The following is a 280,825-nucleotide window of genomic DNA, read 5'->3' on the forward strand; positions in this document are numbered from 1 at the left end:
TTGCTAACTGGGTTTCTCAGGGCGTTCCTGGCCTGGAGGCCACAGATGGGTGCCCCTCACGGTGCCTTGGCCACCAGGAGTTAGGACAAATGGTGAGGGAAAGCAGCTTTCTTCAGCGTGTTCAGAAAGGTCATCAAAAAAAAAAAAACAAAAAAAAAAAACAGGATCCCAGTGTTTTTAAAAGCTCTTCCTTCTACTTTAATTAAAATAATTAGAAGATTCAGATCATTTTGGTATTGGATTTTCCTAAATACATTTATATTTAAATTTACGTTTAACGCCTCCTAGCTCTTTGAAGAATAACCACCAGCCGAGCCTCTGATGCATTGCCACTGCAAGAAGATACTTGCGCCCAAGAGTATTTTCAATATTCATCAGCAATACATTTATAAAAAGAGAAAAATGTAAATGCAGAAGGAAATAAATTTGAAAAAGAAATCCTTTGCATTTGCAGCTCCAGACTTAAATCAATCCACTTTTCAATTCGACTTTACAGCTATCGTTGACTGTTTCAGTGCCCTACTGAAGGCTGTGCCGGAGGGGAGCGTCGTTGGTCCCAGCCTCGACCCAGCAGACGCCATTTCAGGAGGACAAAACCTCTCCTGCGGAACCTGCCCTGAGCCATCTCTGCTGGTCTGCAGCAGCTGCCTGCCTCAGACACCGGCCCCGGCGAGCCTAGATGGCATGCAGTGAGTTAAACATTTTTTCCATGGGTGCTGGGCAGGCCAGGCAGTGCCCTGCAGAGAGGAAGAGGGTAGTTACGGTGAAACAGATAAAGGTGAAAACACAAAACTAACTCTGACTAGGCTGTTGAAGTAGAATTAGTGCTTTTATTTGGAGGTTGGTCGTGTTCAGTAGCTAGTGTACTTTTGTATTATAGATTTTTTTCTGTTAGAAAATGTAAGGAAAGTTTCCTTTAAAAAAAAAAAAGTGGAAAATAGAATGACTTTTTATATAAAACCTTCCATATACCCTCCGGAGTTCAGGTTGGGGTGATACAGAAGGACGCTGGGTTTATTTTTCACATAAGCTATCATTAACTTTTGAATCCCTTTTCAGAAAGCATCTCTTTATACAGTACTAGGAAAAAAAAAAAAAAAAAGCATATCTAGTGACTGAGTTACAGCGGGAAAGATTTGTTCAGTGACAGACATCACTTTTCCTGTTTATTGCTATCTCCATTGTATTGAACTTCTCAGATTGAAAGCACTGAAAGGCAAAGACTGCTGGAAAAACAGTGGCAACTCAGCACTGCCAAAACATCCCATAAAGGAGCTCGGAAAAGATGATGGCAGCAGGGGAATCCCCAAACTCAGAAAAAGTGCCGTATATAAAACAGCGTGGAGACTGTGACCCTACACCCACTGCTTGTTAGGATCTTGTTACTTAAACTTAACTCTTTGCCCCCATACAAAGTAGGTTTAGATTTTGTGGACTGGTTAATTGTAAAACCAGTCCACAAAAAAACAGAAACCCTAAGTGGTCATGCCAGAGGCTACAGAGAGAGCCAAGAGCTCTTTGGTGGGGTTGGCTGCCAAGCACTTTTGTTCAAGTACTGCCATGGAGCCTGCAAGATTGGAGTAACTGCATTTGTTTCCCTGTGGTACCCCCTCTAAGCTCTTCCATAGTCTTTTTACCAGATAGAGAGATGAGGACTGTTGATCCTAAGCATTCATGAACCTTGGAAATTCTGCTCAAAGTTTGAATCACAAAGCAACTAGCCTGATGGATGAGATCTTACATCCACAGAACCATAATATAACTAAACTTTGGTTTCAGAACCACTTCTGTTGTAACAGCACAGGAGGTATGCCACTAGCAAGCAGTCACACAATACATGGGAAGAAAAGGACTTCACGTGGCTTTTATTGACATGTTTCAATACAATATTAAAGAATAATGCCAATATTAAAGGATAACTTAAGGAAATAAGCTTAATATATTAACTGCTATTGTAGGAGGTTTCTCTGTCCTTAGTGGGTATTATGTGGAAGTTGCCATCATTCCAACCTCTGCAATCAAACACACCACTACAACTCTACAGGCTGAGTTGAGAAACCAGGTCTTCCCTCAGCACAGGCTAGACATAGACACAGATGTGCTGACTACTCATGTTTCCAGAACTGTCCCAAGTTCCTGGAATCCCCCTGTGCAATGGTCACTAATGGCATTTCATGATAAGAGGAGAGTACTAGACTCTGCTGAGGAATGTGAGTTTTTGTATTGGTTGCAGCACGCTCTTCTGCCCAAGAAGACCAGGAATGGTGGATCACATTTGAGTCTGGGAGCAGAAGAAAAGCAACAGTAGCGGTTGGAAATATCAGAAATGCCACAGTCACAATGGGGAGGCATGAGAAGGACAAAAACAATGAATCTCTGCTGAGCATCATGAGACTTGACAGGATTCAGATCCTCAGAAGTGCAGCAAGTGATATTTCTAGGGACTAATTATAATACTAGGACTAAAAAAAAAATAAAATCCAACAAATTCAACAAAGCCAAGTTCAATTCTATTTTTACACATTTTAAGATTCTGAAAACTACAGCTTCTTGATGGAAATTTAGAGTTCAACCTCCAGGGGACTGCAAGGAAGCCCTGTGCAGAAGGTACTAATACATCTAGTCTCCCTACCCTTAAGTCAGAATTCTGTAAATCCTCACTGCTCACAGGACTTCTCCCTATTCTGTGAAGCTAGGAGCCATGCCAAGGACCTTGGAGAATCTAGGCTCTTTGCCAAAAAGCATGAGTTTGAAAACCTGGGGCCACTTAGGGCTACTAGGCTCCCTGCCATGAAGCAAAGATCTGAGCAGAGTTCTGAAAGGTGTGGCACAAATTCTGGAAGAGTTGGAAACTTAGAAACCCCCACTTGCTTCAGGGCTAATGGAAAGCTGCTAGCCAAAACGCCCTAGAGTTCTGGCTCTCCCATGAGCTTCACTGCACACTTGGAATCACAGCTATAGTTTAGTTTCTACATTTTCAAAACAAAACTATTTTAGTTATTTCAAACTTACGCTGTTGCTTTTTTTTCCCCCTTTCTCTTTGGACTTTTGCTTTCCCAGGAAATTCAGAAAACCGATTTCCAGTCTCTGATAGAGTTCACTCCTGTTTCTGGGAAATGGCATTTCTTGAATTCCAATATAGAAAACTCATTTTTCAATCAGTTCCACTTGTGATGTCTAACTTCAAAATACAGGAAACACCATTACAATTAACATGTACCATTAATAAACACATAGCACATTCAGCACAGAATTGCCTCACTGACCCTGCAGCCTAACATGCCACCAGGCATCTTTCACCTCTGGAAAACAAAACAACAGGAGGTCTTTCCCAATAGAAGCTCCAGACTGATTGCAGTAAGAGATGCAATGTTTTTATTGTCCTAGCACACTAGATCTTTATATTTTCCTTTAACTCCCTCAGAAGCACCAACCATGGGAAACTATCAGAAGTTACGTGGTTTACCCTCTGCCACAAACAAGTCAGTGGTAGACCTTAGGTTAGATAGCAACAGCAATGCTTCAGCTTATTAAACAATAAAGTAATCTGTTTCTAGGCAGTCATTAATGTCTAATTATTAGACTGAAGAGTAACGAGTTTTGATTCTCCAGCATGAAAATTCCCCTGGAATTCCTCCAGTGTCCTCTAAAGAACAAATGATCTCAACTTTAATCTTACTACATAATTATCCAAGGATAATATTTCTTCAACACAGACTCCTTAAACACATACAATTTCTACAGTAAGGATATTCAAACTAATTCATTTTTGCCTTTGATCCACAAAATGAGAGTCTTAAGAAGCAAACAGCACTAAGGGGGTTTTGAGGGTACATTGAGGAGAGATGAATTACAAAGTTCAGATGAATGCAATGGTTTAATCCCATACTGTCATGATCAAACATATCCAATGCATTGTTTAAGAAGCTAGCAGGCCTTTATTTTGACCTCTGACATAACGTTGTAATATTAACATCAGTTACCTCAGTGCATGCTACCATTAAACCCTAGACTTTTGTTTTATTTACAGTACGTTCTCTCAATCACAGTCTCAAAAATGAAAATAACCACAGAATCATGCATGAGACAGATACAGGTATAAATGGAAAAGAATAAATCACAAGACTGCTATTATACAGGCAATACCGTTTTATTATGTTCTTTCACCAATTGTAGCAAAAAAAAAAAAAAAAACATCTGAACAATCAAGGGAACTTAACTGTCATCAGGAATTATGTTCTAAATTTTAGTCCAGGAAGGTTTGACAGGGAGAAAAAAAACATATACACACTGTAATAATAGTCTCTATTATGAAGATTTAATGCCTTCTTTAAAAGCACTGAGATTATTGAGGCACCTTACTGCAAGTTATGTATCATCTCCTCTTTGGCAATGAGATGCGTGGTTTTGTTAACTAGGGCCATTAGTGAGTTCAGCTTGTGAGACCAGTCATTCAGTATATTGTTTGGATCCTTAGGCCTCTGAAAATTGATAATTCCTGCAAGCCTGTCTACTTTAGCAAAGATGGTCTTATTAACTACTAGGTTAGACAGAAACTCCTCCGATTCCTGCAAAGACAAACAGCACTAAGTCAAGAAAACAGCATTTTCATCTTCAAAGCATCAGAATTCTTCCCAAACAGCATTAAAGCACAAAGAACGAGGTTGTCATTATACTTAAAAGAAATCCATCTGTGGTAATAATGTATTTAAAAAAACAACACAATACTTTAATATTACATATGGGCACAGCAAGCTACTAGCACCATCTATTCACAAGGATTTGTTTTTTTCCCTCATTTGATCTATATCTGATTATCTTTCATGAAATTAAAAGTTTAATGTACTACACCAACAGACTTTTACACTTTGGAATACTTGGCAACACAGTTATCAGACCAACCCTTCTAACAAGCAAGACAGGAAAATCCCTGTGAATTACAGGTCAGAAATCCTGTATCCTCAATCAAATTTAATCACTCATTGACAAGCGCTTTTTCCCACTGAAATATAAGATAAGAAGCTCCAACATTTAAATATGACCTTGAGCATAAATGAATTTTGAGCATCAGCTTTTGCCATATGGGCACATGCATCATGACATTCAGTTCTGTCTGAATTGAAAAACTGTTGTGCTTTTTTTTTTTTTTTTAACTCCCATAAAGGCATGAAAATACACTCAGGGTATTGCATTGAGTAGTAGGGACAAAGTAATAAATATTTGGATTAACATACTACTATTCCCAGCAGGCTTTTCCACTGCTTTTCACATAACTAAAGTTCATTTAACGCTCTGTGTAAATCACTACAGCACACTGTGTTCTTCCTGGTAAAAGCTGAAATGCACTGGTAGCACAAATAGAGGAATAAAACTAAGGATGATGCCAGGAGAGCTGGAAAGATGATACAAAGGCAGATATATGCACAAGTAGCAACAGATACTATATCCATGAACATTCATAAACACAGAAGTATAAATCCTGAGAATTTTGTTCCAAGCAGTGTATTTCTACAATGCTATGTTTTACAGACAATGCAGAAGTAGAATGCAATGATGCTCTATGGCACTACTTTCAAAGCTTTTTAAGTGTAAAAGAGAGACCAAAATTTGAAATTAAAAGAGAATGCTGCTCTGCTGAGTACTAATATATTTTTACAAACACACACACATATACATTTCTATTCCCTTTATGAAAGGAGTATAAGCAAGGCAATACTTACATCAACAGACAGATCAAGGAGCTGTGCCATTCTCTTCATTGTAATTCTGGTATAATATTTAGCCATTATTCTAATATTCTGGAATAAAAGTGTTCAGAGTAGAGGGTTATGTGTAAAAAATAATTGAAGCAGGCTGCAAAAATATAAAAGTCAATGTTAAAAGCAGATTAGGAGCCGTAGTGCTCTAATGGCAGTCCAGCATAAAGTACGTAAATGAGCTGTGGACCAACAGGTGCTTATAATAGGTATAGGTGCTTGTAATAATCTCTGTGTGACAAATTATTAAGTAATGAAATCAACCAATTATTAACAATACAAAACAAGACTTAAGTTTTTGCTCTACTGACATTTGAATGCTAAATCTCACAATTTCAGCACAATGTGCTCTTTTTTCTGGCCGTTGTGCCAAGTACCTATCTATAATATGCAGGTATGAACAAATAAAAATGTTGAAAAATGTAATATAATGGAAAATGCAACTTATCTGCTGCTTTCCTACATTAAAAGAAAACACCTTTGTGAACAAAATATGTCAAGCAAAAGGTATTTTTGGTTCAGGCATAGCATACATAGCTAGTTCTTAAAGAATCAGCCATACTTACATGTTCCACAACTCTATTCTTTAAATCTTTCCATCTCTTTTCACCTTCCTCTGTACAGCCAAAAACATCTGTTGCAGGACTGTCAAGGGATCCTTCTCTCAATTCTTTCCCATATTCTTCAACTAGGGCAGTCCATCGCATCAATTCCATGGTGGTAAATAGTTTGAGGAGGTCTCTAAATGGTTTAGTAAAGGTGATTTAAAATCCTTTACCAATAAGTTTTTTTTCATGCTTAACTAGATTAGCGAAGTATCTTTAAATGTTTTAATTTTATTACCATTAATATTCATTGTTTTTCACAAGTACAATCTCATACTTCACACTATCAGGGGGCAGCTAACGTCAGACAGTGTTTCTAATAATGATTCTTTTCTTACAGAAATGTTTATTTTAACTTTTAACTTGCACAATCATGAAAGTTTTGCAGTATTTTTCATACAGCATTAAATTCTGAAATGTTTACAGCAGACTCAACATAAACAGATCTCATTTGCACAGCTACTGTAAGAAATACTTTTGGCCTAAGAATTGTACATTAGAAAGGGCACTTACTTATACTTCGGGATTTCTTCTAGCTTTTTGTCACTACTAATTCTGTGCACCAAATCAGACTGTTCATTGTCATAAGGTGAAAGAATAACATAAAGAACAACGCTCTTCAGTGCCTGTTCAGTAGAAAAGAGTGTTAATTAAACAGAAGGGTTGAAAACTACTCGCAGAGTTTAGAATTTAACATGTAAAAGGGTTAAGCTAAGCATATTAAAAGCTAAATTGATGTAATCTTGTAAAAATTAACCTTCCATCACAGTGGTAAATTGATACAGGTTAACTGAAATTTGAACATTACAAATAAATACCTTAAAAAGAATTTAAATACCTAACATTTATATTGCTCACACAACGGTATCATTTAGACTACTTGCAAAGCTGTTTTTAATTTCTGCACTTCCGCAAAACAAAAAAGATAATCTCAAGATTTCAAAGACAATATAGTAAAAATGTTAGTTATAAATATTCTTTTGAAATCAACTTTATTATACTCGTTTTCAACTATGCAATTTGCTAAGATAGCCATTAAAAACAACAACAACAACAACAACAACAGATTTAAGAGCTATTTAATCTGTTGTAAATTCATCTGGTAATGAAATGCATATTTGTCACAGGAAAATACAGACATTTTGTATGTAGTGTTTTTGTTTTGTTGTTTGTTTTTTTACCTGCTGCCACTTTTCACTCTCAGCTTGAATACATGGAGTATCATAAATGGCTCTGTAGTGCTTACAGATGGAGAGGTAGGAGCCTTCATGTTGATCCAGCTGGATCATTAGGTTGTAGTATTTTAATTTTAGTTTCTGAAACGGTATCAAACAGTAGAATTAAAACAGCTCTATGAATCATGTAAATTAAATCCAAATGGATTCCAGAAAACAGAAGATTCAAATACACTTGGACCCGAAGAGAAGCATGATAGATTAGAATAGGGGAAAACAAATCCTCCAACAACTTACTTCCGTGTTTTCTTCTTGAAAAAATTTAGTATTAATTTTTTTGCTGATAATTTGAGTGCGGATATAGTCTTTTACAGCTAGACAGAGCCTCATCTGCTCCAAGATAAATTCTACACGTTCTTTCTTCTCCATTGAACCATAGGTTTCCACCTAAAATTAAAGTTTAACTGTTTAGTACTGTCAAAGTCAAATCATGTAAAATAGACAAGCGTAACATGATTCAAAAAAAAAAAAAAAAAAAAAAAAAACTATTTCAGAGTAAGTGAAAATGGAGAAAAGCTTACTCAGTTTTGAATTATAGCCCCTACTCACATGAGAAAAATTCACTAACGCTAAACTCACTGCAATACTTAGCGAATTGAAATTTGTCTTCCAAATGGAAAATATTCCATGCAATTTAACCCCTAGACTAACAAAAGCAGTTAAAACAGAGTTACACTTTCACTCGTAACAGTTAATCTCATTCCAGACATTTCTGCAGATGTACCTGATTATATTTCTAAACAATAATAAAAATTAATACTGACTGCTCATAGATCACCGATGCAACTTTGAGTTGCATGGCAAGTTACCTGCAATTCTTGCAGAATAGAGGCAGCCTCTTTCACTTCACCGTTCTGTTCCTTTATTGTTGCAAGTGTCTTTGTCAGACGAGCACGTTCAATTTCCACATATATCTGAAATGAGAATTTGCAATTTAAATATTGGAATTTTCCAAAGAAGAGCATAAACGCTAAGACCACAACCCTCCTAAGACATATAGTTGATGTTTGCACACAAGTAATTCACTTGTGGTTAATGTAACTGTATGTAAAACTTTGCTAAGTGCAAAAGAAATTAATTTAAACTGCCCATTTCTCTAACAAAATCGAATATGTAACACTTTAAAAAGTGAAAAATAAATGGCACTTTTTAATTCTGTATTAATAATACATCCAAATATCTACTTTGTGGAATCTTACTTTTCCTTCTGTAACCATTCGCAACGTGTCAATTAAGCGCAGTTTGACTGGTAAGTCTGTGATGTCGTCAACGTAAGTGCAGCACTGCTGGACCATTTTAGCAACTGCCTAGTACAGTAACAGACAAGAAAAATATTTTTAGGTTTCTCAAAGGCATTCAAATAAAAACACTCAAAGATAAGCACTACATAAACACAGAGCAGAATACACTTTGCACCTTCTTAAATGCAAGTGTTTCCAGCTATCTTGATACCTGATTTCTCAGACAGAACTGAATTCCAGAGTATGACAGTTTCAAAAGCAAGCATGTGAAGTATACACCTTATTTCATCACAATAAATCACAGTAACTATTTAATGTACGCCACATGCGAACATGAAAAATTAAGAATACGTCTACAACTTAGACTGTCTAAGACTGTAAAGATGAACTACTGTCTGAAAGCACCATCATGCAAAAAGGCACAGCTGTGCTGTCAAGAATGGCAAGATGAACCACATGGAGCTCAGGTACAAAGTAAAGACAGATTAATTCCAGACACGAGTTTCATTATTGGTATTCATATGTCTACAAAAAAATGTCAGCAGAATCTAATTACAGTGTACTCTGGCAGGTGCTGGAAAGTCAGAAGTCTCTGCACACAGGGAGGAATCAGATATATATGATGTAGCTCCAAATACGATTTTATTCACCTGTTTTAACTGACTTCTTCTCTTTGACAGAAGAATTATATTTTCATTAAGAGCATCCCAGTCTTTAGCTTCGTAACACATTTTCACTATAGCCACTAAGATCCGTGATGTGGAAACCATGTCAGAGGCCTGTAACAAACAAACAGCACGTTAGTGATGGGATGAACAGCCTGCACGCCTCTATCACTTGCACTTCCACGATACAAAGAATAAAAATCTGTTACATCTAGCCTCACTGGTAAGAGCAACAAAAGAGAAGGACTGATACCCCAACCTACTTCACAACTTCAATGCAGTGGGACACAGGGATATGGGCTGTAGGTCAGCCCAGCAGACACGCTGCACGCCACATGCTACTTACCGTTCGTGTTTGTTTCTCCAAGGAGAGCAGGTTTTCAATGACTTCTTGCAGTCTCCCCTCCTAATACAACAGAATAAAAGAATTATCACCACGATTGAAGAATACGGGTCAGTTTCAATTGAGAGAAGCTCCCATTCTTATGCAATTAAGAAAAACACAGACTAGCCTGTGCACTGATTTCTATGTATTAAAAAAAAAAAAAAAGACACATGCACAGCCCTAACATTAAACATGTGGCTAAATGCAGAGATTAAACTAGAAAGGTACCGGTTTTGCCTAACACAAGCTAGAAGTTGTCTGTCTAGAGGAAGAAACCTAGCAAGTTGCAGACAGGTTTGGTTAGCTCATGCTCACCAAGCTAGATATAAGACTGATTTCTTTCCTAACCAAAACAAAGCTTTAAGTGAGAACAGATATGCAAGCAGATACCTTTGCAAAAAAACAACACTGTTACTTTAATCCATATTCATCACATCTTAGTCACAGCATATTACAGAAAACACGCACTACACACCTTACAGTCCAGGCATGGAATTACCATAGTCCTGCTTTTTGGGGTTTGACAACTATATTGGCCTTTTTCAGAGAGAATATGCTACCATAAAGTACTTTTAAGTCCTAAACTGTAATTCCTAGCAAGTATCTCATGAAAAAATGTTTATATGGGAGAATTTATAACAGCCCATGACAACTTTGGGACAGCAAAATGTTTAGAAACAAGGAGATGAATGACAAAAGAGAGAAAAGGAAAATCTGCTTCTAAAGCGTACCTCATCCTACTGAAATTCTTGCAAACTCTATAGTGGTTTGTCGGGAATGTGGTCAGACTGCCACAGAATTCTGTGGCAATGAAGCGCAGCCACGGTGCCCATAGTTATGCAGAGCTCCGCTGGTGGGATCGAACATCTGTGCCTACTCTCCATGCACTTCTGTCAGACAGCATTAGATGCAGTTTACCTATCTTCAGGCCTTTAAAATCCTACAACACACTTTATACTCCAGTGTGCCTCTCACATCACACATGGATCTCGCAGAGCACTGGCAGCGTGTAAGGAATCCGATGCCATCCTACTGGACCAGGACACAAGTAAATCCCACCTGACTCTACTGAGGTTTGAGATGCGCAAGAATCTCTAGCCTACATAGCAGGCTACGAAAAGAAACCTCAAAGAAAGCAAAGAAACCTCAAGATACGGTACAACACATGCACAATTCCCTCTGAGACCCCATCAGCAACACACTCAGTGGCTGTGGCTGGGTGTGCCCCCACGTGTGCTCGGCAGACTGTCCCTCAGCACCCTGCCGTGGCCCTGGCCCCCCACTCCAGTCTTTTGGGGCACGGACATAACCAAGTGACACGGGTGCAAAGATCTGCCTGCCCAACCTGACACGGGACCAATTACACCAAGACATCGCTGGCGCAGAGCAGGATGAGCAAGCACCTGCCATGCGCCTGCCACACCACGCTGCTGGCGGAAAGTGGCAGCGGCAAAAATCCCCATCCCTGCAGCAAACCAGCCCCATCCCAGCCCCATCCCTTCGCCTCACTCATAAGCCTTCAGCCAGACGTCTGCCTTCATCTCCCCCTGCTGCACACTGACAGCCAAGTGCTGAAGTGGTGCCTGTTTCTTGCAGATAACCAGCGGCAGGACTAGAAGGAATATCCTCATGTTGTGCCAGGGGACGTTCAGGTTGGAAATGAGGAGCCATTTCTGCTCAGAAAGGGCGGTCAGGCATTGGGACGGGTTGCTCAGGGAGGTGGCAGTCACCATCCCTGGGGGTGTTCAAGGAAACGCTGGACATGGTGATGGGGACACGGCTCAGTGGGTGACATTGGCGGTAGGGGGCCGGCTGGACCGAGCGATCTAGGAGCTCTCTGCCAACCCTGATGACTCCAGGATTTTAGGATCCTCAGCTTCTGCCCTTCCCCAAGGAGCTCCGGAGCCCTCAGCACGGGGCCGGGGGGCGAAAGGCGGCTGCTGCGGCTGCACCCCCTGCCCTGCCTGTCCCTGCCCTGCCTGCCCCTATCCCTGTCCTGTCCCCGTGGCCCCGCCGGGCCTCAACCCGACCGCGGCCTAGCCCGCCCCGCGCCATGACTCAGCCCATCTTCACCGGCCGCCTTCCTCCCGCTCCCCTCACGCACCTGCGCCAGCCGCTCGCACTCGGGCAGCCGCTGGTCCACCGTCGCGCTGTAATCCACCTCCATTTTGACGATGCGGCCATCGGCCCGCTCCGCGCCGCCCTCCGCCATGGCCGCGGCCCCGCTGTGCGGCCCCCGCCAACACTCACCGGAAGCGGGCGGGCGCCGCGCGCAGGCACGCCCGGGGCAGCCCGGCCGAAGGCCCCCGCTCCCCGTGCTGCGCCGTGCAGGCAGCGCCGCGGACAGCCCCGGCTGCGCCGCAGGCCCCCTGGCGTGAGGCCGCCCGCTGCCTCAGTGCCCTCAGTGCCCAAGGTGGGGCTCGGCGGGTGAGGGGCGTTTTGTTGCTGCGGGCGTCCCCACAAAGTTCTTGGTGTTTGATAATAAATTACTGCAAGGGAAATGCTCCTCAGTGAGAGCACTGTGTTTCCGAGCATTACTTAAAGCTCGCAGAAAAGCATAAGTTGTCCTGGAATTGTAGTCTGTGCTGTAACAAAACCTTCGTGTGGCAAAGAGGTATTGAGGATAACGGCTTGAGCCTTTTATCTACAGAATTAAGGCTTGATTACTGTATCAGCTGTGCTGGTGTAAGGTCAGGGTAACTCAACTGAGAAATTCAGGGCTGTGATACCATATTTTGTGAGAGAACTTCATATATGCTTTCCAATTAGCAAGGGGGAAGCGAAGCTACAGCACAGGCTGTGGACTTCGCATCACTTTCTGTTTGAATTCGAACATTTTATCCATTATCATTAATCATTTTTACTTATTATTTGACCTAAGTAGTGAAAATACATGCATGTATCACGTATGGATAGGGAGTGATGGCTTTCATGGAAGTTAAAAGGCAGATGCTAATCTCACTGAACATCCAGACAAAGTGGTTCTGGTTCAGAGAGTGAGTAAAAGACAAGTAGAAGCAATGTATACCGCAGCTGTTATCTTACCTGCATGGGTATGATGGAAGCTGAGGATGCAGCTTTTGCATCCAGTGCAAAAAAAAATTTCCTGAATGGTTCAAATATATATATATATATTTTTTTTAATTAAAAGCTCTTAGTAAAATACATGAAGAAATAGTTTGACTTTTACTGACTCTTATTAGGAATTGGCATTTTACTGAGACAACTCCACCTGGAATTAGTGTTCAGCATGCATTAAAATGCTTGTGTTGTGTTTTTTTTTCCTCTAGGCCAGAAATGAAAGAAGGGTGATTTTTCCAACTGATCACAGAGAGCATCTTGCAGAGGTAAGAGCAATAATTTCTGACGATTCACAGAAAACAACGAAAATTCAGGCAGGCATGCTTAGCAGCAACTTCCTGGCTAGCTAGAGCTGGAAGTTTCCTCTCTCAGCATGTCCCCTAAAAACATTTGATGAACATGCTTTTTACAGAGGCCCAGGACAGCAGTCATATTTGGGACTTGTAGAGGTTATTGCTGGGGTCACTGTTTTTTCCTCCATGTGTATGTGCAGACAGCACAAGAACAAGCTGTGTTTGTGGCAGTGAGTCTGGGGTGATTTAAGAATGTTTTGCAGTGGGTGTGGAAAATAATTTTCATTTCCATTTTATTTAGAGATTGAGTAGCATCAAGGTGCTATGCGAAGCAGTTCAAATTTTTACACTGTTTTTCAGCAGAAATCCAGGTGATTTTTTTTTCCCCAGTTAATGTAACCAGTAACAAATCACTTAAAATTGCAGTAATTATTTTGGATCTGAATTTGGATATCTCTCATTTGTAGGTAATATTGCAGTTACTGCCTTGTTTAGGCTATTTTTCATAGATGTTTCATGAATATTACTGCCAACACCATGAATTATAGCTACAGGGTGGATATATATAAATGGCTGTTGTCAGATTTGAAATAGAAGACTCATTAACTGCATTGTTCATACCTCAGTTGAAAATCCAGGCTATTAGCAGAGCTCCCAGATTTTCTCTTTGTGTAGGTGTTTGTACTTCACCAGAAAGTCAGGGTGTGTGAAATACTGCGCCGTTAATGGGATGGAACGGAAAAGCGATATTGTTAGCTCCAGGAGATGGCACTGTGTCCTCTCTGGGCTAAAAACTGTGTACATCGCTTTGAAATGTACATTTGGAACCAATGAGGGGTTTTGCTCTTTCTTGTTATGAAACACATTTCATTGTAGACCCAAATTCATGTTTAACTGCCCCAAATATGGTATTTCATCACTTCTATCTTTGCAAATAATGGAGTTCTCAATGTTGGTGTCTTTTACCATTATCTATACAGCGCTTTATGTTTTAATGTTGCAGTCACAGCACTGCTGTGCAATATGTGCTCTATAGCCATTTGCTTACAGGAGAAGCAGCGATACAAATGTTTTATGATTTCCACGCAGTTATGTAAGAGTTCAGGTTTCTTTGCTAGTTTCAGAGTTTGGTTTGTGTGCATATCAGGCTGAAGTGCAATAATGCTTGTATTTCTTTTGGAGAAATACAATGAAAAGCAAGCACCTAAAATAAAAGATGTAACCAACAAACTAGGAAAGGGAAGGAAAGGACCCCCCGATGGCCCTGGCGTTGCTCCTTAGCGAGGAAGGAGGTGGTTTTTCGCCGAACTCCGTGCGTGGCGTTTGAAAGCCAGCAGCCGACACGAAACCCACTTTTATTTGCGTTGCAAAATCCGCCGGCCGACAGCGAGGCGCTGACCAGAGGGGAAATGGGTGAGGCCTCCACATCCTGCGCTCGCCTCTGGCCGTGCCCTGCAGCCGGAGATGTCCTCGTACCGGGGGGTGGGGGCTGCGGCTCTGCGGGGTGCCACTGAGCACCCCAAAGGGGGCACCTCGGAGAGACCCCCTCGGGGTGCAGCCTGGCCCCTCCGGGTTGTTTAAAGCCTCCTGAGAGGCTGCTGCTGCCCGGAGCCCCCCAGGTTCCCCCCTGGTCCCCCCCGGTTCTCCCCAGTCCCCCCCGCTTCTCCCCCTCCGGTTCTCCCCGGACCCCCCCGATTCTCCCTGGACTCCCCCCCACGGTTCTCCCCGGTTCTCCCCGGGTCCTCCCCTGTCCTCCCCCGGTCCCCCTCCTCCTCCTCCTCCTCACTCCCCCCGGTCCCCCCGCCCTCCTTCCTGCCTCGCCGTGATGTCAGCCCCGCCGGGGCCGCCGCTGCAGCCGCTCCGTGCCCCCGGCTCCAGCCCCAGCCCCAGCCCCGGCCGCTCCTCGCCTCCGGCTCGCATCGGCTCGCACCGCACCGCCTCCCCCTTCCAGCATCCTCCCCCCTTTCCCTCGGCCCAGCGGTGAGCAGCGGGGAGCCGCCTTCGGAAGCGCTAGAAAGAGCCTTTGTCTGGCACCGCAGCCTCCCCGCCGCCTTTTGGGGGCTCCTCCGGGCTTTTCGGAGCCCCGGGCGGGTGTTGGCGGAGCCGCCAGGGGCTGCCGCTCTCGCACGCTTCCGACGGATGGCTCTGAGTGTGCGGCGGCGCCCGGGGTTGGGGTTCTTTGTACACAGCCCTGCGTGCGTGTGGGAAATTCACATGATCGCAGCCTGAAGGAGGAAGGGCTGCGAGAGAGGAGCGCTCCTGTCGGCTTTGCTTCTGTCGCTTTTGCTCCTCGCCCGGTCAGCCCTCCTGGATGGTCGCCTTACTCTCCTGCAGACACGCTGCCCAGAGAAAAGAGGCTTGATTATTTTTATTTTATTTTTATTTTTATTTTTTTTTTTTGGCGTGATCATCGTGCAGAAATAACCACTTTTCTCCCAGTTTGCCGGTGCGCACCGAGGCAGCAGGAATATGCTCATGAAGGAGTACCGGATCTGCATGCCTCTGACAGTTGAGGAGGTAAGCTCCGCCGCTGCTGGCGGCCAGGCTCTCACCCACCCAGGCTTTGCTCTTCCAAGGCAAGTTGAGGTCGTGTCTGTTTTACCGAGCGGTTTTCCTTCGCGTAACAAACTTGGTGGTAGGATTGGCGGGAGAGGCGTGTTGTTATTGCAAAATAAAGGAATCCCGCAGGAACGAAGGTAAGTGAAGCGTATCGAAAGCCTTGTGGCGCCCAGGTGTTAGAACGATCTTGCAACCAGACCTTTAAGAAGGACCTGAAGCATATTGGCAAGGGAACACTTCGTGCTGAAATCCCGTGCCTCGTAAAGCGTTTGTCCGAAACCCAGATTCTAAAAATATCTTCACCTTTGCTTAAAATATCCTCGCAGATGGGACTGGCCTGAAACTCTGGCACAGGTAGGCTAGCTAGCGGTAATTTCCTAGTCAAACTTTTTTTGTCGTGTCAAGAAACAACTGAAAGTCAAACCACTTCTTGTCCCCATCCTAACGCCCACGTTTTGGGGTTAGGCGTGTGACCTGCCAGCTTGCTGCCTTAGGACAGCAGCACCCCCCCGCGATGCCCGTGCCGCCTACTCCCTTGTGCCCACAGACAGCGGGCCCGTGGGCTCAACAGGCAGCGAAAGGCCCCTCCGTGCTCTGTCGCCTGTCGCCGACACGGTGCCGGGCAGCGGCCCCCGAGGGCAGGCGCTTGGCGGGGCAGCGCCGCGCTCCCGGAGTCCCCCGAGCGCGCCGCCGCCAGGGGGCGCCCTGGCCCCGCCCCCTCTGCTGTGGCCCCGCCCCCTCGGTGCTGACCACGCCCCTCGCGCTGCTTCGCGCGGGCGCGGGAAAGCTGCGGTGGCTGGGGCGGGGGGTGGTGGTGGTTAGCAGGGGTGCACAGCCCCCTGCCCCCCGTATTTATACCCAAATACATTTATTTTGCAAACTAGCTCGTGGGTTTTGTTTAAATGCCCACGAGCAAGGGTGTTGCTGCGCGGTGTGGTTTTCCTCCTTGCAGTGTGTAAAAAGAGGGCTCCTCGCTGGTGCTGCGCAGCAGTTGTTTGGACCCTCTGTCTGTCCCTGTCTTCAGATGGGGCAAATGAACAGCTTATTAAAATTTAGAGTTTCAATCCCAAACTGGGACCAGCCCGCTTGTGCTTCTTCTGGGAGCAAGACCCAAAAGCACCACTTACGTGTGGGTAAACAGGCAATGTTCTGAATTCAAGCATTTGTCCAACCCAGTTATAAAACACAATGTGATGCTGGGTGGTGTTTGTTCAATACAGAGTTTTACTTGGTTTTGGTGTTACTGTAGTATAGGCAGTACTTTATCCAAGCCAGTTCCCGATGCCCTCAGGCTACCACACTTAGTTAATAGCATTTAATTATGTCATCAGAAGGGAACAGATGTATTCTGAAAAAATCTTGTTAAATAAGATTTCCAGATAGAGAAATGGTGGAAAATCTCCCTACACAGGAATGGCTGATGTGCAGTGAGGCAGAAGGTGTTGGAAGTCTCATTCTAGAGAACGTTTACAGAATTAGTAAAGATGCTCATGTATCTTGTAGGTTCCTTTATGTTGAATCATCCATCTAATCTAAGAGCTGCAGCTGAGATGACTTTGATGGACCTAGGATGTGTCTGGTATTTAGCATGAATTTCATTATTAATTGTAAAACTGACAAAACTTTAAAATTGTCAGACTTTTTTTGGTATTATTTATGTCCTAAAACTGTCCTGCAATGTACTTCTCACAGTGGTGCATTTTTGTGACGTCTTCTACAGTCTCTGAAGGTGTTACCTTATTTGACCTCTAGTTTCATACTGACTGCCAATAATGTATATTTTTGGGACTGTGCAGGTGAAGCATTATGCAGTCCTCAGGAGAGCATAGGGGCAGTGCTTGCCCTTCAGAAGCCATTTTGGTTCTGAGAGGCCCAAACTGTCTTCTGCAAGGTACTAAGTCACTCTGAAATTAAGTGAGTTTTGGTGGAAATGAAGGTTATGCTTTTTCTCACAGGTTTGGCACGTTAGGCTCTGATCTGCAGAGGCACCTAGGTGCCTAGCTTGTAGCGGGAGTCAAGCACCTAAGTATTCTTGAGGTTATAGGTTTCAACAGGTATGTGAAAAATGCAGTTGTTACTTACACAGCTGCTTGGCTTCCCTCCTTGTGCTGACTTCCTTACTTGGGCTTTACAACTCTGTTTTTTCTGCTGTGAAAATTCTGGTTTTTGGCCTGTGCACCTTACACATGCATTCAAAAGCACTTCTTCGAACAGCTTTCTTTTTTAGCACTGACTTACTGGTTATCCATAAATAGATAGAGATATAGATAGGTACCTATATAGATATAGATAGATACCTATTTATATAGATATAAATAGGTATTCCTTCGTTAGTTGGTAGCATTATGTTGTCACCAAAACTGGAGTGGTTTCCTGTGCCATTTCTGTGCAAATAGTCAGATCATGTAGACAGGATTTCTGTACAGCTGGTTTTCCTTAGCTGCTGCAGAGGCTGCTTGGGGCATTCTTTCATTGATTCCCCTATTAGATAAGATGCTCAAATATTAATGGAAGCCTTGTTTGTTTACCTGTCAGCTTGGATGTCAAGTGCTTTCTTGACAATAAAATATTTCCTAAGAAATGTTGATTGCTGACTTAACTCTTCCTGTGTATTTTATGCTAGGATACAGGAGGCAGCGGTGCATCTTAGAATCTATGATTTTATCTTTGTTCCTCATCCATGAGCACCAAAGGCAGGTTGCTTCAAGAGCGCTTGCTGAGATGCTGTGGCACCACGCTATTGTACTTAATCAAGGCTGAGGAATACTCATTAAACTGTACTTTTATTGACAGTTCTTTCTTTAGGGCTGTTACGTATATATATATATATATATATATATATATATATTGTTACAAGCTGCCCAATTAGCCGTGAAATAATTTGAGAAAGGAAATGTCATGTTAACTTCTAAGCAAAATAATAACAACTGCTGGAAGAATTTTGCAAATTAGGTCAGAATATAGCTGTTGCTTGAATAAACCAATAAGACTGCCAATTAGAAGTCACTCTGTACCTCATTTGTGGTACTTCTGGGAGGCATGAGTGCAAATTCAGTCCTTTTTGTTAAAACTAGACCTCATAAATTACAAAAAGACATTCATTTTCATAAATACATAATGCAAGTATGTATTATGTATTTTCATCATACATAAAGCAAGTAAAATCTATTGCACTAATTGCTTAGGATATGTTGCAATCTTCAGCCCAGCTGCAATTAATAAAACGAGCCTGCCTCTTGATTATTTTTCTTCTTACATTTTCATTTATTAGTTCATTCTTACAAATAGCTCCATCATACGAGAGAATCTTATAATAGGCTACATTGTGTTTTTCTAAAGTATCATCTGTTGAAAACACATTCTTGAGCAAGTGAAGAGAGCGCCAAGCAATTGAAAAGAGCTGAGATGCCAAAAAATTCTCAGTCTCATGTCTCATTGCAAATCGTAGTTCCATCATATTTTTCTTCATGGGAAGGATTATATGTGGGGTGGGGTTTTTTTGTGCTTTAGAGCTACTTTTCTGTGAAAATGTAGAACAAATCTGAGAGGTCAGCATCTTACTGAACTTTTATTTTAGAAGAGATGAAGTACAGTGAAGTTGATGATTTGTGTGGAAAGTGATATTCTTTAGAGGAGTAGGTGGAAAGACATTTTTGCTGGATCCTGTTGAAAATGGAGTTGTTACTGCTGTAAAATGCTAATAAAGATGCAAAGCTAGCTTGCATGTATTTCAAAGCTGAATATAAAATAAATGGTAGTGATAAGGTTGTTTTTTTTCTTGGTAATGGAGATGACTGTCAACGTTTCTTTTAGTTCAGCGCTATGTATGTATGGCTAGTATCTAAACTAAGATCAAAACAAACAAACAAAAACACCCAGAAAGGTTCTTCTTTCCTTTGTTCTTTATCTCAACCAAGATTATCTCTGCTGAAGCTGGTGGAATTGCTCCCATTCTATGCTTTAAATAAAAGCTAAGGCTGATCTGTGGGGGAGCACTGCCTGAGTGAGCTATGCAGGAACAGCTGTATTGTCATAAATACAAACAAGCAGAGACCTGCAAAGGGTTCTTAAATGTACATCATGATTTACAACAAAAAGCCTTTCAACATTAACAAATTCTGGCCTTAGAGGTGTTGTGATTACTCCTTTAACAAACATATCCACTGTTTTAGCTCGTTTCAAAATTTCAAGCATTATGAATTCACCAGTGTGGATTATTTACATAAAATTATTTCAGCAACACGTGTGTAAACACTCTGTATTCTCTCAATCTTGTGTACGTTTCTTCTTTGAGACATTTCATAGTCTACTGCTTTGTGCACAAATGGTACTTGTTAGAGCATGCTTTGAATGAGATTTACAGCTCAATGAAAGCATTTGAGAAAGCATTTTTATGCCCTGAGAGTTGCAGGTGTTACGATATTTGGACGTAACTATGTGTATGTATAATAGAAAAACCCTAAGTATAGTATAAAGTGTAAAACATTTTCTCAAACTAATTATCTACTGCAGGAAAACTACGTATACTCACCCTGTAGTTAATACAGACAGATTAAATATTGGTCAATCATGCATTTTTTTAAATTATTTTCCTGCTATAACCAAGGAACATGTTTTCAGGAATATGCAAACGTATGGAACATCTGAAAAATCAGTATGTTGACTGTAAGGAAGAGGACTATGAACAAGCATGAGGTGAAGCAGCTTTTCAAACTTGGTTCACTTTTAATGACTTGTAAATCAAATAGTTGGACCATGACGTGACCATGGCCTCTGCCTAGAAGGTTAATCTGGCAATTTTGAGCTAATGCTGTCCAGCAGAAATCAAGGCTTATTGTGCAATTTCATTCTAATTTAAACTATAAACAGCTAGAATACATCTATAGTCTTACACTGATTCCTTTAAAAGATAATCAAAGTGCTATGAGAAGCAACGGACTTTCTACTCTAGTTAATCATTCGTTCTGGATGTGCCTTACAGGAACACCAGATTTTTTACCTTCTATTCACGATTAATACTGGGGGTGCACCAGTACATTTGTCTGAGGAGTAGGGTTAATGATTGATCTAGAAAAGCTCTCAACACCACTATGAACATCTTCCCACTTTTCAGAAGAAATCCTTGGTAAGGCTCTCTCCAGGAAACAGATGCACTCTGGACTTTGGGCACAGCCACAGCTCCTCGCATCACCAGGCCTTTGTGTGACCTTAAACTGACCCAAAAACTTAGGGGCTGGAGAGGATCATCCCAACAGCATAACAGATGATACAGGAAGAAGAAGGCATCAGTAGTGAGCTTCCAGTACCAAACAAGACCAGCTATTTCATTTTCTTTTGACACAGATGAGCTGCAAGAATGAACAGTTGAAAGTGAGAACTGTGTTTTGATGTGGGACAAAACAAGTACCTTGCTTTCGCTTGGCCTTCCTGTTCCAGCTGTAGTCACCTTTAGAGCTTTGAGAGCAGGGCAGGGCAGGTGTCAAATCTGCACTGAGCTCAGCTGCAAAATAGGAGACCGAAAATAACAAGTTTTCTCCTTCACTCACATTTGCACATTGCAGTACAACTCTGTGAAAGAAACAAGAAAACCTTTGTTCTTAAGGTTTCAGTGTAAATCATTAAAAACTCCTTCAGTGGAAAGGATCACATATTCCTCAAGGAACTCCAAACTCTGACGTACATCTCTCTTCATCTCTGTTGCTATCTCTGTCTCTCCCTGTCAACACTTGTTTTCTCCACGGGGTGTGTGTGTGTGTGTATATATATATATATATATATCTCAAATAATGCTGCATGTTTGATTTGGTGGCTTCATTGGCAAAGTATAGGGCCAAGTTTTGCATTTCTCTTAAAAGAAAATGCAGCTCGATAGTGTTTTCTGTTTTCTTTTTGACATTTTCTAGCTAAAGCACTGTGATGTTATCAAGAACTTCCATGAAGCATGTTTGTCTTTGAACCATAATGTAGATTTGGAAACTAAGGAGCAGGGAGAGAAAGACACAGAATGTCAATACTGGCTTTTAAAACTTAGAGCTTTCTGTTTTTTTGTTATTTTTTATTTTCTGGGATGAACTTGCAGTTGCTTAGGGCACGGAGTTCTTGTAAGAGTTGATGCGAACTGTAAAGCATCAGCACTTTTGAGGCCACTTTTGTTTGTGTACCTAATAATGAACATAGATACTTGTATTAGCACCTTGAAGTTTGATAACTCTGGTATGTCAAATACATCTTCCCTTAGTCCAGCATGTTTAACTTCCTCATCTATCTAAATGTCAGTTTAGAAATCATGGTTATACCAATCTGCATGTGCTTTTTGACTGAGTGCACATGTTAAAAATGTTAGGAGATTAATAGCCCTTACAATTTTTTAGATTATAGGAAGAAAAAGATTGCTGTAATAAGCAGGAAAGGTTAAAAATTCTATTTTCCTTTGTGAGTATTCAGTTTTTATCTGGTAGGCATTCGTATTGTTTAAATCTGCTAGAGATCATGTTCCTTTGAACGAAAGACTGCCTAGTCAGGTAACAAAAAACCCATAGCATATAAGGATGATTCATTCACAGTATTCTGCTTTGTGCCTAGTAGACTGACAAGTATGTTCCCCAGGCTGTCCTCACAGAACCGACTCAGTACAGATGCTGAAATGTATGCAGGCTTTCCATCCTGAATGTCTAACGCACAAGCAACCATTAAATACTGTAAGGATGGAGGTAGATAATACTCGATCTATCTCGAAATATACTCAATAACTGTGGGTGACAGATAATTCTATGTATCCTTGCTCACAGAAAACTTCTTTATTACTTACATTTTTAAAAATAATTTTTTCATATATTTCATCTTTTTCTTCTTTGGTTCATAGAGCATCTGTCATGACCAGCAGTTTATTTTGTAGCACTTGATGCCTTGATCCCAAAATGAAGCAAAATGGCATTTCACACAAATTTGCTATGACAACCCTCATAGTGAAGTGAAGTCTTACTAACTTTGCATAGACATACTGTGCAAAGTCTGCATTTGTCTAGAAAATAAGGAGAAAAGTGCTCCCAAGGATTGCTGACTAGGTTTAAAAAGCAGTGAAGTAGAGGTAATTTAGATTTCATGTTGGCTTTGCTGATGGATTTATAGTCTGTAGGTGGGAGAAACTAGACATGAACTTAACTTGCTTTTATATATAATGCTTTTAGTCTAGCCTTAGTCTTGTTTATCTCCTTCTCAGTTCATCTTCTATTCCCAATTTTGGTTATAAGTGATCAGCCAATTTTGAATCCTTGGATAGGTATTAAAATACTATTTTTGTTTTTGTAACGTATAATGCAGAGTGCTGAATTGTAGGAATGACATTTTAATGGCTTTTCTTGGAAAAAATTTCTCTATCTCCCATCTTTTTCCTGTTTGTGGTCAGAAAATGCTGAAGCAGTTTTGGATTCTGTTAGTATTGTATTTGTATGGTTCTAATGCTGGCTTTACAGTGCACACGCTTAGCTTTTGCGTATACTTGTGCAAATACTTAATTTAGAGCAAAAAGAGTCATGTCCTGAGTCACATGCATAAATGTTTGTAGGTTGGGTTTATGAAAAAATTGTTCGTATGCTCACCAGAAAATTCATGGTTGCTATTTAGGAGCTTCTACGTGTTTGTTCTAAGATTAGTCTTGCCTAAGTGATTAAGGAATACGTAGGCTCTGTGGGAATTGTTTTCTGTGAGCATGCTGAGTATGCTTTATTTTCCATTTCATCACACTAAATGTCATATTAGGTTTAATGTGCTGCCCAATTAATGACAACGTTTGACTTTTTTTTCAGTAAAAATGTTATTGCAGTGCATGACAAAATAATTATGTGATAATGACACTCCAGTATAACACATACTGTTGCTCAATTGCTTGATTAACAGTCATTCACTGATGTCAGAAACACAATTAATTGTGGAATATGTTTTCAGCTTTTTGCTCTCATTTTATATAAAAGTTACTTAAAAATATAAAAATAACCCTTTGTGCTAGTGTCACCATGTTAATTGAAAGGCTACCAACGTATGCTGTGGATCAAACATTTGTATTTGTCAGAAAGAAAAAGGCAATAATAATAATTCTATTTTATTCTATTCTAACTATTAAGCTTAAATATTATACAAGCCAAGCTGGTGCTTTTCCTGGTTGTACGTAGAAGGGTTTTTTAAGTAGTCTTACTGGGTAGACCCTATGAATGTACTAGTTAGTCCTAGGAGATTTTCTGAAAGATGCTTGATAAATTTATGCAGCTATTTATCTGTTTTTTTTTTTTTTTTTCAGGTTTTCTTTGAAATTGCAAGTTAGCTGACCTTGAAGCAATAAATTATTAAATAAATTAATCGTACAGTGACTTGACATAAGCCAAATGAAGGACATACAGAAACATAAGAAATATATACAAGATTAAGTATACAAGCCTTAAGTAACCAGGCTGCTTCTTTTATTGTGTAGACTTGATGTAAAACTTCCTTACATCACTGGATGAGCTTTTGTTTTGCTTCACTCTGCGTGTAAGGAAAACTATTCAGCAGAATTCCGCCCTCAGTAATACCACTGAGAGATCCCTCCCTGATGTCAAAGAGGCCAAGATTTCACCAAACGTGTGTGAGAAAACAGCACATTTCTAGAACAGAAATGCTGAGAATTTTTCTGTTTTAGTTGCATGCTGTAAATCTGAAATAATTCCCCTGGCTGCAGTTGATCTGTTCCAGCTTTATACCAGTCTTATTGAAAGTAGACTTTAACCAACAGCTGTAAATCGAAGGAAAACTTGTAGGTGTCTCAAATCTGTGGTTTTCAACCAGAAATCAGGCTGACATATCTAAATTTTTATAATTCTTGCCTAACCTAAAAGACATTTTCACACAGCCAGATTAAGGCCTCGGATTTGTGTATAACCTATGACAATGTCTTGGGGCCTACACGGAGTAAAATGGCCGCTGTCCTCATGCCACGCAACTTAGAAGTAACATCATCTCCCTCAACTTTCAACCCTAACTTCTTAGCATCTCCAATTCTCCTTTCAATATCCCAGTGCTGAGGCCTTGGTCAGGCTCCCGAGTAAGGCAGCTCGGCCAACACAGCAGGCGGGCGGCCAGCTGGCAGCGATGCGCTGCGTACAACAGCAGCCTCCTGCTCCTGCCCTGCTGGCCCAGGCACCAGGAGCTGCACAGCAAGCTCCAGGCTCCAGCAGTTGGTAATTCAGTTCCCCTCGGGGTACAGAGCCTGGGCCCAAATCTCAGCGCTCCATGGGTTATTGCAGATCTTTGCACCCAGGCCGAAGCTAAAGAGAGTGCCGAGTTCAGAAATCTCTCGAGGATTTGAGAGGGTTGCTGATTTTATTTGCATTTGTAAACTGTTTGCTGCTCGGCCAAGCCCATGGGTTTTTTGGCTTTTAATTTATTTTTTTTTTTCCAGGAGTGATTCAGTATAAAAACATGTTTTCCTATATTAAAGGGACTCTGTTATACATTTGGATAGAAAGTTCTTTCTATTAACTTCAGTGGAAGCAGAGTAAAGCCCGCTATTAATTTTTTTATTCATTTTTTTCCACTGTTTTGCTATTCCTTATTTTCTCCACTATCTCTGCTCTTTTGTTGTATGAACATGAACTCACTCAGTCAAGTGATGCCAAACTTCTAAATCTATCTTGAGTGGGCTTGAGATGAGGCAAACAACATTTTAGTGGAAATGTTATGTCATAGTAACAAATGCCTATGGATTAGTTAGTTTATTTCCAGGACTGCATGGGCTATACATTGCTATTTATAATTTAACTTTCTCAAGCAGCCACGACTGTGTTTATGTTACCATGGTGTTACTTGCCATACTTGAGGGCGGATAGTAAATGCTATAATTGAAAATAGATACTCCCACAGAAATAAGTGTAACAGGTGGTTATGTTTTTATTTAATCGTGCAGCAAGCATAATGCCAGTTAAATGTGGATACCTCTAATCCTGCCTTTTCACAAAGATTTTTTTTCAGGCATGTCAATTTGTCTTTAGTGGTCAGAACTGGAGTAAATAACATTAGTGACTTGTGCTGTGGCAGTCTGAGGAATGCCAGTGACAATCAATGAATCTTCTCCACTGCAGGCTCCAGAAAACAAATCTTCCTATGGGGAAGAAGAACAGATGCTCACTATAGGGGGTGTCTATAGCTCATCCTTCTTCTGGGAACCACAGCCTGAATAAAGCTTGAATTCCTTAAGAGTGTTTGAGGAGCAGTGGCTGCTGTTTCCATATGATTTCCTCATATTAGCCTTCTGACCTCATCCCATCTCTTCTTTTCCCCCTGTTGTCCACCATAGGAATTGTTCCTCTGTTTTGAGGTTTTCCCTACCGTAATATAATGCAGCTTAGTTTGCTGTAAGCTTACACCCACCTTCCTAGTGCTGGCAGCACGCATCCTGCAAAGGCAAAACTATTCAAACCATCTCTCTCACTGTCAAAAGCTGTAAGAATAGCTTCTGATTAAATTTTGTCAACTCCCATAAAATCGGTAAAATATGTAATAGAAGTCTTTTACCTGAAAACTCAAAGAACTGAAAGGATGTTACAAATGGAACAGAAAATTAATGCCCTACCTCACAAAAAACTGTGATATCCCAAAATAACCAAACATGAGAGCTGAGGCGAGCATAAGAGGGCCTTTGTGCGTTATTCCAGCACTTCTTTAAGTTCTTGAACAGTGTTTATAAAAATGTTTGACAGGAATCTAAACACTTTTTTAGCAACTCAGTGTTTGTTAGGTTAAAATAGAACCTGCTCAGAACAAGTCTCAGGAAGCTCGGGAAGATTCCCATTCCGTTTTGCATCTAGGTTAAGTCCCTTAACAAATCCTTTTTCCGTATCAGTTCATACCACAAAATATGTAACTGCATGTACAGATCTGTCTGCAGAGGAAAGATGTTTTTTTTTAATTTGTATACTGTGCATTGTTGTAGAGCAAATTGTTTTGGTCACTAAATATATTTCACAATCTTTCAGAACAGTCTTTTCTTGCTAGATTTTTCTTTCTGTACACTGGCATCTCTCTCCATTTCCTCCTGTCATTTGGTTTCCCTAACCTGTACTTCTTTTGTTGATCTGTTGTTTTACCCTGATGACTCAACTTGGTCAAGTTCTGGCTTGAATTTCATTGACATTAGAGACAGCATAGCCCAGAATATGTTTCTATGTGGTCTACCTGTATGCTAATCCACCTGGAATGCATCAAAGTTGAATATATATGCAAAGGCCATAGTTCAGCCCTTATTTTACAATATTTACATAATAAATACATAGTGCACTTTATATTTCAATAATGGGGAGGAGAATTAGCCAACTTTTGCTGTCATATTTTAAAATTCTTTGCTGATAAGAGCATTTGAGGGTATTCTAATGATTTATGCTATGTTCGGTCAGCTTTGATGCTCTAGTTCTTGTTGTCAGCCCTAGATTCCTTCTCATCTGTCACAGCAGCAGAAACTGGAGAAACTGAGAAGGCTCAAAAGCGTTGTACTTGTTTTATGTTGTCATGACCAAACTTGGAAGAAAAATTATTTGCCATTCCACGTAACTGTATTTTGTGGTTATAACTATTATAGTACTTTTATCAAATTAAGTGTAGAAACTTTAATTTCACTACTGCATGAAGTACATATGTAACTTGTGTGAATGTTTATCTCTACTCTGCAACTTCTCATCTGCATACTTTGGAATTGAAGTAGTAAGTTAATTTTGCTTTAAGAGTTCTTAGTTATCATCGCAATATGGAGTGCTTGAGCTGTATGACTTCCTAGGAACCACATAATTAATCTCACATGTTGCCTTAGAACTATATAATGATGTTTTCTTTATCAACTGTTTGTCTGTACAAGGATAGCAGCTGTTGGAAAACTTGGGAGTTGTCATTGAGAGCCTTATCCATGTTGCATGTGGCAGAGTTCCGTGGGGAGAAAGTGGTTTGAAAGTAAGCCTAAGACAAATCAGTAATTTGGGCCTTGGGAATTCTTCAGAGTAAAAGAATAGAAACATATTGGCATCATCCTATTTTCTCCTAAAACTATTCAGGCACAAAACCAAAAATGATTGTAGGTTCTTCTGTCAGAAATAATCTAAAATGTGAAAAATAATTCAAAATGGCAGTGTTGTTTCACACTCTCTACTTGCTGCAAAAAGTCATATGCTTTAGACTATTAAGTAACCAAGTAAGAACACTTTCGTCAGGGTAGGATGGTTATTTTGAAAGGCATTTCAAAAATACATTTTATTAAAACCATACAAAAGGCAACTGACTGGTGTAACTGTCAACAGTAAAGCACAGAGTAGAGATTCTTGTGTAAGTTCTGCACAGCAGTCTCCTGTTGAGGTCTTTTGGGGCTCTTTTTAGAAGCAGTAGTCAGACTTCCATCTTTTCTCTTAAATTTTGTATCCAACAAAAGCCGAGTCCTTCAATTTTTAATATAGCTATACGATAAAAAAATGAATTTTCATTATCAAGAGGTGTTGTATGCATATGTAGCTTTTCTCGTTAACTCAGTTCAAGGTTTTTCCTCAGTTTTCCTTTTGTATTTTGCCGAATGAGTAAAGCAAAGCTGGGAAAAAAAAAAAAAAAAGAAAAAAGAAAAAAAGGGTCAGAAAGTGGTTTGTCAGAAAATGATTTGTCATACTTTGGTTTTAAGCTGGTTTACATTGGCTTGAAATGGTAATATTATTTAAACCAGTATCACTTCCTGTATACACAAGGCTGAAGTTTACATCTCAAGGCTTTACAAGGAGGTCCTTAAGCCCTTTTACAAGCTTCTAGCTACTGCGTTTCTTTCCACAGGTCGTTATACTTAACATCTTTTTGTCTGCAGGTCCTTTCTGTGTGTAACAAATTGGGAAGTTAGGCTTGCAAATTTAGACAGCTACTTCAGCTTTCAAGGCTTTCAAGGCTTGCCTCATAGGTAGCAGCTGATTCACTTCAGTGGTACAGAAAAGTGGACATTCCCTAGGGCCACTGACAAACTTCCATGTAACAGTAAGTATGCACTGAAGCATTAGTCTTTGATGTATTCATGCGTATTCAATGGTAAGGAATTCAGCATTGTAGCCAATCCAAACCTTTCAGAAGAACAGCGAGTTAAGAATTGAATTTGCAAAACATTTTTTTTTTTCCAAATTATATTAATAAAAATGCTGCAATTATTACAAAATAGTAGATCCTGTCTGGTATCATTTATGTCCTAGATCAGTACATCCACATGGATGTTCACCATCAAGCTTGGGATTTGACCTGTTTTGCTGTGTTATCCCTGTTCAGCTGCCCCTTAGCCTGGTCTTTGTGTAGATGTAGAACCTCTGCCTTCTTTTGGTGCTGGCATGGAGTCTGAAAGTCACAGAATCCTTGCTTGAATCTTGTCTGAAATATGCTGTTGACCTAGGAAATACATAACTAGCATTTCTAATCGCTTTAGTCCATGTGGGTACTAGAGAAAAAGTCTTGAGTCAGGATGCTGTTTTAGCAAAGCCTTCATCGGTTACAGATCAGAATTTTGTCTTGATGTATATGAAAGGTTTGCCATTGTGTCTACCAGGTTTCATTTTGTCGAGTTCATACCTGGTTATTCTGTGCTTTTCTTAGACAGTTATCTTTTAATATTTCTTCTTAACAGTCACAATTCTCTGCGTGAAATTCTAGTGTGAATTCTTATGTTAGTGTTGGTAGGTGGTTCCTGATACATTTTTCTCCCCGGAGTATTCATTTCTCTGGCATGTTGCTTCTTAACTCCAGGTTAGGCAGCACAGTGCAAACACTCCCTGGCTTCTTATCTCTTGGTTCAAAAGAGGATTTTAACCTATTCTGTCAGCTAAAAGAAAATGCAGTGAAAGGGAAGAGAACAAGGAAATAAAGAGATAGCATTTTTCAGAGGAAGGAATTTAAGTAGTAATTAAGCACAGTAAGTAGATTGTATAGCAACAGACAGAATTCATGTGCTCTATCAGGTGACAGTTAAAGCCATTTTCCTTTTTACTAGAAGTGTAGGAAAGCTATGCAAGAAAAGAAATAGACTTGCCAATTAATGAAAGCTTTACCATTCTTTAAATATTTTGTCATATTATCACTGCCGTAAAGATAATTACAGTGCACTTAGGGTACATTTTTGGCCTTTTTATTTTTGCAAACCTTTATTTTTCTTTTATATTTCTGATAGCTTTAAGTCAAAGGTTTCAAAGGAAAAGGACTTTCACTCCATTTCATCTACATAGCAGTTCATCATGCAGCTGATTGATGTGTGCAAGTTATTAGCATATGTCAGGTTTACACATATACAATTTTGAAGGCAGAGTAAACTTTGCAAGTTGACATATAAAGTTAGCTGAAAATTAGGTCCCAGAGGTCCTTTCCAGAGGAAATCAGTACACTCTATCTACTGATGATATTCTAGAAAACTGGGGAGGAAAAACATTATCAAAGCTTAAAAGATAAAAAGCATCAGTGAACATTTTTGACAATTTCTCACACCTGCATATTGATACTAGTTAAAGAGGGTTTTTTTAGCCTTCAAATGTCAAATATTCCTTCGCATTTATAGTGACATCGTGAAAGGCTCAAGACTGATGAATTAGAGTTGTTGTTTTTGATCCTGTTAAGTCTTTAGTGGTTTTTGGTAAACACAAAAGTTACATAAACTCTTCTGTGTATCACTTCTTGCTGAAAATTGATGTTTAAGTTGATCTGTCTAACAAAGCTGCTGAGGAAGTTGACGTTAGGGAGTAGCTGTCATGAAAACATTAAGACTTGGGTGTGCCACAAAGCCATTCTGCCGTACTGAGTGTGGGATCCTTTTTGGGCAGATTCTTAACAACTTTAAAAGCTAGTTATTACCTTAAAGTAGCATAGCACTGTAGTGCATATTGCATTGTAGAAGAATGAGAACGAACTAGCCCAAGACTGAAGGCTTTTGATCTGTATTCCCAAGGATCCATGCACTGGTAAAACGAGTAGGTGTTGTTTCATCTCTGTAGAATTTAGAGATGTTTCTCTAATTTCAGCTAAGTGTTGTGTTCCTAGTAGTATATTTATCTGTTTTCTGAAGTAGAAACAATAATTACAGCTGCGTGATCTGAACTGGCTGGTGGTGAACAGGGGATCGATTGGTTCCTGTCTGTAGAACACCATGGTGTAGCCTGCATTTTCATCCCTGAATTCTTCCATCAGTCATGCAGTGGAGGTGACCCAGTGGTGCGTTTGGACTTTAACTGGGTGTTGCAGGTGTCCATTGCCCTTAGGGTGAAGGAGATAGTGTTACTCAGCTTTTCATCTCATCAGGACTTTCTCTCCATGCATAGGATACTGCAAGTGATCACAGTAACTCTGTATCCTCTCTGCTCTGTGTTCTCTCCTTTTTTTTTCCACTTTGTACTCTCTATAATATGCCTCCCACTCCATCTTTTAAATCCTTGTTGTAGGAGGTTAATTACCAAAATGTAGCTTTCCATGGCTGTTGGGTTCAAGTTATTGCTTGTTCTTTTTATATATTGTTCATTGGGGATTTTTGGATAAGTTGTGGATGAGTATGCTACCATTGCTAAGGAGCATGTTGAGCACTTTAAAACCTAGCACAAATCCCTCTGGGACTTCACTGGTGTCTCTCCAGTGATTCAAAACTATTTGTCTAGTTTACTTTTGTGTTGTATCATCTAAGCAATAATTTATCCAAATAAGGACCTTTCTTATCTTGTGGCAAATCAGTTTCTTTAGAACATCTGGGGAGTGACCTTGGAAAAACAGGCTTTTGAAATCAAATGAGCTCATATCAGCGAGGTCCCTTTTGTCTACATACCTGTTGACCTTTTTCAGAGAACTGATAACATGACTTTTCTTTGTTGAAGAGTGAACTTTTCCCTCAATACTTATTCATCCATGCTGTGCTGTTCACAAAGTTTTAATTTCTTTGCTTCCGTACCCTAAATCACCCCCATACCATCTAACGGTTTTCTGTTCAATATGTCGAAATAATGAAAGCAAAGGAAAAGCAAATTAATACAGCTCCTGTCCTACTTGGTGAATGTGTAATCTGAATTTAATGTCAACACAATGTATTGAATTAATTGTTAGTACAAAGAGACAAAGTTCCCATTAGATTTCTGAGCATACATATATATTTTAGCATGGCTACCTGCTTTACTGCATACAAGCACACAACCTTTGTAGAAGATTCATTATTTTTTTTTAATGTTTATTCATTGAAATCACTTTCTATTTGGGGGCTGATTCTTAAAGAGAATCCAAGATGTATCAATGATAACAGTATCACAGAGTTTTTATTAATATTATGCTGGCAAGGAATGTTTATTAGTGGTGTGCAACAGTATTTCCATCTTATATTATAAGTTGTTTTGCCAAGTGCTGGTTGGCAGTATGTCATGTTCCTTAGTTTCCATTTGGAGTTGAGCACTCTTCTGTCAGTTTTATCTCTGAAATGAATTAACAACGTTTGCTTTATTTTAGATACCAGCTCTTGTAGGATGCATATCATTTAAACTTAATAGGGTACTGTGTTATGAGGCATGATTCTTTTGTTTATCCAGGCTTTGTCATTGCCAGTAGCAAACATTGTTCTGCTGTTGTTTCATCCCCACAGTCCTAGTTCATGCCCAATGCACACAGAATTGGCAGTCGTTAAAACAGAGAGAAATTTGTGTCCATGTTTAACTTTGATTTGTTCCTATTCTGTTGCTATATCCTCCTCCCACTGACTGTAAATCAGTAAGTGAAAAGCACACCATGTACGCTATCTACAGCCAAGCAGTTGATATGGTGTAATTAATTGACAGCATTCCTATAGTATGCTGATAAGCAAGAGTAGTGCCCTTCTCAGGCCTCCTTCTACTCACAGTGAAGTCGGTGGGAGTTTTCCTTTTCTTAAGAATGCAAAAATATGTTCCTAAGAGAAAATTGATTGAATGAAGATCTGTGTGTGGACAAATTCTGAACTGAACCACTCTCTGTACAAACCCATTGACTTGAGGTACAGTCGAAGGCAACCTAGTAATTTATCTATAAGTGGGAAATGAGGATATGTCTGGAGGCTTATTAATTTTGAATTAAAGATTTACCTTAATAGAGGTGTTTTCTGTTTGTGATAATATATTAAATCAGTTTGCAATATGATCAATGAACCATGTTCTTACCAGCTGTGTTAAAAATGATAATTAAGATGTTTTTTTTTGTAATAAGAAGACAAGCTCAAAAGCAAATCTAAGGGAAGATCAAACATAAAGGAAGTATTGTTTCTGTGGACTACTAACTATAGTGATGTCAAAATGTTGTGGCCTTGTAAAAACAAATATGCCACTGCAAAACTTTGTCTGCCATATTTCCATTTTACACACTTACATGGGAGGTGTCTTGGTTGGATATACTGCTCAGAAGGAAGCAGGGGCAAGGCAAATAAAAGTACATAATCAAATGCTGATAGCAACATTATAGTTGAACAGCATTTGAACAGAGCATGAGATTTCATTAGGAAGATGTACTTTCAGGTCATATATTTATGTTCTGTTCCTGGAATGCTGAAGAACTCCCTATTACCATTTGTATAGCACAATGCCAGGAAAAAAAAAAAGCACACCTGGTTTCGTGATTCAAGCGAGTGCTCTTTGTCTTACTCTCCCACAAAGTACTACAAATCATTTTTGCATGTGATTACTGTGGTTGTGTTCTTTAAATCTGGTCTGTTAGAGGGCCAAGTTATGCTAGAAAATTCAAAGGGTTTCTTAGGGACTTTTAATGAAGTTGTGGAACAGATTATTTGAAAGAAGAAAAAAAAAAAAGATACGAATATGCATAAAATGGCACAAGACCAACTGAATTTTTCTCCAGTCAGTAGATTTCTATGAGAGATCAGCAGTGCTTGGTAAGCACTGTCATATTTTTCCTTTTTGTCACTTTACTGCTTTGTCTTTTTTAGCAAGTGAGATAGTAGTCATGAAAGAATTCTTCATGTGGATTCATGTTCGGGAACATAAACTATTTCATTGTCTTCTGTTGATGTAAAATCTTAAAACCTGTCCTCTTCAGGAGAAAAAATATTTTCCTTATAAGAAAATTAAAACATTCCCTGGCCACAAGGGCACATTCAGGCAGACTCAGTTATGCTCTGCATTCAAAGAAGAATGACATCAATAGATGTTGGGACCTTTTCTTTTTGCTGATCAGGCTCTCTGTACAGGCTGTAGTCTTGAAACCGATGGCCCCTGGAAGCCTTCAGTGTCAGTAATGGAAAAATATGCAAATATAACAATCTTCTGAATCATCTTCTGTAAGACGTTACTGTAGTCTGAAACAGATTTGCAAGCCATCAAAACATGCAAATCACGTTTGTGTGAGTGACAGAGTGAGGGTGTCCCTGTGTTTAAATAGGGCATTACTCAAAATAGTACAATTCCAGCTTTCCATGGGAAAGTACTTTCTGTTCAGCGAGATGTTTTCTTTCTCTACCTTGTCATCAAAAACACCATCAATCCCATTTCCAGCGAGGCAGGCTTCTGTGGAATGTGACGGTTGTTCTTTCCTTCACCTGATAAGAGCTGTCTACCTAGATTTGTACAGCCTGTAACACACACTTTTAATATATATGTTTTATTGAAATTTTTATGCATGAAAAAAAGGGCTTGTTTCAGAAGAACATTGCTCAAGAAATTGATTCTTCTGGCTAGATGCAGGAAAGGTAAATTCACTCTATTGTTTTTCAGCACTTTATTGCAGGGACAGAAATAGGTATGAGGCTGTGGGAATCATGAAATAGTAGAGTACATGGCCGGACATAATTCAGAGGAACCTCTTGCTACTATTCCTGCATCTATTGAAAAACAGAACATTATTATAGGACACAACTCAGATGAAATTTCTGAATTGCTACATCAGGGAAATAGAATTTACTGTGTGTGTTATGCTACCAACTTATTGAATGCTTTTGGTGGGATTAACAAAATTAAAATCCATATAGGCAGCAAACATATTATTGCACCAGCTACCCTCCTGGACCTTCAGTCCTTACCTTCAATTCTCTGCACTCACGGAATTTGTAGGTATCAGGAATTTCATACTAATACCTAGCAACAACTGTCAAACAAGAGCCAGTGAATAGAGGTGAGAAAACTTTTTCCCCCTCAGTGTTCAAGATATAACCATGTCACAGATATATAATTGCATATTTGGATGTAAAAAGAAGCTTTAAAACATTACAGAGTACAGGAACTAGTGTGTCATTTTTATATTACTTTATATGGCTTCAGTTTGTCCTGTAAGATAAAATGTTCATTATTCTTATCATTTATTTTTAGCACTTTCTATTACCTTGAATATTTAGGATGATCCACCGATTCAATTTGAAGTACTAAGGGGATATATTCATTGCAAGTATTAGCACCAGTGTATATGTCCTTCTGAACATCAAATTAGTAGTCTGAGTCGTGGAGGTTAAAAGGAATTTTAAGTGCTGCTTTAATGAGGACAGACACTAACATCTTTTGATACCTTGTATTGAATTTAACTAGTATGCCTATCTGATATACTATTATAGTGGTGCCCGCTAGTGCTGCCATAATTATGGGCCTGTCAGCATTTCCATTACAAACCCCTATATTACAGCTGAAAATATCACTCCAGGATGAAGTTTTGTACAAAGGCTTTCAGCCTTGAAAGAAGTGGCTTTCAAAATTAATTTTGCTGCTTCTCCCATTTAGAAAATGAAGTTTTGCAGTTACTTACCCTACTCTGTATTAATCTTCTGTTTTGGGGGGAAAGCATCAGAGGGTCAAAATAGTGATATTTATTTTCTGTAACATGAACATAACACATCCAAAAGATAAGAGTTGAAAACTGAAAGCTATTATTTAACCACACAAAAAAAAGGCAACACAAGCAGAAGAAGTACATCTGCAAGCTGCCACTCCGAGTTCATCCCCACTTCACTTTCAACCAGCTTATGCCCTTTTTCACAGGTTCCAGAACAGAAATTAAATTATAATTTTGGTTTTTATCAACATAGACTGGTTTAAAAATCACGGGCCGAGGGCAAACACTTAGAATTAAGTTGTGCCTAAACTAATATTGCCTGCAGAATTTTAGTTTGCCTGCTTTCTGAATGTATTCTTCATAAAACTGTGTCCTGGAAAGGCTGGGTGGTGCTCAAATGAACACCATTTTTTTAATAATATAATTATTTGTCTTTTTTTCCAGGAATTTACTACTCATGTCTGAAGTTGGATTCACTATCTATCGTGGTTTTGAGTGATCATTGAAGTGTCTGAATGTGTTACAAAACTTCAATCAATTTATTTTCATTATTCTTTTTAAAATTTTCTAATTTTACAGATGACTAACATCTTTATTGAGATGTTAGAGTCAGAAATATTCACTGATTTTGATCTTTAATGCTTGGAACTTGATTTTTCAAAGTGGAATTACATAGCCTGTTCCAATCACAGCTCTCACTGACTTTAGCTACTTTAGCGTTAGTATTTTAGCTAAATGCGTTAGCACTTCTTTGAATCAGACCTCTTGTGTCAAAAGTGCTACATAGATTATGAGGAACAAGCAGTTAGGAATCTGGGTTTAAGCAATTTGCCTCGTTTTACCTGTATTTCTTGATCTCTGCAATTTCTCATCCCCATTCATCATGACTGGGTCCTGTTGTGCTGTTGATGCCCAGAGGATATGCACTGATGTGGATTCTGCAAGTCGTATGACCTTGAGCTGGCACAGTTTTCCTTTCCAAGTGTTTCTAAGCTCATCAGCAAATGGAGCAGAAGCCCTGTGTACAGTCATCTACATCAGTACGCAACTACCTCAATAGGGAGAAAAAGCAGTACCCGATAATTTAACTGTGCCACAGTGCTTATGCACGCAAGTGCGTTAATATTCAATGTCATCCATCATTTTTTCTCTAACTATTGAGTGTGTGGCTTTATAATCTTGATAAGATTTCCTTAGACATAGATTTTTTTTTTTTTTGTAATTATTTTGGGTGGTTTTAAACCATTCTGAGAAAGCAAGCTCCATGTGGCCTCGTGTGAGCCTTTGTATTATCAGTGTTGGAGCCTTGAGCTGGATGCACTGTGCAGCCTTCTGCTCTTGAGATAATGGAGGGTAATGGATAAAATAATCATTTAAAACGTACATGATAACATATGATTGAAGAGAATCAGCAATAGAAAAAAACCAACATGATAATGTACAAGGAAAACATATCCTAGATGTAGTAGGATCTATGAGAGGCTTGCGAGTGTGCGGTAAGAACATAGTATTTTGTTAATTCACCTGGAAAGCTGTGAAAAGCTGCTGTTGAGTATATGAAGATGTATTTGCAAAGGCTTAAACTTAAAGGGGTTAAATATGAATAGATTTTCACACAACCAGCATAAGATAGGCTCTGCAGAGGCTGCATGCCTGTCAGCTTCCCCGTCCCCTCCCTAGACTACTATAGGCACGAGAGCCTTCCACAGGGGAAAAATACATCATCTACTTTTAATGCATTGATATTTTCTTGCTTTATTTATTTTTATTTTTTAATTTAATAGTTACCATTATCCATACAAGCAATGGAAGCATTCTCAAGTTGTTTTGGTTTTCTGAGCCTAAAGCAGATGCAACAAAACATCCATGCAACTAAAATTTTGCAGTTGTTACCACCAGGAGAACAATCTCCTCGAATGGAAGTTGTCAGCAAGCTTAATGATCGGTTATCTGCTACTTCCTCTGCTTATACTTTAACCAGGTATCTGCTCAATGTAAGTGGCTGGCTTTCATATTACCATTACTGATGGCGTAAATTTTAAATACAATCTAATAACAGAAAAATACTGCTACTTATTTACCCGATATACTGCCAATGTCAACGTTAAAGTAAATAGTTGGTGGTAACATAAACTTGTGTTTTACTTAACTGGCAATGACCTGCTACAGTATCAACATCATTGCTAGCAATATAAACAGTGCAGCTCGCCAATACACAACACAGCCACTGACACAGCTTCTCCGGAGTTACTGCCGGAGCAGTTTTAAATGGAAACTGCCAGTTGCTAATGATATTTTAGGCCAGTTTCAGCAGGACAGTGACCACCTTCCAGTGCAATACCAGTCACCAGGAGTTCAGAGTGGCTCTTTAGCTTCAGTTATAAGCTGCCTTATCTTTGATTCCAAAAAATAATAACTAAACAAAAGTCAAGTTAAGAAGGAGCTGAGAGTACAGGTACGCTTCTGAGAGCAATACTGCATTTAGTTACCAGCAAACATTAGCTTGGTTGTTGGAAACGCTCTAGCCATGGTAGCACAGAGAAATTCAAACAAATCAGCCCATGCACTGCAGTAAATGCCTGGATTATTTTTTTGTTATTATTTTCAAGTTCTTTCGTAAATGAAATAATAGCCCTGAAGTCTCTTCTTTTAGCATCCTCTTCATATAACTTTCTAAAAACACATTTAACCTTTCATTTCAAGAAAATTTAAGATTGTTCCTCTTCTCAGAGCTTCTTGCTTAATAGTTAATCAAATAGATCTTTATGCTAATGGTGAGAGCTATCCATTTAAGAGGAATTTCATCTATATTTTAGTGAATTTCTGGAAGGATGAAATATAACGTTTTTGTTCATGGTTTTTTGTCTTCTTGCAGGCACAATTAGAATTTTAGGAATATACACAGGGTAGTCATGGCATATGGGAACAATTTTGAAATCAATATCTGACGGTCACATAAATCAAGACAGGCATGTGAGAATCCACTTAATGGCACTTTTCTTTCTGATGTCATTGGGAGGAGAAAAGTCAGTTGGATGGCTTTAATGAAACATCTGATCTATGGATGAGTGGAGAGGCAGGCATGTCTCTGCGAGTTTTCCATTGGGATTGCTTGCATTGCTACGCTTGTGAAAGTGCATATTGTGCTCTGTTGCTGCCCTGGACACGTCTTCGTGAAGACGAACTGGTAATGCCATAGTGGCACATCCCAGTTCATCATGTGGCGAACATACTGGAACGTGGAGAAGTGTTTCAAATCGTGCTGCCTTCACAAACACCGTAGCTGTGAAGTTAAAAGGATCAATTTTGTATAGGTTTATAATTTCGTGATACAAATCTCACCAATAGATAAAAAGGGAAATAAAATAATCTAGAAATGGAATGGCAAAGAACAGTGCAGTATTTCAGCCGTGCATGATCTCCTTTAGTAGTAAGTGAAAAACTAAAGCTAGTTTTATCTTCTTGGTGTAACGAGATGTAGATCCTGTCATTTCCAGAGGGGTATATATATATTTATTATTATTATTATTATTATTATTATTTATTTTTTATTTTTAGGAAACCTCATCTTTGGTATTAGTGGCTCACTTTGTGGCAGAGAAATCTTTTGTGGAATAGTTGGGGTTGTCACGGCTTCCACATACAATTGTGTGTGGAAAAATAATGCACTAGATTGACAGCATAAATAGTAAGCCTCTAATTTTGAAGCTAGGTCTTGCAGCTACAGAAGAGGAAATTTTATATATGTTGTCTCTCTTTCTGTAGCATAAGTTATGGCTTATAGAATAAAACATAAGGGCTTCTTAAGAAAACAGCCTTACTGAATTAAGGCAGCGTACGAAGGCTTGGTTCGTTGATTTGTCTGGCGCAGAAAGCTCAGTGACCTTCAGGGAGCCAGCTGCAGTTATCTGATTCTGAACCCAGGCCTCTTGTCAGTACAGCTCAGAAAGCTTTCTAAATTATGTTTAGGAGGCCACCAAGAGGCCATCAGATCTATAATGCTGTATAATCTTCCTTTTTCTCCCTGACATGTTTTGGAGATAAAAAAGAATTTGAGGAAGGTGTGATACGTCCGATATGATACTGGGTCTGCTGGATCCGTACCAATAGCAGGGAAGCAGGTAATGCTTAGATTTGGTGTCTGTGGGATTCCCAGGTGTTTAAGGCAGAATTGGCAGGCAGGCGATACAGGAAAAACTAGCAAAGGAAAATCCAAAGCTGAAACTCTGACTTCAGTTCCTCTCTTCCACCTGTTATAATATAGCTTGGAAAGAAGTAGGCAATGAGAATCCTCTGAATTGTGAAAGTTTTATTTAAAAAAATAAAATTAAAAAAAAAGTTGTAAAAAATCCTCTGAGTTAAATTGGATTACTTTGCTCTTTTTAGAAGGCTTATTTGGTTGTCAGATCTAAGGCTTTGTGTTCCGTGTTGATGTTCATTGTGTGTTTGTGTGTTAGAAATTATTGAAAGAATAGAAAATAAAGCAATAAATTAGTCATGCTTCCCAGCCTGTAGCTTTAACATCACCGAGTGTCATGGGAAAATGACATGAAGACACTGTATTGTCATCTGGCAGCCCTGAACGCAGCCTTGCATCTTTCCTTTCCTTAAATGAACTTTGTTTTACAACGCTCAGTTCTTCTGTGCCCAGTTTAGTTCCAGGCTTCACTTTAAACATCTTAAATATTTTAAAATGCTATCTACTGATTTTGCAATTCAAATAAGCTGCAGTCCAAGTTTGGTGTGATTCCCTCCCCCCCAACACACACACATTCTTTGGCATTAAGGATTATTTTTAAGACTCCTGAAGTATCTATTCTGTTTTATGCAATACCTGGAGTGTTGTGTTGTGTTTTTTTTCTTTGCAAAGTAAAGAAAATCTTTGTTTATGTATCATATCTGCTTATTTGGTGCGAGCTGTTTGACATGCAGATTATGTTGGGGGACTACGCAGAATCACAGCAAGAGAAAGGGCACGTGGCTGCCTTCAAACACTCACCGAGTGTGTGCCTTCAGCATAGAAACCCCTAACTTGTATGCATGCCTGTGTCCCACTGGAGATGCCAGACTTCCTTCCACGTATTGCCCTACTTGTCAACGTTTGTGCTCACAGCAAGACAGCCGTTTGGCTCCGACAAAGTCACACTGCTGAGCTTCCCACAGAGCCAAGCTGAGAGCTGGCTCTCACTGACAGTTGTGGCCGGTTAAGCCAGCAAATGTCTTGTTCCTATCCTTTCAATCAGCAAGTAGGATTCTCTGCATTTATTTATTTTTAACTAATTGTGTGCAGCCTGCACAGAAGGCAGGATTCACGGTACTGTCAGCCTGGCTGCAGTGACAGGGACAGGCTTTGATAAGCCGAGATGGGGAGTGGGTTGAGCAGATCCTGAGGATCAAGGAAGATGCAGCCAAAGAATAAGCCCACCCTGCGGTGACACTGTGTAGCTTTAATTTGTCTTTCCTAGGTGCTGGGTAGCAGTTCAGCCGTGGCAGTGAGGAATTCCAAGTCTGCTGCCTGCCCAGATGGTTATCTGCTTCTCAGGAGAATTGTGCAGTCCACACTGAGCATGAGGGGGGAGAGCAGAATAGAAAATCCAGGTTTCAGAGTCAGATAATTAACCACCAGCATGCCTTACATGTATTCATTCCATTCATTCTACACAGTGAATATGAGGAAGGGAAGAACAGGAGGGATGTCCTAGAGATGAACGAGCGGCTGGGAAGTGACAGTGCAGATCCTGCTGCAGCAGCCTGCCCCGGGCTCCCCCTGTGCCTCTGCTCTGGGCCACCCAGCTAAAACCTTCCTAGGCAAACTGCAGACCACAAGCCCACTTCAAATACCTTATTCTAGGATTTTCCCCTTTTTGGGAACTCCTAGAAGGTAGTGTTGACAGTCCCTCACTCCCTTCCCACCCTCAAGAGTTCTCAAACATAGAAGATGAAAACAAAGCCGAGAAACATTGCACTAGACCACGTAGGTCTGCAAGGCAGGAAATTCTTTGACATGCTCTTGCCCAGCTTGTGAGCTGTAAAATAAAGCATTGAGTATTCACATCAAATGTTAGTGTTATTTGTTTAACAAAATTGGTAGTTCATGAAGTTTTTAGAATGAAAAATTCTTTCATAATAATTTTTCACAGTCACGTGCATGTAGAAATACCAGTAACAGAACCTGAAACAGTATAAAAGCAAGGTTTGAACTTTACAGCCGTACTGCTGTGTGCTATGTTATGGGTGTTTAACTGAACCACGTGCATTTAAGTATGTTAGACTAAAATTTCATTACTGGTCTGTGAGATCAGTTTGAGCTTAGACTAATTTTTAGTGAGACTTATTCACGTTTTCTCCTTTCCTTTTCATCAATTACCTTTTTTGTTTCCTAAGGAATAATTTACAGCCACATAGCATATGTTTAAAAAACAAACAAACAAAAAAACTATACACTTCTGAATGCTTTATTTTTATGAAAAGTACTAAGTTAATTGAAGAAGCAGACCGCAAACTAGTGGAAGGTCGAGCTGTGCCGGCATGCAACAAGTTTGTGTTCTTGCTGCCAGCTCTTTCTGCATGCTATTAAAAACCCAAACGCATCAGACAAAGAGCTTTCGTTGGGTTGCCATTGCTACAGCAACCACTTCCTCCCTGCGAGTTTGAACCAATGACTTGTTGAGAGTTTGTTGTTTGGGTAGCAGGAGAGGAAGCAATGATATCTCTTAAATTGTATTTTTAGACTAAGCCTGCTGTTGTGCTTTTTTTTTTTTTTTCTTTTTTCTTTTTTTTTCCTTTGTACTTCGTTTGTTTGCTTTGTTAATGATTGAGGTCTACAGCGAAACACTCCAGATTAATCTGACTTTTGTGTAAAACCAGTATTTTCTGAAGTGTGTGCATGTGCAGTCTTTGGGCTGTGTGTTTTCCATTTTAACCATGTGGCTTTGGTAGCGGATCACAGCCCAGAGTGCTTGCATAAGCTGCCATCACATGACTATTGCTGAGCAGTGCTGCGGTCTGAAGGACTGTAGCAAGAAATCCAGGTTCACTATAAAGAGATCTTATCTATTTATACATTTTGTTGTTATGGTTTTCAGCTTTATTCCCTGGTGCTACTGTACGCCCGAACTGTTATACCCAAAGGACACGCTCCAAATGACGCAGCTGGCTCTAACTAATGAGGAAGTGGTTAACTTGGAGTAGAAGCGCAGAAAGCTGCTTGTTCGCTTACGTCCAAAGCTGCTGGAGTCAACGGGACAGTCTTCCCGTTGAGTCCAGCAGGATCTGTTCCAGCTGAAGCGGTGTTATGGAAACCTCTCTGTAGCAGAAGTCTGAACACCAAAGAATATTTTTTTGGGATGGAAAGAAAGATATTCCCAGTTACACATACCGAGGAACTGCCTTATCTGTTACTTGGGCTACAAAAGCCACTTAGAAGAGAGCACAGCCTGGCACAGAAGCAGGAGCTACTCAGTCTTCTGCTGGCCCTGGTGATCATTACAGCTGGTGCTGATATCCAGCAGGGCAGGGCAGCAATAGCTGTCTTAGAACAGTATTTTAGTTCTCTGCTATCTTTCTGTGGCTCCATTTTAGCATTGGATTCTCTGACACATTGCATATCTTCACTGATAAATTGCCAGCTACAATTCACAGCTCTTGTATAATAGAAGAGCAAGTGTGTCTGCGGAATATAGATGTATTTATTTGCTGTATAGCTCCAGAAATTATATCCCATTTAATCCCAAGTATTATCACTCTAATACTGCTAAAAGGTATTTTATCTTTCTGTGTATCCTTATGATTACATATTTTGGCCATGCAGTGTTCGGGGGGGGGGGGGGGGGGTGGTGATGTTTCACCCTTGTAAGTGTCTGAGTTTTTATTTAATTAAATTGGTTTGCAGTCCTTCATTTTACTAGATTCATCAGTTAAAATAATTGTGTTATTTATAATACATTACAGCTGACGGTATGCGTGATTTTGATATCAGTTAAAGTTTTCATGGGCATTTTGCAGATGATGTTTAAAAGCACTTATAAAAAAAAAAATACTGCATTTCACATTTTGGAGCAGGATATTTAAAATTAATGCACTATACAGATACAAGATCTTATTTCTCTAATCTTCCTAAGTAGGATGAACCCATGTAATTCCTTCTGTGTTGGTTAACATCTACTACTTTGTGGTTATTTTCTGTACCTTGCACTGAATTCTTTGCAAGTTCTTTTCCAGAGGAGGTGCTGGTTGTGTTTGTAACATTCTTGACTTTCCCTATGGGATTCATTTGGGGTCTGACACTGGACAGCAAAAAATGATGAGCGCTGCTGGAATGCTGAATGTTGTGACACCATCTGTTACAAACATCTGGAGGCCATATAGCTCCACATTTCTGTATTATGATAAAGTTGAATTACATCTATAGAGCCCATTGGAAGTCATTCTTTGCCTTCCTCTTCCCTTTATGTAATATTGAAAGAATGTCTGATCTGGAAGCTTTGGGGTCTATCAGTCAGGAATCTGGTCCTTCCAGGAAATTTTGTTTGTGCTTATGTAAGAGTTTCCAAAATCTGTTGTGCTGGAAAGCGGCAATTTCACTGATCCATATATTGTAAAAGCACTTGCAGCTTCAGGGGGGAGAAGTTTCAAACGCTGTGTTCTGTCATCAGCCTAGACAAAGATGATGGATGGCAGGCACGTTGTCCCGAGCATCCTCACTGCTCCAGCACGTGCCCTCCCCAGGCATCACAAACAGTTGTATTGCCTCCTGCTGCAAGTTTCAGGTTGCCTGCCTGAGAGTTATGCAGCTGTGGTTTTGATTTTTCTATGAGTCAAAAGCAAGCAAACAGATTGCTACACAAAATTTACTTACTATGTAATTGACTTCGTAAGTGTACAAAAGAAATCAGTGCAGGAGTAGTAAGTTGTCACTGTGGCAACTTATTTCAACAGAAGCTTTTTGTCACTTACAGATTTATAGAGTAGGTATTTGACTTGCAAATGTTTGTCCTAGTGAACTGCAGTGGCAAAATTTTGCCTTCTTTTGGTATTAGCTTTCAGATTTCACTGTATTTTATAAATCTGGGAGTGGAAAGTATGTCTTCATTTCCTTCTTATATAATTCAAGTCTTGCTTTTATGTACTACCTTTCCTCAGATGATTGTAGATAATTTCAATATCCTCATCACCCTGATCTATAGCTTAAGTGTAGAGATGCAGGAGTGACCCGTACAGAACCCTCAGCTATTTGAAGACACAATTCTATGAATTGTTATTTTAATCTTCAGGATGCAGGCATGAAACTGGTGTGTTTTAAAAATCAGATTTCAGAAGATCAGAAAGATGAAGCTTTGTGATAGTCCAGAATGTTTAATTGGAAGGAGCAAACAAAAATTGTCTGTTTCGTTTTCTTCTGAAAAAGATTTTAGAAGGCAGGTTGAATTTATCCAGTTCTTAAGCCTGTACATGGTAAGTCCTATATTCTGATATTAATTTTTTTTTTCATTTGTGTTGGGTATCCTAAGAAAGTTTTCCCTTGTCCATATTTATAAGCAGAATTTCATTGGCTAAAATGCATCATCACAAACTTGCTTGCCAAAAAAACATAACTGCAGAATCGTTCCCCTCTGATTGTGACAAAGCTTATGGAATCCTTTGTAGTCTCTTCAATACTTCTAAATTCAAAGTTTACATGGATTTTTTTTTTCCTGAAAGCATCAAATTCTCTGTAGTTGGAAGTTGATATTTTCAGCATGAAACGGATTTTATAAGTCACAAAAATTAGTAATTACTGAAGAGTAATTAGAGAAAAGTAACCTGAGGGGAAATAAGTTCTACTTAAACATTAATCAAGTACCATTAGCCATGCAAAAAGAGAAAAATGATTTCTAACAAATATGAATAGATGCACACGTGTTTGGTCCATTTGTAGTTAAAGATAAACCTAGCCACCAAGCCTGGTTCTGTACTCTATCGAATTTTCAAGGGTCAAAGTACTTGTGCAACTCTGAATACTCCCAACTTAAACTGGGCTGAATTTAAATAAATACATAAATAAATCCTGCAGTTTGGAGGAGTTGCTTTTTGTGTCCAAACTCAGCTTTGTGGCTCAAGCTTCTCGGTGCATTGCATTGTCTAGCTGCTGTTGTCCTCTGCAGCACTTCCTTTCTCTAGCCAACAAAAATGCATTTCATATGCATGACACATAAGTTTATTTTCTTCTCCTTTTTTTCCCCCTAAATCTTTTTTATTTCAATGAAATAGCACATAGAGTTCTTGCTGTCTGGTTTAATAAAGCACGTTTCTTGCTCACTGCCACTAATCCTCGGAGAATGTGACTTCTCACTGCAAGAAAACCAGCTTGCTGTGTCACCCTGTACGTGGGGCTAGCGCGTGCTGCTGGAAAGGGATCAGTGACAGGATCAGGGAGGAAGTCCGTGCCCTTCTATTCTGACGTTTCGTGGAATATCTGAAATGGAAATAGTATTTTCCTGGAATATCAGGAAGTGGGCTTTGGTTACTAAAAGAAATGTCGTAAACTCTCCAAAACTATGTTGCAAGTTTTGCTTCATTTTACTGTATTCTGAGTTAAAATTTAAAAAAAGTTGAATGAACAGCTCTTTGAGCTTCAGTCTTCAGATTAACTACAGTCTCATGAATGAATTATCATTAAATAAAATATGCTTTTGTGTTGACTTACAAAATACATCAATAGTATTTGATAGTTATCAAACCAGTTGTGCACTGTAAGCCAAAGTGAATTTTGCCTGAAAAGGAATAAGCTGCAATTAAAAGCATGACATACTTGTGGCTTAATCAGAAGCAGGTACTCATAAATAGGGAACAACAGATGTGAAGAGAGCATTTCAGTATGCATAATTGACTGATTGTAAGTGGTCAAGCTACACAGTAAGTCCCTTTTAGCTCCTCTTTCTGTTTTTGTGAACAGAGGATATTTTGGACAGTCACAAAAAATTACATGCAACCTTTGTAGGAAATATATTTATATTTATAAACCTAAATAATGAAGTATTATTGCTAATTATGTAAAAAGCACATAGTGTAAATAGTTGAAAAATTTAAACAGCTGACTCGCTGCAGAATATTGTTAATAAAAAACGATTCTTAAAAAACGTATGAGCTTGTATATTCAGGATAAACAGCTGTTTTTTTTCAATAGCACAGCTGGTGTAGAAATGCAAAATTACTAGCATTTGAACAGGACACGAGCTATATTTAGCAAAACGTATTTGCGTGTAAGCTGAAAATTTGCAACTTAATTTTCATTTCAGTGGAAATTGAAATGAGCAGAGTTGTACATGTATTAATCACAGATGTGAACCTGGTCCTATTAATTGCAGTATCATTCATTTATGATATAAGCCATTAATGTGCCAGGATGCTTCAAATTTAGAGGAGACCATGTCTTCAGCTGAAAATACTGGGGAAAGGGTACTATTTTACTGAACATCCTATTTGTTAGTTGCTGCTGAACTTCCATGCATAGGAATTTTAACAGATAAAGTAATTTAAAAATTTAATTTCTTCCTTGAGAAAGGCAAAGCAAACATGAAAGCAGTAAGAATTGCACTTCATAGCGTGCAAAAGTCAACTGTTCCTGCTGCAGTTGTTTATTTGTGAGGCTACAAAAACATGTTCCCATGAACGTGGGCAATGCTAAAAAACGCTGCTGATGCAAGTCAGCAGATGTGTATTGCATCATGAATCACTGATGCATGCAGGAATTAATTGAAAGAAAGATTTCAAGCTCAACATTAAACTTTAACTAGTCTGATTCTTTATATATTACTAGTGTAAGTAACATTTACACCACTAAATAACTTCGGTTCAAGGCTCTCAAACTGTACACTGCATCATATTTACATTCAAATCTCAGGACCTAGGCATTTAGAGTGGTTATTACAGCCTTACTGCTAAAGCTTTCTATAAAGCCTGCTCATCTGGCTGCATTTTTAAAGTGAAAATTTTACTTTAAACCATTTATTGTATCCTAGTTCAGCCCAGTGCTGTGGCCTTCCTGACAACGCTTTCTGTTTTCCACTCATAGCTTTAATTTACACTATTAGACAAGCAAGGTCAGTTCCCTCCTTTCTACTGCGGTGAAGCAGTGGACATCCTGTAATAGGGACAGCCTTTTGCCAGAAATACATTCTGTATTTGTCAATTGGTGTCGGAAACTTTATGCAGGTTTCTGTCCTGAGGAGGAATGCATCAATCCCATAAATACACAAAATAACCCTTTGAAATTTGATTTCTCCTGCTGATAGTTAATGAGCATTGTCTTTGTCTCACATGGCTTCTTTTTCATAAATGCACATTTTTCCCGTTGCTGTTTTTTTCTGCGTTGCAGCTTTTGGTTCAGATGCTGCTGTAACTGCTCTTCAAGGCAGAGCACACCTCTGATGGGTTCAATCACAGCACACTTGGGACTATGGCCCTTGCTTAACTGGCAGCTCACTCAGTCTGTAACTAGATCAAGTCACTCAGGTAGCTTTTTGCTCTTACTCCTTCCTGTAACAAGTTAATTCTTCTGTTTTTTCAGAAGATTCCTCTCTTGCATAGGTAACATAGATTTGCTTTTGGAGATAATATTTTAGAAAGCTACTGTTGCTTCTGAAACTACCTTCTTGTATTTGTGACTTGGGACAGCCACTTTAAAACAACAGCTCATAAAAACTTCTTGGCACTTCAGGTATTTCTACACGGCAAAGTGAACACAGCACAAAGGTGCCTGGTTTGCTCCAAACACCGTAGCTTAGATACAAGAGGTCAAATAATATATTAGTGTAGACTCCACACAGAGCAACATACAGAGCTTTTCAGGCAGGCTAAATGAGATTTAATACCAATTCAGCAGCAGACAGGGTATCTCTGCAAGGCATTACACAGGGCTATCAAAACACCCCCCTTCTGCACTCTCTGTTTACTATTCATGCTTTTTTCGCAGAGTTTCCCAGGAGTCAAAACCAGCAGGACTCTTTTCACATGACCCTAGCCTACAATGTAGTTTTTCTAGCAGGAAAACCACTAGTTTAGAAGTACAAGCTGCTACTTTCACACTGGTAAGTTGTACTACATGAGAGAGACTTCAAAGTTCCTGTTGACAGTGACAGTCCGTTTTCTTCCTGCTCGTTGCTGTCTGGGCAAAGAGAGCGGTGATGGCAGTGGCAGGAATGTGTCCAGCTGCAGTGATTTCCTTCCCTAGCAATGTCCTTCAGCACAACCTTGAGTGGCGGTTAATGTATGCTGTAAGGCAAGGTGTTCGCTTCTTCACCCTGAAAGCCTGAGTCTAGCAGGGAAGCTGGCAGTTTGAAAGGGAAAGTAATTCCAAAAGTAGGCCCAGGAGGAGCTGATGCGGATCCGCCAGTGCGTGAAATATCAAATAGTAACACATCGTGCATTCCTCTCTGCTAGTTAAAACTAATCGAGGAATGTTAATAACAAGGAAGATAAATCACCTTGTCAGAACCTGGAGCTTGTGTCATGGAAAAGATTTTCTTAAATTATTCTTAATAGCTCTGAATCATCATCTACACAAGTGTGGGGATGGGAAGGCACAATCTGGGTGCTCGATCAGCCGCTGTTATAATTGCCCACATGTGAGGGCTCTGCGTTAACCTGAGGATGCATTAGGTATTTCCCGTTTCAGAAGGCAGACAGAATGATGTCTAATAACAATAATGTGAAGGATTTACAGTCACTGAGTGAGATAAGACAAACCACTTTTACTTAAGTAATTACTTTTTAGAATTGAAAAAATTTACAGGTGTGTCTTGTGGTAAAAGCACTGAGCTGGGGATCACTCGATTGAGGCAAAATTCCCTCTTCTATCACATTTTTTTTATTTAATGCTGAGGTATTAATTTAATCTCTGTATCTGTTTCTCTTATAAAATGAGGATAATGTTTCTCTTGCCCATTTCCAATATCTAACTGTAAACTCTTCGTATATTCTTTCATTGTCTGAGACAGAAAATCTGGCAGGATGGGTCTTAGGTCTTCACTGAGACCTAAAAACAAGACTTTACAAAACCAAACCAAAGCACACAAAAGGAAATATTCAGAGTATCTTCCTAAACAAAGATATGTACTCAAGCAAATACATTTTCAAGCAAATTATTCCAGAAATTATCTCTGTTAAGAAAGTCGTTAAGAGATGGCATGGAGTGACAGGTTGTGCACGTTTGGACAAGGAACTTCTCAGGGGATCACCATGCTTATCTCATGGTGGTACTTTGAGGAATAGACAGTACTTGTTTAAAAAAATCCTAAACGTGGAAATGATTATACTGAGTAATATTTCTGTTATTCTTTTTAGCAAAAAAATCATCCTTAAATGAAGTCTTGAAATGCATTCACTGAGGAGCACGCAGTCTTCCAGAGACTATGACATGAAAGGAAGTCCCAAGCATATCAGTCAGTTTTAAGTATTTAAGTATTGTTTTCTGCGAGTTTAAGTATTGTTTTCAGCATTCTCTAAATCAGAATTCCTTAAGGAAATTCCTACTTTTTTACCACAATCAATGCCCTTGGATTCAGTGTACCTAGATAGGTACAACTGAGGATGAAATTGGTTCATTACATTTTCTTGCAAGATACAAATCTTTGCTGAATTAAGGTCAATGACAAAATGCCTGTTGCTATCAATGGAGGCATGATTCCACCATTGACAGCTGCCGCTGAAAGGAGCATACGTGTGCACGAACACGTCTCTTTCAGTTTAGCTGTTACTGCTGGTCTCACTTTTTTCTGTTTTACCTTTGTAGTTTTCAGAGGACAGGCCAGGAAGCCACTGGTGTGTTTTAGCATGAATCACTGAGAAATACTTTCCATTGTCAAAATACAGTGCTCTGAACAATCATTACCTTAAATAAGTATAAAAGGCACTCTGCATCTCCTGGGCTCTGGTTTTTAACTACAGGGAGGGATCTTCCTCCTGGCTTGGAACAATAAGTCGCATAAATTGAATTGGCAGCACCATCCCTGATGCTTTAGTCCAGTTATAGAAAAGTGCAGATGAAAGAGTTCAACGATTCTTTTGAATACAATAATTGCCATATAAGATGAAGCCAGTGTTACATCTGCTACGTTTTCTGTGAGCGTTCAGTTAAGAACTTAAAGGAATGGTATAAAAAATCAGATTATGGGTAGCTTTGTAGTAATTTATCCTTTGAGAGAATGATACTTTCTGCCGTCCACATAACATTTGAAAAGCTGTATCAGAGGCTCTGTTGAAAGATTAGCATTAGATCAAAACCTGAGTAATGGTCAGTCAGTTTTCCTTGGCAAACCTGCAGGGGAGGAGCCCCATTAAATTAGAAATGGTGAAAGTATTCTCGTCAAATACATTAAGGGAGACTAGATCAAGCTTTGAAGAATTTACTTGATTTCACACAAGACTTGTCATAGAGCTAAAACACATCATAATAAACGCTGAGAGCAAGTTTCATTTATAGCCTAATTTGTTCTTCTCATTAGGCTGCTAACAAGACAGCCTGACAAAACTAAAGGCTGTGGTGTGGAAAAAGAAAGGAAAAAATGGCCACGTTTGTACAGAGATTCTCATTCATCTTCTGTTGAAGACAATGGAAGTTCTACAAATGAAAGATGTGTAGAGTGGACCTCTTATTTCTTCTGTCTCAAGAACTCCACAAAAGTGATTCTGCTCTCACTTACAAGTCCGATTGACCATCATTATGCTGTTGTTGACATAAGCCTTGTTTCTTGTGTGATTAAACTCCCAGTAGGCAAACACCATCTGCCAGCTGAAGAAAAAGAGAAGTCACTGGTGAGCCAACGTCTACCTCGTTGGGAGTTAAACACAAAGTATAGTACAAAAGCTACATAGCAATATCCTTAGAAAACTCCAACTCCATATTCAGTGCATTTGTTTGTTGAAGCTCTGCCGCTGACATTGAAGAAATTTTCCTCCATTAAGCTGAAGAGCTCTCAGATGAAGAGCTTTTCTCCCAAGCCAAATACAGATCAGGTGCCACTGCATGAAGTTGTACTGACTTCCCTGACACCGCATGTGGTCCTGGAAGACTCTTTTGCAGCTAGGCACATCGAAATTCACATAGTGACAAGAGCAACATAAATAATAGTGGTGTATCAGTTTATCCTGGCAGGGATGGTGACTCTCGATTACTGCTATCAAATGTTTCTTAGTGTTTATTTCTCTATAACATTGATAGGAACTTAGAAAAAGCTGTGAAGGCTTTTTCAGGCCTTTAAATTTCAGCAAGTTCTAAAATATATGTCTTTGCTTTGGTTTTTATTCATGTAAATACAAACATACACTTTTTAAAAGAAGATTTTATATGAAATTATACTTCTGTACTCTTTGGCTTGGTAAAATACTAGAATTATTACTAGGTCCAATCTTTCTTGATCTTTCTCTAGAATTATATTAAAATGCTATGAACCAGATAACAACAAATAAATGGCAAACAGAGGAGCTAAGTTACCTTCTTTAAAATGCATGTAAAAGTGTGCTGCTTTCACAGAATGCAACTACTTGCTGGCAGGACTGCACAGTTGTTTCAGTAGCACTGAAAGGAAGATATTTTCACTTGACTGGTGTCAAATCCGAAGTTATCCCCTGGGGAGAGGCGAGTAGCTGTAAGATTGCTGCCGAAGAGCTGTCCAGCACCAGTTACGGTGCCTTCAGTTCTCTTCAGCATCTCCCAAGTGCCAAGCTGGGCTGCCTTTGATACAGTCTGTGAGATCTGAGGGATAAGTGGAATACACGCAATTCTGAGTCTCATCAAGTAGAACTTTTCTCTAAGCACTGACTGTGCAACATCTGTAAGGTAATTTCTACATGATACTGCTGATTATCTTCTGAACAGTGCAGCAGGTATGTAGCTTAGCCATTCTTAACCATGTGCTCAGAGTGATTTACAGGTGTTGTGATTTGATATTTTGCTTGCAGTTTATGGTAGTATGGGTCCATGAAAGAACAACAATCTCTCTCCTAGCAAAACATGTTGTTAAAGGTGGGTATCTGATTCATGACTCTGGAGCAAGTGAATGCCTTCGTACAACCCCATGTGAGATATCTGTATTTGACCATTAAAACTGAGAGTAAAATTGCAAAGGACTGCGTGGAAGTAGAAAATTGAAGCATGCAGTGATGCATGCAATTGTGAAGTGCTTTCCAGAGTTTCCTGTGAGATGTCCATATGTCTATGGGGACTAAAAGTAGAAGGGGAAAAAAAAATCTCAGTAGAGATCTCAGTAGTGATGTTGGCTTCATGGCAAATTTTAATTGCTCTCCCCCTTTCCTTAGCTAACCTTTTCATGTTCCACAAGCTATAAATTACTTACCTCTTTCTTTCCATTAGAAGATAAGCACCTTATCACCTCTCTTCTTTTCTAACATCCTTATCACTCCTCAGGCAGTATCTTTACTCTCAGGTGGTCTGATTGATACATATCTAATTAAAGCAGGGCATTTTTTCCTCAGCTTTTATTCAGCTTTGAAGTATGTTGCTTTGATTTTGGAACTGAAGAACAGCTTCAAGTGCCTGAAAGTTCTCCCTTTTCCAGCAGTACTAGCTGGTCAAATAAAATGTATTTGCTCTGTCTACAAACTTTGCCTTGGCTGCGTACCAGTGCGTTCATGTATTATTAGTGAAGTGGAGAAGGCAGATTTTCATGAAACCGGTTCAAGTGTGTGATGAGGGTGACAGCTCTTCAGAGCCTTGAAGCTTAGAACAAAATGTTTAAAATATGATGAGATAGAGAAGCAAGGAATTCAGTAGAGACTGAGGAAGATAACTAGATTAGCAAGAAAAAATATTTTAGTGCTCATCTATTGAATGGGTACATCTTGTTTGAAAGAGATACGAGAGATGAAGAAGCTGAAGTTATAGGCAGGACATCAAATTGTTTAAATAGCATTATTCTACCTGCTGTTTTAGTGGATGTCTTAGGAATGTTTCTATACACTGATTTATCTAGATTAGGTTCTCCAGAGTTATGTAGGCTATAAAGAGAAAGAACAATCATTCAAATAACAAAAAGTCATCAATTCTCTCTAATTATGAGGAGAAAGGAGAGGAAGAAACATTAGATGCATAACTGAAATTTCTGGGCAGCTCTAAGTTGCATAGCCAGCAGGAATGCTGAGATTTACTGATTTTCAAACGTTGCAAGGGTCACAATTTCACAAGTAATCGGCTTGACTGGTATGACACTCTCCAGTTTTATGACAACGGTATCTTTTATTTTTCTTCTTTGCTGTTTTTTCATCTTTACTAGTTCTAACAAGTTTTAAGAGTGGGTTGTGTTCTTCAGTGAGAGGAGGTTTTTGAGGAAAAGCAATGAAAAAGAAATCCACTGAAATTACCGAATTAGCCTAGAGATCCAAGGAGTATCACTCCTACCCTAGGGCACCCTTTTATTCTTAAAGAACTTTCTATAAACTTGAGGCATTTTTAGTGCCTCAGAATTATCAGCTGAAAGGCACTTGGTTGATATAAATCATTTGCTTCACTGTTGTAGTGTGTGCCTGGCCAGAAAGGAGCAGGAACTCTGTGCTGTTCTGTCCATTGAGTGCCATGAAGGCACCTACTCCTTATTGATTTGTTTAGTAAGGCCACCTTGTTGATAGTTGTTAATAAGGTCTCGTGGGTTGGCTTTTTTTGTTTAGCTCTTTTTTTTTTAATCTCTTTTGATTTGGGGTTTTAGTGTAAAGTACATCGTAGGATTGCTGTTGATATGTGATAATCATAAGAATCTCACCATTTTCTGAGGTCAGACTGTCACTGCATTTTTGTTTGTCTATGCTGAGCTAGTACATGGCAACTTTGTGTAGTAGCTGAGCCATTCTCTAAATTCACAGGCTATCCTTTGTCTTTAAAGTGATTGATGTAATTGAAGTGATTGGCATGTATATGCCTAAATAAATTACTTTGGGAGAGAGGTGGATCCAAATGGAGAAAACTGGTTAGGTCCAAAGACAGTTTGTTGTAAGAACCATGGTATGTTCAAGAATGTGGAAGGAACTTCAATAAGAGTAAAATCTGAAAACAGAAAATGTATGGGAAAGTAAAATTTAATCTAAATACTTTGCTAATGAAGATTTAGAGATGTATTTTTTGTTACATTGCTCTGGAGACAAAAGCCCAAGTGTAGATGCAGACATACTGGAAAGAAAAAGAAAAAAAAAAAAGTTAATTGACGTTGCAACAATTTATTTCTCTGTAATTGCAGCTCCTGGGTTTTGGCTTCCTAAGTAACTTGAAAATCTATATAAAACAGATCATTTATGTGCTCAGACTTATGTTAATAATATTGCCAAATCACTCTTCTAAAACTTCTTTTTCTAAGTACTTGGAAAAGTACTTAGTATTTAGTACTTTTCCTGTTTTTTCTACAAGTGGTACCCTGGATTTGATTAGATAATGGGAGGACCCTGGCTCATAAGTCTGAATGAGGCTTCAAAAAACTGCTTTTCATCCCTTGAAGTACCTTTTATTTGCACATACTGATATATCATTGTATGACATTGATTTATGAATACTCGTGTATTAGATAAAGCTAACACATTGTTCTTGATTTTGCTTTGCAGTACAGAATTGGACAGTTGTACATGATAAGCAAGCACAGCCATGAGCAGAGTGACCGAGGTGAAGGTGTGGAAGTGGTGCAGAATGAGCCCTATGAAGATCCGAATCATGGCAATGGCCAGCTAACAGAAAAACGGGTCTATCTCAACAGGCAAGTGCACAGAACTGCTTCTCTTAGCATGGGCAGTAATAAAAATTTGTGATGAATATCCGTCTCAGGCCGTAGCCTTTCTTTTTCAAGCAGAATAGGTTCTCATGAACAAGTGCAGCTTCCTAGGAGATTGAGGGTAGACCCATGCTTGAAACTGAGATCAGTCGTTCTTTCTTCTAGAGTACCTTTTCAAAGAGAAAGAATTCTAACTCGAAGTTTGAGATGTACTGAAAATCAGAACTTCTGTTTTCTTCCACTTAACTGTTTGTCATTCTGTTTTCCAAAATTACCAACCCAAAACAAACAAAAAACTAAAATGGTTTAAGGGTTTTATGGGCCCACAGATTCCACTCTGACTTTATTACATATTTGCTACTTGACTTTAAGTGAGCATAATACTCCATAATTTCTAAAGTAAACACTACTAATGTTGATTCCATTAAATTTCACTTAACCTGAATCATTGCCATACCTACATCCCATTTAAGACTTAAACAGTTAGTCAGGCTTGCATCCCTTAATCATTTGGGGATTCTATTTTTATCTTGACACTAAAATCAGAATGGTTTTAAGCATTCAAAAAGTAATACCTTAATGTTTATAGCACATTATAAGAGCCTTTGAAGGCATTAACATGAAACGCTCTAAAGTATTAGGATTTTTCTTTTTAAAGAAGACTTACTTTCTTTCAAAAGGAAAAAAATTGTTTTGTTTTGTTTTTACAGAATTCCTAGCTCATCATCCACTGCATGTAGATTGAACATAGAAGAGGTGCATTAAAATTAAGGAAACTTTAAACAGCTTTTTTAGCTGATAATTAATGTAATGTCTTAGGGTAGCAATTAACCTTCTGGGTCTTGATATAGTCAGTTTCTCACTTCATAATGTTTTTGCAAAACCAGTGCCCCATTTTTGGTGATAAAAGATTTGCCACAGTAAAGTGAATTGACATTATGAAGTAGCATTAGTCTTGCACAATTATGAACTGCTGTACTAAAATGACAGGCTGGAAGACATGATGGGGAAAAAAATTGCTTTTGTTACCACAAAAGTTCCATCATTTCTTAAAGTGAAATATGTGTCTCTTCCTATGGTGAAATTATACTGCTGTGAATCAATGTCTCTACACTCAAAGGACTGAGATTTTTTTATATTTATATTTATTTAAATATATATGTCTGCATCCTGTGAAATATATTGCTCAATCTGCTGCCACTTTTATTATTGCTGATCTAATTGAATATTGCTGCTTTTCTGATGTTCTTTTATTCCCCTTGGCCTGCCTCATTTTTATTACACTTTTTATGCTCTGCAGCCTTTGATTGTGGGCACAGGAACACTATAGCTCTTTCTTCTACATTGCAAGTTATTCCTCCATTGCAATCCTGACATATCTAACCTTAACTCAGGCTAAATTGAATCACCAGTAACATTGCACTCTTACATACATACGTTCTGATAATATATTTTGCCAGCATTCAATATTACTGTGATTGTAGTTCTTTTTTTTCTCACAGGCTATGTATAAGACAGTAAAAATCAATAAATTTGTTCTTGTCGTAGAGCTCCCAGAAATTTTGTTTATGTTTCTGGATATTTCTTTCCTTCCTATTATGAAGAAGTAAGGAATTAGGCACTGAAGATTATGCTCAGAATCACCACTTCAGAGTAAGTCAGAATAAGACATACCTGGGAAGCGTACTGCTTCTGGCAGGGCAGGCAATGCACCAGAGGATCCCAGACCCAAAGATGGGTCTGAACATTGAGAAAGAAGATTCACATGCCTTCAAATTTCCCACAAATTTGGGAAATTCATCTACTATGGATGTTTGAAGTCAGGTTTAATGACAGGCACCTATTCCTCCTGTACCAGTCCTGTTCTGTGGACTGTAGCTGTGTGTGGAGAGTATGTGGAGTCCTGTAGCTGAATGTGGAGATAGGCAACTCTGTCCCTCACACACTCTCTTTGAGACTGTCTGTGTCCTAAGATAGCAAACGCAATTACATGTCGTCATTATGCATATCTTTCAAGGACAGTCTGTGTTTTCTCCTTACTGCACACTCTTATGAGATCTAAGCATAGTCTATTTATGATTGTTAAAATGTTATTAAATGAACAATCAAAAGTAATAACTTATATGCAACTACATATAAACAGGCTGCATAAAGCTCAGTTTCCCCCCCCAGTCAGATAACTGCAACAGAGTTTAAAATTAAAACTTGTTTTGGAAAGTCTTGATTTTTCCATTTACTTAGGTCTGTATTAGTGAAATAGAAACCTCTATATGCTTCTATGACACTGTGGTTTAGCAGAAACTTAAGTCTGAATTTATAACGGTTGTGGTTTCATTTTTTTTTTTTTTAATGAGGAAATCCAGTGGGTTTCCTCTGTGTTAAGAGGGATGCTTTAATTGTTTTCAGACTGGTAGCATGGCCCTTGACTTTGGAAGGATTAGAATTGATCCAGTTGATGATGATTTACAGATAAGACCTTGTAACACCTCATTGCTTGACTCCAAACTCAGTTCCCTCGTAAGGGACTACCTTACAAGAGCCTTTGTTAAGTGTGAGTTTATGGTATTCGAGTTAAACCGCTTCCTGTACCGCTGTACAGGAGCTTTGGTCAAGTACTTATTTCACTGTATTACCATTGCTGTAATGCCTCTGTAGATGAGAACTACGTGTATGGCTACAAATAGCCACACTGCTGCTTCTGCAGTGGTATCCATCATGCTTACAGCATGGAAACTACACTATTTAAATAGCCATTTTGGGGATACCTAACTAAAAAAAAAAAAAAAAAAATCTTAGTTTTTATAAGGCTAACACAATGCATTCAGAGATAAGGTGTTACCTGCCCTTCCTGCTACAAATTGCCCTTGTGCCACAGAAGTCCAACCAAAAGTACTTTCTGGGAAACAAGTCCAATGGAAAATATGAGTTGTCGTAGCTTTCCTGCTACTCCATTGGACTGGATAACAGCCTTTCCCACAAGAGATATTGAACACTGCATGATGCTTTCGTAAAAGAACCCCAGAACAGTATCAAGGTCAATAAGGCAAGGAGGACTCAGGGAATGCAGAACTGGAGAACCGGCAGTTCTGCAATGCTTTGCCAAATCTACCCCAGCCCCAATGAGATAAGAAGCAGAGATACTAGATATTAGAGCGTACAGTTTTCCCTCCATCTTTCTTTCCGGTGTTAATAATCTTTGATTTCCTTTATTCTCTACTTTTCTTTTCCAGTCACTAGTGTAAATTAAATTACTTTTCTTGTCATGGTTAAATTCAGGGATGAAAAGATGCAGAAATTGTATATTGGCTTGATGGTTTTGGCTTTGAATTGGCAGGAACAGGCATCCTTTTCTGCTTGCACAGCTGATCTTGGCCCAAATATCCCGTTCTAACACTGCTGCACATCTTAAATGATGTGCAAGCAATTGGTCTTCAAAATTTTGCCTCCATATTTTTCAGGTGGTCTGATTTGTTTTTGCAGCCATTCAGCACGGGATACCTTCTCGCACCAGTCTGCCCTAAGTTGTGAAGGAGTATCCCTCCAAAGAGACCAGCAACATAGGGGTTTGGGCAGCTTCACACAATCATAGGCGTTGTCCTCTGTGCTTTGCAACATGCTCATGAACAAATGAGATGCTATCTTCAGTGCCTACATAGGTCTAGCAATATTTGTGGTATTTATGCCTCCACTGTTGTTCAAGACAAGCAGCAAGCTGCAGTTTCAGAGCTAAAAGCATCACAATTTCACAGCCAAAAGCTTCTGTAGCTATAATGTTCCTAGTGTTTTTTTTTATTTCCCTGAGGAAATCTGCACTTTTATATTTCAGTGATTGGTTCTTGGAAAGATGTATGCATTATTTTCATTTATCTTTTCTTGTCTGCTAATATTTTAATTCTTACACTGGGTTAGGCTGGAATGCCTGTAAGAAGCACTTTCTACATGCTGAGAGACTGAACTTCATCTGGGGAAGAAAGAAATAAACAATGAGAATGTGATCCATGGATACCTGTGCCACCAAAATAAAAAACTTAAAATATAAAAGCACAAAATGAGTAGCTGTATATTAACAAAGACCTTACTAGTACAGTTGTCTAGTGTCAGCCTTAGTTAGATTCAGAATTGTTTACTGCCTTTCCATTCCTGCTGGAGCGTTGTTTTCAGGAATTTGAAAGTCTGATTTTATTATTTAGGAATTAGAGTGAAGTTTAGCAGGGGTAAGGGAGTCAGCAAAACGATGGTCCTAAAAAGATACTGACAAAAGACTGACAAAATAACCAAACGACCTGGTACAATGAAGTCTATTATGCAGTATTTAAAATGCTGCTGAAAAGACTGTAGAGAAGAAAGAAAATGTGGTTTTGAGCAATGTCATCAAAGAGCAAAAGTCAATGCACTTGACTTTGAATCTTTAGATAATGTGCTAACGTCTGCATATCGCCTCTGGACAAATACAATATTTATGTGTAGCTAGATCATGGTTAAACAAACCTTAATGATCCAAACTCTGTATTTTCCCCAGAAGTTTGCTAACATGGAAAGATATTTTACTTTCAGCACAAACGGTTATCTGAGCATAGCTGTTTGAAACATTTACAGTTGGAAAATTGAGGTTTGAAAGCGTCTGCTTTGGTTCAGTAAAGGTTTGGTCTTAGCCCGGGTGATCTCTCGACACGTCGCCAGACTAACACAATTTTAATTGAGTCCCTGAAGTAAAATGAGATTTGCAGTCTCCAGTGGTCTGCCTTTTTTGAGTGGCTAGTGCTGGATCTTTGTTACTGACAGGTTAAGTGATCGTAATTGATGTCATTAGGAAAGGCTCGGATGGTGTATTTGCTTGAACTTGCCTTCTCTTTAAAGTGCATGTTTGTTCATCACTTACTGGGTACCCTAAGTGACTAGAATTCTGGAAATGAGACACCTGAGATGCATGGTAAATAAAATGCTCCTGATTTTCCAGAGTATTATTTAATTACCCTTTAATGATCTTTTTATTTGCTGCATCCATCTCCATGTCTTTCATTTCTTATTCCCCTGCTGTAGTACCACGGCATTGATAAGATCTCTTGACAGACTGAGCTCTGAGTTATGACATCAGTTCCATTAATTCTCTTTGCTCTTGTGGTTTGCATTCCCCATCAGCAAAACGGGCCTGATACCACCTGCCAGCGTCACAGAGGTGTTCTGAGTGATTTGCTAATTTTAACATAAAAGCTTCATAGTTGAGAGTTGGTGTTGGCAGCATGGGGAAAAAGTGTACACGAGGTGAGTTGAACATAAGGGTTTGTGTGCCAGCAAAGACTGTGGAGGAAGAAGAAACGGTCTGTAAGAACAAATAATGGAGTCAAGATGGAAATGGACCGGCACCATTAGTCACTCTGATTAAAGAGTGCCTCCCTGTGGCTAAGGGTACTGTGACACGGACACTCCTCACAAGGTCTAACCTGCTGGGTTCTCCGTGACCAAAGGCTGGAGGCAAATTCTTGAAACCTGCATTGGTACCTGAACTTAGATCTGATCAGGGGTCACTGGCACCATATTGCTTGTTCTGAGAGGCGAACAAACTGCCGTGGCATCATGTACACTCGTGGAGAAATCTGAGGAAGAATGCATATTTTATGGAAATATTGTGAAGTCTAGGTATTACTGTGCCCTGTGAAACACAGATTATAATCATGTTTTGAAGTATCTTCTTTTCTACAGTTACAACATATTCTAATCTTGTATTTCTTTTTATTTTCAGCAAACTACCCAGCTGGGCTAGAGCAGTTGTTCCCAAAATATTTTATGTTACAGAGAAGGCATGGAATTATTATCCTTATACAATCACAGGTAAGGAATGATTAATAACATGTACTTTTGGGATAGTTCAGCTTATCTTCAGAAGTTCTAAGGTACATATTGAGTGACAGATACAAAGATTATAGACTATGGCTGGTTAAAAACTGGAATCTTCTATCTTATGTGATTTCTTTCTTGCAAAGAAAACATCAGATGCTTAGATTCTGTGCGGACTTGTACCTTCTATTGTTCCGTAGACATTAGTCAAATAAAATTCAGCAGATTATCTGACAGAAGTTTCTTTGTTGATTAATGTATGTTTACTGCAAGAATCTTGCATCATTGTTTTATTGACATTTCTTTTTTTTCTTTTCCCTCACCATTCTGTTTTTTTTTTTTCCACAAATGGACAATTGGAAACAATTGGAAATCAGAATACACAGTAAGTTCTTCTTTTTATTCTAAAAATACAATGTGATTATATGAACTGTAGTAGTGGAAGCCAAACTGAATCCTCATTAATACAACTAATACGTAATGCCTTTGATAGTGGAACTTATTTTAGCTATTTGTTTAAGAAATCAAAGGTTAAATCTGAACTGTTTCCTATAAATTATTTACCTTTTTATCATTTGAGAATAATTTGATATATTTTTAGTCACTAACTGCAATATAGAAAAGCTTCTATAAAACAGAGCAAGGCTTTTAAGGTTCCAGTTATTAGTTGGAGACATGAGAACATGCTTTATTTTATTTATTGTTTTATTAACTTATAAAATGTTCATCTCTGGTATAGTATCTGGGAAACTGTATGATCCGTAGACGAAATTAAACATAATCTGGGCCTGGTGCCCAGAAAAATCAGCTATTCCCTCTAGCAGAGCTAAGGCAAAATATAGCACATAAATCATGAGAAAAATTGTTTTAAATGTACTGGCCTCAATAATATACAGTAAATTTTCAGCAGCCTTTAGAAGATGAGGTGGAGATTGTAAGGAAATTCCAGGCAAAAGGACTTCTGCCTTGATTTAGATTGAGTTTCTGGTTACAGATAAAACGTAATCCATTGTTTTTGTTAGCTCTACAGTATTCAAAATGTTTGTGCATTTTTTTATAACCAGTAAAGAATAAAAAGAGGAGAAAAATTTTGTGTGATGAAAGCAAAAGAGTCAAAACAAAGGGATTGGAAGGTTCAGATCCAAAAGCTGAATGCTTAGAGTTGAAAATGTGATGACAAGTTTGAAAACCCAAAGTACTGAACTGTGGCATTCAATATGTACTGCAGATTCTTATTACATATTCTGCCTTTTTAATGTGTAAAATTAATTTGACAATCAGAAAAAAAACACATGTCCAGCCATGGACCGTAGTAGCTAGGGGACAGATTCTCAACTATTTTTGTCAGGTGTCTTCAGTAAGGCCTATCCGAGTTTATAGTAATTACGAACTTAAACCTATGGTAGTAAGTTTAATTTTAGACTGGGAAGATGTCGTACTATGTCACATTGATGTCTGTTACTCTGTTGTATATTTTTTTTCTTTAGGTGATACAGACAATTTTTGAATGTGAATTTTTTTCTTTAACTGAAAGAGACAAGTGGGAGTGGTAGCAGTAAGAAATTTCTGTCTGAATTTGAAATGCAATACATTATCGAAACCAAAGAGCAGAGTGATTCTCAAAGAATTTGAATCGGGAGGTGATCTTTACCTAAACTGATGAAACAACATCTCGAACACATTTCAGTGAAAGTGTGTAGAAGGGAGGTGAACACCTGAGGAGGTGTTCAAGAGCAGGATTAAGTAGACTTGTAAAGAAAAATTGGTCTACAAATGCAGAAGGTAGGCAAAACAGTCTCTTAGTGACATTATAACTGCTTATGGGAGTTGAGGTACAAGGAAACAGAACTGGAAATTTGGGGATGAGATTAGATTTCTGACTGAAATGCAGTTTCCTTAAAGTGTATCTTAATGGAGCTGGTAGACTATGAAATGGTGTTCAAGGGAAAATAGAGATAATGTCTTTGCCTCAAACTGTTGAATCTAGAACAAAAATGTTAAATATACCATTGGGAATAATTCCAATGCTTGTCTGGAATATTTGTCTAAATTTTGATCTATATTTATTAGAGAATTCTGAAAGAAGGCATTAGCCAGCTGAGATATTCCCCAGAATATTCAAGATAGTTCGGAAACTCTTTTCCTAAGATAGTAAATCCTCTCTAGAGGGTCTGTGGGACATCCAAAGAATTAAGTTGAGCCTCATTTCAAGGAAAACTGATTCTGAAGGTCCGCCAACAACTGGATAAATAAAACAATCTTATCAAGTCAAGTACTTGATACTGCTGGAAAGGAAAAATCATACCTTTCCTGATGTCTGAAGTTCCACTATAAATAAAGAGCAAGGATCTTAAAGGCTCAGTAGTGTTATTTCAACGTGCATTAGTGATTTAGAAGAGGATATGAATGACAGACTGAAGCTTGCTGAAAGGCTTAAGGGCTTTCAGTTGTAAAATATGAAGGCTGTTGAGAAATTGGATGCAAACACATGCACTAGACTTCTAGTGGTTCAATACAGACTAGCTTCACAAATCTGTTTTGCCTGTGAAATAGTACAGATTTCATTAATTTGGCCACCTCGAGGGCCTGAAATTGCATGACGTTACAAGAAAAAAAGTTCAGCAGGCATTAAGAATAATTTCTGGAATACTCTTCTCTGGAATGGTAGTGTGAAAAGCCAGGAGTGATTGGATGCATGACAACAGAAATGGAAATCAGAGTGCTGTGATGTTTGTTGTCTAAAATCTGGGTCCAGCTATTACATCTGCTTTAAAGAATGGTATCCTTTACACAGCAAGCCTCTAAATTTGACAGCAAACAGCAGGGTATGACTGCTTGGTCTACAGCTGTGTTAATAATGTGTAAAGCAAATGACACACTTAAGATAATGAACTTAACAGAATGATTGTACAAGTGATGTTTTTCTGGTGTGTAGTATGTGAAATATTGTGATACAAGGAGAGCATTTAAAAATGTATACTGTGCTGTTTGCGGAGGACAATCTCATTAAAACTGCAATACAAAAGACTTCCTATCAGGAAGGTGAGACACGGGTAATGTCCCAAGAAATGCTGCATCAAACCTTGAGCTAATCGTTGCTGGCTTCCTGCTGTTGAAAAGGAGGAGGAAGTAGGAGAGCAATTCCTTTCAACGCTGAAGCCAAAAGAAGTCATCCAGAGGTGGGGGTACCATTTAGAGAGTAAGATACTGCTTTAATGTTCAAACCCTTGTTTTAGTGGCTGGGGCATGATGTAGGGACTTTAAGTGAGAAAGTCTAATTATTAATCTGACTCTTAAACTTAGAAGGGGAGTTACTTTGGTTTTGATCTTGCAATTAGAAACCTGATTAGATAGCTTGCTAAACCAAATGTTTAATTTTTACTTACAAGTTAATTTAATGTTGTAATTAGGTTGATGCTAAGTTCATAAATTTGCAACACTGTATTTGAGGTACAGCTGAAAGGAAGAGCTACAGAAGTAACCTCCAAGGCTCTGCTCTATGAGTGATTAGGAAATTTGGGCACTGGTGGGTGCCTACTGTCAAGCTATACATGCTTTGGGGGACTGGGTGCTTCTAGCTGCTGGCTTTTAGAAATAATTCCTTTGCTAGTTTCAGACTGGAACCTTTTTCACCTGGAGGATGGAGAAAAGATGCCTTGCTGCTCTCAACAAACCCTTATGTGCCAATTACTGCATTTGCAAATACATATCTTTTACAAATGTGCAAAATATTTCTGCTATTTTTAGAAGTGTGGACAAGACTGAACTCTCAGGAGACTCATTTCTTTCTGAGGCTGTCCAGCTAGATTAGAAATAATTAACTAGAAAGCAAACCCGTCTCTATTGCAAACTAAATGAAAAGGGATTGCACAGAACTAAGTTTCAGAACCTACGTCTATTGTTATTGTTACTTTATATTGTTAATAATTATTATTGTTAATAGCAATTGTCTATTGTTAGACAATAAGCAGCACATATCCATGTGACCTCTTCAAGTGACAGTTGAGATTCTGAACAAAGAGAGGAAGGAGAACAGAGAAAGGGAAAATACAAAGAGAATTTAAGACGATGCAGTTTGAGTGTTTGCTTTGGAAAACTTTAAATAGTTTTGCTGCCTGGTCTAAACAGTTCCAGTGTTGTTAGCAATATTTCAATTCTGGGGCTGAAATTTAAAAACAGCTGGATAATTTTATCCTATTAAGGTTATGCATAATCCCTGACAACTATTAGTTTCAGAATTGTGAATATATAAAACAAGATGGAGACTAAAGATGGCATGTTTTACTCCCTGCAGGAAGAGTTCTTTCAACCTGCCTATGGTTCAAATTGAGTTAAGTATAGGACATAAATTCAGAATATTTATGAAAAACAGTTATGGAACAGAAAACAGGAGACAATGATTCCTTTGATGATATATCAAAGTGACATTAATTCTTCTACAGCAAATGACTGAGGCAAATATAATCATTTTGACTGGTATGTGTCATGGCCCCAGAGTGATAGTTGCTAAATGCTCCATTATTGACCTGCTGTTTTCTGATTACTTTTGAGAACAGGCATGTTATGTGCTTCACTTAGCTGCCAGTTTATCCATGAAGTAAATTATCTGGAAGGAATGTTTTTGTAATTGTTATTTTTATAATCAAATGACTTGGGGGAAAGAAAAAAAAAAAAGCCTCAGATAAACACTGCAAGGAATTTGAAGGGTTGGTTGGTTGTTCTTTTTTTTTTTTTTCCTGTGTTCTCTTTATCTGATTACCACTGCTTGAAATCTGGATGCAGCACATCAGGCTTGTCTCCAGTGCAGAAACTTTTCTCCAGCTGAGGGTATGAAGGATCTGCATCAAAAATGCAGCAGGGTCTGGATTACAGGATTGGAGCCTAATGCAAAGCTATTACCACAATTCCTCCTCCTCTCTCCCTTCCCTAACCCACAATCCCGTCAAAAACTGAGACTGCAGGCTAACTGGTGACATTCTAGTAAAACAGAGATTTGATTGCTTGAGAGATTCTAGCAAGGGGAAGGAACTCTGCAGTATTACAATAATTAAATAATATATTTTTAGAAAGCAACAATCTTTTATTCTTATTTAATAGTTTAAGCCCATTAAATCATCCATTTCTTCACAGAATAAATCAAACTGCCTGGAACAATTCCTTTTTTCCGCCACTGGCTTATTATAAAGCAATCCAAACCCCTCTCTGGTTCATGGGACTGCCGTTTCCACTTGCACACACTGTTTCTCACTTCCATTCTTCCTCAGGAAGCAGGATACTGTGGCCATGTATGAAGGAGATGCTAGAGGCATTGGCAATCTCCACGTGACAGCACTGCTCCCCTTCCATCCATCCTTCTCATTTATAAATGTCTCCTGTTCCTTTGAGGTTGTTGAGTGCATGACTGCCTGCATTCCTACCTTGGGCCTTGCGGCAGCGCTGGGCATTCCTGCAGGGCACCCTCCACTCCCCGTTAGTCCCCATGTCCCCTCCAGCTGTTAAGCAGAAGAGACTCTGTTCATATTTTTTTTCCAGTTTTTGATCTTCAATGAAGAAATGCTGTTACCAACTGACTTCTAAAACAGCACCCAAAACTTTTGAATTCAAAGGATGTGGTATCTAAAAGATCTCATATTTTAAAAATATGAATGACTTCCGCTTGGCCAGTCCCACCTCATTGTAGCAGTCACTGTGTTCAGTAGCTCTTCACTTACTGTGTGCTTCAGATTGCTCCAAGGAGATGGCACCGTAAGGCACTGTTGTGTGTTCCTCCCTAATGTAAATGTGACCGTAAAAAAAAAAATCAGCCTGAAAAGTAGTGGGAGATCAGAGAGAACCATTAACATTGCAATGTCTGCTTCCCCAAGCTTTTATGTTAAGATTTAGAGGGATATACTTCTGCTGCTTAAAGAAAAAAAAAAAAAAGGGCTTTACTTTTTTACTGCATAAAAATATCTTCCAAGGATTGTGGGTTAATATTCACCAGGAGCAGGAGGAGGAATGAAGTGCAGTGCTGAGGTGCCTTGCAGTTCAGTTCTAGGAACATCCGGCAGAAAGAAACCGAATGGAAAATGAAACCCGCAAAAATGGTGAAATAGTGAAATAGCTCTCACACGAACCAGGTTAGAGAGGACAAAGAAACCTTTCTCAGTTCCCTTCTGTCCAGTGTATTTACTGGCAACCACAGGAATTCCTTCAACCACCTCGGATGTAGTTACTATGCGAGGGTTATTTTTACAGTCTTCTGCCTGAACTGCTTGCAAAACACCATATGTGTTTGACTGTCTCTTTAAGGCTTTGGCAAGTGTTTTGGCACTCTTAGGTTGTACCCTGTTCTTGTAAGTGTTTCTTATTGCTATGGCAACGCTAATCAATCACCACCTAAAAATAGGCCTTTCATTTTTCAAGAGGCTATCTGTAGTGAATTGAAAATCCAATTGCAGGATGTGTTTGCCGTATGCTGCTTTCATTTGACTTTATTTTAATCTGGAAATACCCCTGCTTCTGTGTGGTAATTACAAGTACAGACTCACGGTTGTTTCACTGCTTACTCTCCTGAGCTTTAATCCTCTCCTGGTGCTTCCAACAAGGATGCCAAATACAGAAAGTTTAAAACAAACAGACACACACACCCACACACACATAGAGGAAGAAAGCACCCAAGATATTTTTCTTATTTGTTTTCTGAGTGTCACAGGTGTACTGGATTGTAATAATTTTTTTAAGGAGTTTAGAACACATCTAAAAACATCTGGAGGTGACAATACAAGACACCTCCTTTGAAAGTGTTACTCAAAGCAACCTTATTGAAGACCCTGGGACTTTGAAGGCACTAGGACTACTCTCTAGAATTCAAGCCTAATTTTAAATTAAAGATTCAATTTGCTGCTTTCTTTTTTCTAAAGAGGCACCTTGCAAGCTGTAGAGATAATGAAATGGAAAATTGGAAACGGTGTCCCGTGCGTTCCAGTGCGTGCTCAGCGTATCGATCCCTGCCAGGTTTGTGCTGGAAGAACACACGCCCTGGGGAGGCGCAGCAGAAAGGGAGTGGTACTCTGAAAAAAACCTACTAACAGGTTTATTACCTACCACTCGCTCCCAAGTTTGATTCTGACTGTTGCATAACACTTTTAATCCCTGGCTAAGTAAATATGCAGCCACTCAAGTAGAAAAAAAAGTACTTTTTGCATGAGTAATAAAGTCTTTTGAATGATGCATAAACAGTTTTCTGGTTCTGCCAGAGCCCTCTGCCAATTAGTCAGAGTGCAGCTGATGAATCATGAGACACATTCTGTGAAACGCTCAAAAATTTGGACCCTGCTACGTGTTCTTGAAAGACAATGAGACCCCCCACAGCTGCTGAAACAGTGGTTGCCAGTCCGTTCAGTTTTTGAGAGCTATATTTGCAATCCAGTACTTTTTGTTGAATTTTAGATTTCATTTGGAGGTAAATTCAAGTTACCATCTATAATCTCAAATTAGATTGTTATAGGCCTCTCCTTTTTACTAGTAAACAGGAAGGTTGACCTTTGATATCTTTGTGCAAAAAAAAAAAAAGGCTTTCTACTTTCTAATGAGGTGGTTTGAGGTGAAAGACACGTGATTTTTCTGTAGTACTCTGAGTCTTTTCTTCATGTTCTTTTTTTTGTTTTTTGAAATACCAGACTAGAAGATCTTTTTCTGCAGTTTAGATTCAGGGTTACAGGAAACACCTAGATTCAAGCAGTGGCTTGCTGAACTGCTACAGGCAGCCTAATACAGCCTTAAGTTCAATATATAAAATGGCTGCATTTCAAAGTATTGTGATCTGACTCAGTGCTGGTAAATGGTAGACAGTGGTTGAAAATAGTAGGGTTCTTTTTGTTTGGTTGGTTTGGTTTTTAGATTGCAAGGTAAAAGGGAAATCTGTCACTTGGCTTTACTCAAAATTTCCCATGCTTTGGATCAACAGCACAAAGGTTTTTCATGTTTTGTGTTTCATCCATCACTGTGTGACTTAAAAGCAAAAGCAACTATTTCTATAAAGAACGATGCGTGTGAAAATTGAAAAATGTACTCTGTTCAACAACTGAATTTCTAGAGTTAGATCATAAGCAAAGATGCTTCAGTCAGGTCCAGGGATGAGGAATTCCCTCAGCAAGGATGTTAGCTTTGATGAGCTGTAACTGTGAAAGATGCTGTAGAGTTTTCAAATCTGACAATGGGGGCATAAATGCAGCACCAAGTCTTGTGGTGGACCCTGCTGCTTCTTGAATGAGAGCTGAGAAAACTCTGCAACCCACAGCCATTAAGGTCAGCATAGTCAAAGCAATTTCCATAGCCTCTGAGGTTTTGGACAAACTACTAGACTCAGACTGTATTACATAAAAGTTTGCACACTCCCAAAGCTCCAACCTAGATATGCAATCTGCTTAAGTGTTATAGTCTTGATGGCCCTTACACTGGTGCATCCACTGCTTCCATCGTATCAAAGACTAGATTTTGGTTCAGGGGTGTTGATTTTGTTTGAGTGTTTCACAAAGAAAATTAAATTTTAGTCCTCAAATCAAGAGGGTAGATACTTAACTGACACTGACGTGTAAGTAAAACTTTGAGATATGCAGATGCTATGCTAGTAAACTGTTAGACTTTATAACGTTATGGCATACATCTCTACTACTTCTGGTGAAAATGTTCTTAAAAGCTGTTATTCTGACCTAGGTATTGAGTCTGTAGTAGTGCAGTACCAGTTATTGCACTCAGTAACTACTGGTAACTGCAGATAAAAACAAACTGTATTCATTGGCAGGCTCCTCTCATTTCCTCAAGGATGCTTTCCCACGGGATGCCCATATGCAGAGCTCCAGGTTATTGTCAGCAGGAGCTCTGTACGCCTGGACTGTGATCCCAGTAGTTAGAGATCTTTGTAAAATACAAGCCTGACGTATGTGGAGTTTTTGAAATTCATAACCCGTGTTTTCACCATCCAAGCACTGATGGAGTTATTTTCCAAATGCTTTAAAAGCTGTGCAGTAGATGTCTGTGATTAGGTTATATATATATATATATATATTTTTTTTTTTTTTTTTAAGATCTGCGTTTTATAATCCACCTCCAGTAGTAATTTACCTTTTCAGCCTTCTGTGTTCTCCTGCAAACATAGAAAACAACTAGAATGTTGTTTTACACTTTTTGAATATGAACCCTCAGTGACAATGAACAGTGTTTTAGATGATGCTGGGTCATTCCATATCCTTTAGTTGATCTCTGTGTATGCTGGGTCATTCCATATCTCCTGTAGCAATACATTTATAACTTTTTATTAATTTAAGAGCATTTGATTATACAATTCTTAGAATCAATCCCTTTTATTCATCTTTCCTTCCAACCAACATTAATATAATTCAAGGATCTTCATCCTCCCCTCCTTATGACAAACCTCAATGTTTATTATTATTATTGTTGTTGTTATTGTTATAAACTTCTTTCCATGTGAGTCCTGCTGTTTGCTAAGGCATTTAGCTGTCTGCCAGAACAGGAGCAAAATACTGAGTTACACTGTGAAACTTCAATTTGGAGAATATCTGGAGTCTTTTTGTCCAAATGCTTATAAATATTGTATATTTTCAACTGGCAGTTTGAGATGTATATACAGGAAAGGTTTAATTGCCCACAAAATATGAGTAATAAGGCACTAGCAGATCTGTCATTGAACTTGCCCCATCTTGTACTTGCTAATTTTTTTTATATTTTATTTTTGGCACCCCATGTATTTACTCAATGAACAAGTTGCATAGCTGAGAGCTAGTCACAGTTCAGATGGGATTGATTTTCAGATTTATATGATCTGAAGAGAAGCCTGTGTGGTCTGTGCATCTGCAGCAGCAACATGTTACATGGGAATATTTCATTATGTTAATGGGGAGACAGTTTGACCAGGAGCCTTCCTTCCTCCCCCAAAGGAATCTGTTATCCGTGTAGTCCGTGGCACCAGAACCCTGTTCTGGTAAAACTCTCATTCTTTTTTTGCACCAACGACTGGCTGTAGATGTGCTCATGAATACTGGATATCCTGTGATCGAATGAGATTGAACAATGGCTTTTTAGATGAGATCCATGGAATTGGGAACATATTTTCTCTAGTCTCAAAGGAGGTGGCTTCTCATTTCAATTTGGTTGCACTGTAAATTGCCGTCTAAATCACCTCCTTTCTTAGTCATCCGTCCATCCCTTAAAAGAATTCTGCAAATTTTATCAAGTCCTAACTTGGAGTAAGAGCAGTGTGAACATTGAGGCATCATAATGTCCTCGTTGTATAATCTGTATGTACAAGGCGTGAAGTAGGCAGAATCTTTGCAAAGACGCTTTGCCATAGGGTATTAGTGATGCATCATACAAGGAAGTGGCACTTGGGTTTCATGGGCAGTTAATGCAAGAAAAGACTTGACTAACAGTTAAGATGCTGTTCAACCAACATCCTCTGGATATTTTTTAGATACCACCTCTATCTGCCTATCTGAAATATTGGATTGAAAGAACTGTGAAATGCTAAAGATATTTGAAATATTTCCTCCACTGGAATTATGTTGCATAGTATTATAAACTCTAGTCTTGATAACCCAACTAAATTAAGTAATCCACAGAAAAAAAATAATATATATATATATATGCATATATATATTATTCTGATATAAAATACAGAAATACTATTTTGATAGAAAACAAACAAACAAAAAAACCACAACATTTGTGCATTCCTAATTTTCTTGCATTATTATCCAAGAGGAATTTGGGTCTAGTATAAAAGACTTGCCATGGCAACTCATAATCCATCTTCATTTAATTAATAGGAAATTATGCTAAAATTCCTTTCCCACTGAAAAAAAAAAAAAAAAAAAGAAAAGAAAGAAACCTTGCATGTTAAAATATTATAACTGTTTGGTTAGAACCTGCAGCTAGTGAAAAGTCCTTAGATTATTTTTTTATGGAGGATAGACTAATCTGTGATGGTGAGTATGTAGATGCTCTTGAGATGGTCGGGTATTGCACTTACAGCAAGATATTCAGGACATTTGTACTCCTGTGTTTAGTGTGCACGAAAGTTGTTGTATCTAGTTATTCCAGAGTACTCATAGTAATTTATTTATACCTTCATCTTAGTATTCAACTTTCAGATATAACCTCTGTAGCCTTCTAGAATCATAAATCCCTTTACTTTTATGTTGTATAAAATTTTACACTTTTTCTTGAAGTAATCTGAAAAAAAATAAATAAAAATAAGAAAGCCAATACCATACAGGATGTACTGATATGTCAGCTGATGATGCAGGCATATTTTTTATCACATCAAACATATTTTTCTTTTATTGCAGTGTTCATTTTTGCCTAAATTCTCCATTCATATAGAGACAAAATATGAGGACAACAAAGGAAGCAATGACAGCGTAAGTATGATGACTTTTGCAAAAGTCAATTTAATTATTTTAATTAATCATGATCTATCTCTGAATCCTTCAGTCTGAGAAAAAGGCCTTATCAGGTTGGTATTTCTGCACCTACTTGGACACAAGCAGCTTGTCAGCTTGAAAAGTAGTTACGAGGAGTACGAGGAGATGAAAGTTTCATGTACCCAACTTCCTTTCTGCATCTCACTTTCTACCTCTTCCTTCTCTAAACACAACATGGTTTATGTATGTGAGTTTAGTATTGATGAGCGTTTATGGAGAATGAAGAAAAGATTATGTTTTTAAATTGGATTCTACTTTATCTGTTTCACATTATTCTCTCTGAGTAAAGGGGGTTGAAATCAAAGGAGCTGTTTGCTAGGGCAAGCAGGAAACTAAACAATGGTCAGAGATGAGATCTCTGTAAACAACTTCAAGGGAGAAACAGCTGGGCTATTGAGGTGATGCCGTTGGCAATCACTTACCAAAAATTACAAAGTTCCCAGAGTGAGAGCTTAGAGATGAAACGGGTAATTAACTATGTGAAATTCTCCATGGAGGAAGGATGGGAGTGAGTAGCCAGCAGCTGCTGGGCGGAAATGTTGATTAGGAAGAGAAGGTAGGAGGTCACTCACATCTTGTTGCCCTGACAGGGAGCAAAGCAGAGTCAAACTGCAAGAAAGGAATTATGTTAGATAAAGCCAGGCACATGAAGATACCTCCCTTGGATGAGTACACAAATCTGTTTCTCTATGTTTGATGGTGGCAAGCTTTAAATTGCTGTTTGTTGCAGACGTACAGGAAGAAGTTTCTTATAGGTGTGAAATGCAGGTTAAAACATCTGGAAAATTGATCTGTAATATAGAGACCTAATGAAGCAGTGTTTAAACTCTTCCATGAGAAAGAATAAGGCATTAAAGCAGATTTTAAAGGGAACTGAGACACAGTCTTTTAGTTCCCAGAGATGTCCCTGTAGCAAGCTCATTAAGGTTAAAATGGGAGTTTCGTGTCCCTCACTGCCTTGGGCCTGTGTTGATGAGGCTGACGGCTGTTGCACTGCTTATGGCAGAATAATTACATGTAAAAGAACAAGGTATAATTTTAGAATAGACTAGAATAGTTCAGTTGGCAGGAACCTACAAAGACCATCGAGTCTAACTGCCTGACTGCTCCAGAACTAACCCAAAGTTACAACACTATGAAGGGAATCTCTAAATGCCTGACAGGCATGGAGCATCAGCCACCTTGCTGGGAAACCTGGTCTGGTGTTTGACCACCCTCATGATAAAGATTATTTTTTTTCTAACATCTAGTCTGAAGCCAGTTGGACTTCTAATTGAATAATATTTTTGGCATTCAGACACTTTCCCAATGGTAACGTGACAGAGATTGACTACTAGCCACCAGACACCAACAACTTTCAGGCACTGCAAGACTAAAACAGATTTAGATCAGTGAGAGGGGAAAAAAAAGTGTATTATATTACCAACTATCTGAGCTCTGCATTATGTAATTTATGCACTTTTTAATGTTCACTTCTACTTTTTGGCAGCACTTTAATTCAAAGCAAGCCCACACCTTTGGTTTCAGAAGGGTGTAGATTAGTCTTCTGGTACATTATAATATCAGCAGTAAGAAGACACGTTCTGTACTGATGCCTGACAGGAAGAACTGAAGCTATTTAACCAGTAAATTTTATTTTATTTTTTTCTGTGTGTCAGCTTTGTAGCTAAAATACTATGAATCAAGCCATGAATAGTCCCAACCAGAGAATTTGAGATGAAAGTAACACAGGTAGGAGACTCAGATTATGTAAATCAGAACATCAACGCTTCTTGAATCCAGGTCTTCAAAATGTAATTTTAACAGGAGTACCAGTGGAGTTATGTTTTATCAGCTTCATATAAAGCACCTGAGTCATAGTCCAGGCAAATATTTGCCAAGATTAACATCTTTAATTGACCCTGATTTGAAGTGAGGGGAAGAAAAAGAAGCTGAATTAGAAGAACTGTAATTCTGGGAGTTACGTGCTAGTGCAAACAGGGTGAACCAATGAAGATCTACGTATTTTTGTGTTGATCCAGTGACATTTACCTGGTGACACAGATGTGGTACAGCACTGAGATGCAGGAAGGTTAATAAATGTGGAGAGACCTGAGAGCCCATTGGAGCCCATAGGGAGACTTGTATTAAACTGAACACATCAGGACTGGGACTCACTTAAGAAAATGCAAAGTGTATTTTTCCTTCTTAACAGACAAGTTTAGATTAAGTGTCACTGTGTTTTCAAAGGCAGAAAACAACAGGGATCCATTTACAGCATCCATTTCTAGAGATCTCCGTAGATAGTTGTATTTTTCTTCATTGCAGCTATTGTCTTTGGCTGAAAAAGAACTTATCCAAAAAATACTCAGGTAAAATTTGCAGTTGTAATGCAAAATATAGTGAATGAACTTTAATATTACAATAATGAGGGTAATAATGCATGGCAGATTTTCACTAAGCTATTTCTAGATTTTGAGATCGTAAAGTTTTTTGAACTCTGATCTATTTGTCATTTCCATACTATCTAATAAAGCACATATTGATTGTAGAAAGCAATAATTAGATATGAGGATACTAAAGCTAATTACATTGATTAGTAGAATAAAGCAATATAAATGTTCTCAGTTTCCTGTTGTCATTTAGGAGACTAGTGTATTATTATTTTATTTAATATGTTGCATTGTCTGGTAAGATTCTACCTAATTACTGCAATATATCTTGATGCAAACATCCTTCTGATTTTTCTTCCCAACTATCTTGATATAAGTAACTAGTGAAAGAGAACGATTCCTGCTTTGGAACTTAATTTTTCTGTCTTAGACTTTGCCATAATTTTAAGCTATTTTAAATGTGCTTAAAGCATTGTTATTATGATCTGCTAAAGATTGCACTTAGTTTGCACAAATATGAACATTGCCAAAAAGAGCAACGGACAATAAAATCTTGTATTTAGATAAAATACTAATGAACTTTGTGTTGATGGCAGGAGTGCAGTACCATAAATCCATCCACTTGTGATTTTTAGTGCCAGAGCACATCTGATTTTGCTGTATTGCATTTATGTTTGCATGGCAACTCCCTCCTTAAAAAAATAGAACCAGTGTTTTATGAACACATCAGTACGTTACTGCCACCTCGCTTTACAGGTAGCAGGATAGCAGTGTAGTGTAACAGTACTTCATTAGCAGTGTTAGAAACTAGACCAATGAGTTAGGCTATTCAGTGTTTCCTCTCACAAGGAAAAAAAGAGAGAGCTTATTTTTATTCTACTATTATTTTAGATTAAATAATGGAATTTCTTAAAAATTAGAATGTTTTGTAAAATATAAGTGACATTGTAGGTGGCATCTGCGGAGTACGTGAGAACATTGCTTCCCTGTTGCATCTTCCTCTTAAATGCAACACAGGCTGCCTCAGCTGCTTACCTAAAGCAAGGTGGCAGTGGGGAGTGCTGGGGAGAGGGGAGTGCAGGTGCCTACAAGACACAGCCGCAGTGAACAGGGACGATTTGTACCAGTGTGCGTTAATCACTCTGTGCACACTTTTCTGCCCACAGAAGTTAGGGAATTTGAATACGGATATGTGAAGTCTCCACGTTGAATATTAAAACCGTGAATTCAACAGTAGAGAATTGTTATGGTTATCTAATTAATGAAATGGTCAGGAATCACAGGCAGGAGTGGTATGAGTTACTGCTCATTAGTGACTAAATGATTAGTCTGTGGTTTTCATGGATTGTAAAGTGAAGGCAGATACTGTTCAAGCAAGTCACTGAATCAGAGACATTTCAGATTTCCTGTTTGTTGCAGAAGGTTCATTATGCTTGATTGTTTGTTTGCATTTTTTTTTAGTAATGCAATTATTTCTTCTGATATTTGGGCAATGAATTTTACCATCTGATAGTGTCTGGGGAAAGTGAAAAAGTACAGCTTGTAAAAATGATCCGATAGTTATAAATGATGGTAAAAACTTACACTGCCTTGCATTTTGTAGCATGACATTTTGCTCTGAAAAACTCAATGGCTGGCTCATTATTAAAAACTAACATGCAAGACCTTAAAATAGCATAGTCCTCTTTTTGTTAAAAAGGGACATGATATGTGTTAGCAAGAATTACATTCCTAAGAGTAATGAACTTGTGGAGTAAAGATTTTGAGGCAGTTATATTTCAAGATGACAAAGTATGGGTATTAATGGGCCAAGTTTTTGTAAGTATATTTCTCAGTAACGCTTATAAAGTCATCAGAGCTGCAGCGATAATTCTGTGTTGATGAAAAGAAAAATAAATTATCAATTTGTTTCTTGCCTTTCAAAAATAAGCGTTGAAAATGCATGACTCGAAATGACCATTTGTCAAATGAAAACAAGAGGCAGTTCTGTATTCCAGATAGTCGTAAATTAGCATCAGTATCATTTGACACATTAATAGCTTGAACATGCTACAACCAGCTAGCTAATTGCTGGCGTATGATATGCAGCCCCTGTAAATTGCAGCGCCCTCACTGACATCAGTGAGTTCGAACTCTACAGTCCTGGAAGTGACCCAGTGTACGGTACTGGGCATTCATCATGCTTCATCTTCAGTGTGTATTTCTGAAGTGCTGGTTGTAAAACATTTGGCTAAAGTAAAAAATATGCATATTTTTTAAATTTCAACTACAGTTCTTTAAGAAGAAAAGCTGTATCTAGTTTTGGTCTTTTTAGGGTATTTTTTTCTATTTTTTTTCCCTGTTTTATCGTCGTGGAACTAGGTGATAACAAACTTCAATACAGCACATACATTAAATGTAAATTCACTGTTTAAGGAATCTGCCATGAAACACTGACTTCCACTGAACTACAAGTCATCACTCTGCAGATATCCTCAGGGACCTTTTAGGCATCACTGCAAAACAAATCAAAATCGAAACTAGGCTCATTTGGGGGGATAATTTTATTTGTTCCTGAACTTCTTCTGTGTGATGGTATTGAGTATGTGTTTATCTCCTCTATAATTTGCAATGAAAATGAAACACAACCTAAGGCCCCTACTGACAGAGAATGCGAACAGGTGCCTCTGCTTCCTGATTTTGGTGAACTACTGAAGTTATTGAGTAAATCCAGCACTTGAAATAGATGTGACTTTAAAAAGCTAATGCCAGTAAATATTATTGACAGTGTTTTATGGTCTTCGGGTATAGTTACTTTGGTGTAATTATGTAAAACTACATTTCTCTGTTCAGAAAATACAGACCTAAATGAGATATTTTATAAGAGATGGATATTTTATGAGAAATGGAATCATAGAGGAGTCGTGACATGGAGACAAATAGGAGCAGGGAGCACGGTTGCTTATAAATATCTAACTGCCTTTGTGATTTCCTCGCTGGGGCAGACAGTGACATTGTCATTCAGTGAGCTAAATTTACTGCTGTCAGGAAGGGATTCAATCTTTTTCCATTGAAGAATTGCACCCAATTATGCGTGCCCACATCAATAGTTTTAGCCGGTGATGAGGTTGAAATTGGTCAGTTCCTGTAATCCTTGCCAAAGTAAATCTCAAAAGCAAATTACTGGATTTTAGAGGTACTGGGCTTCAAACATGACTTACAGAAAAGTTACACATTGAATAAAACTCCATAGAACAAGTTCAGAGTAGGTGTTTTTTTTTTAGTTTGGACCAAATTTTGCTTAAGAAAAATGAGAGTTAAAGTGGACCAGGTGACAATACTTGCTAAAGGATGCTGTTGTAATAAATTGGAGACTAGCCGGCAGTTCTGATGATGGCAATTTAAGGAGATTAGAATTTCAAGTTGGAGAGTAGGCTTCGTGCCAGATTTTCCTGTTTTTAAGAGAAAAAAATAGCTTATTCTTGCAGTCCTTACTGCAGTTATACTTCTGCCTATTCATTAACTATGAAAACTAGATTTAAACCATCCAATTAATGATGTATATATATGTCTTCTAGGCACAGAAAGCACTTGTCATCTTACAAATTTCTCAATAACTGCAGGTTGCATAGTTTGACTACATTTCAGGGATGAGCAAAAATACAAAGAAAACTTGAAAGTTCCAGTGAAATATCAATATTTGCATGAAAAAATGAGCATATGTTGTTGCATATATGCATCTAAGCTTGGGGATTCTCCGAGACACATACTGATTTTTTTCCTTTTTTTTTTTAGAGCTAGATGACATTGAATGAATCAATGTAGTAGTCAGAAAATCTGATATAAATCTAATACAATTTCAAATTCTAATGTATAAAGATATTTCTGTGCTATTCATGTCATAGCATGCCTATCCCACTAGGCTGTTACCTTTTAATGTCCAAATATTGGCAAGAGATTTAAGGTTATTGGGCTGGCTGTTGGCATTGCTGGCAGGGCAGCGGAGATGGGGAGGCGGAGAGGAAAGAGTAATGCTTTCAGGCAGAGATATTGATTCAAATAAGGATTTAACAGAAGAGGAAATTTGATTTATAATAGAAATTGTCATTTCAATAAATTACATTCATGTGCTGTATATTGAACGGTGTAATCATTTTGCCTTAAGTTTGGGTGTTGACAGGTATGGGTGTCTGATGACTTAGCACACAGGCTGATAATCGTGTTTGCTCCCATATTACCTGCCTGTAATTCATTTAGAAGTGTTCTGCTGTTTTAGAAGAAAATCTTTTAGCTATTCCCCATTTCATTTCCCTGCTGATGAGTGGCTGACTATCTGGATCTAACATAGCAAGTAAGAATAACACAGAGATCTCTCACCCATAGCCTAAGAGGGGATGGAAAAATTGCTTCCAGAGAAAGCCACAGCCATTTTCAAGCTTACTGGCTTAGAATACTGAATTTTCTATGCAGGCTGCTTCAGCACTTTCACCTCTGACAACTTGTCTTTACTTCAGAGTCGACCTCTTATTTAACTGTTTCCACAGGAAATTTCCTGTCTTGTTTGTGCTGGTGTTTAAAATGCAAATTACTGGCGTTATTACCATCTTCTGACCACAAACTCCTTGTATAGTAAAGTAATCCTACATAGTAATTCTTGCTATTTAAAAGAAAAAAAAAATGCAGTTCCCTTTTCTCCACTCAGTGACAGTAAACAAACCATCACAAGAGAGAATCATATATTATGGAACAAAGCCAAGGCAAACAAGCGCACAGTTGACCCTGGAGTCGTAGCAGGAGCTGGCCAGAGTGAATATAATCAATGGATTCGGCTGTGTCTGGCTTTTTACTATTTATAGCCAAACCAGGTTAGCTCTGGGGATTGTCCATAAGAGTTAACTTCAGGATTAGCTACATCTGAATGAGAATGAAGTCAGCAATTTAGCCTGAAGAAAAAGGAAAAAGAAGAAAAATGGGAAAGGAGCTTAGGAGGGGTGGATTCTTTGTTTTTTCTTACCATCAACTCATACCCAATCTTAATGTTCTGGCTTAGACTACAGGGAAAAGAGAAGTCACCAGCAAAGTATGTGCTAGGACATGTCATTGCAGGCCATGAAGGAAACAAAGGAGAGAAACTTAAATGTACCAGCACTTGTTTTGTTGCAGTGTCCTGAGCGATCTCTCTTAGGATCATCTGCCAGGGCTTTTTTTTTTTTTTTTTTTGACATTTTTCCACAAAAGGAACAACTTGACAATCGTAAAAATGACCCAATTAAAGCCTCTCTTCCACTTTTTGTCGTTCTGTAGGTGAATTAATCTAAATAATGTTCTTCATGAGTTTTCATTCCTCTGAGAAATTGGAAGTGTGTAAATGTTTGTCTGTTTTAAAGAAGCTGTCACCGAAAAAAAAAAAAAAAAAAAACAGCCATAAAAGACACTTCAGCCTGAACGTTGCCCTGTTTTTCATTTGATTGTGTATTTCAATCTCCGTTAATTATCTGGCTTCCAAATAAAAAGCATGTCCAATTCTTTCCAATATAATATTTAATATTCTGCCTTTCTTCATCATCTTAAGGACACAGATTGTTCTCACCATTCATTTTCTGCACATTTGCAAATACAGTTGCACAGATTGGGAGCCTTATGCTTCTTTCCATGGCCTTTAATCTCTTCCCTTAAAACTTAAATTTCTCTAGTCTCTTTGATCACAAACGCAATAAACCCATCCTCCCTACAGGTTTTAAGAGAATCCCAGATTATGTGGCTAGGAGAGGCAATAAGAGAATTAGAGCTAAGAAAGAAATCAGTCTTGTTCTCTAATGACTTCTTATTTTCTAGTGCTGATAGCGTGAGAAGATTAAATCTCTGTCTGCAAATCTTACGAGGACAATCTAAGAAGGGGAGAAGTGTAAATGATTAGACAAAAACTTCTGCTAGCACAGAGAAGTGAGAATGTCATTCAGCAAACTTTTGGAATGGAGGAAGTGGTCAGAGAGTGCCTAAGTAGCAAATAAGGCATAGCTGAAATAGCTAAAAATTCATCCTGGTTTCGACAGATTGGCAATGGCATCTGCCATCTGCACTTCTAGCAAAGCATTTTAAAGAGAGAGAAAGACTGCAAAACTATATTAGTTAGAGGTGCAGTATGTAGATCAAGCCTGTGTTAGAGCAGGGTGCATCTTCAGGTGAGTTACTGGGAAAGAGTCCACATTTAGATCCTTGCAAACATGCAAAGTTATGCATCTGCTTAACGGTATTAGGCTTATATTTAAACCAGGTGCTGATTCAGGGCTTAAGTTGACCTGGTGATGCCCATTTAAGAGAAATTTCCGTTATTTTACTTAAAGCTCAGAGTATATAGTGAAATGCATTTTGTTCCAGAAATAGTTCAACTGATTTTGTCAAGGTGCTGCACTGTATACCTGGATTTTCTTGGAGGGGCAAGTAGGGGGAAGAGAAAGCAAAGAAGCTTATCAAAACCCAACTTATATTATATACATAAGACATTAAAGTTATCAAAAAAAATCCCAATACTAAGAAAGAACGTTACAGGGAGAGGACCTTTGAGCTCAATTGTTTTTCAAATAATCAACATATTTTTTTTTGCAAAACAAGGATTGGGGAACAAAGTAAGCATACACATAGAAACAGTCCAGAGTTTCCCTTCATTCTGTTCTTCTGCAGTTTCAGATGTTAACATTTTATATCCAGTCCAGTAAGCATTCAGTGTTGCCTTTTATATTCCAGTAGAGAAAGGTGAAGTCAATTTCACTCCAAGATAAATTCGAGTTGTAGTCAAACTAGCTTTTCATTTATTTGAATTATGTTTTCCTGAGCAATGTTCTTCTTACCAGCTGGTACACTAGTTCACTGCACTCCATTGCTCACTTTGAATGCTTTATATGGGAGGCTACATTTCTTTCAGAAATACCGAAGTAGCATTCTGGTTATTGAATAGCTGTTGGCATTTTGTATACTTAACTGTTTCTGTAAGATGAAATGAAATGAACAGTGTTCACTACATGTATTTAAAAAAACAAACGAACAATATTTATGCTTCCTGGAAATGTTAGCTGTAGAACATTGTGCCCCAAAGGAAAAAAAAATGAAAAAAAAAAAACCAACACACATTATTAGCTTGTTACTGATCCTGACAGTGCATGCACAACTTCCCTGAATTTTATGGCACCAATTCATGATAGCCTTTTATTTCCAAGTTCCAAAATCACGAGTGAAAATTTATTGCACACAAAGCCCAAGTCCCATGGGTCACTAAGATACCTAAATGATTAAATTATGGATAGAGTCACAGAAATATACTGTGCTGCAAAGTGAGTATTTTCCATATATGCCCATCATTTGCCTTGCATGGAACAAGGAGCTTGGTGTCCAAGGCCAGGTCCTAAAGAATTAACAAGAACACATTACTTACGTATGATCTTGATAGCATCCATTTTCTTTCTTTTGCCTGCTTCCATACACTTTGGCACCAGCCTTAGGCTAGAGAATGTGACCGTGTCCCACAGTGTCTTACAGCAGATGCCATGCAAGTGGAAGTCTGAATACATTCCATTGCACGAGTTATCAAAAATGGCTTGTAACCCTCATTCCAGGTGTGTTTTATAAGTACATTGTTCTGTTAGTATTATGTTTCTTTAACTCTTGCAGATTTTTGACAATGAAGCTAAAGATCTGGAACGAGAAGTCTGCTTTATTGATATTGCCAGTGATGAAATTCCTGAGCGCTATTACAAAGAATCAGAGGTAAGAGACAACTTGATTGTGAAATGATGAAGGGAATGTAAGAGGCTGCAGTAAAGCCTTGATAGGAATCAAAACAATTTTACTTTGATATGAAATTATGGTGGTCACTAGAATTTTAAAAGCTTTTGATTAAATGGGAAGCTGATAGCAACCTCTCTATCTAGATTGCTTGGCACTTTCTTTTACAGATTGCTCCAACTTTTTGAATTGCTTTTATATCCTTATCAGTTTGTGTCCTTTTCATTCAAAATACAAAAGATTTTTCTTTGAATTGGGAAGCTCGTTTAATTGTTTGCAGATCTGAGCAGTTTTAAACATTACTGGTTTCTTTATCCACATCCCACCCCAAGAAAGAAGTCATGTGAAGTGTCTAAGCCTGAGGCAAAGGACAAATATGCTGCAGTGAGAATAGGGCTGATGCACAGCCCTATTTGATTTGATATATATTTGATTGTTTGACTGTTTCTTTTGGGTCAATGCAATTAACTATTCTGAAATCAGTAACAACCATGCAAACAAAGATGTGGTCTTAATGTTTTGACATCAGACGTAAAAAAATGATGGTTCAGAATGAGTAACTAGAGAGAAGTGATCAGGTCTATGCTTGCATTTCATTTTGGAGATATGATTTGCCTCTGGAGCCAAGTATATATTCATAGCTGGCAATGAGTATGGCAGCTGTTTGACTATACAAAGTGAGACTACACAGTCATTTTTAGGATAGAAAATTAAGACTTGCCAATGAATATATTTTTATACCATAGGAGACATGCTTTTCAGACTTAAAAAGTCAGGTAATTGTTGTCTTCTATTTATAGATCCTATTTGAAATTTTATGTCCTGGTCATAAAATAAAATTGGGTCTACGGTAGAATGAAAAGTAATTTTATTAGTTTCCTTGGGTAATAAAACCACTCTGTTACATACCAAAAATTATGTAACACCTCATGAAGCAGCTTTTTGGTCCCATCACCTTATCTGAACTCCATGATTGTCCGGTTCCATTTAGGAATGATTGCTGTTATTGAACGTATCAGTATTTGACCATGTTTTAAAGAAATCATGGAAGATTTTTCATTTTAGTGTGTGCGCTTCCACAAATTGTAAACATGATGGTAGCATCTAGTTTTTCAGCTTTCCCATTTTTTGGAGCCAACTATTAAACATAATTTTCTTATGATTAATTTCATGATATACAAAACCAGCTTCATCTTAGGTGAGAAAAGAGTTTGAATCCGTGTTGTATTTCAAAGACAAATCTAGAGACCTTATTCCAAGCAAAATGGAATCTTTTTTATGGTTTTAAACAACAAAAATAGACCAGCATCTGTTGTTTTTTCTGTACCGATGGATGACTTATATGTTGGCTTCCAAATTCTGTTTCAGAATTCCTGCAAAATGAGAACACCTTAGCATTTAACTGTGCACATACTGTAATTGATAATTGAATTAATAATAGCTGAATTCAGTGAATTCCAAAGTTTACAAACTCTGTATTTTATGCTACCATATGATGAACATGAAGCCAAGTTCCCATTCCTGCTGAGGTCTCTTACATAATTTAGGAAGTATAAAAATATTTTTGATGTTTGTAAATGTAATTTCTGTCTGTTTTCAATCAGAACGGTATTAAAAAAGTAACTATATATAAACGAGAAATGGTCTGTGTTTTCTAAATAACAGTTTCAGAGATAATTAAAAGGTATTTTAATTACACTAATAACAATAATTCGGCTGGTTTTACATCACTTAATCTGAATTGATACTAAGGTTAAAGATTAAAAGTGAAGTACAATCCTCAGGATTAAGAAATAGATCCGACTGGATAAGTGTTCTGACTCTGATCCAGAAAGAGCAATGAGAATGATTTAAATTCAGGCATGTCAGTAATCTCTTCATTTCAGTGGCTCTTTCACATGCTTAAAATTAAACAAGTTCTTATCAGGGTCAGCATACTTATAGAAATAATCCTTAAATTTCTTTTATATCCTGATTAAAATGCGTCCCTCTTCAATTTAAAATATACTTGTTTTTAATGGCAACTTTCATTGTCTAACTGTATTACTCGTATATTAGAGAAGTAGCTTAAATAATTTAAACCTTTTGTACACTACTTAACCTGCTTGGGTTTTGTTAATAAGCCTACATATAGAGGTGGTTTTCTGATATGATCAAGCAGTACCAATTACACAGTTGCAATTAAGCTAGTATTTGTGATTTCAGTTATTTTTAGCTTTAGAGTGTTCACTTGTCCTTGGTAAGCTGATTGTGTCAAATCTTAAATTTTTCATTCCTTTCTACATTTTGACTGCAACCTTTCTTTGCACTTGTGCATCAAATTATTCACTGATTAACTTCACAACTAACTTCAGCAGTTTTAGTGTTTTATTTATATAATCAAATGATATGGGTGTGTATATATTGCACAGATATCATTAATAGAGGCAATAATATTGGAATTACCACTGAAGGCTTCATGAGATATCCAAGGGACCCAAAGCATCAGACATTGAAAAGTCAAAATATAGTTAGCTGGAGGCTTAAGAAGGGTTGTCATTGCATTAAGGAACATTTTGAAGGAACCTCTGCCAATAATACTGAGTGATCTCGACCAGAATCACTTAAGTGATTTGAACACCCTTAAGAGTGGAGGGCTTATCTGTCAGTGCATGCACAAAGGACTTAAATTACAAGGTGGATAATGATTCAGAAGACAGTTTTGTAAGCTATTACAGACACGCACAGAGTCCAGCTCTGTCCTCTATGGAAGCATTTTTAGAAGACTGCAGGAGGTAAAACTGCAGGAATTCTGGATATCCCAAAGCAGATAATGCTTGTTAATTTTAACTTAATGACCATCTATGAACCTCATTGGTAAGTGACCACCAGAGTCCTTACCACTGCTCCTACACCGTAAATGTAGCTTTTTTATAAACATGGACCTAAAACCCCTTAATGTTTTAAGATGTTTAAAAGTAGGGTTCTAAAGTAAGAAAGCTTAAATCTAGATCTAAGCTAATAGGTGTGCCTGTTTTTCTATAATAAGTCATACATTTCCAAATCTGAATGTAAATGTTACATTGAAAACAGAATTATATCTTTATAAAGGAAGTACAATCCTACAGGTAAGAGGATCTGTCTTATTTCCTTGTAACTTTACCATCAATGAATAAGTATCGCCAGCCATCACATATTCCCCATATAGGCATGTATATTTATCTAAATTATAGAAAAGAACAAAACTGAGCTGTGCTGAAGGGTGAGGGCCTCAAGTGAATCATTCACTGAAATGAAACATTTACTGTAGATATGAGATACTGAGCAAAATGTTCTTTGCCACTATATTCAAGTTCTCGGAATTAGCAGTGCTTCATTTCCTGTTTATAACAAAGCAGTTGAGTTGGACACATGGAATAAACTTTTTAAGCTACCTTCAAATAGAAAGATTTTGTGCAGCTGCTGCAGTTTCCTTCTTCAATTGCTGCCTTTTTTTGACTTTATCACAGCTGCACTGTAGTAGGTCCGGCTTTCTACTGTCCAGGTTGAATCTGTCACATTCTGAATCCATCACATGCCTTATCCAGAAAACTATGATGGTTGAAATAATGCAGCTGCCTCAGCTCCCACAGTGAGTGCATGTAGCTTTCAGTACCATAGTTCAGTACTGGACATTAAAACAAATGAAAATACCCTTTTACTTACTAAAGTCAGCTGTGAGCTCACATAAAGGCTGACTGGATTATCATAATTTAACACCTCAAAACTGTCCCTGTATTTATAATTCTTTAAGTATTTAGCTGACTCTTCCAGAAAACACATTTTTTATGGAAATTCAAAAAGGGAAAAAAAATGTGTTTTAAAAATTACTCCAAATAAATCTCTATAGTAGCGTCTTAACATCAACAAAGCTTTCCAGAGCACTAGGCTAAGTAAGCTAAAATCCAAAACCTAGCAACTAGAGGTGACGGTGAAATGCCAGATCCCATGTATTAAAACCATGAAGGATTGGTTCTGAAATTCAAGATCAAACAAATTGGTTTTCAGCTTAAACAAGGAAGAAAAAAAAAAAAAAAAGACAACTTCAAAAGCATACTGGTGGAATATATTGCAGTAGGAGTCTGAAAAAAATGAATCCATGCATGAGAAGGAAGGCAGGAAGAATCTTTTTCTGGGGGCATTTGGATACCATCCAGTAAGAGAATAGGATGTATGGCTTAAGCACAATGCACTTTCACCTGTGGAGACCATATGCAGCTTGAGGATCTTTTCAGTGCTAAAATGACCATACAACCAGCAAGTCATTTTTGAGACAGACCAGTCATGAGATGAGCAAGGTGTCTCATACAAGCTTCCACCTTACAGACAAAGGGAGGGCGGTCCTATTAGCAGCAGAGTAGTATGGGATCTTCAAATCATGCCTGATACCATGGCATAGTTAAGGGAAAGTATGCACATTAAGATTTGGAAGTTACATTCCTATAAGCAACAAAAGTGTTTAATTATTTCACTTCAAGTGAAAAATAACATTTCAGAATTAAATGTGAAAAGGCCTTACAACAAGCCAGTGCTGTATTTTCACATCAGTGCTTGCCTTCTGGAGCAGGGGTTACAGTTCCACATCTGATGACAATGATGTCTGCAGTCCGTGAGGTACACTAAGTAAATAAATGCTAAATACAAAATAATGGGATCTCCGACTGTAAGTGTGCTGACTTGGGATCTGACAGACGTGACCTAAGTAAGAAACACGGGGAGAGTGCCATGTTTGGAACCATACTCATCCCACTGTGGCTTTTACTTAATTTCGCTGTAGTTTTATATTTTATTCTCAAATAAGCCCAGCTCACAGGTAATGATGTTTCTGCTATGTTAGCAGAAGTGCTATTTTTAAATCACTCTGCACCTGGCAATAATGTATTACAAATACAGAGTAGGTTTTACTCCTCTTTAGCAAAAGGATTTGCCAGATGGGCTTTCCTAATAAATTGGGTCTGATAAAAGCACAGGAAGGTTATTTAAACAAAAAAGATTTTTGCTATGCCATTACATTTAAAACAGACTGAGGATTTTGCCAGTAGACAAATTAAGAGGAAAACAGTGAACAGAGGCAGTGTTCTTTGGATGATGGGTTCTATAGAAAGGAAGGCATGGGTGGCAAAAATAAGGTACACATAAAATAGATGACCTAAATAATATCATGAATATGGTTTCAGATGTAGGATCAGCTTGCCTCGTTTCCAGTCACTGATAGAAGTTTTTCAGGCTTCTGTTTGTCATGATTCATGGCCTAGAGAATATGCTTCTTCACTTCAGCCTGGTGCCTCTGGCATGTGTTAGGCAAATTGCTGTACCTTTCACAGGCAAAAAAAAGGAAAATCCATGATCTGGTATGGCGAGTGCTCAGCTCTTCCTCCCAGGACCTGGAGAGATGTGGGCATGATGCAGGAATCTAATTTGTCCTACCTGACTAATCTAATCAGCTGCAACATGAAGGTCAGGAGGAGGAGCAGTGCTGTGTACTGGTACTTTTTTCTACTTGCATTTAATAAAAAAATATCATCACTGCTTCATTTTTTTTTTAGAAGAACCTGATGTGCCTAATTGCAGAAAGGGTTCCGTACTGTGAATCTTAATCTGAGGTTTCAAAGCAGTGAGTTAGGCATTTAAAATCCTTCTGGGTTGTGGCATTCACGTCAATGTTCTCATTGATTTCAATGGAACCAGACGCTGAAGAGTGTAACATTAGCAGTCCTGGTCACACCAAAGGTCTTTCTGGCTTGGGATGCTCCCTGTGGCTGTGACCAACAGCAGAGGCCAAATAAAGGTTTAAATATAAGGAAACATATGGAAATTCTTCCTCTAAATACTTTCTCACATAAACCATAGCACAAGCAACTCCTGAGCAAGAATTAGCATCTTTCTAAAATAATCTGAGACTGTAAGTACCTAATTTTTTTAGCATCTGGGTAAAACAGCCAGTGATATTAATTTTACTTAGGGCAACTCACCGCTGTAAAACATTTATGCCCTTTGAATTGATGACGAAGAGATTAAACTCTCATGTTCACTTTGCTTAATGTGGCTGTGTGTCTCACATTGCACTTCTCAGCTTATACGCAGCCTTCACATACTGCTCCCAGTGAACCAGTTTTAACTCACCCAGGCAAGCACACAGTAACGTCTTTAACACACTGAACTTTCATACAGCAGTCTGGAAATCTGTTTCTCTGATTCTTTTCTTTCTCCTGGCTTCCATTCATCAGTCTACAATTTTGTAGTACCAATATGTTAACGTTTTCAGAAAGGCAGGCAGTCCCATTAAAGCTATTAGATACAAGTTGCCTATACTGTCCATCATTGCCTGGCTCTTTGCTTGAAGCTGTCCAGCCAATTTGTGACTACACAGCATGTCCTTCAAGAAAAATGGACGTGATTAAGGGAAGTAAAAGTGCCATCTCTGGACACTCTTAAAAGCGTTTGGAACTAGGAGTGATGTCATGGGTGAACTGCATTGCAGTAAATGGGTTGTTTGGGGGCCACCAATTTAAAAAGGATTTCCATTATGAATCCACTTGTCTGCTGGGTTAACCTTATTAAATTAATTAATAAATAAGCAAACAAACTAAAACCAAGGGTTGTTGCGGTTTGAACAAGACACAAGTCTTATCTATGACTGAGCAGTCCTGCAGTGTAGCTGTTCATTATTTAATTCTTATTTAAGGATTTTGAAAGTTTGGTAGCAACTCAAATTCATTACATTAATCTCTTTGGACTGTATTGATGTTACTCCATTATGGATCTGATTATCACTGAACCGACATAAAAGTATCCCTGCTTAACACTCAGTATTATTAAAGGGTGTATCCAGAGTGCTTAATGAAGACAATGGCTTCATCCCACCAGTGTATGTGTATGTAAGAAACAGCAGACCATCCTTACATAAAATTACTATTTTCTTTTGATTTTCCTTTTTAGAAATACTTATTTTATACTGCAGTATTTTGCGGGAATATTTAAAATGATACTTTCTTCAATCTATTTCTTTACTTATGGAACCATCTATTAGAATTTTACATCTTAGTTCTTTTTACTTTATTATTATTATAGTGCTTGCTTCAGGCAGTAATCAGCTATAAAACAGCTCTTTCAGCCAGAAAATATCTAGATCAATCTGAGGTCAAGCTTTATTGAGTGCGAAGAATGGCAACAGCATGTGACTATGAGTTGTGATATACAGTGGTATGTTGCTATGATATATGATGATGCTGAATTGTTTTTTTTATGGTGATTTAACTTTGAAACTTTATTATACTGCAAGTTTAAAGTTTCTATTTAGAAAAAGAACATGTCAGCAATAAAAGCAATGACTTTCACAGAGAAGGAAGCCTGTCACCTCATTAGAACTTTGTAAATAAGCTTTAATGACAGCGCTTCAGTTTATGGAAAAAAAAAACAGAAACCAAGTCAGGAGATAACTGCACACACTAGAAAAAAGGAATGGTGCTGAATGCTATGTAAGATCACAATGGAAAGAAGAAATTAAAATCCCAGTAGCCTTATTGATTTGTTAGTTTTTTTTTCTGATCATCTTCCATTGAGCACATAATTAAAGCATACTTAGATAAATGTTTAACAGCTTTTCTAATAAAGGATGAATTTAAAAGGGCTTCCCAGATCTCAGCTTTGGGCAAGGCAACACAGGTGAACACTGGTAGATTTTACAGTTGGTTAAAGACAGCCAGTGTTGAAATCAGTGCTTCATAGTTTTGCCCAAAAGCATCATAACTCAGTTGTAAATAGAAATAGCCAAATTGGAGTTTCATACTTAGGCAGAGATCTAGATATACAAGTTCACTTAAAATTGCAAAATATCAGCCAGGGTCACATCAGTGGTGATGCGTCAAAGCTTAAACTGGACATGATCTCATGAAGACAGGCATGGATAAAAAGCACCTGTAAGTCACACTGGGGGAGCAGTGTAAAAACAAGTCCTAAAGAAACAACATTGCTTCATTGCTTCCAAAGGCCGTAAGTAACACTTGGAGTGCATTGCATTGGAATGACTTGCAATAACATATTTTCCTATAGCAGAAAATGTCCTAGATCAAATGAGCTCCAAAGTAGCTTCCAAGAATGCCATCAATTCACTGGCATAAAAGACAGGCATAAAAGACAGGATTGGACATTATTATATCCTGGCGCTCATTTAAGCCCATTTCATTTTACTTTTTCATGATGTTTATTAGTGTTTTCATATTTTATATCTTACCAAAACATTTACTTTAGCAGACAGACAAAGAGGACTTCTCCAGGATTTCTGAGTATATTTGCTTTGTTGTGCAGGATCCTAAATATTTCAAGTCACAGAAGACTGGAAGAGGCCAATTAAAAGAAGGCTGGAGAGAGACCCATCAGCCAATTATGTGTTCCTACAAACTTGTGACTGTGAAATTTGAAGTCTGGGGACTTCAAACCAGAGTAGAACAATTTGTACATAAGGTCAGTGAAACAAGAGCTGTTTCTTATCCTTCACGTAAGCAGAACTTGAGTACTATCCTGCACAGGAATATAACTGTGACTATGTTGGAGGTAGGAGGCTTAGCTGAATCTCTCTCAAGGTCTGAGAGGTCTGGAGCAAATCCAAAGAGTTCATCTCTGGGTGTAAACTTGACAAAGCCTGGAGTTACTTGGGTCTAAGGCTGAGAAAAAATATCAGTAATATTTTCAGTGCTGTGATAAATATATGAGCTAAAGGATTTGTGTGTATAAATGAGTAATGTACAAGTTGTAGTGATGTACAGTGTTTCTTACAGATAGTGGGAGAGCTTTCCAATCAGTCTAGTAAAAAATGAATTACTGAATGGCACAACAGGCAAATGATAATACTTTTCAGAGGGTTGACTTTCTACTCATCCAAAGAATTAATAAGGAAAAGGAAAAGAGTTCCAGTCTGTTTTCCCAAAGATTATGAGATTCAGTACATATTCCCAAATGGCTTCCCATGCTAGGCAAAGCCACGCTGATGTGATCCAGCATTGGCAGTAGTTCCGTTGTGAGTGGGAGGTTGGACTACAAGACCTTCAGAGCCAGGATGTCTGATTCTCTAGGGTATGTCTTCTTAGAGATAAAACTGACAGAATATTTTTCACATTAAATCTTGTTGAAAGTCAACACTGTCACTTTTCTAAAATGTTTTGGTGCTGCAAAGATATTTAACCTTTTCCTTGTTTCACAGGTGGTCAGAGATATACTACTGATCGGTCACCGGCAGGCTTTTGCCTGGGTTGATGAGTGGTATGGTAAGTGTTCTCCAAATTGAGCTCTTTGAGATAAAAAGCATATCACAATTAACAATTTTCCATTTGCTTTCATAGACCATCAGGTCCTAGCATAAGTTGTTCATGAAAGAGACAGAAATAGTTCCAGTTTCTCTGGAACATACGGAGTTCATTTATGGCAGGTTCTCTGCTAGCAAGGATAGATTGTATTTTTGGCAGCTGGTAGGCATCATACAGGGATGCCTCTATATCCTATGCATCTCAGAGTATACATCAGTCCAGTCATCCTGCACTGTAGGCAGATAGAAGCTCTTGTCTCTGCCAAGAGTCATCTATATGGAGAGCTGCATGCAGGTTTTATTAAAGCTTCTTATTAAAGCTTCTTATTAATAATTTCCATACTGCAAACTCCTAGGGCCTCTGATCTAACACATTTTCAGCTTTTTATGAAGGTTTTAAAGTGATAATATGGATTGCAATAACGAAAAGATAGAACTCTAATGTCCTTTCTGAAAAATGAATATAAATATAAAACCCTCTGGGTCTGATTGAACAGCAGCTGCATGCAAAAACTGTTCTGAATCCATGCACCAGCTGTAGTATTGGGCATAAGTTCACAGGGTTTGTCCTTTGTACGTGTATTTTCAGTAAGATAAAACCATAATCATAGATACTTGTAGAAGATAAAATATCCATCTAACATATAATAGTTATTTGGGAATATAAATATCTTTGAGAATATCTTATAAATTGAATAGTGCATGAAAAAGCTTAAGCTGTAATGATTATAAAAATACTGAAATCTACTAATATATATATTACTTCTATTGCGTAGCCATAAACTAATGCAATAATTTTATACCCAGTAAGGAAGACTTCCAAGAGCTTTTTTTTTAAGTTTCGATATATATATTTTTTAATTTCTTACCTGAAATGTAGTGATCTACTATTTTCCTGCACAAAATGAAGTCTCCTGTGTGTGTGCATTTATAAGGATAAGGACTTTTGAGAACAATAGTTACCTGACTAGACTATACTTCTGCTGTTTATTCCCCAAAACAGAAAAAAAAAATGGAGATTAAATTATTTCCCCGGGTAGATCACTTAAGATGTTTTCTAAATTGACTTTTTGACAGCTGATTTAAATTGATACAGTTATTTTTCAGAACAGATGCAGTTGTGTTGACTTTTCTTACAAAATGTAATAGTTTCTATAACATTAGAACCATGACTGATTTTAATATGTACTGTTCTGACTTTATGTATAAAATAATCAAAGAAAACAAAGAAATTTTAACTGATGACTTTAAATAAAGAAGCCTGACTTCACACAGTAATTGAGCCCAGAAATTTGCCCCCAAAATACCTCTTAAAGACAAGACAAAGTAACAGTACTGAGAAGCCAAGAGTGATCTGCACTTTAGCAGAGCTTTTGATAAAAATGACAACTGAGTAATCATGAAATTAAACACATGGAATAGTTTTGGCCCAAAAATATTTAGCCACAGATTCTTAACTCTTAATATACCCTGTCAAAAATACTGCTTCTACAAACAAAATACCTCAGTACACAGTTATCTGTGGATTTTTACTGTCATGATGTGTCTTATTAAATAATATATTGTAATTTTAGTATGTACTTGTCAGGTGAAGTACAAAACCTGAAAAATCTCGGCTTTTTTAAAATAGATATGAATAAAGACTAAATATATAGCAAGGCTTACAAAGGAAGAAGAAAAGAAAGTGCAGAATGTTAATTTAGGTAACTCTCTGTGCTGTCTGCTGTCTTTATAGCTCTGCAGTGTTCTGAGAATAGCAGGTGGTAAGACTTGCTGACTAGAACCGAGTATTTCATTATCTTTTTAAAGAGTCTGCTTGCTGTAAATTATTACCTTTTCAAATTAAAGTTTGAGAAAGACTGAGATGGTGCAAGTCAGCTAAACTGAATCAAGTAACCAGTATATTAAAATCAATTATCAAGCATACTATGTTACTGATATTACTGATTGATTACTCTTACTGCTACTGTAAGTATGAATGTGTCTTGTTTACTAAACTGGATTTAGCTTTATTAAGAAAAGTCTACTTTCAGAATGTTAGCTACTAATAAAGAGCATGTTCTTTGCTTGGCAAAATGCATCTTAGCATGTTATCTACATGGCTTATCAGCTCATCATCAATTCCAGACAACAGGGGAAAAAAAAAAAAAAGTTGAAAGAGTATGTTAGTGGTATTCCTTGTTTTATATTGGTCAAAATCTTAGATTGCAGTCCATTTTCACTGATGAAGTATTACAGCATGTTACTAATATAACAGCTACAGTTATATCTTTCCTTAAGAGCTGTCTCATAAAATGCATCACGACCCACATATCGCATAACAAGAAGTGCTGTGATACAAAGTGCACAAATCCAAATGGCACATAATCAACTTGAGAAAAACAATAGCCTCAAGAACAGAACCATGGCGTACATTACCAAAAATGGTACACATTTCCAAGTGTACTGTGCTAGTAAAGTGGTGTTTAAATTGTATGTATAAAAGGTTGATGTCTATTTTCATGAAGCTCCGTAATTATGAAATAATTGCAAAGAATGGACCAAAATTGTGACAGCCATTGTGTTCACTTATACCTTACTCACAAGTAAAATACTCAGAAGAGTAAGGTCACAAGTCAGCTAATTGGATTCTGAATGTTTTTACTATTAGTATGATTTACGACAAAAACGTCTTTAAATCTTTAACGATTGCTTTGAGTTGCATAGCAAGCATTTAACATACTACTTGCAAGTTGGACAACATCAGGCATGCCTAGACAATGATAAATGATCCTACCAGTAGAATTACCCTTATTTGTAAAGTATGTGTAATTTTTATAATGCATTAAATGGCTTGAGGCTACAAAGCTATTAACATATTCACTATTAATCCACTTTCTGGTGTAATTAAGTGTTAGCTTCTGGAATCTGAGGTGATGTGTGTTTTAACAGTAAAACCGTTTGCTGGTTTTGAGACACACTATGCAAAGATAATATAAAATCTTTTAGAAAGTTCCTGCAAAGGTAAGTAAATCTTTACAATATTTCTGTATCTGTCCTTTATTCTAAGGGATCTTCTAAAATCTTTTTAGAAGATCTTGGCTTTTGCCAAGGCCTGCACTTCAATACTTTTTTGCCTACCTTATGCTACACAGATTCTCCCAAACAATTTCCACTCCTTCCTGTTCTCTGACTCCCTTTGACTTAACCTTCTTACACCTTCCTTGGCTGATATAACTACCTTTATGAGTCAAATTTCATAAAGCTAGTTGCTCCATGCTTTTTTTAAATCTTTTTTGGCTTCTGCTGAAAGACTATGTACTCCTAGAACCTTCTTAAGAAATTAAGTTTGCATTGAATCAATGGAAAATGCCAACAATTTTGAACTTTTTACAGATATGACTATGGATGATGTTCGAGAATACGAGAAAAATATGCATGAAAAAACCAACATTAAAGTTTGCAACCAACATTCATCTACTGTGGATGAAATAGAGAGCCATGCCAAAGCAAGAGTATGTCAATTTTTAAAACGTATTGCCCATCCTTAAGTAATATACCTGCACAGATCAGAGAAGAGCAGCCAACTGATCTTGCTGATCAGTCAGTGGAATTTCTGGGCAATTTTGCCTCAACAGGAACAGAATCTTTCTCCATGAAGTGCAATCCTTTCTTTTGCACTGTAAACTGCCACTGATGTAAGAAAGGGTGGGGTTGGGCTCGCATACAAGTCCCTGTCTTCAGGGAAAACAAAATTCTCTAATTTGAGTTGGATGCATAAAGCAGTAGTTAAATGTCAGTTCTGCGTTCTATATTTGAATAGTTAAAAAAAATAAAAATGCAAGAGTTCAGACTTCTTCAGTCAAAAAGCCAGGAACATGGAGAGTGGAAAATTTCTGTGGGACTAATAAAATTCTTTGCTTCACCAGGAAAGAAAGCTAATGACTTATTCACTAATTTTAATGTCATCATTGATTAGCTACCAACAAGGTGAGAAGTACTTTCAGAAGTATATACCAGCAATCTGTGAAAAAGGGCACATTGATGTGTAGGTGCTCTGATTCAGATTCTGGAAACCGTAAGACTGCAGGTTCCTAATTTAGGCACCTCCAGTGGATGCCTAACATTGGAAATTATTAGTATCTGCAAATAGAAAAGATGCAGTGATATCTGCATCTAAAAATGTTATTGTTTCTTTGTTTCTGTGAACAGAGCAAAGATGGTTTTACTCAAGTAACAATTGTGGGGCAAGGCCTGAAGTCCTAAGTCCTTTGTTCTTGGTAAAAATTCTCACCAGTATGAGATGTTATCTACAGGATAAACAGGAGGACAATTCTTGTGTTTGTTTTGCTGCAGTTCCTTGGCATCAAGGTTACTCCTTACCTGTTCAGTGAATAGACTTTGGCTCTACACTTCAGGATTTGGCTTTGTATGAAATTTGCCATCCTGAGTTCCCATGTGGCAAAATTACCATTGAGGTCAGGACAGAATTTGTCATTTTTGAAAAAAAGAAAGAGCAGGGATATATTTCACAGTCTGAGCCTTCTAAGCTCAGGGCAAGGACTTGTTTTACTTGAGAGTATATCAGAACAGAGGTGAATTTAAGGTGAGTATAAGTTAAAAAGCAAAATTCAGCTGAAGGGATAATGAGTATTTCATGTCTGAATTTAAAATTTACAGTCTTGGAGGATACCTTGTAGTAAAACTTCAATCAATTTCCACTTAAATGGCCAGTAAGCTGAGAAATCATCCTGTCTGGTTTCACTCTGATTCATTTAAGACAAGCTTTATTTTATTTTATATAAGAGTCCTCAATCAAAAATAGCTGAGATAAATTCATGGTCTTTGATGTTGGGGTGTTTTCAAACAGTTTGAGTTCAGAAAGACTACACACTGTTACAGAGCAAAATAAAGTGTAAATCAGCAAATCAGGTTCAAATCTATCTCCAACACAAGTAGGTGTTGGAGACACAGTTCCTCCTGTTTATTTAACAGACCACCTGTTTATTTCCACCACTTATCTCAGATTTGAAAAGAACTTGGTCCTCCCTCCTAATAACTGGCACTGGCACAGCTCTGTGGGCTGAAAAGGCCCCTGGAATGTAATCTGCAGTGAGGAGAGAAGGCAGCTGGCAACTTGTTTGGTTTTGTTTATTTAACATCATGTTGTAATACAACATAAAGCTTCTTCTACCTAACATCTGCAGCCAAGGCTACAGATGAATGCAGCTGGCTAATATTAAAAAGTATCGATGTACTGAAAATACATCATTTTGCCTTTTGTATGGTAAGCTCTATGGCCAGTCCCATGGCTCAGACGCTCAGATATACCAGAATTTTGTGTTGATTAAAATGCTAGTGTTTATATTTCTGGGTTGTTCTTTTGTTTGTTTGTTTGCTTGGGTTCCTTTTTGAGCTTTGAGGACTCAGAGAATCTATTAAATGGCTTCATGAAACTTGAATGAAACTGCTAAATTGTAGTCTTGAAAAGGAATGCCATATACCACAAGATTTACAAAGATGTCACACAAACTGACAACAATGGATGAGAAAGAGTAGAGAATGATAGCAGTAATGTCTTTATCATTTGCAGAACTTAGTTCTTTATTATTTGATTGTGAAGCATAAATTATCCATATCCTACCACACTCCCACGGGGTTTTAATCACATCTCCCAAAGATTTATTATGTTTTATAAAATAATTACCCGGAAAGAACTCAGAAGAAATATTACAGGGCGTCTTCTCATGTGTTGGGAAGAAGGGGTTGTTGGTTTCTGTTGTCTTTGGTAGGAGTCAGCTCTTTCAAATAGTATTTTTCAGATACTGGGTTTTGCTCTGTTCTACTTGGGGTAGTTTGAATATTTTGAGTTTAATTGTGTGATTCTTTCATACATACAGATTTACAGTGGTGTTCAGTGAAAACCATACAACTTTTTTCAGTTGGTTTAGTGGACATCTTGCAGGCAGTATAGGCATGAAGCAGCAGGCTTCAGAATGTCATACAGATTATGTTTTTTCTCATGTTACCCATTTGCAGCAGATGTCATTCATTTAGGATCTTATCAAAAAAAGTTTTGGGCAGCTCAGTTTAGAAAACCTTATGCTGGGATTGCTCTGCCCTCTTGTGGGTTTCTACAGCACTGTGACACATTGGTCACCTGCATGAGAAGAATTTCACTACTTCTGAAACATCCTGTGGACCTGATTTTCCATAGCAAAGTGGCTTTGACGTTTCATCTCATTTTGCCTGTTTCCAGGGATGTTGGAAAATGTGTTGTGACTATCAGGTCTGAGGGAATTCTTTAGGCATTCTTAGTAGAAAAGCATAATGCCCCAGTTCTGTGCAAGCAATAGTAACTGGAAGTCACTGGAAGCTCTGTTTGGGGAGAGAGAAATTTTGATAATTGATAATTGCAGTAGGGAAACAAACCAGTGCCAGGCATTTGTCAGTTTATGTTCATAATCTAGACGAGCAAAAAAAAGTCAGTTTTGTTTTGTTTGAAGTTCTGAAAAATTCTACTTGCTGACTGTGTATCTAAATATATTCTTTAATTGCCTGTGAAATAGCTTGATTTTTCCATCAGTTACTGATATAGTACTCATTATTCAGTTCAGACACAGACCCAGATAGAACCATTAGCACGTGCTTAATGTACTTCGTTTTCTTTACATTGGCCTTTTATTGTACTCCAGTCAATGCATTAAAGTAAGATGGAATTCATATGGAGAATCATTGAATGATACGCATGATAAGAAATCACTTTCTGATTTGAAATTTGGTTGGAAGTAGTTTAACTGAGTTAATGAAATCATTTGAAATTATTCTAACATGTCATTTGTCTTTCTTTTCTTCTTATTGAAGACATGACAATGGATGAAGTCCGAGAGTTTGAACGAGCAACTCAGGAAGCTACCAACAAGAAAATTGGGATTTTTCCACCTGCAATAGCTATCTCTAACATTTCCATGCCTTCTTCAACCCGCAGTGCTCCATCTAGTGCTCCATCAACTCCTCTCTCCACAGATGCTCCCGAATTCCTAACAGTTCCCAAAGACCGGCCTCGAAAAAAGTCTGCTCCAGAAACGCTCACTCTTCCAGATCCAGAGAAAAAAAAACTTTAAATTAACTCAGCATGATTCCTCCTGATAAGCCATGTCTACCACAGCAAGAGTAACATAATACAGTTTCTAGAAAGGTCATGGTGGTTGGTTGGTGTTTGTTGGATTTTTTTTGTTGTTGTTCTTGTTTTTTGTTTTGTTTTGTTTCGTTTTGCTTCAGATAATCTCACTGTTGTGGAAAGATTGCTTCTTTCCTCAGGCTTGATCCTTAAAACCTTCAGAGAAGTGCATGCAAGAGAATGTAATTTATATATTCCTAAAGCAGTGTTCCAAGCCATATGGTGCATCTTACTGACCTACAATGAAATAGTCTGAGGAGAACCCTATAAACGAAAATAAATCTTTCTGTAGCAGTATCTCTATGTACAAATCCACATCTAGGTCATAGCATTTATAATTAGGAATAGATGCTCAGTAAAGCTGCCAAGGACTTCTGAGGCAAATTTGTGCCAAGCAGAATACAGGGTTAACTGGATAAAAAAGCTCCAATTTTCTTCTTTTATAACTGATTTTAAAATCCATCCTACTCTCAGGCTTTTCATGTATGTTCATAAACCTTTGACCTGCAATTCATTGTACGTGAACACCAACAGCAATCACTCAGATTCATATTTTGCTTAATATGACTCAGGATTTGGGGCCTAGCTAACAAACATGAAACTTTTCAAACCTAAAATACCACTGTATTGAAGCCCCAATTGTAATTAATTATACTGACTTTGAGGCCATTGAACTATTTCTATCTTGCACAGAATTTGTAAAAGAAACCACCTATTTCTTGTAGATAATGTATTTTAATAGCTTTCCTTTTGTGATCTCTTAAGTTCATATTGGTGTTCCAATGATGTTCCATGTAAAAATTAAAAAAAAAAAAAGAAAAAATGAAAGAAAAAGAAAAAGCAGCTAAATTGAGCCAGTTGAGAGGGAAAACCAATGAATTTTGTCTTGTTCTCACTGAAAGAAGAGTGGTAGTTACCCTGTAAGACCTTGAATGTAAAGGAAAGAAAATACGAGATATCCTTTTTCTTTCCTGGCTCTCACCATTCCTAAACAGCACAATCTCTACTAACAAAAAGCTAGTTCCAGGCTTTACCACCGCCTTTAGGGAAGGAGTGAATAAAATAAGTCACTTGGAAAAGCAAATGAATCGTGGGGCTGTTCAGTCCATGTAGGGTGACAATAAGGAAACAGAAGTCTGCATGTGAAATCACTCTTCAATCTCAGGAATTAAAACTTAGAATGGATGCTTCCCAGAAGGGAAGTGTAGATTGAGGGGGGAAGAGAAAAATGAATTGCAAAAGTGTTCTCTTCCTTCCTTCTTTACTTTTCAAAATGTAAACTCAGTGAGAAACTTTCCCTCTGACCCCCATTTGGGGTACTTTGTTCTCTTTCATACAAATTGCTATTTAATTATCTATCTTGATGGGTAGCTGTAGTAGACATTAAATAAGCTGCTGTTCAATTCCCAGTGAATGATAGCTGTTACATGAATGATACAATCAAAGTGGGTGATATTTTGTACCACTGGTGACGTGGTACATGGATAAAGAGAAGAGAGTCCTCCAGAGCTGAACTATCATTGAATACTGAACAATCAGTTTGGGGATGGCCTTTTACCTGTACAGGACGTTTGTGCCATCTTCTCAGCACAATGTAATGATTTGACCGGCTTAAATGCACTGAACTTCTCAATGGCTGTAGATCCAGTAGAAGTTATGTTGAATGTGTGGTATTTATAGGGTAGTTTTAGTAGCAGGAGAGGTAATTCCACTGTCAACCTGCACTGAGAACAAGTGTATATTTGATTAATAGTTTAAACCCTGTAGCTAGCAAAATCCAGAAGCTCTTTGTAGGTTAGCTATGGTCTGACTTCATGCTTCCTCCCAGTTACTGTCCATGTTTTGCTTTGCATTTCTTCCCAGAGTTTGTAATTCTGTGTAGCTAGTAAGCTGACAGGTGATGATTTTTTGTTTGAAAAAAAAAAAAGCCGCTGTGATGCTGCAAACAAAACTTTATTGCATTAGTTTATGATTTCAGCTTTAAGAGTGTGCAAATTAAGTAATAATGAGTATAACTGGTCTAATCTTTATTATTTATTTAGTAGCAAGATTGAGACATTGGCAGAGAAGGGAAACCTTTTAAAAGATAAACCGTTGTTGGTTGTTTTTTATTTCCTGAATTTAACTATGTAGAAATAGTTTAGGTCTGCTCCACCTGATGAAAGTCTATTTTTCAATTAATTTGTTGTTTGTCAAAGAAAAAATTGCCCAGCTCTAGTTAGTCGTAATTTTCTTGTGCTTACATGTTACTGTTTCTATAGAGGTTTTGGCATCTGGGTTTGTTACAGATTACTAGACCAAAGCAGTTATACCTTTACTCATGTTTAACTGATTCATTTCAAATCCCATGTGGATAGGATGATTATCACACCGTGTAGGTTTGGGAGGTAAGGCATGTATGAAAATTATTAACATGCCTTAACAGGACACATCTTATAGCTGTGTGACAGATATGTAGGAGAAAGACACTGATCGTGTCATGGAAAAAATGCCAGACTCATTAATGCTGTGTGTCCATCGGCATGTGCTGCTGCCGTAGTCCTTCCACCAGGCAGTGCTGGTCTTGAGGAGTACCAGATTTATTGACCAAACAGCCTGAATTCACTGCTGGCCAAAATAAGGTTCATGATCATCCATGCTGCTTACTAATGAAGGCAGATTAAAAAAATCTAGATATCTTCATTGCTTTGGATAAGAAATATGCCAGGCTTTTACGATGTTAGTAACCTCCACCATGTTCTACTTGGTTTTCCCCACCAGTCAGTAATTAACCAGTTTGTCCATAAGAAGTTTAAATATCATCTCTGTTCCTGTGTTTTTTTATTTTGGTTGGTTTGTTTTTATTTTTAATTTTATGCAGGATAGCTTCTGGAATACTCCACAAAATCACACATGAAATGGAAAGGAAGGTCAGAATGCTTGGGTAACATCTTGAGGCAAAGGGGTTGTTTTCATTACTGATTTTGTCAGAATGCTTTCTACTGCATTTTCAAGCATCTTTATTAGGAGAAAAAAAAAATGCAGGTATTCATTACTTTTTTTGCAAATATAAATGATGTAATTAGTGAATACATCTGTAGAGGGTATGGTGGCACCCAGCAAAGGTGAATGGGCACAGCAGCTGTGTATTCCTATTCACTACCAGTGACAAAAGAATGACATGCTATAATTCTGCTAGGACTTCGTAAGGATTTTTTCACCAAGAAGAATACAGTTCAGAGTAAATAATGTTTGGACTTTGTTTGGGCTTCTATTAAAACCTTTTCCCAGCTTTGCTCATATTTTTATATATTTCTTGTAGAACAATTGTAACAAAATAACTGGCAATTGCAATCTTCAGAAGGGCAGACCTCCTCATAAATTAAAAAAGGAGGCACCTAGGAAAGGAAAGACTATGAGAAGCAGCACATTCCTGAAACACACACTTAATGGGATTTCTTATGAATGTAATTGCTGATTTTGTAAATGACTGGATAAATCCTGTGGAAAGAAAGTATTTGACCTTATTCTTTGACTTTTTATTATTATTATTATTATGGAAGGTGATTGTGTGACATCTAGTAGCCATTTTGCATTAACTGCTGCTGTAGAGATTTTGAAATGGAGATATTTGTTCCTTGACTTATTTTGTAACAAGACTGCTACAATTTGTTAAAACTGCTTTGAAGCTTGCTGCACTATAACTTCCAAACAATGTGTTATCATTTGCAATAAGCCAAACGTGTACGCTTTTTATGAGTTAGTGCAGTAAGAGAGAATTCATGATCTTGTCAATAGGAGCTTTTTTTGTTTCCATTGTTTGGACTTGGTTTTATATGTGTAAGTTAAAATTGCTAACTACGTCTAACAATGTTTTGCTTTAAATGAGCAGCATGGTCATTGAATTACAATCTCCTGTAGTTTTGTGGTGTCACTTAAACAGATTTCATTGGTTTATTTCATTTCTGTGATAATTCCACATGACTCTGAATGTCCAATAATTCATTTCTTTTATTTAGAGTTCTGATAGCTACATTAGGCAATCCATTACTACCATCAAAGAAGGACCAAGTTTTGAATTGCTCTGCATTTTAAACAATGCAAGGCTAAGCAGGAGAATTTGATTGTCATATTTTTCATCCATTTCAGTTAGTTTTTGATTTTTCCTAGTTATTTATTATTTTTAATATTGTATTTTTCCTCGCATTTTGTTGTAAATAAACTACCAACAAGTATTCTTTACAAGTGTGGCTGTTTTCTTCTACTCGGTCTTCTCTGGCAAGCAACATGGCCATTAACATTTCTACCACCAGCTCTGCAAGTCACTTCCTCAAAATTAAATAGCACAAAGAATTGGCATTGTAAGGGAAATTTAAACCGCTTAACATCTGCCAGGTCTTGTTGCTCCTCAGCTTTTAAAGATTTTATCAGGGTAGCTGTCCCCTCGGGCTCATGTTAGCCCATTCATTTGTAAATGACCATTTGGTTGATAAAGAATTTTTTCAGTAGGGAGCCATTTCTAATTCTGCATGCAGAGTTTTGCAGCGCACGGTTGTAGTAAATACTGGAAAAGAGAACACTGGAAACCTCTCCAAAGACAAGAATCCTTCCTACCTCAAGTCATTTCATTTCAGTCAATGGAAATGTCAAGTGTACAATGTGTACAATGATTCTTTAAGTTTTTAAGCAAGGGCTTACTGCATATGCATAAAGCTTTCTGTGCCCCAGAAAATTTCTAGGTGCTTACTTGGTATAGAAGTGCTTCACAACAGCGTAGGACTGGAAATAAGGAACAAACATTCATATCGAAAACACTTCAGGTAGAAATGACAGGATTTACCCTGTAAACTATCGGGTAGCTACAGCTGCTCTGCAAGGCGAATCACAGCCAGCCAAAAGCATGCAGCAGTGGGTGATGCGACGTTGCCAGATGCAGGGTGTTTTGCAGCTTTGGCTGCAGAGGTGATCAGTACCACGTCCCAAACGGGCTGAAGGAGTCACCGGAGTAGATTCCCATGAACAGCTAAAGAAATGCTGACACAGGATTGTGATAACAACATCAGAGGACAGTGCAAAATGTAAAGTCATGCCAAAAGACAATCAATGCAATGCACCTGGCACGAGAAACAGCTGTGAAGTACAGGGTGCAGCAGTGCCTATGTGTTGGGATGGGACGGGGACATCCAGGTACAATCCAACAGTTAATGGCATTGGTAACCACACAAATGAGCCAGAAACCACACAGTGCTGCGGCAATGACTTCTTGGTGGCTTTGGTGCATTAAGATCATGTCGGGATGAGTTGGCTTTGTTTTTACATTTGGAACTTGTATTACAAAGACTTCTCCAAAATTTACAGATAAAAAAAAAATAAAATAATGCATGCACGCATGTTACAAAGTGGATAAAAAACTGGACCCAATCCTTTCGCTATTAAAATCAGTGGAGCTGGTTTGTACTCTTGCAGAGGGGACAAATTCCACTGCTAATTCTTTACAGAACTCCTACCTAATGAGACATTGAATTAATTTAATCTTAAAGCCAGCAGCACTTTATTGTGTAGATGCAGACTACCGACACCTGTTACCTGATGTCCTTTACTAACCTGCGCAAATTGATGCATTTTTCTGCACGATGAGGCGCTCACACAACGCTACAGAAGTCTGGGAAAATAACAGGAAATAATCTGAGTAACGCGCGCATGAAACACAACTAAAACGTGCAGAACGCCCTGCGCTTTTCTGCTCTTTGGCAATATCCCTTGGCAGAGCCTCCCCACACCTTGCAGAGACGGAGGCAGAACCCACAACCCCACATTTTTGCGGATTTCGGCTAAAAAATAACAATAAATGCGCGCGTTCCCCACCACTCCACTCCCCGCCCGGCCCCTGCCGGGCGCCCTCGGCCATTTCCGCCGCCCCCCGGGGCCGAGCCGCACCGCGCATGCGCCGCGTGCCCCCCAGCCCTCCCCTCAGCCGCGGGGAGTCTCGCGAGAGGTGGCGGCAGCGCTAAGATGGCGGCGCTGTGCGAGGCCTTCACGCTCTGCGGCCTGGGGCCCAGCGGCGGCGTCGGGCAGGGCGGCGGGGTCCTGGCTCTGGAGCCGGGCCCCGGCCCCGACCACGTCCTGCTCACCGACCGCGGCAGGACGGCCACGCTCTTTAAGGTAACGCCCGGCACGACACAGCCCCGCGGAGGCAGCCGCCGCCTGCTCAGGCCTGGGCCGGGGGCTCCGCGCAGCGCCTCAGGGGTGCCCCTGGGGAGCCCTCACCCGGCCCGGCCCGGCCCAGGCGCCCGCTGCCCTCCCGAGCCTGGAGCCGGGGAGTGTGGGGGCCCCGTGGGCTCGGCGTGAGGGGGCCTGGTCTCGTTCCAGGCCTGACCGTGCCGCCTCCCCGCACCGGTGCTGCACTGGCCCTGGGCGGTTGTTTGCTGGGCTCTTTTGCTCGTTTTCGCTCTCCGTTCCCAAGGCTCGCATCCCGAGGCTGCAGGGGATGTCGCGCCTCCTGGTGTGCAGGGTGACATGTGTTGTGTGCGGCTGTCAGCTGCCGTCCTGCTGTGGGGAGAGCCAAAGGTTTAGTGCTTGCAGCACACAAAATGAAAAAAGTGCTGTTATGCTGGCTTTTTTGTAGTGCACGTATCTATTTCATTGCATGAAACTTCATCAAACGTTTGTTTTTATTTTCTTTTTTGGCTGTCGTGGTCATGGCACTAAGGATTGTATCCTAGCAAACTTATGATATAGTCTCTTTTCAGATATTCAGTGCCACTGCCTAGAACATGCAAAAATATAAGTGTATGGGTAAATATGTCCAACATAGCCCTAGTCTGAGGAGAGGGAGATAAGCACCCTCAGAGCAGCAAAATCTAACTCATACGTAACATGATTTTAGACAGTAAAAGTCATCATTCTTGATCTCAGCATATTGAAATGGGAATAGAAGAGGTGCTTTCCTGTGCATAATTATATTGGTGAGTAAAAGCAACTTATATTTGTGGCTAAAATTAATATTCGTGCCATGAATCCTACCTATGCTTCATGGCATAAGCCCATCTAACTGTAAGAAGTCAAAGATATTTCTCATGTGAAAAGAAGTTTTTAATTAATCTAGAGCTCTTTGATATTACCTTAAAATTTCTAGTATTAAAGTTAGCAATGCCCCGGCAGAAGTTCTGAGTCCTGTTAGCATACCAGTTTCCATATTTTAATGTTCTCATTCATATCTGGTGTGGCTAGGTTGTGTTTTCTTTCTGCTATGAGAGAAATCGCAAATGTGTACCGTGTTCTACTTTAATTGCCTGTCTGTGTCCTGATTTTTTTCTAGGTTTCGGATCAGAAGCCACTAGGTTGTTGGTCAGTTAAACATGGGCAGATTATCACAAGTCCAGTCGTATGCAACTTTGAAACTCATGAATATATAGCTGTTCATGATGACAAGGTGAGATTCTTCTCTTAAAGGGAAAAAAAATGTAGTGAGACTTCTGAGTGAATGAAGGTAGGGAAGAAGTTGGTGTTTAGTTAACTGGAAATGCGTGTAACTCTGCATAGTCTGCTTGGTGACATGAATGAACACCAGTTAGGCAGTGGCCCTTTAGATACTGAAGCATTCCCAATGAAGAATGCCTCACGCATATGTTCTCAAAGAAGAAGTTACGTGTTGTATGAACAGTTTAGAGCTGCATGATCATTGTGTTGAAAAAGTTCAGACCTGCATCCTTGTCTTACAGTTAAACATTTCCTGTTTGTGCACCTCTGGTAGTGTTTACTCAGCACATGCTGAACATTCGTTTGTTGTCATTCATGAAATGCTCTTCCTGACCTTTCATTGTTCTTAAAACATTCTCTTCCAGATCAGGTCATCTATACCTCGATCTGTCTCCAACACTTTAATCTACTGTCATTTAGAATTCTGCTGTATCTTTTTCTTAGCCTCATTCTTTCCTATCCTTTGTTTCAAGTTCAAGATCTCGAGCTGTATTTGTATTCCTGTTGTTTCTGTGTCAGCATCTTCCCCTGCAAACTTTCCAAGTCTGTTTTCGCTAAGTATTCACAGTAGCCTTAACTGTATACCTTCCTCCTGTCCTCCTGTGGTTCACTAACGTGCAATTGCTGTTATTTTGTATGATGAAAAGTCTATATGACTGTTTTATTGTGCTTAAAAGGCGATGCTTCTCTTTAAGGTTTTAAGGATATGGAAGGATGAAGATGTTAACTTGGACAAAGTATTTAAAGCAACGGTAAGTTTCTTACATACGTTCACTTTTATGTTAACATCCTGAATCTTGCTAACTTTCATAGTGCTGGTAAAATCAGTGTGATTAAAGTGTAATCACATTGTGATTAGAGGTGTATAAATGGTTGTTTGAACTCCTTAACCTTAATTATGCTTTTTCTGATACTATTCAGAAATGTGCCATTCATTAGGATATTTTCATGGCTCTTTGTTAGTGATCTTCATTATTAATAGTGTTTCACAAAATTGGCATTATTGGGATCTTGCGGGTTCACTATCCTTATATTGCCCTTTATTGAAGGAACTCTTAAAAAATCCCATGCTAAACAGTTGGCTTTCAAGGTACTGTACTGAAGAACATAGAACTCAATTTTTTTTTTTCTATATAGCTTTCAGCTGATGTGTACAGAATACATTCACTGCCCCATGGGGATCCATTGGTATTGTTCAAAGGAGGTGGTGTTCGAACTTTAGATGTTCTTCTGGAAGCCCCACAACAAGAAATTGAAAACATTATCTCAGATGAAGTTATCAAGTAAGTGATACAACCTTAGGAATCTTCTTGATCAGAAGAATCGATGATGTTGCAAGTTATACCCTTTTTATGTGAAGGGAAGAGACATAATCTGAAGGTCAGGATACTGGGGTTGGTTTGTTGATTTTCTTTTTTAATGTGTTTATTTTACAGCCTATAACTTTTTTTATATACAGATATAAAAAAACATGAGACTGCCTAAGTAATATGATATGACTTAGGTATAGTCCCAGAATTTAGAAGAGGTTCATACAGCTTTTATTTCTTAGGTGGAGTGAAGCTTTCCTGGAAGGTCAGCAACCTGTCGTAATTTTCATTACTGAGAAGGTGAGTTGTTTTTATTCTGTTAAACTTTTGTAGCAGCAAATCTATGTTCCCTTTCTAAAAAAGATTACTTGTTTCACTGGATTTTAAGAGCTATAATGGAAAGCATTATCCAATCATAGTGTATCATCTCTGATACAACGGTTGAAGTTGTGTTGTTTCCAGGGCCAGGGAGCCTGGCTCTTAGAACTTCAGAGATCAATTAAGTTTAAAAACTATATACAATCATGTGACTTTTTACTTCCCTGTTTGTTCCTGTGAATTCATTTGTTGCATCAAATCAGAATTTGCTGTATGTACTTGAGTCAGCAAATACTTCTAAATTAGGCTGTGTGTTCCATAGCAAACATGAATTCCTAATTGTGTATGAGATTCTAAGTATAATCAGTACTAATATCCGAACTTGTGTTTTTCTTCCTTCTATAAAATGAAACTTTCTTGTTGTTTTAGGATGGGGATTTTTTTGTCTATGTACAGAAACTTAAGACGAACAGTCTACACAAATACAAGCTTGAACAACAGGAGTCATCTAATCCACTGAGTTTCACGGCATATATAAAAAAGCAAATTATCACACTTCTGTGTTTGTGTAAGTTATATTTTGTAACGAGATGTGATGATAAAACAAGAAATTACATGGAAAGACAAAGTTCTGATATCTGTGGATTACCGTTTCATATTCTTGCTCTTCTCTGTTAAATGTTCTAAACCGGCAAGTGGTAGAATAAGTAATAAAACTCTCATAATGGTTGAATAGGCTTCCTGTTCTTAAATGTTATGGCTTGTACCTTAAAGATTTCCTGATAGCTGTGCTGTTTTGTTTTTTGTTTTTTTTTTTGCTTTGCATCATAACATGTCCTTTAAATATCATGTATTTCTTCTCGTGCTTGTTGGATTTTATTCCCTTTGGGGGTCTTCTAGCCATACCATATCAAATCACTTTTCCATAGTGACAGACGTAAAAAATGCCATTTCTTTTCTCTGACAGATTCCAATGACTCTGTATATAAGGTTCTGATACCTCTGCAGCAAAATGGTGAAGAGGAAGAGCAAATTCTGTCCAAGTCGCTACTACTAAACCTTTCAATATCTGGAAGTGTTCTAAAAGGAACTTCTTTGGTTGTTGTTGATAAAGACCATGTTGCAGTATTAGGAAGTCTAGCAGCATCTGGTGAAGAATCCAAAGGTAACTAGAAAAAACGTATGAATGTGTCTTAAGTTCTAAGACATTCTTAGAACAAAGCAACAGGTGTTTGTTTTTTGTTTTTGTTTTTAAACCAGGCAGAGCAGGAAATGATGGTCTTGATTCTTTAGTGATTGCTATAACTATTGCATTTTAAATGAAATAGTTTGCTCTTAAAACTAATGTATAGTTGAGCTTTGCAATTGAGAGCACTAGCCGAAAGATAATGTTTACCTTCAGTAAATGCCATGGTGGTTTGTGAGATTAAACTTGCTGTTTCAGTATTTGCTTTCACAAAAGTATTTTGCCGTTAGCGAAACAACTGAGAATAAGCAGCAAGGGGAAGAGAAAGAAAGCTTTATTTCTCTTTTCAAGGGGAAGGGAAAGAAGACATATGCAGGGGGAAATAAACCTGATATCCCATAAGAAATTGGTACCTAAAATAAGTGAAACAATACTTCAGTCTCATGGCTAAACTTTTGAAGTGTGGGATCACTAAAAGTTAGGCCACTGAACGTAGTATTTTGTGACTGGAAACTGCACTGACTGGTATCATTCTCATTACAGCTTCTTATTTGAAGCTCTTCAGTGGAAAGCTAAGTAGTCCTCAAATCTTTTTGTTAAGAGAGCTAACTGGAATGACACATTTCTGAAGATTTAATGCTTATTAAGCTGAGCTATTTTTGAAACAGTTATTCCTGTTTTCTGAAGTGTAGATAACAGAAAGCAGCAAAAGCAAATGTAGCATTTGTGTAGCTTTTGGATTTCTAACTTCTCTCATTTTTCCTAGAATGCCTAACAATATGGAATACAAAATTTCAGACGTTACAAACTTCAAAGGAACTGCCCCTGGGAACCAGTGGACAAGTGAGTACCATCTTCTACTTGTTGTCCTTAAGCTTTCATCTGATGCATTTAGCATAATAGTAACTAAGACAAGTGGGCTTCAGAGTTGCAGTTCTGTCTGGAAGAGCAGTAAATGGCAACTTCTGAAACAAAATTAGTATTGCCCAGCTGATTAGCTATTTTTGTCTGAATCTCTAAACAGGAGAGTGGTGGCCTTCGGCAGTATCTCTGGTAATTCAGTACCTTCTCACTTCTGTTGGCCTTGATTGTTTGGTGAGAACAGAATACCTAGTCAGTATCTGTTGTGTTCAGACAATTTGAAAACGAGTGTCTGAATAATCCTAGGGCCTTCCTAAACAGTGTTTCAGAATGTTCAGGTGTCAATTGATAATAAGTAAACTGACACTTAATTAATAAATGCACTAGTGAAATAGAACAGCTGACTGTTATTGTCATTTCATCAAAATTGCACAAAAGAACTTGTAAAAAATATATATCAAGTGGACTAGGTGCCTTGGAGCAGTCACTGTAAGGCATCCCTGGAAAATACTCAAAAGTGAGTGTACACTCACTTCTGTGTTTAGAAGCAGTTGTTAATGAACGTGCTAAAAAATGTTAAAACTACCAAAAATAACTGCTAAAATCATCTGATCACTAACTTCTTACCGCAAAATTCAACTGAAAAGTCAAACATCAGCTTGTGCAGAAATGTGCCTCTTTACTCCTCTCCTCATTAACTATGTGTTTAATATTTTGTAGTTGTGGTGTTATGGGGAAAAATTTTTTTTTACTCATGGAAAAGTGCTAACAGTAGTTATATACAAGTGTGAAACTTCATCCTTGGCAGCTGCTGTGGGAAAGCTCAAGGACAGTCAAGCTTCTGGTAAGAATTTTTGTAATTACAGTGAGAAGATCTTTTAATAGGAAAGCTTAAGAACCTGTCTGAAAATTATTTTAACAGATTTTATAGAAGTATATTAAATCTTAACAGTGTATCCTGTTACCACCTGCTTAAATTCTATCATTGAGAACAATTGTATTCTTCAATGTTTGAATTTATTGTGGCTTTACTTAAACTGTGTGATTCAAATATTGGCATTATTGAAAATGCTGAAGTGCCAGCTACAAGCACGGAAAACAGAATAAAGAGTGTCTCTGATAAATTGTGTTTTCAAAGCACTTGTGACTAAATAGAGCAATGACAAACATAAACTTGTAAACTTTAAGAAACTATGGAAGCACATTTAACTTAATATTGCACTGAAAATGATGCAAGTAATGTTCACAATAAATTGTGTAATAACATTTCTTCTACCAGAAGCTAAATGGGAAAACAGTATGTAACAAGTCTCATAGAATTACTCACTGCTGAGATAAAACAGGACATTTTCTTGGCAGAAAATTACTTGTATTACACTTTAAAAAACAAACAAACAAACTGTTAATATCAGAAGTTAATACATTTATATTTTTAATAAATGTGTTTTAAGTGTTAACTTCATGTACTTTCATTTTTGTGTTCACAGATATTTCTTCATTTGTAAACTGGAATACCCTTGGAGATGAAGAGCTTGTGGTTTCCTTTCAGCCACAACAGTCTACAGCTCTAAAATCTGAATCCAAAATGACTGTAAGTTAATACAAGGAGTACATGAGGTTTTTTGGCTTGTATTAGTTTCTTCCCAACATCACTAGTCTTACTCTTTGGTAATATTGCGCAAGGGAATTTAACTCTGTATTTGTCTCTCATGGTTCCTAACGCTTTCTGGAACTGAACTGGCTAGTTGCTAAATTTAATCTCTGCAGCAAACTGACGCATGATGTTTCTGGTTATCTTGATTGAAATCCTTGAATATGTACTGTCTTTTTGGAGCTGAATAAAAACTTGTTTTTCTTTATTATAGTTAAGATCAAGAAGGAACAGTGTTACTAAAGTACAGTCAGATACCTCTAAAGTTGGGCAGATCTTAAAAAATATAAAAGTAAGTATACCAAATATCCTGAATTAGTTTTCAGGCACACTGAGAATATTCCAGGTGTCTCGTACTCTATTTTTTTCCATATCCTCTTGCATATCAAGCTGAAGAAGATGCCTTAAACAGTTGTGTTGGATGATTGCATTATTATTATGTAAGAATAGCATTTGGGCCTGATGAAATTTAAATCTTGTCTTGGGAATGTGTTATAGAACAGTGCAGTATAAGGCTCATAATAGCTGTCTGAGTTGTGAAACTTGAATGAATATGCTCTCTTGCAGTAAATAAAGTGAGAGGATATTTTTACCTGAACTCCACTTAACCTTTTTTTTAGATTATTTTTTGTATTTGAAACTTTCTAGATATTTGTGATCTAGAAAGTCACAATGCTAGGAATTCCGCTATAAATATAGCAATAATCTGTCTATGAAATTGTAGAGTATTTGTCTCTAGGACTATCGCATGAAATAATGAAACATTGTAATGTGTTCAGAAGACAACATCCTAACTTGTTTTGAAAACAAGTAGGAGAACATACTTTACTACAGGTTATCAAACTTGGTTCAACATACCGTTTGATGTATTAGTATTGAAGTTGAGTCCCGGGATGCTGCTGAGCTTTAAATCATAAAATCCTTTGAGCTGAAAGGGACCTCTAAAGATCATCTAGTTCCAACCACCATGCCAACTGGTTAACATACAAGGTATGGCAGTTGCATATTCTGGTTTTACTTCCCTTTTAAATCTCACTGCAATCTACGTCCCTTCCTGTGTGAACATACCTAAAGCTCAACTTTGGGCATCCTGGTAATATTACTGAAATAATAGGAGACAAAAAAGCTATTATTGAAAGATACTACTTACCTAACTTCAGAGTGAGTAATCGCTTTTGGTGCATATGCTTGGAACAGACTACCAAAATGAAGAGTGGGGAGGTTTGAATTTTTTAGCTTGAATTCCAAAGTCTTTCTACTTGGTCTAATTAGTAACAGTTCTCAAACATGTGCATTGTACACTGGAATTACATACTATTTCTTATTTTCAGGATACTTCTGCAACTGTAATTGAAGATGAATTAAGACAATTGCTGTTGAAAGCACAGATGCCAGATTTCCAAGCCACCATTGGATGTGTAATAACTGCTCTTATAAACAGGTGTAAAACAGATCCAGCGTTCTACCCTCGAAACTTCCTGTTACAGATGGTCCAAAAACGAGAGCTGTCTTACAGGTGACAATCCTGATTTTTTTAATTCAATTGTAAGGAAAAAAAAAACTAGGAATTTGGTTCTTTATAAAGCACTCCTTGAATTATTAAGAGCTTATACATGGTTTATTTGCAAGTCTATTGCTTGTTTTCTGAAGAGGCTGACTCTTCCCAGATGTTTTTTTTGTTTAAAATAAGATTATTAGTTCTACCTTAGTTTTTATCATAGCTTTCAGTGGGTGTGAACTGTGCAGCCTATTCTTTTCATATTCTTACAGTTTGTGTCCAGACTTGATGGCTGTTGCTTTGGAGAAAAAAGATGTACATCTCTTACAAATCTGCTTGCAAAGGTTCCCAGATATTCCTGAAGAAATTACTTATGCTTGCTTGAAAGTATTCTTAAGGTAATTAAATGAACATGCATTTTGGTAACATTGCTGGCTTAAATGGCACATCCTTTTACACACATTGTTACAGATGTGTTTTCGTTGCTTATCATACTTAATTGTCAGCTCTGGTTAAGAAGTCCATAAAAAGTTAACTCATTCATGTTCACCATAGTGTCCACAAAAAAAAGGTTCTCCAATCACAAGGATGAATTATCGACAACAAAGATAAAGATAAATTAATCTTTAGATACTGTAACCAAAAGAAAAGATAGTCTAAACTGTTTCTCTGGGCTTTCACAGCAAAAAGTTTTTTTTTTCATATTCAGAACATAAAATCTTGTTCATCACATGTCTTAGAAATGTCAAATATTTTTTAGTAACTTATATTGTTGGAATACATAAACAGAACATATATTGTTAAAGGTTAATAATAACAAAATACTAGCTATTCTCTTACGGCCTTTAGTCATTCTGCAAGACTTACATTTTGGTATTTGTTCTTACTTTTCTAGAAAACTTCAGAGTTAATGCATTATTGTGGGGCTGATGGCATTGCTGTTTTTAAAGCTAATAATAAAAGTATTAAATCTGTGTGGAATTTCTCTTCTACAGCATTAGTGAGGACTATCTTGAAAGAACCGATGTGAATCTGGAATCTGTAATCTGTTACATTGATATTGACCCCAAGAATAAAGAAGTTAAGACTGAAGTTGTAGAAAATGGTTTCAATACTGAGCTGGAAGAAGACAGTTGTGATAATACAGTCTCAAAGGAAATGCATACGACAGATGATGTTGAATTCTGCCCTGTTGGACCACGAAAGGCAGCATTATTGTATCCTCTGCATTTAAATGATAGAAAGTCAGTGCAGTATGCATGTAGATGTCTGTTTAATGTTGCTTAAAATAATTATCTTCTGTTGTTGCCAAAAATTTCTAAGCAACTCTTGTAAGGAAAGTTTTTATATGTGGTTAAAAAGAAAAAGCTTAGAATATTAATATAAACTTCTAGAAAGTATACCAATTTAAATTTATATTAATATTAAAATATAGCCGAAAACTTTAAGACAATGGTTTGATGTTTCCCTGTTGAAACATATTAGTCGCTTACTTGCAGTAAACAGAACTGCATTCATACTAACTGTATTTTGATGTTTTACTTGTTATATTTATTTCATGATAGAAACACAGGAGGTATAAACAGCTATAACAGGATCTCATAATGCACAAGTACTTTAACTAGAGTTTATTTCAGTTTGCAGAAAATAGTATATTTTTTCTGTGATTATATTTTCCTCAATAATACTGCACAGAAATGCTGTTCTCCATTCAGCATACAGTGAAACGTTTCTCTTGCCTCATCTGAAAGACCTTTCAGCTCAGCAAGCTGTTGTAAGTATATTAAAACAAAGAAGTTTAAATACTCTTATTGTTTGGAGGGAATGAAAGGGAAGAGTTCTTTTTCTTTTTTTTTTTTTAAATTATGTATCGGAAACTTGCAGCTCTTACTGGCATCTGAATCATACAAACTAGTACATGAAGATGAAAACAAGGAGACTAAGATTTATTTTTTTCCATATACATGTGGAAAAAAAATAACTTCTACTGTTTTTATAATCTAACTTTAAAAATGTAAGAAAGAAACCCCATTTCTGACCAAGCCTACTTGAAAAATATTTTGATTAGTATCAGGAAAATATAGTACCTTTTCTTAATCTGGATTATATTAAAATAATGAGAAGTTAGAACCGACTAAACTATCAGAGGTATAAGTTTATAGAAAATAAAAAAAGAAATCTTTTGCCTTGTGCTCTGCAAAAGATGATGTTGACCTGATTCTGACCATTAACAACAACTTATTGGCTGCTGAAAGTGAAACTGGGACTAAAATTGTTACTGTTGGTTCTTCTTAGCAAAACTCATAGAAAATTCTGCACCTGAATTCAATTTCACTTGCACAAATGCTGGAACAGAGATTACTACTGAATGTCACTTTACACTGAATATTACTGAGTTTTCGAACTCCCAAGCCTATAGATGGTGGAAAAAATCCATAGAATTGATTTTTAATGCTTGGCTTAGAGGCATTTTGGAGGGGCGTGGGGGATGTTAAAAGAACAGCCTTAAAAAAATATTGCTGTGTGCAGGATAAAACTACTAGGTCTTGTACGTTTGTTTTTGAAAATCATTTTGACTTTTCTTCTTTTAGCTGTTTCTCAGGTACTTACACTACCTGTATGTGAAATGCAGTGAGAAAATTAATACCACTCTTCCTGGAGTGCTCTGCCCAACTATAAATCAGGTAAGAAACTAGTTCTAAGATTTCCTCCTTCAGTTTCTGTAGTGCGTAACTGACTGAGTAGCTGTGACTGTCTAAAATCAGCTGAGACCTACGTTCATTGCATAAGGTATTGTCTGTTAATACAAGCTGTATGGAATCAGATATAAGATGCGTTTCTCCATCTGAAAATAAATACATTGTCTTCAAGTCTGAAAAAGTGCATTTTGTATAAGAAGTTAACAACTTGGAGTTCAGTTTGTAAAGCAAAACCTGTCTCACTCTGCTTGTTTATCTTCAGGTTATGGATTGGATGTGCCTGTTACTTGATGCTCACTTCACAGTTATGGTGATGCTACCAGAAGCAAAAGGATTGCTTTCAAACCTGCATAAGTTTGTGAGAGCCCAAGTAAGTTGCATCTCCTAGGATAATGATTTCATTTTAGTGTAGTTTCAAAATATGACTGTTAAGATTATGCAGGGCAGGGTGGGAGTAGAACAACAAACATATAATAATAATAAAAAAAAAGTTTATTCTCTACTGTATGCTTATTCCTGAGCATGAAATGGCGTCTTCCTCATTTTGATCTCCAAAGCTGCTATATTTACTTGGGTTGAATATCTGAAACTATGTAAAACAGAAGATAAATGCACAGTATAACTACACATGAGAAGAATTAAAACCAATTTTATTGTAAATGTCTTTTTTCTTTTTAGGTACGATTCTACTCTGAACTTAATAAAATTGAAGGAACTTTGCGAGAACTACAGAGAATTAAACACCAGAAAGACTCTCAGGCATATTCTATTGAAGTGCTGGAACTTATTTGAATATGAAATGAATTCTCAACGTTTATTTTATATTGATTCCTTTTATGACAAGGATGTATTAGCACTCCATATTGGGGATGTGAAAAGTTTTCTATGTAGGGAAAACACGGTTACTCTAGCTACGTGGGGAGTTGTGTATTAAAAGCTCTTTTTTGACTGGATGAGACTTTCTTATGTTTTCATATTTAATTACGATGTATGACTACAGGACCATCCTTTATGCCATCTGATTCTTGGCAAAGACAGTGGAGGAGAATGCGAAATAAATTACATATTGGATATAGCTGGCATGCTTGTGACATGACCAGTATTGGGTTGCGTGTCACACAGACATGTAAGTGAAGTGCTGAGAGAAAATGGGAATGTGAAGGCATTTACTTGCTGAAGACAACACTTTGGAGTTTCTGAGATCCTAAACTTGTGGAGATAATATGTATGAAAAAAAAGGCTGATAGTAAAAAGATGTAAGATGTTTTGTGTGCCATGGGCTGGCTCTCATTTTATACTGCTTTTGCTCAGGAAAGGTACCCTCAAATTCAAGTTCTGGTATTAGAAACCCCGTAAGGTAATTGGTTTGTGTAGACTTATAACCCTCTACGGGCTCTGGCAAATTGGAAAATGAGGGAATACAAAATAGACGAAGCTCATCTCTGTCTCCTAGTGCTCCAGTGAACTGCAGGCACTTTTTTCAGAGAAAGTAGATTAAGCAAAGGGCGGGGCCCTGTGTGATCTTCCCTGTCTGTTTCACTTTATAGCAATTGCGGTGAGCTGCAATAGGGTTTTAATACCACAGAATCACCCAGGTTGGAAGAGACCTCCAACATCACCTCGTCCAACCACTGACCTAACACTAACAAGCCCTCCACTAAGCCATATCACCAAGCTCTCTCATCTCTTCCTAAAAGCTGAAGCTTTAAAGCACGGGCCCTGAACGTGGCAGGTGTTAGGGCTGGGGGGGAAGAGTTTGGCCGCCCCTTCAGGGCGGTGCAGGCGAGGGAAGACCGTCCTGAGGGGCTCCCCGGTGGCTCCGCTTTTGGTGGGCGCTGCGGGGAAGGGGCAGAGCCCGGTTCGGGCCGGAGCGGCGGGGAGGGAGCCCCGCTGCCCACCGACCTGCGCGGGCAGCCGCCCCCTGAGGGATGTGCCGGCGGCTGAAGCCGTAGGGGGGGACGTGGAGCTGAGGGGGCGCCTCTGCTGAGGGCTTGGGTCGAGTTCGGGGAGAGAGGAGCGTTGCCGGGCGGCGTGGTGCAGGTGTGGGGGCGACGGGGCAGAGGGGACTGAGGGGCGTATGAGGAGGCTGAGGGGGGAACGAGGCGGCTTCAGCCGGGCGGCGGAGCTGAGGGGAACCGGGCTGAGGGGAGAGGAGGGGAGGGGGGGGCGACGGACGGCGGGACTGAGGGCAGCTCGTGCCAGGTGGCGGCGTGTGGCGGCCGGGGAAGCGGAGCGCTCCGTCCCGGCGTGAGGGGAAGGCGGCGGGCAGGGTGCTGAGGGGGCTTTGGAACGACCGGGGGGCGAGCGAGGGGCACGGAGCCTCCCGTCCGCGCCGGCCCCAACATGGCTGTGGCGGGCGGCGGCCGCAGCGCCCCCTGGCGGCGGGCGGCGGGCGCGGCCGGTCACGTGAGGCGCTCGGGGCCTGCTGCCGCCGCCGCTTCCCCCAGTCAGAGCGGAGCGAGCCGAGGCAGAGACGAAGAAACAAGATGGCGGCCGGCGGCGATCCGGAGCGGGACGCCGGCAATTCGGATTGAGCCCTCGGCCCTCCCAGCTCGGCGGCCCCCCCTCCCCGGCCCGGAGCGCCTCGCAGGGGGGGGAGCTTCCCCGTAGCAGCCCGTCCGGACTCGGAGCGCCCTCCCGAGCCTCGCTTTCCCTCCCCCTTTCCCTTCCCCCCCCCCTCCCTTCTCGGCCAGCGCCCAGAGATGCGGGGCCGGCGAGGCAGGCCGCCCAAGCAGCAGCAGCAGCAGGCGGCGGCGGCCGGCGCTCAGGCGAGCTCCCCGGCTCCGCCCGCCCCCGCGGGCCCCATCGGGGGGCTGAGGTCCCGGCAGCGGGGCAGCAGCCGCGGCAGGTGGGCGGCCTCGGCCCAGGCGGAGACGGCGGGGCCCAAGCAGAAGGGGGCCGGGGCTGCCCAGGCCTCTTCCTCCGCCGGCGTCTCCCCCAGGGGGGGCAGCAAGAGGAAGGGAGGCGGCGGCGGCGGCAGCACCCCTGGTGGGGGAGGCAGCAGCGGTAAGGGTAGGGGCAGGGCTGGGGCTGGAGGAGCAGGGGGAGGAGGCGGAGGAGGCAGCTGCAACAGCCAAGGCAGGGCTGCCTCGTCCAGGAGGAGCATCAGCAAAGTGGTGTACGACGATCATGAGAGCGAAGAGGAGGAGGAGAGCATGGTGTCCGAGGAGGAAGAGGAGGGAGACCCCGAGGATAACCAGGACTCCGACGAGGAGGAGGAGGAGGAGATCATGGAGGAGGAGGACGACGACGACTCTGACTACCCTGAAGAGATGGAGGACGAAGACGATGCCAGTTATTGCACTGAGAGCAGCTTCAGGAGCCACAGCACCTACAGCAGCACCCCAGGTAGAGAGGCAGGGGGATGAACGGAAACGAGCCGAGGGCACCCCACAGGCTCCCTCTGGGTGTGCAGATACAATCCTCGTGTATTCTTCCTCCCGTGCGGGGACGGGAGGGATGCCTGAAGCACTCACAGGGAGTAGGGGCATGCAAATTAACCGCTCGCAGCCCCACGGATGCAGGGAACATTAGAAGGTGCTTACAAACACATGCAGCGAGGGGAGGGAGGGAGGGAAGGAGGGAGGGCAGGACATGCTGTAACAAGGGGATGCTTTGCAAATATGCATGGTGATCCTGGTCACTGCAGAAATGCCTGGTACACCAGGACGTGTTGCAAACAGTATAAAAAGTGTACGGAGCGTTCGCTTAATACTTAAAAACAAGGGGAACGAGATGCATGCCTTGCAAAGGGGTCGTTTCAAATTTGTGCAGGAAAGGATGGCATGTGCTTGTGAATATAACTTGCTGCTGAAAGGAAGCACATGCAACTTGGAGTGGCCTAGAAAACCCATAAGCACTGATAATTTGCAGGCTTTTGCAATCAGAGGTGTAACTGGAATCAGCATTTACTGGCTTTAAGACAAAACTAGCTTACCAAGGAGGGAAATGAGGTGCATTGTTCAAAATGGAGATTGCATTGTTATAGTTTAGGGAAAAGTGCACTGGGCCTCATTGCAAGGGTGTAAACCTAGTTTTAGTTAATAAGGCATTCTTAAACACGAAGATTAAAAGTTGGAGGTTGAGTCAAAAGTCTTGGCATTAAATTCTTAATTTATTTCAAGACTTGGCAACCTTTAAAACTCACTTTTGGCTTAAAGCTTTTTAAACATCATTGAGATTATATTTTAATTTTTTTTAACCTCTAGTAGGAAATTTGGGCGCAGTTCTTTTAAGGCCTATACTTCTGTTTGTCCATAATTAGTGCACTAGCTGTGTGGTTTTCAAGCTTCAAAAATTTTTTATCTAAACTTTAACGCTTTGGGTTAATTTGAATTTATTCCAGAATGGAGCTCAAGTTTAGGATTTTTTTTTTAAGGTCTCTGAACCAGGAGAGTAGTTAAATTTAGGCGTAGCCTAGGAGTGTTTCTGAATTGGACTACAGGATAGGAAACACTGCTGCTCTAGAAGTATTCGGCCCATTTGGAAGGGGGCAGGAACAGGTTGTTTGTGTAAATGCATTGCATCTTAAAAAAAAAAAAAAAAAGTGTAATTTTGAGTAGTTAGTTTTTTTTGTTTTTGTTTTTGTTTTTTTTGTTGTTGTTGTTTGTTTTTTTTTTAAGGGGGAAATACTGACTACTAAATGTGTCATTTGGTTTTATTTTAGTGAGTTAGTGGTATCAGCCTTTATAACTATAACAGACTTCATAACAGTTCTTTAAAAAACTGTGTGAATGCAGTTGCTTTTCAGTCTGCATTCCTATACACAGGAATTTAGATTAATTTAAAAAAAAATCATAATTATGTATTTACTTTAGAAATTGGGGGTTAATTTTAGTTTAATTTGGTTGTAGGCCAACTCTAACAAGTACTTTATATATTTTTTAATATTTGTTACTTAAGTTAGAGGTGTAGCTTTGCAGAAGAAAAAGGTCTGTACTTTCTTGACTTTTGGCTCTATTTTCTGTTCTGGTAACTTTAATTTACTTTTTTTTGGTTACTTGGTAACTGTTTTGAGAGCCCTTTTGTCAGGGAAGGAATATTTTATGATTTTAATTGGCTAGGTCAGGAAAGTATCTTTGACATGAACATCCAGGTTTAAAATGAATTCTGCGAAGTATGGGTGTATTCAATTTTTGAAATGTACTTAAGAGTTTTGGCAAATAAGATAGCTCTGTGTTCGTTGTTGTGCAAGCATAGACAGGTTTTATGTGGTATTTAAGTATATCAGAAACCATTTTGGTAATTTATATGGTTATTTTTTACTTCATCAAGGTGACTACAGTTAACTTTAGGGATAAGTGTAAGTGTAAGCATTTTCATCCTTGTGTGCTTTTCTTAAACTGAGTGTTGATATTTAAAATATCAATCTTGTTGTTTTGGCTTTTGCTGGCAGTTCTCATTTAGCTCAGTGTTGGCCTAAAGGCCTCTCTCTCTTCTCACTTTTGCAAGGAGGAAGGTGCAAACTTTTCACTTGATGAGCTCAGTCTGTCTTGTTTCTGCTGAACAAATGCCTACATTGTGATTTTGGCACCGATTGAAATCTTGGTCTTATCATAATCCAAGAAGAGACACTTGACATTAGAACAGGTTTAATAGGCAAGAAAAAGATCCATGTAACCTCTGTATCTTTTTATCTGACAATGGCCAGCACAGAGAAAGCATTACAAGTAGGGCAAGCACACAGCGATACACCTCCAGAGCACCTTCCCAGGCTCCAGTGCTCTTTGACCCAGGTGCATTCAAAGCCAGAATTGGTTTTCATATATTTTTTCTTCTTTCATATATTTGTCTTGAAACGAGATAAATCGTAACATACAGCACCAAAGTTCCTGTAGTTAATGGTGAAGCTTGAAGGACCATCTCCTTTGTTTTAAACTGCCCCAACAGAATCGTGCTGTGCACACTGGTTTGTTTTTGTTTTCTTTTTCTCCTAGAAGAGACGAGGAGCGATTGTTCTCTACTTATCTCCTCTAGATCACTTGCAGCCTCAATTGCTGCAACCATCAGGATGGGGCTCTGGGGGCTGAGGAGTTCATTTTTTTTAAAGCAGGGTATTGAAAAATTGCAATACCAAATTGTCCTACCAGCCAAGATTTTGCATTTAAATCGCATCCAATTTAAGTAATGGAATATTTACGTTTTTTCAACCTTACATTCTTAACAACGGATTAAAAGTGCACAGTGCAATGTCTCTGGCCAAGTAAGGGTGGATTCTTGTGCTCTGTGTGATGCTTACGATACATCTCAGACTTGATTAACTATTACTCTAGCATTATTCAAGCATTTAGGGAAAGAAAATCTTCAAAATGATAAAATGTCTTCAATGTAATGCTTAATAGTGGTGTAGTTAAAGTTTGTGTGAATGAGTATGATGTTTGATTGCTTTCCCTTCTGCTGGATAGACCTTTGGTAGAAGGATTTTTCATGGCATGTTCTTCGTCTGTTATCCCTTTGTATCCCCAGAGGTGGATACACTTTTAGGATGGATATCCCATATACCTTGTCACTGAACTTGTTTGCAGTTACCTGTTTGCTGTAACTTCTTATTTAGGCTTGTCTCAGTTGCATTGTTTTCCGCACATTGCAGGATTTTAAAAGAAGGGTTTAATGAAGGCGCCTAGATAGCCCCATGTTTTTTTGACTTTTTTTTTCATCAAAAACTTGGAAAACTAGCTTGAGGAAGAGCTGCATATCTAGATTTGGGCTGAGATAATCATTAGTCTGCCAAATTAATACTCAACAGTAGAGTTGAGTGAAACAATTTGTCGTTTAAGAAGCTTTTTTTTTTTTTTTGGATGGATGTTGCTGTCCCTGAGCATTACAGTGATCGACCATCACTGTTGTTAACCAGTTACTTCGCTTTGATCTTCAGGATGAAAGAATTTAACTGGAGACTAGGTGCAGTATTTAGTGTGTCTGTAGTAATTTTATATTTAAAATATCTTTATATCTTTGTGCTCCCGAAGAGTTAAGTGGAGACGTTGAGATGCAGTAGTAAGATACGCAGCCTCTTTTGTTTGTTGTGGGAGAAGATTTGCCAGCCCCCCGAACATTTTACCGGTTCTCTAAATCTGGCATGCTGTTATTTTACAGTTTAAGATCCTAAACTTTGATATCTATCGCTAGTTCATCCAGCTAATCATGAAAAATGTGGAAGACAAGTTCAAGTCCTGGCAAAGAAGTGGTTTAAAAGGCCAAGCTAGTGGCTTGTTCTGCTGTACAGACATGCAAATTTGCATTTTATCTGAAGGGAGTATTTGTCAACATTTTTGTAAGCAATTCTGTGCAGCAAATGCCGCACACTATCAAATTATGTACATTTTTAAGGGTAAAAAGGTAAAATAACTTGATGCACCACAGGTGGTTCTGTGGCACAAACTCCTTTGTAGGTCTGCAGTAAAATTTCCTAACCGACCTTTGTGTTGTGTAAAACTATCACACAGTGAGTAAGTGGATTTTAGTGGAATCGGGGAGGAGCTCTTGGGGCTACTAACTTCGGAAATTGGTTAGAGCGTATCCAGAGTGTGTCCCAGCTAAGAAATTGTCTGTCAGAATGTTCCTGAAAATGGGTACAATAATACTTCTTAAAAAATTACTATAATTTGTCTGGATTCTAGGCACAAAAGAAGTCTGAGTACTTCTTAGAATGGCAGTGTGGAATTTCATTTGGTATGTGTCTTGCACTATCCAAATGTTAAATGGTTATCCAAATGTTAAAACGGTGCTTTAGGATATAGGAATTTTATATTCTTGGTTCCTACTGAGATCACAGTGATGACTCTGATGTTGAAAAATCACATTTCTAATGTACAATCAGTAGAAGAAGGCCATTTTAATGTACAATCATTAGAGAGCTCCTGTTTGATTTAGAAGTACACTGATGTGTACAAAATGAAAAAACAAACCATCTCAGAAGCATCCAACTAGGTTTTTAAAGAATATAGAGACCTAGTTCTGCACAAAACAAGGCAATAGTCATCCTTAACTCAGGAGCACATGTCGAGAATTTCTGTGAGATGAGTGCTCTCGGGATCTAGTCTAGTAACTGGTTATTTTCTCCTCTGTGATTCAACTTGCTAAGCTTTTATGGGGCTTGGTATGGCTCATTTTTAATGCTGGCTTAGATTGTTAAATTTAAGCTGTTTGGATTTTTCCTTTTTCCTGGCAAAATAAATAACTCAGGTACAACTGTTGTGGAGCAATATTCAAATTGGAGTTGCATGTAAGAACAGAGTTACAGATGCATCTTATTTCTTCAGAAAATAAAATCTGGAACTGGTTATTTAACTTACGAATATTAGAAACATGCTGGTTGTCCTGTAGACATTTTCTAAAGGAGTTTTGAAAAGTGTTTTGAAAATTTTGGCCCATCCTAGGAAAATTTTGATTTTTCTGTTTTTGGTACCGCTTCTCATAAATTGTTCTCATCTTAAACTAATTCCTTTTCATCATTTTTTCCTTCTCTGGTGTCAGCTGAGCAAAAGCTTTCCCAGGAGGTCGACTTTTAATTAAGGAACCAGTTTGGGTCTTGCTGTGACAAACCTTTAGCTATACTCAGGTTTTGCATTCTGCCATGTGGGGAGGGAGGACAAAAAAAAAAAAAGTTTTCTTAGCATTTTTATCAAATGTTTTCAGTGATGTCTGGCGAGTCCTTGTGTGTTGCTGGACATTCTCATTTGAAACTCGAATGGTGCAGAGTAGTGTACAGGGTAGGAAACGCCCAATTATTGTAGGTTTATTAAAACCTAACATAAATAAGACCTTGGGTTTAGGAGAGTGGTCAAAAGCCAGTGTTTCTAGGAGGAAGTAGACTACTCATGCTTCCAGGACATTGTATAATTGCCAGTGTGTTGGTCTTTATGTTTGGGAGGTTTCTGTAGTGACTCAGGCACTGAGGCACAAAACGAACCCAGTTCTATTTTACTAACGAAGGAGGTTCATATAGTAGTAGCACAGTTTGAGTGAAATCGTGGAACTTGAAGCCAGAATTTATTTTTTCTTCTTCCTGCGAACAAATTGAAAACCTTTCTACTTGCTGGCATTAATTATTTGGAGTGTGCCTTTGAGGTTTTTTCTTGTTCTTTTTTTTTCTCCCCTTCTGTGACAGGTAAGTGAAGTATCTGAAACTCTGCAGCCTGCCTTTTCTTTCCTTTTTACTCTACCAAGTTTATCCTCTCCATTGCAACCATGAACACAAGCTCTAAGCAGGAGTCTTGGTTTCTAAGTGCTGAGAAATTGTGAGGAGGGAAGAATTTTAAGAGAAGAGAAATGACACTAGATGTGAGCTTTCTAGGCAAGAAGTGCTGGAGCCAGTGTTTATTTTTAAGGTCACACTAGTGCTGCTACCACTCTCCCTGTTTAAACAAGACAGTGGCTCTGGCAGAATATTTCCTATATAGAACCTCCATTTCCCTGTCCATTACTTGAAATATGTTGGGCTGAAAAGCTGTGTTTACTACCAGTGTCCATCTGGAGTGAAAGGTTATGTAAGTGAGACGAGGCACAATTGGATTGTTGTGATTTTTTTGTTAGGCTGTGTGTGTATGGGAGTCAGAATACAACTAAAGTACAAAGCATCAAAGTCATATTTAGTCAGTATAAATTTTCAATATTCTGGACATGGATGCAAATAGTTCATTCAAATCCTGTTTAAAAACTGGCTACGTAAAATAGGAGATTTGTTAAAGATAGTGGGAATATTTTTTTTTAAGTTCCATATCCTCCTTTGATAAAGAGTTAATGAGTAGATATAACTTTCAGTCTGTAAATGAAAATGGAGATGATTTTTTAGTCGTTTTCAACTCCTAGTGATTTCTAAATTTCAAAACAAGCCAGCATTTAAACCAAACAAGATGAATAGACTGGAATAATAAACAAAAATACAGCAAGAGTTTTTTAAAAAGACTTTATTTTTTGAAGTGCTTCATTAAATCCTGATTTTGGGTGCTCAGCCTGTTACTTCACCAGTTCAGTGACTTCATTGTATTTCAAATATCATTAGTGGGTTTTGCTTGAATATTTGTAATATAAATTATTTTAATAGATTATGGCAAGCGTAGACTGTAATTATCAATATCTATAATTAAATATGCCATATGAATAAAATTGTTTACTCTTTAATCTTAATTACAGGCAGCTTTTCAGCTAAAGAATTCAAAATAGGGAGAGGCAAGTATTGCAGGCTACTTCATCACTTTTGGAGACGACTAGGGAAGGAATGAGATTTAAGAGAAGTATATGCTAGATAAAAAGTATAATTCTGAGACACTCAAAATGGTCTGGGTGCTACAAGTAGTACAGTCATGGCAGTAGGAGGCTACTGGCAGTTCAATTCATCCTTCCAATTAAGCTATGGAATTTGAATGGAGTAGAAGTGGACATTTTCTTACTTCGTTCTGGCCCAAATGTGAAAGTGGAATTTGATTCAGGGATCTGGTTAATATGTAGAAACTAATGTGAAAGTATAGAGTTTACATTAAAAAAACTTGAGTCTACTTCGGGAAACTTAAGTGTGAGCAAATAGACTTTCTTTAATTAAGGTAAGATATACCTAGATACAGTGCAATGTCTAGTCTGGTGGTGATGGTGCTTAAAGGAGAACTTCTTCTTGTATACCTGCTCTGGAATCCTCTTGATTTTTCTTACTTCAGACCAAGTAGTCTGATATTACCAAATACTACATTTTCTATGTAAAACAAACAAAATAACTTGAAGCTATGAGAAGGGAATTCTCAAGTTGGTAAATCTTTCAGGCAAATAATAAAAATTATTTATCCAAATCTATTCAAACTATACCAAGCTGAATTGAGAAATATTAATAGCAGTAGGTGATATAGTAATACAAATTTAAGAAAAGCCAACTCCATTTTTTTTGAGTGCTCAGTGTAGTCATTGCACTGAATTTATGTTATGCTGTTTTACTTCCATATACTATTTAAAATACATGAATGTGATGCACATATGCAGTATCCCAAATCAAAATGCATGTTTAATAGTATGTAATCTTCCACTGTACAGCCTATACAAGTTTGCACCTGTCTCAAACACTTATATTGAGGTCATTAAACTAATTACTTTTTAATCAATTTAATTAAATTTCACTTAACATATTTTCTTACAGATAGCGTTCATGTTTCCATATGGAAGGCAAAAATCCATGACAGTTGATGATTACAAAAATTGCCAAGTTCCAGACTCTCTTTTACTTATATATATATATTCTGACCATACCATATTTAAAGAGACCGAAGCATTTTTTTTGTCTGATAATGACTGTCAAATCCAGGCAGTGGATGGCTTTTTCAGAGAATACTGTATGTTTGAAAATGACTTATTTTTAGGCACATTTTACATTATCACACCGTGTTAGAAAAGAGCTAGAAAAGTTGGATGAGTTTATTGTAGTTAAAAAAATTTCTCAAAATTTGGGGAATTTTTCTTTGGTGTCTGTGAAGAGCAGTTTGCTGAATGTGAACTGTGAGCTTCAGAAACCTTCACAGAGGCTGATACTTCATTTAAGTAGTGTGAACTGTATGGATTATCAGCAGCCTACAGAGAAACAGCACTGAAGTAATTGTTATCAGAAGTACAAACGACCCTGAAGTTGTTAATTGGAGTCCCAAACTGCAATTCTTAATTCCGAAGTGCCAGAAGTTGTAATTTTTTTTTCTCCCCTCTTCACTTGCTTATGCTAGTAGCAAGGGAATACACTCAACCTATAAAATTAGACAATTTCAGTACAAACCAGACTATAGCACTTGCTATTGATACCATATTTAGTTGGCCTATACCTTTAATTGCAGTTCACCAGCCATTTAGAGTGCACTAAGATTTATGAGCCCCTTGCCAAAGGGCATTTTATCATTTTCAGCTGGAGATTAGGCTTTGTTTGTTTGTTGTAAAAGGTGTCAGGGGTGGTTTCTTGAGATTAGTTTACACATCAAACTATAAGATATTTAAGCGCAAACTGTTTGGAATTTCGTAATTTCCAGATCACATCTTGTGATTCTCTACTTGACTCCAAGTTCTGTTCAAACTAGATACAGCAAGTATCAGTAATGAATTGAAAGTGAAATTGGGGAGGGAGGGAAGCACAGAAAGATCTGAAATACCTAGCAGCCAAACCATTCAAGAGAAATATGTCTGGGTACTATTTCTTTCTAAAATATTTTGCATCTTTGAATACTTTCCTTGTTTAGCTCTGGAAACCAGATTATATGCAGTCCAGAGTTGTTCAAAGCAGCTCAGTGTCTGAAAGGAGAAATTAGTTGGAGCCCTTGAGATATGGCGTATGATTTATGGTATGGATTGGGAGTGTTGAGTGATAGGATATAATAACTGTGCTGCATACCATGGGGCATAACATCAACTTCTCAAATGAAGCATGCATTTTATAATGCAATATTTTTCCTTATTGTCTAACCTATTAGATATTAAAATTCCCTTCGAAATTTCTGTGCTTTGTGCCAAAACAAACATGAAAATATGTAAGGTGATTTAAATAGAAGGTGAAGAGTGGTGTGAATAATACAGTCAGCTGATTACATTGTTCTTGAACCGAAGTACTATACTTTGTTATGGTATTTACTGATGTACTTTGTGTCCTGATAACATTTTTGTTATATAGCTCTAATTGGATTAGTGCACCTCCTTTTCAAAAGGAAGTGTTAAGAGAACTTCTTTTGATCTTTTCAAAAAATAGGAGCAATAGTAGCAATTAAGGTTTGAATTCTTGCTTCTCCTGTTGTTTGACGTAACACAAATATACCAGTTTTTACCTCTTGTGAAAGAGACATCAGGAAGACGGTATATGGTTTGTCTGTTTTTTCACTGACGGATGAAAACAATCTAAGAAGGAATCGTAATGTTTGCAGAGTAGAAAAATCTCGAGGAATTAGAAGAAATAAGTAGTCTTTGCTGCTTTCAGCAATGTTTGTACATTTTCGTTTATCTTTGCCTGAAACTGTTGTTTTTTGTTTTGGCTTTGTTGCTTCTGATTCATTTAAGCCAGTCAGGTTCATCGTCATTTGCTTCCTTTATTCAAGGCCTTATTCTTTTATGACTTTACCATGTGACACACAAAATATTTCTGCTAAAACTGCAAACCCTGGAAGGAATCCTGGTTGATAGCTCTTCCAGCTTCTCATGACATTTAGACATTGGGAAGACCATAAGTGATTTTTGGATTATCTGTGATGTCTTGCAAGACCACCTGCTAGGACTGGCCCTATAGCATCATGCAATATTGAGGGAAGTGTGGGACCCTAAAGTAATTTTATCTTTGTATGTGCGCGTGTGTGTTCTGTTTTAATTAAACCTACTTTGCTTTGTATGTATACAGCTAAGCATCATGATGGTACAGAAGTGGGATTTAATGTAGATATTTCTTGCTGTAAGAACGCTTGCTCTGTGGCTGTGAAACTCCTGTGTTTTCCTGTGTTTGCCATGATTAAACTTTTTCCACTGATTTGTGCAGCCGCATACTGGAACACAGTCACACAAGCATTCTTTCATTTTCCACAGAACTCAACTGAACTTGGACATTTATTTTTATATGCAGAAGATGTTGACCCATTACTTCTGTAATGGAAACATCTGGCAGTTCATCTTCTATAGTGTTTCAGAGTGCCTAGTTTGCTGCTTAAGATTCATTCCCATCTTTAAAGTCTGAGAGGGAAAGCTGTACCTGCTTCGTCTTGCTGTACTTGCTCAATTATTGATTTTTTTGGTTTCATTTGGCAAATTATTTTTTACATCAAGATATTTATTAAATTTAGCTTTCCTTTTTGGTATTTTTTTTTTCCAGTGCAGTAAAGTTTTAATAATATTTTCAAGTTCAGCAAGATCTTTATTTGGGTGTATGTGTGCATTAGCAGAGCATCTTTTCCTCCCCACCCCTCCACCCCATTAGACCCATTTCCTATATTTATGGGAGAAGCGTAGGAGGGAATAGGGCGGGTTGAACAAATGCCAAGGTGAACCATTACCTATTAATGGTAACATCTAAGATGACTGGAACTGAATTCTCCCTTAGTTTCTTTGAGCTAGTTTGGGGGGGATCTATTATTCACAGACTTTGATCAAGAAATTAGCAGTAATTTTGAAATGCCAAAATAGTGCTTGTATCACTCTTAAGTCTCAGATTGTACTTTGTACAATATGTCACTTTTTATTGAAGTGTGAATATGAAATTCCTCCTATGGACAGCTTCATTTTTCCTTTGGATATTTTCTCTGTGAATCAAATCCTTCCTGTAGGTCACTTCTCTGTGTAGAATTAACAAATATGAAATATACTTGTTGACTAGAGTCATGGTATGCGTATCAGAGGACCTAAAATGTTTTTCATCTTAGTTCTTGGTTTTAAACCAAGATGATGGTTTAATTAGTTTGAGGTTGTCTGAATTTTTCTTTTTCCTTGTGCTTGGCATCTAGAATAGTGTAAGTAAAGTCAGGAAAGTGTGGCATCACATCTAACAAACTGAATTAATTATGCCTAGTGCCTTTTCTTCCAGTTAGTGGAGCTCTCTATTGTTTTATTGAAGCACTTTTGTGGGTTTTTTTGAATTTCTGAAGCAATTTCATTGATGTCACATCTGAGTTGTTTCTGGCTTGTTGATATTGAGTATTCCAGTTAGAAAGCAGTGGATAGTGATTTAAGTTCTCTTTTTGTTTCAATTCAACTGAATTCATATCCTAAGACATCTGCTTGACATAATCTTTCTTGTGTACTAATGCTGATTGGGAAAATAGCTAGCATAATTTTTATACAAAATACCTGTTATCTGAAGCTTGATTCTTCACGATGAAAGTTAGAATTCCGAGAAGGAATGATGAACTAGTCATGTTGAATGACAATGGGGAAATTCCTGGTGTGATACTTTGGGTGAGGGAAGTGTCTTTTTAACTAATGTAAATAATTGAAATCCTAGATGTCATTTTTAAAGATTCAGTAGGTATATGTTGTATGGGAAATGCAAGTACTTTTTAAAACAAAACTTCAGATACGTATCTTGTGTATTTTGTTTTTATACTTGTAAATTATGGGATTGTTAAGTGATTATCACTTATGTGGCTGTGGAGGAGTGAATCCTTAATTTGCAATTGTTTACAAGGTTTGACACAGTCACTGATGATAGATGTTAAACATGTTGATGTGTGAATGGCAAAATTCTTATTGTTGTTTTTAATTCCAGGTAGGAGAAGACAAAGAGTGCATCGCCCTCGTTCTCCAATATTGGAAGAAAAAGATATCCCACCTTTGGAGTTTCCAAAATCCTCAGAGGACTTAATGGTGCCTAGTGAGCATATAATGAATGTTATTGCCATCTATGAGGTACTAAGGAACTTTGGCACTGTTTTACGCCTCTCTCCTTTTCGTTTTGAGGACTTCTGTGCTGCTCTGGTAAGTCAAGAGCAGTGCACACTTATGGCAGAGATGCATATAGTGCTTTTAAAAGCAGTTTTACGTGAAGAAGACACTTCAAATACTACCTTTGGACCTGCTGACCTCAAAGATAGCGTTAATTCCACTTTGTATTTCATAGATGGAATGACGTGGCCAGAGGTTCTGCGGGTATATTGTGAGAGTGACAAGGAATATCATCATGTTCTTCCTTATCAAGAGACAGAGGACTATCCTTATGGACCAGTAGAGAATAAAATCAAAGTTCTGCAGTTCTTAGTGGATCAGTTTCTTACAACAAACATTGCACGTGAAGAGTTAATGTCAGAAGGTGTTATTCAATATGATGATCATTGTAGGGTTTGTCACAAACTTGGGGATTTGCTTTGCTGTGAAACTTGTTCAGCTGTGTACCATTTAGAGTGCGTGAAACCACCTCTTGAAGAGGTACCAGAAGATGAATGGCAGTGTGAAGTCTGCGTAGCACATAAGGTGCCTGGAGTAACTGACTGTGTTGCTGAAATCCAAAAAAATAAACCATACATTCGGCATGAGCCAATTGGATATGACAGGCATAGACGGAAATATTGGTTCCTGAACAGAAGAATCATTATGTAAGTAAAGTAATTGTTTAGTGTTTTCTGAAGAATAGTGTGGTATTGAATGTATATTTACAAATGGCTGTCCTGTAAGTTGCTGTTTCCGTCTTAAAATTATTCTTCCTTTAGACCATTACTTATTTCTTAGTAAATAGAACTCTAAAGACCAAATAATTATTCCATTATTTTCTACAAACTAAATATTCTCATAACTTTAAAGGAGATAAAAGGGGGGGGGGAAAAACAAGGACCATGGCTTAATTTTAATGTGTCTAAAACACGTGAATATGAGGAAAAGAAAGGAAATTTTAATGAGAACTCTCCAGTGTTCTGTAAAACTTCCTGAAACGTCATTTAACTGTCCTTGTGAATGCATGGCGTCTAGATGACTGTCACCTGCTCAGATAGTATTTGGCTTTTGGATACTTGCACTGTTTCGGTGGTCTGACTTTGAAGTTAAGACTCTCAGAGTCACTTGAGAAAAGGTATTAACCAGATCTATTAACCAGAAATAGGGAAAATAATATTTGTAAATTCTTCTGTAGATGGAAACAAAGTTGAAATGGCAAGATGTGCCTGCCTTCAAGATGTCTTCTACCATTTAAAACAATTTCCTGTTTGTGGTTGATTTTGAGATACTGATGTAATAAACACCAAAAATTACCAAACTCTCATGAGTGTGGGCATTGTGCCCTATTATGTACCTGAAAAGTTAAATTTAAGACTATAAAGAGTATTTTTTTTTTTTTTTTTTGACAGGAAAACAGATCAAGACATGGTTTTCTTATAAAAACCGTTTTAATGTAATCATTTTGATAATGAAGGAGAAACAAAATATTGAAATGAAATTAATGGTATGGTTAGTTTAGGAAAAATAGAGTTTTTTCTGGATTTCTTGAAATACAATTTTCCATTCGGTATTATAGAGAATTTCATACTAGATGTACTACATAGGAAGTTAAGATATCAGCCCTTAAGATATAACCCCTTTTGAAAGGGATTATAAGGGTATATAAGATGACATCTTTTAAACCATACACTTTCAAGTCCTCATTTTTGTCCTTTTAAAAATAAATGTCCTTTCTCTAATGTATTGTTAGCTGATACTCTAAGCATTTTTTTCTGTAAGTTATTCTTTTGCTTATTTAAAAAAAATATATATATATATTTTTAAGTTTTTCCAGGTCATAAATACTGTAGTGGTGTCAGGTAGTTTTTTAAAAGGTACAGGGAATTTTTTTATGCTCTTGCCACTTTTTAGTACTCTGCTCTATCATTCAGATGGATCAGGTGGATGTGATGGTGCACCTGAAGTTTCTGGCATCCTGGGTGAACTTGGATTGGATTGTAACTAAACTAATGAGTGTAGCTGTACTGTCTCTGGACCTAGCATTGTATTTGTGGAGCATTCCTATGTGGTTTTCATGAGTCAAAGTGAGTCTGGAAGCAGTAAAGTAACCGATCTGTAACAGTATGCTATTAGTCTGCTTTTGTTCCATGGAGCAGACAGTTGCATACATTACACTGGAATTTATTTGGATGATTCTCTTGTCTTGATGAAATGTTGCTCACTGGTGTCCTGTCTGTTGAATCTTCTAACCCAAGAACAATCTCTGTGAGTTGAAAATCTAGTGTAAAAAAACAAAAACAAACAAAAAAAAACCAACAACAACAAAAATTACTTTCAGCATAAAATCTGAATGAGATCGTTGCAAGTGTAATTAAAGTATTCCTCTCTTCCAAAGGACAAGGAAAAAGAGGGTCTCTTCTGGTAACTACAGAAGAGTACAAGAAAATAGGAGAATTATAGATGAAGGACAAACTCCTCAGGTCTTTGAGAATCAATTTAAAAAAAAAAAAAAAAAAGAAAAACCTGGTTGTGAAGCACATGCAGTTAATATTTTTGCTCTAGTTGAACAGCTTATAGATACTCTCCTCTGTGCATGGCTTTCATATCTTTTGTCTCAAGCTCTGAAGGAAAAAGTTGCTCTAAAAATAAGCTTGCCTTAATGCTCTACTGCACCGGCAGAATGATTTTATTCTGCTCACCATTACAAATCTGGGAACTAACAACATGAACAACAAGAAACAGAATCACTTACTCTGGAGGTGATTTTAAGATAAATAGGCAGGCTTCCCCCTCACCCCAGTATGTAGGTAGGTTGGTAATTATCTTCAACTAAACTTGTGAAACAATGTTTTTTCCCCAATGGGGTGGAGTATTTGATGTTTGGAAGGTTTTGATATATTCAAGGTACTTTGAACTGAAACAAATCATGCAGGTGCTTCTTTATTTTTATAAGTCTGTGCATGTGAAAGTTGTTTCAATTTATGCTTTTTTTTGGTAGTACCTTGTATTGCAATAGCAGAGGCATCCCCAAAGGTTGCATGTATGGATTTATTTTTTTTAATAATTTTGCATTCCTGTTAAGAGTTCAATGGGCAAGTGATTTATGTCAGAAATGGTAAATCAGGTTTTATTAACAGAAGTTTTATGCCCTAATGGGGAGTTTATTTAATGAGAAAACACATCACTAATCTATTAAAAATCAAAAATAGATAAGAATAAAGCAACACAGCAAAAGGAAAATTTTATTAGCTTTTTAATTTTACTGATTTTTTTGTTAGCGATAAAACGTTTCAAAACATAAATAGAAAAATATTTTAGCTTTCAAAGAGTATATGCAGTTCACCCATTAATTATTTCCTGTCTTTTATATTCTCGTGCAGGTTATCTGAGTTGAAGTTATCTATCCTTCCTGTTGCAATTAGATACCAGGCCTTCTGCTAGTGTAAATGTACCTGTGCATTCTTCCAAAACAAATTTTCAGAAGTATGTGGTTTGGATTAAAAATTTCCCAAATCATCCCGATGGATGTACTGGGTAAAACCACCACAATGGAATGAGAATAAGAAACACATACACAGACATTCGGGTACACCTGCGGCAGTGGCACTCTTAAAGAGTACAATGTGGGATATACAGGATCAACCACTGCGCTTCTCACTGAGCAGAAACGTAATTGAAGTTACTCCTAATGTGCCTTTCGTGCTAAAGCCATTGCATAATGGAACAGAAGCATTTACTATATAACTAAATTCCAGGGAAATGCAACTTTAGTTCACACAGACATTAAGCTCTGTATTTTCAGTTTTTAATATCCTTTAGATCAGTAGCCATGCTGTATTGCAAAAGCAACCATTTTGCACATGTGTATTGAACAAGTTCAAACCACACCTGATGCCTTTAACTGAAGGATAACTCGTAGAATAACCACCAAATGTGAAAACCTGAGATCCATGAAATTATTAAGAAGAATAAAGAAATTGAATTAATGCCATGTGATCAAATATATCAGAGGAAACTAATAGATCTAAAACCAAATTGTATAAATCGTGATTTGAAGTCTTGCCTGGGGGGTAGAGAACTGAAATCCTATTTTTTTTATTTTTTTATTTTTTTCAGATAAGTTTTTTCGGGCATGTTACTTCCTGTCCCACTTCCCTTTTTGATAGTTATGTTATCATCACACCAACGTTTTTCTCTTATTTAAAGAGTTTTCTACATTGTTATTGTTGTTCAATGAGCCTCTAACTTCCATGTTCATCACTTGTTTAAGCCCGTCATTGTGGTTTTGTTTCCCTTTTTCACCTCTTCTGTTTTACAAATAGAGAAAAGTGGGCACTGTGAAGAGGTTCTCTTCCCATACATACCCTGGAGCAAATCTCAGCAGGATGAAAAAGCACGAGATAATTCCTGAGGTTTTGTTTCAGTGTTTACAAATTTAGGATGATGTTTCTGAAGGAAGAATAAGGAATAAATCAAGAAAATCAAGACTATCAAATTACTTTCAGATATAAAGTTACTTTACTGCTTCCCAATTTGCATTTAAGTAACAGTATCTTAATATTTTGTTGATAGAGAACAACTTATTATTTTACTGGTAAATGTGGTAATTTCCTCTTATTTTCTCCTTATAAACAAATGGAAGATTTATAAGTTTGGAAAAGTATGGATGTAACAAATCAAATACTGAGATGCATTGGGTTTGCCAACTGTCTATGAAGCGAGGTGGTGAAAGGTTGTTTGGCCCTCGTTTGATGTCAGCAATGAAACAAATTGCTATTCCTGTGCTGTTTGTACCTGCCTCAACCATCAAAAACAGTTTCAGATTTTTTTTTTCCTGCTAGATCTGTTGTGCTGTTCCTGTTCTCAGTGGATCCTCCTCTCTTTTCTCCACTTAAAAAAAAAAAAAAAAAAAAAAAAGAGTAAAGAAATCTTCATTTTAATAGAAGCTTAGTTTAAACAATTTTATTAATTCTGCAATTTTTAATTGTATTGCTATGGGATTCAGGAAAGGGTGTATCTACCTCAAAAACAGTTAATCACCATTTTCTAGCATCTTCCATGTTCTAATTTTTATCAGTGTTAAAAGTTGCCTGTAAGGCCTGCTAGTGAATAGCTTCAGGCAATGAAGGAGACAAAAAGGTAGGAAACACTCATGTAATTCTTTTTACTCCCTCCCTTGGCCTCACAATGTATGGGACCAAGCTGAGTGCCCTGGAGGCGAAGCAGTCACCCAGCACCGAGCTGATGGTGCCTCACTTGTCAGAGGAGCACTGGGAGTGCTCAGTGGGTGCTAGCACAGCCTCATTTCCTGAAGGGATAAGGGACTATTTATATAAAGTGTTCAAACTATTGCACAACTAGGTTGTGGAAGAAGAGGTGTAAATGGCATGTGAATATAGCTAATAATTGTCCGACAAGGTAGGGGCTCAAAATGAAGGTAAAGGTGCCTTTTGATGATTTTAGAAGCAATTAAAGTTTAAGTTCATCAACAGCACAGTTCAGCAGTTGTGTTCATAAGCTGCAGCCTTACCGTAGCTGCTCTGCCAACACCTTGCTCTTGCCACTTTCATCAGGCATTTGCCAGGGAAAATAGCAACACAGTTCAGGAGGTGTGACTTTCCCCTTCATTTTTGTCTTGTTTTGTTTCAGTTCTCTTTTCTGTCGATCGTTTTGTTTCACCTTTTTCTTTCCTTTTGCTCTCTAAGCTGTGTTCTTGTGATCCCCTCTCTCCTTCCATCTTAGTTTTTGAGCATGTTTCTTTCTCTTCTCATTCTGTGTTTTTTGTCCACAAACTTTAATAAAGGTGCTTCCGTTGCTGTTATTGTTAAGAATTAACTTTCTCAGCTTAGAGGAAACGTAGCTTAAATGTCAATTTTTCTTTAATGTGAAACTCTACAGAATATTTGTTGGCTCAAATGATTGCCAGTATTGAGCTGACGTGTAATATCAGGGCAGTCTGTGGGCAGTCTTTCTGAGTTGGGATGTTTTCTCAAAAACTCTTCAAATTTACCATGCTAACCTGTTAAAACTAAAAGTTAACAGTAGTCTAGGTGAGTAAATGGGTAAAGTAGAAAAATTAGTTGCTTTTCATGAACGAAGGCCATTCAGAGTGAAATCACAGCATTTCTTTGCAATATACCAAGTTGTATGAGCAAGACAAAAATAGTCTGTTTTGTAACAATGGTCGTGGCAAATCAGTACTTTAAATTTGACTTGTCGTTATTATCAAGTTCATGGGCATCTTATTTTAGTGCTATTCTAAATGCATTCTGCACATATTGCAGTTGTTTTGTAAATATGATGTGGCAAATCCTCTGGTAGATGACAAGTTGCCTTACGGATGTTCAGATTTCTGACAATCTGAGGCCAGTTTTTCCCATCTTTAATGCATAAGCCACGTGGAAGCAGCCACTAGAGAGGAATACAGAGGAAAAATTACTAAGTTAGATCTTTTAAAGTACAACCAGCTTTCCATCCCCACTGACAACTTGTTTTAGGGTTATTAGTGAGCCACGGGCTAATAATAGGTAGGGCAAGTGTAGCAATAGCTTAGTGCCTCTTTTACATATGAAGGCCAAGCTTACAAATCACGGTGTTGCCTCATACCTCGTTTGCAGTATGGGGAGTGCTAGGGCTGTATTGCATGAGTGGTCCTGCCCACGGGCAGGCTGAGCTGCTGACCGGGAGCTGCTGAGGCAGGCTGGAATGAAGCAGCCTCCCGCAGAGCCATGTGCAGTGTCCTGAAGCTCTCCAGCACTCTGGGAGAGCCTGCTAGTCAAGAAACGTATGGAGCTCATTTGGGTCCGATGGCCTGGTCAAGATGCTCTTGACGCTGTGCTCCTCTCGTAATTTTCTTTATGCTATCATGAAGTACCCCAGATAATAAATGTGGAAATTCCTTTATCATCTCAGAGGATCGTATTATGTTTATTTTATGTGCTTTCTGGTGCTTTCACAGGTGAATGCTGTAGAGATGCTAATAGAAAATATTTTATGAATATGAAGTTCCTGAATTTCCTGAATTTGCAGCCAGAAACTACCTTTTCTGGATTCTGGAGACAAGTACTCTTTCATTTCAGATTATTCAAGACTTAGTAGATTACCGGTTACAGTAGTATTAAATATAATGAGAACGAACCTTGTTGCCAGATTTGACAAACCAGTTTTAAGGAGACTCTTCAAAAGCTCTCCTGAGCAAGTTATCATGAGAACTTCTGATGAAAAAGGGAAGGGAAGCGAGAAATTACTTGGATACTTACAGGGGTGTATACGAGTGTCCTCATGTGCTTTGTTTCTGTTTGTTTGTTCACGTTCAGTTGTTGGCATTAATATGTCTCTGCAAAAAGTAGGGTGATAACCATTTTTGTAATTTGTCCAGGTATTTAAACATTAATATTTTAAAAATACTCTTATAGAGAGGAAGATTCAGAAAGTGAGAAAGATAAGAAAATCTGGTACTATAGCACAAAGATACAGCTGGCAGAGTTAATTGAATGCCTAGACAAAGATTACTGGGAAGCTGACCTATGCAAAACTCTGGAAGAAATGCGTGAAGAAATTCATCGGCACATGGATGTTACAGAGGACCTTACTAATAAAGCACGGGGCAGCAACAAGTCTTTCCTTTCTGCAGCAAATGGTAAGCATATTCAGGCTAACAGGAACAGATGTTGCACTTTGAATCTAATACTAGCTTATATGTATTGTATTGTAAAGTGCTTACTGGGCTAATGTGACACTACCAGTTATTTTCAGTGTGTTATTGAAGTTCTTGTATTTAAAATAATAATAATAATAATGGTAGATTTCTGGACATACAGAAAAATTTTTACATCAGTTTGCCAGAATAACTATTTTTGATGTTCACTGTCCTTTTTAACAGTTTAATTACAGATTATATCTGATAGCTTGTTTGTATCAAACTGCATTTCCTTGATTTAGCATGGATTTTTACTTCAAATTCATTTTATAGTGAGTGACTGACCTAAAGGAAGTGTTTTTAAGCAAAATGTTAAGCATCCTGTTATCTGGATTTGTTTGGGAAAACATATGACTAAATGAATGGATGTGTGGCAGGAAATGCTTTTACATCCCACTCCATGAACGTAACACAAATGCTTGGAGCCTGGTCAGTGCTCGTAGTACCACTGTTCCCACTATCCACAGTTGGATAGTGAGTACGGAGCTTCGAAGAAGCATCGTGCTGGTGTACCAGCCTGGATATGTAGTGATGACTTCTTGCAGGCCTGTGTCTACATCGTGTGTTCCAGGATGTCCTGAATGATTCAGATTTTTGATATGCTTAGGGTGTGCCAGATTGTGGTCATTCCAAGTGTTGGAGTAGGGCTGTTAACTGTCAAATGTTTGTTGATTTACTGTCTGATGCACACGTATATACATCCTCATAAACATTTAACAATTGAATAGGAGTTGGAATGGCAAAAATACTGAAGCTCAAATATTTGCTCCAATATTATGTCAAGTGTGGCGGAACACATATCTTTCCCTGCCAGAAGTTAATCAATGTACCTTGGAACAATAAATAGCTATATAAACTTGGGAAGGTTTGAACTTTGGTTCTGGGGAAGGCGTGAAGGTTTGATATTCTGGTTTAGAAATGGATTTGTCATCATTATGTGGATGTATAATTTGAGAAATCGATTATAAGACCTTTGGAATTGTTGCTTTTAAGGAGGAAGAAGTGATAAGTTGGATGTTACCTTTTTGTCTCTTAAATGAAATGAAGCAGTATTTATGCCATGTTATTTTTTCGTCCTTGGCTTTGTAGGTGGTGGTTTGTTGTATATTGATGACATACATTTTATTGTAGATGAAATTTTGGAGGTTATCAGAGCAAGAAGAGGAGAGATAGGGGAAGATAGAAACACACCAGCTGATGAGGCAGAGAAAGCCAAGAGTGATGGTGAGAATGACCAGACAGATACAGATAAAGGCAAAGAAGAATCTGGAGACCAGGATAAAACTGAGGAAACACCCACTGAGCAAGATGTGGAAAAAGTGAAAACCGAAGGTAAAGGAACTATCACTGTGCTTTTACAACTTCATTTAAGTAGATTGATGCTTCAGCTAAGAAGATCCTCACATTTCTTGAAGTTAGAATATTTTTTGTCTGATTCTTTAAGTTATTTTTAAGCAATAAGAAATATTTGTTAATTTATTTGTGGGTGTATGTTATAATTGTTTATTTTTTTAAGTAATTTCACCAGTTTTCCATCTTTTCAAGTTAAATACAGCTAGCTTGTCGATACCTTGGCTTGAGGTACAGTAGACATTGACAGAGTGTGATCAACAAGTTTATAGTAAGCAATATTACACAAAACTTTTTAACATTGCTTTCCTCATCAGAATTAAGTAATTTGAGTGTTAGACAAGACTTTAGCATACAGGGGGGAGAGGAAAAAAAAAAGCTCAGCAGTATCAAACAGACAAATTTACTGAAGTTGCTTTCTATGGGTGACCCCAAATGACATCCTAAAACATAATAAAGAATATCCCTAAAGTTTTGTTGTGCGTTTTACTATAGAGGCAACAGTCGTTGGGGATAAAAGTAACTCTGTGACATCAAGCACTGACGACAACAACACAAATCCTTCTGCAGGAGAGACTAGTTGCTCTGAAGGGAAGAACGCAATGGGGTGTCAGTCAGAAACCCTTGATAGCAACAACATGGCAGAGAAGAAGGTGGCATCAGAGCTCCCTCAGGAACTCTCAGGTACAGAAGGCACTGTTACCAATGCCTCTGTAATTTGGGTAATCTGTTCAGTTTTTCCTATCTGGTTTGTTCACTAAAACCATTCACAGCGAATCACTCATGCTGTTTGCTTGCAGTGCCATCCTTTACTGCTACGTTGTCATTAACATTTCAAAGTTAATTTTCTTGCAACTAGTGCTGGAAATTTGTGGCCCTCCATGACATCAGCATTTGTTTCCATGCCTTCCAAAGATGACTGTGGCTAAGCTTTTTATGTTCTATTTTCTCTATATTTTATTTTTGCACAGTGATCCATAATGGTTGTTAGCATCCTATCAAAATTTATTTCAAATTCTAATTTGCTGCTGACTCTTATTTTAACCTCTCATTTACTGTATAAATTACTAACAAAGTATTTTCACTCACATAAGTAAACCATCGCACTGAGATCTCAAGATAAAATTGTCAAGCTTGCTGGGGATTTTAAACAGATTTCAGAATTGTATGCATAGAGGCTCTTGTGTTTTACAGTGTTTTCTTCTGCCATGTCAGTGATTGTAAAGTGATAATATACTGTATTTAAAGAAAAAACTCTTTAGGAATGAATGGGACTTAATTTGGTGTAATGTAAATTATCACAGTGTTATTTTAGAATGAAATTCTGTTACAGGCTTTACTACGTAACCAAAAGTTACTCTAAACAGCTGATTATCATTAAAATGAGCAGAGTTTTATACTCATCTTTTCAGTTGTTGCAAATACAAAAATAATCAAATTGTAATGTAACCACTGTGTGATGTTTGAAAAACTGGTAGTAAATGTTTTCTCTCCTACAGAAGTAGTTCTCTGTTCAGGTACAGATTTCACTTCTTAAACTTGTAGATATGGATGTGTCTCAACTTTGTAATAAATACTTTCCATAGAAGGGGAAAATGAAAGTTAAGATGAAACCATAATCTGGGAGCCTTTTAGTATGCTTTTTAAATACAGAAAATGTGCTACTGCATGGACTAAAAGCATATACTTTAGACATTTGATCACATACTTCTGCCTGTACTCATTTTTATTCCATTTTAAAGTTTTAAATAATTGATAGAGATTTAGTGGAGAATATTTGTATCCTACAACTTTGTTCCAGACACATACATGGATTCATGCTTCCTTTTAAAAATATCACTTTTTGCAAAGGTGTTTCTTTATTATACTTTTGCTGTTACTTTTCTCCTTCCAAAGCTGCTAACCCAGTTTTAAATTAGTGGGCTTTGCCTGTAGGAAAGCATGCATGTGTCTTTTGTGAAGGGGGTTGTTCCTCAGGTCTAATTTACTACATTTATAGTGATATTTGTGTTCCTGTTAAGAAAAGTTCAGTCTGAGACTCTTATCTCAGAGGAAGGGAGAGATACTGAACCAGTATCAGTAAAGCAGCCAGCCCCAAAGAGAGGAAAATAAGATTAAACTGCAAACCTAAACAAAAATATCTATCGCAATCCTTGTTAAATGTAACGTCGGTATTAATCTTTTATTTTTGGGTCTAGTTTGGATGCTTCCTTTCTCCTCCAAACAACAGGCACCAAACGGTTACATTTTTCTCTTACTAAAAAGGGAAATAGACCAAATAATGTCGGTCACCTGTTGGGAAGAGCCAGAAATCAAGTTGTGTTTAGGTACAGGATCTTCTAAGAATCAGAGAATGATTCTTAGAAAAAAGAACGTTTCACAGAGGGAAGTTTTTGGTCTGTTTTCTTTTAAAGATAACAGAATCCTTGATGTTTTGAAAGTGGTCTAAAAACAGAAAAATCTTTTTTTTTTTTTGAATATCTAAGCAGTGTCTTTGCACAAAATTCAGAAGATACTGCTGTTGGAAAGGGTGGTGCCTTCTTACAGGGAAGAGAGTGGTATTTCTAGATAGCTGCAATTCACTGATGGTTTGGTTGAAAGACTGTGCTCGGGCAGTATGCTGTGTTGACAGGTGAGGTGGCAGTAACATCCACAGCTGTCCAGAAAGACAGTAACAAGGACAGCTGAGGACTGAGAATGCATTTGTCTTACTGAGCTTGAAGCACTATCTAGACCTAGCAGGTTGTAAGAAAAGCTGGTATTTTAAGTTTGTAGAAGAGTTTAGATATAGAGTGTTGCCGATGGAAAGGAAATCAGAATTCCTCAGCATTAATGTGCTGAGATGATCAAAATCAGTGGAAGATAGATGGGGAAGGGAAAAGGTCATGGTTTGAGGAACAGTTAATGCATGATACAATCAAGAGAGAATCAAAGAAGCTGCAGGAAGACCAAATTTCATAAAATCTGCATCTTAAAAGCAAAACAAAGTCTCAGTAGAGGGCTCACAGTGTGTGCATCTATAGGGGAAAAAAAAATACACTTTGTATTTCAAATTCATTCATCCAAATACAGATTTCAGTTCTTCAGAGCTGTAAAAGTTGAAACTGCTTGAAACAGAACAAAAAGATAAAATATCTTTATGGATTCAGTGCTCTGAAGGGAATTTATATTTGATGGGTATTTCTTTCCAGTCTAGCAAAAGATGTTCATCTGACTTTAAATTTTTCATCCAAAATATAAAATGAAATTTGCATCTATAATTTTTAAAGGAAAACTAAAAATGAAGTTGTTCTTTTGTAGAAGAAACTGGTCAGATGATCCCCAGCAACAGCAGTGCGTCTGCTGCAGCTCTACAGGCAGATGTTGAGAACAGCAACAGCAGTGAGCTCAGCTCTGTGCCGAATGACTCCGTTAAGATGCCTGATGATGCTGAAAATGCAGAGGGGGGATCCCAGACTTCAGATGACATAGGTAAAGAGGCAAAAAAAAAAAGAAAAAAAAAGAAAAAGAAAAAATACATGCTTGATCTCTTATTTTCATGTTATGCATCTTTTTACTTTATAATTTCCATAAGTCAACAGAAAACTTCTAGTTTTTAGGTTTGTTTTAAAAGCTTTTTTATTTTTCCTGGGCAGGAGATAAGTCTAATGGTGAAAGAAGTGATTCTCCAGGCACAGGAAAAGGCACGCCAGGTTCGACGCGAATGCTCACAAGATTACGAAATCCAGATAGCAAGTTGAGCCAGATGAAAAGCCAACAGGTTGCTGCTGCAGCACACGAAGCAAATAAGTTATATAAAGAAGGCAGAGAGGTTTGTATACTTAAGGAAAATCCAAAGTAGTAGTAGAAGTGTAACAGAAAACCAATCATCGTTGTTTTTTGTTTTGTTTTTTTAATAAAAAAGTATTTAAACTTTTTAAAAGTGATTTTGGCAGACTGTAAAGGTCATTAAAAAAAAAAAAAGTCAAAATAATAAATCAGCAAATGCTTAAAGTGTTGTATCAGAAGCTTTTTTCCCCTTTTCCTTTGTTCTTGCATTCTAAATCTGTACGATGATACACCAGTGACCAATGTGCATACTCTCCTTTAATACACCGGTCATAAGTTAGGGAATTGTTTACTATATAGCAAGCAGTAAGTTATATATGTTTTTTCCCACTTTTGTCTTCAGGTCTTTCAGAACTGATGTGCCAAAAATGTAACTTACTAGTGTTGTGTATTTGATTATTGTTTGAATACCTGGGTAATAGTCAAGTTTCCAGTTCACCACAAGTCTGTACTGGCAGATTATGTTGATTTAAAAACAATCATTGCAAAATTGTAGCACTTCTGGATGCAAACTAAAGTAAAAGCTCTCAGATGACTGTCATTTGGTATAAATCTTTAGTGTGGCTGTAGGTTTGTGTTATGAGATAGCTCAGTTTCTCCAGAAATGGAATATTTGAATGTTAAGCATTAGCTGCACTTATTTGTTGTCATTGTTTGGTGTATTAATTTTATTTTTGTTAGCTGGTTATCATTATAAGTTAACGCAATTGTGTTTGTGAGCCTATCTGATCACAAACATCTCTGATTTGGAACTCCTTTATGAGTAGCTAGAGCAGTGGTGTTATCCATGCCATGTTTTCAAATTCGGAAATACTTGTTGGCTTAGCTAGGTGTAGGAATTGTGTGAGTTACCCAGGAGGTGTTTCACAGACACTTTTAGTTTACTTCAGTTTAGTGAGGCTATTTTCCCAAAGCCATCTCCCTCAATAGACGTAATTCTGAGCAGCCAAACAGGTTCCTGTTTGACCTCCTGAAGAGCCTCGGTGGCTTTTTTTGTAATTGTTGAAGTTGATTTTCATAGTTCTATATGCAATCTGTGATGAAGTACTTATATTTAACACATTGGTTAAAAGTTATATGCTTCTGCAAACTAATGCAAGATATTTTTATGAACTTTACATATAGGCAGTTGAAACCTTATACTGTGAGTAATCAAACAATGATTTTTAAAGGTCCCAAATGTTTTCTTCTTTAACAAGGTTCTGGTGGTCAACTCTCAAGGTGAAGTCTCCCGAATGAATGCAAAGAAGGAAATTGTGATGAAAGGAAATATCAACAACTATTTCAAATTAGGGCAAGAGGGGAAGTATCGTGTTTATCATAATCAGTATGCCACGAATTCATTTGCATTGAACAAGCACCAGCACAGGGAGGACCATGACAAGAGACGACATCTCTCGCATAAATTCTGTCTGACTCCAGCTGGAGAGTTCAAATGGAATGGGTCTGTACATGGGTCCAAAGTTCTTACCATATCCACTTTGAGGCTAACTATTATCCAGCTAGAAAACAATATCCCGGCATCATTCCTTCACCCTAACTGGGCTTCCCACAGGTAAATTAATAAATGAAAAAATATATTCTCTTGTATTTTTGCTAATAGCATTAACGAGCAGTGGTCTTTGCTTTTTGAAATTGGTGGTTTCGAAGCGCCATGCTTCAGTAGATTAAAATATAATGTGTTTGTGTGCTGTGATGATGACTAAAAGAATTGCACATATGAGTGAAGTATTAGAATATAGGAGATTTTATCCCATTAAATCTCATTAACATAGTATGCTATATTAGTACATGTATATATTTCAGGTTATCTTTTTTCCAATTTAGGTCTAACTGGATTAAGGCTGTTCAGATGTGCAGCAAACCTAGAGAATTTGCACTAGCTCTGGCTATATTGGAATGCGCAATTAAACCAGTTGTCATGCTGCCGATCTGGCGGGAATCCTTGGGGCACACTAGGTAAATTATGAAAATATTTTTTTTATATATACGTATATCTCATATACTTTATACATATATCTTTTTGAGTATGAGAACTTCACTGTTTTACAGTTACTAGTTTTTCTATACCTGTATGAATTACATTCAATTTCAGTCTGTTGTATTCAGCACTTAACAATAGTGTTTTTTCTCAAGCAGAAAAACTGAAAAAAGATGAAAAGATTTCAGTAGTGTCCCTGCTGCTGCAAAGCAAGTTTGTTTTCTTTCTGAGCTAGTCTCCAAGTGGTAGCACTTTGGAAGACTAGAAAAACAACTTTCAACACACTGAGTTTGGTAGAGTCTGTCTTTCGTTTTTCATTGCTCCGTAAAAGAATAAATTAACTTTTTGATGTAGATACGGTTGCAGGCAGCTGTCTGCCTTATCAAAATAGCCAAAAAAAGTAGTGTTCACATTGCAATTAATGCATATAAGTTGATACTAGACTTACCTCTTAACTTCAGATATTCGAAAATATTCAAGGAGGAGTGTTTACTGTTGTTTGACTTCTTATATTTGTTTACAAGATCCTGTGCTTAAATATATTTAAAAGTACTTACATCTGTGTTTATTAGATTACGCAGAATGACAGCAATAGAAAGAGAAGAAAAAGAAAAAGTGAAAAAAAAAGAGAGAAAACAAGAAGAAGAAGAAACAATGCAGCAAGCTACATGGGTGAAATACACATTCCCTGTCAAACATCAGGTAAGGTTTTATTTTGCATGAAGACCAAACTGTCAATTTCTTATTTTTTTCTATTTTCTTGGACTTACATAAATGTCAATTAGTGCATTACTCCCTGTCATTGGAGTAGGAACCATGCCCACATACTAAAGCACACAGTCTTGGCCTGAGCAAAGTTTGAGATTCATTGCTGTCTTAGCTACACTTCCTGATTTGGCAGATGATTATCTGCAAAATGCACTCCTTCCTAATGGAAGAGTTTTAGATGGATATTGGAATCTTGTCTATGTGTCTGTTTCCAGCACTTCCCTCCTCACCCTGCCCCCCAAACCAGCTACCTTTACTTCAGAAGGTTATATAAATAGAAATCCATTTATATGGTAAACATATCTTCTACAGGAGATGGTAAATACTTTTGTTGTAGTGGTTCTTCGCTCTAAATTTATTGGTGTAATAAACATACCGGTTGATTCAAAAAGTTATATAATCTTTCAGCTTTTAGATAAATATCTGCTTACTGTTAAATGAAGAAAATATGATTTTGCTGTTGCTGTGGTAGAATTGGCAGATTATTGGCAGATACATATTGAAATATGATATATGATACATAATGATACATGATATGATAAATAATGTAGATAGCATATTGACAAACTTCAGTTTGCTTGAGAAAGTAAGAAAATTAGAAGGTTAAAAACCCAAATACATTTGCTGTTTTTAAATTAATGCATAAATTAACAGCAAATAGCACCATTAAAACTAATGTTTTAAAAATGTTTAACAGGTTTGGAAACAGAAAGGAGAGGAGTATAGAGTAACAGGATATGGTGGTTGGAGTTGGATCAGTAAAACACATGTCCATAGGTTTATGCCCAAGCTACCTGGAAATACCAATGCAAATTACAGAAAGTTGCTACCAAGTAAGTGTCTGCATCACTTAGAATCTTTTAAATTACTAACATACTACCGTTTGTTGCTTTTGTAGTTAATTACATGTGTGTAATGTTTCTTGTGTAGACTTTGTTCCAGGTAGTGTTCCAGAGAAGCTTTCATGGATCTCTACTCATTAGTGTCAGTATAGTTGGTTCAGTTGTCAGAGACAGTTTTTTAGCTACATAAAAATGTTTCAGTTAGGAAGTTGTGTGTAATATTGTACACCTTTAGATTTATGTAAATTAGATAAATATGTAGATAATCACATGCAAAAAATACCTAAAACATTGGTGCACATATTCATCTCTTTTTCTACATTGACATAATACTATTAACCAATTTTGTCTGTACATAAGTGTTGTAAGGGGGGAAAAATGATTTTTTCTAGCAAGTTCAAAACATCTTATTTCTTTTAAAATAAAACCTTGGGATCAATAAGTGTGTTGCACAGTTAACTTCTAGAATGCATCCTGAACTGCTGAAGTCTTACTTGTAATTCTTGAGTTTCCTTTTACGTTTCAGAAAATGGTGGTCCTCGTTACGTTGTATATCAAAACTTCTTTTATCACATGCTGAAGTAAAACTTCCCATGTAGTTTCTAAATGGGTCAAACACAAAATAGATGCTGCTGCTTTTTGTGTTACCTGTGTGATTGTTAAATTAGATTTAATTTTCTTTCTCGGTTGAAGTTAATGGACACTGCAGTGCTAAGCATCAAATCGCTTGAATGCTAGTATTCATTCTCAGTTTATCTGTAGAAATCAAAATTATTGAAAACTATTTGTGAATTTTCAGCATATGAATGAATGCTTTTATTAGGCTGTTTTTTTCAGAAAATGATATTTAATTTCCTGGAAAAGTTGTTTCAGAAAATCTGAACATGAATTCCTGAAACAATAGTGGAAACAAAGTATTTTATCCCTGGTGGGCTTTTAGGTATTTTTTATTCAGTATTGCAGTAAGCTTAATCTGTGATGTTACAATTATATACTGCACTGTATTTCTGAATTTCAGTAATGTGCAAATTATTTAAGTGGTAAACCAAAATACGTTAAAATGTAGCAGGTGATTGTTTTTTTCTGAATAACTGAAACCATGTAATTAATCTGTTAATAGCAAAAAATGAAGATGAAAAATGCAACTTGGATAAACGAAAAGGTTCAATGAGGGTAAAAGCAGAGAAAGATAGAACAAAGGATTCTCATGATCTGCAAGCAAAGGAGAAAGCAGATGCTTCAGAAACCTTGGAGAAAGTCAAAGAAGAAAAGTCAGGTGAAGAAAAAGTAGAAACTGATACAAATTCTGAAAACTCAGATCATGCAAAAGACAAAGGTGATATACATAAATTGTTACAAAACTAGTTATTCGTTGCAACACTGTATGTGTAAAAGCGTATGACCTCATAAATAACTATTAAAAAACTGTGTAACAGATTTTGTCCAGACATCTAAAATGTCTCAATTAAGTGATAATTATCCCTTGTAGAAATATCTAGAGTGTTCATTCCCATTTCTTGAAATGTATTAATGTGCTAAAAGGTGCATTTAATTCTTAGTACTTAATGTAAGAACATGCTTTTGGTACTCATTGTTAGGGGAGTTTACTGATTTGGAATTATTCTTCACAGTGGAAAAAGAAATTGATGGTGAAAATGATAAAGTCATCAAGGAAGAACCTATGGATATCGATGATGTGAAAATTGAATCCCCGATAAAAGATGAGGATACTCATTGTAAGCTTGATATAATCAATGTCAGCGAAGGTTTTCATTTAAGGACTTGCTACAAAAGGAAAGTAAAATCATCAAAATTAGATGGACTACTTGAGAGGCGAATAAAACAGTTTACACTGGAAGAAAAACAACGTCTAGAAAGGATGAAACTGGAGGCTAGTGCTAAAAATGGAGGCATTCAATCTATAAGTCCCCAGAAAAAAATAGATGAGCTACAAATGAGAAAAGTAAAAGAAGGAAGCCAATTTGACATGTCTTCCCAAAATCAAACCTATCTTTCTGATAAAATCCAAACTGAAGATACAAGACAGGACAGCTTGCCAGTCAGCAGCATCTCTTGTACAAAAACTGGTGAGCTAGATGAGCCTTCTTTGCCTTCAACAAATAGGCTATCAAAAAGAGAAGGGCAGCTACTGGATGAGGACTCACCTCAGTCATCTGAAGGCGAGTCCTCTGTTCAGAATGATAGCAAAGAGAACAACTCCAAACCTGGGACTGCTGATAAATGTCAAGGACAAGAGGCTCTTAAAGAGTGTGAGACTTCCTTTGTGGATGGCTTGAAACAAACAAATGCAGATGGTAAAGTCAAATGGGATGTTCTGGAAACAAATGAAAGACCTTTGAAACAAAAACTACCTATTGCAAGAGTATCTCCGGGTGAATGTGAAAACTCAGAGCCAGTGATAACTGAAAGCAGCTGTAGAAAAGATGCTCTGGCCATTTTAGAAAAAACAGACTCAGAAGGGGATTCTGAACAGCAGAGCAAAGATCCAGAAAACAATTGTATGATAAAAAGCCATTATGAACCAACATCCTTACAAGAAGGTGAAATAGGGGAAAACGTTACTCCAAGAAAGACTGAAAGTAAATCTGAAAATAAGATCAGATTTCACCAAAAATTGGTGAGTAAAGATTTAGAATCACTTAAGACAGAACTGAATTCTGAAAGAAACCTTGAAGGTCAAACTCTGGAACATGCAGATAGGACAGAAGTTGATGAGGAACTACTGAGCTCTAAGTTAACAGAGGCTAATGGTCAAAAGAAAGGTCAAGAACTGAAAGTGGAGGCAAGTGCCATAAACAAATACCTTGATCAAACAAATCTAAATTATGTTACTGACAAAAAGAATAATAAAGATGATGTAACTGAGATGGACTTAGAAAAAGATAAATCTGCACTCCAAATGAATGGAAAAGACAGTGATGCTAAAGTACTATCAAATGATGAATGCTTAATTAAAGATACCTGTGAAGCTACAGCAGGAGATGATACTGAACCAAAAATTAATAATATTAATAAATCAATTCAAGAGCATGAAATAAAAGCATTGCCGTTTAGGGAATCTTCGATAAAACCATTCATGAATGGTGATATCACGACAGAGGACACAATTAACAAAAATACTATGGACCCAAAGTCATCTCTGCAGAATTCACCTGAGTTTGAAGCTGGAGACAGTCTTCAGCCATCAGATGAAGTTCTGAAGTATGTGCAGAAAACTGAAGAAAAACAGCTTTCTCCTCAAAGAGCTGCCTTTATTGGTGCTGCTTCCACACCAACAAATACTTTATGTAAAGAAAATAACTTGAGTAGTGAAACAGAATCTATGGAAACTGAACTTAGTGAGGAGAAGAAAGTTGCTCCATCGCCTGTAACGTCATGTGAGGAATCTAGTTTGAGTAGTGACTTTGCTGATCAGAACGGTCTACAGGCATACAAAGTGGAAAATGTTAATGGAGAGAATAAAACAAAAACTGTTATTACTGAGGTGACCACCACCACAACATCAACTGTTTCTACAGAATCCAAGACTGTCTTTAAAGTTGCAGAGACCCTAGCATCTAACGATGAGAAAACAACAGTAGTATCATCTACAGAAAATTGTGCCATATCCACTGTAACTACCACCACCACTGTAACTAAGCTTACCACTCCAGCTACAAACAGTAATGTTGATGTCATTTCTGTACAAGAGCACAGTAAAACAGTGATTACAACAACAGTAACTGACTCGCTGACCACCCCAGAAGGCACATTGGTGACTTCCATGACTGTCAGCAAAGAGTATTCTACAAAAGACAAAGTGAAGTTAATGAAATTTGCAAGACCCAAAAAAACTCGTTCTGGAACTGCCTTGCCATCTTACAGAAAATTTGTAACCAAAAGCAGTAAAAAAAGCATATTTGTTTTACCTAATGATGACTTAAAAAAGCTGGCCAGAAGAGGAGGAATCAGAGAAGTTCCCTATTTCAATTATAATGCAAAACCTGCCTTGGATATCTGGCCATATCCATCCCCAAGACCAACTTTTGGGATCACTTGGAGGTATGTACTTAGTTATGTTCAATTTTTTGGCTTTGAAAGAAGTTCTTGAGCAGCCCTGTTCCACAAAAATAAACATAGTTAAATTATAGTTTAGGAAAGCCAGCACTAATAGAGAATCCTTATCTGGTTTTGGCACCAGAAACTTCTGTTGGGAAGATTTTTACAAGGACAAGTTCAGTTTGTTGATAGTGTAGGTAAAGTCATACAGAAATCTACGGGCCAGTTAAGTTGTGTACCAGAACAGTGAGGTATCTGTGGCACTCCATTTTTCAGGTTTGCTTCCCATTTTATTCTAGAAAATGTCATATATCCAAGCCACACAGCAGACTATAAAACATTGTTACTGTAATACTCTTCTAGTATCAAACAGTTATTTCATTGTGCCCTTTGAAGCTATGAGAAGAAAGCGGCAGAAAATTTCCAGTTCATAAACTCTCATAGCAGTGAGTGGAAGTGGAGCGTTGTTTTACCTGCGTCCATCAAGCTGACGGAGTATTTTAAAGAATACTGTTTCCACTGAATCTTCAAATAGCCATAATTAAATGGGGTTCACTTTCATTGATTTTTTTGTTCAGACTCTGGATTGATTTGAATAAGCTTAGGTATTGATGCTCTTGTCCATAATAAATTTGGGGTTTGTGAAGTGACACAAGTTTTATATCTAGGATTGGGTAACCATACTGTGTTGTTTTTTTTTTGTTGTTGTTGTTCAAACCCTTTACCTGCCTTTTAATTCTGAACTTCCTTCTTAGAATTTTCAAAGAGCACTTTTCCTTGAGTTATAAAATCAAAACCTCTTGCATGGTTGGCTAGAGTGGAGCTGTTATAAATTTTGCTATTATTTTTTAAAAAATGTATATATTGTTCAGTAAAGGTAGAACAGAAGACCTGTCTCATTGGTTTGGTTAGGTTTATTAAACACATTTTTACTTTAATTAATGCTCTGTTGTTAGATACCGACTTCAAACAGTGAAATCATTGGCTGGAGTGAGCCTTATGTTGCGGTTACTGTGGGCATGTCTCAAATGGGATGATATGGCTGCAAAAGCTCCACCTGGGGGAGGAACTACACGTACAGGTATCTTTTCTTTGAATTTCTGTGTTTCCTAATGTAACAGCTCTTGCTGTTAATTTTGATTATTACTTTCATTCCAAGCCTTTCTGTAAAGGTTTGATGTTAGCTATGGCACTTGATAGATCTATAGGTAGAGATTTTAATAGCAAACAGTTTGCACTGTAGTTGTTCTTTCTTTACCTTGAGTGTATTGGATTGATAGGTGATTCAGCTTTTATTTGTTTTCTGCTATTAACGTGTTAGGACTAATCTTTTGTAGAAACATCTGAAACGGAAATTACAACAACGGAAATAATCAAGCGAAGAGATGTTGGCCCATATGGAATCCGGTCAGAGTACTGTATAAGAAAAATTATTTGTCCCATTGGTGTGCCAGAAGCTCCAAAAGGTACCTTTGTTTATACACTTTTCACCTCCCCATAAGCTCCTACAGAAATTAAGGTAACTGGACCTTTATGTTAATTCAGATGATCATAGGAGCAAATATAGCTTGACATGAACTATTCATTCTCCTGTGTAAAGCAAATGATGCATGTAACAAACTGACTTGATCTCTCTGAAGCTGGAAGGCATTTCTGTTTCTAAAATGAGACAGATACTAAATCTTGGTTTACGCTTCAGTTTTGTTTTATGATTGAGCTTAATGTGTGTGTTTTGACTGTTCTCTAAAGAAACTCCAACACCCCAGAGAAAGGGACTGCGATCAAGTGCTCTAAGGCCAAAACGGCCAGAAACACCCAAGCAAACAGGCCCTGTTATAATTGAAAGTTGGGTGGCAGAAGAGGAATTGGAATTATGGGAGATCAGGGCGTTTGCTGAAAGGTAAACCAACTCAAACTTTTTTTTAAAAAAAAGCTTTTATTTTTGTGTGTATGTTAAATAAAAGTTCCCACTAGATAGCACAAACTAGATGAGCTTTTACAGGTTGTAGCTGAGTGTTGCGTTTTTTTCTGTGCCTTTTGTTATGTTAGTTAGGTTAAAGTTGTAAAAGAATTATTTGCTAATACTAAAACTGAATTTATGCAGGTATATTAGATTTGTTAGAGCTATTTTTTATTAATTATTCCAGTCTTATGAAGTAATCAGTGTTGTATTGCTAAAAGGCTATTATTATAAAGCATGGAAAGAAGGGTTTTAGGCTACTTTTCGCATGACTTCAAACGGTGTGTGTTTAAATACTTCTATAACACAAATAAAATTGTATAGAAGTATTTTGAGTAGAGGTGAATTCAGTCTGAGGATATTCAAGTCAATAAAGTATTTTCAATATTTCATACTTAAGTGTTGAAACAACTTTGAGACCCCTGAGAAGAATTGTTTTAAATTAATGGTGACATATAGATCATATTTTCAGTCTCAGATGTAATTATGAATTCCAGTTTTGGATAATAGCTTCTTGTAAGGTGTTGTAGTAGTTTTGCATCAGAGTATTTCAGGAATGTTGTATGCACTTTCAGTAGCTTATTTCAAAATACTTTTAAAACTGTGACCAATTCTCAGTGATCTTCAGACATGACAGATGTTCCTAAATGAATCTAGGTCGATGGATGGATTTTATGTGATGGCTTAACTCTTCTTTTTGGTTGTGTGTCTTTGGCAGGGTGGAGAAGGAAAAGGCACAGGCAGTTGAACTACAGGCTAAGGTTAGTGAACAGAAGAAGGCAGGCGAATTCAAGGCCCAGTTGGAGGCTCAACTAAAACAGCAACGATTGGCTGCCCAGCAGGTGGGGGAGCTATTGGTAGTCCCACCTGTCTTGCACCATTTTTCAGTTTTAGAAACTCAAAGTTCTGGGAAGCCAGCTTCTCTTAGTCATCAAACAGTGCTGCTCCCCCTGTATGCGTTCATTATTTTGAAACAACATTAAGGCAAACATTTGTTTAATAATTAGATTCCCATTTTTTTCTACCTAATACAGAACACTTTAAAAAAAATCTATTTTTTTTCCCAATTTTATAAGAAATCTGAGAAATGCTAGTCTCCAGGTAAGATCAACTGTGTTTTGTGGTTTACTAGAAAGGTGTCTTGGTACATAGCTGACTTGGGAATACAACTGAATTTATTTCCATGCTCTAATCACATTGAATCTTTTGATTTTTATCGTATCCAAAGTTGGCCAACTGAAGCCCACAAAGAATTTGTTATAAAATTCAGTTACACATATGTATATGCACATTTACATGTGTGTATAACTAGAGCAGTGTTTTTTCCATCTTGCATGTTTTCATTACATCTTCCCTAACCAAATACATTACTAGTGAATGAGTTTTTCCGATTCACAATAACAAACTCAATGTACTGATAATTAATCACCAAAATTTAAATTAATATAATGTTCTTCCCTATCTTAATGTAATTAAATAGTTGGCATTGTAATAGACCTGACTGATACTGCCCCTTTGTAACGTGGCTCTCTAAATTCAAAGTACCTTTTTGACAGTCACAGCACAGAATGTTGCTGGATCAAGTGAAGGATTTTAAACCTGATTTTTTAAGCAAGCTACAAATTGAATTTACAGAGAATAATTTTAAAAATTATAATCTTGATGTTTCATTTGGTGAAGTAGAATGATAGCCTTTCTTTCTCCAGCTGTGGCAGGATCTCAATACAGGCAGCTCTGAACTTGAGAGTGCCAGTAATGAACTCTGACGGTGTATTGCTTATGGAAGTACATAGAGGCTGTATGCACACTGTCAGAGCCAAGTTTAGATAAATACTTTTTGATTATTTTTTTTAACCTTTTGGATTAGTATGTTTTCTTTAAAATGTGTATGGAAATTAACATAAACTGAGGATTTTAAAGATGCTATAAAGGAAAATTTCTGGTCGCGTACTCTAAGGAGAGTTGTGGTTCTGCAGGTCAAGAAGTCTGTGTGCTTGTCGTGCTTTGGGATATTTAAAGAGCTTACTCTTCACTCCTTTAAACCTGAACTAAAATCCTACCAGGGTCCTTTATTTTTCAGTACTGACAAGACAGCCCTTTTTTTTTTTTTTTCAAAATCTGAAAATTCTTCATTTAATTTTTTTTTAAATTCTGTAGAAACGGCTGGAACAGCAGAAGCAGATACCTGTAGCAGGCGTGGTCCCCACAGTCACTACAGCCAGCAGTACTGCAACTACTGTCTCAACTCCACAGAAAGTTGTGGTAGGCCCTTTAACGGGCCCAGTTCCCACTGGAACAAAAGTAGTACTTACTACAAAAGTGGGTTCTCCAGCTACAGTAACATTCCAACAGAACAAGAATTTCCATCAGACTTTTGCTACTTGGGTTAAACAAGGCCAGTCTTCAACAGGTAAGTAGCTGTTCATCATGGAAAGAACGTGTAACTAGGATGAATTCCAGCACACATCATACCTACATCCAACACCTACATCTCCAGAATATAGCATTACTGCATTTTGTGTCATCTTTGCTCTTAACTCTCTTGCTATATCAGCAGGACACTTCTGAAATAATACCTGTCTAATTTTTCTTTGTTCAGACTTGCTAGGTAGTTGTATTTCTGACCTTTCTCATGACTGACAGCTGTTTTACCAGTAATCATTGATGATGAAAGCATTCTATTCTGTAATGTACTGTTTCCTAAAAAGTCTTTACAAAAGCAAGAATGATGCATTTGAAAACACTGTAAAAATAATCCTGAAGTTTGCTGTTTCATACTTGAAAATAGTCATATTCTTGACTAATTTTTCTGCTCTAAAATTGACTGTTCTGTGTACCTCAATAGCCACTAGCACAGCTGCCACTTCAGCCACAACCATTGCCAGCACAGGGCAGACCTTCCAGATCTCAGGCAGTCCAGTAACGATGGCAGGGAAAGTGATAACTAAGCTGCCACTCCCTGCAAACAGCAAGATTGTTGCCGTCAATGTGCCATCAACTCAAGGAGGTAGGGCAAAGGGAACTGAATTGAAATGTATTCCAGCTTGCTGTTTAATTCTCCATTGACACTATTTTCCCAGTGAAGTAAACTTTGTCTTGAAGGGGGAAAAAATCATGTAAGAGCTTCTAGAGCTTGTTCCCCATGTACTGCATATTTGTGTGTCTAGGGGAAAAATGCAAGTATTTTGCCTGTAAATTATTCTACATTTCATAGTACAAAATTAGAAGCTCTATTTTTAGAATGTGGAATGAAGCATGTTTTTTTCTTTATCTACATTATATTACCAACAAAATAACTTTCAAAAAAAAAACGTGCTGCTGTTCTTAATTATTAATACCTGCATCTGCTCTTCATTGATGAGCAAGAGTTTGGTTCCAAATTAAGATCAGCATTTTCCTTTTTGACTTGGGAAGAGAGCTTCATATTTTGAGATTTTATGAATGTATATTAAGTAGAAAAGCTTGATTCTCTGTCTCCATTCTCCTTAGTGTCTGAGGAAATCATGAAGGCTACCAGTTTTATACTGAAGTTTCTTAGGTGACAGAAAAAGCAATATCAATTTTCTTTGGCACTATGAGCTTGTAGGTGAAAGGCTTAAACTGGTCTCCTCCTTTTTAAACGAATCAGTCTGTAACTTTTGCTTAATGGTTGTATAATACTAACTTTGTGGCACCATGTCATGCAAGGACTTGTTTGCAGTTACCATCAAACTGATCTTTATGAAGATTCACTCTTTCCTTAATCTTTTCTAAAATACCTGTTGCTTAACTTCAAATGTAGCTGAAAGTATAATGCTGCTTCCATTTACAATGTGACAAAGCTTCTCCCAGGAAGTGTTAGAAGATTCAAAGGTGTTCTAGAAACCTGGAGACTGGTTTCTGAATGCCTGCCTGGAGTTGTATTTACTTCTTCTGCTGGCAATTATGTTACTAATGAATTCTCAATTTTACTTTATTTAGGTGTTGTTCAAGTTCAGCAAAAGGTATTGGGCATCATTCCATCAACAACAGGTGCAAGTCAAACATTCACTTCATTCCAGCCAAGGACAGCAACTGTAACAATTAGGCCAAATACCACAGGGACTTTAGGGACAACAAGTACTTCACAAGTAAGATGTCTTTCTGATTATTTAATACAACAATTTGGAATGTGTATATTTTAAGTTAGTGGCAGATGTTATAACTAATATGTAATATAGTTACTTATGGTCACTTTTCAACATATATATATTATTATTATTATTTCAACTTTTTTTTTTGTGAAGAAAAGTAATTAGAAATAATCAGAAATAATGTTAATGGATTCTTTATCTCCAGGAGGCAAGAGGTACATCAGTTCTCTCCAATTTGAAAAATTAGTATCTTAGCTTGGTAAGCCTTAGCAGTGTGGGCATAAGTGGAAAAAATACTGCATCTACTTGCGTCTTCTCATTTCTTACTGTGTTAAAAGAAGGAAAAAAAATATTTAAAAAACCCGGGGGGATACATCCTTATAAGTTTACGTATGCTCTCCATTTTGATGTATGTAGGTAATGCAAGGGACACCACTCCGTCCTGGTATGACAGTAATACGAACACCACTTCAGCAGTCAACACTTGGAAAGACCATCATTCGAACACCTCTAGTGGTGCAACAAGGTATTCTTCCAGCCAGTAGGTTCATTTTGATATTTAAATTTCCAGTGCAAAATCCATGGTTTGTTTCATTATAAATACTTTCTGCATCATATGTCACAATGCTAAAATATCTCATTTCAATGCTTGACTTCTAACAAGTATTTATTTTTTGACTTTTAAGTATGTTGGTCGCAGGCTTTGTAAGTATTAACCATCAATATTGGGAAATGTACAGGTTAAAATTAAGTCCATTTGTTTGGAAGAAAAAAGTTTAGAACAACTTTGTATTGAGAGAACCTTTTATATTTTTTTAAAAAGCTGAAGTTCCTCGTAAGTACATTACTTGAATGAAAATAGAAACATTTTGTAGACCTTTTTCAATCATAGAAATGGTTTCTGATGGAAATTTATGTGCAAACTGGAGTGCTTGCTTTACTTGTTTGATCATACGCTATTTCAAGAAGTTGTGGTTCAGAGGTTTGCAGTGCTAATGGCTGAAATACTAGAAATGATTTTTTTTATCACAAATTACTCTCTTACAGGTCAGACACAGCAGGTGGTGACTCAGATAATCAGAGGTCAGCCTGTCTCAACAGCAGTTTCTAGTACCAGCACAGCTTCTTCCAGTTCTGGACAGAAGACAGTAACAAGTCCTGCAACACCACCTCAGCAAATACAGCCACAAACCACATCGCAGCCCCCTCGACCTCAGCAGGGACAAGTGAAACTTACTATGGCCCAACTCACACAACTAACACAAGGACAGGTAAAATATTTTAGATCCTTTGGGCTTGAAAATGTGCTAATGCTTGCAATACATTTTCTCAGGTCTCTTGATTTCAGCAGTGAGTGTATCTGATCATAATTTTGTGTTCTTGGTTATGTTTCAGCCTTCATTTAGGATAACTGATAGCATAATTACAGACTGAAAGAAGCATATGCACAGTGTATTTTTAAATATTGTATTCCTTAGTAGTATAACTAGCATTAGGAAAAATTACCAGTATAGAAAAACATCTTTGCCTTAACAGCAGTAAGGGATGTAATTATTATTTTTATGGCCTATTTTTGAAACCTTCAGAACATAATGTTTGTTCCTTGTCTTTTGATGTCGTATGAAGATTCGGTTTTAATTTATGTTGTCCTCGGTCTCAGAAGAAAAAGTCTCTGGAGCTGGAGGAGGAAGAAGTTCTTAGAGCTTCTGCTCAGATCATGAAGTAGAAAAATTCAGGCAAAAAATAAATTTAGAATCACGCATAGGGTAAATATAGGCTTCTGTGAATTACCATAATAACTATTCTTTAAAAATATTTATAGAATATACATCTTTGTAGTGTATTGGCCTGCTTGTAGTCAGTTTAGATTTTTCTGTGTACAAGAGTCGGAGAGTTCACTTCCATTCTCTAAGACTTGGAAGAATTTCTTTAGGGACCTCATTCTGTTCTATGGAATCACAATGTATAAATAAGCACCTAGGTGTGGTGATACCCTGCCTTCTCTATTTCAACTGAGAGCACTGTCCTGAGACAGACCATACATAACTTCTTAAAATCATCGTAATGATTAAATTTTATTTGATCTTTATGAAAGCCTAGCTATTTCTGTATACACTAGTGATATCTGGAAAGCTGGTATCAGCTTAAGCAACAGAAATTTATAACACATTGCAAACAGAATAGTCAGTCATGAAAGCTCACAGTTGGGCTGGATCTGACAGGCACTGAGGAAACCTTTGCACTGCAGAGAATTTTTACATAAAATGGTTGGGATTCTTGAGGAAGTGATTAATGTCTAAGATTATCCATGCTCTGCTTTGTTTTTAAATTCTAGGAACAAAGATTTTCCATTTTAGCTGCTTTCTGGCTAGGATTCTTGTATTTGGGTGAAAATATTTGTTACTATCCCCAGCCCAGTAATCTGTTGATAGAACTGTTGGAAGAATATTTTACTATTTCATGATCTTGGATGCTGCTTTTGGGTCTTAGGAAAATATTATGCAGTAACTTTTTTTGTAAAAGTAATGACCTCTGAAATCCTAATTCTTGTGATTTTGAGGAAGATCTTGCTAAGAATTGTATCACTAATACATCAATATTAACTTTTTTTCAGGGTGGCAGTCAAGGATTAACTGTGGTAATTCAGGGACAAGGTCAAACTACTGGTCAATTACAATTAATCCCTCAGGGTGTGACTGTAATACCTGGTCCAGGACAACAGCTTATGCAAGCAGCTATGCCAAATGGTACAATTCAGAGATTTCTTTTCACCCCACTACCAGCAGCTGCTACTACAGCTAGCACAACCACAACAACAGTTTCCACTTCAACCTCAGGTAAGCATTGTTCTATTCAGCAGAAAAAAAGACTTCCATTTAGGTTATACTGGACTTTTTGTGCAGTTGGAGAAGGTATCTTATAAAACTAAATTTGTTAGAAACATTACAAGGCAATAAATAATTTGCTCTTTCTGCATAGAGCTATACAGTAATTTTAAAGTGTTCACCTTTAGTAAGTCTCATAGACTTGTCATTTGAAGTGAGTGAAATTTTTGTTTTAATCCTGAACAGCTACAGAACAGAAACAAGCTCCACAGACACAGCCAACATCAGTGCTGCCATCAGTTCAGCCACAGCCTCAGAGTCAGCAGCAAGCCCAGCCTCAAGCGCAGAATCAGAGCACTCAGCCTGTGACCCCAGCCCAGCCTCAGGCAGCACAGCCACCACTTCAGCCTGAAACTCAGACCCAGCCTGAATCTCAAACTCCAGCATCTGTTGACTCTCCAGTCACGCCTGAAGCACAATCGTCTAAATCTCCAGTTCAGTCGCCAGCACAGACCCAGGCTCAAGGGCAATCTCCAGCGCAAGTCCCGAGTCAGCCGCAGACTGCAATCCTTCCACAAGGCCAGTCCCAAGGCCAGCCTCAGCAACCAGCTCAGGTGCAGACTCCAACCCAACAACAGATTCAGATGCAGCCCCATGCTCCCATACAAATTCAAGCTCAGCTGCAGCAATCACAACCTCAGGTTCAGACTTCAGTCTCAACCCTTCCAACTACTCAAAGTTTAAATCAGGTTCCTGTGCAATCCCCAACTCGTCCTCAGCTGCAACTTCAGCAGCCTCCAACAAAAGTTATTACAGTGCCTCAGCTTCAGCAACAAGTCCAAGTTCTCTCTCAGCTTCAGTCACATGTTGTGGCTCAGATACAAGCCCAACAAGGCAGTGTGCCCCAGCAGATCAAGCTTCAGTTACCTATTCAGATTCAACAAACTAGCCCAGTACAGGCTCACCAGATTCAGAATGTGGTAACAGTACAAGCAGCTAGTGTTCAGGAGCAGCTGCAGAGAGTTCAGCAGCTCAGAGAGCAGCAACAGAAGAAAAAGCAGCAACAGATAGAAATTAAACGTGAGCACACCCTTCAGGCTTCTAATCAAAGTGACATTATCCAGAAACAGGTAAAGTTAACAGAAGGAAATTAAAACTTAATTAATGAAAGAAATCTAATTTTAAATGCCTGTTCTTGTTACCGATGTTAATACATTTGATAGGCAGTTAATTTGATTCTTTCAAAGTTAGTGCACGATTGGTTTTGGCAATTTAATTAAATATTCTAAGTTAATTCAGCACATCAAGTCAGTTGTATGATGTTTGCAGTCTTCTGACACGTTGATTCAACTTATCACTAGCTGCTGGGACAATATATATTTATTCTCAGTTCAGGAAAGATAGGTTATAGACAGGAGAGGTGATGTCCAGAACACAAGTACAGTACTTTTGTTGCCTGCTATAGGGAACTGAGGTTTCAAAGAGGTATCTGAAATGTAATGCTGTTGGATGGCTGCGGGGCTTTAAAAACAAACAAAAACCAACATATATGTGTGTGTGTGTATATATAATAGATTCTTACCTTAAAAAAAAAGTCACTGAAGAATATTGTCAACTTACATTTAGTCCCTAGGTTTAAACTCTGCATAAGGAAAATATCCTACTCTAGGGGTGGAGGTGGTGTTAATTTTTAATTTCATTTTTAAAACTTTCAAATTTCAAATAATTGCTTTAAGCAAGTACTGCCCTGATAAAATTCATTTCATGTTGTCACTTACTGAAATAAATAATACTTCAATTTTTTCCTTATCTCAGGAAATGTCCTGGTTTTCCCAGTAGTATTGTGAAATACTGGCCAAAATTTTCACATTTTGTTTTGGATTCTCTATCATCCTACAGGTGGTTATGAAACAGAATGCTGTCATAGAACACTTGAAACAAAAGAAGACCCTGACTCCAGCTGAGAGAGAAGAAAATCAGAGGTGAATATGCATCATGGTGCAACTTTAGATGTGGAAGTTTTTCATTTAGAACATCATTTAACAGTGTATAATAAGATACTGATTTGTAAAAACTTCCTTGAAGAGACTTTGCTGTGTAAAAGTTGGTTAAAGTAACACTTGAAAGTAGTTGGTGAGAGCTGTAACTCAAAAGGATGTTCTTAACTTTAAATAATTTAATCCTCTATATTCTCAATTTCACTTTAATTATATGTTTTTAAAGTTTAGTGTTGCGTGCTTGTGTCTGAAGCTGACTGAAATTTTTAAATTCAAGGTAAAAACCATCCTTAAAGATCATGGAATGGAGAATGAACCATTCTGTTGCAGAAAATCCTGGTTTTTGTCTGTCCTTTAATGTGGTAGTTTATTTCCATTTTTGTCCCTTGGCATTACTGTGTCTCATTTTAATTCTGTACATCTCACATCCCACTCTGCAGAAGGAATTGAAGAGTTAGAAGATAGTACTAATCAACAAGCTAAGAGATTTCACACCTGAAGCTGCTAAACACAAAATTGAAGTGTTTGCCAATAGTCTTAAGGTTATTTTGACATTGCCTTGCTCTTGTAGTTGTTTCAGTTGGATAACTGCAAGTGTGTGTTGTCAGCTATTAAGAAAACAGTAGCATTTTTATAAAATTCTGATCATCAAATCAAAGTGCAAGCTTAGTTGATTGCAACAGTACCACTGAGTGCTGATTGCTTCACAATTTCATAAAAAGGTAAAAAAAAGTGTTGTCATATACTCTTCATTTAATGGTGTCAGATAGCCAAGTTGATATTTTGACTTGGATTTCTGTCAGTCTTTTAAAAAAAAAAAAAAAAAAAAAAGTGCTAACATACTTGGTCCGTTATACAGTTGTCTTTCCTCCTCACTGAATTTTTCTCTTCCAGAAATTTACTTTTGGTATCTTACTCTTTTTTTCTAGTTTTCTAGCAAGTTTAAAATAGAACAGAAAGGGAAATCAAAGCACTTTCATCTTCTTGAAATATAAAGCAAAAGTGTAACGTACAGAACAAGTGAGCGGGAAAAGATTTGTAGTTGGGTGTACAACAAACATGAAAAAGGAACCGTGAGTTGTCAGTAGTGAAGAAATGTGGAACTGTTTTTATAACATTCAGTTCTATAAGCTGAAAAATATTTGTCAATCCTCATGCCAAAACACAAAAACTTTGTAATATTTGGTGCTCAGTAGAGGGTAAAAATCTATGTTTTGGAACAAGTTACAGGTTTCCAACTTGCTTTTATCCTACATCAGAATTTAAAAAAATAAATTAAAAAAACTCAGCTCTTTCAAATGTGTTTGTGGAAACTGAACTCAGTGAAAATATATCTAATCATTCTGAAGTCTAAGCCTTGTTCAGAGTTTTACAGGGGAAGGGGAGAAATGTAATAATTTAGCTTGCAGCTTGCAGAGACTAGACAAATTATTCTGCATTCTTGACTGGGAATTAATAGGCAGCTCAGCACAATGTACTTTTTCTTTCATTCATCACCAGAATGATTGTATGCAACCAAGTGATGAAATATATTCTGGATAAGATAGATAAAGAAGAAAAGCAGGCAGCTAAGAAACGAAAGCGAGAAGAGAGTGTGGAACAGAAGCGTAGTAAACAGAATGCTTCCAAGTTGTCAGCTCTACTTTTCAAGCATAAAGAACAGCTGAAAGCTGAAATATTGAAAAAAAGAGCACTTCTGGACAAAGAACTACAAATTGAAGTGCAGGTAAGGACAGTTATTCTCAAACTAATCACTAATGTGATTTTAAGCTGGGGACATTGGTGTTAACTTTGTGTTTTCTCAGTGTGCTTTTAAGGAAACATAGGAGGAAGTTCTGGTTTTGTATGCATGGATCTCTGCAGAGGTAGTAATGTCCCTTTCATGCTTTTTGTTTCTCGTCTGTGATGAAATTAACTTGTTTCCAGAAACAGTTTCTGATATAGTGCAGCCAATGGGTCATAGTAAGCCAAGAGCATCACCTGTTAATGTTGTATGTATTGTAGGTTGTGCGTATTTTAAAAATGTGTACATTTAAATGGCTTAAATTATTTTCTGTTGATTATTCACGGGGATTTGTCTAGATTTTAAATTCTGTCCTGGAATAGTCATATGAAGTGCTTCCCTCTCTATTTATCCATTTAATATACTTCAGGAGGAGCTAAAGAGAGACTTGACTAAAATTAAGAAAGAAAAAGAAAAAGCCCAGGCAGCTGCTGCTGCAGCAGCAGCAGCCGCAGCAGCGGCAGCTGCAGCAGCTGCCACCCCACCACCACCACCGCCGCCACTGCCACCGCCACCACAGCAACATGCAGCCAGCGTCACCTCCTCCTCCTCCACCACGGTCCCAATGCCAGTATCCTCCCAGAAGAGAAAGCGAGATGAGGAGAGAGACTCGTCAGCTTCCAAGTCCAAGAAAAAGAAAATGATTTCTACTACCTCAAAGGAAACAAAGAAGGACACAAAGCTTTACTGCATCTGTAAAACGCCTTACGATGAGTCTAAGTGAGTAGTGAATACCTTGGGCTTTTACTGTGGATTGTTAGATTTAGGTTAGTATTTAGCTGGTAGTGTAAGTTAGTTCTAGAACTGGAGATAGAGTATCAGGTGTTATTGCAGTGATCACTAAGGTATAAAGTTTCTCTTTTCCACTAGCAGTTACAAAACTATTAACATACTTGATTTATACTATTAACGTACGTGATTTATATTTTTACTTGTTTGCATGTTTCCATTGTATGACCTTTCTGTCTGACATGCACATACTCTTTTTTATTTTCTTTTCCTCCGCTCTGTTATTCTTTCTTTTGCCGTTTGCCTCTGCCTCGGAAGCAAGTGACAATTTGGTTTGAGCAATTTCCTATGAACAGGTGTCTGATGTTCATTAGAAATAGTTTTGGTACCGTCTTCCAATAAATGGTGGGTTGTGATTTTTTTTGGTAAATCGCTAGCTAGTAAAGGGGTTTCCAAGTTACTGGACTGTGCTTCACTTGGACAGTGTTTCAGGTAGAAATGGTTTTCACGTATTACAGTGTGTGTCCCAGGCTTGGTCAAAAATTGAACACACAAGCATTTGACAAAGTGAAAACTGTGGTTCTCTGTGGTTTGATTCTGGTCATGCCTAAGGAAGAATATTCCTCTGAAAGAGGAATTGCTACATGCGAAGTTTGCAAAGAAGTTTAGTAAGTGGTGGTGGAAGATTGAATGGATTGCAGTGGGATAGTGTTATGCGTTCCTGCTTAAGCTAGAAGTGACTAACTAGCATTGTTAGTTAGTAATGGTTAACGGCTGATAGCTGTGTAGAGTTTTATGTGAAATAAATTTGACTTCAGTTCCAAGGGAGTAATTACCTGCTCAACAAGTGACAATACCAAAAGGTATTAATTGATACCCTTTGGTGGTGGTTTAAATCCTGCTAACACAAATGAACCATAGGGGTGGAGTAGTGTTTTCATTCCAGGAATTATTCTTCATCCCAAATTTAGGGTGAGGACTAGAGGATATCCTGAAGTTCCTTCTAGCCTTTTTTTAATTACTGTCATTTTTAAATGAAGTTGAGGCCTTTTTTTTTCTCTACCTTCAGTGTTCAGTAACTCTGACCATTACAGTATTACATCTCTGTGAGAAACTGTAGGCTCTCTGTGCTGTCGTCACTCTGTAAATGGCAGACTTCTGGTGTCCTGGTTTGTAATTTGCTATTGTTTCGAAGGGATGCGAATCTCACCTATCTCACTTAAAATGTTGTGCTAAGTTTACTTAATGACAGAAAATCTAGGAGGGTATCTGCTCTCGTTGTGTTGTGATACTGAGCACAGGTCTGTATTAGCACTTTGTTGTTAGTAGGCAATAGAATTGTCACAGAAATAAGATGAGGTGACCAAATTCTACGAGCAAAAGAATTTGATTGTTGTTTGTTGACTTCAGCGGGCATTTGAGTAAGCCAATGAATAATGTGGTCAGAGTGAATTTTGGTGGCCTGAATTAAGAACTATGCTTATATGCAGGGAATAAAGTATCAAGACAAGGAAATGTTAATAACTTAGAGGTATCCTCAGCAATATGATTCAGTTCTGCTGCTCATCTCATAAATTCCAAATGTTACATTCTTACAAATGGTGACTGTTTTGTTAAACTGAATTATCGTTTTCCTATTTGGAAAATGATTAGGCAAATTTTAAAACAATTTCCTGGTAAACATTTTTGTGTGTGTACGTGCATACACACACTTGTAGGCATCAGATATTCCTGTTTGTGCTGGTGTCTACTTTCTACACTAAAGAAGACAGATGTGCAGCTTGAAAAGATAATTTGTAATGTGTTACAAATGCCCTATATGTTCATTAGGATGTAGTAAATCCACGAAGGTCATTCTGCATGGTGTTTATTTTATTATAATTCTCTTACATTTAGTTCTCACTTGTTTTGTACCAGGGTTGTGGAGTTTTGCTTGTGTTGTTTCTGGGGACAGTCAATAAGGGTATCCTTTGAAGATACCTATTTGTATTCCAACCAGTTCGTTAATGTGAAGCCTGCTCAATGTTTTAGTGGCAAGGTTTAGCATCTGTCTTTAGGAGCAACTAGGCCTGGTCCCTTTTGGATAAAGGACCTAGACTGAGTTGTTGTTGAGTAAAGAAGGACCTGTATCTAGGTGTCATTTATGGAAGGTTAATTTGTTCAGTTTTTAGGATTTTCTGACTGAAAATTAAGAGCACAGGCAGGTTTGGAGTGTCCAGGGCAGACATCCAAGAAATTAGAGGTGCTTGCTTTGTGGAAGAGTTCCTAGCTACTGTCCTGTTACTGGTGCATGCTGTCTGGTGGTTGGTGTTTATAGACTGACAGGCTGGAGGCACAGTAACTGATAAATCAGCATATTGCAGGAGCTTGATGGTCTCTCAAATTTAGGAAGGTGGAGGTTGAGTCAGCTTGCTTTTGCTTAGGCAGAGAGAATGAATGTGTAACTTTGCCCATCTGGTTGATTGTCATGAGTCACGGGTATGTTTTGAGGTATCCATACACAAAATGTCAAACATCCTTGCATAATATTTTACAGTTTTGTCACGTCATTCTGTGCAAGGTCCCATCCACATGATTCTGTACCTGGTTCCCTTCACTTTGTGTCATGCCATATCTGGTTCCGTCACGTAGCTGTCTGAGAGCAGACGTTAGTCTCTGAAGAACGGTCAACATACCAATTTGCTGCAGTTCTGAGTAGCTGAATATCTCTGGTTTTCAGCCATCCCCCCCCACACCCCTCCCCCAGTTAAAATTATGACAACCATGTCCTGACACAATTTTCTTTCGTATCATGTTATACCAATATGTATCCTACACATGGCTGGTATGCATGTTCTTTGTAGTATACTTGTAACTCCTAGTTGGTGTTTGCGCTTTGCTTTTGTTTTTTAAATTAACTGAGACCTACATTTTCAAATATTAAATAAATGTTTAAGTGGCTTTTGAGCTGCCGTTTTGAAAATGTAAATCTTTTTCTTTGGCCTTGTCTTTTTGTGCCTTTTACAGTTTTTCACACACACATTGGAGACACGTTTTTAGCCCAGCTTTGTCAAAGTCTGGTTACATATTGATGTGAATTTTAATGAACTGACAGTTTTAAAATTGACCCAAGTGACCTTATTGACAGTATAGCTGCAGCGTGAGATGTTAGCTTGTAAGGATAGAATGCTAGGAAGCAGGGAAAATGAGACAAAGTAGGCCAGCAAGAAAGTGCAACAGAGAGAAATGCAGGGAAAAGTGCCATGCCATTTGAAATGACAATTACATTGTCATTTTCATTGTGAATACTTTTAGGTTCTATATTGGCTGTGATCTTTGTACTAACTGGTATCATGGAGAATGTGTTGGCATCACAGAAAAGGAGGCTAAGAAAATGGATGTGTACATCTGTAATGATTGTAAACGGGCACAAGAGGGCAGCAGTGAGGAATTGTACTGTATCTGCAGAACACCTTATGATGAGTCACAGTGAGTTCTGATAAGAACCTCTTATTTAATGTTTAGGTAGCAAACTGCTCTGACTTTGGTTACCTGTTCCTTACAAAGCAAAACGAAGTTATTCTGCATATATTGTATTCATTCATAATACGAGTTCCTTTGCAGTAATTGTCTTCCTTTCCAAAATGTTTTTATGCGGTAAATATGTAGGAAAAGTGATGTTTTCAAGGTGGTCAAAATGTTTCTTTTAAAAACGCAACGTGCTTTAAATTGGGATTGATTTATTTTATTTTATTTTTAACACGTGAGAATTAGATTAAACGACAAATGTAGTATACAGTGGATTTGTTTTTGTGCTATAGTCTGATCTGGATAGAAAGCATAATTTTCATGTGGGAATGTATGGTTGGTATCTCTTTTTGTAAGGTTTTGGGTCATAAATTGCCCCTTCAGTATTCGACCACAAGACTGATGCTTCCCTATGAAAAATGTTTGTACAGAATGAAACAGGAGCCCCAGTTGTAGTCGAGTTTGCACAATATGTACCTTGAATTGCTTTGGAATACTGGTTGGGTGAGACTTCTGGCATTACACTGTTCCTTTCAGCTGTAAAGCAGATGAGTGGTTTTTGAAACCTTGAGTGCTTGAAAGTGCCTAGTATAAAACTTAGTAACTAATTTTGAAATGGTCTGTAGCTTAGCCTGTTTGTAAATTTAAAAAAAAAAAAAAAAAAGCAGTTTGAATAGTGTAATTAGAATTTGTCAATATGAAATGTCACATGTTATGCTGTTGTATTTGATTGTGCCAAGTATCTGCTTGTGTGCAAGGGATTGCAGGTTTATGTTTTTAAATGCAACTTTTAAATAAATCAAGCCACTAACATTTTTTTTGGATCTTGCAGATTTTACATTGGCTGCGACCGATGTCAGAACTGGTATCATGGGCGCTGTGTTGGTATTTTACAAAGTGAGGCAGATCTCATTGATGAATATGTGTGTCCGCAATGTCAGTCCACAGAAGATGCCATGACTGTGCTCAGTCCGCTAACCGATAAAGATTATGAAGGTTTAAGAAGAGTGTTACGTTCTTTACAGGTGAGAGTAAAAATTGCAGCGAAGTGGAATGCTTCACTGTGTAAGACATAGCTAGTGAATCTCAGAGTAAGTTTTGATTTCTTTTCCTATTGTTGGAATTTTTTTTAAAGGAAACAGCAAGGCCTTTATTTTTTGAGCAATGCTGTGTCAGCTGTAAATTTGACTTGGCATTACTGTGCTGAGGAATATTTGTAATTAGACTATCACTGCTTTTGAGTCAGTGAGCAATCTCTACAGTGGAAGGCTTTCAAAGGAAATAGGTTTACTTAGAGTATAAAAAGGCAGAGTGGTAGCCTAGCTGCCACTAACAGATACATAAGGTGCTAACTTCTGTTCTCAAATTAGTTATCACCATGTAAGTGATGGCATACTAATTGATTATAAGACCTGTATGAGTCTGTTACATTATATTTCGGTTTACCCATCACTACCAAATATATCTTTTGAGCTATGACTATAAAGAATTTATATTGCTACACAATTATTTTATTTAAATGTTTTAAAATCTTGAGCAATATTTTGCATTGTCCTGTATTTTACGGACGTGTATGGAAACAAATTAATTCTAGAGTACTAAGTGTAAAGCACAGCCCATTTCTATGTGTGAAGTGCTAAGTGCTGTCAGTAGATTCATAACATACTTCTGTAGGCAGCCTGTTCTGTACAGTATTCTGTCACCTCTGAATTTCACATTATTATTTCCTGTTGTGAAGACCAACCACTCAGTCTCTCACATTGAGCTTTGAAACGTTAGCTAGTTGTTATCTGAAAGGCTGCGTACCTTTTCATGTAATGCTGCATTTCTTCCTTAAATCCAATTCTAGACCCCAACAGATAAAAGTTGAATTAAAATGTTTAGCTACTAAATGGTACTAATTTAACTTAATCTTTTTGTAATTACATCTTGTTTTCCTGACAGGCTCACAAGATGGCATGGCCGTTCTTAGAACCAGTAGATCCCAATGATGCACCAGATTATTATGGTGTTATTAAAGAACCAATGGGTAAGTGTTCCTGAATAATATCATGATGAATGAGGAGTGAGTAGACTTGGGATTCTGAATATCAAGTTCATTAGCCACTGACAATTTCCATTCGGGGATCTTGAAGATATGTTTTGCAGGATACAGTTTTTTCAGTCAGGCAAACTGAGACAGTGTGATGTCCCACTGACATAATGAACTTTTTATTATTTGTAATTTATCTTTACAGCTATATGAACAAGAATTGGTTTAAATGTTGCATATATGGAAGAAGTGGAAGAGATGTTGTAGCCTTAGTGCTTTTGTTCTCATCTCATCAGACCTCACCAATTAGCTGCTAGTAAGCTAGATGGACGCTTGAATGTGAAACCTCATAGGAAAATCTGCCTCATGCAAGAAATGAAGTTACTAGCTGTTCTTTTCCTTCCAGTTACAGAACCAGAAACTTCTCATTTTTATTAGATGAGAGCTGGTGCATCATTTGATTTTTCTCAGCTACTCCTGACTAACCTTAGAAATAGGGAAGTTAAATTTGGTATCCTGGCAGAGTTGTAGTAAATTAACTGAAAATAATACTCTGCTTAGTAACTGTCATTTTCTGTTTCAGTTTTAGGCTGTGCTATTATGAAACTGCTAACCAACTTGAATTACATAATTGATGGGTTAAAGTTTAAAAGGAAAGCCGAAATTGTAATACAATTAAGCATATGATGGCTGAATGAAGTAAACAAAAGTGCTTTTAGCCCTTTCAAATTTATCTGGCAGGAAAATACACTTCTAAGTATTACAAGTAAATATGCACACGTAAAATACATTAGGTAATCCAGCCCACCTGTTTTCATGTGTTCTGACATTACTGGAAGTAAGCATTTTAAGGGCATTTTCCAGAGGCAAGTCATGTTTTTTTCCAGCTAAAAGTGCAACTATATGTTTGGACAGCTATATTTCTAATTCAGCTCCCATTCCTCTTCCTCTTTTTAATTTACATTTCCATTAAAATAGAATAATTACTGCTTACTTCGCTATTCCTGTCCCATTAATGCGTCTAGTTGGTAAGAGTGAAAGCACTAGTATTTTGCATGATTCTGCACTTAAAATCTGTTTCATTTGTCCCATGTGGTAATGTGTGAATTCCTGTGAAAATTGATAATTGATTCAAAGCAAGTCATGAATTCAAATAAAAAATGATCAGAAGGATTAGCTAGCTAGCTATTGTATGCACAGATGTGTCTCAGTGAGGGCTGTGAAGAAAATAATGTACAAGAGTCAGACAATCTGTTTTTTTCCTTAATTTCTTCAAAAATAATAAATAGCTTCCCGTAAGAGCCCAGATTCTCCAAGGTCACTCTGATATGTGGATTTTAATTTAGCTGCACATGACAAATTCACATGTAAGTGCTTATTCTGAAGGAGATTTACTGGTGTCACCGTGTCAGAACTAGAATTCCTGGAAATACAACTAACCTATATAGGCTTTGTTTCCTGCATTCTGGTAATGTAAACTTCTCTTGAAGGTGAAAATGTCTCATTTTAATAATCTTTGGTTTCTTTAAAGACCTTGCCACCATGGAAGAAAGAATACTGAAACGTTACTACAAAAAGGTCACAGAGTTTGTGGCAGATATGACCAAAATTTTTGATAACTGTCGTTACTACAATCCAAGTGACTCCCCTTTTTACCAATGTGCAGAAGTTCTTGAGTCATTCTTTGTACAGAAACTAAAAGGATTTAAGGCAAGCAGGTAAGCTGAAGTGTTCCTAATCGTAGATGTTCTCTTGTCCCCTAAAACTTCCTGAATACCTTTATAAGCTTACCTTACATTCATACAGGGATTTACCTCTCCATGCACTTGCCTGGACAACTACTTTTCTTTTCCAAGAAGAAAAAATTCTTCTATAATAGGCAACTGTTAGTCAGAGTTAAGGCTTAAATATTGTTTTGATGAGGTAATTTGAGATAATGTTTGTTCAAAATAAGCTGTTAGACGCAAATTAAGTACAGTGTAGAAAATTTGAATGACACTAAGTCATTGCTGCAGAAAACTTAATGAGAACCATTTCTCAGCAGGACATAAAATGTGCTGTTCTGAGTTTCGAGTACGTTCTACTCTGCTCTGAGTCCTTTTCAGATGCTAAAAAGAGACAATCTTGCGAGGCTTGTAAGCCAGTGAAATAATTTCAAATAGTTTTTGTTTTTTAATACCTCCTCTTATTTTACCATATTTACCATTGTGTTACCATATTTGAAACAGAGGGAATAAATAGTCTTTAAGATATGGAAAGCTAAATACAATTCAAATTTGGCTATTTAACATCAGACTTTCATTCTGAATGCTTTTCTGTAGACGGATGTGTAGAATATTTTCCTAATACAAATGTTCCTGAAAATGAATAGGCTGCTCTATAGCGGATTTTTCTATTGCTTGCCAATTCTGTCTACAGTAGCATGTACATGGGAGTTGTACTGCGCTAGTCAAATTATAATGTGGCATTTAGTACAGCTCTTCCTAAAACTGGCTTAGTCAAAACACGAGTGGACTATACGGATTTCTCCTACATCACTGCTGTACTCCAGCTTAAGCCAACTGCAACTGAGTTACAAATGTTGAATGCCTTTCAGCATTACTCAGAAATCTGTATGTGCATGATAGTTAACTTTGTCCATCTGACGATAACAGTCAAAACTGTAACAGACTGCCAGTCTAATACAGTAATACAGGATCAACACGAATATTTCTAATTAACTGAATTGAAAGATTCAATTTATACTCGTTGTGGAAGCTCTCTAATCTAGCGAGAGTAGGATTAATGAGAAAGGGTGAGACAAAATTGACTAGTCCAGCATTTTGCTTTCCCCTTTAATATTATAGTAATGTTTTTACCAGGTAGTGCTCAAATGTTGTTTCTTTCATCTTGCATTAGCTGATTATCCAGCATCCACTGCTTGCTCTTAATTTCATTGCTACATCTTTTTTTGTTACCGTTTTTCATTTATACCATCCATGTCCTTTCTTTTCTTGCAGATTGTGATATCTTTAGTCTGAACTTTTTAACTGGAATCAGAACTGGATGTTGGGGTCACTTTCTTTTATTGTACAATTCAATGACATTAAACTGCCCTAAAATCCAGATCATTTGTCTAACAAGTAAATGTTGTTTTTTATTTTTTGTTACCAGCAGTCCTGCTGGTAAACACAAATGTATCAACAGAAAAAAAATGTCCCGTTGCTGGAATACTGTATTGATAGAAATGAAAAATTAATCTTGGAAAACATGTATTTTATTGTTTTATTTTCAGTCACTAATAAAAATGTGAACGTCAAAGAGTTTTGCTGAACTCTGATTAGCAAAAATGTGATTTTAATATGCCTGGTTCAGTTTTTTCTATTAAGTTAATCCAAAGATTTCTTGAATAAACTTAAGCTAAATACACCTTATTATAAATATTCACACTTACTGTCTTTTTGCTTTCCCTTTGATAGACTACTGTTATGTAAATAAGAGTAAAACTAAGTTCAGGCATTTTGGAATATTCCAGCGACACACTGCATTTTACAAGTAGTAAGATATACAGTAGTGGTATACAGTAGGTGAAAATGTGCGTAGAATTCAGAAATATTTTAAATGTTCTTTTTTCTGAAGGGTTTAAAAACAAAAATGGAAGCAACATAGTGGTAATTCCCTCCTACTGATTTACCCTTGGCAACACCTTGCAGCAACTGTGTTCTTCCAAAATGAAGGGTGCTTAATTCTTCGCTTTCTTCTGTATTCTGCAGGTCCCATAACAACAAACTGCAGTCTACAGCTTCTTAGAGTTCAGCGTGTTAACCTAACACACGAGCAAGAATCTGGTTGTCTGAAAATTTTTAATTAAGAAGCCAGATGTTTTTAGTCAGGTTATCCTGACAAGACTTGATGTAAACTGCGTTTTTATTGGTCACAACAGTCAAATTATATTCTTGGCTTATTTTGTCCAAAGGACAAAGAAATAAAAATCAGCAGCACCACTTTCTTGTCAAGATCAAATTGTTGTACTATTGTGGCAGAAGCAGGAAAACTTTTTGTTTTGTTGAAGGAGAGAGAGAAAGAGAGCAAGAAAAAAAAGATACAGTAAATGGGGTCAAGTTTAACTCCATGGAAATGCCACGTCTGTTCTTCAGTGAAGAAGCTGGTTTAAAGTCCACACAGAAAACTTTGACTGTATTTATTTATTGTTGCAAAAAAGACGCTTTTTTATTGCTGCCCTCATTTGTCAGCTAATTATTTTTTCTTATAAAATCCAGCCCCGGTTACATGTAATCCATTCTGTATCTTAACATGATTCCTGTAGGTAAAAGTACAAGAAGACCTCTAGATGTCTTTTCTTTCTATGAAAGGAGCTGCTATGTACACATGTGCACACACACAGAACTGGGAATCAACAATGAGTTTATCATTCATGGTAGATCAAAAAAAAATAACAAAAAAAAACAATTAAGCTTGCATAAAGGTTGGGCTAAGTGGTCATGGACTACAGACTCTGTTGCCTTGAATATAACAGTACAATTTGTCATTTACTCTGCACCAGACTGAAATGAGTAAAATCTATTTGAAGGTATCTTGTTTGTAAACATTTGTCAGATTCTAATTTTTTTCTTTTGTATTAAAATTCAAAATATGGATGTATATGAAACAAAATAAATGGAGATAATTGTTCTCCCCACACATGTAGGTGTCTTTGAGTGTGCGCTAATATGTTTGTAACACTTTGGGGATCTGTTAAGAAGTATAGGTATTTCAAGTAATTGGGGGGGGGAAGTGGCCAGGGAAATCTGACTTTATTTTGCTCCAAAGGTAGCATTTATAACTTTTCATTCTTAAGCAGCTGTTATCCCTTTATAAAATTTCTACAGTGGTGCCAAAATTACTGTAACAGATAACATGGTAGGAAGTATTTTGTGAAATGTCACTGCCCACTGCTGAATTGATATTTTGCCAAGAACCCTAAGAATGTAAAGTACCAAGTGTAATTAGATCCTTGAAAGGCATTCTGGATGGCTTCATTGTTTCCTGTATGAGGAGTGCTAGTAGGGGGTATAAGTTGAAGTCAAGAGAGGATGCGATTTGCAGATGTTTTTCTTTCTATGACTTTCATATTGCATAAATGACTTTCTCGTGTTACCTGTCTACAGTTACCAGCCATGCTTTATATGCAGCTCTTCAACCATTTGACTAGCTTTTGCACTAATTCACAGTTAACTTCTGTTCTACAGTGATCTGGGATTTACCTGATTTATGGATAAGCTCCTTTTGGGTTTAACCTCACACCTTGCTATGCAAGAACCTTTTCTGTTACTTTTCTTAAAGATGTTGCTACTGACCACACTTTCTTATACTTACAGGCTCAGGTGTACAGGTACTTCTGGGATAACTTTATCTAACAAAACCCATGTTTTTTTGTACATACAAATGTTGTCAATTAACCTATATGTGAAAATTAAAAATAATAGTTCAATGTGAAAACAATTATCCATTATGCTTCTTAAAGTTTAAAAAAAAAAAGTTGCATTTAGGTTATGTTGTCCTTGACGTTTAAAAAAAAAAAATGCTGCATATTGTATGCATTGTGTTTTTAATGCAGAAAGGAAAAAAAATCTCAACTTCTAACAGCATTTTAACATATCCTGCATCTCTTCAAGACTTCACAATATTTCTGTACTATTTATTCATACATAAATATATATGACATTTAAAATTTTCCTACCTGTAGGCAATAGATTGCTATGTTTTTAAGAAATTGTGGCAAATTGAAGAGTACTTTTTTGTACCTAATAGGACACATCATCCTAGACAAATAAAGTAATGTGTTTGACATTGATTTGGTGGTGTTTCTAATGAAACATTTGATAATGCAATGGTGTATAGGTCTTGGCTTTTCCAGATTATAATTACTAGTGAATCAGTTTGCTTAGGGAGATAATCCATACATATGACTTAATTTTGCTGAGAGCTATTGTGTTTTCAATTGTCATTGAGTACGTTGAGGCATTTTTCTTGCTTAGTGGTGAACTTTCATAGCTACATGGTGTTTCTGGAAAATAACACTTCTATAAAAGTAATTAATACCCACCTTCCTAAAAGCATGGTAAGTTCTTATGACCTGTGATCTCTGTTCAGTCGTCATCCTTTTCATGTTTTTTATAAATATCATGTTTTAAAATAGTAATGTATTCTAACAATTTTGATATGGTGAACTATCCTAGCTTGATTTTTTTTTTTTCCTCAAAAAACTTTCAAGCAATTGCCTATGATCTAGATTTACTTTGAAACTAGTTGTAGAGCAGTGCTTGTATCTGATAGGGGCAGAGACATTCTGTCAGTTGCTGGCATTTTTTACTTGGGATTTGGATGTCACTAGCACAAGATACTGTTACTTATCTCTGAGACAATCAAAATGAGATATGGTCATATGCATTATTTTTCTACCCACGCTTTGCCTATTTTAGATTACAGTATTGTCTTGGGGGTGAGGAGGGTGCTTAATTTCTATTCTGGGCAAATGGGTGACTCTGGGACTTGCTCATTAGTCCCTGAACTGCAGTTGAACATAGAAACAAATTTAAGATGCACGTGTAACCCTTTTTCCTTCCTTCCCCTGCCCTATCCAGTCCACACCAGTGCTTTCATTTGTTGCCAGGAAGTCATTTTGCCAAATCGAAAGTCCCCTTGAAGTCCCTATGGAAAATACCATCTATATATGCCACGTTCCATGTTAGCTCTTCATTCTCACAGAAGTGAGACAATATATTTTTAGATGGACACAAGCTATTAGTAAATTTATTTGAAAGACTTTTGGGTCCTACAATGTACAATGCTTAGTATTTTGTCCCCTATTCCAGACCAAGAAGTACTTCGTACAGTGTGACTTATCCCCCATCCTCTGCTTGCTCTGTAGCTTTCAGTGACACTAAATGAGGCTGCAGAGTTCTGCAACATAAAATTGTGTTAGAACTACCTTTGCTTCAAAACAGAAAATGTTTATAGGATGCTCCTGTTCCAGATCATGTTATATATATCACTGTATACATTTTTAATCGAGATGGCAAGTTCCCCACATACACATTACATATATACATATTCTCCTTTTTATATACTTACAAACAGTTGTAAGGTTTCATTGGTATTAAGATTCTACTGGCTCAAAATCTAGGCCTTATTTATAGGGATATCTCTGCAAGTACTCAGAGCTACTGCCTTTAGAAGAACATTTTGTCTTAATAGCAGTACTAATTGGCAGTTACTTTTCTGCACCACTGCATGAACTAGCCACACTTGAACTGTATTTTAAAATCACAGGCGATGCTTCAAACAAGGAGATGCCTTCTTTTAATACTCATTACATAATCTTTTTTTTGTTCTTTCGGAACCCAGGAAGCTGTGAATCCAGACCTCCTGTGAACAGGTAGAAGACTCAGAATTTGTGAATACTGGCTCTTGGAGTAGTAAACATTAAGATCGCCTTTGCAGAGTTTTCATGTAATTAAGCTCTTGTATTTCCACCACATTAAGGGTACTAAAAGGTTGTATTTTTGATTCACAGTAACTTCACTGCCATGCAAGTACAAATTGGGTAATTCTCAGGGGAAGATGACCTCCAGTTCACAGTTCTAGGATTGAACTTCTAAAGAACTGCCAGCATAACCAGGCATACAAGATGTGCATGCAATTGCATGCTTATTTTGCATTCCTTGGCATGAACTTGTGACATTGTTTGTAAGCTTAATTGGGCACTGGTGTGCAAATTATTTGATTTGCTTTCAGTTAGTGTATTCATATACTTGAATAATTAATAGCTAGTTCATAAGCTTTATGTGAAAACCTAACACTGAAGAATAATGGTAGTTGAGGAACCAAAACAGTATGCAAGATACTTGGTTTTGCTGGTATCTTTTGAATCAGATATACTTAAAGCAGAGTTGTGTGAAAATACCATTGACATCCCCTGTAGGTAATGCTATGGTATTATCTAACACTTGTTCAAGGTAAAGGGTTTGAAAGCGCAGTTACTTGTGTACCTTGAACAAGCCTTCAGAACTTTACTTTACAATTACTACAAATTATTAGGTCTGCATTATAGCAGAGGCGGCGATAGCCCATGGCTCTGAAAACAGCTAGAGCAAATTCACGACCGGTTATTGTCAGCTAACTTTGTGCTGTATTTCACAATGTGTAGGTACCTACTCAAAACATTCAGCTAGTGTTTGCGAAAGCACAAAAGCACGTGTCCTATTCACAACCAATTTCAGGCATAAGTAGAATTACCTCCTACTGCTGCTCAGTCATCAAACTTACTCTTGTAGAGGAATTCTGCTGCTGCCTGTAGAGGTTACCGTAGCCTTATCTACATTTAGCATCAGCCCCTTGCACTTTGCGGTTCCTCTTCCTGTTGAATCTCTTCACATAGCTCCTGCTTCTTCCAAGCAGTCCATCCCCAGGCCTCAGGCGCCCTCTCAGGATCTGCAGTAAATTTGCAGGGATCTGTCGTCTCTTGTGGTAGGTCTGACCTGTCACAATGTATCTACTGCCTACAAAATAAAGATTCCTGTGTTATGAAGAAAGCATTGTTTTATTCACTGCACCTGCTCTAAGGACAGTACATTTATGAATGGATGTGAAGTTATACCCTACAGAAATATATCCTAGGACTTGGGGATTGTGCTTGCACATAAATGATTATTTGTGTTGCATTGCAAGTTGAATCAAATACTAACTAGTATTTGATAAACTGGCATTTAGAAGGAAAACTGAACTATTTGCAAAAAGACAAGAGCTTATGCTCCTGTTTTTGTTTTTTCCTATTTTTTTTTTTTTTTTTTTTTTTAAAGAACTGCACTGCTAGCTGACTTCTACACATGTTTGGGTTTCTTAGAAAATTAGAAAAGCTGAGGAGGGGAAAGAACTCTCCATTCTAAGAGTAAACATTTTTTTTTCAAAATATTCCAACCTGGATTGAGTTTATTAAACTAGGGAAGGCTAAAATTACACTGTATGCAGGAAAAATAGTGGAATGGATTTAACTAGGGTTGTTTACCAAGTTTAAAGTCTGGACACGGTTTACTGCGGTTTAAAGAATCCATAACTAGAATGTGAATTCGGAAGAAGCAGCCATCAGGAGGAACAGACAGATGATTCATCTTGTATAATCCATCGCTGTTTACCAAAAATGTAATGAAGTGGACTCCACTCCCCAGTCTTTCCTTGTTATAAACAATTCCATTCGCTGCTGTTTTAAGGAGGGGAGAAAAAAAAAAAAGCATCAGATTCCATATCTTAGTGGCAACTCAAAGTAAATGTGAAGGCGCTCATTTAAAATACTGTGAAGTATCAGCAGAAATTCTTTGGCCCAGTAGAGGGCAGGCTTGAAAGCAACAGTTCAAATCATAAAATGTGATGTTACTAACCTTTCTATCCTTTACAGCTCTGAGATGTTGCTCAGACTTTTTTCATACCTGACTTTCTCAATTTAAGGGAAGAATGAGACGGGTATTTGTTAAACACTGAAATGTACAAAGGTCGTGTCACTGTAAGACCTACATTTGACAGGAATGCGTGAGAGTTGTAAAAAAAAAAAATAAAGACTGTATCATTTGTAGAAGCACTTCCTGACTTCTCCATTTAGAGAAAGCAGCTGTCTCATAACGTGTTTATGTTCTGCAAATGGAAACATCTGTTACCAGGGGGCATGTATTTTGCTTATCTCTTAAAACGCTGTGAGGAAAAGTTGGTATCTATGTCACAACTTCTGAAGTGTAAGGAAGAATTTCAGTCCGAAAATGTTTGTTCTTAGGCGTTCAGTACAAAATTCCCAGGCTATTTTCTGCCACCTTTAGCTACGTCAGCTTGGACTAAAGACACTGAAGAACTTCATGAAGAATCCTCTGCACAGACAGAACTCTGCTTGGGTCAGTGTTTTATTTTCATTTGCATCTTTATTCCCAGAAATCAGAAACTCACTCTGAACAGTAAGAGGTAAGTAACAGCTACACTGTTTAACCTTAGAGTATCTAAAGCTGGTGGTCTTTGGTTCTGTTGAACTACAGGAAGAGCGCTGTGTTCTTCCCTGGAGTAGAAAGGCAAGAAACAGGAAAAAAGAGCCCAGGGTAGGGAAGGAGTAATACAAGACTTGGTATAGTTTGTTATGTAAATAGCTGCAATGGGTCCCTTTAGCGTACTTATTATTACACGAAGTGTATTAAGTAAATACTATCTTAAAAGCAGAAGTGAAGGGTCAGTAATACTTGAACAAGGACAGCCCCAGCATTGTCTGTGTGGTTCATGGAGGATAGCTCACCACATTCCCTCCTGCAGTGGGCCTCCACTTCATCTCTCTCTTTCCTGCCCTCGGTCAGACATGCCTTCCACTTGGGCCTTCCACTTGGGGTTTGGCTCAGTGTTAAGGTTACATTTAGGGTTCACACACAGAATCACACAGAATTTTCTAGGTTGGAAGAGACCTCAAGGTCATCGAGTCCAACCTCCAACCTAACGCTAACAGCCCTCCACTAAACCATATCCCTAAGCTCTACATCTAAACGTCTTTTGAAGACTTCCAGGGATGGTGACTCCACCACTTCCCTGGGCAGCCTGTTCCAGTGCCTCACAACCCTTTCAGTGAAGAAGTTCTTCCTAACATCTAGCCTAAAACTCCCCTGGCTCAACTTAAACCCATTCCCCCTCGTCCTGTCACCAGGCACGTGGGAGAACAGACCAACCCCCACCTCGCTACAGCCTCCCTTGAGGTACCTAAAAAGAGCGATAAGGTCACCCCTGAGCCTCCTCTTCTCCAGGCTGAACAAGCCCAGCTCCCTCAGCCGCTCCTTGTAGGACTTGTTCTCCAGGCCCCTCACCAGCTTCGTCGCCCTTCTCTGCACCCGCTCAAGCACCTCGATGTCCTTCTTGTAGCGAGGGGCCCAAAACTGAACACAGTACTCGAGGTGCGGCCTCACCAGAGCTGAGTACAGGGGGACGATCACCTCCCTAGCCCTGCTGGTCACGCTGTTCCTGATACAAGCCAGGATGCCGTTGGCTTTCTTGGCCACCTGAGCACACTGCTGGCTCATATTCAGCCGACTGTCCACCATCACTCCCAGGTCCTTCTCTGCCTGGCAGCTTTCCAACCATTCCTCTCCCAGTCTGTAGCTCTGCTTGGGGTTATTGCGCCCCAGGTGCAGGACCCGGCACTTGGCCTTGTTAAACTTCATGCAGTTGACCTCAGCCCATCGGTGCAGCCTATCCAGATCCTCCTGCAGAGCTTTCCTACCCTCAAGCAGATCGACACACGCACCTAACTTGGTGTCATCTGCGAACTTACTGAGGGTGCACTCGATGCCCTCGTCCAGATCATCGATGAAGATATTAAAGAGGACCGGCCCCAGCACCGAGCCCTGGGGGACGCCACTAGTGACTGGCCTCCAACTGGACTTGGTTCCATTCACCACGACTCTTTGGGCCCGGCTATCCAGCCAGTTTCTAACCCAACGAAGCGTGCGCCAGTCCAAGCCAAGAGCAGCCAGTTTCTTGAGGAGAATGCTGTGGGAAACAGTGTCAAAAGCCTTGCTGAAGTCAAGGTAGACCACATCCACAGCCTTTCCCTCATCCACCCAGCGCGTCACTCTGTCATAGAAGGAGATCAGGTTCGTCAGGCATGACCTGCCTTTCATAAAGCCATGCTGACTGGGCCTGATCGCCTGCTTCCCCTTCAAGTGCTGCATGATGACTCTCAGGAGGATCTGCTCCATGAGCTTCCCTGGCACTGAGGTCAAACTGACAGGCCTGTAGTTTCCTGGGTCTGCCCTCCGGCCCTTCTTGTAGATGGGCATCACGTTTGCTAGCCGCCAGTCGATTGGGACCTCCCCCGATAGCCAGGACTGTTGATAAATGATGGACAGTGGCTTGGCCAGCTCCTCTGCGAGTTCCCTCAGTACCCTTGGGTGGATCCCATCCGGCCCCATCGACTTGTGCACATCTAAGTGCCGTAGCAGGTCACCAACCAGTTCTTCATGGATAATGAGGGCCACTTCCTGCTCCCCATCCCCTTCCACCAGCTCAGGGTACTGAGTATCCAGAGAACAACCGGTATTGCCGCTAAAGACTGAGGCAAAGAAGGCATTGAGCACCTCCGCCTTTTCCTCATCTCTTGTAACTAAGTTTCCCCCCGCATCCAGTAAAGGATGGAGATTCTCCTTAGTCCTCCTTTTTGTGTTGATGTATTTATAGAAATGTTTTTGGAAAGTGTGAACACAGACTCCATTTCCATGTGGGATTGTGTAAAGGCTCCCCTGGGGAGTTCAGGTGTACCCAAAGGCTTCTGTGGGGGGCACTTTTTCATGGCAGAAAGTGTCGCCATACTTGTTTTCTAGGGTCCCAGGGGCTGTGAGCCCTGCTGTGGCTGTTCCTTTCCTGGGAAATAGGCAGGAGTCAGAATTTCACCCTCTGTACCTTCCTGAACGCCCCCACAGGAACGACCCCCGGCCCCCTGACCCTTCCTCGCCACGGAGCCCAGCCTCAGGCGGAGCCCCCAGGAAGCCCCGGCCCCAGCCAGGCCCTCAGGGCTCTCTTTTCTGTGCTAAATCAGGGGATCTGGGAACGATCTGGTTTTATTTAGTTATTGGAGATGGCAGTAGAAGAGAGGGATCAGATCAGATCCCGCCAGCCCTGTGGGAGCCCCGTTGGCAATTACAGGGTTCCCCTTATCTCACAGGGACCATTCCTCCAAGGCTGACAAAGCAGCACATGAGAGCTGGAGCTGAAGCACACGCATTATTCTTCAGAGCCCCCCAATTCAATAACAGGATCCAGAGTTGGGAAATGTCGCTGAAGAGGTTGCAGCTCAGAGGCTGCAGTGGGATAAGGTGGGACGGGGTCTTGGAGGGGTTTTTGGCTTGGGGCTGAACACCTGTGGGGCCCTCCATGCACTGCTCGTGCCTTGGCCGATTCAATTTCTGCCCATTTCTGTGAAGACCAGAGATCAGACCTGACCCAGAATCTCCCTGGGTAAAAGTAGCGCCTGGTTGCATTGCTCACCCTAACCCTAACCCTACAACCAGCGGGCAGGGGCTGCAGGGGCTCCCCACCAGCAGCGATCTCTGCGTGGGGCCGGGCGGCTGTGGAGCACTTTGCTTCAGCAGATTTGCTTCTCCCCGTCCCCTTTCCATGCATTAAATGAGCAAAGATCAGCATCGGTGACTTTTCCAAACACCCCCAAAGCAGGGGCGAGGAGCCCAGCACCCCGCCTGTAGGTGACCAGAGGACGCAGCTCGGGTGGGGGCTGTTCAGATGGGACGAGCCCAGCACACAGCAGGCAGCCCTGGGGTTATTTTATCCTCTGCGGCTCTCCTGTGCGGTGAGAAAGAGCCCAGGGGGAGGAAGGGGGGGTGGAGATGTGGCCTCTGTCCCCTGCCCTGTCCCGGCACCCCATGGAGGAGACGCTGCTGCAGGCGCTGCGGTCACCCCGCTCCTGCACGGCCCTGCTGGTTCTGGGTTTTCACCTGCAGGCTCACTTCCTTCCTTCTGCTTCCTCGCGGAGAGCAAACGGGCCAAAAAGAAGTGTGGGGAGGAAAAAGGGGGCCTTGGGTTGGCCCCCAATGCCCTGGCTGTGGGGTCCCATCGTGTGTGCACCCTGTGAAAGGTGCTGGCCCCATCACGGGTCTTCTGCAGGGGTTATGGGGTCTCAGCCTCCTCTCCCAGGCTGGGGAGCCCCCAGGAAAGCTCCTTGGAGCAGGTCCCATCACAGGGACATCGGCACCAGGGATGAGGCCCCTGACCCCCCCGTGCCACCCCCCTGCATTCACGCATGGTCTCCACGTCCCCGGGGCCGGCTCAGGGCTCTGCTCCTCCTGCTGCCACCCTCCCCACTGCCCCGAGCACCCAGCCTCCAGCTGGGCCAGTGTGCAGAAAGCACCCCGAAGCCTCTTTCCCCCCAGCAGAACCCCCCCCCTCCCAGCCCCGAGGTGAAACTCTTCGCAGACACAAATAACCCAAACCCAGCCAGCCGCCTGCTCTGCGGTCACCGCTTGCATGAGCGAGGGAGCAGCAGCAGCAGCAGATCACGGGGGCTGAGCACCAGCCCCGCATCCCCTGGCCCCCAGCCCTCACCTCTCACTTCCCTGAGAGCTGCCGATGCTCGCGGGCCCCCGGAGCGGAGCAGGATGATGGGGACGTGGCTGGGCTGGGGCTGGCTCCTTCTCCCAGGTGAGGATGGGCGCAGAGCTGCTGGGCCCCCCCTAGAAGTGCAGGCTCCCCTTCGGGTACCAGCCCCGGAGCCACAGCATCGCAGCCTTTTGGGGCTAAAAGCGGGCAGATGGGGTCTCCCCAAAAGTGCTTATTTCTCGCCGCCCCTCCGAAGCGAGCCGACAAGGGGCAGCTTGGGGGACCAGGGCTGGTTCCTCTCCATCACCGTTTGGTTTCCCCGCAGCATGCCAGGCTCTCGTTGCCCCCCGGGAGGTGAGCGGCCACGCGGGGCAGGCGCTGACCCTGAAGTGCTGGTACACGCCGGGCTACCAGGGCTACAACAAGTACTGGTGCCGCGGGGCCTCGCGGGACTCCTGCAGCAAGGTGGTGGAGACGGCGGGGCGAGAAGTGCCCCGGCAGCGCGGCCGCGTCTCCATCGCCGACAACCACGTCTTCTGCCTCGTCCTGCTCACCCTGCAGGAGCTCTCGGAGGAGGACGCCGGGAGCTACTGGTGCGGGGTGGAGCGGGTGGGCAGGGACATCATGACACCGGTTACCGTCAGGGTTTTGCCAGGTGAGTGTTGGCATTTTGTTGGTTTTTGGTTTTTGTAGGGGAAAGCATTTTTGGGGGAAGGAAGGTGCTGGGTTGTGTCGGGGTGAGATGGTGCAGCTCGGCTCCGCTTATATTGGTTGGCACCCAGTATAAACCAGTGGCAGGGCACAGGGATGATGGGTCCCTTCGTTAAGGGGTGCTCGTAGGTGCATGCAGGAGCCATGCGCAGGGGTTTGCAGCACCGAGGCCAGTCCTGGGCCATTATTTGGGCTCCCAGCACCAGGTGCTGCAGCCAGAGAGCTGCTGCCAGCCAGCCTCTGCAAACCAAAGAGGGTCTGGGCTGCAAAATCTGAGCTTTTGGGTGAGGAAAAGGGGCAGAACCAAGCCCTGCAGCCTTGGGAAAGCCTCAGTCCCTGGCATCCAGAGAGATTCCTCTGCACGGGGAGCTGCAGGGAAAGAACATCCCTTGGGAACACCGGCAGGGCAGGGGCAAGGGCTGGGCACGGTACAGGCAAGTGCTCACCTCCTGCTGGTGGGACGTGGGGGACCCCAGCTTCCCCCAGGACCACCCCCGATGCGTCCGTACGAGCTGTGCCTGCAAACCCTGCAGCCACCCCCTCGCCCTGGCTCTCCGACGCCACCACCGAGCTCCTCTCCACGGCCAACAGCACCAACACCACTGCCACGGGGTGAGCCATGGGCACCACAGGGCGGGTGGGGGGCTCGCAGACGTGGGGTCTTCACACCGGGGGGCTCACAGGTACACTCTGGAGATGTTTTTTTCGGGGGGTGACGCAGCAGCAGAGACCCAAGTGGGGCCCCAGGCTGGTGTCCCTGCTTCGTGGCCCCATCCCACAGTGGGCAGGGGGCTGCAGGAGCACAGCGCCAGCCTTTGAGGGGGGAGGCAAACAGCCCCGCTCCTCTTCCCTTGCCTCCAGCCCCCCCTGGTCAGCCCTGAGTGCCCTGGTGCCCACGGCGGTGCTGCTCTCCCTGCTGGCTGTGGCCGGCTCTGCCGGGCTCGTCTACGCCCTGTGGAGGAGGAGGGAAGGTAAGGGCACCCAAGGGTGCCACTGCGTCCATCCCGGGCACAGCGGGACCCATCTGGGGAGCTGAGCGGGGCAGGAGCTGGAGGGGTTTGTGTGTTGTGCTGTGTGTTGTGCTGCTTTGCCACGACTTTTCTTCCTGCCCCCAGACCTCCAGAGACCCCTGGGAGCAGTGAGATCTAAGCCAAAGGACTGGGTTCAGCCGCACCATACGGCAAGTGCCTGGAGAGCCCCCCCCGGGACCACCGGTCCCCACGAGCCCCCCCTGCAGCTGGAGCCTTGGGGCTCCCGTGGGTGTCCAGGGGCACGGCTGGAGCCCGTGGGGCTGAGCCTGGCAGCGAGCGGGGCCGGCTACCCCCTGACCCCGCTGTCTGTTTCAGGATTTTGGGGACACGCTGCCCCTTCGCACCGAACCCCCCCTGACCCCCTCCAAGCCTGCCTTCGCTGGGGAGCTGGACAGCATCTACGACAACGAGCTGGCCCTGACAAAGGTGAGAGCCCCGGCACGGGCAGCAGGGAACCGGGGAGCCCTGCAGCACCCGGCCGTGCCGTGCTGAGTCCCTGCCCTGCCCCAGGACCCCAGGGACACGCCGCCCCCATGTCAGCAGGACACCGTGCAGCAGGACGCTGAGCTGGAGGATGAGAACTTCTACACCAACACCTTGTGCCACGACAGGAGCAGGGGGAGGCCCAGACACGGTGCCCAGCAAGGAAATGAATTCCTCCAGTCCTAAGGGAGCGCCGCGGGTGGGCAGCAGGGTCCCCAGGTGCTCCCCTGCAGAGACACCGGCACTTTGCTCCAAGCTGGGCAGGGAGCAGGGGGGCTGCAGGATGGGAATGAGCTTCACCAGGGGCTGCAGATCCATCACAGGAGGATCTCAGCAGCACCACAGCTTCTGCCCACAGACAGAGGCCGGGGACACCCCAATTCCCCACCCCAAGCGCATCCCCACTGTCCCAGCCTCCTGCCTCCAGCTGGGCTGCTCCCAGCACATCCCATGGGGCTGCCGGGTGTGGAGATGCCCTGGACCGGGTCCTCCTTGCCCAGACCCGGCACAATCCCTATCATTATCTCATTTCTCCTGCTCTTACTCAGCCTGAAGCTGCCTGTGGCGCTGGCCCCGGTGTGCACAGCCGTGTGGGTGAGGAACCTGTGCAGGAGATGCAGCCCCCGGGGAAACCTGCAGCTGTCCGGGGCATCGGGCAGCCTGCACACCCCGACGGTCCCAGAGCATCCCCCTGCCCCCTGCCCCGCACCCTGTGGGGCTGAGCCACCCGCCCCGCAGCGGGAGCTGCTCGGCACCAGGCACCTCTCCCCCTGCAAAGCCCAAAGCGCTGCCGGCACCCCCAAGGCTGCAGCGGGGAGGGTTTGGGGTGCAGAGAGCCTGTGTCTGCTGAGCAAAGGCACTTTGCAATAAAGCTGGGTATCCTGCAGCTGTCCGTCTGTCTGTCTGTCTGTCCACATCCTCCCCCAGCTGCCAGCACTGGTCAGAGCACCAGGGGCTGCAAATGTGGGTGTGTGAGAGCCGTGCAGGGAGCCCCGTTTGGGGGGACTTGGTGTCCTGGGGGGGGACACGAGCACCTGGCTGAGCCCCACTGCGGGGAGAGGAGCCCTGAGCAGCGCCAGCCCTGCTGGATGGGTCCAAACACCCATTTCCAGGCTGACCTGCAGGTCCCTCCAGCATCGCTGCGCCCTTCACACTTCGCCCCTCGGCTCGTTCCCAGCAGCAGGACGGGCCCTTGGTCTGCACAGAGCCCGCTGTGGGGCCAGGATCCGGAGATAGGTCAGGGCCAGTTCAGCCGTGTCTCCATCAAGGGGCACCCTCAGTGCCCCAAATCACCCACAAAATGACCTTGCATCCGGCTCATTTCTAAAAACATTAAAGAGAACTGGCCCCGGAATGGAGCCTGGGGGAACCCCACTGACTGGCCAACAGCCTGATGTAACCCAGGCACCACAGCCCTTGGAGGCACCACAACCTTTTGAGGCCGACCCACCAGCCGGTTGTTAACCCATCCTGTTACCCACTTGTCCAGCTCCCCTTCTGCTGAGGGATTTGCCCAGCAAACCACAGGGTCAGCCAGTCGGTGAGAAAGAGGAAGGAGGAGGCTGGGGAGGCTGCTGCTAGGGGATGGGAGAGGATATCCTGGCCGGGGCAGCAGGGATGGGACGTGTTTGGGGTTCAGGGGGTCCCTGTGGAGACCCCGCTGTGTGTCCCACTGGCTGGAGGCACCGCGTGGCGCAGCAGCGAGGTGGGGAGGGGCAGGGCTGCACCCACCGGGGGGGCTCCCCGGGGCAATGGGAAGCGTCGGTTCGGCATCACTCACCGGTGGAGGCCAGGAAGCTGCATGGGAACTCGAGTTTCCACTGCTGTCAGCTGGTTTCTCACATCCTCTTGCACCACCAGCACCCCGGTCACTGAGCCTGACCCCCACCAGTGAGTGGTGCTGAGCCACAGGCAAAAGAGGAAGCGAAGCCCCCGAGAGGCACCAAGGAGCACGTCTGGCCAGAGGGCTGCCCGACGGGTGCTGAAGGCCACATCCTGGCCATGCGGCTGCTGCTGCTGCTGCTGCTGCTCGCCTGCACGGCTCCGTGCCCCTCGGCAGGCGGCCGGGTAGTGAGGGGGCCCGGCACTGTGCGTGGGTACCTGGGGGGGTCCCTCTCGGTGTCCTGCACGTACCGGCACGGCTACGAGAAAAAATCAAAGTTCTGGTGCCGCCTGGGAGTGGTTAGGACCTGTGATTTCGACGACTACATCATCACCACCTCGGAGAGGAAGCCCCGGGTGCAGCGGGGCCGGTTCTCCATCTGGGACAATCGCACCCAGCGGGTGTTCACCGTGACCATAGAGAACCTGGAGGCAGAGGACGCGGGCACCTACCGCTGCGGGGTGCGAAAGCTCTTATTTCTCATTGATGACAGTGACGATGTGGAGGTGATCGTGTCCCCAGGTCAGTGCTTGCAGGTCCCCTGCGTGGCACCAGTGCCCGGCCGCACGGTGCGGGGCTGGGGATGGGCTGCGGGAGGTGGCGACACCCGGGTGCAGCGGGGGCAGAGAGCAGGGGGCTGCACACACAGCTGGGCCCACTTTGCCTTTGCAGAACCACGACAGAGGATTACCGATGCCCTCTTTTGGTCCACCTCATTGCCACCAACACCGGGTGTGAGGAGCTCCCCATCGAGCACAGACACAACATTGCGCACGGGTGCTCCGCGGAGCACGGATGACGTGACCCTGGGTGCGGATGTGCCATCGGGGCGCTGCGACAGCCTCCGCTGGTTCCCGCTGCTGGCGGGGCTGCAGCTGCTGGCCCTGGTGGCCATGAGCATGACCGTGCTGTGGCTGAGCCTGCGGAGAGACTGAGCACCGGGGCTCGCAGCGCTCAGCCCCCCGCCGCCGCAATAAAGCGCTCGGGCACCGCGTCGAGGCTCCATCCATCCTTCCCTGCGGTCTCCTCGAGGGGAAGAAGCGGGGTGGGAGGGTGGTAAGGAGGGTGTCGGGGGGGGGATTTAGGAGGGGGATTTAAGAGGGGGAAGCAGCGGTCGCCGAGCTCCGCCCGGCCGCCAGGTACAGCCCCGGGGGCAGGCTGGGCTGTGCAGCCGCACCGGGAGCCTCTGGGCACAGAGGTCAGGGCGGGCACGGCCATGCTGAGGCTGCTGGGGCTGGGGCTGGGGCTGGGGGTGCTGAGGCTGCTGCTGCTGCTGCTGCTCGCCTGCACGGCTCCGTGCTCCTCGGCAGGCGGCCGGGCAGTGAAGGGACCCGGCACTGTGCGTGGGCACCTGGGGGGGTCCCTCTCGGTGTCCTGCTCGTACCGGCACGGCTATGAGAAAAAATCAAAGTTCTGGTGCCGCCCGGGAACGGTTAGGACCTGTGGTTCTGACGTCTACATCATCGCCACCTCGGAGAGGACGCCCTGGGTGCAGCAGGGCCGGTTCTCCATCTGGGACAATCGCACCCAGCGGGTGTTCACCGTGACCATAGAGGACCTGGAGGCAGAGGACGCGGGCACCTACTACTGCGGGGTGAAAAAGTCCATATTTCTCCCCCATGACAGTGACGGTGTGGAGGTGATCGTGACCAGAGGTCAGTGCTTGCGGGTCCCCAAGGTCTGACATCAGTATCCCCCCCCGGCCAAGCAGAAGCGCCAGGAGCAGGGGCTGTGGGAGGAGGTGGGTGCCCGTGCACTGCGTGGCTGCGCTGGGACAGGTCCCCAGGGCACCTCGGTGTCTTCCAGGTGTCCCCACGGCCCCTTCGTGGACCCGCAGAGGCAGCCGCCCCATGGCTGCGGTGCATCGCCCTCCTCCCCGTGTCCTGTGGCCCCTTTCTCCCCCCGTGGCCCTCTCCCTGCCTGCGCCCTCCTGTCCTCACTGCCAGCTCTGCGGAGCCCCGGCTCCCAGCCCATTTCCGTGCCGTGTCGGTGCTGGCGGCGCACAGGGTGCCTGGGGCCCCTTCCTGCAGCCTGAACTCTGCTTGGGGGGGTGTGTGCGTGCTGGGGGGACTGGGACTGCTGGGATCCCACTGCATTCTTCCCAGGGGTTGGGTTAGAGCTGCACACCTCGGGCTGAATGCTCTGGATGCAGCAGAGGGGACGGGACGCAGGGTGCCCTGGCAGCACGGTGAGGTTCTCTCCAAGCCACTGCAATGCCCGCAGTGTTTCCCCTGCAGAGGTAGGGAGCCTGGCTGAGCCTTTTTCCTCTTCTTGCTGCAGATCCCACTCGGACAGCATCACCCTCCACCTCGGCCACTCCACCCGAGTCCACCTCGGGCACCACGCAGCTACCTCCCCAGCAGGAAGGGACGCAGGGGACAGCCAGCCCCTCTGCCACCCCTGGCAATGGGTGAGTGCCAGCTGCCAGCCCGCACTGCGAGCAGCCTCCACCTCCCTCCCTGAGCTGTCTGCGGGGCTATCTCACTCCTGGCCATTCGGGCTGCCCTTAGGGATTCCTGCTCTTGCCATTAGGAACCAGCTCTCCACCCTACCCGCTGCGCACAGGGAGCAGTCACAGCACCGCGGGCTGCTCGGCCCCCCACAGCCACGTCTGCAGCTTAAACAATTCGCAGGTCCTGGCCATACAAGAAGTGGTTTTTGCTTGCAGCCCTGGCCCCATTTCCTTCCCCAGCTCTGTGGGGCTGTTTGCCCGTGGGAAGCCAAGCACGGGCTGAGCTGGGCCCTGTTCTGCTTTGTAGCCGCACAGTCCCACGGGGCTGCCTGACAGAGCCTGGGGCTAGAGCACGGAGCCTCCTCCCCTCTCTGCTGGCTGTTGGAGGTGATGCAAGAATTGGGAAAGCTGAGGCTTCGTCACCGTGCTCGGGGGTAACTGCTTCCTCTAAACCCGGTGACACACCACAGCGTGCCTCGTTCCCTTACAACAACGCCACCAAAGAGTGGAGCTGAACCAGAGCAAACCAAGAGGCAGCGCTCCTCCAAATGCTCAGGACGCAGCAGAATGAGGCAGAACCCAGTGTCCCACCTGCTTCTGCTGCTTGCAGGCTGAGGACCACCGTGCCTGCTTGCCTTGCTCCCCAGGCGAGCCCCTTGCCCATGGCTGTGACCCTCTGGCTGTGACCCCACGCGCCTGCCCCTGCTGCTGGGTGCAGCCGAGAGGTGCGAGGGCAGAAACTTTTCTCTTGCAGCCTGGACATAGTTCTGGTCATCCTCACTCCCTGCATCGCAGTGGTTCTGGTTTTGCTCGCCGTTGCTGCCGGGGTTTTGGTCGTACTGTCCAGGAAAAGGAAGCAGGGTAAGCGAGGCCCTCGTGCCGCGTGCTGTTGTTTTATCTCTTTTGGTTCTCAGTTCCCCATTCCCTCGCTAACTCACCCAATTCCTGACCTCCACCGAGCGACTTCTCTGCTTTGTGAGCAAGGGAAGTTGTGGGGGGACCTCTCCTTCCTCTGACGGCATCGTCCCATGGGTCGGGTCCCCACGGTGATGGGGAAAGGCAGCTGGTGGGATGGGTGCTGCCCGGCACGGCACCGCGCGCCCTGGCTGCAACGTGCTCGCACCACAAGCTTGGAGCGTGCTTGGCTTTGTAGCCAGGTTTGCGGCAGATTTGGCACAGAGTTTGAGGGCAGGGCCAGCAGGGGCCATCACCAGCTGGTGGCTGGGGCCTGGTTTTGTTTGACGAGCTGCCTCAGGTGCTCACCGGGCAGCAGGCCCCCTTCCTGTTCCGCACTGAGCTTGGCAGCAGCAGTGTGTTTGGTTTGTTTTTGTTTTTGTTTTTGTTTTATGTTTCTGATCCTCTGGCTTTGCCTGTGTCCGACCACATCTGTGTTTCAGCCGTCTCAGGAGCAGCTGTCGAGATGGACAGGATCCGTGGCACGCCGAACGTGGTAAGGCAAACCCTGCTCCTGTCGGGACTGCTTGCTCCGGGCTCTGCTGGAAGGGGGAAAGGTTGCGCCCCGAGCCCAGCCTCAGGCTGCCGGCTTAGTGTGCTTCAGCCGGGCTCACGGCTGCTCCCTGCAGCTGGGAGGGATGCTGAGGGCTCAGCTGGCCGGCAGCAAGAGCTGAGCAGCGATCCTGTGCCACTGCCACAGAGATACCCTGGGAAGGGGAGTTGGGGTCGGGTGGGTGAATTTTCCCTCGGTGCTCCTGCCGCCGTCCCAGCCCCGATGATGGAGAAAGGTGGGGCGGGAGAGGTGTCCACCCCTGCAGCTGGGGAGCTGGAGGGAGCTTGGGAGCACCCCCAGACCTCTCTTGGTGGTGTTTCAGGGAGCAGACGTGCTGCACTACGCAGAATTTGAGCACCCAGACAGTGCAGACGAGAGCCAGCCCTACGGCAACGTGGAGGCTTTGCGCCCCTCGGCAAACGCAGCCACCGACTACACGGAGGTCAAGAGGCCCGGCCAGGTGGGGAACAAGGCAGCAGCAGGGGACACCCGGCCTGGGGCTGTCACCGCTGCGTGGGGGGCTCAGCTGGAGGCTGGGTTGGGGCTGGTTGCAGAGGGACAGGGCTGGTGGGGACACAAATGTCAGCGGATAACGTGGGTGGCCTCGTGCTCTCTGCGCTTGCTCCAAAAGGATGCAAGATGTTCCTGCAAAAGGTGGAGGGTCTTTTGCTTGGGGAAACCTGCAAACGCTGCCTTTTTAATATTTTTTTTCGCTTTCTATCCCAGAATCTGGATAAGAATAACGAGCCCACTTACGCCATGGTGCGCAAATCCCTGCAGGAGGAGCAGCTCTACGCCAACATGCTTCCAGCCCGGCAGCGTGCGGCGCAGTGAGGGCTCAGGACCCGGCACCACCGGCCTGCATGGGACCTTGGGCATGGGACAGGTGTGGGGACACCAGGACAGATGCTGAGTTGGGCAGGAGACGGCTCCCCAAGGCAGCTGCTGCTCCCACAGGCTCTGGAGCTACCTTGGAGCAGCCTCGGAGAGGACAAGGTTGTGCAAGGGGCACGGGGATGAAATCGTCCCCCTGCATCTGGAGCCCTCATGCCTGGTACAGAGTGGTGCCGGGATCAGAAAGCAGCCCAAGTGTTTGGGTTGTCCAGATGGACAAAATTTTCCAGGCAAAGGAGCTGGGAGCTGCAGGTGGGCTGCTTGGCTCCGCGCCCTCGCTGCCGCGCGGTGCCCAGGGGCTGCAGCTGTGTTTGTGCTACAAATTTGCACCACGGTAAGAGGGACATTTTGCACAGTGTCCCCCCAGAAGCAGAGCTGGCACCTTGCTGGTGCCATCCCCAGCAGCGGGGGGACCCCAGCTCCATCAGGGCACGAGCTGCAGCAGCACAGGCTCGCCAACACGCAGCCTTCCTCCTCCCCAGCCCAGCACCGGTGCTGAGCTCCCTCCGAGCTCCTGCCCCTCTCGGGGCTGTCCACCTGCTGGGAAGCAGGCTGGGCTTTGGCACCTCGCTGTGCATCAGCCAGGAGCGCTGGCGGACTCATTTGGGGCAAAATTATCAATGCTGTTAATTTTTATAAAGTGTTGTCTGGGTGTTTTTGTGCTCGTTTTGTTGAAGAAGCCTGGCGCAGCATCGCCGCTCTGCCAGAACCGGGGGAAGTAAGCGAGGCACCACCGCAGTGGTTGCTCCCCTTCGGGCAGCCAGAATTATTCCTGGGGTCAGCCGGGAGCTGTCGGCACCCAGAAATGTCCAGGAGCAGCCCTGATGGGGCTGAGAACATGCAGGGGAAAACAAATCCCCTGCTGCTCCCCGGGTCGTGCCAACAGCCCTGCATTGCCAACGGGAGGATGAAGCAGTTGGATTTTTTGGGTAACTCTGTCCCATAACACTCTGTCTGGGGGTAGCTTCGTGCTTTACCAAAAGAACGAGGCGGCTTTCCTAAATCAGCTCCCTCCCCACGGCGCCAAGGCAGGGATAACCACAGGCTGCGGGGGAGCCGGCGCTGCGGGGCCGAGGAAGCCGCCCACTGAGGCTTTCGTATTTCCCAGCTGGGGAACTCTGCAAGCCTCCTCGGGTGATGCTAAGAGCTGAAAATACCAAGAGTTGTATCTTCTCCAGCCCCAGCAGCGTCGCAGGGCGGCTGCCAGGAGGACAGAAATAACGCCTGGCGGGGACACCGCCGTGATTTCTGCATCCCAGGGGGTGGAAACGGCTGCGAGCGTCCCTGCTCAGCGCCTGGGCGCATCCACCCAACGGTCCCACGCAGGCAGCTTTGCCCAGATTTCCCCCAGGCCATCCCCACATCCGTGCCAGGGCTTGAATTTGGGAGCTGCAGCCCATGCGGGGTCCCCCAAATCCCCTAAAATTCACCCAGGTGCAAAGCAGGGGGGGGACTTTGCCAGGTTGGGGGAGCGATCCTGGCTTGTTTTAGGCAGCCAGCCTCCAAACACCACCCAAACATGACCTCTGGTGGGAGACAACAGCGCGGACAACACCCTCCTTGTACAGGGTCCTGCAGCTCACACGTCTGGCACGAGCCTCGCTCCCCTTGGCACGGCTCAGAGCCCCCGGAGGGTGCCCCCTTCTCTCCTCCTGCACCTGGCAGCGCCCTGGGCAGGGGGAGGCATCCCAGGGGGGCTCACCCTGGCACCAAACAGCTCAAGGGGAAGCCCCCGAGCCCCGCAGGCCATATCAGCAGCCCCCAGAGCCCCCATCCTTACCCAACCTTCCTGTGGCCGCAGCACTGCCCAGGAAACGTGTGCGGGACCGCAGGGCGCTGCTATCGCTGCTGGCACCGCTTCCCCTTCCCTCCGCTCACCCCTGGGCTGTGCACCCCACCTCGGGGAGCTTCTGCCTCCTACCGCCCCTCTGGGCTCTGCTTCATGCTGGGGTTTGGTTGGGTTTGGGTTTTATTTAATTGCACCCTTTATTATTATTATTATTATTTTTAGTTGTGTTTTTGTGTTGTCTACACCTGGTGGCTGTTGGGTGGCTGTTGGGGACACGTGCTCGGGGCTGGGAGCGGGTGAGGCAGGGAGGAAACGGGAGGGTGGCTGCCTGCCACCGCACAGGGAACGCCCGGCCTCGGTCTGCAGCTTCACGGACACTTTGGGTGCTGTGGTGGGGGTGTGCACACCCCCGTGCACACACACACACACACCCACACACACACACACCTCCCAGCACACAGGCAGGCACATGCATGCATACACACACACCCTGGTGCACTCATATGGAAGCACCCATGCACACTCTTACCCCACTGCACACAGGCAGGCATGCACAGCCCAGTGCACACCCTCGTGTATGTTATAAGTTGCCCCCTTAATTAATTTTCAGAGAGCATTGCATTAATAATAGAAAGGAATGTATTGAGTAAGCAACAGCAAGCAAAACAGCGCTGGGCGGCCGGGGAGTCTCGGCTCCGCCAACGGCGCGCACCTCACCCCCGCCAGGGTCCCTTTTTCTATCTTGGTAATTCTGGGATTACGCAGCACATCCTGGTGTATTCTGCGACTGCGCGCACTGTTGCTAGGGGGTCGTCTCTGTCCCTCTGGTGGTCGTGAAGATGAAGGCCGTAGTCTTCCTCGGCGTTGTGGCTCAACTTCTTTCTTTATTTGGTCATGTTGGCCCAGCGTGAGACAGGAAGGCAAGATGTTGATACACTAGTTTAGCAACTTATCAGGAGATGGTTACATGAGCTTTGCAGCAGTGGTTTTTTAACCAAAGAGGCAACTGAGATGCAGAAGGAGAGAAGGGGAGGGGGTTCTCGATTTTGTTACATTAAGCAAAAGAATTCTCATAGTGTCTAGCAAAGCATTATACAGCTCCTTACTTCAGCAGGGAGTTTTCACAACTCCCGTTCCTCAAACAGAACTCCTTGTTTTTATAACACAAAAGACAATGAACAAACATTTATTGTGTATTACAATCCCTCCTTTTTCTTTTAGTTACTCATTTTGTTCATTGAATCTCTGCAATGCCTGGCTACTAAGAACTAATGTTTCCTTGATTCCTTTGTTGGTACTTATTGGCTCGTATTTGGCATGTATGAGCATTAGATGTGCCGCTTCTAAACATCCCTTTACAATCGCAATCAATTTATTAAAAATACATGGTCCAAAAGTTAGTGCTATTATTAATAACAACAAAGGTCCTGCTATTGTTGATAATAAAGTAGTAAGCCAAGGTGAATAATTAAACCAAGATTCGTACCAGCTCTGTCGGGCTTCATTCTCCCGTTTCCTTTTTTCCAACCCTTCCCTGGGTCTTGCCATTGTATCTCTTACCACTCCAGTGTGATCAGCATACACAGCATTCCTCTTTCAGGGCTGCAAACAGCCCGTCCTGTTGAAAAATACCAAATCTAATCCCCTACGATTTTGTAACACTACCTCTGAAAGTGACCTGATAGATTTTCCAGGGCCGAGATGGATTGTTCAATTTGGGTCAGGTCCTCGTCCACAGCAACGCGTAAGGAAGTAAATTCTTGATTTTGTTTAACCAATGAGGCTACCCTGGTCCCCACTCCAGCTCCTCCCAGGATTATTAGGGTGGCCAAAGTTAGAGCCGTGAATGGTTCCCGTCTTTCCAGATGATAACTTGCCACTGTGTGCTGGGTACACAGTGGTGGTATAGAATACCACCATATATATACCACCTCAGGGTGGTATAGAATCCTTGGTATAATTATCACCTGTATACAAAAATCACGAGACGCATTAAAGAGTTTTAGTGATAGACAAGGAGTTACACCCACTCACGAACAAACCCACCTAGCGTTGTTGGCTGGGATTAGCCACTCGGTTGATTGTTTTCCATTCTCCATGGTGTTACATAGGTGACACTTCCCACTAGGAACCGTGCCCACACACCTACCACCTCCAGTGACTTGTGTTAGTGTTACCCTCATGTCTTTTCCCCAACTGCAATGTAGAGGGCTGTTCTTGTTTGTGCGGGTGGGCTCCCCAGGATCCCCAATAGCATCATAATATGAAGGCCTTATACTAAAGCATAATCAACAGTGTTTTGTTACATTTGGGTTTGTTTTGTTTAATAATTGGTAGCTAGCATTCATGACCCCCCCCCCCATATGTTATTCTCAGCTATGTTATCATTCTTGGCTTTAACTGAGCTCATAGGGCTGCTGAGGGTTGCCACTGTAGTATTTTCCGCAGGCTGGATTCCCTGGACACTTTCTGACAATACCTCATTTGGTCCTACTGCCTGAGCCTATCAGCATCCTTCTTTTTATTAGTATGAGTCCTCCCCTATCTGTTCCGTGTTCGTAAAATCTGACATTTTTCCTAGTACCCAGCTAGTATTGTCCAAGTTTGTTATATTTATATATAGAACCTTGCAAATTTCTTCATTTCCGTGGAAGGTTCCTGTATACCCTATACCATGCCCTTGCCACCTGTAACGGGGATCCACTTGTCAGTTACAACCTTGCGGCCCATATCCCACTTGTAAGAATTTATTCCGACCAGCCCCGAGTGTCCAGTCCGTAGCAATGGTTTCACACCCCCAGTATGCACAATAATATGCGTTTGGATAATTACAGTACACCTTTCCTGGGTTAGAACTTGGGCAGAAATAAAATCCTGATCGGTTAAAGCATGGCTGCACTGACGCCAGGTCACATAATGTGATGCGGAAACTGGGAGCACCCGCTGTCATTGTTTGCTGGATGATGAATTGATCCTCCCATCTGATTAAGCTCCATTTAAAAGGCTGGTGGGGATGCGCAGACCCATAGCTGACCAAAACGATGATACTGACTCCCATGTATCGTAGGAGGTTGTCGGAGCCCATCTAAATTGTTGGCCCCTCAGTCCCCCACCGTTTTCACTTCTCTGCCTCGCTTGTCAGTTCGGTTGCAGCAAACTACAAGGTATCGGTTCTTCTTGGCAGCAGCAGTGTTCTTCAGGGGAACCTACTAGGGAGCCTTCGAAACAGGGCCTCCTCCCCTTCCCACGATACACAGATAATACACAATACTTATCGAGTCCGTCTTAGTGTCAGCTTCAAGTCGTCAGGGCCTGGAGCTGCCTCCCATTTACCTTCCCGGACTGGTCCTTTCACACGGCTGGCATGCGTCCATCCTTTCTCTGCAGTTCGAATAGCCGTTTCTGTGGTAAGCAAAACAACAGAGGGGCCTTCCCCATAGTGGTGTTAAAAAAGTCTCTTTCCAAGTCTTAATTAGAATTGAGGGTGATCAAGTGGCAATTCCAAGTCATAGGGCATACCATATAGCATTTCAAAAGGAGAAATTCCTACATCAGTTCTGGGCTGCATCCATATGTTTAACAGTGCAAGGGGTAAGCATTTTACCCAAAAAGCCTTAGTTTCCAGCACAAGTTTTGTTAGTCGTTTCTTAATTTCACCATTCATTCGCTCTACCTTTCCAGAAGAGGAGGGGTGCCAGGGGCTGTGAAAATCCCACTCAGTCTCTAAGTCCTGCTTTAATCCTTGCAGTAAAACTTTACACCCATTCAGTCACGTGGTCAATTAGGACAAACAAGTAACTCAGTAAAGTCTACCTGTATACTTTGGAAAGGTCAAAGCCCTGGCTCCCGTCCCCCTCTAGATAGGTTACAGAAGACCTTTTTATTTACCCTTTGACATATAGTAGTACATCCTCTGCATGTGTGCTTCCCTAAAGTATATATTCCTACACAGACATGCTTTCTTAGAACAACATCACACATTGCTTGCACCTCCCAATGATTCTTCTGATGTAAAACAGTTAATATTTGCCTCATTATCACTTTATTCAGCATTTCTCTCCCATCAGGGAGTATCGATTTTCCTTAAAATGATCCACATATTTATAACATTAATACCTCCTTGGGAGGTTGTAATTACTCCAAAATCTTTTTAGAATTTACCCAAATAGATAGGTGGCCCTGTAAACCCCTGAGGTAAAATTGTCCACCTATATTGTTGCTTCCGCCCCCATTTCAGGGTCTTTCCAGTCAGAGGTGAATATACATGTACGTTTGCTCTCAGGGCCAGAGAGCACTCCATTAATAACGCTGTTATTCCAGTCTAACAATTTACTATTTGAATGCCCAATTTAATCATCAAATCCCTTCCCAACAAGTTAGTCTCTGCCTTGGATACATACAATAATTGCCCCGTGATCATTTTATCCCCTAGTCTCAGCTTGGTATCCCCCAAAAGTGGCACTATTATCCCAGTCCCTTCTACCCCCATCACATTTAGGGTTTCATTAGTTAATTTAATCCCTGATACTTTACAAGTCAGTAATGACTTAGCTGCCCCAGTGTATTGGGTTTGATGGCAAGGTTCGGGGGGTGTGAGGGGTGTGGGGGTGCGAAACTGCAGTGGCAGCCCCCGTGAAAAAAAAAAAAAACAAAACAAAGCAAAACAAAACAAAAACAGAAACCTCCCCGTGGCAGATAAGGGACAATTTCATCTGGCCCTAAAGGGGCCCACTGCTGCCCAGAGCCAAGCCATAGCAACACAGTCCGTGCCTCTGTGAGAGCACATCCACGAAAACAAACAAACAAACAAAGAAACAAACAAAACCCTGCTGCTCAACAGCGGCTAGGAGAGCGAGAAACCCCCCCGCAGACACCAAAGTCAGTGCAGAAGGAGGGGGAGGAGGCGCTCCAGGCGCTGGAGCCGAAGCCCCCCTGCGGCCGCCGGAGAGGCCCCTGGTGGAGCAGGCTGTTCCCCCCTCCCCGATGCTTGGGAAACTGAACAGACACCACAGCAAATATGCAAATATACCAAAACTTCTAGACTGTTACTTAGATAATGCCTACGTCACCTTTCCCTGCTCATTCAACTTCGAATACCTTTACCACTTTCAACAAACCTTTTAACACTTCCTTTATCTTTCTCTAGCCTTTACTTTTCTAATGCCGACATCAAAGGCTCAGTCAGGGGCCAACTTAATTCCATACCTTTTCCCTCCAAGATGCTGAAACAACATCAATATACAACATTTCATCCTGTTTTCCTTCTCTCCACAAAAACATTGACTGTAATATGGTGTTATAATTAGTAGTTCCATTTAGGGGCCACTCCGCTCCACCTTCTAGTTTATAAAGTGGCCACCACTGATTACAATATTTGATAAGAGTTCTTTTACTTTCTGTACCCTCTCAGCCCACTATATCCCTCCAATGTGTTAGTATACATCCTAGGAGGCTTTTCCTCGGGATTTCTTTGCTTTGAACTTTTCCTATTGTAATCTACAGTGGTTGATATTCCACCGTTTTCCTAGAAGCTCTTTACTAGTCAATCCCAATCCCTCCAAAATCCACAATATACAGATACACAAGTAAAAACAGACCACTGTAAATTAACTGCCTGTAGACAATTACACTGGGGACATTTAAACCTGATGAGCCGATAATATGCCTGGGCAAATTTTGTTCCCTTAGACATACACCTCAATGGCAGTTCTTATATTTACATATTAACATATTAACATATGTATAAAAGAACACTTTAACAAAAATGCCCGGGCTTTTATATATACAATATACAATGTACAGTTATTATTCCAGTTAGAATTATTCCTCAGCAGCTGCAAACATTATGCCAGTTGCCATTAAAGATCGCTTACCCTCCTCCTGTCTCTTTCTTAAAATCTCAGGCATCCCCGGAGTTAATGGGGACTGCCACATATTCCTAGTCACTGGGCCCTGAGTGCTAGAATCAGAGTTGCTATCAGAGTCTCCCTGGGGTTGCAGATTAGGAAGCCCGGGAGTCGGAGGGGCTGCAGGTGGGGGTGGTGGAATATAGGGAGGCAGTGGGGCTGGAATCTCTAATTCTCGGTTTATCTTGTGCCTCCCATCCCCTCCTTTTTCTTTTAGAGGATATAAATTGGCTCTAGTTTCCGAGCTGATCCACAAATGTGCATATTCACTTTCTTCCAGACTAAAAGGTTCTTTTGAGTTTACATAAATATTTAGGGCCTGGCAAACCCAATCTTCAAAGGACCCAAATACAGGCCAGTAAAGGTGGTCTCCTCAAATCTGTTTACCACCCCAAACTTCAACACAATAATGTATCATTTTTATTTTATTCCTTCCCCGCCTAAAAGGGGAATCCTGCCAATTTTTGATCATTAATCCCGGGGTAACCTAACATCAGACGTTACCCCACCCATGTGTCGTGGTTCCGCTCAAGTGGGCAGCCGAGCTCCACCACAGCCGCTCTCTCACTCCCCCTCCTCAAAGAGGAATGGGGAGAAAATATGTGAAAAGGGTTCAAGGACTGAGATAAGGACGAGAAAATCACGCAATAATTATTGTAACGGGCAAAACAGATTCGGCATAAGGAGATAGTAAGATTTATTGCCTACAACTAACAAGCGAGAGAAGTGAGAAAACAAAGGAAAAAGCAAAACAAAAGCACCTTCCCCCCATCCACCCTCTTCCACCTCCTCCCCCCAAGCGGCGCAGGGGAACGGGGGAATGGGGGTTATGGTCTGTCTACAGCACTTCTTCTCTGCCGCTCCTTCTCGGTCACTCTCGTCCCCTGTGCTGTGGGGTCCCACCCACGGGATGCAGTCCTTGATGAACTGATCCGGCGTGGGCTTACCACAGGCAGCAGCTCTTCCAGAACTGCTCCAGATATGGGTCCGTACCACGGGGTCCATCCCTCAGGAGAAAACTGCTCCAACCTGGCTCCCCCACGGGCAGCAGCTCCTGCCAGATCACCTGCTCCTGCGTGGGCTCCTCTCCACGGGCTACAGGTCCGGCCTGGAATCTGCTCTGGCAGGGGTCTTCCACAGGCGGCAGCCTCCGTCAGTGCAGGGCCACCTGCTCCACCGTGGTCTCCTCCACGGGCTGCAGCGTGGAACCCTGCTCCACCGTGGTACTCCATGGGCTGCAGGGGGACATCCTGCTTCACCATGGTCCTCACCACAGGCCGCAGGGGACTTCTGCTCCGGCGCCTGGAGCACCTCTCCCCCTCCCTCTACACTGACCTTGGCATGTGCAAGGCTGTTCTCTCACTCCCGGCTGCTGTCTGGTGCAGCGTTTTTTTCGCTGTCTTAAATATGCTCTCACAGAGGCGCAAACAACATCGCTTATTGGCTCAGATCTGGAAAACAATGGGGCCCTTCCCAAACATGGGGCAGCTTCTAGATCTTTCTCACAGAAACCACCCCTATAGCCCCCTGCTACCAAAACCTTGCCACTTAAACCCACTACACCATGGGACTAGAAGGCTTACTCTTCTTCTGTCCCATCTTCCGGAGCGCCTTCACACACACACGCACGAATCGCTTCCCCCGTTTCGTGGCCCAGTCCCTCGCGGGATGTGGGAACCGCACTACCGAGGGGTCCGCACTCGCTTCGTCCGCAATTGGACATCTCACAACGCTACGCTCCAGGATACCCAACCGCAACCGAACGGATCACCGGCCTATACTTACTCACTCCTGAGTCTTCGTTCGGTCTTCGTGCACAAAGATTACTGGGGGTTGCCGGCTTTATTTGCTTGCTGCCGAATTTAGGGTTCGTCGGTGAAGGATTTGAATGAAAGCAGTCCTAGCAAAGGCCGCTGAAATCAGCGGGGCGCCCCCTCCGAAGGTCTTTCAATCAGATTGCCTTCATCCGAGTCACGGCACCAAATTTGTTATAAGTTGCCCCCTTAATTAATTTTCAGAGAGCATTGCATTAATAATAGAAAGGAATTTATTGAGTAAGCAACAGCAAGCAAAACAGCGCTGGGCGGCCGGGGAGTCTCGGCTCCGCCAACGGCGCGCACCTCACCCCCGCCAGGGTCCCTTTTTCTATCTTGGTAATTCTGGGATTACGCAGCACATCCTGGTGTATTCTGCGACTGCGCGCACTGTTGCTAGGGGGTCGTCTCTGTCCCTCTGGTGGTCGTGAAGATGAAGGCCGTAGTCTTCCTCGGCGTTGTGGCTCAACTTCTTTCTTTATTTGGTCATGTTGGCCCAGCGTGAGACAGGAAGGCAAGATGTTGATACACTAGTTTAACAACTTATCAGGAGATGGTTACATGAGCTTTGCAGCAGTGGTTTTTTAACCAAAGAGGCAACTGAGATGCAGAAGGAGAGAAGGGGAGGGGGTTCTCGATTTTGTTACATTAAGCAAAAGAATTTTCATAGTGTCTAGCAAAGCATTATACAGCTCCTTACTTCAGCAGGGAGTTTTCACAACTCCCGTTCCTCAAACAGAACTCCTTGTTTTTATAACACAAAAGACAATGAACAAACATTTATTGTGTATTACAGTGTATACCCTTAAACACACACATGCACTTGCACACACACATGCACTTGCACACACACATGCACAGCCCAGTGTGCACATGCGCACACACTTGCAGCCCCAGTGCACACACCCATGCACACACCCCACTGCACACGCACACACAGTGCACACATGCATGCACGGCCCAGTGTGCACGCATGCATGTGCACATACACATGTCCCCCCAGTGCACATGTGCACACACACCCCTAGTGCCCCCATGCACACGCACGCCCCCATGCACACCCATATGCACACACACACCCATACACACCCATGCACACCAAAACACACACACACGCACACACCCACCCATGCACACACCCACATACACACACACACCCTTATGCACACACACACCCATGCACCCCGATGCACACACACACGCACACGCACACACCCATGCATACACACACTCTTGTGCATGCACACCCATGCACAGACCCACCCACCCCCATGCATGCACACACACCCACACCCACACCCACCCATGCACACAAACTCACACACACACCCATGCACGCATGCACACACATATGCACATCCATGCACACACCCATGCATGCACACACCCATGCACACCCATGCATGTACAAACACATGCACACGCTCATGCACACACCCATGCATGCACACGCTCATGCACACCCCCATACATGCACGCACACCCCCCATGCATGCACACACACACACTGCACACCCATGCACACACTCTGCACACGCACCCCCCCTGCAGCCCCCCATGCTGGCCCTGGTGGCCATGAGCATGACCGTGCTGTGGCTGAGCCTGCGGAGAGACTGAGCACCGGGGCTCGCAGCGCTCAGCCCCCCGCCGCCGCAATAAAGCGCTCGGGCACCGCGTCGAGGCTCCATCCATCCTTCCCTGCGGTCTCCTCGAGGGGAAGAAGCGGGGTGGGAGGGTGGTAAGGAGGGTGTGGGGGGGATTTAGGAGGGGGATTTAAGATGGGGAAGCAGCGGTCGCCGAGCTCCGCCCGGCCGCCAGGTACGGCCCCGGGGGCGGGCTGGGCTCTGCAGCCGCACCGGGAGGCTCCAGGCACAGAGGTCAGGGCGGGCACGGCCATGCCGAGGCTGCTGGGGCTGGGGCTGGGGGTGCTGAGGCTGCTGCTGCTGCTGCTGCTCGCCTGCACGGCTCCGTGCCCCTCGGCAGGCGACAAGGCAGTGAGGGGACCCGGCACTGTGCGTGGGCACCTGGGGGGTTCCCTCTCGGTGTCCTGCTCGTACCGGCACGGCTACGAGGACAACTCAAAGTTCTGGTGCCGCCCGGGAACGGTTAGGACCTGTGGTTCTGACGTCTACATCATCGCCACCTCGGAGAGGACGCCCTGGGTGCAGCAGGGCCGGTTCTCCATCTGGGACAATCGCACCCAGCGGGTGTTCACCGTGACCATAGAGGACCTGGAGGCAGAGGACGCGGGCACCTACTACTGCGGGGTGAAAAAGTCCATATTTCTCCCCCATGACAGTGACGGTGTGGAGGTGATCGTGACCAGAGGTCAGTGCTTGCGGGTCCCCAAGGTCTGACATCAGTATCCCCCCCCGGCCAAGCAGAAGCGCCAGGAGCAGGGGCTGTGGGAGGAGGTGGGTGCCCGTGCACTGCGTGGCTGCGCTGGGACAGGTCCCCAGGGCACCTCGGTGTCTTCCAGGTGTCCCCACGGCCCCTTCGTGGACCCGCAGAGGCAGCCGCCCCATGGCTGCGGTGCATCGCCCTCCTCCCCGTGTCCTGTGGCCCCTTTCTCCCCCCGTGGCCCTCTCTCTGCCTGCGCCCTGCTGTCCTCACTGCCAGCTCTGCGGAGCCCCGGCTCCCAGCCCATTTCCGTGCCGTGTCGGTGCTGGCGGCGCACAGGGTGCCTGGGGCCCCTTCCTGCAGCCTGAACTCTGCTTGGGGGGGTGTGTGCGTGCTGGGGGGACTGGGACTGCTGGGATCCCACTGCAATCTTCCCAGGGGTTGGGTTAGAGCTGCACACCTCGGGCTGAATGCTCTGGATGCAGCAGAGGGGACGGGACGCAGGGTGCCCTGGCAGCACGGTGAGGTTCTCTCCAAGCCACTGTGACACCCGCAGTGTTTCCCCTGCAGAGGTAGGGAGCCTGGCTGAGCCTTTTTCCTCTTCTTGCTGCAGATCCCACTCAGACAGCATCGCCCTCCACCTCGGCCACTGCACCCGAGTCCACCTCGGGCTCCACGCAGCTACCTCCCCAGCAGGAAGGGACGCAGGGGACAGCCAGCCCCTCTGCCACCCCTGGCAATGGGTGAGTGCCAGCTGCCAGCCCGCACTGCAAGCAGCCTCCACCTCCCTCCCTGAGCTGTCTGCGGGGCTATCTCACTCCTGGCCATTCGGGCTGCCCTTAGGGATTCCTGCTCTTGCCTTTAGGAACCAGCTCTCCACCCTACCCGCTGCGCACAGGGAGCAGTCACAGCACCGCGGGCTGCTCGGCCCCCCACAGCCACGTCTGCAGCTTAAACAATTCGCAGGTCCTGGCCATACAAGAAGTGGTTTTTGCTTGCAGCCCTGGCCCCATTTCCTTCCCCAGCTCTGTGGGGCTGTTTGCCCGTGGGAAGCCAAGCACGGGCTGAGCTGGGCCCTGTTCTGCTTTGTAGCCGCACAGTCCCACGGGGCTGCCTGACAGAGCCTGGGGCTAGAGCACGGAGCCTCCTCCCCTCTCTGCTGGCTGTTGGAGGTGATGCAAGAATTGGGAAAGCTGAGGCTTCATCACCGTGCTCGGGGGTAACTGCTTCCTCTAAACCCGGTGACACACCACAGCGTGCCTCGTTCCCTTACAACAACGCCACCAAAGAGTGGAGCTGAACCAGAGCAAACCAAGAGGCAGCGCTCCTCCAAATGCTCAGGACGCAGCAGAATGAGGCAGAACCCAGTGTCCCACCTGCTTCTGCTGCTTGCAGGCTGAGGACCACCGTGCCTGCTTGCCTTGCTCCCCAGGCGAGCCCCTTGCCCATGGCTGTGACCCTCTGGCTGTGACCCCACGCGCCTGCCCCTGCTGCTGGGTGCAGCCGAGAGGTGCGAGGGCAGAAACTTTTCTCTTGCAGCCTGGACATAGTTCTGGTCATCCTCACTCCCTGCATCGCAGTGGTTCTGGTTTTGCTCGCCGTTGCTGCCGGGGTTTTGGTCGTACTGTCCAGGAAAAGGAAGCAGGGTAAGCGAGGCCCTCGTGCCGCGTGCTGTTGTTTTATCTCTTTTGGTTCTCAGTTCCCCATTCCCTCGCTAACTCACCCAATTCCTGACCTCCACCGAGCGACTTCTCTGCTTTGTGAGCAAGGGAAGTTGTGGGGGGACCTCTCCTTCCTCTGACGGCATCGTCCCATGGGTCGGGTCCCCACGGTGATGGGGAAAGGCAGCTGGTGGGATGGGTGCTGCCCGGCACGGCACCGCGCGCCCTGGCTGCAACGTGCTCGCACCACAAGCTTGGAGCGTGCTTGGCTTTGTAGCCAGGTTTGCGGCAGATTTGGCACAGAGTTTGAGGGCAGGGCCAGCAGGGGCCATCACCAGCTGGTGGCTGGGGCCTGGTTTTGTTTGACGAGCTGCCTCAGGTGCTCACCGGGCAGCAGGCCCCCTTCCTGTTCCGCACTGAGCTTGGCAGCAGCAGTGTGTTTGGTTTGTTTTTGTTTTTGTTTTTGTTTTATGTTTCTGATCCTCTGGCTTTGCCTGTGTCCGACCACATCTGTGTTTCAGCCGTCTCAGGAGCAGCTGTCGAGATGGACAGGATCCGTGGCACGCCGAACGTGGTAAGGCAAACCCTGCTCCTGTCGGGACTGCTTGCTCCGGGCTCTGCTGGAAGGGGGAAAGGTTGCGCCCCGAGCCCAGCCTCAGGCTGCCGGCTTAGTGTGCTTCAGCCGGGCTCACGGCTGCTCCCTGCAGCTGGGAGGGATGCTGAGGGCTCAGCTGGCCGGCAGCAAGAGCTGAGCAGCGATCCTGTGCCACTGCCACAGAGATACCCTGGGAAGGGGAGTTGGGGTCGGGTGGGTGAATTTTCCCTCGGTGCTCCTGCCGCCGTCCCAGCCCCGATGATGGAGAAAGGTGGGGCGGGAGAGGTGTCCACCCCTGCAGCTGGGGAGCTGGAGGGAGCTTGGGAGCACCCCCAGACCTCTCTTGGTGGTGTTTCAGGGAGCAGATGTGCTGCACTACGCAGAATTTGAGCACCCAGACAGTGCAGACGAGAGCCAGCCCTACGGCAACGTGGAGGCTTTGCGCCCCTCGGCAAACGCAGCCACCGACTACACGGAGGTCAAGAGGCCCGGCCAGGTGGGGAACAAGGCAGCAGCAGGGGACACCCGGCCTGGGGCTGTCACCGCTGCGTGGGGGGCTCAGCTGGAGGCTGGGTTGGGGCTGGTTGCAGAGGGACAGGGCTGGTGGGGACACAAATGTCAGCGGATAACGTGGGTGGCCTCGTGCTCTCTGCACTTGCTCCAAAAGGATGCAAGATGTTCCTGCAGAAGGTGGAGGGTCTTTTGCTTGGGGAAACCTGCAAACGCTGCCTTTTTAATATTTTTTTTCGCTTTCTATCCCAGAATCTGGATAAGAATAACGAGCCCACTTATGCCGCGTTGCGCAAATCCCTGCAGGAGGAGCAGCTCTACGCCAACATGCTTCCAGCCCGGCAGCGTGCGGCGCAGTGAGGGCTCAGGACCCGGCACCACCGGCCTGCATGGGACCTTGGGCATGGGACCCACATGGGGACACCAGGACGGATGCTGAGTTGGGCAGGAGACGGCTCCCCAAGGCAGCTGCTGCTCCCACAGGCTCTGGAGCTACCTTGGAGCAGCCTCGGAGAGGACAAGGTTGTGCAAGGGGCACGGGGATGAAATCGTCCCCCTGCATCTGGAGCCCTCATGCCTGGTACAGAGTGGTGCCGGGATCAGAAAGCAGCCCAAGTGTTTGGGTTGTCCAGATGGACAAAATTTTCCAGGCAAAGGAGCTGGGAGCTGCAGGTGGGCTGCTTGGCTCCGCGCCCTTGCTGCCGCGCGGTGCCCAGGGGCTGCAGCTGTGTTTGTGCTACAAATTTGCACCACGGTAAGAGGGACATTTTGCACAGTGTCCCCCCAGAAGCAGAGCTGGCACCTTGCTGGTGCCATCCCCAGCAGCGGGGGGACCCCAGCTCCATCAGGGCACGAGCTGCAGCAGCACAGGCTCGCCAACACGCAGCCTTCCTCCTCCCCAGCCCAGCACCGGTGCTGAGCTCCCTCCGAGCTCCTGCCCCTCTCGGGGCTGTCCACCTGCTGGGAAGCAGGCTGGGCTTTGGCACCTCGCTGTGCATCAGCCAGGAGCGCTGGCGGACTCATTTGGGGCAAAATTATCAATGCTGTTAATTTTTATAAAGTGTTGTCTGGGTGTTTTTGTGCTCGTTTTGTTGAAGAAGCCTGGCGCAGCATCGCCGCTCTGCCAGAACCGGGGGAAGTAAGCGAGGCACCGCCGCAGTGGTTGCTCCCCTTCGGGCAGCCAGAATTATTCCTGGGGTCGGCCGGGAGCTGTCAGCACCCAGAAATGTCCAGGAGCAGCCCTGATGGGGCTGGGAGCATGCAGGGGAAAACAAATCCCCTGCTGCTCCCCGGGTCGTGCCAACAGCCCTGCATTGCCAACGGGAGGATGAAGCAGTTGGATTTTTTGGGTAACTCGGTCCCATAACACTCTATCTGGGGGTAGCTTCGTGCTTTACCCAAAGAACGAGGCGGCTTTCCTAAATTAGCTCCCTCCCCACGGCGCCAAGGCAGGGATAACCACAGGCTGCGGGGGAGCCGGCGCTGCGGGGCCGAGGAAGCCGCCCACTGAGGCTTTCGTATTTCCCAGCTGGGGACTCTGCAAGCCTCCTCGGGTGATGCTAAGAGCTGAAAATACCAAGAGTTGTATCTTCTCCAGCCCCAGCAGCGTCGCAGGGCGGCTGCCAGGAGGACAGAAATAACGCCTGGCGGGGACACCGCCGTGATTTCTGCATCCCAGGGGGTGGAAACGGCTGCGAGCGTCCCTGCTCAGCGCCTGGGCGCATCCACCCGACGGTCCCACGCAGGCAGCTTTGCCCAGATTTCCCCCAGGCCATCCCCACATCCGTGCCAGGGCTTGAATTTGGGAGCTGCAGCCCGTGCGGGGTCCCCCAAATCCCCTAAAATTCACCCAGGTGCAAAGCAGGGGGGGGACTTTGCCAGGCTGGGGGAGCGATCCTGGCTTGTTTTAGGCAGCCAGCCTCCAAACACCACCCAAACATGACCTCTGGTGGGAGACAACAGCGCGGACAACACCCTCCTTGTTCAGGATCCTGCAGCTCACACGTCTGGCATGAGCCTCGCTCCCCTTGGCACGGCTCAGAGCCCCCGGAGGGTGCCCCCTTCTCTCCTCCTGCACCTGGCGGCGCCCCGTGCAGGGGGAGGCATCCCAGGGGGGCTCACCCTGGCACCAAACAGCTCAAGGGGAAGTCCCCGAGCCCCGCAGGCCATATCAGCAGCCCCCAGAGCCCCCATCCTTACCCAACCTTCCTGTGGCCGCAGCACTGCCCAGGAAACGTGTGCGGGACCGCAGGGCGCTGCTATCGCTGCTGGCACCGCTTCCCCTTCCCTCCGCTCACCCCTGGGCTGTGCACCCCACCTCGGGGAGCTTCTGCCTCCTACCGCCCCTCTGGGCTCTGCTTCATGCTGGGGTTTGGGTTTTATTTAATTGCACACTTTATTATTATTATTATTATTTTTAGTTGTGTTTTTGTGTTGTCTACACCTGGTGGCTGTTGGGGACACGTGCTCGGGGCTGGGAGCGGGTGAGGCAGGGAGGAAACGGGAGGGTGGCTGCCTGCCACCGCACAGGGAACGCCCGGCCTCGGTCTGCAGCTTCACCAACACTTTGGGTGCTGTGATGGGGGTGTGCACACCCCCATGCACACACACCCCCCCACACACACCCCAGCACACAGGCAGGCACAGGCATGCATACACACACACCCTGGTGCACTCATATGGAAGCACCCATGGACACCCATGCATGCACACACACACACACGCACAACCCCATGCATGCACACACATGCACACATCCATGCACACACCCAAGCACACACCCATGCACACCCCCATGCGTGCACACACACACGCGCACCCCCATGCATGCACACACACATGCACACACCCATTCAGGCACACACGCATGCACACACACATGCATGCATGCACACACACGCTCACACCCACTCACCCATGCACACACACACCCATACCCATGCACACAAACTCACACACACCCCCATGCATGCATGGACACCCATGCACACACCTATGCACACACCCAAGCACACACCCATACATGCACACACCCATGCACACACCCATGCATGCATCCATGCACACACATATGCACACACCCATGCACACACACGCATACATCCATGCAAACATCCATACACATACCCATGCACACATCCATGCATGTGCACACACCCATGCATGCACACACACGCACACACCCATGCACACCCCCATGCATGCATGCACACACACCCCCATGCATGCACACACACACACTGCACACCCATGCACACACACACGCACCCCCCCATGCACCCATCCATGCACCCATGCATGCACACACATGCACCCCCCCATGCATGCACACACACACTGCACTCCCATGCACACACCCACGCACATATCCATGCACACACCCATGCATGCACACGCACACCCCCATGCATGCATGCACACACCCCCATGCATGCACACACACACACTACACTCCCATGCACACACACACGCACCCCCCATGCCCCCCCCACGCCCCCCCATGCCCATGCGCGCTCCCTCCCCCCTCTCCCCCCCCATCCCCTCCCCGCCCCTCCCCGCGCGTGCGCGCGCCGCCTCCCGCCCCGCGGTGACGATGGTGGCGAGCGGGCGGGCGCGGAAGCTGGCCCGGCGCTACCGCCTGGCCCTGGCCACGGCCCTCGGCATCCTCCTGCTGCAGGGCCTCGTCCTCTGGAGCTCCGCCGGCCTCGACGAGGAGGGCCCGGCCGAGGTGCGCGGCGGGGGGGGCGGCTGGAGAGGGGCCGGGGGGGCTGCGAGGGGGTTTGGAGGGATTTGGGGCGATTTGGGGGGATTTGGGGCGATTTGGGGCGATTTAGGGGGATTTGGGGTGGGGGGAGTTGGGGTGTGGGGGGGGGACCCCAAAGGTGTTTGCGTGTGGGGATGGGGAAAGGGGGGGGTCGTGGTGCTTGAGGGGGGTGAGTGGGGTCGTTAATTGGGAGGTTAGTGGGGAGGGTAATGGGGGGGTTAATGAGGAGGTTAATGAGGGGGTTAATGAGGGGGTTAATGAGGGGTTAATGAGGTCCCCAGGGGCTCAGGGGGATGTTTGGGGGCTCCCACCCGGCTGTGGAGAGGGGCCGGGGGTCCCTGCAGTTGGAAGGGGTCTTTGCAGCCGAACGCCCCCCAGTGCATGGGGAAACTGAGGCAGGGCCAGAGGCACTCGGCTGGGGTCACCAGAAGCAGGAGCTGGGGGCTGTGGGGTTGGGGGGCGCCTTGCTTCCACCCCCGACACAGCTCCTGGCTGCTGGGCCACCGATTTCACCGTGTTGGCCACCAGTTTCGCTGTGCTGGCCACCAGTTTTGCCGTGTCGGCCACCAAACTCCCCACGTCGGCCACCAGTTTCGGGATGTTTGCTCCTCGTGGGCTCCTCGTGCCCTCAGCTGCCTCCCATCTCCCCCGGAGCAGCCTTTGCTGTGAAGGTGCTGTGAGGGTGAGGGCAGCCAGGTTGGCCTGATGGCCCCATCGCCTTTATTTTGTGACCTTGGCCAGGGCGCTTCGCCGGTCCCAGCCTCCCTTCCCTCTCCGCACCGTCCCCCCCTCCTTGGGAAGGCACCCCGGGGTGCTGCTGTGCTCTGGGCTGCCTCCTGCCCTTCCTCCTGCCCCACGCATCCTCCGGGGTTTGGCTCTTGGAGCATCCTCGCCTGGTTTCCCCGCGTCTCTCCCCAATACTGGGCACCAACACGTTTGGCCGTGGCTCTGGACTCAGGACATTTGGCCACCAGCAGGCTCACGGCTCTGGGGCCTGGGGAAGGAGCAGGCAAGAAGCTTCCTGAGCTGTTCCAGCAGCACAAAGCTGGGAAATGTCCAGTTAGCCTCGGGTCTGTAGCCAGCAAAGCTCCTCGTGTCCCTGCCCTTCTCCAGTTCCTCGTCTTGGCCAGACCCGCAGGAGCCGCCGCTCCCCGGGGACGTTTCTGGTGAGGATGAACGCAGGCAAGCTCTCCCAGGAGACCCCGACCTTGCAGCCTCGGATGGCTTTGGGGAAATTTGGGATCCCCGAATAGCAATTTGGGGCGTGAACGGCTCCCTCCCTCTGACGGGCACTGCCCCTTCCTGGAGGGAGCAGGCAGGGCTGTCCCCAGCCAGCTCTGGGTGCCACCAGGGGTCTGGCAGCAGGGTCCCGACCTCGGCAGGGCTGTGCAAGAGGCTGAAGCCCCTCGGAGTCCTCGGGTGAGCCACATCTCCTGGAGGACGGGCTGGGGACATCCCTGTGCTGCTGCTGGCTGCCGGGACGAGCGGCTCCCTTCCTCCACACCCAGCAGGATCCGTCCCCGCTGCCTCCCTGCTGCGAGCTGGCCAGAGGCTGTGTGAGGATTCGTTTGGCTTTGGGCTTCGCCCTTCACTGGAGCAGGTTATCAAATCATCTCACACCAGCAGCGCCGAGCCCTCTGTGCCCTGCTAGGGCTGTGGGTGCCACACAGCCCCCAGCCGGAGGAGGACGCGTGTCCTGGGTGGCTCCTGACCTTGGCCTCGGAGTCTGCACGGCATCCCTGCATCCGCCTGCCCGGCTCCTCGTCTGGAGGCACCCGTGCTCGGGTTTGGTGCCGGTTCCAGGCCCTGGAGGCTCCCTGCACTCACCACACGGATGTTTCGTGGTGTTCAGACCAGCAGAAGTCGGATCAGTTCCTCGTGGATGGCTCCGGAGTGGCATGCGAGCAGCTGGAGCTGGCTCCTTGGGCACAGACTGCAGAACGTCCCCGTGGGCCCAGCCACCTCCTCAATCTCCCCCTTCGCCTCCCGTCTTCCTCCACGCACCTCTCTGGGGCTGTGTGTTGCTGTCAGCCATGCACAGCAGCGTCTGGAGAAGCTTCCTCTGAAACGTCGGTGCTTGCAGCTCCCCTGAGACGCCTTCTTGTTTGTTTTTTTCCCCGAAAAACTTGCTTTGAGGGGCTGTGATTGAGTCCGTTTCAGCGGCGAGGTTTAAGGAGCTGCTGCTGCTGAACTGACGGCAGCTGAGGGCAGGTTCCCCCGGTGGCTTTGGGAAGTTTTGGCGTCTGTTTGGCCTGACGGCAGCAGGTATTTGGCAGACACCCACGTCAGCCAGGCCCAGGCAGAACCCTGCAGGACACCGGGCGGTGATAACTCCCCTCCCCACAAGGGTCCCCGCTCCCTCCCCACCAATACTTTTATCTTCCAATTTGCGTTTGGCATCGGGAGGAGGCAGAGGGGATGCAGGATGGGGGAAGCGACCTCTGGCAGGCAGCTGGAAGCGTTTTGGGAGGAGGGACAGGCAGCTGCGGGCCCTCCTGGGAGCCCTGCCAGAAGCCCTGCACTCCAGCCATAAATGCAGCAGTGCGACGTGGCCAGGGCTGCTCCCTGCCTGCACGGGGCGGTAATTAGAAGCCACGGAGCTCGTTAACTAGCAGCTTTGGGAAGGCTGGCGCTGGTTGGGAGGGTTTTCCTGCTGGGGACGGCAGCCGGGCTCCTTCTGGGGCACTGCAGGGCTGCAGCCGCACGTGGGCATCGCGCAGGGGCCGTGCCTGGGGTCGGGCACTCGGCGGGTGCTGGCGGGGCAGGAGGCTCTCCCTGCAGGGATGGGGGGAGTTTGGGGAAGAGCTTTGCTCTTTGCTCCTCGGTCACCTCCTGCCTCTCTGCTCCTACGGAGAAAACAGGTTGGTAACTGCACAGAAGGTCCTGGCAGTGGCAGAGGGCTCGTCTGATCCCAGCCCCGTGGGGTTCAGGCGGCTGCGTGGCCCCTTTTTGGGTACCTGAGGGTTACAGGAGGCTGCTTTGCCCTGGCACAGGTAGCTGAGGGAGCCTGGGTTGGCTCTGCCTTCACCTGCAGGCCTGGCCAGGTGCTTTCAGCTCCCCGCTCTCCCCAAGGCTAGCTCATCTCTGCTAATCAGCCGGCCTGGCGGAGGTAACGAAGCGTAATTAACTGCTCCCTTTACACACAAACTTGGCTCCGTGGGAGGGTTCCTTGAAGGGATTTGCTGGCGATTGCAGCACCCGCTCCAGCCTAGTGCTGGGAGCCAGGGCGTGGGGAAGGCAGCGCGGGCAGGACCTCGTCTGACACAGCTCCGGCACCGTTAGCCCCAGGGGCTGCATGCTGCCCTGCTGGGACCCCTTCGAAGTTGGACTTTTGGGCTTGGAGAAGTTGGACTTTAAGCTTGGGCGAGGAGCTGGTCCGTTTGGCACCTGGTAAAGCAGCTAGCAGCAGCTGGAGGAGCCCTGTGCTCACCCCCTCTTTTTGGGGATGTCCCTGCTCGTGCGGGACCCTGGAGGATGGCAGGAAGGCAGAGAGCTGGTGCCGACACGACTGACCTCATCCGTGTAGCCTCACGGAGATTTATGTCCTGGTTTTGTGTCCCGGGTGCTGTGACCACGGGGTCTGCAGGCTGGGGTCTCCCTTGCTGGCAGGTAGAGGTCTCGGTGCTGTGCCCATCGGGGGGCAAAGGAGCACGCAGGGAGGTGCTGTGGGGTCGTAGACTGGGGGTTTGGGTGATGGAGGAGGGACGTCACGGCCTCCTTTGCTGCTCCTCTGGGCTCAGCGCTGACCTTCTGCCCTGGGGAGAGGGCTGCAGCGAGGGGTGCCTGTCCCTGCCTTGCTCGTGGTGACAGCTGCCTGGCAGAGAACGGTGTCACTTACCGGGCTCCGTGGGGTCACAGCCATGGGGAGCTGGTAACGAGGACGCTCTGAGCTCACTGTGAGGGGTTGGAGTTAACGCCTTGTCCTCTCTGCATCCCCCCGGAACAGGAGCGGCAGAAGAAAGCCAGGCTGCCCGAGAACAGCGATGGCTCCAAGGACTCGGACAGCTCTGCCGGGCGCCGCGGCAGCGCCGGGAGGAAGCACGGGAGGTGGCGGGGACGGCCGGACAGCCCCGGGGTGCCGGTGTCCAAGGTGGTGAGAGCCGTGACGGCGAGGCACAAAGCAGGAAGGAGGCTGCCGGCCGCGCCGGACGCCTCCAGCCAAAGGAACCTGACGGAGGCTCGCGGGGACGCCCAGCTGGCCGTCCTCCAGCAGGGTGACACGGGCAGCGTGGAGGGGGCTCCGCAGCCCACCGAGAACAGCTTCACCCCCAAGTGCGAGATCACGGGGAAAGACGCCCTCTCGGCGCTGGCCCGGGCCAGCAGCAAGCAGTGCCAACAGGAGATCGCCAACGTGGTGTGTCTGCACCGCGCCGGCAACCTCATGCCCCTGTCCGTGCCTCGCCACTGCCAGCTCTCGGGTGAGTCCTAATCAGGGGTCCTGGGTGCCTCCGGGCATGGGGAATGTCCCTGTGGGGCACGTGGGCCAGCTGCTTTGTGTGACCGCCTGTCCCACCTGGCAAAAAGCTGCCTCAATCTGTCACCAATTCCCAGATTACCGCTGCCTGTGTAATCCTATCAAAGCTGTGCCAGCCTCCCTAAGCTGGGCTGCTCGTCCCGGCCAGCAGCGGCTGCAGGGCTCAGAGCTGGGCTCGGCTGCATTTTCTGTTCTGAGGGACCAGAGGGGGCACCCCCACTCCCCAACACGTCCTGCCATGTGTGCCCTGCGGCGTTATGGGGTTTTTCCTACAGCGTGCTGCTCCCTGTGATCCCCTGCCCCGCTCGGATCTCCGTGCTGTGGCAGGGCAGCGGTGTGCCCCGTGCCAGTGAATGACTGACTGCGATCCCTCTCCTCTCGTCCCCTCGCAGGGAAGGTCAGCCCCGTGATCCAGTGGGACGAGAGCCGGCTGCAGCAGCTGCCCCCCAGCAAACCCGTGCGCATCGCCTACATGCTGGTGGTGCACGGCAGGGCCATTCGCCAGCTGAAGCGGCTCATCAAGGCGGTGTACCACCAGCAGCACTTCTTCTACATCCACGTGGACAAGGTGCGTGGCGGGGGGCAAGGCGGGAGGGGAGGGGGTGTGCTGGCAGTGTCCGGGTCCGTCACCCAAGCAGCCCATAATAGGTCCGGATGGGGGGTAAACAGAGGTGCAGCATCTCCTGTGCCGGGGAGGTGGCTGGGTGAGGTTTGAGGTTTGTCCTCGCTGCCTGTGGAGCTGTGACTCTCCCTTAGCTCTCTGCATCCCCAGAAAAGGGTAGGTAGGACCCCAGTCAAGTTCAAGAGGCGTTAGGACAACGCTCTCAGACACACAGTTACATTTGAATGGAGGATTCAAAGATCCTCATAGATCCCTCCCAGCTCAGGATGTTTTATGATTCTGTGATGTGTTCACCCTGCCCAGAGCAGGGGGAGCTCAGCCCTTGGGGCTTCAGGGATCAGGAGGTCTCTGCTCACCTTCCCCCAGTGCTGCTTCCTTTCACGACATCCCAGGGAGAGTTGTGGATTTGCCTGCTGGAAGGAAAAGATGATCTGGGTCAGGCAATCAGCTCCGTCCTGGCTGTCCACCTTTTTTTTCTCAGCAGCAAATGAAAGGAGCTGGCTGCTGTGCCCTGGGCAGGCAGCAGTAGGTCATAGGATTACTGCTGCATGGAGCTGCCTCTGCTGCTTAGGGGGACTTCAGAGGCAGGCTGGGCTGTCTGGCTGGTTGGGAGCACAGCAAGAAGGGACACAGCAGCACAGAGGGGTGGCTGAGCCCTTCCTGCACTGTATGGGGTCTGGCTGCCCTTCACTGAGGCTCATGAGCATCCCCTGACAGCAGCACCCTGAAGTTTAGCCATGCCGTGAGCTGGGGTACCTCAGGGCTGCAGGATCCAGTTCAGATGCTGCTCAGGGCAGCAAGGCACAGACAGGACGAGGAAGGGGGGGGTCCCTGGCAGTACAAGCACCTGCTGACCGTGAGCTTTGTTCCTCCACAGCGCTCCAACTACCTCCATCGCGAGGCGGTGGAGCTGGCCCGGCACTACCCCAACATCCGCGTGACGCCCTGGCGCATGGTGACCATCTGGGGAGGTGCCAGCCTGCTGAAGATGTACCTGCGCAGCATGAAGGACCTGCTGGAGCTCTCCGAGTGGCCCTGGGACTTCTTCATTAACCTGAGCGCCACCGATTACCCCACGAGGTGGGCGCCTCGCTGGGTCGGGGGAGGACGGCGGGAGGGTTGGGGCTGCGTGGCTCCCCAGCAGGCGCTGGGATTAACGCTGCTGGGAGGAGCAGGGAGTGTGGGAGGGTGAGGTTGGAGATGGCAGCCACGTGCTGGTGCCCCAGGGCAAGGCTGGGTCCGTCTCTGCCCAGGAGCTCGGCCCATACCTCACAGGCTGTATTTTCCTCTTGTCGGGGTGTTGCAGGGGAATGCAATACGAATGTGTGTGTATCTGGGTGCGCTTTGGGGCTGCGCACCCTCAGCAGGTGCCAGACAGCAGAGGGACCAGGTCTGTGCCTTCCCACGAAGGGATAAGGGTCTGAGTCAGCGCCTGCCAAGCAGCCGGAGGCTCCCTGTGTCTGGTGGCTCTTGCAGCATCAATGTTTACTGGGTTGCTTTATCCCAGCGGCCGTTCACGCTTCCTAATTTGCATCGCAGGACCAACGAGGAGCTGGTGATGTTCCTGTCCAAATACCGAGATAAGAACTTCCTGAAGTCTCATGGCCGAGACAACGCCAGGTAACCAGCTAGGGGCAGAGCTGAGCTGGAGGAACAGAAAAGGGGGGATTTGGGGCGAAAAACAGAAACAGGAGGCTGGGGGGCTGCTCTGGCTGTGGCTACCAGAGCTGGCGCAGGGCTGCTGTGTGGCCAGCTGTGCCACCCTGTGTCCCTAGCCCCTCACCCTCGTCTCCCTGCCCAGGTTTATCAAGAAGCAGGGCCTGGACCGCCTGTTCCACGAGTGTGACTCCCACATGTGGCGGCTGGGCGAGCGCCACATCCCCGAGGGCATCGTGGTGGATGGGGGCTCTGACTGGTTCTCGCTGACGCGCAGCTTCGTGGAGTACGTGGTGTATGCAGACGACCAGCTGGTGTCCCAGCTGCGGCAGTTCTACACCTACACGCTGCTGCCAGCCGAGGTGGGTGCCTGCAGGACACGGGCAGCCAGGTTTGGGGCCAGCATTGCTGCAAGGGCTCCCGTGTTCTTGATTCAGCCTTATTCCTTCTCCCCAAGAAGGAGGCGAACAAAGCGATGCTGGCTTTGGTAGGATTTTGGTAGGATTTTCTTCTCCTTGTCCTTAACATCCCTGCCCTAGGCAGCTGTGAAGGGCATCGCTGGCTCTGCTCTGGCAGCTTTGTGCCTCCTTTGCCCAGGTCTGGGTGTGAAAGAGTGGGAGGGGAGCAGACAAAGCTAGATAAAGACTGATGCGTGTGTATAACCTCATCTCTTACGGGTTGCCCTGTGCCAGAATCAGGACAGGTTTCTGTGTCCAGGAGCTCTCTGGGCCTGTTGTGTTCCTCTGAGCGCGGGGTTCGGGGGCTCCATTTAACCTCCCACCTCCATGGGTCTCCTGTCCCTTCTCTGCCTCATGCAGTCCTTCTTCCACACGGTCCTGGAGAACAGCCACGCCTGCGAGACGCTGGTGGATAACAACCTGCGGGTGACCAACTGGAACCGTAAGCTGGGCTGTAAGTGCCAATATAAACACATAGTCGACTGGTGCGGGTGCTCCCCAAATGACTTCAAACCCCAGGACTTCCTCCGGCTACAGGTGAAAAAGATCCTCCTTCTTCCTCCTGCTCTCTCCCCTCTTCCCTGTCTCTGTCCCCAATCCTTCTCTCTCAGCTGCCCTGTGGGCGCACCCCTGGGTGCTGTCCCACTGCTCCCCACGTCTGCACGAGCCTCACCCCAGCCTGGGAAGGGCCGGGAGCAGGACTGGCTCTCCATGTGGAGTGGGGCTTCGTGCAGATGTGTCTGTAAATGCTTCAGAAGCAGCCAGGCTTCTGCTTGCAGTGCTGCTCCTTTTCCCAGGCTTTCTCCTTTTCCTCCTCTTTCCCTGCAGATTTAATATTTGGGGCAAATGCCTGCTCAGTAAAAACACTTTAGAGTGCTGTCCTCTTTGGCAGGACGAAGTATCCTGTGATGAACCGCCTGCCGTGCTCTCAGCGAGCTGAGATGTGGGCTGAACAAGGGAGGTCTGGGGGAGGTGCAGCCCTTGGAAGTGAAGTTAAAGGGGAGGCAGTGGGAGAGATGAGAACCCATCCACGTAACCACTAACCGTACCGTTTGCTCCCACTGGTTCTGCCTCAGAGGATCCCACGCAGAGGCTGTTTGTGCTTTGCTGCTCCTTACCCTGCCCCGTCAGAGGGGGCAGGATGGCTCCCAGCATGTTTTCTCCCGGCTGCCCTGCTGAGGCAGGAGGGCAGAGCGGGTGCCACCACCGCCGCTGACATTGCCTCTGCTCTTCCAGCAACTCTCCAGACCCACCTTCTTCGCCCGCAAGTTCGAGTCGACGGTGAATCAGGAGGTGCTGGAGATCCTGGACACCCACCTCTACGGCAGCTATCCCCCCAACACGCCGGCCCTGAAGGCCTACTGGGAGAACGTCTATGACCGCGTCGACGGCCTCAGCGGCCTCAGCGATGTCACCCTCACCTTCTACACTGCCTTCTCCCGGCTGGGGCTCCGCAAAGCCGCCTCCGTGCTGGCCCCGAAGGAGAAGCTGTGCAGGTGGGGCACGTGCTGCAGCCCGGCCCGGGCTCCGAGTGGTGGCTGCTGCTGCCGGGAGGACCTTGATGCTCACACATGTCACCTCTCCGGTTCTTTTTCTCCAGGTTTGAGCCCCGTGGTTTCCCGTCCAGCGTGCACTTGTATTTCTACGACGACCGCTTCCAGGGGTACCTGGTGATGCAGGAGGTGCAGAACACGGCCACGGGGCAGACAGAGGCCTTGGAGGTGTGGATGATGCCCCAAGGAGCTCTGAAGCTGGCGGGTCACGGAGGGCAGGCAAACCGGCTACAAAACCTTGAGGTAAGTGGGAGAAGCATCCTTCACAGCACCTGTTTTTCTCCCCAGTTTTTCCATGCTGTGCTGCCCTTCCTTTTCTCCCCAGCCTGCGTGCTGAGGGGGGCAGAGAGTGCTAATGTCCGGGCTGAGAGTGGATTTTTGTCAAGGAATTCTGCTTGAGTTTGGAGCTAATCCTTCGGGAAAGGCCTGAAGGGATCTTTTGGGGGGAGGTGAGGCTGCTGGTGCTGGCATCTCTGGCTGCAGGAGGCATCACTTGCAGCTGGCTTGGCCCTGACGTGGTGCAGGCAGGCAGGGGAGCAGCGCAGGCTGGGTGTGCGTTGCTTTGGGCTCCAAAGCTTGTGCCCTTCCCACTTTAAGGTGGTGAAGCACAAAACCTGAGCTGGTCGTGTCAGCCTGCCTGGTGTCCCACCGCCTCGTGCCTCGTCCCTGCAGGTGGGCACGGAGTGGGACCCGAAGGAAAGGCTCTTCCGCAATTTTGGAGGCTTGATGGGGCCTTTCGACGAGCCGGTGGCCATGCAGAAGTGGGCGCGGGGCCCCAACCTGACAGCCACGGTGGTGTGGATCGACCCCACGTACGTCATCGCCACCTCCTACGACATCACGGTGGACGCAGAGACGGAGTTCACCCAGTACAAGCCCCCCCTCAACCGCCCCCTGCGCCCCGGCGTCTGGACCATCCGCCTCCTGCAGTTCTGGGAGCCCCTGGGGGAGAACCAGTTCTTGGTGGTGCCCCAGACCTTCAACCGCAAGCAGCCGCTCAGGAAAGGTGAGGGTGCTCTGGAGATTGGGGCTGGGGTCTTTCCGTGGGGAAAAAATGGTGAAAAGCATTGTTTTGTGTGTTCCATGCCAATGTTTAAGGCTGTAGATCTTAAGGAAAAACCATGCCTGGCTCTTGCGCAGGGAGGTTGGACCAGGTGACCTCCAGAGGTCCCTTCCAGCCTCAACCACTCTGATTCTGTGATTTTTATTTATTTTTTTCCCCCGGTTCTGGCCTCTCCGGCTTGCAAGGCAGGCGCCACCCCCCTGGTGGTGTCCCCATGTCCCTGTGAGCTCTCAAACCAGGCCGCTAGGCGGCTTTGTCCCGTTTGCAGGCAAGCCGGGTCCACCCCAGCTGCATCCCCGTTCCTTGGCATGGGGGGCACGGGGCTGCAAGGGGTTGGGGTGCTGGGGGCGGTAGGGAAGAGCCAGCTGCTGGGACATTACCACACTGCTGATCTCTTTCTCCCCGTCCCATCCAGACGACAGCAACTGGCTGCACGGCGGGCCCCCCCGCAACGAGTACATGGAGCAGAGCTTCCAGGGTCTGGGGGGGATCCTCAACCTGCCACGCTCCGAGGAGGCAGAGGCGGCGGCGGCGGGGAAGGCGCAGCTGACGGGCCGGGCGCTGGACGAGTGGGCAGACAGCGCCATCAGCACCTTCTGGGCCGTGGCAGACGTCTGCGTGGGCAGCTCCTCGTCCTGCTCCTCCCTGGAGACCTGCAGCAAAACCTCCTGGAGCTCGCTGTCCCCGGACCCCAAATCAGAACTGGGGCCCGTCAAACCTGACGGGAGGCTGAGGTAGCAGGAGCAGCCGGGGGGGGCGGCGGCGTTGGGAGCGAGGAGCATCCTCCGTCACCGGCGTGGGGCGTCTCCGGACTGTGTCACCCCGTGCCATTCACACCGTAGTTACTCGAGGAAAAGAGTATGGGAAGCGGCGGGCCAGGGAAATCCTCCTGTGGGGTTTTTAGGCGGAGAGGGAGGTGTGAGGTGCCTTGCCCACCCTCCCCCAAGAACGGGCACTTGCTGGCCAGGCAAGAGGGTGCCAGGGTGCCCGTCACCGCAGGGTGCGGGTGGTGCTGGCGGCTGGAGGAGCTGTGTGCTCGTTTCTTTGGTGCCTCGGGAAGGGATGAGACGGGCTGGGAAGGGAGGCTGGCAGGGGGGTGGGCTCCAGACCAACTCAGCACCCTGTCCTCGCTGCCCGGCCCCAGGTGGATCTGTGCAGGACCAGGCCCTGTGCTGCGGGCTGCCCCCGGGAGGGCTGCCTGGGGGCTCCAGGGACAGGGCACGCAGGGAGAGTCGGAAGCAGAATGGGTCGAAACCTGCCATGTGCATGGAGCTGCTGCTGGCCCAGGGCTTGCATCTCATCCCCTCGACCCCAGCCCTTTAGTTTGTATTTTTATAAATATATAGAGAGAAATATATACGATGCAAAGTGCAATAGAGACGAGACCCCGCATTGGCCGGGTGGTCCTTGTGTCTCCATCTCCCCTGAGACTGTAACATACCTTGTTCTCTTGGGTGTCCTGGTGGTACAGGACAGGGTGCTGGGTTGTTTACATTTTTTTTAATTATTGTTACCATTATTATTATTATTGTTTTGCTGTTTCCCCATTTCCTGCTGGGGGCTGATGGGGAACCACATCCTGCTGCCCCAGGGCTGCGGGGCGCTGCCTGCCCTCCAAGGCAGCAGCCTGACTGTGCCAAATGTTTGATGGTGTTTGCTGCGTGGTGGCCCTGGCTGGGCGAGCAGTTTAAGCCCAGTAAGCTGCTGGGGATGCTGCAGCCTCTGTCTCTGCTTCAGCTCAGGCTCTGGGCACCGGGCTGCTCACGTCCCCTGCCAAAACGCGATGCACGTGGCTGATGTCCTGGTGTGGATGAGACGGCAGCTGTCCTGTGCCATGGCCCAGCCTTCTCCTTTCTCCCTGGTCAGCAGAAGCTCTCAGGATCTGCTGTGCTTCCCTGGCTATAAAGCAAAGAAGCGAGACGAGGTCCGGCTGGCTCCATCTGCTCTCTGCCGTCTGCTTGCTTCCCCGAGGGACCAGAAGCTGCCTCCTCGGGGGAAAGGGAGCTGCAGAGCCCCCTGCTTCCCATCCACCTCCCAGCTTGGGGCCTGCCTGCGGCGTTCCTCTCCCAAAGGCCAGTGCTGCATGGAGGGAAGGCTGTGGTTGGTTTTCTACCCTGGGAAGATGCTCGGCGGGCTTGTTGGACTGCAACGGAGTTTGTGTATGACCTGGGACCAAGACACTGCCCCTGCAGCTGGGCTGGGGCAGGGGAACCACTGCGGAGCGGGGCGCTGGAGCTCGTCCACTCCATCCTCTGCTTGTACATCAGCCACAGCATCTCCAGAGACTTTGGTGCCACCTTCCTGTGGGGCTGCACTCAGGCTGCCTGCAGGGTCACCTCACCGCCTCCTTGCCCTTGAGGACTGAGGACAGGGGTGCTGTGCGAGGGGAGCTGCAGGGGGACGGGACTGGGGGCAGCGAGGGGAGGTGATGCTTGGCTTGGGGCCACCAGTGCTGTGTGGGGCTGGCTGTCAGCACTCTGTGGGGCTGTCAGTGCTGTGTGGGGCTGTCAGCACTCTGTAGGGCCACCAACCCTGTGGGGATGGCTGCGCTGTGCCCCTCGCCCCAAATATAACGATCTCCTGTACTGTGGCGTGCTGTGCTGGGCTACTGGGGTGCTGGAAGGGGATGAGAACTGGAGGGGTGATGCTTCAGACACTCCTGGGGCCGCTCAGCCCCCTGTTGGCTCCGAGCGGTAATTAACTCATTAACTAATTAATCAGCTGGGGCTGCCCCCCCCCCCCACCCTCCCCGGCGGGCCCAGCCCTGCGGGCCTCGTCTCCATGGCAACCGCCGGCCCCGCCCCCTGGTGCCTCCAGCGGCCAATAGGAGGCGGAGGAGGGCGGGGAGCGGCCAATGGCGGCGGGCGGGGGGCGGGCCCGGGGCCGGTGCGGGGCCTGGGGCAGAGCCGGGCCCCGCCGCGGGGCGCCCGGGCCGGGCCGGCCGGGCTGAGCTGAGGGATGGCGCACCCCGGGGGCGGCGGGGCCGCCATGGACGGCAACGTGCTGGCCATCGTCATCGCCGCCAGTGAGCAGGGGGGAGAAGGGGAGGGGGGGAATGGGGCTGGGAACCGGGCTGGGAATGGGGTAATGGGGCTGGGAAGGGGCCGGGAGTGGGGTAATGGGGCTGGGAATGGGGGAACCGGGATGGGAGTGGGGTAATGGGGCTGGGAGTGAGGTAACGGGGCTAGGGACGGAGGTTGGGAGAGAGGAACAGGCTGGGAGTAGGGTAATGGGGCTGGGAATGGGGGAACAGGGCTGGGGACAGGGAAATGGGGTTGGGAATGGGGTAATGGTCTGGGAACGGGCTGGGGATGGAGCCTGGGACAGAGGAATGGACTGGGAGCAGGGGAATGGGGCTGGGAGTAGGGGAATGGGGCTGGGAACGGTGTTGGGAGTGGGGTAATGGGGCTGGAAACAGGGCGGGGGGCCTGACCCGCTGCTGTGCAGCCCCAGCTGGGGACCTGCAGCTGCTGGAGCCGGGCCAGTGCCTCCTCCCCGAGCTGTGGGTGCAGAGCTGGGGCTGAGCCCCGTGCCGTGCCCCTGACCCCACAGTGAGAGGTGTGAGGGGACAAGCGGGGCTTTCAGCATCTTGGGGTCGGGTGGCAGGCAAAGCCGGTGTCTGCGGTTTGTTTCCAAGCTGATTTAGTGCCTAGAAACACGGGGGGGAAGGAGGGCAGCTGCTGGCAGGCCCTGCCCGGCTCGGCTCACCCCCGCGCCCTCCTTGTCCCACCTCCGGCAGCGGTGTCCACATCCGTGTTCATCGTGGCCGTCCTCATCCTGCTGCTGCTCCTGTACCACCGGGACCCCATGTGCTGCCAGTTCCTCTGCTCCTGCCGCTTCTTCCAGACCCCCGGCCAGTGCGTGAGTACCTGCGGGTCCCACACCCACCCCAGACCCCGGCTCTCGTTCCACCTGCTGGGGTCCTCGAAGCCTGACCGCTGCACCCACCCACACGTGCCCGGCCGTGCAGCCCGCAGCAACGCCTCCAGCTCCCCGAGCTGCTCGCAGGGGGCTGTCCTCCTCCCCCGGCACCCTCGTGTGCGGGGCTGGGCTCCTCCGGGCTGCTGCTTTCCAGGGCAGGGGCCCAGCAGGGAAGGGGGCTGGAAGGCTCGGTGCAGAGGCAGACAATGCCGCTCTCCAACGCTTGCATCCCAGCAACTGGCTTCTTGCGCGCGGCTCCCGGGCGCGGAGCGGCGAGACACAAAGCCCTTTGACTCGCATCTGTAATTTCCTGGGGCTGCCTTTCAAGCAGGGAAGCTGCCGATGGAAAGAGTGGCGTGTGCAGCCAGCGCGGCCTTTGTGGTGGCGGCTGCCGCGGGGAAAGCTTGGCCTCCAAAAGCTGCAGGGACAGCAGCTTGGGAGGAGGATCCCCTCGAGAAGAGGGGACGCAGAGGTTGTTGAGTGGAAGGGAAATCTAACGGCCCCAGCAGAAACCACAGTGGGAGCGGGCTGCCTTTTCGGCGTCCCCTGCCTGCTTTGCTGCGTCTGTTCCTTTCCCCTCTCCTCCCTGCTGTGAGCCGCCCTGTCTGAGAACGAGGAGCATCCGCAGGATTTTTCCTCTCCATAGAAAGAACCTCTGCTTGCTCCCTCAGCACGTTTGCAGGGAATTGAGTTTAGGTGGAGCAAGGCTGTTCAGGAACAGGGCGTCTTTTGCTCTTCAGATCTGCTTGCTGCGTTACTCCAAGCTGACTCCCTCGACAGATCAGCGTTACAAATTCTGTAACCCTGAGCGTGTGATGCTTATCTGCGCTGGCGGGGCGGTCGGGTGGTTATGGTCTTTGTTGTTGGCCCCCCAAGCAAGCTCGTTCTGCTGAGTCTGAACGAAACCTGCTTCTGGGGCCGTGCTGCTGTCCCTCCAGCTGCGCCGCATCGTGGTGCCCGCGTGCTCAGGCGCTGCCTGCTGAGGCTGGGCACCCCCAGAAGCCAAAGGGAGAGTGCTGAGCTCTGCAGGGATTTTGGCTCGCTCTCATCTTTCCCTTCCCAACCCCTCGTTCCAGGACTGCCCCCCTCCGTACTTCAGCAGCAGCCAGCGGCTGGTGGGGCCCCAACGCGGAGCATCGCGGCTGGAGAGTGCTGCTGAGAATCCTGGCATGCAGGTGAGGAGGCTGCCCTGTCCCTACGGGGAGCTGGGGGAAAAGGGTAGCAAAGGTCCTGAGGAACTTGGAAGGGGACTGTGGTTACGGGGCTCTGGGGAGCTCTTGGGGTGTATCGAGGAGGTGTGAGGCAGCAGGAGCAGCTCTGGGAAGTGCTGCCTGTATGTGAGGTCCCGCAGAGGAGGGCTGGGGATGCCACGGGGCTTCCACGTTGCCCTGAGGTGTTTGGTCACGATCTCTTGGAGCCGGGGATCCTGCAGAGCACATCTGCGCTGCGTGGCTGTGGTGTAATTACCCCCTGGGAGGGCGCGTGGGTTTCCTCTACCAGAGGGTGAGGAACGGCAGCCACAGCTTTGAACGTGAAGCACCCTGAGGTGGCACCGGGCTGTGAATTTCCAGCGGAGAGCCGCCGCGGTGCTGACATCTCTCTCTGGGCTTGGCGTTCCCAGGGAGACGAGCCCTTCTGCGTCGGGCCCCCCAGCAGCTACCAGCTGCCTTCCTGGGAGCAGCCCCGCTTGCCGAGCTACGAGAGCGTGCGGAAGAAAGACCGCCAGCGGGAAATCCACCAGATGATCGCCAAGAGGTTCGGGCTGTGGGCAGAGCCTTCCCAGGAGGTGAGCCCGAGGGTGTTCTCGGCTGGCAGAGCCCCAGGGGCAGTCCCCGCTCCCCTCTGTCTCTTGTTCCAGCAGTTTGCAGTAGCTGTGGACTCTGTTCTCTGCACTTGCCTTTCTCCGATAGCCTTTATCTCAGGGAGAGGCACGCGGTGTACCAGGAGGCTCCTTTTGTGTGCATCTGTGCCAGTTAATGATTCATCTCCCTCGGTGCATTTGCAGAAATGCTTGTGCTGGGAGTAAGGGCAGAACTGCTGATGAAAGAGCAGACCCGTACAAGTCCGAGCTGGGAATGTTATTTTTGGATCCGTAAGGCTTCCACGGCTTCTTGCTCCCTTCTCCCTACGGGGCACCTCTGACAGGCCCCTCGCTGTTATCTTGAAGTGTTTATGGCTTATCCACGAGCCAAAGGCTTTGCCTGTTACCACATGTAAGATTTGCACTCCCTCAACAGAACAGAGAAGAGCAAGTGCATCTGCCAAGTAGGTCCTGTGGCAGCATCCCAAGAGACTCCCAAACAAAAAGACCTCATTGACTAACGCAGGACAGAAATATTTGAAACCTGTAGAGCACAAAAGGTTCAGATTTACCTGGCTTTAATGCTGCATCATGGAATTTGGAATAGTCAGCACTTGGCATGCGGTGCTTGGGATTGTAACTAACGATATTGCCCTGAAACGAGCACTGAAGGCACAGGGGGGTAAGGCCCAGGCAGCCTGGAGCCGAGGAGCTGAGTCCTGCGTTAACAGGAGTCAATTTTTTTCTGGCTTTGCAACAAGTGGTGACGAGTCCTTGGGACAAGGAAGAACAGGAACCTTGTACAGTGTATCAGGGGAGCGGGTGGAACACGCTGTGTCCTCACCACTGGATTTCTGTGCCGGTGTGGCAGAGGCGTGCTAAGGTCCCATCTCCCAGGTGCTCAGCCTGCTCTGCTCGGGAGAGCAGGAGTTTGGTTTCGGGCAGGCGGTGGTTGTCTCTCGGACCTGAGCAGAGGTGGGGAGATTTTCTGGTTGTTTCTGACCAGCTCTGACACTCTTCCTCTCTCCCCGACAGATGCCACCTCCTTACGAGCACGCTCTGCGGCACCCTCCAGCTTTCTCAGGACCAGCAATCATCTCAGAGACCTCGGACAGCCGTGGTGCACCAGACCCTTTCCCGGCCCCGCTCAGCTACCAAACCCAGCGCAACACAGCGGTGTGAGGCCTCAGCCTCGCCGTGCTCCTCCTTCCCTTGGTGGCAGCGACAGAAGTGCCTGGGACATGGTTCTCACCTGCAGGGAACAGCCAAACCTCAGACCTTCACCCTTATTCCCCATCAGCTGGGAGAGATGCAGGCGAGTCAGACCCAGCCAGCGATGTCCGTCCCGCAGCACGAGGACAGCCACAAGGCCAGCGCCGAAAGACCAGCAAAGGTGAAGGTCTGCTCAGCCAGAGCTCCTCGAGGCAGCTGGCGTCCCGTACCTCTGTGAGGCTGCGGCAGGCACCGCCAAGCGCGGGGCATCAGCCCTCGGGGTGGTTGCGTTGTGCTACTTCACGTTTCCCTCGGGTTGTAAAACTGTTTACTTTATCAGGGTTATAAAGCTGTTTACTTTATCAGCGCAGCAGATACCAGGCGGGAATCTGACCTGTGAGTGGCAGAACGGACGTGCGTCGGGGCACTGCTGCGTGCTCCCACAGCGGCGTTCCTCTGATTTACAGCCACTTTGTGTGGACTTCAGGGAAAGGTTTGGAGATGCTCGAGATCCAGGGGTTGCATCTCTTTCAGTGCTGCGTGCAAACACAGACCTCCAGGCTGAAATGGATGTGCAACCTGGGAAAGGACCAAGTGGAGGCAAAATGCTGGTGGTCTCCGTGAAGGACGTAAAGCACCGGTGGAGATCCGTGCTGACAGAGTTTACCTACTCATCTTTTGCAGGGCAGACAATCTACTGATGTCATTACACTACCAATTTTGATAATCTGTTTTCTACTGCAGAGCCAATGTTTCAAATTGTTTACAACCTGTAGATAAAATGAGATCAGCTCGGCCACGAGGCATTTGGGCTCCTTTCTTTCAAGTAGCATAAGCCATCATGGAAGGGCTTGGGAGACAAAAGGCTCAATCTTCCGGATTACAGCTTTACGAGGCACCTCCAGCTGCTGAGCTTCTGACACCATCCCTGACTTGTGCATCTTAGCAGGCACTCTAAAATTAGTTACAAATTAGCTTTGGAAGTATGAATTTGCCTGGCATAGTTAGAAAAAGGAATGCTCCCAGCTATTTGAGGTAATCAGTGAGGTGGGTTAGACATTTAGCAAAAATCTAGCTCCCTGGGGTGCAGTTAGGTGCAGTTAGAAAAGGACCTGTCCTCTCCTGCAGTGTGCTGAGCTATGATACAAATACAGCAGCAGTGCCTAAAACGAGTAAAAATTATTACTGAGGGAATATGAGGGAATTATTAATAGGACAATTATTGTCATAAAGCTAATTCTGGAGTGAAGTACTCAGTGGAACAACAGAAGGGGTTCTCCAGGGGAAGGCAGCTCCACATACTGAACGAACACAGGTAACGCCCTACAAACAGGCAAGAGCCACAAGAACTCCAATGCATTTATTGAGCACTCTAACAAAACCCAGCAGATCTCTCCAGTGCCTGAACTCCAACCCCGTGTGCTTTGGGAGCAAGAGAGCAAAGGCACGAACGGGTGTCCTCAGAGCTGGAACACTCTCGTCCTCCTCAGCTGGCAGCCCAGGGTCTGCCCCAGCCGCTCCTTCCCGTCCATCCCCACGCGGATCAGGGGCCTCAGAGCATGGTGACCAGCTTAAAGCTCCCCACTTCTGCCGTGGGGATAACACTGATGAAGGTTTTATAAAGAATGGCGCCTTTGGGCAGGCGACAGATCACCTCCCTGCTCTCGCTGCTGCGGGGTGGAGGCACGTACACCTCCTTGGTGTACCGCACGATCCCGTCCTCCAGGGCGTAGAGCGTCTTGTTACGGCCCATCCCCACCTGCAAAAGGACCGGCACAGCATCAGGAGGGAAAGGCTGGAGGTTGCTGCTGAAGCAGATCTGATCATCTGCCTGCCTTGCTTTGTATCTTGGCTTCAGCAGCATCCGCTGCTTCGTTTTTTAAAATGGAAGAAAACAACGCCGCTTGCAGCAAGCAGTGTGAGCTCGTTACAAGATGCTGATTCCACCCTAAAGTATAAGAACCCAACTCTCCAACCCTCAGTCTGTTCCTAAATCAGGTGGGCACAGCTCTGATTTCATGCAGGTTGTGACTAAGAAATACCAAATAATGAAACCCAATTTCAGGATTATAAAAAAGAAATAATAATAGAAACGATAATTAAAAAAAACAGCTTGAGAGAGAGGGAACAGTGAGGTGGGCTGTTCTGGGCTGCTGTTCCGAGTACCAAGGAAAGGAAAAGTGACTTACATAAGCCCCTGGATGCCAGCGTATCAATCGCTGCGTAGCCAAAACGTTGCCTGCGTGCACAAACGCGCCTGCAACAGAACAACAGAGTCAGCCTGTGGAGGAATGGAGCTCCCCGAGGCCCTGACGCTAGCGGAAAACTAATGGCTCCAGGACTTAAAAAAAAAAAAAACAAACAGCTTTCTGTGGAAATTTTCTATGGAAAAAATGACTTCAAACGCTGAAAGCATCCAAACAAAAATGCTGTTGGGGTGAAGCAGAGGGCAACTGATATACAGCGGAAAAAAGCAATTCTAGTCCTTGAAAAGATTGCTCCTGGGGTACAAGGCATTTTCTGTTTGCTGAAGGCATTAGTTTTATTACCTGTAATGCTGATATGTTTTCATTAGCAAACTCACTAATTATTAAGCACTTAGCTGCGAGGATCTGTACTTTGGCTTCAGCTATGCGTCAGAGTTCTCCCTTTTGTAAACACACTTCTCAACCCAGCATGGGGGGAAAATGCACCTCAGTTCTTCGGTGTCCCACAGCACGCCCTCCTCCCAGCCTCTCCGGAGAAGCAAAGCACGTTTTCTGGAGCCAATTTTGGCTGCCTGCTCGTGGGCCCATCGGGGAGGAAGGCTGACTCACGCTGCCCTCCTGCTGCCCACCCCGGATCAGGAGGTTTCGCTGAGCCTCCTCTCTCCTCTCTGCTGGAAGAGCGCCTCAGCCGCCTCCTACTCTGCAATTACCGCCCCTGCCAGGGGCTGACCCGTGAAGGATGCCACGAAACACGCGTAAGGGCAGAGTATCTGCCTGGCCTACCTTCCACTTTCTTGACTCCGTAGCGCTTCCCAGGGCTGCGGCCACCCAGATTTTTTGAGCTGCCCCCAGATTTCTTAGAAGCACATCGGACAGCAGCCAGGCTTGTTCGCGGAACACTCAGAACTAGATTTGGAGCAAGAACAACAAAAATAGCTGAAAAAATGAATACACGTGCCTTTTTCGGATTTAAAGGATATCAGTTTATACAGTTTTTAAAACTAAAGGCAAACAAAAGCCCAGAGGAAAAAAAAAAATGTTACTTCCAAGATAAATCATAGTTAGACCACCCTGGACTAAATCTTCTGCAAAGAGATGACGTCTCAAGTTCTGCAGCTACCCAGACGAGAATAAAACGATCAGGACATCAACAAAATCACTTCTGGTAAAGGCCTTGTAAAACGTGCTACAGAAATCACAAGCTGCTACGAATTGGCCTTACATTGCTTCAAGAAAAAGCAAACTGTGAGCTCTGTTTCAGTTTCACCCTCAGTTGAATGGCATTTATTTAGTTAGTAAGTAAATATTTTGTAATCTTATAAGTGAAGAGACTCCAATTCAGAACAATGTGTAAACACATCCAGAACTGTTACCCTGAAGGTAACAGGGTCAGCATTTTGTGCCAATCCTTGAGTTACAACCAGGACAAGTCAAGCAGAAGTCAGTTGTTACAGTCAGAAGTTGTGTCTGGAAACACAGCATCGCTCACACCACAAACTTACTCATTTGGGGAAAAAAAGGGCACTGACAGAAAACACTGCGGTTTTGTTATCAGGAAGGCTGACGCTCTGGTTTTGTTCACCCTCAGGTGAAATTCTTTGTAGAACATGTCTGTGACATAATTAGTTTTTTTTTTTGGAAGGATCTCAGCAGTTCCTCCTTTCATGCAGTTAGCTGGCAAATCCAAGTTCTCCAAACTTTTCAAGCTTTTTTTTTTTTTAAACTCTTTTCAACCCCAGAAGCAGCAGGTAAGAGCAGGACGGTGCCCATCACACCACAAAACGTGCTCCTTTCCTCCTCCTGAGAAAACCCCCGGATTCTTTTAGTCTTAAGCTACCACAGATGGTCAGCGAGCTAGAAATCTTGTAGTCTTGTTCTATGAATCACGTTAACTCAAAGCGCCGGGTATTCGTTGCGCCAAGGCCGGGCTCTGGGCCCTGGCAGCAGGCAGGGGAAGGGGAGTGACAGAGGCAAACACACCCCAATTCTAACCTACCGCCCAGCTGACTGTACCAGAAGACACACAAAACGCAAACGGCCGGTGCCGGGGTTACATTTTACGTAATTTTTCATTATTTTGTGAATAAAAAGGAAGCGCCGCGCTCTAGGCCCCCCCCGGGCTCTGCCGCCCCTCACTCACACAGCCGCCCCAGCGCCGCCATCTTCCCGGCGCCGCCTCTCCTCCTCTTCCGGCGCGGCGAGCGGCGGTTGGCCGGAGCGCTCGCGCACGCTCTCCCGTGGACCAATCAGCGCCCAGAGCGCGCGGCGTGCGCGAGGGCTCGGGCCAATCGGCGCTCAGCGCGGCAAGCGCCCGCCCGCCCTCCCGCTGCCTCTCCTGAGGGGAGACAAAATGGCGGCGGCCGCGGGGGGCGCTGAGGGGCGGTCGCCGCCGTCAGGGCCGTCCCCGCGGCCGGGGTCGCCGCCTTCCCCCGCGTGGGGAAGCGCCGTTGTGGTGCTGAGCAGCGACAGCGAGCCCGAGGTGGTTCCTCTGGCCGAGCGGGTGAAGAGGAGGCTGCCCCGCGGCCGGCCCTCGGCGGAGGGGAGCGCGGCCCTCAGGGAGAGGCCGTGTGGGAGCGGGCAGCGGCCGGCGGCTGGCGGCGGGGGGCGGACCGGCACGGGCGGGGTGCTGGGGGCCGAAGTCGGGCCTTGGGGAGGCGCAAACGGTGCCGGAGGGGCGGAGGGGGCGGCTCCCGGCCTGCCAGAAGCTGCCCTGACAGAGCCCGAGGCCCGGCCCGGCGGGTCCCCGCCGAGTGGAGGCAGCGCAGAAACTTCCCCGGTTCCGAAAAGGAGAAAATACAGCCAGAAGGAGAGGGAGGCGATGTGCCAGGCTGCGTGGCAGAGGAGAAAGGAACGAGAAGCGCGGAAGAGGGAGCAGGAGCAGGAGAAGGAAAGGAAGAAGACCCTTGCCAAGATACTGAAAGCTCAGCGGCCGGGGGAGTGCCAGAAATACATAACGGTGGTGCTGGATCCAGGTGCTTCTCCCGGCTGCCTGCCCCTCCCCTGCCTTGTGCTGGCAGTTGGCTCTTGCCGTGGAAGCCTGACCCACGTATCAATTTCAGCTATTTTACAGGTAGAAGGTGGTGCACAGGTCCTTGCTGCCTTGCAGTCGGCAAACTATTCCTGTGTGGTTGAGAGGCAGGCTGTTCCCTGCAGCATCACCTGGAGGAGAAAAGCTGTGATACCTCAGGTGCGAGGACAGAACCTTGTTGTGCTTGCCCTTTAATTTCTGTGTTATTTGCACTTTAGCAACCCACGTGAGCATCCTCCGAACTTCTCCCTGTCTCAGAGCTCTGAGTGGGAGAGCCAGTTTGAGTGAGTTTGAGTTACAAACAGAGTGATGCTCTGGCTGTTTGGTTTTGTATTTGGCAGACTGAAGATGGTGACGAGTGGACAGAAGAGCCAAACGTCCTGGTTCTGCTTCGCTTGGAGGAGTTTTTGTCCATGGTTCGCGGCTACAAGCAAGTAAGGCTGCTTAGGGCTGTCATGCTCACTGAACGTGCCTTGCTGAGAGGGGATACTTGTCATCCCTTTTCATGGGATGGTTTTGATGTGGGATGAAAACCGTGGTTCCAGTAGACCATAAGTCTTGTTTTTAGAAGCCCGTACTTGATCAAACACATCGGGGCTGTATAATGCAGGGTTTTGACAAGCTTTCTTTCTTTTTTTTAAAATTTGTTTATTCACAGATTTTTAAAGAGATAACGTTGTCCTAATAGATACTCCAGGTCAAGTATGTTGTGGGTTGGTTTGGTCGGTTGGTTTGTTTTCTGCCATAGCTTATTACTACCTCAAGTATTGTCTGTTTGTCCCCAAAGAGCCCTGTGAGCAGACCTTTCCATCTGCAGAATTGGAGCCCTAGGTTCCTGGGGTTGCCTGCGTAACTCAGTATGGTTGTGTTGATCTTTGCAGGAGGCCCAGGGCTGTGCAGAAGGGCAGAAGGAGACCTTGCAGAGCTTTGTAGCTCAGGTTTTGAAGAAAATGCCTGGGAAAACTTTGGCAATGACAGTAGTTGAAGTAGAAAAGTATTTCAGGTGAGACTTTTTTCCCTCCAGATGTTTCTGCGTTATCTCTGGCCTTGCAGAATGCCACAGATGTTTACACTAACTCTTTCTAGCAAAGACTGGAGCGTAACTAGTGTTCCTACCCAGAAGTACTCCACTATTTTTTGTGTAGGAACAGAAGCGAAGCTCCACTGAGTCTGTCACCGCAGTGACCAAGGGCAAATAGCTGGGGAAGAACATAAGGATGGCAAAAAAAAGTCCCAAATACCTCCTTGGTGTGCTTTTCTAGTTTTCAAAGAACTGCTGCTGAGGAATTTTGTTAATCAGATATAATGCTCTTGGATTTGATGGTCCTTGATGTTTTCCTTAAAATTCAGGGTCCCTCAGTAGGGGTTGTTGGCACTAACTGGTCTCACACTCCACAGCAGCCTGGTCCTGCTGCTTCTGCTGAAGGGAATTTCCAATCTTATCTTTGTTTTCTTAGATGTCTCAGAGCTCAGTCAAAAAAGAGACTGCAAAAGGCAACAGCGCACAGAAATGAAGGAGACGAGCAGAGGAGAAAGGAAGTTCAGGATTCTGGCCTGGAGATAACCAGGCTGGATGTGGAAGAAGTGAGTGAGTACCTTGAGAACAGGCAGGCAGCTGTTGTCTCTGCTGTCTGCCACCCCTGGAACATTTGACCCGATCACACACTTTCCTGGACAGGGACCTTCAGCTTTCACTAGTTTATGTGCTGTGGACGGAGCTCTTTGTGTTCAATTCCCCGCCACTCAGATACAAACCCGCTCTCCCCTGGTCCACCAGGTTTCATTCACCTTAATTTTGGGCAGGAAAACGTGAATCTTGGTTAGCATCTCTCACACTTCGTGGCCCACTGGTAAAGCCCGTCACTGCTGCCCTGGTGGCCTGCGTGTAACAGGAGCCTTCCACCGAGGGGCGATGTCAGCTGGATGGCACTCGGCTGCTATTAAGGAGTCAAAGCATCCCTGAATACGTCTGTGCCTTGAGCAGTTTCCAAAATGGGGAGGGAGTGGGTGGTTGTGACTTAGAGCAAGATGTTATGACTCGTTGTTTTATTTTTGTGTTGTTTTGGTTTTGTTTGTGTTTTGTTTTTTTTTTTTTTTTTTTCCAGACAGGCGTGGGGTTTGAGGTTAGAAGGTGAATTGTTCCATTGCTGTTTCCAATGATGTTCACAGGCCTTAGTGGATTTGCAGCTGTGCACACAAGTCCCAGTCACTTTTTTTGCGAGCTGGGAGGAGGTTGGAGAGTTTGCCACGATGTTCTCAAAAGCTGTGGCTGAAGCACCGTACAAGTGAGTAAAGAGATGAGGCATGGGCCTATCTTCTTTGGAAAGGCTTTGCTCTCAGGATTCCTGGGAGGGAGCAGCAGGGGTGAGGACAGACCCTGATTTCAAGTTGTAGTCTCTTGGCATCAAGCAAAGGTCTTGATCTCAGTCTGATTTTAAGAGTGGGAAGGGGATGTGAGTAGGGCTGAACTCACAGTACGAGCCTTTCCTCCGTATGTAACCAGGAGAGACATTATCGAGAACGCACCATTTAAATGTTCAGCTGATAAAGAAAGACAGCAACACGCTACATGGTGAGAGCGAAGAAAACCTTCTTGTGTAGTCTCACACAGCCTTAGCATTCCTATCACAGCAGCTGCTGTAAATTACATCTCAGCCATGAAAAGAGATGTCTTTAAAAATGACATCTAAAAGAGTTTGATTATCCCTGGCAGTCAAAAAGTGAATTCTTGTTTACCACTTTGTGTGCGTGTTGGCTTCTGGCAGAATTGCTCCCTGCTACAGGATTGTTTCTTTTTCAACAGGAAATCTGGGCCTTAGACTAAGAACTAGGTAATGCGTGTAGGCAAAACAGGGTCACATTTCTATCATTTGATGCCAGTGGTGTCTGTAATAGCTTGGCACAAGAAGAGATGCTCTCTCTCTCTGTCGATGTGATAACAGATACAGGAATTGATTTTTTTTTTTCTTTTTTCCATGGCTTCATTTGCATTTCCATCCCTTGTCTGTAGGCGACAGCAGGAGAAGACGGGGTTCTCTTTCTACTTAGAGAACAAGTGGTGCAGAGGCGTGAAGGTGGATCCCTCTGGAAAGGGCCTCTTTGAAGTCTGGAAAAGGCAGATACAGCAGTTTAACCGGGTCAGCCTGGAGATGGCCGAGGCTGTTGTGACTGCATACCCTTCTCCTCAGCTTCTGGACCAGGTAAGGCTGCTTCAGGAACCCTGAGGCCTGTGTGCAGACAGCCAACTACTGCAAAGGCGGAAGGAATCCTTTAATTGATAACAATTTTGATAACAGTGATTCTGTATGAGCTGTTTAGTAAGGTAGTGAAGGAGCTGACACCTTGGTACCCACACAAGTGAGATCTGGAGGGGCACCAGCTGAAAAATGAAGGCGTAGAGCTGTCACAGGTGCATAGCTGGGATTTTTTTTTTTTTATTATTTTCTTTGAGCACTGGGTGCAAATAGTTGATGCCATGGTTCCTTTGTGTTGCTTGTAGGCCTATAGTAGATGCTCCTCAGAGCAGGAGCGGGAGAACTTGCTGGCTAATATCCTTGTGCGCCGCGGTGAAGGTGTGACAGCCACCTCCCGCCGGATCGGACCCGAACTTTCCAGGCGGATCTATCTGCAGATGACTTCTCATGACCCTGATCTCTACCTGGATGCCACCGGGTAGCCCAAGTGAAGGAGGATTTTGTGGTTTCCCTGGTTTAAATATTCTGCTCCCTTCTGGGAAGACGTGCTTAGGTAACACGTGGGGTCATCGCTGGTAGTTTAAAGATTTTAACCACGTACAGTCTTTTATCATGGTGGAAGAAATTTGGATAACCGTGCGGAATGGCTGGGGTTCACACACAGACGGTGAATGTTTTCTATAACAGCGTGCGATGGACATGCTTACTGCACTGATGGTGCCTTTCTATTTATCAAGAGCTCTTCCTAGGAAATAAATCATTTTGTACGATGCTTTTCGTTGCTTCTTAACGTGCTGTCTTGACAGTAGTCAGGTGTGACCAGATGACCCCCAGAGGTCCCTTCCCATCTCAAGCCATTCTGTGACTGTGGTATGTCTCCTGTTGAAAGGAGTGTTTGCTGCTGGTGTCCTAAACTGCAAGTGGTTTTCTTCTCTCTTCAGTGTGAAAAACACGACTGAAAGCGGTATGGTGCTGCCGCAGCACCTGCTCTAGTGAGGGGGAAAAATTTACCTCACAAAACAGACTTTTTCAGTTTTCCGCTGTGGCAGATGGGAATGAGTAAGACTAATTTTCGGATTTAAATTTAGACTGCCCTGATGCAGTCTCCAGACAGCTTAACCTATAGAGGGTCGTGAAATCTGATTACATGTGTTGGAATTATGAGATCTAAACAGTTGGCAGAAAAAAAGCTTGCTTTTAATTAGATTGGGGACCACGCTTGCCTAGCCATGAAGCCATCAGCACTGATGTGCACCAAAGGACGGTTGAGGTCTTGTGCTCCAGAGGCACTTAGTGAGATGAGAGCCGAGTGTGAATTTGTGTGCGTCCAAAGCATGGAAGTCACCCTTTGGAAGGGGGCAACATTTTTCAAATTAAAAAACCCTGAGCGATGACAGCTTCACACACTCAGCAGGTACCTTTGTGCAGCCAGAAGCATACTTCTGACCTGAACTGATAAATCTTTATAGCTTTGCAATTGTTATCATACACAGCGCTCTCTCTTAGATAGCAGAGCAGCAGATTCCTGCCAGATGCTGAGAGGAATGGATGCAGAGGGGGAATGTTGCTTTGAGTGCTGTCTGCAATGTTTCTGAACATTTCCAGATAGTAACCAAGGATCTTTTAAAGACTATAGTGAGTTAAATACCAAAGCTATTTCGAGGAAGCTTGGAAAACATACATACTGCTAAGCTAGAGAGACTGGCAGCCTTTCCTTCCCTTTAGCTTAAATGGATGCTGTTGCTTTCTTCTGCAAGGTTGTGAGAGAACTTATCGCTGGCCTATGGAAAGCTGAGGGCTTACTGTTTGAGTGATGACCTTGATGCGAAATGCTATGGATGGCTTACTCGTGGCAATGCAGTAAGAGTGGAGCAGAGTAATTGCCGCTCCTCCTGGCAGTGCAGTGCTGCAATCAGCAATAAGGCCAGGTAGCAGCGGAGAGGGAGCCGTTCTGCTGACTGATGTCCACGCGTCTCAGCGGAGTTTGGAGCGTGGCTATTCTGAAACCTGCACTCGCACCATTACGCCTGCACTTCAATTGGTTTTAGTGCTCGTGAACTCTTTGAGGACACGACCAAGTTCTGTTTTGTTCTTACAGAGATTATTTATAATTAATAGGCCTCTGTACAGCTGAGTTTTCTTCTCTAGGTACGAACTGCCAAACCTCCCAGCCTTTGCAGCAGCAGTCCCAAGGTGAAGTCCAGTTCTGCCAGGCCGTGTGTGATGCGGCAACAGCGCCATCCAGTGCTGCCACCCATCCCCTGCCTTTCTGTGAGGGTCAGACCCCCTCTAGTTACACAAAAAAGTCTGCAGACTGGCAAGAAGCCCTTCTTAAGCTGCAGCTCCTTTGTTGGCACTAGCTGGCTAAAACGAGCGGTTACTGCGTGCAGTCAGAGGTTATTTTTAAACTGCTAAAATTGCTTAACTACAATGAAAACAAGGGGTGTTCTGCATTAGCAACATAAACATCCAGTGGAGACAAATTGATGCGAAAACTGTTGTATTGAAAATTCTCAGCTTGTTTTCAAGAGTACATCAGCTTCTTCACTCCAACAGAAGGACGCACAGCCATGCCACAAACTTGCAACTGGTCCCGGAGGAGGCCTACATATATCAACCCCATACAGCCATATCACTGATTTTTAGCATTAATAGAAGTGAGAGCAAGAAATGGATATGTATTACAAAACTTACGCCTCCATTATAGAGCTATAGCTACCTAGATAACTGTAAGGCTTTTGTATTTCTTTCCCCTGCTCCTATAAATTAGCAACTTTCTGTATCTCACAATCTAGGTAAAAATTCCTTGGAGGCAAGAAGTATTAACAAATTTAAGCAAGTTAATCTGGGCAAATAAGAGCTTACAGGCCAACTGAGAAACATGCACAGCAAAGATGATCCAAACAATAACTCTGCTCTACGTGGAGTGGACCAGCAAATCGATGCTGACTGATTAGAAGCAGTTTCATCAGAACACAATTCCATAGGAATTCTGGCTGCATGGATGGTGGAAGGAGATGCTGAGGAAGCGCGTGCCCGTCCCGGACGATCACTGCTGCGAGTTCTGGTGTAGCAGATTTTGCAGGGCTTTATGGTTTTGCACAGCAGCTACAACATCCTCATAGAGAGTGTTCACGCTGATGCACAGCGGCTGATGTCGTAGCTCTGTCAGCTTGCAGACAGCCAAGGTACAGAGGATGCACAGCAGCGCCAGCAGCAGGACCCTCAGCACTGACCGTGACCAGGAGTGCTTGTGCCGGGGCAGCTGAGGAGGACGAGAACTGGAGGCGGGCTCTGCAACAAGAACATTGGCAAGATCAAGAATGTGAGGATTTAGTCAAATATCTGTAACGGTTACATTCAGAAACGTGCTGCTCAGGTAATGTGCTTTAGCCTGTGCTATGGTTGTCTTATGAATCCTCATCACGTAACTCTGGTCGATAATAAATGCACAAGACCTCCCTACTTACATGAGAAGTTTGAGATTTTCACTTCTGCCCATGAAGGTAAGGGGAGTAAAGCATCTCTGTGTTGCATGAGATCTGTTTTTAACCATATAGTTCACTATATAGTTCAGTACATCTAAGAAAGGAGTGGAGAGAAGTTCTCGAGAGTTCTTCAGTTCACCCCAGATACTGCAACTCTCTCTTCCTCAGCTACAGCTGTCCAGCTGTAAGGCTTCTAACAAGCTGTACTGCTGCACTGTTTCCCCACCATTCCTACTCTCTCAGTACCTGGGCTACATAAAAGCAAATCTGGCATCAAAAAGAGGATGCAGACTAAAAATATGTTGCAATTCTATGGCAGTGGTCTTATTCATTCTCCTTGGCTTATTTTGCCTACGCAGTGCTCAAGGCATACATTAAAATATCACACCACAGTCTTTATTTGGACTCGCTGTGGACACTACTTACTTCGGGTTTGCACGGTTTCTTTTTTAGTTTTCTTCTCCATCTCCTGTTTTGCAGCTCTCTGGGCATCGTACTCCCGTCTTCTGCGTTCCTTTTCTTCTGCCTTCTCCCGCTTCCTCAGTTCCCTTTCTTGAGCTTCCCTGGCTCGCTGTTCAGCTTCACGCTTCTTCTCCATTTCTGGGGATTAATAGGAAGCATTTTCCTTAATTTAAAGGGCTGTCATTGCCTTCTTCCTTATTATTTGCTTATCTGTTCCCAGTTGGAATGAGGAAACAAATCCCTGCACAGGATCCTGGGCAACCTGCTGTAGCATGGGGACCGCACCCTTATACCTTTAGCTATTCTTTGATTCTGTGAAGTTAAATAATCCCTGTGGTGGACTTTTGTTTGTTTTTGTTGCTGTTTTTTATTATATATCTTGCTACCTCAGATTTAGGCTTCCCTTAAAACAAGTTCTGTGCTCTTCTTTCATATACTTTGTGTGCAACCCACAGAACGTTCCAACTAGGGACCTAACGTGTCCCATTCCTGGACGTGTTCAAGGCCACGCTGGATGGGGCCTTGAGCAACCTGGTCTAGTGGAAATTGCCCCTGCCTGTGGATCTTTGAGGTTCCTTTCAACCCAAACCATTCCAAGATTGTGTTGTTCAGGCAACAAACAGCACAGTGATCCCAGGCTATCTTTCTCCACCTGGCTCTCCTACCCTAGGACTCCCTGATAGTTACAAACACAAATTTCTGCCAGTTACATCGATTGCCAGCCAGCGGGTATTTGTATGTGGACATGTTAAAGATTGAGAACAGAATTCAGCAAGGTGTGTGTGAGGACTTTGTGCTTACCTCGCTCTGCTTGGAGCTTCCGTTGTCTTTCTTGGTCCTGCTCAGACTGGATCACTTTCATATGCTGCAGTACCTTCAAGGCCCAAGAAAACAATCTGAGAGCTCTGCAGAAGGCTCACTGCATAGCCAGTTCAAAATAGAACAGCTGGAGTGCAGCTGAGGACACTCGGCTGGGTCTGACCAGCCCCAAAGTTTGCACACAGCTGCCTTAGCCCTGCAGGTACAGCTCTGGAGAGAGCTCAGCCCTTCCTGCATGAGCCTCTGCAGTTAAGAAACAGGTCTGTGTGTCAGAAGAGCAAATGTGGCAAATGATGCGAGCCAATACAGAGGATCACAGAACAATTTTGGTTTCAGCAAACTGAATTCCTACAACGAGCAGCACAAGGCAGTAGCACAGGCACAGATTTTTAACTATTCTTGCTCCACAACTCCCAGCAGTAACTATTTACATGACCCTGTAGTTTCCCAGAGCTTCTCCAAAGATTTTTGTACTCTGCTGTACTCTACACAGGGATTATTTTGTCTGAGTGTCCCTTTGCTTCCTTGCTGATGGAGGAGAGTCCTGCTCAGCCTGGTGTTTTCCCTCTCTAGGCACGGAAGCAGTGAAGTCAGTGCAGTGAACCAGCACCTCACTGGCTAAAGAAATTTCAGAGTGCTGCAGCAGCAGCTGCCCAGCTTGCTAAGCAAAAAGAGGAAAAGCCCTCCACCGACAGAGCTAAGTAAGGAAAAAAGAATAAAAGCAAGCAGGTTCCTTACCCTGACAGCAGCCTGTTTACACTGCTTCTCGTCCAGGCAGTCGCCGGCTACTTTAGCTAGAACAGGATCCAGGGGATTGTCCTTCAGATCCAGCCACTTCAGGTTCTGCAGGAAGGAACGACAAAGGGGAGGCTGTAAGAGCACACAGCAAGCAGCTGACCACAAGCAGCACAACACTCCTGAAATTATTTAAGAGATCCAAAGCAGAAGCAAAGAGCCACTTCGTAAGAGTAAAACAGGTATGGAAGGCAAGCAGAGGGCTCAGGCAGAGGTGTTTTCAATAGATGGGAGATAATTTCCACTGAGCTGTGGTGCAGAGACAGCTGAATTTTGGAATGGGTAGGCATCAGGATGGATGCTTTACCAGAGAAATCAACTTGAGAAGGATCACAAGACCCTGGCTCGCGTCCCAAAGCTTTACGTAACTGCCCAGCAAACAGCTTTACCTTGAGCTGCGCGAAGCTGACTGGCAGGGTGACTAAACGGTTGTTCAGGAGGTCCAGATGCTGCAGATTGACCAGGCGGCCAAAGTCCAAAGGCAGCTGTTGCAGGCGATTTTTACTCAGGTCCAGTTTCACCAGGTGCATCAAACTACAGAAGTCTGACTAAAAGCCAGGTACAAAAAGCAGAAAAATCCGGTCAGCATCTTAACGAAGGAACCTGAGCAGGGAACGTGCTGGGATAGGCTGCGCCTTGTGTAAGCTGCAAATCCTCAACTTAGCCCAGGAGGGCAGCTGGAAGAAAATCTCTCGGAAGAGCGAGGGAGGTAGCAGTGGGACGGACAGGACACAAACCGAATGTGGTGATGTGCAGCAGGACAACTGAAAACCGAATTCCCACTGCCAAGGAAAGCGGTCTGTGTTCACGCTGGGATCCTTTGGCAGGGATTTGCTGCAACCTCTCTGTTTAGGTTGCCCTCTTCTCTCTCGCTAGGTGCTACCTGCCTCAGTAAAAGCTGCCCACCTGTACTAACCCCAAATCAGCAGCAGTGCCGTTCAGCCACCCCAGGAGGAGCAGAGGGCCATTTCCAAGCCTCCCAGTGAATCTCTGCTTATCTCTCCTGAATATTTCCTAGCAGACCTTCCTGATCTTCACAAAGGCTCCCTCCAGCATCTTACCGGCAAGGAGATGAGGTTGTTACAGGACAAATCCAATACAGTTGCCTTGGGAAGTGCAGCCTGAAAGAGAAACAAAGTACTTGGGCCCGCAGGTAGATACAAACCCGGCCTGCCCCTGCTACTTTTCTTGCAGTCTTCCCCCCCAGCCCTCAGCTTCCTCCCCGAGGCTGTTCCTTACGGGGTCGGGACTCAGCATCCTGCCTTTAAAGCCGAAAGGCAGGATTCCTGCGCTTACAGCTCGCAACCTCTCCCTACCGGGAGGCGCAAACCCTCCTCCCGGCCACGTTACCAACCCGCAGGCCAGCTCGGCCACCCCCGGCCGCAGCTCTCGGCTCTCCCCGAAGCCCCCGGGGGGCACCAGGCGGCACCTCCCCGCTCGCCAGCCGCTCACCAGCTCCCTGACGGGCACCTCGCTCAGATCGCACAGGCTCAGGTCCAGCTCGTTGCCGTCGAGCTTATCCTTCAGGCTCCCCGCTTTGCCACCACCACCACCACCGCCGCCTCCCCGAGCCATGGCCCCGCCGCGGGCGGCGCTGCGGGAGGCGCGGGGTCGGGGGGCGGCGCGGAGCGGTGCGGAGCGAGACAACGCGGAGCTGCCGGGCCAGGCCGAGCCACGCCGCTCCCCGCTCCCCGCCACCCACTTCCGCGGCCACGTCCTCGCTCCGGGACCGGGAGGGTCCCCAGCGCCCTCTGTCGGCCCGGAGCGCCGCGCTCGGCTCCCCCTCTCCTCCTCCTCCTCCTCCTCCTCCTCCCCGGGGCCGCAGCGCTGGCCCCCGGCTGCTCGGAGGCTCGGAGGGGGGCTCCGAGGGCTCCTGCGTCCCCTCCTCACCGGCACCCGGCTGCTGCTGCCGCTTCGGAGCGTCCTCACCAGCACATCGTGGCCAAGCTGAGCGATCTGGGCACTGGGTGCCTTGTTTCACTGGTGCCATCGCTTCATTCTCTTCATGGTGTCCATAATCCAAGTGCCACACTCGTTTTTTTGTGTCTTTTTTTCTTTTTTTGCACCAAGGTGTTTCTCTTTACAAGGAGGAATTCTGCACTTACTCCTCCTCCCTTTATCCAGAACTCCAGCACTACACAAAGTGCTCTCTTGCCTCGCCTGACCCGCTGTTGGGAAAGTCAAAAAAAAGGAGCCGGGGACAGAGCCAAATGGGTATCACCCAGTAATGGGATTGCAGCGAGTACCAGCCTCGGCTTTGCTGGCCCCTGTGCAAATTGTGGTGTACACGGTCGGGCACAGTTGTTCAGAGCTGCTCCAGCACATCCGCCCCTCGGGCGCCTTGGTGAGGCTTTGAGTTGCCTCCAGGCCTCTCCCAGCACTGAGATCTGCTCACCTCAGCGCAGATGGAACTGAGATCACAGGAGTCTGCGAGCAAAGGCATCACAAACAGCAGACACGGATTCGTCTCATAGAAACGTAATGAAATTTGCCTGAAGCTGACGTGCTCCCACCCAGGAGGTTCTGGAGGTTTACAAAGCAGGTTTTTGCACCTCCCAGCAGCAAGCTGACATTACAGAGCCCTCCTGTGAGAAAAGCGAGGTCTGCTTACGCAAGAACCTCCCCAGTGCCTCAGCAACTTACAGAGGGGACCTGGGTGAGACCTTTTGCACGTGTAGAAAATACCTTCATATGTGCAGGGCTGCAGAGACTGGAACGCCTGGAGTGTGTGCCACCTATTGTGATTAACTTCCAGGCAGATTTTTAAATTTATTAGAATTATTTATCACTCGGTGGCGCGTGGAGTGTTACATGCCAGGCTGCCATCTCGAAGTCTCAGGCTTTGACCATCTCAGAGGGACGTACCCAGACCTGAAGGTCACGTTAACTCCCGTGCAATTCTTTAATACCTAACCGGCCTTCACTCAGTAGCCGTGATCCGAGTGGGGAAAGAAAGGTCAGCCTGAAACTCAGCATGACTTCTGTTTGTTTGTTTTTAAGGTGAGGGTTTTTTAGATCACAGTTGTGTTTTTTTTTTTCCCCTCTGTGGTTAAACAACACCGAGCACAACGCTGATGCTCCGGCACTACAGATACAGCTAACTGCACCGGGCTTTGCTGCAGCAGTGGAGGAGATGACTTCTGGCCATGGCTGTCAGGCGGCCTTACAGCATCTCCAGAAACTCACCTAGTGCCTGATTTGAGCGGGACTGACATGTGCAAACACCTGTGTGTGTCTAACAAGCCTTCAAACCTGCACGAGGCAGACAAATCAAACCAAGGGGCACATCTGCCTGCTCTGCAAGAGAAAGGGTGGAGGAACAGCAAAAACACAAAGAGAGGGGGTCGGGGGCTGGAGGAGATTCCCACTGCTTTGCCCAGTGCCCTGTGCACAGCCGCAGCCGATTTTGCACATTTCAAAGACAAAGATTTCCCCTCCTCCAACCACAGAAAAAGCAGTCACTGCTACCACCGAGCAAACTCCTTGTGCTTTGTGAACAAGACGCACACGAGGGAAAATCCAAAGCCTGTTTCGAAAACCAACCAGCCGGGAGGGGAGATATGGCGGCAGTCAGCGTTTCACTACCGGGCCGTGTTACGAGCATATTTTATGGCTTTGATGCCTCAGACACGCCGATTCTGGGGCCAGTACCAATTCCCTTGCTCATGAGCCCTCTCGTGCTCAGCACAGCACAGCGTGCCGTGCAGACTCTGCTTGCTGAACCCGCATCCACCCGGGCAGAGTGTGGGAGGAGGACCAGAAGCGGAACGAGTGCCGGCGATCACCCCACAGGTCAGTGGCCGAGCGAGAAACAGCCCCGTGCTGCCAGCGCTGTTTGGCTCCTGCCTGCGAGGCCATCGAGGCTTCAAACACATCCCCAGCCCTTCCACCAAAACGAGCTGGGCTTTGCCACCGTGCCACGCCGTGCCCCAAAAGCCTGTCGGTGCTGTCCCACGGGGGACAACGCGTGTGCCCCAAAAGTGTCAGCGCTGCTGTGGGGTCCCCCATAGCCCGCCCGGCTCCGGAGCACCAGGTGCGGGGTGGTGGTGGAGGCCAGGGGGGCGATGGGCAGGGGCTGGGGGGTCCCAGCACCCACGCCCCCCACCCTGGGCCACGCAGCCTTCCCCTTGGGGCTCCCCCATCCTTCCTTTATCTGCTCCCCCTGCTGGCACCGCCGGGGGGGGGCGGCGAGCCGGAGGGAGCGCTGAGGGTCCCCGCATCCTATCCCATCCCACCCCATCCCACCCTACTCCCAGGAAAGCACCCGGGGGGGTGCCGAGGGTGGCCCCTTCCCTAACCCAGCCCCTTCCGCAGCCCCCCGGGGCCAGGCTCGGCCGGGACCGAGGCGGTTCCCGGTGCGCACCGCCCCCGCCCGACCCAGCCCGGCCCGGCCCGGCCCCCCCCCAGCCCCGGCCGCCGCCGCCGCCGCTGCCACCGCCCGGCTCCCGGCTGCCGCTGCCCCCGGCCTCATGGGCATGGCCACCGCCGCCCGGCTCGCAGCGCTGCCCCGCCGGGCGCTGCTCCTCCTGCGGGGCCGGTAGGGACCGGGGAGCTCTGGGGGGGCTGCGGGACGGGGGTGGGGTTGGGGCTGGAAGGGACCTCAAGGGGCTGGAAGGAGCTATAGGGGACCTTAAGGGGCTGTAAGGGACCTCAAGGGACCCTAAGGGGTTGTAAGGAGCTATAAGGGACCTTAAGGGGCTGTAAGGGACTTTAAGGGACCTCAAGGAGCTATAAGGGACCTTAGGGGGCTGTAAGGAGCTATAAGGGACCTTAGGGGGCTGTAAGGAGCTATAAGGGACCTTAAGGGGCTGTAAGGGACTTTAAGGGACCTTAAGGAGCTATAATGGACCTTAAGGGCTGTAAGGGGCTTTAAGGGGCTGTAAGGGACTTTAAGGAGCAGTGGTGCAAGGTGGGGGTAGAGGGGACAGGGAATTTGGGGGTGGTCGCAGTGCAGAGAGGTCAGGTTCAGCTCGGAGTGCTGGGGGTTTCCTCTAAGCATGTGTCACTGTCTCCTGGCTTCCCTATAACCCTCCCCAAAGCGGCAGGAGACAGGGGCCCTGTCCTGGGGGGGGGACACAAGGGGCAGGGATGAGGCCAGCACAGTGTGCAGAGGGATGGGAGCGTGTGCCCGGGGCTGGGCAGCTGGGCAGCAGCTCCCTTCGTGCTGCAGCAGCAGGAGATGGACCCAAGGGCTTCTCCTCTTCCCCCAGCACCCTGCCGTGAGGGCAGCATCCCTGCTGGCACAGGGCCCTGCAGAGCGTGGGCAGGGTGCTGAGGGGCAACGTGGTGCCAGCCGGTCCTTGGCACTGAGGAGCTCTGGAGCCTGGCCAGTGATTGCTGTTGTTCATCGCTGCCTCTCAGAGCGAGTTCTTGGGAGAAAACAGCAAAAGGGAAAGAACTGATCTGGAAAGGGGCTTGGGAATATTAGCTGAAATTCAGGGAGTCGGCCTCCCGAGGAGGCATGGCTTGCAGCGAGTGACTCCACAAGGGGCAGCTCTTGCTCTTCACACAGAGGTCCAGGTGTTTCCTTTCAGCTGGGTTCAGAGAGGGAGTGAGGTGGTGCCGGGGCCAGGGCTGCCACCACAAATACTCTTCTCGAGAAACGGGGTCAGAAGAGAAGCAAGGCAAAGTTTGTTGCGGTTTGGGCTCCAGACTAGAATTTCAAGTGGGACTGAGGGGCAGGAGCCCAAAGCAGTGGGATGCAACGCAGATTTAAAGGAGTAAACTCCTCCTAGGAACAGAAACGTTTTTAAAATTCTGCTGTTAGTATCGGGCAGTGCTTGGCCTTCTGGCAGGAAGAGGGCGGAAGGGAAAGAGGCGCAGTGGAGAAAGTATTCTGCTGTCTGATGGACTTGAAATCTGAGGACTCCGTTAAAGCTTTGGAGACTGTCATTCCTCAAGCTAAAACGAACAAAATAACCAGTAATCAAACCCCATTAACCCTCAGTCAAAAGAGTTGCTTTAAAGAGCAAGGAAGAGGCAAGGCATTGCAGGGCAGAGGTAGCTTTCACCACCCTTTTATTGCAGTCGCGTTACGTAAAAGACCCCAAAGTTGTTTCAGGGTGTTAGAAATGGCTCAATCTTCAAAATAGGATTAAATAAAAAAATAGGATTTGTTAAAAGAATAGAGGTAAGCAAACAGCGCTGGGTGCACCGGGAGTCTCCACTCCACCAGGACGCACCTATTTAATCCTATTTTGAAGATTGAGCCATTTCTAACAAGGGAGATGATCGTGGTCGACTTCCCAGAACAAAGGAGCTGGCTGAGGAGCCCGTGAACCTCTCCAAACGCGACCTCTGTAGCCGGGTTCAATTTGAAGCCACGGGAGGGCAGAGCCTTTTATATAGGTGCAGGGGGAATGCCACAGCTCAGGTCAGCGTCCCTCCCGGTTGCAAAGCTGGAGCTTTTGGTGTACTCCCTGTAGTGGGACAAATGGTTACAGCGATGCCTCTGCCCCGTGCTGCTCTTCTGATAATTTCTATAGAGACAGGAAGAGTTAAAGGTGAAAAATGAAACTGCTTATCTTCTGTCAACAGCGATAAAATGTTAGCCAGGAGTGCTTTATTAAGTTTGATGGCTTCTGCTGCTCACGGCCAGGCAGGAGTGCCAGGATCCAGCTGCCAGGATCCAGCTGCCCGCCTTCCTTCCACGCACGCCAAGGAGGGAAGCTGCTTTTCCCCAGGTCTCTGTCCAGTTACGCTGCTGAACTCTGAAGTTCCTAGAGTGAGGGGCAGCCTGGTGATGAGCTTGGCTTGTTTGCAGCGCGGCAGGCTGCTTGCTGCTGGAATGTGCTGCTGAAAGAGGGCACGCGCTCCCCAGGAGTAGCGTTCATCAGCGTGCTGAAACCCAGGAGCACGTGGAGTTTATTTGCTCTCCTCCAGCTGAGGCAGGGAGCTGAGAGCTGCCGTAGGATCCGAGCGAGGCCCAGCAGGCTTCGTTTATCTCCAGCAGTGCCAGCTGTTTCCTAGGGGAAGGTGGAAGGGGAATTATTTGTCTTCTGTAACAAAGAGGAACAAAACCAAGTATTTCTAAATCCTTTGGAGCCCTCTACGTAGAGGCCTCTCGAAGCACTCTCCCAGTTCAACACTCGCTGTTGGTTCTGGCACCTCTTTCAGCACGGTGCTGCTGGTAATTGAGGGATCACGTGCCTGCCTTGTTCCTTCCATGCAGTGCCTCCAGAGCCCTGCTTTGCTTTGTCCCACACCTCTCTTTGACCCACACCACGGCCAAGAAATGCGTGCTATGGAAACGCTGAAGCTCTTGCAACATCAGCCTGGAATTCAGGGAACTCTGACAAGTGACAGCTGTGAATTTTGCTTCTTTAATGTTTCTGCAGAGGCTGTGCGAGGAGGCACTTTGAGAAGAGGTAGTGGCTCCGGGCTATGAGCACGAGGCACCTTAGACCCTAATTTTAAAGCTGCAAGTGAGGGTGTGAACGGCTGGGACCTGTGAGAATGAGCTGCGCGTGTTCTCGCACCGAGGCTAACCGTTGGCTTTTCGCAGAAGGATTTTGAAGTGCCGGGCTTTATAAAGAAATCTTTCCCTGGTCTTGGACATTCTTTCGTCCCCGCGTTTGGGGGCAGGGAGGGAGCTGTGAGGACTGGAGGAGGAGCTGTGTTTGGCTCTGGCTTTGCGTGTCATGAGTGAGGATCGGGCCCTTCAACTTTTCTGCACTTCATAGGGACTGCAGGAGGGACTCCAGCGTTTGCACAGAGAAAACAAACCATTAAATATGGAGGGAGGGTGGAATTCTGCTTGCTGGGAGGTCAGTGAAACCCTCTGGCTCTTCAGGCCTGGAAAAAAAAAGGAGAGTAAGAGCAGGAGGCCTGGCCTGGTCTGTGCTTTGTCAGGTCCTGGCGGTGTGGGCTGTGCAAGGAGCTTGGGAGAGCAAGAGGCCGGTGGCAGAAGGCATGAAGCTGCTTCAGCTCTGGACCCTCTGCATTTGGACTGGATTTCTCACAATTTTCCTTTCTATCTTCAGTCTATTTTATTTTTTTTTTGGTCAGTCACATGCTAGGGAAAGATGGCAGAGCAACTTTCTGTTTTGTTTTTTTCCCTGCTAATTAGTAACGCTTCCCCTGCTCTGCGTCCCAAAAGGAACCGAGCAGCTGATGAAATGCTTCTGTTTGCCCAGCAAAGCCCCGAGCCCTCAGCCCACTCAGCTCGAGGTGAGCTCCGGGAGGGCACTTGGTGAAAGGGCTCGTGCGCAGCCAGGTCAGCGTTTGCTCTCTGCCCCCAGCCTCCTCTGCCTTTTACAGGCTGCCTGTGGGAGCTGAGCACGGGAGGGAGCCGCTTCTTTGTGCTGCAGCTGGAGCTGTGCTCAGGGACAGGTTCTGCTTCCACTGCAGCTGGAGGCGACCTGGCTTCAGAGAGGTGAGGACGTAGTGCCCCCAAGTTAATGTCGTTGCAAACAGTTCGTGGTTTCCTCCTCCAACGTGCCAGAAACTGCAGCGGCTCCTCTAAAAGCTCTCTCCAGCAGCACAAGGGCTTACCTGGTCACCGACAGCAAGTGACAATGGCTGCGGTGGTTTTTATTGCTTTGTTAGGAACTTTCCTCCTTCCCTTGGGTTAGGGAGAGATTTCTCAACCTTTATAAAAGGCTTTTGTTCTTCAGAGCTCTCTTTCATCTCCTGGTTTTTATACCTGCCTTGCCCAGGAGCTTTCAAACAAGAAATGATAATTCTCTGTGATGTTTGCTTGGTTGTGGCCTCCCTTCTCCTTCTCTGGTGACCCTTGTACAGCCTTAGTGTAAATTGCCCTACAAGACTGCTAGAAACGACTGCCTGAGTGGGGTGAGCAGGAGCTGCAGAGCTCTCCATCCCCGGAAAGGAACGGGGAAGGAGGCTCAGTCACCGCTGAGCTCTCAGAGCAGAACTCCCTGCCTGGAGGCTAAAAGCTTGTTCTGTGCTCACCCCTTAGAGGAAGCAGCTACATGCTGCTGCTTGCATCTCGTGGGCAGGAAGGCAAATCTCCTGCAGTGAATAGCACCAAGTCTTTGCAGAAGGTTGGCACCATTGTACCCAGCTGTTATGTTATTTCAGGCTGCTCTGGTTTTTTCCTCTCACAGATCTGCCCCCAGCTTTAAACACAGGACCTTGCCTCAGCACCGTGCGCCCCAAACGTGTTCCTTAACCCTGTCCTTCCTGGTCACCTGCATCGGGGACGGGGAAGCTGAGAACCTGGAGGAAAGCAGGGAAGAAGTGAGGACGGAGGCAAGAGAGCCCAGGGAGGCCTGCAGGGGGCTGGGAGGCTGCTTGGGTGGAGGAAGGCTCAGGGCAGGAGCAAGTGGTGAGAAAGCAGGGAGAGGAGTGGCAGCACCTGCATCTCTGCGAGCTGTGGTTCCAGGGGAGGCTGCGGCTTTTCCACTGAGCGAGGCAGCTGGTGGGCAGACCTCAGGGAAAGCCAAAATGATTTGAAAACACTTTTCCTGCTGCCCTGCCCACATCTCTCCAGTTTGGCCTCAAATACAGTTCCTCTGCGCCCCTCTCAGGTATTTTGTCCTGCCATTTCTGCCGAGGTTCTCTGCTGGAACACCTCCCCTGTTGTCCTCCCGGTGTTTGTGGTGGGTGTAGGCTCCTCTACCCCGCATGCCTGCTTTATTATCTTTGCAGCTCCCTCCCCTCATCCATCTGCTAGCTCCTCGTTTTATTGATGCCATCCTCAGGACCATAAACTCTCTCCAGTGCACTTCACAGAGACAGTGAAGTGCTCGCAGCCCGCTTAGCGCTGCGTACACAGCCCCTGACTTCGCCGGCTCCTCTCGGGTACAGCTCAACTTCTTTGAACTCCTCTAAGCAGTTTTTATTCTGTGAGATGAGAATTTCCTGTTCTCTGCAGGCCTTCTAGGGGAAGGTTCAGATGACGTCTCTCTGACTTTGATTTTAGGTTTCACTTTCTCAGTCATCGGCTCTTTCCAGCTGAGGGAAGCCAGTCCGGGGAATTTGCCTACACACAGGTTTTCCTGCACACCTTCCACGTTATTTGCACCTTTTCGTATTGTAGCAAGATCAAAGCCATTTACAATCTCTCAGGAAACTGCCAAATCAAGAACCCGTCCAGATATTTAGAGATGCCAGAAGCAGTTTTCTTTGTTGCCCGAAGGGAGGCAAAGGAAGAAATGCAAAACCCTGCGCTCGAGGGGAATAACCTCAGGCACCAGGACGTGCTGGAGGCCACCCAGCTGGAAAGCAGCTCGGTAGAAAAGGCCCTGAGGGTCCTGGTGGACACCAAGTTGAACACGAGCCAGAAATGTGCACTTGCTGCGAGGAAGGCTAATGATATCCTGCACTGCCTGAGGCAGAGCATTGCCAGGAGCCTGAGGGAGGGGATCCTTCTCTGCCCAGCACTGCTGAGGCCACCCCTGGAGTGTTGGGTCCAGTTCTGGGCTCCTCGGGCCAGGGGGAAGATGGAGAGAGCCCAAGGAGGGGCTGGGAGTGGAGCTTCTCTCTTAGGAGGCTGCAAGTACCTGAAGGGAGGCTGCAGAGAGGACGGAGCCAGGCTTATTTCTGTGGTGCCCAGCTCCAGGAGAAGAGGCAGCGGGCACGAAGTGAAACACAGGAGGGTCCTCTGGACGTCAGGAAGCCTCCCTTTACCGTGTGGGTGACCGTGCACTGGCACAAGTTGCCCGGGGAGGTTGTGGAGTCTCCGTCCTCAGACACATTCAAAAACTGCCTGGATGTGGTCCTGAGCAGCTAGTTTTTGGTGGTCCTGCAGGGGCAGGAGGCTGGAGCAGGTGACATCCACAGGTCCGTGCCAGCCTCAGCTCCTCTGTGATCCTGTGATTCTCTAACAGCCGACTGCTGAAATGCTGTTGGAGCTGATGCAAAGCAAGAGCTGTCTGCTTACCTCAGTGGGATGCGCTGTTTGCACCTCCTGAGAGTGAGCCCTTGAACTCTGGGGAGGAGAAAAACACAAACAAACACCTTCCACCTTTGTCTGGTGATTCGGTTTGGTATTTTATGGTCCTTCACCTGGGTGGAGCTCAAGGCAGAGAAACTGAGGCTGGAACAGCGCAAGGAAAGGCTGTAAAAGATGACCCAGGGATGAACTGCCAAGACTTTTAACCCTCATGCAGAAACTCCTGGTACTGCAGGCAGACTGATAGGCCTTGCAGGCAGGGAGGGTTGCATTGATGGGTTATATTAAAAAAAAAAAATACACACTCTTTTGTAACCAGAGCCCTGCTCTGAACCTTGTGGCTTAGGAACCGTTTGGGTCTTAGATTACAGCGTTACCACGGCGGTGAGGTAAACTGGGATTATCACCCCAGCCAGGGGGCAGGGAGAGCTCTGGGGGTGTGCGACAGCAGAGGAAACCCTGCTGGCATCTATTTCATACCTTCTTTTCCTTCACAGTGCCCTGCACACAAGGAGACCTGCTGCGTCCCAGCGGGCGACCAACAGCTATGTCCAGGGGGCCGTGGACATCCCGCTTCTAAACAAAACCGTGGGCCAGTGCCTGGACCAGACGGCTGAGCGCTTTCCTGACCGTGAGGCCTTCGTCTTCGTCCGAGATGGGGTTCGGAAAACGTTTGCTCAGTTCAAAGAGGAGGTGAGCGTCTGCTTCGCCTGTCAGGGAGCCCAAACAGCCAGATTCTGGCAGCAACAGCTACGGTGGAGGCATCAGAGCTGGCTTCAGCCCTTAGCTCAGCAGGGAGGTTTGTCCAGTGTGCATCTCTGGCCTGGCCCCGAGCCCGCAGTAACAGCATGGCCTGGGTGAGCTCATGAGGGGTGTGTGCTGCCTTTGTCCTCCTTGTGAGTCATGCCCCGTGAAGTGCTTACTTCACATCTCAGAAGGAACTTTTGTATTTAACAGATAGTGGCTGTAATTGGAGTGGGCTGAGTCATGACGTTTCTGTCACCCGAGCAGACTCCAGCTCTTGTGTCACTGCGCTGACTTGCAGAGCTCCTGAGCGTGTCGGGATTTCTGCTCCTAGCACGAATGCAACTGTCAGCAAAGTCGAGGGCTTTGGGCTCCCCGTGCTGCACTTCCAGCGAGGAGCACGGGGGTGCCCCAGGAGCCAGGAGGGGACACAGGCGGGCCAGCTGAGCCGGGCTGCTCAGAGGGATGTTCCCCACCACAAAGCCTCAGGGCTCAGCCCTGAAACTGGGGGGGCTGCTGTCGCCTGGGGACAGGCTGGGCATCTTTCAGAGGGTGCTGAGCAATGTCATTGTGCATCGCTTGTTTTTAATTCTTTTTTCTTTTTTTCTTTTTTATTAAACTGCCCCTCCACCCACGAGTTCCTGCCCTTGTACCCCTTTCCGATTCTCTCCCCCATCCCACTGGGAGAGCAGTGAGCAAACGGCCTCGTGCTGCTGAGCTCCCTGCTGGGTTAAACCCCAACAGCCCCTGTGGCACCGAGCGTGGGGTGCGAAGGGTTGGGGTAACGGCAGGTCTGAGCGGAGTGTGTTAGAGAGAACAAATTTGTTTATAATTAGCTGTAATTGTATTTGTTTAATGCTTGCTGGCCACCAGGGTGATTTATTTGCTCTCAAAGTTTGCTGTCAGAGTTGTGTTATGTAACCCCTTCCTTGCTGGGCGTGCTTCCTGTTTCGCTGTTTGTCATTGCTTTAAGGTGGCTTCTGGTTTTATCACTTTGCTGGGCTGTGTCACATTGGCTTATGAGACAATAAAAGTACCGGTTGTGAGCCTAATCTGGTATTTGCACTCAGCATTTCCATCATCTTTTTGCTTTGGGAACTGTTTCTTGGAAACTAGTAACGATTACACATTTTCCCTTTCTCCTCGGAGAGCCAGTCAGTGGAGGAGATGAGGGAGGACGCTCTCCCCTTTCTCTCCCCCTCCTCTTGAGATTTTGGGGTATCCCTGGGCTGTGCAAATCAGCCTGGTCCTATTGCTCTGCCTCCTGATTGTGGGTTAAGAATACCCTTAAGAATATCCTGCCCTGAGGCAGGACAGTTCTGGGTGACAGGGTGTGTGGGATTTAGCACAGTTGTCATTGTCACCTCCAAGGGTTACGGACTTCCCGTGAACAAGTGTGGAAACCTACAAATAAAAAATTGACAGAATCTTTACCAAAGGTGTGCCCTGCCCCTGGCAATGCCAGAGATGTACAGCTTGCCCCACTGTGCTGGGGTCTGCTGTGCACCTAGCAAATGTTGGTCAGCACCATCGAGCGCCCTCAGGGGAAGAGAATGCCTCGAGATCGGATCCAGCCCCTGCACCAGGTGCTGCGGCAGAAGCAGAGAGCCAACTCAGGCCAAAAACAGTGGAAGCAGAAGTCAGCTGGTGGGTAAGGAAAGAAGCTTATCCTAGGGTGAGCTGCGAGATCTGTGAAGAGATTTCAGCCGTTGTCCAGGTGAGCACGTTGTCACCTGGCTGCTGCGATGCTGGGTTAACGGGGCCAGTAGCATGGAGTTAAAGGGCTGGGAACCCAGGCAGCGGGATCCCTCTCTAGGGAAGGAGGCACTGACAGGGCAACTGGAAAAGGGGCAAAGCCCTCACGCTCTGCAGGTGACTCCTGCAGGAAAGGCATCCCTCAGGGCACGTGGACACCATGGAGAGGGGCATCCAGCACCCGAGGGAATTAGCCATGCTGGAGGTGCTTTCCAGTGACCTGGGCAATGTCAGAGGCCCAGATGAAGTCAAGTGCGTGTGATCCGTGTGGCAGAACGTTGTGTGGAGCTCACCGTTGCTGTGCACCAGCTCGCTGGCAGTAATGACCTGGGAAGATGGAGAGGAACCAACGGCGGCTGCGCTGGCTGGCCAACACTAGCAGTACAAAGGAAGTCTTTTTCCTCTATTTCCCTGCATGTTGGCTCTGGAGAACCTGATCCAGCAGCTTGAAGAGAGGCAGAATATGCAGAATATGCCTTTTCACCCACCCATGTGGACCAGTAGCTCAGCTATTAGGAGTAAGCGTTCCTCTGCTCAAGAGAGAGTATGTAGTAGGCAACACCACGTGCCACCCTGTGGGTTTACCCGTGTGACCGCGGGGAGGATGTTTGCAGAAGTGAAGGCTGTCAGCTGCCTTTGGATACTGCTGAGCAAGTAAAATGCCCAGTGCTCTGTGTCTGTCCTGGAACGGGCTCCCCAGGGCCGTGATCACAGCAGCGAGCTTGCCAGAATTCAAGAAGCTTTTGGCAATGCTCTCAGAAATACAGCTTGCTTTTAGGGTGGTCTCGTGTGGAGCCAGGAGGTGGGCTCAGTGATCCTCGTGGGTCCCTTCCGTGTCAGGATATTCTGTGATTCCATGACACTGACTTGTGGATGATGGCAAGTGCCCTGGGAGAGCGCTCACAGCAGTGGAAGCAGAGCAAAAGCAGCACAGAAGCAAACCTCTGGGCTGGCACAGCGGGGGAAGATGGTGCTGTCTGCCATGCCAGAGAGGCTTTAACCACTCGGCTTGCTTCACATCCGTGGATAACGTGTGCAGTGGGGTCCATGGTCAGGATCAGCCCTCGATCACAAGCCCATCTGTATGTTGTCTCTTCCCTGATGGCCTGAGGTGCCATGGGCCCACCGAGTTATTTATAACTCACCCTTATGTTGCCTGAGCCATTTCAATTCTAGCACCCTGATCCTCCTCCTGGCAGTTTTGATGTTTTTCAGCAGCGTGACAGGTAGGTGAGCGTCCACACGAGGTACTTTTACAACCAGAATACGATCTTGCTGCAGCAGTAAGCTGACAGACTGCGCAGCAGAGGCACGCTCTGTCTGATTTCAGTTGCAAAGGTGATGCTTCTTCCCCAGAAAGTAGTGCCTGGAAATGAATATCCCCTGATGCATGCTGTTTGAGATCCTCAGGCACTTGTCTTGTATTTTACAGGTGGACCAAGCAGCAGCTGGACTTCTGGCTCTTGGCCTGAAGAAGGGAGACCGGCTAGGAATGTGGGGTCCCAATAAATACGAGTGGGTTCTCATGCAGTTTGCAACTGCCCAGGCAGGAATCATCCTGGTAAGTCTTACTGAGTCTGAGTTTCTGGGTTTTTAGTGGTGTATTGAGAAAGGAAACGGAGACAAAAAAGCAATAGGTTATGCTGGAGGGAAAAGTTTGCTGTCTGACACATTTTCTGTGTTCATACCCAGCATGTTAGCTCTTAACTGAAACCAGTATTTAAACAAGATCTCTGCAGCCCTCAACACGTCCTCTGCTATGCAGGAAAGCAGACTGCAGAGCTGAGAGGAAGGAGCAGAAGGAAGTGAACTGCTGGCAAATGGCTTGCAGTAAACAATTATAGATGGAAACATGCTTGCCTTTAGGACCATTTTTAGGTGACATGCTGTTGTCCTAAACAGCTGTCGGTTATTTATGTCCCTCCTAAATAGGACCAGTATTGCTTCATGGTACAAATGCTCACTTAAAAATTGAGCCCAACCTCCACACCTCAAATTTTCATTTGATTGTACGACCTGGTACATGAACCAGAGCATGTCTTATTTATACACTGCTCTGTGGCAAAGATTGTACCACATCTGGTGTGTTTACTTCAACATTGTTCCTCTCAGTGTCTGCAAAGCTGATATTTTATTTTGCTGGCTGTCTATCAAGAAATTTGAATTGTCCTTGAGTTTTGAACATCTTTAGTTTAGCGTACTGAATGTCTGCCTGGCAGAAATGAGGCCCGTGTCTGTTCCTAAACTGTTGTGGCTCACGTGTGGTTTATGTGACCTCACATAAATCTTTTCTCTGTATTTTTTTTTCTTCACTTGCCTGCCATGCAAACACAGGATTCAGCTTGCTTTTCTAATGAACGTGAGATCCTTGTGGTGGTGAGCTCTTAATTCTGCATCTCAGACAGGAGAGGCTTTGACTGTGACTTGTCCCTGGGAGAACTTTCCTAGTGGAGTATGCATTAGGGAAGAGGGTTTTCAAGGCGGGGATAACTGAGTAACCTTCTTGTTTCTCCCTCTTCAGGTGTCTGTGAATCCCGCCTATCAGGCCCGTGAGCTGGAGTTTGTCATCAGGAAGGTTTGTGTGGCACTTGCTGTTATTGCTACTTGATTTCTTACGAGAAATCATAAAAGCAGCTGTCTGTTAAAGGGGGTAGTAAGGGCACGGTACGGAGGTAAACTTCTAGTTAAGCACTTCAGTACATCAGGAAGAGGTAGGGAGAGCTGGGCAGAGAACAGGGCTGGTGCTGACCGTGCAAAGGGAACACCACCACAGTGACCATGGGGATGACACTGCAGCGTAGTGGTCCCAGCTGTTGCTGTTCTCTGGCTGCCACTTGATCCCTTTGATGAAAGACTTCTGCATTCTTCTTAAGTTTACCTTTCCTGGCTCTGTTTATGACTTTCATCCTGTGCATCTCTCCTGAAGTGTCTGTGTTTTATTTGTTTTCCAGTAGGACTTAGCTTTTGTTTTCCTTTCTGGCTATTTGTGTCAGATTCTGCTCTGATTTTCTCCTCTAGTGTAAACCTGAAGTGTTGAAGGGGCGAGAGCAGAATGGGCTTCAGCTCCGTTGGGAATTACTCCTGTCTCACCCTTGCAGGTTTTCTAGTTTTCCTAGCTTTCCTCTGTACCATTGGCACTGGAATCTCTGATTTTCTTCACCACTGCTAATTATTTGATCGTATTTGTTTCTTTGCACAATGAAAACCCGAAGGAGTTTTCAGCTTTGCCTGTTGGATCATCTCAGCTTGTGCAGTCCCTTTCTTGCTACATCAGGTTCCCACCCTCCAGTATATAGAGTAACAAACACCGAATAATAGCCATTCTCCCTGATTGCTGCTGTTGTTTCCGGGACTTTGTGAAGTGAACTGTTGACAGCTTTTGTATGACAGGTCCTTTGAAAAAGGGCCTGCTGCCTTTTAGTTGACATCGAGTAGGAGGTGCCTGACTAAAGGCCCTTTTCTCATATAGCATCTGCCTTGCTCTCTCCCCTCACACAGCATCTGTTTTTCAAAGCCGGTTACATCAGAATAGTAGATTGAAGTGACTAGTAGTGAAAAGTTACAAAGCCCCAAAACATCCCAGAAAAGACACAGTCCCCTGGGTTCCAGGCAGACTGTTCCATAAATTGAGCAAATGTTTGTCTTCCTTTCTGACACACCCCAGGGGGTACTTAAGAATAACTTGCTGGCATAGCCTTGGTCGCTTTATTTCATGGACCCTGGGAAAATAACGAAAACAGCCAAGTATGTAATTTACGTAAATAGTTTATTTGACAAGAGTGGATTTTTGGAAGGTGAAAACAGTTTGCAGATCTGGGTCAAATTCAGCAAATCACATCTGCTGAAAAATAAATTCTTGGAGTAATTAAAGGGCTTTGTTTCAGGATCATGTACATGTAAAGGTTGAATGAAAAATGTTTTAATTTTCAAAACAGCTGACATGTTTTTATTTTGGGGCTGGGTTTTTTGTTAGTGTTGGGACTCCAAATCTGAAAAATCAGTCATCTGCCTTGTGCAGTGCAATGAACAGCACCGATCTTTTGTGAGCGGGGTAACCTCGGGCTGCAGCTCTGCTTCTTGGCCAACAGAAAATGAACACGCAGCTGAGAGAGGGTGGCTGCTGTACCTTCACCGTGCAAAGACCTGTTACGTGTTCTTCAATGAATCTTTAACTTTCCGTACCACAGCTCTTACTGGGAAAGTGTGAAAAAGCTCCAGGTTTAGTCCGGGGAGTCAGCTCATGTGCTTCGAGAAAGCAGCCATGGAGAAAATCCCCCTGAAGTGTTAATGGCCAACTCCTGCCGCGTGGGGTCACAGGGCTGTGCACATTCTTGCATCAGTGGTGACTGCTCTTTACCATGTCCTGACATCAACCCAGGATGACTTCTTATGAGTGTCTGTCTCCCTTCACAGGTTGGCTGTAAGGCACTGGTGTTTCCTACTCAATTTAAATCACAGAAATACTATGATATTCTAAAGCAGTCATGTCCTGAGCTAGAAAATTCCAGTCCAGGGGGAATAAAGAGTAAAAGGTGAGTTAGGTACATCTGGTATTTTTTCAATGACCTCACAGCTGTGTCCTGCCTCGTGTTCTCTCATTTACACATCACAAGCTCTAGAGGAGGAAGGAGCTGTGCAGAGAGCTCTCTTTTTAGCATTTTAGGTACCGATGCGGGAAGCTTGCAACAACTTTGTTGACCTTGACATCGCTATTCTTTCCCTGTTTGGGCTTTGGCTGTCATTGCCAGCAATTAAAGTGGCTCTTGGTGGCTCACTTGAACATCCTGCACACGATTCCTCCCTTCTAAACTAGATTTCAGATTTAGAAATGGGTTTAAGACTCCTCGAATACACGTATCCTTTGTGAACTGCTCTAATGTACTTCTCTTTCTTGTGGTCTGATAGTTTGGTCTCATCTGAAGAGAACAGGTTAGGCTGTCCTGGAAGTTTGCCCCGACTAGCATGTGGCTATCCAGACAGTTTTCTTCTCTCTCTGTTCTTGTTGATGGTGTGTGTCTTTCTGCCAGGCTGCCTGACTTATCTGTCGTCATTATGGTGGACTCCAAGCTGCCCGGCACCTTCCACATGAACGAGGTGATGCAGGCTGGGGACAGCAGCCACATGAAGCAGTTAAGAGCCTTACAGCAGACCCTGTCCTGCAACGAGCCCATCAACATTCAGTTCACTTCAGTAAGTGCTTCTGGCTGCTCCACGGCTTGTGCTTGGGTTCCTAAGTGGGGAGACAGAGAGAACTGTGTGAGGTGCTGAGCATCATGTTGCCTTCTGCACTCTTAGACCAAGCCCTGGTTCTGTCTTTTTTTAGCCTTCTGCTGTAGGATGGAGAGTGTGTTCCAGACTTGTTCCCATTCTACTTCTATTCTTCCTGCTCAGCCTTTTGGTACGAGGTGTTGTGTGAATTTGTCCAGCTGTAGTTGGGCCACTTTTCTCTTGCTGATTCGGGACTGAGATGCTGGTAAAGAAAAAAAAGTCTCTCTGGTCAGAATGAAGAATGAAGTGAAAGATCACCCCAGAATTGCCTGGGGAAAATGCCTGGGAAATTGCCCCAAAGAACGCTCGTACCTCATCCTCTAAAAAGGTGACTTCATTGCAGAATGTTCTCTGTCTTTCAGGGGACAACAGGAAGCCCCAAAGGAGCCACCCTCTCTCATAGGAACATTGTGAATAATGGCAACATGATTGGCAAAAGACTGGGGATCACAGAGCAGGTGGGTCTCGTTGGGAACACAGGGGTAGGATGGTCTCTGTGTGGAGAGAGTTGGTGCTTGCTCAGCCGCAGGGCAGGATGCCACAACTGGTACTGAGGGCTACTGAGTGACTAATGAGGTGCTGGGCAAGTTTGGAAAGTGTAAACTCTCAGAAGGCTGAGTTTGTTCTAACAAACAGTTCATGCTTTTCAGGTCACCTTCCTTACAGCCAGCAGATGGAAGGACCCTGCTGTGTTCTTCCCACATAACGCTTTTATTTTCAGTGGAGTTGCACTGAAGTTGCGTTTTAGTTTCATGTGAAGTTTTTTGGAGAGAAAAAAAAAGGCATTTTTGTAGGGGAAAAATAGTGAAGTGGATTGCTTCTCATTTTGGTGAATACTCATTTCAAACAACTACAAGACTCTAGATGCCAGCTTTGAATTCTATTGAATGAGGTTTTAATGTATTTTACATGGCTTCATTCATGTCATGTACACAGTCGTGGTACTCAGGATATGACCTTGTTGAAGCTTTCTATTTTTAGCTCCTCTTAAAAATCATTAAAGGCAAATATTTTCTTTTGAAGTTCTGAAGTAGTTATTTCTCACACAACAGCTATAATTTAAAAAAAAAAAAATAGATGGGTTGTTTCAGTTGGTATTGAGAGCTTTTGGTGTTTTAAAAAACACAATAAAATTAAAATCGTGTGCCATATCCTGCGTATTTCATAGCACTACCACTGTCTATTTTGGCATACTGTAGAGTAACATGTAAGCAGTACCTGACCAAAAAGTCCAGCAGTCCAGCAAAGAAATGACATTGCAGAATTCCAGAATGAAATTTTGATGTGAAAAAAATTCCTAAACTAATTCTAATTCAAGTCAAGAAGCATCAGAGCAGCGTTTTCATCCAGTGGGAGCACAGATGAATGTCAGGTTTCCAGCAAGTTTTAGATGAACAGAGGAAATTCCTCTGTTGAGGTCTTTGAGCTGTAGCAGTGAGATGGGCTAGGCAGGGACTGGAAGATCTCGTCTCCTCACTGCTGTCTTTGTTTGGCTTGATCCCAGGACTATCGTATTTGCCTCCCTGCGCCCCTCTATCATTGCCTGGCGTCGGTGGGAGGCTGCATGGTGACGGCTCTGCACGGTTCCTCCTGCATCTTCTCATCTCCGAGTTTCGAGGGGAAGGCGACACTGGAGGCAGTGTCTCGAGAGAAGTGAGAGTTTGTGTGTTCTTGCTACGGAGGAGTTCTGTGCCCCGTGGCAGTGCTTTCTTCCCCTGTCTCACCTGCCAGCCCATTGCTCACGCTTCCTTCCCACAGCAGGAGAGGCGTGTTTGCGGGTGCACATACTGGCAAAGGCTCTGCAGGAGGGCACTTCTGCAGTTGTGTTTGGGAGTTTGTCACGCTGCTTTTCTCCCAGGAATGAGAGAAAGTCAACTGTTTTCTTGGTTTGTGAGGGCTGCTGTGTTTTTACACCCAGCCACTTGCCCTTCTTCTCCAAATGTAGCTCTGCTGCTGAGGTGCTCGCGTTTCCGGGTTGTGCTTCACGTGCAGCTTGTAGAACAAAGCATCTGTGGTTGTGTTTATGCCTATATTTGTATATTTTTATATGCACACATGTGCATGCACCCTGGTGGATGTATTTACACCCCGATGAGGCTCTCGTGTTGTGCCTGCCTCTGTGCTACTGCCTCTGAGGCCCAGAGTGTGATGGGAGCAGGGTTTGGAGCTGTTACTGCACCGGGATCCAACACTGCAGCTTTGCCTTTTCTCTCCCTTCTTGAAGATGCTCCTTTTTACATGGCACGCCAACCATGTTTATAGACATGCTCTCCCAGCCAGACTTTGACTCCTACGACCTGTCGTCTCTCCGGGGAGGTAAGTTTGACAACTCAAACAGAAAATGGAAAAACACTGAGAAATTGGATATTATTGGTCCCCTGCTGGGAGGCTATATTTAGCTGTGTGAACAGAACACTCTCCTGGAGGACAAAGTTCTGTTGTGTGAGTCTGTTAACCTGATGCCACGTTTCCTTTCCTTGGGGTTTCCTTCAAGACCTCTGTATTTTTTAGGACTCTTCTTTCATCTTAAAGCAGTCTAGGGAAGGACTTTTCTGTTTTGTCTGCTGTGGGGTAAGCTGGGAAGCCTGATACTGCTCGACTCTCTATCACCAACCACCGCTGTGTGGCAGCAGACACTTCGTGTGCTTTAAGCTGGTGCAGTATCTAAAACGAGAGCTATTCTGTGTTTTTCTCTGACCTAAAGTTTCCTGCCTGTTTTTAAAGTCATTCGTATAAATACTGGAGCACGTGTTGTAACGTGTGCGTGAGCTTTATCTCTCATCTCAGACAGCCTCAGAAATAGCTGAGCACGACAGCTGAAACAGGGATGCCACCTGTCTTTCCGAGGCATTGGCAGCACAGGGGGGAGATGGTGCTGGAGCATAAAGAAACACCTAGAGCAGATTATCTATTCGCCCCTGTTACGTGAAAAATGATCCTTGTCTCATCTTGTTCTCCAGCAAAGCCTATATATTGCCCTGCTCTTTCGCTCTGTCATCCTAGGAGAGATTTGAACAGGTGAAAATGTGATCTGCCCTCTCCCAAAAGGGCTGGTCTGCTTAAGTCAGGAGGAAAGGTTTTTGTATTTGTGGTGGTAGATGATCTATGGGAGTGTTTGTCCTGCTAAAAATCTATGCCTCTTTCTGCTCTGAAACTTTCCTTTTCTGGAACTGCAGCTTGGACTCGGTATGTGCTATAGAGTTTATTTTCCTAATAAGTGAACTCTGCCAACCCTTAATTCATTCAGGAAAACTGGCCTTGCTGCAGCTTTTGCGTCTAGAATAACTAGGACCTGTATCCATAAAAATAGAAAGTATTTTGACAGGAACCAGTGTATCCCAAAGGTCTTGCCAGCTTTTAAATCTAGGAGCGCGGAACCTTCTGAGAGACTGCTCCTGTGAATAAACAGATGGTTTCCAAGACACTCATCTTTTCCTCTTTCTTCTAGGAGTTATTGCAGGTTCCCCCGTTCCCCCTGAGATCATGAAGATGATTTTAACGAAGATGCACATGCCAGAGACTGTGGTGAGTCATGGTTGCTGTGAGCAGAGCTGTCAGGGTCGGTTGTTGTGGTGAGACTCTGGGTTTGTGCACCTCGGGACAGCTGTGCCAGAGCTGCAGGGGTCAGGTGTGATGGGAATGGGGGCACGAGGCTGGGCTGAGGAGTGAAGACGTAGAGGGACTGGAAGGGAGGAGGGGAATTCTGCCTGCAAACTGCTGGGGCGCCTGGGGAGGAAGCCTTGTAAGAAGAGACGCTTCGTTTAGTGTCATCAGCTGAGCTGCTGCTGGTGTATTTCAAAGTTTATAAACCCTCGTGTCTCCTCGTACACGCCGCAAGGATGAATGGTTTGGGGAGAGGCGGTTCTGGTTTGTATTGCTGGGGGTGGCCGCATGCGTTCGTCTTGCTGCGGAGCTGTCGGGTTTCTTTCCCCACTGGGGCTGGATGCAGCTATAAAACCTCACGCACGCCGCGCGTTTGGGAGGCTGAAGGTGGGAAGGGAACGATGCAGACACGCGGCAGCAGGCACTGCCCTGCCAGGACTGCAGCACGTGTGGGAGGACGTGCTTCTGGGCCACTGCATGGCCACTGCATGGCCACGCACCCGCGGGCCTGTACACGAGCACCAGCGTGTCCTGCATGGGGAGGGGACAGGCCGCCAGCAAAGGGGCCCTGGCATGCAGGGTGATGGCTTTCTGAGGTGCTGGGAAATGCTGCAGCCTGCGAGCGAATGGCTGAGCCAAAAAAAAGAGCTTTTCTGTTTTGCTTTAAAGGAAACAAATTCTGCCTCAGTGCCACACCACTTGCCAGCGCTGAGGAAGGATTCTGTTGTGGTGGCTGAACACGTGGGGCTTGGCGTCAGATTAGGCTGTTGTTGTTGGCAAATCCAGCCCTCGCCAGCACCAGCAGCCTCGTAGGCATGGCTGTGTGCTCGGGGGTGAACCGGGAGCAGCCAGGGCATCCGTCCTGGGGCTGTCTCAGAGGCAGCCAGAATTTTTTCCTGGATGTGAAGCTCTTAATGCTGAGCTGAAAACACCAGCCGGTGCCATCCCCTGGACTCTGTCAGATGACAGCCACCTATTTTTATAGTAGGCCAGAGTTCAGCTTCCCAAAATATTTTCAGACATTACTACAGCCGCCCGGGACTCGTTAGGTGTCACCCATTCCTGCTTTGTAGAAAGAAAAATAATAAAGCCCTCCTCTCCCAAACAGTCACTGTGCCCGTAGGATAAAGAGGATTAAGTCTATATTTGTACCAACAGCCTCGTGTTACTTCTGAGCCCTCAGACAGACACCGGGAGACTTGGCGAATTCATCTTTGCAGCAAGAGCTTTATACAGAAGATGTACATAAGAAAATATACAATTTGATTTCTATGTAGGAAACGGAGGAGATTCCATCCTCTTAAAGGTCATTTACACTCAGTTACAGAGGAATAAATATACATATATTTATATAACTCTTTAGGATTAAAAAACACAGTTAAGTTGCAACTGTGGCATTGTGATAGCCGTGACAATAAACCACAGTCATCCTGGTGTCCTGCTAGATCCTCTGGAGTACGGGCAGGGAGAGGAGGAGGGGTGCTGGAGCACGGTGCACACCTTCTCCCCTGGGACATGCGTGTACCTTGGGAGACCCCACAGGGTGGGAGGGAATCCAGTCTCAGCTTGCTTCAGTTTCAGCCTTTCCCAGTACTGCTTCGCTTCAAGATTTCTGCCTGACTTAGGGAAATCGCTGCCTTTCGTAGCAAAAGGGCAGCTCTGGGCATCGCTTCCCCTATCATCCTCAGCCCTGGCCTGCAGGGATCCCCTCCGGGGGTAGGCAGAGGAGTATTTTTGCATGGCTTGAGCCCAATTTTCCTGATCAAGCAGCTGGGGGAGAACGCTTCTGCCTTCCTACTTGCTTGTAGGATCAATCAAAACAAAGTGATTGATCAGGGCTGTGGTTACCTTGCCTCGGGGGAAGATGACTGTGTTTTACCGGCAGGATCTAGCTTAGCTCGTCTTAGTATGCTCATGCATAGTTTAGGTTTTAAAAATGCCTCTTTTAAAATACATAGATGTCGGAAAAGCTTGAGAAGGTGGATTCCATCCTGCGAGCAGCAGAGAAGCGGGGATTCGGAGGAGGCTGGAGGTGTTGGGATATATCAGATATGTTTCCTGATAGGTAGGAGAAGCTTAAGGAAGGACTCGGAAGTCAGTAGTTTTCTGGTGGTTGGAGTGACCGGTCGCCAGGACAGGCCATACCAGGGCCTGCTAGGGGGAAAAAAAAAAGAAAAAGAAGTCCACATGGTTAAGGGCATTTCTAAGCACATAAATCAACTCGGAGCTTTTGTTTGTTTTTATGCTCAGTGAGTGAGTGAAGCCCATAATTGAAAGTGAAGAATTAGGGGTCAAGGGGCCATACCAAGTTCCCACCACAGAGGAGATGTGTTAGTCCTGTCTCCAACCTCTTCTGCCAACTGGTTATCTGCCTCCTGAGTATCTGACCCGAAGTGTTCGTAGCCAGCGAGCGCTTCCTTTGTAAAGGAAGAAACCCGAGAGCAGTGAAATAAGATTAACAAGGGAGTTCAGGAGCAGTGAATTGTTTTGGTGCCCCAGTTCTGAAACTCCAGAGCAGGCAGAGTTTTTAGAAAATGCCAAACAGCCTTTCCTCTGAAACGTGGTTCCTGTGCAGTGACCCAAGTCACCGTTCAGCTCTGAAACGTGTACCTGTGCCTGCAGAACCCAGCTGAGAAAGCTGCCTGGCTCTCAGGAGGTGCACGGTGAGGTCTGAGTTGCTTCATGCTCCTGAAAATTGTGTCACTGCACTGAACTGGGTCTGTGTGCTTGCATTTTGGCACTCACACCCGAGGGCACCGAGCTTTGTCTACTGTAAGGCTGCAATAAATAGGTTTTCATTTCAGTAATGCTCCTGAACTTGCTGGGTAAAAGCTGCTATAGGAAAGCCAGGTATTGTTATGGTTTTCTTACTCTCCTCATAGAGGAGTGAACTGAAATTGAGTTCAGACAGGGAGAGAAGGTTAAGAAGGGCCAGGTCTGTGAATAACACACATTTAAGCATTGTGGTTTAGGAAACTGAAGTTTTTCCATCTTTAGTGCGGAACTTTACCCGCCCTATATGGAACGCCTGGTATTTCCATGTCTGATCCATAAAGCCTCTGGCACTACAAGATAAATAATCACTTCAGGACGGCTCGGAGCCGCTGGAACCATCCCTGACATTTTGGTCATAAATTTACCTTCTCCATTCTGTCACACACCTCCTCGGTGACCAAACGGCCATACCTGGGCCTTGGGCTCCTGCCTGGTCCTTTCCTATGTGAGAGGGCACAGCGACAGCTCTTGTTCCTACAGTGCAGAGCAGGGTCACTGTACTTTACTTAACAAATAGGCAAAGCTCCCTTCCTTTCCCAAAAGCTTACGAATTTGCAGGCTCATCCAAAGTCCTTTGGAATCCATCCAAGCTCCAAATCTCGTCCCGGGATGGGGAAAAGAAAAATGCTCGGGGTGGAGTGATGACAGTTGTGGCTTTCTTGCGGCTCCGTGCTCTGAACTGAATGCTTAGCACTTTCCAGTTGTTAGAGGTGTTTGCGTGCTACTTTTTCACGGTTTGTGTTTGCATTGGTAGATGTCAGCAGCTCGCTGCTCAAAGGGAAGGCAGCCCCGTCTCCTGAACCACCCTCTGGCCCAGCACACCTTATTCAACGGGTATTTACCGTCTCACTCCTCCCTATTCTGGGACCTTCATTTGAAGGCACCAGCCTTTGTTTATGAATGCCTGAGTGGCTTGGATGGACCAGTAGTTGTTAAAAGGCAGGTGCTGGGCTGGGAGCTGCTCCTCCGGGAAGATATTTGTTTTCCTACGGAAGACGTGGGCTGGGCAGCCTGGGGCCAGATTTCCCAGCCTTGTCTTGCTTTTGAACCAGACCTGGGAGCACCTTCACTGGGGCAAAAGGCTGAGCATCCCCACTCAGCTGGGGAGGTAAGGTGTGTATTATCCCGTCTCAGGGCTGGAAGTGGGCTAAATCCACCCTTCATCTGACACCTAATTACAGGTTTCACCCTCACTTGCTGCCCCAGGCCTGTCCTTAGCTCGGTGTTTGCTTTATGGGCTTGACTCCCTCCCTGCTGCTCCAGGCACGTTCCCTGCTCTGAGAGCGTGTGGAGTCCAGCGCCTCCCAGGAGATGGAGCAGCTCTGAGCGCAGCGCCAGCAGGTGAGTTTTGAGGCAAATCTCAGCGTTATTGCCATCTAAGTCAAAAACCCCACTAACCCCGGTGGCCCTGGGGCTAGCTGCGTGCCCGTGTGAGACGTGCCTACGCCCTGCAGGTAGGAGAAAGGGTTCCGGGAGCCCTCTTACGTGCTTAATGACGGCTTCCCTTCCTGGACCTCTTGGTGGGCAGCTTGCAGGCACGCAGGGCAGGGGTGTCTCGGATGGACTGCCCCCGGTACTGCGCGGGCGTGGAGCACGTGTCCTCCGTGCGGGTACGGTTGCCCTTCAGCCACCTGGGACACGAGGAGGAAGAACACAGGGAGCTTACGAGAGGCACAGCACACCGAGGGCACTGCTCACACCACGCACACACACACGTGGCAGGCTGGGGAGAGCTGCCGGGCTGGTGGCAGCCTTCAGCAATCCCCTCCTGCCTGGCACAGCCTGGGGAGAGCCCGAGGAGTTAGGGGAGGGAGGAGGCGAGCGGTGCCGTACTTGCGCAGATGTGCCAGCTGGCAGGTGCAGTGCCAGGCGTTCCTGGAGAGCGTCAGGGTCTCCAGCTTGTCGAAGGGGAAGTTGCGGGGCAGCTGGGTGAGCCGGTTGTTCTCGAGGTGAGCCGTCTTCAGAACGGTCACGCCAGCAAACGCGTTGTCTGCAAACTAAGCACAGAGGTTTACGCTGAGCGGTGCTGAGTGAGAGGAGGGGAGATGTTTTCCCGGGTCCTCGAGTGCTTCCATTCAGGAATTTCAGTGGCATAAGTGTGCAGAGAGCAAGCATGTGAGGGGAGGGGAGAGTCCTGGCTCGCTGGAAGCTCTACAAAGCTACGGGAGAGGTGTTGTGCTGGGGGGTTCCTGGACAGTCTCCTACCTGAAGAAAGCTGCATCCCAAATCCATGCAGGATTGCCTTTGCAGCTACACCCCTAAATAGAGCAGAGTCTGCCAGTCCTCTCTAATTCTCGAGCCATCCTTCTCCATTCTAAAAGAAGGTATTTTCTGGGTCTATTCCTTTCCAAGGCTGGAAACCCGCCTGGTGCCTGCCCTGTCCTGGAACGGCTGAAGGAGGGAGTGTTTGTGGCGTCTGAGGGGCCTGTAGACTTTGGCAGTGCCCAAGGGCTCCGAGTGGAAAGTTACACTTGGCATCGGAGCGGTGCAGAAACAGAGGCAGGTTTCCAGCACCTCAACCTCCTCCATTATTTTTTTTTCTCATTTCTAGTAGGTTTTTGCAAGGGATGCTGCAAGACCTGCCTTCTCTTGATTAATGGGTAGCCTTTAAGGGAGGGCTTCCCCTGCTGAAGCTTGGCGTGGCTATGGCCCCAGCTTTGCAGCCCTCTCCTCTCTTTTCCTTCAGGCCTCATTTCTGGGTTTGTTTCTGGTTTTCGCAGCCAATGGTTACTCGGGTTGGAAAGTTTCTTCTTGAAAGCCAACCCATCAACACAGGCTTTCTTGGAGGTGATGAATTGGAGATGGAGTTGTTGACACACGACCTTGGCCACGACGAGCCATTCCTCCCTCTGCCTCAAAACAGGGAAAAGCTTTCTCAAAAATGCAGGGAGGAGATTCGCCAGGCCTACCAGAAACCCTCCGAGTCGAGGACCTGTGCTTCCAATCACGCTTCAGACAGGACCACCAGGGTGTGTTCAGGCTCTCCAAGCTGCAAAGCTCGTCAGAGGGAAAGGTGCTATTTTGAGCCGTGAGCTCCAGCGATCTTCCAAAATAAGCAGCGTTGGATAGGTTTGGAGCTTAGCTAAGAGAATCCCAAAGTGCTGGAGCTGTTGGGGCCAAAGCTGGGCTTGGTGGTGGTGGGTTTTATGGTGCTGATGGTGAGATGCTGACATGATGCCCAGTGGGGTGCTAACCTGCCTGCCCCGGCTGCGTGCTGGGTTGGCCAGCGGGGCTCCATCTCAGCCTCTCCTTCGTCTCCCAGCCCCATGAGAAGAGGCAGTACCTGCAGGTAACAGCTGCTGTGCTTCCTGCCAGAGGGGCGTTTGTGAGAAACTGGTGAATTTCCCGTGATCTGAGCGGAGGATTGCTGTTGTGATGCCTTTTGCAGCCCCCAGGTGACAGGGGAAAGGGAATTCTGTGGTTGTAGAGCTGCAAAGCAGCCCGAGGGCCATCCTTGCTCTGCTCAAGTGCCACGGAGGCTGTGACTGTCACGTGGAATGGTTTTGCGCTTGGTCAGCTCTAAAACTTCGCAACCACACAGGGAAAAGCTAAGGGTGATATTTTTATGAAGGAAAAAGAGCTGCAGTTCAGACGTCAGCAGCACTTAAAGTGATTTCCTAGGTCACGTGGCCCCTGTGATTAGATGTCTGCTATTAGGTGTCTGCAGAGTTTGCATGTGGGCCATTTGGATATGAGGTCTGCTGAAGTTTTGAGGAGGAAGCTCAGAGCTGGCACGGGGACTTTGTTTTCCTGGAGGGGAAAAAAAAAAAAAAAAAAAGCCCAGAAGCTGCAGTGGCCACCACTGGTAAGCGTTGATCCAGTAAACTGGTGTCTTACCAGGACATTGGGGAGGAAAGGAGGCAGCTGGCTGCAAAAGAGCCCTGTCCCCAGGTGGTCACTGAAAAAAAAAGTCTTCCTTGCTGGCTAGAATTGTTAAACCTTGCTTTCTGGCCAGCCCTTATAAATCTGTCTGCAAACCTCTGCAATTTCTTTGAGGTGTCAGAACCTTTTCCAGCTCTTTTTTGGCTGTTGCATAATTGTGTCTTGAGTCCCTCAAGCTCTGTTGTGATCTGGGATCGTGCTTTGGGTTAGAAGATTCAGAAAGAAAGGTATTTTCCTTGACTTCATAGAAGCTGCAGACACCATCAAAGAGCAGATCGTGTTTGTCTAGCTAGGAATCTCGAAGGCATCCTGAATAAGGAATGACAGACACCAGAGCAGTTCCTTGATCTGTCCTTATCTGAATATTGTAGGTGGTCTTCTAACTGACTAGGTCATTGCTACACAAGACAAGATTCATAGACTTTAAGTTTTTCTGATGCTTTTGGATGGAACCAAGGGCACTTGATTCTCTGGAGCACCCCAGCACCCTGAGTTAGTCAGATTTCTTCAACACCAAACTCGGGACCCTGGTGCCCGTACAGCTGGTGGGACATCAGTGCTGCAACTTCTGGCTTGTGCGTGATGGGACTGCCTGGAAACGGAGCCTACGAAAGCGGTGTGACAGCGTGTGTAGTGTGGCCCCCAGGGAGGCCAGCGGGTTGGGTTTGGGGTTGGTTACTCCCCTCCTGGAGAGGTTAGTGCTGGGAGTGGGCAAGGGCTCAAATACTGATGGTATTGACTGCTGTGCTCTGTGGTAGCTCTCGGTGGGTTTGTTCTTTGACTTACCGGTGATGTCCTCACCCCCCGAGACCCTTTGGGCTGCCCTTTGTTGCCAAGAAGTTCCCTATTTCATCCCGTCTTTCTGCACGCAGTGGCTGTTGCTGTGCTGTGAAGTGCTGCCCTGCCTCACCCGGCTGCTCTTTGTCTTTGGGCTTCTTGGCCAAGCATCATCCCAGCGAGAACTGCTCTCCTCCCACGGAGGCTCCCTCCCTTCCCAGCCTCACAAGGTGCACCTAGGCTGTAGGGTGCTGCTCTTCCTGCACCGTGCTCCTCTCTGTTCTTGCCCTGCTGCCTGGCATTTCAGAGATCCCCATGCCAGCAGTTCCCTGAGTGCGATGCTCCTGACTTTGGGTCATGCTTCCTCACAGAAGAAGAAGAAGGGGGTTGTTTTGCCGGGATACCTGAATGTCCCTCCTCCTCCCTAGTGGGAACAGGGCCCCTTTGTGAGGTGCTGCAAGAGTTGCTTCTGAGAGAGAGCATCAATAAACAAACCTCTCTTTATAACGTGTAAGGCTGGGAGGCCGGGGGGGAGGTGAAGGTGAAGGTTCAGGTCTACCTGTCTGCAAGGCGTGAGCACAGAGCTTCTGCTCGTGGCCCCTCCTGAGGAATCTCCCCCTCGCAGCCAGCAGCGGGCACCCGGCTGAACGAAGGAGGCTGAGCAGCTCGGCTCTGCAAGGTGGCAGTGCCCTTCAGCCCCTCGTGTGCAAGGCGGATGCTTGGCTCTCATCCCATGCCCCGGTCCGGGATGCTGGAAGGCTGCCGATTGTCCTGGAGCACCCCGAATACTTTCCCAATGAGTGGTGTGAGCTCCAGCTCAGGAGGGAATGCGCTGCCTTTCCAAGGAGTTTGATCAGCCCCAGATCGTTTGGGTTTGCATCAAACACCCCACCAAAAGGGCGGGGTGCATCTCTCATCCCTCGCTTGGGCTGGGTGAGGGATTTTTTCAGCTGTGCCTCGCTGTCTGTAGGCCCGGATCCCCCCCTCTCCTCTGCAAACCGGGGGAGGGACAACGAACTGAGAGCTTTGGAAAGAAGAGAATTGAGCCCCGTGCTTCCCATCTGGAGCAAAGGGAAAGAGAAAGGACTCACCTTTTTCAGTTTCATGTTGTCCAGGTTGAGAGTCTGCAGGTACCGCCCGAAGGACTGGAAGGCGTTGTCGGGAATGACCTCGATGGGGTTGTGAGAAAGCTTCAGCTCCTCCAGCACCCGCAGCTTGCTCATGGCGTTCACGGGGTAGCTGCTCAGCTGGTTCTTGTCCAGGTGCAGCACAGCGAGGTTTTCCACGTCCTCCAGGGCCCCGGGCACGAGGCTGGTGAGGGAGTTGTCAGAGAGGAAGAGCCAGCGCAGGTCTTTAGCACCGCTGAAGACCCCTGGCTTCAGCTCCTGGATTTTATTGCTGCCTAGGTGCAGGATAAAGAGGTTGACGAGAGGGGAGAGGATCCCTTTGGATAAGTCGGGGATCTTATTCTGGTCCAGGTACAGGTAGGTGAGCTCAGACAGGTCATCAAAGGCTCCTGGCTTTATGACACTGATCTGGTTGTCGGTGAGATAGAGGTAGACCAGGCTCTTGAGCCCCCTGAAGGCTCCCGTCGAGATCTCCTTGATCCGCGAGCCCTGGAGGTGAAGGGACACCAACTTCTTCATGTCCCGGAACCCGTTGGTGGGCAGCACGGGGAAATTATTCTTCTGCAGGTTGAGCAGCCGCGTTTGCTCGGGCACCTTGGGGATCTTCTTCAAGCCAGCGTTGTCGCAGATGACGTGCTGCAGGTCTCCGCCGTGACAGTGGCAGCTCGGGGGACACGCCTGCACGCTGCAGGCGAGACACGCCAGGAGGACTCCGAGGAAGAAGCCCGACCGAGCCATGCTCAGCTCAGGAATCGGTGCAGCGGGATGGGAAGCAGCAGCAGGAGGAGGAGGGAGATGGGTGGGAGAGAGAGAGAGTGGCTGGGTTTGCAGCATGCCGAACACAGCCCTATTTATAACGTTATTAAAAAGCAAAATCCCTTCCCACAAACCGCAGGCAGCAGCCAGTTGGAAGCAAGTGGCTTTGGGAACTTACTGCGAGCTTAACCCCTTGGCACCAGGCGCTGGAATGTCCTCGGCGCTGCCAGGCTCCGCTGCAGCAGTCACCGTGCAGGGGTGGTTTTTGCAGCAGGGAGGCAAACGGGCAGCAAACCTGCTCTGTGGGGAACCCCTGGTCCCTGCTGAGCCAAGCGGGGCCCAGATCTATCAGCAGGGGAAAAAGCGACCTGTTCCTCTTGAGCGGCAGCCCGAGGGTGCGCAGCGAGGAGCGCTGCTGCTCTTCGCAGTCACCTGGGTGGCCGTAGGTGCTGAAGCTTTCAGCAGGCTCCCGGGATGTTTTAGCCTAGGCTGGTTTGGGGAGAAGCGCTTTTTTGGGGGGGAGAAGCACCTTTATCTGTTATCACAGAGGAGGGGTCCTGGAGGATTTTGTCTTGCTGATCTCAAAGGAGTTTGCTCAAGCAGGGACCGGAGCAGAGGGGAGAGAGGCGGTGCCGTGCCCGTGGTCACCAGCCCTGGAGGTGCTTTTGTGATGCAAAATTTGGGTTGAAGACCTTCAGGTCTAGGCTGACCGAGGAGCTTGGTCAGGAAAGGGAGCACATTTATCATTTATTGCTGCATCTTCCCCGTGGAGTGCGACATGAGGGGGGGTTCTCAGCACGTGGAAATGGGGAGCAGCGGCCGCTGCCTTCCAGCAAGGGATGGGGCAGAGGCAGAGCCCGCAGGGAGGCGGCGAGGCACAGGCTGGTGGACGGGACACTGAAGGAAGAAACGCCGGCTGGTGGTGTTGACAGCGGGCCTGATCTGGTGAGGTGCAGGGCAGGGCTCGCCAGACAAAGCTGTGGGCAGGGGTAAAGGGATGGAGAAGCTGCAGGAGGGAATTGCAGCAGGACTGGGGCCGTGTTGGAGGAGCCGCTGCAAGATATGGTGGTGCAGAGGGGTGCTGATGCGCGGGATCTGCCCTGCTCTCCCGACACAGACACACAAAGCAAAGCAGTTAAAAATAAAAAAAAAAAGAAGCCCCAGCGCCCGCTCCTGGGAGTGCGAGGGGAGAGATCCAGGAGTGGCGGGGTGGGGTTTGGAAGTGGAACATTTTGAACTGATTTGCAGCCAGTTCCTGGCTGTAGCAAACAGCTGGGAGCCCGGCACATAACCGCGAGCTTGTTGAGCTCGCTGCTGCTCAGCCTGGCCGCGGAGCCCCAGTGGAGCTTTTTGCAGAGGCGAGACAGTCTCAAGAAAGGGAGGAAATCCAAGGGCTGCCTTAGGACACAGACTGGCTTATTCACCGAGATTTCTGGGTTTTTCCATTGTTGCGCCGAGGAATGAGGCAGCGCCACCGAGCATGCTCCAGGCGTTATGCAAAGGGCCTGGCAGCCCCAGCTCCGGCAGCAGCTGCCAGGTTAAGCAGCGTTTTCGCGGCGTGATTAATTTGGGGAAGAAAGAGAGGGCTGCTGGGGTGGGAATGTCGGCGCTGGGGAGCCCGTGGGGCAGGTGGCATTGGCTGGACGGGGCAGCTCGGTGCAAACCAGGCCGTGTCGGTCTTCCAGTGTGTGGCAGTCCCCACGTGCAACGCCCTGCTGGTGAGCAGCTGGGGCCTCGCCGCCCGCTTCAACGTGAAATAATTCTCCCTGCCTCGTCCCCCGAGAGGTGCTGTCACTGTGGGACCCCAGGGCTCCTGCCGGAGGGACCTGCTGCAGCGTTTAGTTGTGGTTACTGCAGAATTTAAAACTCTTGGAGCAAAATAATGCTGATCGGTATTTTTGCTTATGCCTGATTCGGTAGCTACTGAGTTGGGCACGTGCTTTGGTCGCTGGAATCTCTCTCTGAGTGCTTTCAGCACTTCGAGGCAGTGAAAGAAGTGCACGGACCCCTCCAGATTTTCCTCCTTTGCTCCAGGTTGATCAGGACTGAGTGTGCCCCTCCGGTGTGTGCCATTGGTAAAGGGAACTGGGTGAAAGAGCGGAAAAGCAAACAATTCACCCCTAAAACATTCTCTTTCTACTGATTGATTTTTCTCTGAGCAGGTCCAGCTGCCTTAGGCTGACTCGAAACCATTTGTTGAACAGCTCCTGAAAGTTGTGTCCCAGCTCTGCTGTGCAAGAGCAACTGATCGGTGAGATTCAAGGTTCAGCCTGTTTCTGTTGGACAGTGGAGCCAGGAAGTGGATCTGTGCTTCCTCCCTGAGCACAGCTGATGTTTGATCCTTGGTTTTCTTATCCCCTTGCAAAGATCCACTGGCTGACAGGTCGCCATCTCTGCAGAGATTTCTGCTAGCCTGGGTCAGATGGGAGCTAAAAGCTGGTGAGGTCCTTGCAAACCCCACCCGTAAATGCATCCCACCCACGTGTATTCCTAGGACAAGACCCCTTTCAGAGTCCAAACCATGGAGACCTCAAACCACGCTCTATTCTTTCTTCCTCCAAGGGTACATTTCCCTTTCTTTCACCCTTTATCTACGTGAGGGTTGAGCTTGCAGGCTCTGGGGACCAGGGAGCCTCTCTCCCCGCATGGACAGGCGCGTTGTAGCAGGAGAGGTCAGGCTGTGGGCTCAGGTAAGCGCTGCGTTTCCCCGTGGTGCTGCCGGGAGGTAGTTGCCCTGATGCTGTGCTGGTGGGAGGGTGTCCCTGCCCCGCAGAGCTCCTCACCAGCACAGCAGAGCTGGGAGGATGCCGTGTTATTTTTGGTCCTGCTGCGGGGTGGCAGCAGGGCAGCGCTACTGGGGGAAAGGTGTCTGCCCGGCGGCTCCCTTTCTCCGGGCGCAAACGGTGAATAAAAGGGAAGTTCTTCCCCCTCGTGTTTTTCATTTCCATGCCTCGGTGAGCACATTCCTGCGGCGGGAGCCGGTTGGCATCTGCCACGACTGGCACCTCGCCTGGCTGCGGGGAGAGGCCCCTGGGCTCCCAGCTGGTTGTGTTTTGCCTGGCCTTCCCCCGCTGGATTTCGTTGACCGGAGGATGAGTCAGGCCGGCCAGCAAACACGTAGAGATCCTCAAAAGCTCGCCTGCGCCCCGCTCGTGTCCCGGGGGTGGCTTGCAGTCTGCTGGTGACAATGGCAGCAGTGTCAGCCCTCCCTCTGCAGGGGCAGGAGACCGCAGGGACCTGGGTCCCGGCCAGCCCCATACCTCGAAGCTCCCCTGGGACTGGTGCTGCTGGGACACGGCAGGAGAGGCGGGATTATCTCGCCATCCTCTCTTTCTTAATTGATTAACAGTTCTGCAAACACTCCCGGTGCCTAGTCGTTTGCAGACGTTGGGCTCCCCTCCTCTCCTCCTTGGAGGCGTTGCGGGCTGAGCAAATAAATACAGTTTTTGAAGCAGTATAAATATAGATTTGGGGTGTTGCTTTGCTGCTGCAGGTCAGGGCTGTTTTGATACAACATTGGAGATGGTCTTTTCCATGTTTAATCCTTATTTTTGTTAGCATGAACAGCTCTGGTATATAAAGACAGCTGCACATGTACTCCTCCGTGTTAAAATATTCCACTGCTTGCTTTAGCCTGATTCTGCAGCTTCGGAGGGGATCCGGATCATGCTGTGCGTATCGGTAGCAGTCACCTTCCTGATGTGGCACCAGTGCATCTGGCCTTGGGGCCCAGGCTTTCTTTTTTGGCAGGAGATCTGCCAGCTGATCAACCACTGCACGATGCCCTGGGCTTTCCTGGGAAGCTCCTGGCTGTGCTTTGTGCCCCCCCAGGGCCCCGGCCATCCCCAGGTGGTCGCTGCTCTGCCTGGCGCTGCTCTCCTCTGCACACCTGCCTGCTCTGAAGGACACCGGAGCTCTCTCCAGCAGCACACCACCACCAATCAGCCCCCCGAGGCTCCTGACTTTCCCAAATGCTCCCCAGTGGTGAGTCCACGCTGTTCCCAGGACAGAAATTCAGCTCCGCTCGGCGGCAGCGTCCCTGCCTGGCCCTGACCAAAGCGAGGGACCCGTTCCGCCCCACCTTGCTGCTGGGGGAGCTGACAAGCTGCTGGTTTCAGTAGCTGCACGGGCTGTAGGAGCACGCTGTGAGAACATTTCAAATGGTAACCTCTTACACGGCATGGAAACAACAGGACAGCAGGCTTCCAGCTGTGTCTTCGATGCAGTCTGTTCCCCCCACACCGAGGTTTTGGGGCCAGTTTCCTCCTCCAGCGGCTCTGAGCATTCACACACCCCCAAACCAGTGCTTTTCTGTCTTTTCAAGGCATTGTTTCTTCGTGTTCCCTCTCTCTTTTTCCTTTTACTCCACTTCCCTAACGGCAGTGGCACCCCAGCACCAGGGGGAGTTCATCCCCTGACACCCCCTTCCCTCGAGCTGCCGAAAAAACACCGAGGTCCTGCACGTGCCTTCGCTGGTCACCTCTGGGCGGTGTTTCTGCAGTGCTGGCGGGGCTGTTGGGATACTTGCAAGCCTTGAGACTTCTGATCAGCCTGGAAAGAAGAGAGGAAGCTTTAACTGCAGACCGCAGGAGCAGTTTGTACAGGAGTGACCGGCCAGGCACAGCAGGCCAGCTTTCAGCTGGCCCGGGCTAGCTGGGTTGCCGTTTTTGCAGCGGTCTCCTCCCAAGGCGAAGCCATTGCGTGCATCGACACAAAGCCAGCGCTTTGGGCACCTGATATTTTTGGGAACTCTCAAAGCCCCGTCCAAAACTGGGCCTGTTTGGCAGCAGTTTGTGTGGGGAGAGATGCCAGCGGGGTGGCCACCCTTGGTTCGCCCTACAAGACCTGCCTGTTTGCGGCCCGGTGCTTTGACACAAAGATGGCAGTGTTGCTGTGGCAGGAAATGAAATCTCGATGTGACACAGGCTGGATGGGATCAGAAGTTGTTTTTGCAGTGGCAAAGTTGACCTGAAGGTGCAGGAATATTCCAATACAATCCGGGATGGTGGGATAGCTCCAAAGCAATGAGATCAACGCCCTCCGGGGACGGCAAAACTCAGGGCAAGTGAATGAAGATCACTGCTCGGCTGAGAGCAGGTTGGAGCTGGCTGCTGAGGGAAGGGCTGCAGTTAACTTTGGTGGAGATATCTGAGACGAAACACTCAGCATGGGTTTAGGAATAATGAGATCCATCCGAAATGTTACGCCGAGCAGGGTTCAGAGAGCTTGTCAGAGGTCCCGTAGCACATCTCGGGCTGTCAGGCTGCTTTCCGCTGTTTGTTACGCTCTCTTTGAAGTCTGAAAATCCCTATTATTTCACGCTCAATTTGCCTCTCTTTTCCGAGGCCAGCATTGTCTTCAGCAAAGCTCAGTCTCCGTGCATTGTACTTTGGTGGTTCGAGGCCTGGAACCGTTCTCGGGGATGGCAGAACCAGAGGGTCCCGAGGGCTCCCCTCCAGCGCCCTCAGGTCCTCGTGCAGAGCCTTCCCCTCCACTTCCACCTGGCATAACCCCTCCTGGGGTGCTGCGGTGCTGAACCTGCCCTTTTCTTGCAGCCTTGGGAAACAGCAGAGCTCAGGGGAAGCGTTTGGTTTTATTGCCATCGAGGGTTTGGGAAAACTGGTGAGCACGGAGCCGGTGAGACTTGTTCCAAGCTCTGCAATAAATTAACGGCACGGCTGGGAAAAACCCAGGGTCTTGAGGTCCCCTCTCTACCCAGCAGGTCAGCCTGCTGTCCGCATGTTTGCCAAGGAGACTGGAGTCGGATTGGTTTTGGTTTTAATTTTTAGACGCTGCCTTCTTCGGGCTGTTTTGCCTGTTCCACAGTGGCCGCTGTTTAAACAGCGCTAGCAGGAAATGTTTTTGAAATGTGCTCTAAAAAACACCGTCCTGTTAAGACGCTCTTTTTATTCCCAGTTTAGACAGAGACTTGGGATTCACGGAGAATGAATCTCTTGTCAGGAGGAACAAGTTAGGCAGCAGTTTGTGCTGGAGCTGTCCTTG

The 280,825-nt window shown here is 44.1% G+C and overlaps 15 protein-coding genes and 1 long non-coding RNA gene across 34 annotated transcripts in view; 11 read left to right on the plus strand and 5 right to left on the minus strand.

The window, feature by feature from the left end:
* Nucleotides 1–4,131: 4,131 nt before the first annotated feature.
* Nucleotides 4,132–12,149, minus strand: PSMD12 (proteasome 26S subunit, non-ATPase 12). Its single transcript, XM_082775189.1, has 11 exons — nucleotides 11,992–12,149; nucleotides 9,849–9,908; nucleotides 9,488–9,616; nucleotides 8,796–8,903; nucleotides 8,406–8,510; nucleotides 7,834–7,983; nucleotides 7,543–7,677; nucleotides 6,875–6,987; nucleotides 6,323–6,497; nucleotides 5,721–5,798; nucleotides 4,132–4,568 (listed from the first exon to the last, which is right to left on the minus strand). Exons 1-11 carry the CDS (start codon nucleotides 12,097–12,099, stop codon nucleotides 4,359–4,361), a joined length of 1,371 nt encoding a protein of 456 aa, XP_082631315.1. The 5' UTR covers nucleotides 12,100–12,149; the 3' UTR covers nucleotides 4,132–4,358.
* Nucleotides 12,150–15,117: 2,968 nt separating this feature from the next.
* PITPNC1 (phosphatidylinositol transfer protein cytoplasmic 1) lies at nucleotides 15,118–103,500 on the plus strand. 2 transcript variants are annotated; one of them, XM_082774647.1, is made up of 10 exons: nucleotides 15,118–15,778; nucleotides 55,187–55,335; nucleotides 61,091–61,179; nucleotides 61,563–61,570; nucleotides 72,534–72,605; nucleotides 82,685–82,780; nucleotides 91,124–91,279; nucleotides 92,016–92,079; nucleotides 95,493–95,611; nucleotides 98,961–99,100. In XM_082774647.1, exons 1-10 carry the CDS (start codon nucleotides 15,731–15,733, stop codon nucleotides 98,964–98,966), a joined length of 807 nt encoding a protein of 268 aa, XP_082630773.1. In that variant the 5' UTR covers nucleotides 15,118–15,730; the 3' UTR covers nucleotides 98,967–99,100. The 2 variants fall into 2 exon arrangements, with proteins under 2 accessions (XP_082630773.1, XP_082630772.1); XM_082774646.1 differs by lacking the exon at nucleotides 95,493–95,611 and having other exon boundaries at nucleotides 15,728–15,778; nucleotides 98,961–103,500.
* Nucleotides 103,501–105,249: 1,749 nt separating this feature from the next.
* Nucleotides 105,250–117,210, plus strand: NOL11 (nucleolar protein 11). Its single transcript, XM_082774853.1, has 18 exons — nucleotides 105,250–105,417; nucleotides 106,574–106,687; nucleotides 107,430–107,486; nucleotides 107,872–108,017; nucleotides 108,287–108,344; nucleotides 108,792–108,930; nucleotides 109,330–109,527; nucleotides 110,315–110,391; nucleotides 111,130–111,253; nucleotides 111,897–112,000; nucleotides 112,275–112,352; nucleotides 113,392–113,576; nucleotides 113,831–113,956; nucleotides 114,554–114,775; nucleotides 115,254–115,332; nucleotides 116,150–116,242; nucleotides 116,520–116,627; nucleotides 116,936–117,210. Exons 1-18 carry the CDS (start codon nucleotides 105,268–105,270, stop codon nucleotides 117,047–117,049), a joined length of 2,172 nt encoding a protein of 723 aa, XP_082630979.1. The 5' UTR covers nucleotides 105,250–105,267; the 3' UTR covers nucleotides 117,050–117,210.
* A 1,493-nt stretch (nucleotides 117,211–118,703) lies between these two features.
* BPTF (bromodomain PHD finger transcription factor) lies at nucleotides 118,704–177,060 on the plus strand. Of its 14 annotated transcripts, XM_082775131.1 has the most exons (33): nucleotides 118,704–119,263; nucleotides 119,340–119,605; nucleotides 131,454–132,276; nucleotides 139,027–139,250; nucleotides 140,442–140,642; nucleotides 141,156–141,344; nucleotides 143,961–144,131; nucleotides 144,296–144,471; nucleotides 145,688–146,043; nucleotides 146,316–146,447; nucleotides 147,042–147,171; nucleotides 147,935–148,070; nucleotides 149,200–149,415; nucleotides 149,711–152,141; nucleotides 153,095–153,219; nucleotides 153,476–153,604; nucleotides 153,888–154,038; nucleotides 154,817–154,940; nucleotides 156,256–156,508; nucleotides 156,944–157,105; nucleotides 158,059–158,207; nucleotides 158,628–158,751; nucleotides 159,258–159,481; nucleotides 160,825–161,047; nucleotides 161,282–162,165; nucleotides 162,935–163,017; nucleotides 164,533–164,758; nucleotides 165,186–165,535; nucleotides 168,839–169,012; nucleotides 169,884–170,076; nucleotides 170,996–171,080; nucleotides 172,615–172,801; nucleotides 174,836–177,058. In XM_082775131.1, exons 2-33 carry the CDS (start codon nucleotides 119,413–119,415, stop codon nucleotides 174,870–174,872), a joined length of 9,261 nt encoding a protein of 3,086 aa, XP_082631257.1. In that variant the 5' UTR covers nucleotides 118,704–119,263; nucleotides 119,340–119,412; the 3' UTR covers nucleotides 174,873–177,058. The 14 variants fall into 14 exon arrangements, with proteins under 14 accessions (XP_082631257.1, XP_082631263.1, XP_082631264.1 ...); XM_082775137.1 differs by having other exon boundaries at nucleotides 118,819–119,605; nucleotides 149,200–149,355; nucleotides 174,836–177,060; XM_082775138.1 differs by having other exon boundaries at nucleotides 118,819–119,605; nucleotides 141,231–141,344; nucleotides 174,836–177,060.
* A 2,345-nt stretch (nucleotides 177,061–179,405) lies between these two features.
* LOC309885050 (UPF0450 protein C17orf58) lies at nucleotides 179,406–180,782 on the minus strand (the record flags this gene model as incomplete). Its single annotated transcript, XM_082774596.1, has 3 exons — nucleotides 179,406–179,623; nucleotides 180,130–180,321; nucleotides 180,773–180,782. The coding sequence occupies 3 exons, from the start codon at nucleotides 180,780–180,782 to the stop codon at nucleotides 179,436–179,438; spliced, it is 390 nt and encodes a 129-aa protein (XP_082630722.1). The 3' UTR covers nucleotides 179,406–179,435.
* On the plus strand, nucleotides 180,781–186,933 carry LOC309885051 (CMRF35-like molecule 9; the record flags this gene model as incomplete). The annotated part of the gene is made up of 5 exons (XM_082774597.1): nucleotides 180,781–180,808; nucleotides 180,929–181,000; nucleotides 185,512–185,841; nucleotides 186,374–186,509; nucleotides 186,759–186,933. The coding sequence occupies 5 exons, from the start codon at nucleotides 180,781–180,783 to the stop codon at nucleotides 186,931–186,933; spliced, it is 741 nt and encodes a 246-aa protein (XP_082630723.1).
* A 78-nt stretch (nucleotides 186,934–187,011) lies between these two features.
* On the plus strand, nucleotides 187,012–188,264 carry LOC309885392. The gene is made up of 3 exons (XR_014318788.1): nucleotides 187,012–187,077; nucleotides 187,244–187,354; nucleotides 187,439–188,264. It is a non-coding gene; the product is annotated as an uncharacterized lncRNA (long non-coding RNA).
* A 3,718-nt stretch (nucleotides 188,265–191,982) lies between these two features.
* LOC309885098 (uncharacterized protein) lies at nucleotides 191,983–194,787 on the plus strand. The gene is made up of 4 exons (XM_082774687.1): nucleotides 191,983–192,606; nucleotides 193,143–193,195; nucleotides 193,575–193,712; nucleotides 193,979–194,787. Exons 2-4 carry the CDS (start codon nucleotides 193,166–193,168, stop codon nucleotides 194,084–194,086), a joined length of 276 nt encoding a protein of 91 aa, XP_082630813.1. The 5' UTR covers nucleotides 191,983–192,606; nucleotides 193,143–193,165; the 3' UTR covers nucleotides 194,087–194,787.
* A 10,469-nt stretch (nucleotides 194,788–205,256) lies between these two features.
* On the plus strand, nucleotides 205,257–209,827 carry LOC309885052 (uncharacterized protein). Its single transcript, XM_082774598.1, has 6 exons — nucleotides 205,257–205,983; nucleotides 206,609–206,738; nucleotides 207,535–207,641; nucleotides 208,178–208,230; nucleotides 208,610–208,747; nucleotides 209,014–209,827. Exons 1-6 carry the CDS (start codon nucleotides 205,434–205,436, stop codon nucleotides 209,119–209,121), a joined length of 1,086 nt encoding a protein of 361 aa, XP_082630724.1. The 5' UTR covers nucleotides 205,257–205,433; the 3' UTR covers nucleotides 209,122–209,827.
* Nucleotides 209,828–212,353: 2,526 nt separating this feature from the next.
* On the plus strand, nucleotides 212,354–225,035 carry XYLT2 (xylosyltransferase 2; the record flags this gene model as incomplete). Its single annotated transcript, XM_082774854.1, has 11 exons — nucleotides 212,354–212,488; nucleotides 216,471–216,942; nucleotides 217,391–217,566; nucleotides 218,498–218,700; nucleotides 219,160–219,240; nucleotides 219,422–219,638; nucleotides 220,095–220,271; nucleotides 220,971–221,230; nucleotides 221,335–221,530; nucleotides 221,960–222,293; nucleotides 222,766–225,035. The coding sequence occupies 11 exons, from the start codon at nucleotides 212,354–212,356 to the stop codon at nucleotides 223,086–223,088; spliced, it is 2,574 nt and encodes an 857-aa protein (XP_082630980.1). The 3' UTR covers nucleotides 223,089–225,035.
* Nucleotides 225,036–225,267: 232 nt separating this feature from the next.
* On the plus strand, nucleotides 225,268–227,816 carry LOC309885053 (uncharacterized protein; the record flags this gene model as incomplete). Its single annotated transcript, XM_082774599.1, has 4 exons — nucleotides 225,268–225,375; nucleotides 226,090–226,211; nucleotides 227,348–227,446; nucleotides 227,772–227,816. The coding sequence occupies exons 1-4, from the start codon at nucleotides 225,309–225,311 to the stop codon at nucleotides 227,814–227,816; spliced, it is 333 nt and encodes a 110-aa protein (XP_082630725.1). The 5' UTR covers nucleotides 225,268–225,308.
* A 2,809-nt stretch (nucleotides 227,817–230,625) lies between these two features.
* MRPL27 (mitochondrial ribosomal protein L27) lies at nucleotides 230,626–233,721 on the minus strand. 2 transcript variants are annotated; one of them, XM_082774948.1, is made up of 4 exons: nucleotides 233,632–233,721; nucleotides 232,275–232,397; nucleotides 231,474–231,541; nucleotides 230,626–231,043 (listed from the first exon to the last, which is right to left on the minus strand). In XM_082774948.1, exons 1-4 carry the CDS (start codon nucleotides 233,651–233,653, stop codon nucleotides 230,837–230,839), a joined length of 420 nt encoding a protein of 139 aa, XP_082631074.1. In that variant the 5' UTR covers nucleotides 233,654–233,721; the 3' UTR covers nucleotides 230,626–230,836. The 2 variants fall into 2 exon arrangements, with proteins under 2 accessions (XP_082631074.1, XP_082631075.1); XM_082774949.1 differs by lacking the exon at nucleotides 233,632–233,721 and adding an exon at nucleotides 232,994–233,012.
* Nucleotides 233,722–233,728: 7 nt separating this feature from the next.
* EME1 (essential meiotic structure-specific endonuclease 1) lies at nucleotides 233,729–238,483 on the plus strand. Of its 2 annotated transcripts, XR_014318719.1 has the most exons (9): nucleotides 233,729–234,463; nucleotides 234,551–234,678; nucleotides 234,861–234,953; nucleotides 235,401–235,522; nucleotides 235,977–236,103; nucleotides 236,689–236,804; nucleotides 237,530–237,719; nucleotides 237,816–237,928; nucleotides 238,019–238,154. XR_014318719.1 is itself a non-coding variant. In XM_082774576.1 (8 exons), the coding sequence occupies exons 1-8, from the start codon at nucleotides 233,842–233,844 to the stop codon at nucleotides 238,193–238,195; spliced, it is 1,575 nt and encodes a 524-aa protein (XP_082630702.1). In that variant the 5' UTR covers nucleotides 233,729–233,841; the 3' UTR covers nucleotides 238,196–238,483. The 2 variants fall into 2 exon arrangements, 1 of the variants encoding a protein (XP_082630702.1); XM_082774576.1 differs by lacking the exon at nucleotides 237,816–237,928 and having other exon boundaries at nucleotides 238,019–238,483.
* Nucleotides 238,484–240,196: 1,713 nt separating this feature from the next.
* LRRC59 (leucine rich repeat containing 59) lies at nucleotides 240,197–245,005 on the minus strand. Of its 2 annotated transcripts, none has more exons than XM_082774589.1 (7): nucleotides 244,748–245,005; nucleotides 244,339–244,398; nucleotides 243,667–243,825; nucleotides 243,221–243,325; nucleotides 242,465–242,537; nucleotides 241,628–241,801; nucleotides 240,197–241,007 (listed from the first exon to the last, which is right to left on the minus strand). In XM_082774589.1, exons 1-7 carry the CDS (start codon nucleotides 244,850–244,852, stop codon nucleotides 240,763–240,765), a joined length of 921 nt encoding a protein of 306 aa, XP_082630715.1. In that variant the 5' UTR covers nucleotides 244,853–245,005; the 3' UTR covers nucleotides 240,197–240,762. The 2 variants fall into 2 exon arrangements, with proteins under 2 accessions (XP_082630715.1, XP_082630714.1); XM_082774588.1 differs by having other exon boundaries at nucleotides 244,730–245,003.
* Nucleotides 245,006–246,851: 1,846 nt separating this feature from the next.
* The window catches only part of ACSF2 (acyl-CoA synthetase family member 2), a 39,745-nt gene continuing 5,771 nt past the window's right edge, over nucleotides 246,852–280,825 (plus strand). Inside the window, exons 1-10 of one of the 2 annotated variants that reach the window (XM_082775043.1) lie at nucleotides 246,852–247,069; nucleotides 254,633–254,828; nucleotides 258,067–258,195; nucleotides 259,156–259,209; nucleotides 261,048–261,166; nucleotides 261,662–261,824; nucleotides 262,265–262,360; nucleotides 263,407–263,555; nucleotides 264,127–264,218; nucleotides 265,351–265,427. In XM_082775043.1, coding sequence (XP_082631169.1) covers nucleotides 258,127–258,195; nucleotides 259,156–259,209; nucleotides 261,048–261,166; nucleotides 261,662–261,824; nucleotides 262,265–262,360; nucleotides 263,407–263,555; nucleotides 264,127–264,218; nucleotides 265,351–265,427 — 819 coding nt within the window. In that variant the 5' untranslated portion in view covers nucleotides 246,852–247,069; nucleotides 254,633–254,828; nucleotides 258,067–258,126. Of the gene's footprint in view, nucleotides 247,070–247,677; nucleotides 247,815–254,632; nucleotides 254,829–258,066; nucleotides 258,196–259,155; nucleotides 259,210–261,047; nucleotides 261,167–261,661; nucleotides 261,825–262,264; nucleotides 262,361–263,406; nucleotides 263,556–264,126; nucleotides 264,219–265,350; nucleotides 265,428–280,825 lie in introns of those variants that run through there. The other variant, XM_082775042.1, reaches the window with a different exon arrangement.
* Nucleotides 266,377–274,837, minus strand: CHAD (chondroadherin). Its single transcript, XM_082775044.1, has 4 exons — nucleotides 274,031–274,837; nucleotides 270,114–270,277; nucleotides 269,766–269,911; nucleotides 266,377–267,656 (listed from the first exon to the last, which is right to left on the minus strand). Exons 1-3 carry the CDS (start codon nucleotides 274,802–274,804, stop codon nucleotides 269,770–269,772), a joined length of 1,080 nt encoding a protein of 359 aa, XP_082631170.1. The 5' UTR covers nucleotides 274,805–274,837; the 3' UTR covers nucleotides 266,377–267,656; nucleotides 269,766–269,769.

The sequence above is a fragment of the Aythya marila genome, assembly GCF_965140915.1.
Source record: "Aythya marila genome assembly, chromosome: 18".
Classification (NCBI taxonomy): Eukaryota; Metazoa; Chordata; class Aves; order Anseriformes; family Anatidae; genus Aythya; species Aythya marila.

Bases quoted from the DNA above. Each gene is read 5' to 3' on its own strand.
- PITPNC1 (XM_082774646.1), top strand. From the start codon at position 15,731: ATGCTCATGAAGGAGTACCGGATCTGCATGCCTCTGACAGTTGAGGAG. The intron at 82,781-91,123 runs GTAAGAGACAAC...TTTGTTGTGCAG, and splicing joins GCTATTACAAAGAATCAGAG to GATCCTAAATATTTCAAGTC. The intron at 92,080-98,960 runs GTAAGTGTTCTC...TTCTTATTGAAG, and splicing joins CTGGGTTGATGAGTGGTATG to ACATGACAATGGATGAAGTC.
- BPTF (XM_082775129.1), top strand. From the start codon at position 118,960: ATGCGGGGCCGGCGAGGCAGGCCGCCCAAGCAGCAGCAGCAGCAGGCG. The intron at 139,251-140,441 runs GTAAGCATATTC...ATTTTATTGTAG, and splicing joins TTTCCTTTCTGCAGCAAATG to ATGAAATTTTGGAGGTTATC. The intron at 162,166-162,934 runs GTAAAGTTAACA...ATCATCCTACAG, and splicing joins GTGACATTATCCAGAAACAG to GTGGTTATGAAACAGAATGC.
- CHAD (XM_082775044.1), bottom strand. From the start codon at position 274,804: ATGGCTCGGTCGGGCTTCTTCCTCGGAGTCCTCCTGGCGTGTCTCGCC. The intron at 270,278-274,030 runs GTGAGTCCTTTC...CTCTGTGCTTAG, and splicing joins ACAACATGAAACTGAAAAAG to TTTGCAGACAACGCGTTTGC. The intron at 269,912-270,113 runs GTACGGCACCGC...CTCGTGTCCCAG, and splicing joins CAGCTGGCACATCTGCGCAA to GTGGCTGAAGGGCAACCGTA.
- NOL11 (XM_082774853.1), top strand. From the start codon at position 105,268: ATGGCGGCGCTGTGCGAGGCCTTCACGCTCTGCGGCCTGGGGCCCAGC. The intron at 112,001-112,274 runs GTAAGTTAATAC...TCTTTATTATAG, and splicing joins AATCTGAATCCAAAATGACT to TTAAGATCAAGAAGGAACAG. The intron at 113,577-113,830 runs GTGACAATCCTG...ATATTCTTACAG, and splicing joins AAACGAGAGCTGTCTTACAG to TTTGTGTCCAGACTTGATGG.
- PSMD12 (XM_082775189.1), bottom strand. From the start codon at position 12,099: ATGGCGGAGGGCGGCGCGGAGCGGGCCGATGGCCGCATCGTCAAAATG. The intron at 8,904-9,487 runs GTGAATAAAATC...TTACTGTACTAG, and splicing joins GAAGAAGTCAGTTAAAACAG to GCAGTTGCTAAAATGGTCCA. The intron at 6,498-6,874 runs GTAAGTGCCCTT...TAAACCATTTAG, and splicing joins GAAGAAATCCCGAAGTATAA to AGACCTCCTCAAACTATTTA.
- MRPL27 (XM_082774948.1), bottom strand. From the start codon at position 233,653: ATGGCGGCGCTGGGGCGGCTGT. The intron at 231,542-232,274 runs GTAGGCCAGGCA...GTTCTGTTGCAG, and splicing joins CGGAGTCAAGAAAGTGGAAG to GCGCGTTTGTGCACGCAGGC. The intron at 231,044-231,473 runs GTAAGTCACTTT...GTCCTTTTGCAG, and splicing joins GCTGGCATCCAGGGGCTTAT to GTGGGGATGGGCCGTAACAA.
- LOC309885098 (XM_082774687.1), top strand. From the start codon at position 193,166: ATGGACAGGATCCGTGGCACGCCGAACGTG. The intron at 193,196-193,574 runs GTAAGGCAAACC...GTGGTGTTTCAG, and splicing joins TCCGTGGCACGCCGAACGTG to GGAGCAGACGTGCTGCACTA. The intron at 193,713-193,978 runs GTGGGGAACAAG...TTTCTATCCCAG, and splicing joins AGGTCAAGAGGCCCGGCCAG to AATCTGGATAAGAATAACGA.
- LOC309885052 (XM_082774598.1), top strand. From the start codon at position 205,434: ATGGGGAAGCAGCGGTCGCCGAGCTCCGCCCGGCCGCCAGGTACGGCC. The intron at 205,984-206,608 runs GTCAGTGCTTGC...TTCTTGCTGCAG, and splicing joins GGAGGTGATCGTGACCAGAG to ATCCCACTCAGACAGCATCG. The intron at 208,231-208,609 runs GTAAGGCAAACC...GTGGTGTTTCAG, and splicing joins TCCGTGGCACGCCGAACGTG to GGAGCAGATGTGCTGCACTA.
- EME1 (XM_082774576.1), top strand. From the start codon at position 233,842: ATGGCGGCGGCCGCGGGGGGCGCTGAGGGGCGGTCGCCGCCGTCAGGG. The intron at 234,679-234,860 runs GTGCGAGGACAG...TGTATTTGGCAG, and splicing joins GAAAAGCTGTGATACCTCAG to ACTGAAGATGGTGACGAGTG. The intron at 236,104-236,688 runs GTGAGTGAGTAC...TGATGTTCACAG, and splicing joins CCAGGCTGGATGTGGAAGAA to GCCTTAGTGGATTTGCAGCT.
- LRRC59 (XM_082774588.1), bottom strand. From the start codon at position 244,852: ATGGCTCGGGGAGGCGGCGGTGGTGGTGGTGGTGGCAAAGCGGGGAGC. The intron at 244,399-244,729 runs GTGAGCGGCTGG...TTTCTCTTTCAG, and splicing joins AGGTGCCCGTCAGGGAGCTG to GCTGCACTTCCCAAGGCAAC. The intron at 241,802-242,464 runs GTAAGCACAAAG...ATTAATCCCCAG, and splicing joins GAAGCTCCAAGCAGAGCGAG to AAATGGAGAAGAAGCGTGAA.